The sequence below is a fragment of the Salvia splendens genome, chromosome 5 (assembly GCF_004379255.2).
Source record: "Salvia splendens isolate huo1 chromosome 5, SspV2, whole genome shotgun sequence".
Classification (NCBI taxonomy): Eukaryota; Viridiplantae; Streptophyta; class Magnoliopsida; order Lamiales; family Lamiaceae; genus Salvia; species Salvia splendens.
The window spans coordinates 9,353,145-9,637,494 of NC_056036.1; the positions used below are offsets into that span (position 1 = coordinate 9,353,145).

Here is a 284,350-nt window from a genome sequence, read left to right on the forward strand (position 1 = left end):
AATAATATCATTGAATTTTCTCGTATCTGTGTCGTAAATTTAATTCCGTATTTTGTGTGATTGTTAATTATTTGTTTTATATAATTTTGAGTGATGTGACTAGGCTATGGCTGAGCTATTTGCTTGTTTTGATGATGTGACAGGAGGATTTTTAGTGTTGATGATGTGGCAGGAGGGGTTTGTGGCTAGGCTATGGCTGAGCTATTCCGTGGATGGCCTAGATTTGAATTGAATAATTCCACAATCTTAATTTCAAATTCTTCAAACTATATCTTCGTTCCATTGAATTCATACCAGTTGTTTCATCTCACATGAAACGAAACTCAATTACAAAATCGAAGATTAAGTAATTTTGTATGGTGAATTTATAAATCTAAACTAAAAGATAAAATAGAGTAAGTCATATGCAGTAAAACTCGAAAAAGGACAAACTTTAATACACAGTTAATTTGGTATGCGCGCGCGCGCACGCGCGCATTTAATCTTCACATTTATTGGACACCTCATGATTATGCAAATGGTGTAACGAATAATTTAATTAGGAGTATCCACAACGGATAATAATAATTTAATTGGAGTGGTTAATTAAAATGAGAAAAAGTTGGCGTATAAATTATGGTGAGAGTGTAATACAACGAATTTAAGTGTTTATTCTAATTTTAATTTTCAAGACTGATTTCGCCGCTTTGTACGTCTGTTCTTCCTCTTCCTTCTTTCTTCATTCATCCTTGGCTTCTCTTCTCTCACACGCACGCACGCACGCACGCACGCACGCAATACACGCGTTTGTGTGTATACGTTTGCATACACCTGTTTTTGTATCTATTATATTTTCCCTCCGAATCTATCCGTTGCGATTGCGTCATTTTGAACTGCAAACGTGAACTACTAAGCGGTGAAGCCAATATCAGAGGTGAATTCAGCTCAAAATTTGAGCATCTATCAGTGTCTCGCCCCTTGGATTTATCGAATCGGTGGCTGGAAGGTGAGTCAGTGAGTGACTGTGTGTGTGTTATGTTCTCGATAATTGAATTCGTCATTCGTTTTGTTTTGTTTTCCTTTTCTTTACGGTGTATTGGATTGATCTGGATTTAGTGAGTACTCGACCTATTGCCGATTCATGAATGCTGGTTGGGAAAAATACGGAGTTTGCGATTTTTGGCGTTTGATTCGCTGGAGTGACTGTGGACTGTGATATGCCTTAATTTGGTTCAAGTGATTTTATTCTTAATTCACATCGAAAAATAAAGTAGAATTGTTAACTATATTCCATGAATTTGAGATTTTCGCGGTTGATTATAGGAGTCTCTGGTTTTCTTAATCGTGCGTGTGAGCTGCTCGTTTTGTGATTTGATTTCTAGTTTTCAAATTAATTTCAATATGTGAATAAGTATTTGTCAGTCGTGGAATTATCGAAAAAAAAGTTAAATCCTGTTTCTAAGCCCTATCTCCACTCTGTCGAGTTCAAGCTTGTGTCCTCCGTGGTCCAAGATAACACTGATAAAGAAATAATAAAAGAATCCGGAATTGTGATGAACTTAAAATTGCAGTAATTGCATGGATATGTTTACAGACCTATGTGGCATCACAAAGTGTTTCTTTGCATTCTTAATTCATGTGAGCACCGATGCAAACAAGATATAAGTGCACCATGAGTATCTCATGCTGCATGTCACAGCTTGATTCTGTAACTTTTGAATTGGATTTTAAAAATGTAATGAGAGTCAGTATGAGAGTCAACATGTTGGCAATTAACAACCAGACCCAAAATATCTTCTACTAGAAGTATTGCATGTGATGCTGATTTTTCATAACTAACCTCCTTTTTGGGTAGATTTTAAATTTAGCACTGAATTTGAGCTCAAGATGGTTTATGATGGTGATTTGGGAGTTTTTATGCTGTCCTCTTTCTTCTGTTTTCCATATATGATGAATCTGCTCGAATGAGACAGATAAGGATGCTAATCATTTCCTTTTCATACACAGCATGTGTCAACTACAATTAACTGACCTTTGCTGCAAAGTTTATTTTTTGTACTCTGCAAAGTTTTATTTTTTGTACTATCTTACTATTAACATCAGATATACTTGCATTTATTGTATAATTTTTCTCAGAGATTGAAAAAGCATATGAGAGGATCGACATCATGGAGGTGGCTAATCAAGAAAAGACATTTCTTATTTGATGGGGTAAGTGGTTTGGTAGGCTTTTTATTTGTTTCAATTCTGGCATAGACAGATTAGATGGATCTTAGATACCTTTATACATATGTATTTTGTGGGTTTTTTTGAATGATTAAAGTCGTCCAACTTTGTTAGGTTGGAGAAGTATCATGTATCTCTGTAGAATGCTTAACCTGTAAGTGAAACTGCAGGGATTATGTGGGGCAAAGATGAATCAGCTGCCGTTTATGGGAGTTGTCTGTACAGTTATGTTATTTGTCATATACAGGACTACAAATTACCAGTACCAACAGACAGAGGTATGCATGTTAACCCAGAGTTTGTTTTAGAACTTTGGCTGTTTTTTTGATGAACCTAGTTTCTCTTTTCACACATTTTCTTCTACATGATGGTGTAACACTTACATTTTCATCCTTTTCTTGCCCTTTCTATCAGATGGAATCAAATTTGCAACCTTTCTACACATCAAAGGTATATGCATGTTTTATTATTCTAACAATCATCAACTGTGTAATGAAAGAGTTGTGAATTGTGATAAGATACTTACATTCCATTGTGTATTTACTTTGCCAGTTTCTTGGTTTTCATTTTTTTTGTTTGTCCTTTCTGCTGTTGAGGTTCTATTTGAATTTTAATCCAGGAGACACCTGTAGATACTACAAGATTGAATAGTCTGCCTCATGGTATCATTGAAGCAAGGTCCGACCTGGAGTTGAAGCCTTTATGGACAACAAGTAGTCATAAGTCGCAGGTATTACTTTATGGCATCGCTCACAAATATCATTGATTAATAATGATCAATATTTTGAAAGACTGATTGCTGATGGCCATTATATATCATTTCTTGAATGCACCTCTTTCTGATGAGCTATATTTCTGGAATTTCAGAGAAGTGCTAGGGAATCTAACAATTTGCTAGCAATGCCTGTTGGAATTAAACAAAAGAAGAATGTCTGCACTATTGTTGAAAAGGTAAAAAAGTCTTTATATTGAATTTCTGAACATTTCTGATGATAAAGTTTAAGAGATGAACTGTGTTTGCTAGTCACCTAATTTGTATGGATTCAGTTTCTTCCAGAGAATTTTACCATTGTTCTGTTCCACTATGATGGAAACATGGATGGTTGGTCAGACCTGGAATGGAGTAAGGAAGCTGTACATATAGTTGCTCACAGTCAAACAAAATGGTAAAACTTATGTACAAGTTCAAATGTATGTTATTACTGACATTCTCAGTTTTAAGTATCTTACCTTTCCAAAAAGTTGCCAAAGACTGGCATATGTTTAACCAAGAGTTCAGTATAACAATTTATTTATTCTTTTATCAACATTGATGCCCCGCCAACAATGAACTTTGATCCAATGTGATAATTTTTTTATTAAGTTGTTTTCATGTTCAGGTGGTTTGCCAAGCGCTTCTTACATCCTGCTGTTGTGTCTATCTATGATTATATATTCCTATGGGATGAAGATTTAGGAGTAAAAAATTTCCACCCTGGAAGGTACAATTGTATTGAGATATAATATTCCATCTATTGACAACTACATTAGTTTCTTTGTGCATCCTCTTACATTTAAATATAATATTCCATCTCCTTGCTCAGGTATCTGCAAATTGTAAAATCAGAAGGACTTGAAATATCTCAGCCGGCTTTGGATCCAAATTCTACTGGCATACATCATAGGATCACTATAAGAAATAGAATGAAAATATTTCATAAGTATGCACAAATTCTGCTTGGTCTTAATCCTACTTCTGCATGTAGTATTATTGGTTCTCATGTATTCTGTTTCAAGCAGAAGAGTCTATGATGTCAGAGGTAGCACGAAGTGTTCAGATGATAGTGAGGGACCGCCATGCACTGGGTTGGTTACTCTGCTGAATTATTATCTCATTAGTATATCTAGTATAACGAATATTTTGTTTCATCAATATTTCAGCTCTCTTTCTTTTTTTTCTTCAAATTGTTGCTTGCCATCACCTTAAATATTAGCGTATGGTGCCTCTTGGTGCTTGTGGTTTCTGAACCAAATTTCCCGGCAATCCAGTAGAGCACACAGGGCATATGATACCTCTTTCTATTTTCTAAAGGAATAGACACATGTTGATCACATTTTTTCCAGATTTGTGGAAGGAATGGCTCCTGTGTTTTCAAGATCAGCTTGGCATTGTGCCTGGCATTTGATACAGGTAATCTTTGGTGTTTATTATGAACTGGTTTCATGTGTTTAGCTTAAAAGCTAAAACATACAATTATGAACTAATCATGCATTATATTTCCATCAATATCCTTCCTTCAAAACTATTAATCACAATGCCTTGGAGCTATAATTGAGGTTTGGCAAAAAGTATAGTATTGGATGCAGTTGCTACAGAAAACAAGTCATCTTTGTGGAAACATGTGCAGCTATTAATCTCTTGGTCTAAAGTATCAGATCAAATCTATGATCTATCCCCAGTTATATTTAATCTACAGTCATATACAGTGTAGTATTTCTGTCTCAGTTCTGTAGATCTTATAATTTTTCCTTGATTGCCAGAATGATCTTGTTCATGGATGGGGAATGGATATGAAACTTGGCTATTGCGCACAGGTAAGATTGCTATCCGATGCCATGTGTTTTGATTCTACAAATGTGGTTTTATCAAGATGAACTATGGATCAGTGTAGTTCTAATCCACAGAAATTTTGTTTAACTTAAGACTCTGAAAATTTTTTATATACAGGGTGATCGTACCCAAAAGGTGGGAGTAGTTGATAGTGAGTACATAGTTCATCAGAGTATACAAACTTTGGGTGGACAGTCTGCGAAAAAGGTGATATACTAAACTTCCCACCTTTGAAATGAGTTCCTAGACCTGAATACACCCTTGGTAATTAGTATGCACATAATTGATACTTGTATTATTAACTTTGTTTCTAGTCAATACATACTTGCGTATGTTTTTTGCTTGTTTGTATTATTATATTATGTAAACATACTTAGGGATGTCAATGTAGCCCGTAACCCGTGGGCTGGCCCGAATAGCCCGCCAAATTTATAGGGTTAGGGTTGGAAATTTCTAGCCCGATAAAATCACAACCCGATTAACCCGCACCCGATTAACCCGCAACCCATTAGGGCCAGACCCGAAAACCCGATGGGTTGGCCCGAAAACCCGATAAAATTTCTATTATTCTATTTTTTTACTCTCAATTCGACATTTCATTGATTAATATTAACTAAAAAAATAACTTTCAATTTTATATTAAATATACAAATTATATATTTAATTTTTATTAATATAATAATTGATAAATAAATTAAAAACTTCAAATTCACAAAAAAATATATTTAAATTTCTAAAACATGCATTAAAATTTTACGAAATATCTCAAATATTACTATTTGATCATGTTTATGATTGAGTTTAAGCATATATCTTAAATATATCATAATTAAATGTTTTACATTGTATGAATATTAGTAAAATTAATCATTATTTATTGGATTGATCGCATGTTAATATTATCGGTAGCAACCCGATTAACCCGCTAGGCTAGCCCGAAACCCGAGCTTTTAGGGTTAGGGCTGAGCTTTTATAACCCGAAAGAAATCACAACCCGATTAGCCCGCACCCGATTGACCCGCAACCCGAGTAGGGTTGGCCCGAAACCCGACGGGCCAGCCCGATTGAAATCCCTAAACATACTCATCCGGTCATCCCACATCTTTTTACCTAAACACAACACAAATTTCGGGGTAGTGAAGCCAAATTAGGATTTATTGATATTAAGCTAATTAGCTTCTTGAAATATATGCAGGTCAAGAATCGTGAAGAGACAGTTAAGGTATAACTTTTATCACTTGAGCTCATTTCTCCTGTCTCTAACTTTTGCCAATTACTGATCCTTGCCTCTCTGTCTCTTTTCTTCTATATTCAGAGGCATTCAATTGATGTTAGATCAGAGGTGAGACGCCGCATCCAGCCTTCCCATCCTATGTTTACACTATTCGATTCATTCAGTCTTGTGGCACGGCTTAACTTTTTTGACCTGATGCAGATTAGGAGGCAATCAACAGTTGAGCTTCAAAAATTCAAGGAGAGATGGGAACGAGCTGTGAAGGAGGACAAGAGGTGGGTCGATCCGTTCCCTCCAAGCCTAATGCGGAAGCTTAGGCGTAACCGTAAGCGTGGCTATTCTAAGGTTTAACGAGGCAAGTGCACTGGAAAGTTTCTCAGTATATGTTGGGCTAGATGTTGGTTCTCGTAATTATTTAATTTTTTAGCTTTCATAGTTTAGCCCCGATCCCGCCATTGATCAGGTCTGTCAACATGCATACACACACACCACCACAGGTTCAGATTTGAGTAGGGACTAAAATTCTCAAATCCCTAGTGTTGTGATTTTATGCAATTTCATCATTTATAAAATCAAAAGAAACCCGTAATGTTTTGGCATTTGGCTTACTCTTTTTCTATTTACATACCAAGAATATTTGACTAGATGGATATAATCTTTACAGCAATTTCTACTTCAATTATTTAAATAGATTTTTTGATACGGGTATTATCGAAGCCAAAATTGTGTAGTTGAGAAACCAAATTATGATTAGTACTCAGTAATTTCTATAACCTGATTCGAAAATAATTATACTTATATGATTATTGTATTCGATAATTAAGGTTTATTTCTATCTTTTTCCAGTGTGGAAAAAAATGACAGCATATCTAATTATAAGTTATAACACAAAATAAGCAAGTAAGAGGAATGAATACATATTTTAGCCACAGAAACTGAAAATTCTGATAAGCATCAAGCAAACTCGCGATGATGTAATGTACAATACACATAGTGTAAGATGATATTAGTGGAATTGGGTAGAGCCATTTCACAGCTTTGAAACCGGCAAGCCTGCAACAAATTTTATTTGAATCAACAAATATTACTAACTTGCACTCTTATTATGGTAAGAAGAGTATGCAGAATACAAGTTGAGTTACCTAAAGCTTTAGAGTTAACGATGCTGGGGCATGCTGGTGGTGGTGTAGAGTTCTCGTTAAGGAACCGATCCACGCGGTTCGGATCAGCCCAGATCGGATAATTCTTTATTTTCCCCTACATCATGAAAATTCAAAATTTGAGAATATGTTCGTGTGGCTCGTTTAAGTGTGATGAGTTCATACCAGGACATTGAGCGCAGCCAATGTCGCCATTCCTTCACGAGTCCACTGCACGCACAAATGTCGTTCATGTCAACCTTGAATCGCAACAACGAATTTTGATGAACTTAGTAATGATGTTACCTTTGAGGCCGAGGCTATGTGAGGCACCACAATAGCATTCTTCATCTCGGCTAGCCCCGGCTTCATATATGGCTCTTCCTCAAACACATCGAGACCAACTCGAAACATGGGGTTTTGTCTCAAGTGGTCAACTAGAGCAGCCTCATCAATCACAGGTCCCCTGCTGCAGTTGATAAGGATGGCTTCCTTCTTCATCTTCCCCAGCCTCTCCTTATTCACCAGATGATACGTCGTCTTATCCAGCACCGGGTGCAGACTTATCTGCACGTGCATCCACAACCAATTATCTATCTACATAACATGCCTCATTCTTCAAAACATTAACAAAACATAAAATCACTTACTACATCCGCCTCACGGAGAACCTCATCCATGCTAGACGCCCGTCTCCACGTCACTGGCTGCTCCCCATTGGCCTTGAGGAACTGCCCGTAGGCGGTAACAAACTTCTCCAGACGAGTGGACTGGTAGAGATCGAAGTAGATCAAGTTCATCTTGAACCCTTCAACCTATTTTTACAATTAAAGTTAGTTAAATGAGTTAACCAAACCCAATCCGAAAACAAAGTTTTGTAGCACAACCATCATTCTTGCATAGGCTGATCCAATCCGACCTGCTCCAATCACTCCAACAGTTTGTCCTTTTAGTAAGTTCCCAACAAAACTACGAAACAAAAAAAAAGGTTTGATGATCGTGTAATTATTTGATTAACAAAGCTATTACTATGAGTTATAGTAAAGGACATACAGATGGGGAAGCCATCCATCATACAAGCCACCCCTCATGAATTCATCAGCTTCCACAATTCTTCTGGCTGCAGCTAAAGAGAGTGAAGCTGCTAGCTCTGCTGTAGTCTCTGTCAGCACTCCCTAATTCATTAACAACACCAAACTTAATCATTCTTACATATTTTTACATTTCATTGATGGTAATAAATTAGTTACCGGTGTGTTTCCGACAGCAACACCATATTTATTGGCAGCATCAACGTCGACGTTGTTGTATCCGACAGCCATGTTGCTGAAGGCAGTCCCTCCAGCTCTGCTCAATGCACTAAACAATCTCTCCCCCCAATCCTCAGTCAACTGAAATAATAAAACCCTTCAATTATCTCCAAAAATAGCTCTCTCTGTGTATGTGTGTGAAGTTTACCTGTCCAATAACTCCATCACAATTATTCCCAATCAGAGAAATGATGTCTTCAACAGATAGTATGGTTTTCTTCTCTGTGCATATCTACAAAAAAAAAGATCAAAATTCATGCAAAAGAAAACAAATGTGTGTTGAATAATAATAATAATTATTATTATAATAATGATGAGAATGAATAGTATTAGTTACTTCAAGACGGCAATCTTGATCAACCAAGAGCTTAATCCAACGAGTTCCAGGCATAGATTTGGTGCTAACAACTCTGTATTTTCCATTAGGATTGTACACTTCAACTTGCAATGGTCTAGCCATGTTTTACGTCGAATAAGAAAGGATTTTTTTTATTTCAAATTTTCGAGTGCATAAATAGGGTGTGAGCAAGAATAGATGTTTTATTGATATATAAATTTGATGTAAATTCTACCAAGTGAGATGATGATGATAATTGGATGTGGTGGAGAGTGAATGGTTTGCTAAAGGCCTCTCATTTTAATTTTTTTTTTATCATGCTCTAGCTGAGCATGCCCGTTGCCTCTCATTTTAATTAGATAATGAAGAATGTAGAGTGGCGCCACGTACGCATATATAAATATATCTAGTCTTCTCCTCTGTTACCATTTGTTTGTGGACATGATTAGAGCATCTACACTGGTCTAAGCAATAGCCCAACCATAGCTCATCCATACCACATCACCAGCACTAAATTCCTTCTGCCACATCAACTGGACAAGCAATAGTCCAGCCACAGCCATGCCACATCATCAGCACTAAAAACAAATAATTAACAATCACACAAAATACGGAATTAAATTCACGCCACATATACGGGAAAATTCAACAATTTCATTTAAATTTAAAAAAGGTACATAATTTAACAAAATTACACAATAAAAAAATTACATAATTTAACAAAATTACATAATTAAAAAAAAACTATCTTCGTGCAGTCCTCCGCGCCCACAACTCTTCAATTAAATCCTTTTGGAGTCGAATATGAGCATCCACTTGGCGCATGTCGGCATGTGCCTGGAGGCGGTCGGCTTCATCGTGAGGTACCCCGCTTCGTACGTTGGGGGCGGCCGCGCCGTGGCTTGGACCGGCTTCATTATCGTCGTTGGCCCAACTAGTCAGTTGTATACCTTCATCTTCGACAATCATGTTGTGCATGATAATACATGCGTACATTATATCAGCAATGCAGTCGACATGCCACAAACGTGTTGGACCCCTAACTGCCGCCCATCGAGACTGGAGTCGAGACTGGACTCCTGTCGTGCCGCAAAGAAGGCCGCCTTCCTCTCATCTGATGCGCATCGGATCGTCTTCACAAAGACGGGCCACCTAAGGTATATCCCATCCGCCAAGTAGTAGCCCATATCATGTTGGTTGCCGTTAGCGACAAAACTGATGGCCGGACCGACGCCCTGGCACTGCTCGTTGAAAAGGGGCGACGAGTTGAGGACGTTGTTCGAACCGGCTACCCCAAAATATGCATGCCAAATCCACAGCCGGTAATCAGCTACGGCCTCGAGGATCATCGTGGGATTCTTTCCCTTGTAGCCGGTCGTGTAGAACCCTTTCCAGGCAGCAGGGCAGATCTTCCACTCCCAATGCATGTAATCTATGCTGCCTAACATACCCGGGAACCCATGCTTCTCCCCGTGCATCTGCATCAGCTCCTGGCAGTCTTCGGGGGTTGGGCTTCGAAGGTACTGCTCACCGAATATTTCAACCACGCCCTGACAAAAATACTTCATACATTCAAGGACAGTCGTCTCGCCGATGTGGAGGTACTCGTCCCACATGTCTGCCGCTCCTCCGTAGGCCAGCTGCCTGATTGCCGCAGTGCACTTTTGAATAGGTGTGTGCCCGGGTCTGCCAGCCGCATCGTGCCTGAAGTGGAAACACAGATATCGACGCTCCAAAGCGTCGACAATACACATAAACAGGGTTCTGCTCATCCTAAAACGCCGCCTGAAAAGGTTGGCGTTAAACCGCGGCTCCGGTGCGAAGTAGTCTTCGTTTAGCCGCTGATGTGCAGCTACGTGATCCCGGTCAATCACTGCTCGGCGGTGGACAACGGGTCGAGGTTGAGGAACCGCCGGCTGCGAGGCCCGTTGTAGCAGCCGGTCTATCTCTCGGGACGTATAGGCATCCAAATGTTCGTTCAAACGCCGTTCGTACTCCTCAGCATCCCCACCACTACCACTACTACTACCACCCGCGTTACTCATTTCACGTTGTTGATCTTGTACAGAAATTAAGATAGAGAGTACTCGTTAAAACAAGTGGTGCGAATGAAAATGTCTCGCAAATCGCGTATATATAGTGTTTCGAAAATTTAAAAAAAATATGGCTCGCCGGTTCTTCGCCGATCGGGAGGCTGCAATAGCGGCGAGCCGATCGGCGAGAGAATCGGCGAGCGCCAGGGAATCGGCGTTCCCTCGCTGAAATTCTCGCCGATTTGGCGCTCGCCGACTGCAATAGTTTGTCGAGCGCCAAAAATCGGCGAGCCGCTCGCTAGCCGACCACTGGAGATGCTCTTATGTGTTTTCGTGGAAAATAGATAAGGCTATGGTGTCACTTAAAATTCAGGAAATGGCCCAAAAGATGGCTCAAAATAATTTAGCTGCCAGATGTGATTCTCTATTCAACAAGAATTAATTTAATTATTTTATAATAACTTATTTAATAAAATGAAAAAATTATTGTATAATGAATTATAATTATTAGTAATCACTAAAAATCAAAATATGGAAAATAAATTATAAACCCTGATTCAGTGCTACAAAAACTCGATACAAAAAAATACTATACTGTACAACATAAACTTTTTATTAAAAAAATAAAAATAAATATTACATTACACGGACCAATATTTCTCATCCATATTCCAAAACCTCTTCCTTGCTCTAATTTCATGATCATCAAACACTTCTCAAATGAGATGTGTGATGGCATCATAAGGATAGGATAGGATAGGATGATTCCTTCATTAGTTTTGCTCTTCACTTTATGAGACAGAATCTGCAATTGAAGATCCTAACATTTTGTTCAGGTTTATAAGAGTCCAACAAGATTCTAGAGTTGAGTTTTTTGAACACTCAACTCGACATCTTTGTTTGTCAATGTAATCACCAATCACCAATCACCAACCTATCTATTGATATTTAAATCCATCATTCTCCTTGGTTAATGACTGCACAAATGTAGAAGAAGTATTATAGTAATTCAATTTATTATTCGGTATTTTAGATATAGCTCTATTAGGATTAGAGATCTATTAGTAGTTTATTCCTAAGTAGGTTATTTTTAGATATTACGCAATTATATCAATTTTAGGATTTTAATTCATTTTCAAAGCAAGATATGTTTCATGTCTATAAATAGAAACTTCAGTGTAGAGGTTTTCCTATTATAAATTGTTCAAGTTGAGAGATTCATTGGCTTCACACAGATTCCTGAATCTAAGCAAGTGAAACTGGTGGCATATCATCTTAAAGGAGGAGCTTTGTCTAATTGTCTTGGAGGAAACAAGTGCCAAAATCAGCAGACACATATATGTAATGATGAAGCTCAATTTTGTTGGTAAGACGATTCTCTTCCACGAATTTAGAATATAAACAACTTTGAACGCAGCTTTGACTGCCTTTTTGTCCTCTTAATGTGATCAGTTACAAGATGTTACAAATTTAAACTTGATCTCCTTAAGTAGGTATTATTCCTACAAAACAAGAGTTTGTGAAGAAAAGACCAAATGATATTATACCAACCAACTAAATGTGAAAAAAAATACTTTTCCACTTTGGAAGAATTGTTTCTAGAATTTCTTTTTTCAATTCTAACAGTAAATATCCATGTTTTTTGACCTCATTCTCTTGATCCGATTTGAAGAAGAAATATACTTAAGTTGATCAAATGATGATAATAAGTGTGTGAGTTAACCAAATGGTAATAGTAATAGTAGGGCTGGCAATTTTCGACAGACACGATAATCTGACACGAATCCACACGAAATTATTGGGTTGGGGTCAAGTCTTATTGGATCCGTGTCCTTATCGGGTTGACCCATTAAGAACCTGATAATTTCGGGTTAGGTTCGGGTCGGATGCGGGTCGGATACGGGTAACCCATTAAGAAATAATATTATTATTTTTATTATTATTTAAATATATATATATATTAATTTAATTTTTTAATTTCTTATAAATTAGGTTTAAATAGTATAAAACGAATTTTAATTGTGTAAATTAGGTTAAAATTAAGGTTTAATCGTGTAATATTAGGTTTTAATCGTGTAATATCGGGTTCAGGTTGTTATCGTGTCGTGTCAACCCATATTATATCGTGTCGATAACGGGTTCGTGTCGGGTGCGGGTCATGTTCGGATTTGAAGGTAGCAGGTCGGGTTCGTGTTCGGATTTACAGTTTCCTTAACAGGTCGGGTTCAGGTTAGGCCTTATTGGGTTGGGTCATTATTAGGTTGACCCGATAAAGACCCAATCCGCATGATTTGCCAGCCCTAAGTAATAGTAATGCATAGACAAATGCGGTTTGAGACCTTTTTTAGCATTTGTAAGTTAAGAGCATCTCCAATAATAGGCAAGCGGACCGGCTAGCCGATTCCGGCGTTGGCCGGTCGCTAGCCGAACTATTGTAGGCGGCGAGCGGCAAAACGGCTAGCCGATCGGCTAGCTCTAGCCAATTCGCGGGCTCTAGCCGATCCGCTAGCCGCCGTTGTAGGCCCGGAATCGGCTAGCCGATTTAGTTTTTTTTTTTTTTTAATTTTTTTATAATTTACTTTTTTAAATTTAAATAAAATTATTGCATTTTCCTGTATCTGTGTCGTAAACTTAATTCCGTATTTGCGTGATTGTAATTTTTGATTTTGTAATTCCGTAATTCGTGTGTGGAAGAGGGGTTTTTTTAATTATGTAATTTTGTTATAATTTACTTTTTTTTTAAATTTAAATAAAATTATTGCATTTTCCCGTATCTGTGTAGTAAATTTAATTCCGTATTTGCGTGATTGTAATTTTTAATTTTGTAATTCCGTAATTCGTGTGTGGAAGAAGGGGTTTTTTAATTATGTAATTTTGTTATAATTTACTTTTTTTTTAAATTTAAATAAAATTATTGCATTTTCCCGTATTTGTGTCGTAAATTTAATTCCGTATTTGCGTGATTGTAATTTTTAATTTTGTAATTCCGTAATTCGTGTGTGGAAGAGGGGTTTTTTTAATTATGTAATTTTGTTATAATTTACTTTTTTTTAAATTTAAATAAAATTATTGCATTTTCCCGTATTTGTGTCGTAATTTTAATTCCGTATTTGCGTGATTGTAATTTTTAATTTTGTAATTCCGTAATTCGTGTGTGGAAGAAGGGGTTTTTTTTAATTATATATTTTTTTTATAATTTACTTTTTTTAATTTAAATAAAATTATTGCATTTTCTTGTATATGTGTCGTAAATTAAATTCCGTATTTTGTGTGATTGTTAATTATTTGTTTTTAGTGCTGATGATGTGGCTAGGCTATGGCTGGGCTATTGCTTGTCCAGCTGTTTGTCCTGATGATGTGGCATGAGTTTTTTAGTGGTGATAACGTGGCAGAGGAGTTTGTGGCTGAGCTATGGTATTGGAGATGCTCTAAGAAGTGATGATGATTAAAACGCAATTAAGAAGAGAAAAAGTGAAAGTCGGTGATTATACACAACTAATTTCAAGGGAAATAATTTTTTAAACTGAAAGCGTACACGCTGTCGCTGACCGCACACAAAGCCCCCCCCCCCCCCCCCCCCCCTCTCTCTAGATTCCTTTTCAACCGCTTGAATCCCCCACAGTAATATTCTTCGATCCTAAGCTTCGACAATTTCAATTTTTTATTTTCGTTGTTGGAATTGCACTGTTTAGATCTACAAAATCTGCGAGTTAGTGGATTTACTTGAAGAATTCAGTCGATAAGGAGATGGCAGGCCGTTACGATGAGAATCCATTTGAGGAAGAAGAAGTCAATCCATTTGCTGTAAGTGTTTCCTCTTTATCTGGTGTCAATCGTTGGCTTTTAATTGTTTGATGGAAGTAGCGTTTTTATTTTGCTTTTAATTCTTTGGGAATGTAGCTCTGTGTGCTCTCGATATGAAGAATTTGAATCTGAAGATAGGGTTTTGATGATGATTTGACTTAGGTTGACTATGTGTTCTGATCTAGTAATTGTTCGTCTCAGAGTTTTGTATGTGTATTTCTTTCGAATTAATCGATGGATCTTGTAAAAATTGCAGTTAGGTTATGTAGCTAGGGCAGTTAACTTGTACAATATCTGAGTTTAAACAATGTGGAGATGTTTCATCCAATCTTCTGAATGCTTAATAAACATCGTACCCATCAGAAAGTGTTTACATGATTATTTTTAATTATGATCTTAATTTCTTTAGCATGTTTGTAACTTATATATTTACTTTAAAGAATTAACATGTGTATCTTCTTATATGCAGGATGGAGGGAGAGGGAAGGCATCAGGACAACCAAAATTTAGTGGAGGCTCATTTTATACTGTGAGTTTTGTTAATTCTCTGCCCTTTTAAGGAGAGCTGTAGAGTTCTCCTGCATTTCAAATCACACCACTAGAACGAAGAGTTCTTATAGTGATTTTTTCTGTAAGTTTTTTGTGAACTTTATTTTAGGGAATCACCGTTTTTCCTTGTAGATGGCTTGGGCTGGGGGTTTGCAACAACGGCTGTGTTGAATAGTAAAAAGGAATTGGTGACAATATGCTCTTTCTACACACAAAAGAATAAAGCCAATTTGATTTCAGTTTTTAATAGCTAGAGTTGTGGGTTATCATGAAATAAATACAGCCTATATATTTGAGGAAGATTTTAAAGGCCTGTTTTCTGTGTTCAAACATCTCCAGTAGTGTTTTTGCGACCTAATGAGTTCTGTTAAAATGTGTGGAAATCTGATGTTTATTCCAGCCCACACGTGCAGGGGTGTGTTAAGATGTCTAAATCTTGTCCCACGTCGACTTGGTGATAATCCTATCTAATCTATAACCTCCCCCACCCCCCGTTATGAGACCTTTTAAGGGGGTGAGTGGCACATTTCTAATAACTTCCATACCAGTAAGATTTCCTATATGGTTGTTCAAATGTAAGATTCTGTCGTAGACATATTGTGTAGTGGAAGCATAATTGGTCCCACATAAACTAGCAATTTTATACTCACCATAAATTGGATAACATATCTTTTCAGTTTGAATAGTTTTTTAATCGATTTCATGTGATTTTTTTTCAGACTACTGGAAGTGTTCCACCTGCTGTAAACTCAAGGCTCTCACCCCTCCCACCAGAGCCTGCCGATTTCTACAATCCTACTGCATCAGTTGATATTCCTCTTGATAGTGCTACTGTATGTGCCTTTTAGTAATTTTTAAACATGACAGCATGCAATGGTATTTTTCCTCATTGGAATGGCTCTACAGCTTCTAATAAAAAGACCTTTTTGAATTTGAATTTAGGACCTGAAAAAGAAAGAGAGAGAGCTGCAGGCCAAGGAATCTGAACTCAAGAGAAGGGAACAGGTACTTGTTGATGATTATTCATGATCTCGGTATTATTTTTTGTTTTCTTGGTGAGGCAACATTCTTGATGTCAGTTTTGACATGCTTGAACGTAACTGCCTCTTCCTGACTATTAATTCTGTCCAGGAACAGCTGCGAACAAATCTAAATATTTTTTTTGCTGAAGTTTGTTTGTGGTGTTAATAGTACTATTTTACAGTCAGAAAAGCATCTCAATAGGACTATGTTTGGTTGTCTTCCAAGTAAAAAATTCTTCATATTCTAATTCATTGACTCCCACCTTTTCTTCTGAAAACAAAGAATCAAAAATCAGTCCAAATGTTCCCTAGTTTCGTAAAAACTCCCTTCTGATTTCTTTTTTCTTTTGCCTATTTGAGTCATTTGTATGAAATATTCTGCAAATTTAGTAATACAATTATTTTGCTTGTTACAACTGGTAAAACTTAAGAGTAAGGATAATGTTTCCTGCTATAGTTGTAATGCACAAAATCTCATATATGATCTCTGTTGGTGTTGGGAAAGAATTTTTCCCTAAATGGACATGCATAGCTGTTGATTCTGAAACATTGTGTCTTAGGAGGAAACTGCTGCAGAACATTTGTTTTTGAATTTAATGTTCGAATTACCTATTAATACTCTTTTACTGAATTTTTTTACAATTTCTGATGGTTGCTCTGTAGGAAGTTAGGCGGAAAGAAGAGGCTGCCTCACGAGGTGGTTTATATTCTCATTTTGAATTTTCTTATTACCATATCTAAAAACCCCACCGAAGTCTTTTTTTCTTTTCAGCTGGTATTGTTCTTGAGGAGAAAAACTGGCCTCCATTCTTCCCCATCATTCATCATGACATTGCCAATGAAATACCGATTCATTTGCAGAAGCTGCAATACGTTGCATTTACAACCTTGTTGGGTATGTAAAATTTGACTCATGAGAAGTTTTGTGATACTGTTAGTGAAGTTCTGCTAACTAAAGTGTATTACTTGCTTTGGATCAATATCTATTTTTTTAGAGTGGAAAATGGTTGTTACTTTAACTTGTACTCCCTCCGTCCCACATTAGGAGTCACTTTGACTTTATGCACTCGTTTTATAAAAATGATAATACATAGTTAAAGTGGAGAAATAGTAAAGTAAGAGAGAGAATAATGTAGAGAAGAGTCATCTTAAGTCACTGTAAGATAGCTGACTATATCATACAACTTGAAGTGAAGCTCCAGAAAATTGTGTTATGCAAAATTGGCACATATGTTGTAAGTAGTTGGGCATATAAGGTATAATGTTAACTTGTTTTGTTTTTTTCTCATGCATGAATGAAGTCAATGATTAATTTTGGCTGCCAATGACTTATAGTTTTTGAAGAGTACCTTTTGAATTGTGCAAATATATGTTCTCTTTCAAGAAAATTGGATTTACCAAATTGTTTCCATGCGTAAAATCTTACGTGGCCTCACTCTCAAAAGGCTATATATCATGAGGTACTTGGTTCAATTTCTTTTACATGTGGCTAAATTGTTCACTTTTTCCTGGCACTAGGCACAAACCTTAGTCATCCCTCATTTTGTTGCCTATTATTCTTGCATCTTGGGATGCTTTCCTCTATTTTGAATTATTGGGGTCAACATTGTATGCTGCTAATGATATTTTTACTGGTGGAAATCAGGACTCTGTTTTACCCTTCTCTGGAATGTTATAGCTGTAACTACTGCTTGGATTAAACTGGGAGGTTAATTTTATATGAACCCGTTTAACTCTTTAGGTTAACATGTTGTACTATATATTTTAAATGGTTTCCTGACCGGAACTGTATGTCTACTAGATGCAAAGATCTGGTTTCTTGCTATTATATACTTCATATCTGGGGTTCCAGGAGCATACGTTTTATGGTATCGACCACTTTACCGGGCTTTTAGGTTGGTGACCTTCTTCTTTCTAATTTTCTTTAAATTTTGAGGCCTGTGGGATAGATTCATTGCTCTCATCTACTGTTCTACATATCGTTTGACTGTACCTACATTATTTTACAGGACTGAAAGTGCTATGAAGTTTGGGTGGTTTTTCATGCTTTACATGGTAAGTTGATTTTATTGTATCCAGAAATGGGTTTCCATCTTCTAGTGAGCGTATGATAATGTTTGATTTATTGTGTTTACAGCTGCACATTGGCTTCTGCATTTTTGCTGCAGTTGCACCTCCTGTCGTTTTCAGAGGAAAATCGCTAACGTGAGTCTATAATCTGCGTAATACTATCTGTTAATTTTTCTTTTTCAATGAGCCCAAATGGGTTTTCTGTAAGTCTCATATTTTTTGTCTTATCCAACCACCCCATCTGTTCACAAATATTTGAGATTCAGTTGAAAACTCCTCTTCATTGTTCATCAGTTTTAACTCTGAGTTCCCTCAATGTTGTTTATGCAGAGGTATCCTCCCAGCGATTGATCTCATGGGTGACCACGTGCTAGTTGGGGTAAGTTGGCTTATAGTATTGTTCTCAAATTATATGCTGTTCAGAGCTTGAGTTATCAGCTAGAGAATGCATTGTTACTGGTTCAATATCGTTCATGTTACACAGATTTTCTACTTCATTGGATTCGGGCTTTTCTGCCTCGAGTCAGTTCTCAGCATCTGGGTCATACAGGTACGAGCGCGAAATCGCTTTCTTATGGAAAGATTGAATGGCTATCACCACCCTCCTATCTAACAATGCTCTCTCATTTTACAGCAAGTATACATGTATTTCCGAGGCAGTGGCAAAGCTGCAGAGATGAAGCGAGAGGCAGCGAGGGGAGCCTTGAGAGCAGCAATCTAATACCTCGACAGCCATTTCATATATGAACATATGTAAATCATATTTTGAAATTTATGGCATTCGAATATTGTTGTTGAGAAGACTTTTTGAGGGAGACACACTAGGAAATATTAAAAACAAAAAATGGATAAAGAAGCAGCTGCAACTAACTGAGTTTGTTGATTCATAGATTGTTTGTAAAAATCTTTGTTTGGCATTTCTATTCCAGCTTATGAATACAGTTAATTACACTTTCGTCAGCTCTCTTTTATACGGTAATCAGATTACCAATACAAAGAAACATACACAACTAATTCATAGAGCAAAGATTTACAGTAATAAAACATTCTTCAATTAGAGATAGAGATAGAGATAGAGATAAGAGGGAGAGAGAGAAGACATATTTATATATTAGGTGTGTATGTACAGTGTGGCTTGAATAATAATGGATATGTAGTGTGGAATTAAAGACAAGAAGAGTTCCAGCTAGCATCAACAGCTCTGATAATCTTCTCATGTAATGTAGCTCCAGAAGAAGCAATTATGCCACGATCAAGACCTTCTAAGTACATCCCTCTCGAGAAGCAAAGAGGATGGCCTCCGGCGTCCGTCACGACCCCGCCGGCTTCTTGAATGATGACGACACCGGCTGCGTGGTCCCATATCTTCTCCTTGTAACCAGCTCGAGCGAACTTCATGAATATCTCAGCGTCTCCTCGTGCTATGGCTGCGTACTTCACCATAGAGTACATCCGTAGTGGCTCGTTCCTGCAGCAAGTATGCGCATGAAGCTTATCCCGCATGATATAACTCGGAAGCATAAATGCAGGCATGAAAGTTAAAACAACGGGGAAAAAAAGAGAAGGGTGAATAAGAGGAGGAATTTACCTGAGCCCAACACTATGAGCTAGCCCTGCGGTGAAGGAATGACTCGAATTTGCTTTCTCAACGGGCTCACAGAACGTTGCCAGTGCCGGGTTGTCGATGGTCGAGACTTTGATCTCTCGTGCAGAGTTTGGCCAGACAAACTTCTTCTCTTTCTCAAGCAATGGCTGCATCCAGGCTCCACCACTCTCCTTCTTTGCATAAATCACACATCCTCTATCCCACGACGTTGATGATGACGACGCCAATCTAGATACGATTCTTTGGTAGCCGTTTTGGTAACTCAGCCATTCTTTCTTCATCGGGTAATTAGGGCATCCGAGAACCCCAAGCACAGGCTCACCATCCTCTATCAATGCAAGAGCAATTGCATACTGATCGCCACGTACAAAACCTAAGGTACCATCAACAGGGTCCAGAACCCAGAATCTCCCTGTGGGCCCGCCAGGCGAGTTGCACCTACTGATGGCCTCAAGAACCTCGGATGTGTTTAGAGGAGCAGCCGGTGGTCGAATCCCAAAACTAGGCGCCTCAGCTAGGCTGTCGTTAACAGTTTTTGCAACAGCATCTAGTAAGTCAATAGAATCACACCTCGACAGTGTTTCAACGTCTTCTTCAGCTACAATGGATACGTTTTCGCTCCCAAATGCCTCAGACAACACCCAGCTCACAGTTGCTTGAACACTCCAATCTGCTTAGAAGTAGCAATTGGAGCATTAGCCACTCCGACCTATGTCACACACACACACACACATCTCAGGGTTGTAAAAACGTTTAGATCTTTCGTATTCTCGTGCCAGAAAGAAGAAGCAAAAGTAATTTTTCTGAAAGCAAGACTACATAATCTCAGAACTGCAACTGCTTGGCAGTTGAAGATTACCTATTAGACTATATGTTGTAATCAGTAAATCAAACCACACTTAGATCTTTAAACAAGCATTCAAATCACATAATTCTTGGAAATATTTTTACAAATAATAACATCCTTTTGTGTGAATAACTATACGGCAATTCAATATCTGCACCAACATCCACTGACTACAGACGTACAGTCTTCATAATAGTACATAATAAGCTTGATGTATCACCAAGATGTTGCAACGTTTAAGATTTTCAGCTACAAAGGCTACAACGACAGAGGATGTTTAAGGCTACTGGCCGAGGCAAACAAACTATCTGTAATTGCTTCTATGATTATATGCATATAACATAGAGTTCACTTGTTGTTCCACATCACTACAGATATCCAAATTCAGCTCAAATATGAGGTCAAGACAACTACATACCAACTTAAAAACCAATAACTTTTTTCTTGAAATCCACCGAAATGATACAACTACTAGTTTACGCTTAATTAATGCTCATGCATTATAAAAAAACGAATGCTGCTTATCACAGAAAGCATTTCAACAAATCCACAAAACTTTCAAAGTCAAAACAAAAATTTAAAACAAAGAAACATTCTTGACCAATCTTTTATGGCAGATATTAATCAAATCACACGTCCACGATCAACCAATCACACAAGTCACTAAAAGCAAAGCCCACTTGCTCAGCCAAGCACAACTCCATCTCAAGATAGCACAAAACTTTCAACCACAATTAAAAATATTGATATAATATCAATAAAAAAATAAAAAAAAGATCCCATTTTTCACTAGTTAAAGAAAATTCGAGAACGTCTCGTTTCAACCGAAAGGGCGGCTTAATCATACCGGCGATAGTGACCGGAGAATCGTCGTCTTTAGACTGAACATTCACATTGCTTTCGAAAATCAAGCTCTCTTGAACTCTGCGGCAGAGCAAAGACGCCATGTGCACTGCCTTCACTGCCACCTCCAGCTCCCGCGCGTATTTCTCCAAGTCCATGGACTCGAATTCCACGTTGAAATTCTGGGCCGTGGCGGAATTCACCTTGTGCCCGCAGCGGAGGCGGGGAAAGGGGTGGATTTGTAGCTTGGGAAGGAGGTTTTTATGGAGAATTGAAGGAGAATTTCTGTAGGGAAGCAGTGGGCGCGGGAGGCGAATTTTGGCGGCTGAATTCGGGGAAGAAATGGGCATTTTAAATGAAGCAGCAATCGATGGATGGAAAGATTGGATTTTTGATGGAATTGCAGAGAATGATGACAAATTTGGGTGGCAACAAAAGCAGCAATCGAGTGCGTGTGTTTTTCTAGTATGTGAAAAAATATTTGCTGCTAATAATTTTGACATAATTGTTTAGTTTATAAAGAATTTGAAATCTGGATTCTATAAACGTCCCTACAAGATTTTCATGTGGCAATTAATCTTCGGAAGAGAAATTTATACAGTTTGTTCCTATATTATTGAATTATCGATATTTGCAATAAAAGCTGGATTATAAGAGAAATTTCGGAATTAAGGCTTAATTTCGCTGACCTTTCGAAATTTAGGATTCAATTCGCTAACCTTTCGGAATATGGGATTGAGACATGCGAATTTTTCGGAAGAAGGGATTTTTGAATTTTTCTATTTTTTCTCTTATTATTTCTATCTCAACATTTATTATTGACCAAATCACCCCTAGAATATTTTCACTCCAATTCTAATAATTTTAACCCCAATTGTGATACCTCTCGACTCTGTTTTTTTTGCAGAACTGATCAATCCAGTTAACCCCAATCACATTCACAGCATACACGAGAATAATGCCTTCACTTAATTAAGAAACCAAAAGTTTCTCCAAATCCCTAATCCATTTAATTGAAACGAGCAATCATACAAATTGATCCAAAAATTTAATCCACATTCCGCAAAACAACCATAAAAAACAAAATCAAACCCCATCGATTTATACTTTCGTCATCGAATGACGCGATCTTCGAGCACTTCGTGGTTGAAACCGCAGCACATTCGGCTGGGCTAATCCAACCGCGCACTCCTGAGTTGTGTGTGAATGGCTTAGAGACGAAATAGAGAGTGACGACGACGTCGGAGTCGCCAATTTCTGGTTGTCGTAGCTCGAATCAGACATAGGGCTGTTGAATTGTAGTGAGGTGGAGCAGACATCTTCCCCTTTTTAATAAGAATTCAAAATTTGTTTTTATCATTAATTTGATGATGAAAGCTGATGAGATCCATCTAAGTTTTGAGAGGTAATCTGAATAAGGTTAGGAAAGTGGAAAGAAGTGAAGGCAAAGAAGATTGTCGGACAATTTCAAGAAACAGGCACAAGAGAGAAAACTAAAACTATCTGTGAAAATATTACAGGATAGTTTGGACAATTCATAAATGTTGAGATAGAAATAATAATAAAAAAGCAGAGGAAAAAAAAAGAAAATTTCAAAAATCCCTTCTTCCGAAAAATTCGCATGCCTCGATCTCATATTCCGAAAAGTTAACGAATTGAATCCTAAATTTCGAAAGGTCAACGAAATTAAACCCTTATTCCGAAATTTCTCGGATTATAATGGTGTATTAAAATACCTAGTAATTTATGATAAGCTATAGTTGTATGATAAGTACATAAATGGGGTTTAATTGCTTAATTTTAGAAGCTGAATAATAGTAATTGTGAATTAGTAGTTGGGTTGCAAATCCTGTGGGGAGTTGGAAGCAGTATATATATTAAAAGTTGCTTTGAAAGATGGAATACAAAAGTAAGCAGTGTTATAGAGATTCGGCAAACTTAATCGCATATCCATTGCTAGTCAAATGAGTTTTAATCGTGAATTACTTACTACCATTATGAAATACACACACTAAGTAATTCTAATTATATTGAGTAGTTAGTTACAGAGTAGTACTCTGTCTACCAATAAATATTTCACTTTGATTTAACTCAATTTTTATTAATATAAAAGAAAATGAGTAAAACGAATTATGAAACGTATAACCTACTTTTATCAATACAAGTGATCAATTTTGCACTCTTTGTGGACTACTGAACAAAATTTAGTTGTCTATATGTTCACTCATCTTATTTTAAATTTAATCTTTTACTTTTCCACATTATGTTTTTAGCTTAGTGGACTCGATATACAATAATAATTGCATTTTTTTTAAAGTTTACATTCACCACTTCTTTAATTGTCTTCTATTTCTTTACACTTTTTCCTTTTCCTTCTTGAGTAACATTTTGGGGGGTTATAATATTGCTTATTAAGATGGACTTTCTTTTATTAAAATGGACTTTCTTTTATTAAAATGGACTTTCCACTTCCCATTATTGGATACAAGTTGATATATCTATCCAAAATACTCATTTTAGATATAAGCCCAAATTTATAACTTCAAAGTCATGTTCAAATAAGTATATATATGTATACACTACAACAATATAATGTGATATTACTCAACAAATAAAAGTTCAGTGTTTGCATATTATTGTAAATGCACGAGGCTTTTATCTAAGATATAATTGGGGTCAAATAAACAATGCTATAGAATGAGACAAAACAATACCATATAAAAAGTAGTAAAATTTATTTTAGCCATGTCTTAGAATGGGACGACGTTAATGATGCGCCAATTAAATTCAAGAATGAGGGAGCCGCAATTGTAAAGATTCAACTAGATCATCTAATTAATGATTTTATCGTTTACATTTATTATTCTTGTACTTATCTCACACTTATTAATCAAAAGATAAAATGTCATGTTTTCATTCATTGAGTAAACAAACTACCAATACACTTTTAAGTATTTACTTCAACGCTTCATCAAATCATGAAAATTTGATTTTGATGCATATAGTAGGCTCATATTTTATTTTATACTATCATGGTTTCTTTTCATTTGGGCGTGTATCAAACTCGATTAACATTCAACAAATCATATGCATGATACTTAGTTAGAGCTAATTAAATTTAAATATTTGTAACATAGGAGTGAGCCTTGCAGTGTATAGAAGAATTGTACAAATCCAATTTGGTAAAACGTGAGATTGCTTTTTCAAGGCAAAAGAGAAAGCGACGTAATTAGTTGAATCGCAGGAGTTTAGTAGATATTTCCACTTCATTAATGATTCTATCCATAGATGTGATATCCTCAAAGATATTCCAATGATTATATATGAAGCAGATATATTAATAATTGTAGTAAATTTTTAAAAATTAACCAGCGTGATGTAGTGGATGGATCAACCTCACGTCATCCAGATTTTAGATTTTACACAGGACAATTATTTTCAATTTTTCCATGCCCATTAATATCATCCTAAAACCCTATTTGAATGAAGCTTCTTGTGCTCTGTGAGTCATATATGGATCGAATTAGAAGTTGACATATGTCCTTCAATTGATCTGTTCCTCGATATATGAATTACCTAGAAAGTATTATTATTTTATTCATTCACCTTCAATTCGTTTCTTGATATTTAAATTAATATTAAGCAATTTTTTCCGTCATGATAATAGTCTGTTGAATAGTTGGGATTTATATTCTAGTTACTTATATTATATATATTGTGCCCATCATTTTATGGTGCCATAAATTGTTTTATAAGAATAACAAAAGGTTTCAACCAAACAAACTAATTCAAATAAATAACATATAGTATTAATAATAACAAAAATTCAACTAAACAAACTAATTGTCAAATTACGTTTCTATGTTCATTCTTAATATAAATAACTGCTACTTAAATCTCTAACTTCAGACATCCTTGCAAATTTGGCTCGAATCTTAAATATTTTTTAACTAATTATCAAACTACGTTTATAGATTTATTCTTAATATAAATAACGGCTACATATACTTAAATGAAGGGCACACAGATCGTACGAATTGGGTCATTATCGGATCACCCCAATATCAACCCAACTCAATAAGGTTCTTACCCAAACCCAACCCAACCCAACCCAAAATCACATTCTTATTAGGTCAAACCAATAACTTTATCATGAAAAATGAAAATAAGTCTTGTAGCATTTAGTATAATATGATCAGTCTTTTAAATATGATCGCATTGCCACAAATCTTGACTACTACTACTACTACCATGTTAGACCACCCTATTAACATCCTTCAGAAAAGACCACACTTACAAATATTTTACTATTTTGGAAGGAGGCTTCCCTCGTCGATCTAAGAGTGTCCAGTCGATCTAAGAGTGTCCACAATGGTTAGGCGCGACTATAGCCGTGCCTCGGGGCGGTCCATAGTGGACGAGATGTCCGCCCCCGTGGCGGACGAGGAGATGGGGGCGGTAGGCGGCGGACGACGGATAGGCGACGGGAGGGCGAGGACGCAGTGGGTCTCCTTTGCGCCGCGCCTGCCATAGTTACCGGCGATCGGCGCGCCGGCTGTCAGACGACGAATTTTAATTTTTTTTTATTTACCTCTATAAATACCACTCTCCACCACCTATTTTTTCACCATTTTCACACAATCCCTCCATTCACTCTCTACACTTTCACTCTCTAAAAATGCACGGTCGAGACGACGAATCACCCTACTCACAGGAATCAGGCTATGGCAGCAATCCTTCACAGCCGTCGACGGGCTATCCTTCACAGCCATCGGGATTTGGCGCCTATGCTTCTCAGCCGTCGGGCTTGGCGGGGCTTCGTCCCAGCCTTGGATTTGGAATCAATCTCCCCCGCCGTGGGCATCGAGTCCAAACCTTCCTCCATCTCAGTCGTGGAGGTCTTCTCCAATGCCCTACCTTTTCAGCGGATATTCATTGTATAATTTTACCCGTTTGCAATACAACGAATATTCGGCCTCAATTACCTCGTTTTCTAATTATTTACACTGCGATGATTTTAATTATACCTGATTAAAATTAAAAACATTTTAAAATGAAAACTGATTATAAAATTTGGGGGCTATTGGAAGTGTCCACCATAGTGGCGGAAACAAAATTTTGGGGCTATAAACAAAAAAACTGAGGCTATGGATAAAAAGTGGGGTGGGGCTATTGGGGTGTCCGCTTATAGTGGACACTCTAACGCTATAATGAGATAGTTATCCATGCATTGAATCTAGGCAAATAAAAGTCCTAATTCAGTGTACTGAAATTTAATACTCCATATGTAAGTAATGCTTTATTTTATCAAAAAAGATGGTGACACAAAAGCCAAGCCGCCTTGGGCCTTCACCATTAATTAGCCCACGTGAATTTTGTGCTATTCCATTTTCAGCCCAGGAATTCCACTACTATAAATAACAATCAAAACGAAATACTCCTACTAAATTTTTTGGAAGAAATAAAAAAAAAGTGGTGGTACGAAAATGGAAGGATCAGGCAATTTGAGGATGATATACTCAGTGAGGAGGAGGAGGAAGAAGGAGGAGTACCGGCGTCCGATTCCGAGGAGGGGGAGAGTGACGGCGGCGATCGTCACCGGATTGGCTCACTCTCTCTCCTCCATCTTTTCACGATCACAATCTTGAGTCTCTTTCCGCCAATTTCTCAGTCATCGGAGGAGTTCTTTGTTTTTTTTGTGGATTTCTTCGTTTTTTTTATACTAGTTTTGTACATGTAATGTTGTGTTGTTGGTGCTTTGAATGATACGTACTACTGTTGTATTATTTAAAAATATGCGAGTAACAAAGTAATTTTAAAAGAAACAAATCGATGATCGAAAAGGAAAATTAAGTCGTACTGTAATTTATATTGACATCCAAAGACTATTATTTAAACTTAAGATAAAATAAATTAATAGTAGTACTGTATTTCCATCGAACGAGAGACGGCATATTTTTATTTTCATTGTCAAAACAACGTCTCATTTTCTACCTTATTTTAAATATAAATCTTTAAAATCCAAGCTGACATTTGATGAACGAAATCATCTTTCTTCTACTAAAAATAAATCTTTTAAATATTTTTGCGAGTTTTATTATAGTCCACTTACTATTGATTATAAAACACAATTGTTCAGAATTAGTTCACTTAAACTCAATAATTTAGAATTTAAAGTTTAAAATTGACTACATATAATATTACTACTAAAAATAATCTCTTCGTCAGATGATTCATATTTCATTTTGGAACGTTCTAAGATAAATGTCATATTTTTTTGGTAAACATCAACACCTTTAACTAAACTTACTCAGTTGTCTCTCCTATTTTATTTTTAGTATATTTAAATAACTAAACGTCAATTTTTTAAATCTAATACTTTCTCCATCCGCCATTAGGAATCCCAGTTTACCATTTTAGTCTTTTTGCGGTTAGAAGTCTTGGTTCACTTTTATTATAAATAGTAGATAGACCTTGTATTCCACTAATTCATTTTATCCACATTTTACTAGCAATATCATAAAATAGGTCTCATATTCCACTTTCTTTCTTCCACAAATTTTCAAGGACGTAATAAGTAACTTTTTTTGAAATGCATGCCGAATTCAAATACAATTAATAATACTGAACAAATGGAGTATGAAAATAAAAGTGTGACGAGACTAGAGGTAATAAAAAGGAAAGTGTCAAATAAGGGACGGATCATGTAGTAGTAATAAGGAAAAGCGTGAACTTATTGTAAAACAAAACAATTCATGGTACTTGGCTATATATAGTATACTTCCTTTTCATATTTATTAAAATCATATGCATCCAATTTGAAAAGGGAATCAAAATCTAGCAGGGCAATAACGTCAAAACGTGCTCGTGCATTCAAAATAAGAGAAACAAAACTAGGCTGCAATCTGAGGGAGAGACAGAGAGAAGAGAAGGAATGGGATTTGAAGGGAAAGAGGGAGCAATGGCTACTGACTTTTTCTGGTCCTACACTGACGAGCCTCACGCTTCCCGCAGGAGGCAGATCCTCTCTCAATACCCTCAAATCAAGCAATTATTCGGCCCTGACCCCTTCGCTTTCCTTAAGGTATGTTTATGCATTTCACGTTTTGCAATGTAGGTTTTTATTTCCAGAATTCATACGAGATCTGTGCTGAAACTCATTTTGTGTTTGTTTTCTGCTGCATTCTGATTTTGGTGCATTTAATTTTGTGATTCAATCCTGAATTCATGGAAAGTTTTTAGCTGTTTTGTTGCCATTTTATGATCAATGCTAGGGTTTTTGTTAGAAGTGATCTTTGATGGGGGATTAAGCCATTCACTGCAAGAGGAAAATTACTAATTGAAGATAAAGATATTTAACTCTGTAAAAACTTAACTAGGGATAATGGATTTCATTTGTAATGTGGATTTAGTCTTCTTATTTGATCAGAGTTTCAAAAATCTTTGCCTCCTAATATTGAGAAGTTTTCTGAGATTCTTCTGCTAGTTTACTGTAACATTAGAATCTAAGTATTATATTGTTTGAGGAGTATCATTAGTATTTTGTATAGGAGTCTCTCCCTTTTCTGTTTAGAGTAAGACAAGAAGATCATTGTGTCGAAAATCCCCTGTTTTGGTTTTCCAATTTTGCATCTGTATGGATGACCAGTAGAGTCGAGGGTTGCTGTTTTGGGATTGGGAATTGGATGATTGTGCTAAACATGAACTTATTTAGCATTTATCGTGTCTTAAATATCGCAATGCACAGAATGCTTCGGAAAAGGTATGAGTAATTAGATTGAATAAAGCTTTACCTTGTATCCTTCATTGCAGATTGCTGCAGTCGTGTTGCTTCAGCTATGGACTGCGACTTTCTTGCACAACGCATCTTGGGTGAAGATACTTATAGTGGCATATTTCTTCGGCTCTTTCCTCAACCACAATCTCTTCTTGGCCATTCACGAGCTTAGTCACAACCTAGCCTTCTTGACTCCTGTCTACAACCGGTGGCTAGGAATCTTCGCCAACCTTCCCATTGGCGTTCCCATGTCCGTCACTTTCCAAAAGTACCACCTCGAGCACCATAGGTACCAAGGGGTGGACGAACTTGACATGGATGTCCCAAGCCTCACAGAAACCAAGGTTGTGAGAAACACAGTCTCAAAATCCATATGGGTTGTTCTCCAACTATTCTTCTATGCTCTCCGGCCCCTATTTCTCAAGCCAAAACCTCCCGGCATATGGGAGTTTATTAACTTCTCTATCCAACTGGCCCTTGATGCTGCCATCGTTTGCCTCTTCGGCTGGAAATCCTTCAGTTATTTAATCCTGTCCACGTTTGTTGGAGGCGGGATGCACCCCATGGCCGGACACTTCATCTCAGAGCACTACGTGTTCAATCCGGATCAAGAAACGTATTCTTACTATGGCCCTCTCAACCTCATGACATGGAGCGTCGGCTACCACAATGAGCATCATGACTTCCCAAGAATCCCCGGGAGCAAGCTGCACAAGGTGAGGGAGATTGCACCCCAGTTTTACGAGGATCTTGATTCGTATCAGTCATGGAGCCAGGTCATCTACATGTACATAATGGATCGAACAGTCGGGCCATTTAGCCGGATGAAGAGGAGTCAGTCAGTGTTGGACAAGAACAAGTCTGAATAGGCGTGTAAGATTTTTGAATTTGTTTGTTATAATTCTTTTCTGAAGCTTTCGGCTGTTTACTTATGTATGAAATTCTTGATGCTAATTATTTTTTGAGAAAGAATTTTGGATGAATTATTTTTCCTTGATTTTGAATAGTCATATTTCTTTTCTCACTAACATATCATCCCAGATCAAATTCAGAGTTTTACATATTCAATATTTTGCTGAGCTCTTACATTGAAAAATAGATTCAATGTAAGAACTAAATTAGACGAAAATTCAAGACTCAACAACAGTATCTGCTCTTTTGTATTGAATGCATCTTTTTTTGTAGCTTCCAATATTAACTACTTCCTGTATCATGCTACTACCATTTTTCTTTTTTGATTTGTCACAAACTACTTGCATTATTTAAATTTTAATTAAGAATTAAGGTATTTAATTAAAATACTAGATTTAATTAAGTGTTCTCTTATTACATTTAGAATACTAATTTAATTACACAAACTACTCAAACCTTAATTTACTATTCAAAACGAAAAGTGCTAGTAGAATGAGAGTATTAATCTTTATATCTTCTATTTTTCGGGAAAAAACACCTCCAAACAAAAGCTACCCCCTCTTTTGTTTTATTACACACTATTGGACCTCGTTTCATAGCCGTCCTAAATTAAACCGTGATAAATGTTGTAATTTTAGTCAATACAACTTACAGTGTGCTCAAATGCTGTTATGTGACTTCGAATTTTTACTGTAACCAGTCACCACGAGTAAAGCTTTTTAGTAAAAAAAAATCATACAATGCACACAGTTGCCCTTCATTTCAGTGCAGTTAGAACTAAAAGTTGTCATCATCATAAAAATACCCAGAAAAAAAATGCAATGCTGGGTTCTGAGGCCCTGTTGAGATATTTCTGTTGAAGTCTGTTGTCCGATTATATGCTTACGCAGAAGTGTTCAGAACCTCATCTCCACAAGGAACGTAGACGAGAGGGAGTCTGGACTCAGCAGCAGGTGGTCTCAGTTTCTCTTCAGGTGGAAGCTTCTGCGGTCTTGCATGAACTTGTTCCAGTTTCTCTGCAGGAATATCAAACTGCAAGACAAAAGAATAAAGCAATAGTTGAAGCATTATGTCAAATATTTATCTTGACCGTTTACTTTCAAAGTGAGCTTGCCTACCTTGTAACTACAGCCAGCTATGCAAGCACGAAAGCATTCCTGAAAGCAAGAATGCAATTAGGCACGACCAAGAAAACTGGAAGTGTTCAAGAAGTTGAGGTGGCACGAATCTCCGCGTACCTGACAGAACCAGGGGAACGATCAATATACGCACTCCACTGCTTGTCCTTGAGGACAGGGTCTTTGTAGAATACTCTCCCTAAAGGAAATCAGCACGTGATTAATCAGATAAACACGAACAAATTCCAACAACAAAAAGCAGGATACTCAGATACAGGTCACGTATATTGACTTACTTATAGGAGTCAATTTTTGCAAACAACCATCCATTTTACCTATTTTTATACCTGAAACCAATAATATCTCACACATACACTTCCTATATCATCGCATATGATAGAACTGACAATACCCGAAATGTTCATCCCAATAGAACTATTACAAGACACAACCGTTCTAGGGGCAGCCGTCCAGGTGGTTATGTGTCTCTTTCACAAATACGTACAAAGTACTACAATAAAAACTGCCAAAACAAGACTACTGAAACGCCTCTAAGGATAAAGGCGTTATAACCAAGATACGGTTAGAAACATGGGTAAATGTCAAATTGGGAAAAATACAATAAATCATTCACCATTCATAACTGATTCTCCTTACCAGGCTGCTGCATATACGGTTCACGACCATCATGATTACTACCAGTTTGAGGTTATACTACATTACAAGAAATATCTATCAAATACATGTATGAAATACCCCTAAATACCTCAAAACTCTCCCACAAACAGCAATGCTGTCTCCTTTATACAGATTCAAAACAAAATAGTCCTCCACCCTCAAACACTTTGATCAGGGGTTCCAAAAACCTAACAAAAAAATTATTGTTATTATATTTGTTTAAAAACTAATATTATGATTAGCAAATTTCTGTCTTTACTGGGAACGGAATCCCCACAAAGAAACTCATAATAACTAGGTATTTATCAATTGCAATGCGATGCACGAATGCAGCGAGAAATGGATGTTGTTCGTATCAAACTGAATCCCTCCATCATTCGAGAATATTCTAATAGTAATTCACAAGTATTGACTACTGATATACTGCTAGTTAGAAATACCAATACATGCAAATCGGGAAAAATACAATGGCTCATGCACCATTCATAACTAATTCTCCTTCGTGAGATGCGGAACATCACAATAATTACTTGTTTGACTACTGTCATCTCAAATACACATGCAAAATACTCCCAAATCCATTCTATGCTTCAAAGTAGAATGACTCTCATGACACAATATTAACCCCCGCTCTCTATATTCTTTGAAGACACAAAGTTTGACTGATGCGCGTTGGGCCTACTGCACATTGGTCCTCAATACCTCAAAACTCTCCTACAGGCCACAAGCAGCAATGCTGTCTCTCATATATAAATTCAAACCAAAATAATCCCATTTTCCATAAAACTTGCTGTTACAATACAATCTTCAAACACAGATTTGCTCAGAAGTTCATAAACATAACTTCAAAACTAATGTTAATCATAAACATATTTCCATCTTTTTGATGGAATCGGCATACGGAAACTCATTATCATTCGAGAATATTCTAACAATTTAAAAGTATTATCAGACAGAATCCAGGAAAATCAATCACACACAAAAAGCTTCTAAATCATAACCCTAGACGTCCGGAATCGACATCTGCATGGAGCACAAAACAAAGAAATTCAACACTATTTAAAGAAAAAAAGGTAAACAATTGAAATTACATGGGATTTGGAAGAGAGAAACGTATTTATGGATGCATTGAGAGTTGCATAGAGGCGCCCATTGCTCTGGAATCATTCTCTGTGATTAATTCTTTGTTTTTGGTGGTAAGGAAATCAATGTGTTTCGACTCTGTGCACTGTAAAATGAATTGAAGAAGCAGAGGTTATTTTGGTCATTTTAAGTTGTTCATTTAGCTGGGCTTCTTATTGGGCTGGACTCGAAATGCCATATTATTCTTACTGATATTCTAAAGTATTTTTTGAAATATATAAATCCAGATCGCTTAGTTCTACAACGGCAATAAAATACGAACAATTATTAACTTTTAAATTTCACCTTTTAATTTGATATGATAATTATTTTAGATATGATAATTAAGTGAAACTTACTATTTTTAATTTTCGAATTTTTTAAAAGGTACGTTAGGCATGATTATTTTATACCACTAATGTTTACTAAATTAGATATGATAATATTATGACTGAGATTTATATAATTATTTGAGATAAAAAATTTACTTTTTAGTTATTGCTACTTCCTTCTGTCTTCTTTAACATTCCAAAATAAACTTTCTACACGACAAGAGTATTACAATTAAGTTTGATTGAGACAAAATGGCCGATTTTTACCAGCACAATTAATTAAAACTAAAATAAAAGTTAAACAAAACCCTTAAAATATTAGTATTATCATTCACGCCCAGACGTTTTGTATTTCATAGCTCGAGTCGAGATCCAAAAAATAGAATGAAATACGAAATGAGACGCTAACAATGAACTGATGCAACGTTTTGAAGCTTTTAGCATATTACGCCAAATTGATAGAAGAAATGGAAGGAAACTAATAGCTGCAAGATATACAATAAAATTAGTATGTGTGATTAACAATTCAAGATTGTACAGGCTACCGGACTCCGGTGGAACGATGTCGTCTTCTCTGATCTCGAGCTTGCGCCTGCTGAATGGAAAGAGGAGGCCGCCTATTGTGTGCCTACATATTTAGGTGAGATATCAAATATTGAAAAGCTATCCCTGCTGGAGGTGTTCAAGTTGAGTCTAATCCATCTGAAAACTCAATCGTTCTAGGTCAATCACCCAAAAACGCTCCTATAGCTTCTATACGATTATGTCTAAGCGATATCAGAATGCAGGTGGTGGTTATATCTTATCATGTGGCCTGTAGACAGAAAGAGATACGTACCCCGATTTCAGTCACAAAACGGCAGGAAGAGCATTGAACTGCTGGTGCTCCATGTGGATACATAAGGAGCACTGCACAGCCTCCGCAATTTACTTGGCCAACTTCATGGGCTGCAGAAGGTTGGGTGACATCAGTCCAAGGGCTCAGACGACATAGTTAGGATATCAAAACCATCAAGAGCAAATTTCAACATCCAACAGGCATAGGACATCTTTTTCAGTGGAATGTGGAATGCGGATAATAAACAAGTTACTTAGACATGACAAATCTTTGGCTGGAAGCGACTGTCTTTTGCATCAAGCGAATGTTACCTGCTAGGACGAAATTGACTTCCTGGCATCCTGGGCATCTAATCCACTTTGCTCCTTGTGGATACAGACACAATTTTCGGCATGTACCACAAACTAGCTGTGCTTTCTCTGCTTCAGTACAGCATTTCCAGTGTGAATACAAGTATCAAAAGGTGAAAACCAAGCAGAAAATATGGTGTGCGTTCTTTGACGGAACATGCTAATGTCAGAGCTCCTCTCTCTCTCTCTCTCTCTCTCTCTCTCTCTCTCTCTCACGCTCACACAATAAAATAGCCATTGTAAAATTTTGACCATCATGATATCAGATCTAATGAATCCACTTTGCTTCAAGATTCTAAAAATTAAATCTGTATCAATTGTTTGAACATAAGCCTTACTTTGCAACTTAAGCTCGTATATATTTGGTCAAACTTCAGTTCAACGAAAGTTAACACTAAACAGAGAATCCAAAACTGACAGGAAGCTAAACTAAGCTTGCAAGTTTCTTTAAAGAAAATGGTTACTTAATGTGGAAGTTTTAGATGCAGACTCATTTTCAACAAGATATGTATTCACCACAACTAGCAGTCACTAACTTAAGAAAGGAACTACAATTATTGCATACCTGGAAATAGGAAATCAGTGATGAATGTACTCACCAGAAGATGATGATTTAGGCACTGGCGTCAATGAGTGTGGCTTTGACTGAAGCTGTTGAAGAGGAGATGCAGGCTGTGGCATAGGTGTTGGTCTCTTCTCATCATTCTTGTTTTCTTCTTCTTTGTTTACTGCATCTAAATAGCAGAGCAAGGACAAAATCTGTCAAAGCTAATAAATAAACTTCATTTAGCACTCCTCACATAATACTTTCAATGAAGCATAAATAATTTCAATTAAAAAACAGCAAGCCATAGGAAACCGGTACATTTTGCCTCATTACAGAGAGCAGAACTTGAAATGACCCAGAACAGAAGGCATGAACCATTATTCTATAAATAGTAGTCAGAGAATAATTCGTCCTATGAAATTGAAGAGATTACTGAATACACAGAAATTTGAACATGAAAATTAGAATTATTACACGGCAAGGTATCCAACAAACATACCAGAAGGCTGTTCAGATAACAGCAGCTGCTGTGTTGGAGGTGTAGCTGGCGAAGACTGCCCTGGCGTGGGGATCTTTTCTGATTCTGATTGATGCATTTCATCATCCATTTCTGTAGTTTTTGGTTTGCTTCCCATCTCACAATCTAAAATGTTCCAAGTTAGCTGTCTCTGATACTATTCAGCAAGCAAACATATATGCAGCTGTTACACATTGTGTGCCACTTCCTATTAAAAATGACCAAATATTTACATATTTCTCCAGCTTCTATCACCAGAGGTTAAATATCAAGATTCCAGACACATTGATGCATATGATTTCAGATATTTAAATCTTTTCTTATGTAATTTACATAATTTCACCAGCTTTTATCACTGGAGGTTAAATATCCAGAAACATTAATGCTATGTTCATGTTGAGAGAGTTTCGAATGATTGTCCGAAAGCAAAGAGTCTAGTGGCTGCTCTAGATTACTTAACAGCGATCTAGGAAAGAAAAGTCGAAACTAGTGTTGATGAATTATGTCTGTTTAGGAAAGCCTGAGAGGAACTTGAAACTAGTACAACTAAGCAGCGGCATCAGCTCTGTTGTCAGTAAAGTGATAGCAGAGTTGAGTTCTCAACTTAACTCAGGGGTGTTTCAGTTATCACATTCCCTGATCATTCAGCATACTTTTTTTAGCTGTGGATCATTCAGCATTACTAATATTATGTACGGAGTATCATATTCATATTATGTTAATTTGCATCACTAATCCAACATGAAAATCTGTTGAGGATGACAGATCCAGTTGACTCAAAAGAAATCATTCTTCTGACTAGGAAAACGCACAATACAATGCTATTATATTATTACAATTTTCATGGATTGAATATATACAATACACATAATATGCATTTCATTATATGGACAATTGGACATTATACCCTCTTGAAGAGAATGCATCACAAATTAGTTAATGTGCCACTCAAAATAGAAAACAAAGAATCCAAGGCATAACTCACTGGAAGACACAGTTGATGGTGGCTGCAGTGGTGGTGTTTGTGGTTGTGGCATCTGACACGTCAGCACTGACTCCCATCCAGGTGGTGGACCTTCATCTAAGTCTTCATTGCTCTCCTCCTTTACATCTGAGATGTCTGGGGTAACAAATCTAAGGAACGGTACACAAAGTATAGAAAGAATATGAAAGAATATAACCACAAAATGAGTAAGGTTTATACACAAAGACTTCACAAGCAAAAACATCCGACATGCAATTCTCATTTTCCCAATCATTTAAATAATCATTATTCATATGAAAAGCAACATTTAATCAAATTACTTAAGAGTGGTAAGTTGAACTTAGAAATACCTAGTCTAGTCTGATAATTAAATTACGCTAGCTGAAGAATGATACCAAGATGATTCACAAACCAAAACCATTAAATAGTAAATAAAAACTACAACCTGTTGGGCTTGGTGTCGTGTTTTCCAATGCATTTACAAGTTTACCAAACTCCCATCCAGGTGGTGGCCCATCATCATCATCTTCATCCATGTTGTCTTGTTTGCTGCTTGTCATATCTGAATGTAATGAATGAATTTTTCTTAGACTGATATTTCAGGTAAGCAAACAAAGCTAACATGAAATAATCACAAATGAAGAGGATTCGTTAGTGAAGCTTTAAAAAGTCCAAAGGGAGAGATACAGAGAAGGTCTTATATCAAACATAGCAGAAAAGTGTCACAGCTATTACTTGAAGCCAATGCAATGTAAAAAGATAACTGCTGGAGAAGTTATATAACTAGTTGATTTCATTGATTTTGACAACAAAAACTACAAAAATGGACATAGAATTTTTTCTTCCCCTTTTCTTGGTTGATAAAGAGCCAAGTATCCAATGATAAATTAATAATTATAGCTCTGTGTCCTTCTGTTCTTTCTTATCCTACCTCCTACTGCTAGATTTTGCAAGCTTAAAAACATTGTCAACAAATGCCACATGCCAATCTAACGCAGCGTCCATAACATTGATATACAGAATGTAGCAATCCTTGCACAGAGATAGGGCAACACCGCAATCCGCCTTCCCCAAAAGAATAAAAAGGACAAGCCTATAGCATCTTTAACTAAAATCAATTCCAAACAAATCCAGAAGTTGTATAATTGTTCAATGTTCACCAAAATCGACTAAACCAAGCTATAAATCTACAAAGCAGAATACTAGCTCATGAAATCCCTAAAACACGGCTAACAACGATACGATCATGAAAAGAGGTTGTTTATACTGGAGTAAACCACAATATGACTCTACTCAGCAAGATGCTATTATTATTTTGTTTTGTTTTGTTTTTTTAGAAGAAAACTTAAGTAGTCGAGTAACACGAGACTGGGGTAATAGAAGACTATAAAGTAAATTGTTGAAGAAAATGAGTTTAGCTCCTAATTTAGACCTAACCAGAAGAAGGGAGTAATTGAGGGGGTTTGGGGGCGACGAAGTTGAATCCAGGCGGTGGTCCATCCTCTTCCTCTTCGTCGTCGTAATCCGGCGGCTGAAGAGTGAGAATGAACTGGAATCCAGGCGGAGGACCGTCATCGTCTTCTTCTTCTTCTACTACTACTTCTTCGGCGGCATTAACAGCTGCTGCTGCTGCTGCTATTTCCTCTTCTTCTACCATGCTAATGTCCTCTCCCATCCCTCTTTCTCTCAGAGTCTCAGAGCTGATTTGAATAGAGTCGCTTTGAATTTATGCAGAGCCTTCACAAATCACAACTACACCTTTATTATTTACATATGCCAGGTTCGATTTGTATTTGATGTAGGCGATGATATTATATATGCGAGGATTAGAATAAAGTACGTTTTAATTGAAAATTTAACGGTTTAAATGAAATTTTTAGGCCTATTTGTTTTGTAGAATTTTACCCTTGAGTAATTCAACTCCTGATTTGTAATCTGATAATATGGATTTAATCCTATTTCCTTATTTTCTCTTTTCTATTTGCAAAAAAAATAAAAAAATATTAAGGTTAATTTACAATAAATTAGTTGTAACTAACTTTTTGAAAAATATCACCTAACTCATAAATGCATATAACTTTCTCGATTTAAATTATATTTTCACACAACATATATCAATTAAAGATAATTTCATAATAATTCTAGTGAGATCTCACTTGCATATGTTCCGATGTCAAAATTTAAAAAAAAAATAAAAAAAAAATCATTTTTTCGTAGAGCAACAAATGTCAACATAGTATATAAAATATGTCAATATAATACATTTAGAATGTCATTCTTAAAGCGTGTTGACATTCTCAAAGCATTGTGTTTATATTTTCAAAACACTATATTGACATTTTCATCCAAAACTCTAATTTGATAGTTCTTTTTATCTTTTTCGATTTAATTAATAAAAACTAAAATTACACGTAACAAATTTTAGACCACTAGATTTCTAAAATCCTATAGTTTTAAATTAGTTGTAGTTAGTAACTAGAGAGTGAGTTAACAATTGATCACTCCCCTTATTGACAATATTCATATTATTTAAGCATAAAAAACAAAATAAGATAACATGGTTAATTAAATTGTATTTATTTAAATATATAATGACGTATTTATGATAATTATCGTGATAAAGATTTATAATTATAGTAAATTTATTAGTACATTTATAAACTTATTATACTAATAAAAATTTATAATTATACTATATTAGTAATGTATTAAATTTTAATTTTAAATATCTTTATTATATTTAATGATTATGAGTATGGTTTTTATATGTAGTTTTATTTAATACATTAAAAATATACTCTCTCTATCTCACAGTAAGTTAAAGTGACAGTATTTATCTTTTCTCTAATCGGGTAGTGATAAGTGTACATAATTGTGAGTACATAATCGAACTTTTTTAACATTTAACATTGAAAATCGATTCATAAACATTAATTGATCTAAAATAAATTTCATACTAATCATTTTGAAACACTTCAAATAAAATTAAAATTTTAACTTAAATATTTGTATATTTAAGAAAACATATATTTGTTTACTAAATATTGTATAATTAATTCGAATCAAGCTCAAAATCATGTTACAATTTGACATAAAATTTCTATGTCACTTCTTTCTTATTGCTACAAAATAATATAACAAATAACAAAACTAATTTTTAATTAAATTCAATTAAGTTTAAATTTTAAAGGATATTATGTACATGTACAATTTATGTATATTTATCTTTTCTCTAATCTAATTGAAGATAGAGTAAAGTAAAACACGGAATAAAGTAGGAAGTTTTTAATATGCATCTTATTAATCTAATATATTTATTATTTAATATTTTATAATTAATTTGCATATGTATGATATTGGTAATAATTTAATTATAAAAATTTGAGAAAATATGAAATCATTGATAATCTCATTTTATGAAATAAATATGTCATGTAAATAATTTTTTATTTTAAATTTGAACAATTTTTTTATAAAAATAAATTAATAGTGCGTGCATTTTACAAGTGTTACACTAATTTATTTAATAAGGTAGTTATTTTTAAATAATTGTGTTTGTTTTATAAAAATTAAATAAAAAGTAATACTACGAGTTATGAAAATGAGGAAAGTTTTGCAGTTTTTTGGAATTCTTATTCCCTAAAATATCCAGGGCTATTTTTAAATTATAGAATACTGTACTACTATTTAATTATTTATTATTTATTTTTTATACAACTTCAATAACCATTAATATTACTACTACTATTATTACCAATATTAATATTGGGTTATCAATTATTATTGTTACTTTTATTTTTTATTAATGTTAATATTACAACATAACTAAACACCCACCAAAGGTATAGTATATGAATGATTTGTTGCATTTTTGAAATAGATATAAAGATTTTTTTTATATATTTAATAGATAATGGGTGAGAATATCTACACACAAATTAATAATAATAATAATAATAATAATAATAAATAATACTACTAATAAACTTGTAATAAAATTTCAATGTGTCATGGCAAAGACAATTAGTCGCTTAATTACCATTATTTTAAATACTACATAAATAGTCTTAGAATAGATGGTAAATTCTAGTATTAAACTCTATATATCATCTTTAAAATGCAAAATATATGTGATCTTCTGCAGATGGTGAATGCTAATGCAAGTGGCTGGCTACACGATCATATTGCTGTTTTTTCACATCCAAGAAGTCATGGTTGGCTGCCCATCTGTGGACAAAGTCCTCAAATCTGCCATCACGTCATCGGAGGGAGCCATGGCTGCCAGCTTCATAGCCGCGACAGCCTATTTCCTCGTCCTTCTCTCCTCACTCCACAACATCATGAACCCCTTCGCCCTCCGGGCTTAGAGGCGAGTTCATTCTAAGAACATGGAGTCTCATTTTAGCTAAATATTCATTCAATTTCATAATTTTCACAAATCACAATGGATCAATACGCAGCAGTATATATATTACAATCAGCAAACTTATGTCTCAGTTTCTGTAGTCTGTATAATGTAGAATGAACTTATTCAACCCCACTCATACATATACATTTACATTACATAACACACACAATCATATACCAGCAATAGTAACATACCATAATTTCAAGGTATAGGTAGATTATCATGGAACCTGGTCCAAGAAATCAGAGGTGTCGATGCCCTTGTCAGAGAAGGTCTCGACGAGCCTGGAGTAGAGCTTTGCGAGCAATATCTTGAAGCCCGTTGAGCTTCCTCTCTGAACTTCCTCATCAGCTTTTCCACACTCAAATGGGTTCCCTATTGGAGCACCTCGCATGTATGCCTTGCAGGCCAGTAAAATATTCTTGCACCGGCTTCTAAAGTGCTCGTCCACAAGCGCTTCAAAATGCTGTTCATTTTTCAGATAAAACGAGAGTTAACTTCGAGAATGATACTACAAGTCTGACCCCTGAGTCTATGAAAACTTGTTTTATATCAACGACGCCTTCGTTAAATGGTTTTACCTTTGGAGGCCTGCGTAGTAGGAACATCATCGACCTGCAGCTGACGAGAAATGCATTCTCGTTGTAGCTGAATGAGTTCTTCTCACCCTCGGCTTTCCCCACCTGTGAGTCGTATCCAGCCTCGTTGAAATAAGGCTTTGCATTGAGGACAAGGGCCTGGAGAGAGAGCAAGAGCTGAAGGATGGTTGAGGATGATGGATTCCAAACTTCACTCTCGGATCCCGTCCATGTATTCAGGAGGCTGAGGCAGACCTTTCCCGATTCATACAGGTTGGGATTGATGCGAAGTCCACCGGAATTGTAGTAAACCATCTACAATATCTTGTGCTTATAAGCATCACATAATCTTTCATTGGATTAGTTTAAAAAATTTATTGGAGAACCCTACACACCGGTGGCACATTAGGATATTCCGGGGGAAGATAGATGTCGAAAAAGAACAATCCATCGTGATATGGGGTCCCATCAGAGCCTACAATTGCAGCTCGGAGCAACTGCATTCGTTCCTCATAGACACGCACATAGATCGTTTCTGTTCACATTTTTTCAAATTTTCGTTTATTCAAATATGAAAAAACAATTCAAAAACTAACATTGCTGCTCCTTCACTATTAGAATTTAAATGGAACTGCTCTAATACCGAATACTAGAGATATAGATCACGGCGAGGTAAAATTCTCACCAGGAATGTCTTTCTCAAGAATGCTCCATTCTTGGTGAACCTTCTTTAACCAGCTTCGTTTCATCTGAAATATACCAAAACACTGAGGCAGAGAAGGACAAAAACATATCGGTATTATAACATAAAAAGAGATTCTTATGGTTACCTGAGGAGACTGCAGGTTCATCCCAGACTCTTTGGCAAAGTGGTGGTCTGAGCAATCATTAACCATGTCAAACCGCCTAAACAACCAAGAACGCTCGCTGCCAGAGGGCAAAGTGATATCATCGTTAGCTCGTGTCGTCTGCAGCGAAGTCATCTTTTCAGGCGATTCCATATCATCCTCAGCTGGAAATTGGGCATCAAGGTTCAACCTGCAAAGTTCGAGTGCTTCCTCCTCGTGTGGGGCGTCCCCAACTTCTGATGTGCATCTATATCCACTATACAGAGACGTACCCAGAGTCCCGAGTAGGCTTGACGTCACACGTGTCAGAACCCCCAGCACAACTTGAGAAATAGAATGTGAGCCATGGTTTTTTGCAGTGTCATCATCGAGACCAAATACATCCTGCATAAATTTCCGTTTAGTCAGCACTAGAATGAGACCGTTAGAGCAGAATGAGACCAAAGGAGAGTTTGGCATACCTTTGACTTCTGGCCAGAAATTTGGTTCTTCAGCGGAAGTTCCTCAATCGGAGTTTGAGCAGTTTCGTCACCAAGCACAGAAGAAGCTGCGCTTTCACATTTGTCAACTCTATAGATCTCATATGGTGCGACCTATAACAAATTTCGAATATTCAGCAGAAGGAATTTGGAGCAAACAATGGAAAACATTTAACAAGATGGGAATAATCGATAAAAACAAACATGATAGTATTAAAGAAGGATACCTCAGTAACAGCACCGGTGCCCCATTGCACTTGTATAGCTTCGTGTTTGAGGCCAACGACAGTCCCAAACTGAGATAGGAATGTCTTGTTGAGATATACTGTCTGATCTACATTGTTTTCCACGGCTCCCAAATCTTGTCCTTCTCCCGTGTGCACATTTGGTACTGTCAGGTCTGGAGAATCTCTGTCTGAGAGATCAAGAATGCCCTTCTCGGCACTAAAAACTACCTCACCCAAGCTGTAGCAGTAGTCGGGGTGTTCGACCAACTCATAAGCACTCACGACCTCCTCTGTTTGTTCTTCCTTGGAGCCGATCCGATCCGGAGAGGACTTGCACCATCTCACCTTCACAGTTCGTTCCTTCGGATCCACACTTCTAACGACTCCCCATCTCTGGGGCCTGGTAACTTGAGAGTCATCATCCACTGTTCCCTTCTCCAACACAAATACGTCAGGCCAAAAGTCATGAGCGTCAACAATATTCACAGGGTAGACCAGACACGAGTCCAAACCGAGCGATTGGGTCCCATTCTGCCAAAGCACATCGACTTTAGTCTTTGTCTTCACGATAACAGCGATGTTCTGGAAATTAGCTCTCGTGTCCCCTTTACCAACAAACATTTCCGATTGTTTCGGACCTTTGAGCAGCTCTGATGCATAAGAATACGGCAGGCTCTGCTCGACCGGAAGAACGCACCAATCACCGAGCTGCCAATTCGTCTGACCACAAGGCAGCACAGATAAGTTCTTCACATCCTGCAAACACGGTGGAGTAGGTTCCTTCTCATCACTTGAAACGGCACAACAGAGCCAATCAACATACACGAGCCCGGCATCCACATCACAGATGGTGCCTTGCTCGTGTTTGTTCTTTCTAATATCACACAACCAGCGAGTGGATCTTGGAACAGATGACTCAACCTGAACTCTTTGACCAGGATAAAATGGATACGGCAGATCTTCACTGAAATCTTGAGATAGAGCAACGATCCTCTCAGGACCCTCGGCGTTCAGCTGACACTTTGTACCATCGTCAAACAGGATGGAAACACGATCGACAACCTTTTCCACTTTCCCAAGCCACGGACCGTATATCACACAGTCCCCAACAGAAACCGACTGTATCTTCTGAAGATGCCTCGAATCGACGTTTTGAGTTTTAGTACCAAGCATATTTTCCAAATCCACAATCATGTCCACATTGACAACCTTTCCCATTTGTCCTAATGGATCTGAAACCAAGCAAACTACGTCCCCATTCAAGAACCCTCTCTCGAACATGAGAAGATCGTCTATCTTTTGGATGGATTCTTCAAGCGATGAGAAAATGTTGCAGGCTTGAGGACCATACAGAAATTCAATGTCCTCCTGATCCTCCGAACCGCTGCTCTCACTGAAGCTGTCGAAATCGCTGCGTAGCGAATCCATTATGCCAACTCCTGGAGCAACAAATAATTGAGTTAACTATCAACTAACATAACCGAAAGGCCGGTACCATCGCAGAACTGATGATGACAACTTCCCATCCATACCCAAATTACACTTATTCGTTTCCAAAATCAATTGAGATTACTTCATAAAAAGTTCAACTTTGCATGTGCATAATGAACAACTCCGACTAAATTTGTCGGTCAAGTAGGCCAAGCCTTATTAATAGTTTACACATTTTTACTAGTTTACAGGGTCATTTTTTATTTTTGAATAGATTTGGTATTAGGAGCATGTTAGTAACTTATCATAATAAAAAATGTCAAATCAAGCAAGATAACGTCTCACGCTTGAATCAAACCACTATCCAGTATCCACTTATCAAAATCTTACCCTTTAAAATGCACTCCTCATGGGAAAAACTTATCTTGCATATTATACACTATAGCTCCAATATCTAACATTATTCTTTTAGCTACGTTGCAGTACTCGAATTACCTCAACAAAGCCTCACAAACAATAACAAACCAAGACACTCCACATTGCATATCTTACAAAATTTTATTTATTTGAAGGAAACAAATGATGCAATAAGATAAAGTAAAAGATAATCTTACCGATTAAATTACTTTGCAACTGTATAAGATCAAGTTCCAACCGGTAACCTTTTGCAGACGAAGTGATCTTTAAACAGGGATTAGAAGCCTAGCTCGATAGAAACTACAATGCCTCTAATTTATGTATATATAGATAAAATTACCTCCGGTAGAGGAGATAATATGCCAAAGGAGATTTGCCCAATGAAGGGAAGATTATGGTGGGATAAAAGGAGTGGAAACACTCCAAATGCCAAAGGAGATTTGCCCCTATAAAATAGGGATGGATGGAGTTCTAAGACTCCGGAATGCCAAAGAAGATTTGCCCTAAGAGTGGATGCAAAGTTTCACCAACAAATTTAGTGGGTTGAAATTGTGGAAGGATTGAAGAGCGCACTCGGTAACGAATTCCAAATCACTTGTCTTGAGACTAAGCGATAATTTTTTACCGGCATTAAGGATGGTGATCAAATTAAACACACTCCTCCACAAGATCACCTATATTGCCAAGTAGAGATTGGGAAACCAAATAAGATCCACCCCCTTCCAGTTCGCCCAGTTATAGCATCACTTGATGCCAAATGACGTGGAAGAGTGATCCAACTAAACTAGGAGATAGTCCTTGCTTGAAATCTTGTTGTCCACGCCCTATATTTCTTTTGGTTTTCAACTTTGGCCGAGGATAACTATGACTACGAAAGACAAGGAAGGCTTGCCTCTTAATCAGTATCACCAAGAAACCTGCAGAAATTCAACCCATTTCAGTTAGATAAAAAAAAACAAAGCAATATACATATACAACAAATATGTATACTAACATAAAATATTCTTCTCATATGAACATTTTTCAAGTACACTTTCTTTCAAGTTTGGTATGATCTATGAATCAATACGAAGACAATAAAGAACATCATAAAAAAGATTAAGTAAACAAAATATGAAGAAATGTTTTTTTCTAGCATCACAAGATGCTAACACACAACAACAATAATCATCATAAGCTAAAGAGTAAGGGAGTAGGCATAAGTATAACATATGAGATAATCCAAAAGTTAGGTTTCCAAAAATATTTCAATCATTTTCTTTTTACATTTACATTTTCCTACCAGCATTGGTAGCCACAAAAGGGTTAATGATCTTATAATACCACTGTAATTGATCAACTGTTGCATTGCTAAAAATTCATTTAATTTCATCTGAAATACCACTGTATTTGATACTAACAGAAAATTTTAAACAACAAAAGTTCAAATACAACCAGATTGTCAACATTGACAGTTCAAGCAAGCAACATGAAACAGAAAAGTCCCAATATGAATAAATACTTCTAACGTGTATCAGTAACATCAATGATTTCAGCAATGGATATACCAATTCAATACGATTACGTTATAAGAAATCTTGATTATATATCATCATCTGTTGCTGGTGTTTTCTTCCACGAGGTGAACTGTTCATACAAAGTAAACTTTTTTCTTTATTCCTTTTGTTTTCCCCCTAAATTCTTTATGAGGTAGGCAAGCACTAAAACTGGAATTTTTATACTACTCGGCTGCAGATTAAAATCAAATAGTTCAAATTCCATCCTCCAAATGCAACCTCGAGAAGTCATACTGAAATCACTTAATTTTGAACAAATAAGATAAAAAAAAACTCAAAAAAAAAACATTCTAACTACTCAACCATAGATAAGAAACATGATAACACAAAAAATACAACAAGACTAGAATCTCCAATACACAGACACAAAAAAAGGTATACCTGATGTCAGCTTCCAATCAAGAAACCTCCATCACCATTATTCCCTGATCAACAAAAACTAAGGCCACAGCTCCAATTTCAAGCAAAGAACTTCTCCTACTTTCTCCACTAATCTTGTCTACTTATTTTGCAAATAACTACGAATTGCTAACTAAAAAATCAGAGAAAACAAGAGAAACAGTGTAGGGGAATTTAGAGAGGCCAGTAAGACACCCTCCAAATCCCCTCCATCAATCCATTCTTACTTCTAAACATGGAGTAGATTGTCCCTTTTCTTTGGTACCAAAAAATAAAAAGAAAAAGGAAATACAACAAAGAGATTCGTGTTTATTTGTGATGTTTGCTGCTGGCTGTGTTTACTGGATTTATGGAACTGATATATCTGCTTCCGTGAAGAGAATATCCCACAGTATCTCTCTCTCACATAGGCAAGCTCGTACCGCCATTAGTGCTTTCTGAACCACTTTCTCTTAGTTTTTAATTTAAACTCAACTCCAAATGACCAAACTACCCTTTTTTTATTTGTTTCTACTTTTTTTTTACTCTATCATTGCAATTAAAATACAATTATGGTTGATTTTTCTTCACTAACTTAGTAGTACTAGATTTTATATCAAAATTAATTTGGGCAAATCTTTATACTACTAATATAATAAGGTTGCGAAGTTCGTATATATATTTACACATTTCAAGATTCATGTAACAATTTGTATATTTTAACGCCAATCCACATAATTATATCACTATGTTGCCACTTTAGTTTTTATTTGGGTAGAATTCAAAATGTGATGAATGACAATAATATACTCCCTCTGTTAAGGATGCAATCTTTAACCTCGCACAAATTTCTCCGTGAGGTCGCGGGAACGTTTGCCCGTCGATCGCACACGATAAGAACTAGGATCAATTCCTCCGTGAAGTTGCGGGAATCTTTGCCCGACGATCAACAACGACAAGAACTAGGGTTTTGAGTTGTTGAAGAAGAAAGTAGCGTAAAAAATAGTTTATTTCGTGAATAATTCCTAATTATGAAATATTCCCACATATTTCTAATGTGGAATACTCAAACAAATAAATATAATCTACTCTTAACCAACTAAGCAAAATATACTAAAAAGATATTAATTACTAATATATGCGAGATATGGAAGATATGTCCCGTAACAACTCCCCCACTGTTGAAATCCACCTTGTCCTCAAGGTGGAAATCACGAAGCAACGACGAGAGTTGAAAGCCCAAAAATTGTTGAGAGACGTCTCCTCCTGGATCAAACGCACAAGGAACAGCTGAACGTCTCCCTTCATTCTCCAGATTCGCCAACGGATCAACTTTGAACTTGTTCTGGAACTCTATCATCCCTTCCAAAATCAAGATCTCGTCCTCCTCGCTCCACAGCCTCTCAATGAAAGCACCACTTGTTAAGGATGAACTCCTTAACCTCGCACAAATTCCTCCGTGAGGTCGCGGGAACGTTTGCCCGTCGATCGCACACGACAAGAACTATGATCAATTCCTCCGTGAAGTCGCGGGAATCTTTGCCCAACGATCAACAACGACAAGAACTAGGGTTTTGAGTTGTTGAAGAAGAAAGTAGCGTAAAAATATAGTTTATTTCGTGAATGATTCCCAATTATGAAATATTCCCACATATTTATAATGTAGAATACTCAAACAAATAAATCTAATCTAATCTTAATCAACTAAGCAAAATATACTGTAAAGATATTAATTACTAATATATGCGAAATATGGAAGATATGTCCCGTAACACCCTCCGTCCCAACTTAATTGTCGCTCTTGGAGTGAGCACGAGTTTTAAGAAATGTAAAGAAAAATTGGTTTGAAAAATTAGTGGAATGTGAGACCCACTTTTATATATATATTTTATAATAAAATGTGAGTGAAGTGAATTAGTAAAATGTGAGACCTACTTACCATTTATGGTAAAAATGAAGTGTGACAATTAAGTTGGGAGAGACCGAAATGAAAAAGAGTGACAATTAAGTTGGGACGGAGTTATAAAATTATACTCTCTTCGTCCCTACAAAACGGCCTTGTGTAAGAAGTCAGGAACCATCAATCACATTATTTTCGATTGCAAGTTTTACGACTGTTGCCTCTTGATATCATTGTTATGAATGATTGAATGAAACCTTTCCTTTTAACATGTCTAGTAATACCACAACATGCTCTTCTTTTGATTGGGTTGTCTATCCTGTAAGTTTTATAAGAAAATTTTAATTATTCCGTTCTATATCATGTTATGGTCTATATGAAAAATTCAAAATAAAGTTGCATTCGAGGATTAACATACAAATTAGGAGATAGAAAAGAAAAGACTATTTAGACATCTTCACATGTGAATTAAAAATTGGTGTGGTCTTCTATTATTATGGTGAGCTTGGTATTTTCTGAATTGCTTGTCGTTTCACGATTGATGCACTTTTGTTATTTATAAAAAAACTGCTAAATGGATTACTAATTAAAAAGTAGTTGAATCACACCAATTTTTTTTTAAAAAATACTACTATTAATTAGTCAAGTTAAGTAGTAAAATAAATCAATTATATAATTTAGCCAACTTAATGTTGAATGTAAAATTAACTACTCTGTAAGATTAAAATACTAATATTATATGGGTTAAATGGGAGCTGGAAAAGTAGCATATGCAGAAAGTTTGCTCTTAATTAGGGCTGGGAAAAAATACCGAAATACCGGCATTATCGTACCGAAAAAATATCGAAAATACCGAATTTTCGGTATACCGTGATTTTCGGTACGGTATGATACCTTACTTCAGTAAGGTAAATGTATGAATTTTTATATACCGCGGCATACCGAAATTCGGTATATACCGTAATTTAAGGTATATACCGTAAAATATGAATATAATAATATATAAAGTATTTTATATTTTTTAAAATTATAAAATTTATTGTGAAATATAATATAATATTAATAAAATATACTAGTATTTAATACCCCGTATATTATTTAAATTACTATAAAATATAAATAGTATTCTAAAAACTCAAATATTCAATTTTCATTGATATTGAAAGTAAGGTATACCGCAAAAGTATGGTATACCGAACTTTGGTACGACATACCGAAAATGAGGTACGATATCGGTATGAAAATTCTTCATACTGAAAATAAGGTATACCGAAGTTCGTTATACCGAAAATTTTGGTAAGATAAAGGTATGATTTTTTCGCATACCTAATTTACGATAAGGTATACGGTATGGTGGTTTCGGTAAGGTATACCTACCCACCCCTACTCTTAATAACTAGGATATGTAGTACTACCAAATCTACAACTTTACAAGTTTAATTTTGAGTGAGAATATTCTTAATAAAAATAATTCAGACGTGTCACAATACTTTTCAAAAGAATATCCATATTATGACATTATGTTGACAAGTTATTACGAACTCAGATTTCTCATCGGTTTAGAAAATTGAACATAGTTTTTTCGAATTTTCTTCAATATAATATTAGTAATATCTTGAATTTTATTGAAATGTTATTTTATTTATTTTTTGAACGAGACTATTGAATTAAGAAAAGGGAAAAAAATCCACATCATTATTTATCAACAAAAACTAAGATATAGTAGTAGCATATATCACGAACAAGTATTCAATTGTTTTCCTTGTAAAAGAAAAATAGCTAAACAACAAAAAAAAGACAAATACTATATGTTTCATGGTTGTACGAACCAAAATTAGATGGAAGATCTATTTGATTTTCTTTGATTAAATCTATGTTTAGAAAAATAGTAAGTAATACTTTAGTAACATTATTATTTTCTGGTTCAATAGTATTGCTACTTAATCAGCTCGACTTAATAGTTCTAATGAGCACACAATCCACCAACTTTCGACAAAACAAAGATTGAAATTATTTATATTAAAGTAAAATCGGAGCATCAATCATCAATTTTATAATGTTTACTGATGGAGTACGTACTAAACAAGCCCAACAGCAGTAAAGCCCATCAGCCTAAAGCCCAAGAAAGAGTATCAGTTCGGCATGGCTAAAGAGTATCAGAGTTCAGTTCGGCACAACCAAAGAGTTCGGCCCCAGCCTACAGCTCGGTAAAAGCCAACCAATCAAAACTCTGCTCTCAGGTCGGCATCAAGCTCTACTCTCAGATCGGCAAAAGCTGCTCGGCAATAATTCAGCAGTTCGGTCTCAGTATTCGACCGAACTAGGAGATAGTGGACTCATGCAGGATTTCCACCTCCACTACACCCACGATCTATTTAGTGGTGTCAAGCAGTCTTTAACTCATGCAGGATAGTGGACCCATGCAAGATCGCCACGATCTCCACGACATCCACTGCCTAGTAAATAGTGCTGCATGCCACGATCTTGGTTCAATGTATAAATAGAACCTAGATCAGATAGATAAGGTTAAGTTCTGTTAAGTTCTATAGAGATAAAATATCGAATAAGCAAGTCTGTATTGTAAGCTGTAGAAAACAGATCAAGCAATACAACTCTGCCCTCTTTTCTTCCCGTGGACGTAGATTTACCTCAGTAAATCGAACCACGTAAATCCCTGTGTCGTGATCTGCATCTTCTAGCATTCATCACCATCAAAAATTCGCAGATTCATCACTGGCGCCGTCTGTGGGAACCAGAGAACCAAATTTGTGATAAAGCGAATTTTTGACCCTTTTCCACCCCAAAAATGCGTACCAGATCACGTAACACCCATAATACCGTTCGTGATAACCGTGAGGAAGCTAGTCCAGCTCGCAGGTCTGAAAAACGGCCTCGGGAGACATCTACCTCCGGTTCTCACGAAGAAGGAACAAGCCACTCCAGGAGTCATCGCACCGAGTCTTCCCAGCAGCCCGATTTAAATAAAGCTGTCAAGCTGTTCTTGGCCGAGAAGCAGGAGGAGTTCTTAACCTTCCTGCAGAAGAGCCAACAGCCGGAGAAGACAACGGCGGATTCTCCCTCCTCATCCAGACATGAAAGTCACTACCGCAGTAGTGACGTGTCTTCCAGGAGAAAGAATCCTCAACCCCGACATGTTCCTGTTCCTCCTCGGTACCGGAACCACAGGAGAACTCCATCTCCTCCGTACCGAAGAGATGTCGGGTTCGCCATGTACGGAGCATTAAAGACTCCGTTCTCGAACGATATCACCCGAACTCCTTTGCCGCGGAACTACCGGACACCGTCAATGACTTATGACGGGTTGGTGGATCCTCATGACTTCCTGGGACGCTATCAGTATAATATGGCGAACCAGGGTCTCAATGAGGTCCATATGTGCAAGCTGTTCCCCGAGCTGCTCATCGGGAACGCCAGAAGGTGGTTCGACAGCCTTCCTCAAGGCAGCATTAGATCCTACCGAGATCTAATGGATGCTTTCCACAGGAGGTTCTTTCAGAAAGCGGAAGCCCGGATCACTTCGGCTCAGCTGCTTTCTATACGTCAAGGTCGCGACGAAAAGATCAGCGACTTCATGACGAGATTCCACAAGGAATGCCTACAAGTAGATGATCTCAACGATCTACTTGTCATTTCGGCATTCCAAAATGGAATCCTGCCCGGAGCTCTCTACAGAAAGCTCGTGGAGTGCGGTCCGCAAACAGCTCAAGAAATGTGGGACATTGCGGACCAGTTTTCCCGTGCGGATGAGGCAGACCGTCGAAAACGGTCTTTAGACAGCTCATCCCGAGAAGAGAAAAAGAAGCCCGATCAAAGCGGCCAGGTGCTTCCTCGCCGAACTCCTTTTGAAAGAATTCAAAGGGCACCGGTACAAGGCAGATTGGGGCCACGTCTCAATCCTGAGAAGCCGCCCGCTCAGTTCGTACCATTAAACAAGTCAAGAGCGGAAATTTTCGAACTACATTCCGATATGTTCGAAAAACCAAAGCGGATGACGAAATCAGCCGCGCGGCGACCTCAGGATCAATATTGCTCCTTCCATCAAGCCCACGGTCACGATACCGAGGAGTGCCGAAATTTGGCTGCAGGTATTGATGTTCTTGTGAAAACAGGAACGTTAAAAAAATACCAAAGCAAGCAGCCGAAAAAGAACAAAAGACAGAGAGGTGCGAACTGCAATCCTCAGGATCCGAAAAGGCATGAGGATCCCGAAGACGACGACGAGCCGCAATATGATGGAGTAATCCTGACTATTGATGCTCTCCCTGCCGGGAAGACTAAGTCGTCCCTAAAAGCAGAACGCAGAGGTTCCAATCAAGAGGAGCCAACACATAAAAGGCTGAAGAAAGACGAAGTGATTACATTTTCAGATGCCGATCCCGTCCCAGCCATCTCTCCTCATCAAGACGCTATTGTCATTCAAGCCGGAGTGGCAAACAAACTGATCCACAGAGTATTTGTGGATACAGGAGCGTCAGTCAGCATTCTTTTTAAAGAATGTTTCGATAAAATGGAAGTGGATCCAGCTCGGCTCAGTCCGGCTCCACTTCCTCTGAAAAGTTTCGCCCAGGAGGACACCCGCCCTGAAGGTATTATCAGCCTTCCGATCACGGTGGGAAAAGCGCCTACAAGCTCCAATACGATGATCGAGTTCTTTGTGGTGAAAGCTCGGTCCCCGTACAACATCATCCTGGGGAGAGACTGGCTCAACACAGTTCGGGCCGTTTGCTCTACTTATCACCTCACCATCAAGATCCCCACTAAAGGTGGGATAGCGGTCATCCGAGGTGATCAAAAGAGAGCAAAAGAATGTCTGCAGATTGCGCTTAAAAGTGCCGAGCAATCAGTTCGGCACCATCAAGCATAGCAATCACAGCAACCGGAGTCAGAAGCAAGCAAGATGACCGAAGTCACTTCAGAGCCGAACTCAATGACCGTTCAGTTATACGAAGATGATCCATCCAGAACGGTCAAGATCGGCTTCGCAGGAACGCCTCTACTCCGGGAAAAGACCATTCAGCTCCTCAAGGAGTACAAAGATGTCTTTGCATGGTCTCCGTTGGACATGACCGGAGTGCCCCCCGAGGTAATCACTCATCGGTTAAATATTGATCCTTCAATCCGGCCAGTAAAACAGAAGCAAAGACTCTTTGCGGCAGAAAGAAGCCAAGTCATCCATGACGAAGTCCGCCAATTACTAAAAGCGGATGTACTATTCGAGGTGAAATATCCTTCTTGGGTGGCCAATCCTGTGATGATCAAGAAAAAAGAAGGAGGATGGCGGATGTGCATAGATTTTACCGATCTAAACAAGCACTGTCCTAAAGATTGCTATCCCCTTCCGAATATAGATAAAAAAGTAGAAGCTTTGATCGGCTTCGAAATTTTTTGTTTTCTTGATTTATACAAAGGATATCACCAAGTGTTGATGGATGAGAGTGACGCTCCGAAAACAGCTTTCATTACCGATTTCGGCATTTTCGCTTATAAAAAGATGCCATTCGGTTTAAAGAATGCCGGAGCCACTTATCAAAGGATGGTAGACAAGCTTTTTCGGCACCTAATCGGAAAACAGGTTGAAGTGTATGTCGACGACATAGTTGTCAAAAGCAAAAGCACTTCGGAGTACGAAGACAACCTCAAATCCACTCTCGACGTGCTCCGAAAAGCCAACCTCAAACTCAACCCCCAAAAATGTACCTTTTTGGTAGATTCGGGAAAATTTCTGGGTTGTTGGGTTTCAAAGGACGGACTCAAGGCAAATCCCTCAAAAGTTCAAGTTATTCAGAACATGGCGATGCCGAAGTCCATACACGATGTGCAAAGACTAACTGGATGTCTAGCCGCATTGAATAGATTCCTTTCCCAAGCAGCCGAAAAGCAACTGCCGTTCTTCAAAGTGTTAAAAAAGGCACCAAAGTTTGAGTGGGGAGCCGAGCAGAAAAAGGCTTTTGACGAGCTCAAAAGTTATTTAGCCGAGCTTCCAATTCTCTCTGCTCCAACAGATACCGAAGTGATTTTCTTATACTTAGCGGCATCCGATCAAACCATTAGCGCGGTGCTTGTACGAGAAGAAGGCCTAAAGCAGTTTCCCATCTACTTTACAAGCCGAGCATTAAGAGGTCCAGAAACAAGGTATCAACCTCTGGAAAAAATTGCTCTGGCGTTAGTAAATGCAGCAAGGAGACTGCGGCCATACTTCTATGCTCACAAGGTATGCGTCTTAACCGATCTGCCTCTTCGGCAAGTTTTGACCAAGCCAGAAGCATCAGGCAGAATCGCCAAATGGGCCATAGAGCTGGGAGAACACTCAATCGAGTATCTACCTCGGAAAGCCATCAAGGGACAAGCCTTGGCAGATTTTCTTGCAGAAGCAAAGTTCGATCAAGCAATTCCTGTTATTGCCGAACAGAAGAATTCTGCCAATGCCGAACTAGCACAGCCCTTGGAATCCGAAGTAGAGCCGCCGGACTGCTGGAGCGGATTCGTAGATGGAGCTTCAAACAAGATGGGAAGTGGAGCTGGTATTTTACTTGTCGCTCCCGACGAACACGAGGTAACCTACTCACTTCGGTTCCTATTCCCCACTACTAATAATGAAGCCGAGTACGAAGCCCTCCTGGCCGGACTCCAGTTAGCGCAAAGTCTGCTCGTCAAATCTCTCAAAGTCCATTGTGATTCACAAGTCATAGTAAATCACATGTTGGGTACAAGTGAAGCTCGTGACGAGAGAATGAAGAAGTATTTGGACAAAGCGCAAAGCATCAGCCGAAGTTTCTCCTATTTTCGGATAATCCGCATTCCCAGAGCGGAAAATAGCCGAGCAGATACCTTAAGTAAGTTGGCCTCAGATCCGAGCTCAAAGGCGGAAGAATTAATGCATCGAAGCATTGATGAAGCCGAGGTACATTCAGTATCCAGCTCGCCGAACTGGATGACGCCGATCTTGCAGTATCTGGATCAAGGACAATTGCCCGAGGATAAGAGAGAAGCTCGGAAGATCACGTGCCGAGCACTTCGGTACGAACTTCATGAAGGAGTCCTCTTTAGAAAGTCTTACCTCCAGCCGTTATTACGGTGCGTAGGACCAGAAGAGACGAACTACATCCTCAGAGAAGTTCATGAAGGATCGTGCGGTAGCCACATCGGAGCTAGAGCTTTAGCTAAAAAAGTTCTAAGATGGGGATATTATTGGCCAACCTTGGTACAAGAAGCAGTACAGCTCGTCAAGACATGCCCGAAGTGCCAAATCCATGCAAATATCCCAAGGATGCCGCAGACCGATCTATCCACTATGCAAAGCCCTTGGCCTTTTATGCAATGGGGTATAGACATAGTAGGACCACTACCACAAGCTCCTCGGCAAATAAAATTCCTAATTGTTGCCGTGGACTACTTTACGAAGTGGGTGGAAGCTGAACCATTAGCTACGATAACGAGCTCGAAGGCATTGGATTTCGTCTGGAAGAACATAGTGTGCCGATTTGGCATACCCCACATCCTCATCTCGGATAACGGGACTCAGTACACCGACAAGACGTTCAAGAATTGGTGCCAAGAGCTGAATATTCAACAGCGGTTCACTTCGGTCTCTCATCCACAAGCAAACGGACAAACGGAGGTAACAAATCGTATCCTGGTGAAAGGGTTAAAAGCTCGGTTAGAACAAGCCAAAGGACAATGGGTAGAAAATCTCCCTCAAGTCCTATGGTCCTACCGAACTACACCCACAACCTCCAACGGTGAAACTCCGTACAGTCTTGTGTACGGCACTGAAGCCGTGATTCCGGTGGAGATCGGCATACCCAGTCCCCGAACTCTAAATTTCTCAGCAGAAATGAATGACGACGGACTGAGAGCCGAGCTAGATCTTGCCGAAGAAAGAAGAGAATTGGCATGCATAAAAGCAGCCAAGTACAAGGAGCAAGTAGCCCGGTATTACAACCAAAGGGTGAAGAAGCTGCAATTTCAAGTGGGAGATCTCGTCTTGAGAAACAACGAAGTAAGCCGAGCAGAAAAGCTGGGCAAGCTCGAACCCACATGGGAAGGTCCGTATCGGGTGTCAGAAGTCCTCGGCAAAGGGTCTTACAAATTGGCTCACATGTCAGGAGAACAGGTACCCCGAACATGGCACATTTCCAACCTCAAGAAGTTCCATTTGTAAGAGACAGTCCGGTCAGTCAGTCTTGAGTCCTGTTCGGTCAATGTGCTTTCTTTGGTTTGCTTGGTCTTTGTGCTTTCTTTGGTTTGCTTGGTCTTTGTTTGTCTCTGTGCGTTTTGTCTATGTGTTTTGTCTCTGTGCGTGTCGTCTCTTACAAATGTTACTGAGGTATCTTGTTCTTCGAAGGCTGATCCCCTTCTTAGAACATATACAAGCCAACGATTGTGAGTCAAAGCTTCTAAAGAGGATACAAGACCACAATTCAGCTTAAACAAGCACTTCGTCTGAAACGAACTGCAATAAGCCAACGATTGTGAGTCAAAGCTTCTAAAGAGGATACAAGACCACAATTCAGCTTAAACAAGCACTTCGTCTGAAACGAACTGCAATAAGCCAACGATTGTGAAGTCCAAGCTTCTAAAGAGGATACAAGACCACAATTCGGCTTAAAAATCAAGCACTTCGTCTGAAACGAACTGCAACAAAAGTCCGATTCACGCGATAAAACTTGCCTGAATTAGGACAAGGGAAAGTCCGATCCACGCGATAAAACTCGCCGAATTAGGACAAGGGAAAGTCCGATCCCCAAATTAGGACAACGGAAAGTCCGATCCGAGCGATTAAAACTCGCCAAATTAGGACACAAACCAAGTCCGGTCAAAGAAGAGTTCACTTCATAAGACCGAGGACAAACATCAACTTACCCCGTACCTTTATCCAGAATGCCGAAGTGATTCACTTCGCTTTTCGGGGGGGGGTAGTGATGGAGTACGTACTAAACAAGCCCAACAGCAGTAAAGCCCATCAGCCTAAAGCCCAAGAAAGAGTATCAGTTCGGCATGGCTAAAGAGTATCAGAGTTCAGTTCGGCACAACCAAAGAGTTCGGCCCCAGCCTACAGCTCGGTAAAAGCCAACCAATCAAAACTCTGCTCTCAGGTCGGCATCAAGCTCTACTCTCAGATCGGCAAAAGCTGCTCGGCAATAATTCAGCAGTTCGGTCTCAGTATTCGACCGAACTAGGAGATAGTGGACTCATGCAGGATTTCCACCTCCACTACACCCACGATCTATTTAGTGGTGTCAAGCAGTCATTAACTCATGCAGGATAGTGGACCCATGCAAGATCGCCACGATCTCCACGACATCCACTGCCTAGTAAATGGTGCTGCATGCCACGATCTTGGTTCAATGTATAAATAGAACTTAGATCAGATAGATAGGGTTAAGTTCTGTTAAGTTCTAAAGAGCTCTCTAGACATAAGAGATCATATAGCCAGTTTGTATTGTAAGCTGTAGAAAACAGATCAAGCAATACAACTCTGCCCTCTTTTCTTCCCGTGGACGTAGATTTACCTCTTGTCTTTGTTTGTCTCTGTGCGTTTTGTCTATGTGTTTTGTCTCTGTGCGTGTCGTCTCTTACAAATGTTACTGAGGTATCTTGTTCTTCGAAGGCTGATCCCCTTCTTAGAACATATACAAGCCAACGATTGTGAGTCAAAGCTTCTAAAGAGGATACAAGACCACAATTCAGCTTAAACAAGCACTTCGTCTGAAACGAACTGCAATAAGCCAACGATTGTGAGTCAAAGCTTCTAAAGAGGATACAAGACCACAATTCAGCTTAAACAAGCACTTCGTCTGAAACGAACTGCAATAAGCCAACGATTGTGAAGTCCAAGCTTCTAAAGAGGATACAAGACCACAATTCGGCTTAAAAATCAAGCACTTCGTCTGAAACGAACTGCAACAAAAGTCCGATTCACGCGATAAAACTTGCCTGAATTAGGACAAGGGAAAGTCCGATCCACGCGATAAAACTCGCCGAATTAGGACAAGGGAAAGTCCGATCCCCAAATTAGGACAACGGAAAGTCCGATCCGAGCGATTAAAACTCGCCAAATTAGGACACAAACCAAGTCCGGTCAAAGAAGAGTTCACTTCATAAGACCGAGGACAAACATCAACTTACCCCGTACCTTTATCCAGAATGCCGAAGTGATTCACTTCGCTTTTCGGGGGGGGGTAGTGATGGAGTACGTACTAAACAAGCCCAACAGCAGTAAAGCCCATCAGCCTAAAGCCCAAGAAAGAGTATCAGTTCGGCATGGCTAAAGAGTATCAGAGTTCAGTTCGGCACAACCAAAGAGTTCGGCCCCAGCCTACAGCTCGGTAAAAGCCAACCAATCAAACTCTGCTCTCAGGTCGGCATCAAGCTCTACTCTCAGATCGGCAAAAGCTGCTCGGCAATAATTCAGCAGTTCGGTCTCAGTATTCGACCGAACTAGGAGATAGTGGACTCATGCAGGATTTCCACCTCCACTACACCCACGATCTATTTAGTGGTGTCAAGCAGTCTTTAACTCATGCAGGATAGTGGACCCATGCAAGATCGCCACGATCTCCACGACATCCACTGCCTAGTAAATAGTGCTGCATGCCACGATCTTGGTTCAATGTATAAATAGAACCTAGATCAGATAGATAAGGTTAAGTTCTGTTAAGTTCTATAGAGATAAAATATCGAATAAGCAAGTCTGTATTGTAAGCTGTAGAAAACAGATCAAGCAATACAACTCTGCCCTCTTTTCTTCCCGTGGACGTAGATTTACCTCAGTAAATCGAACCACGTAAATCCCTGTGTCGTGATCTGCATCTTCTAGCATTCATCACCATCAAAAATTCGCAGATTCATCATTTACATAATCAGATATCTTTGAAATTGATTGTTAGAAGTTGAGACTGACTGAACATAGAGCAACCATAATATTTCTTCTTTTAAAAATGGAAACTAACGTGTCTATACAAAAGGTTCAAAAAAGAACAATTTAATAGTAATTGACAGTCAGTCAACAATGACAGCACAATAATCTAAGTTTTATGATGGGAAGATGAACAAATTTTATTTTACTCTTGCCTGTGGAATAAAATCAAGGGTATTTGCCGACGTAATATTTTAATTTTCATAAATTTGGTCTTACATATCGAACTTTAAAATTAATTTATAGATTATTAAACTACTATTTTTTTCTAATTTAGCAATTAATTAACATTCAAACGCTAAGATGAGTACATGACATAAGGATATATAACTAAAACGGCAATACATTGGTGACATAACGACGTCATATACTAAATTTTTAAAAAATTTGCATTTGTTGAATTAAGATTGATATTAAGAAATAATGAGATCGGTGGATCAGAAAACGAGAAATGAAATTTAAAAGAGTAAAATAAATGAAATTATTTAATTTTATATAATGCAACGTCGTTTCGCTACCTGACGTCGTTATGTTTGAGGTCATATATATAGTGATACTTAGTAAGTCATCAAGACATAATAACCTGAAATTTTGATTATTTGTAAAATCAGAATAAATCAATAATTCGATAATTTACAAGCGGATTTCAAAGCTTGTTGAAAACAGTCAAGCAAAGACATGAAGAAGAAAGTAGAACAAGACATTTGATAATCTCTGCAATCGGATAATTTTACTGTTTCATTGATCGATGATAATGTAACATACAAACTGAATTTATATCCAGATTAGGAAGGATCTAGAACACTTCACTAATCTTGTACAAACAGATTACAGACACTAATCATAACAGAATCACTAAGCTTTCTTCTTCAACAATACTTTAATAACTATGTCTCTCCAAGTACACTTGTGGTCCTCACTTTTGTTGGGCAAGACCACAGCATCTCTCTGGTCTTCACCAGCTGGCAGTGGTACAATCTTGACTCTATCTCGTGCTCCAAGCTTGCTCACATGGCAGTGCCTTGGATCATCTTCATTCAGCTCAGCATTGCAAGCAACTCCAGTTTGCTCATTGCTGGCTGCAGCCTTCTCTAACACACCCCCTCAATCCGAGTGAGGCTAAGGATACTCCTAGTCTTTCCCTGAGCTTCACAACAGATTGTTTACTCAGAGGCTTTGTGAATATATCAGCTATTTGATAAGCTGTTGGTACATGCCTCAGTTCTATTTCTTTTCCAAGAACTTTGTCTATGATAAAATGAATATCCAGCTCTATATGTTTGGTTCTTGCATGCATAATCGGATTTGAAGCCAAAGCAACAACACTTAAGTTATCCACCCAAATCATTGGACTAGCATTTCTCTTGATCTTTAATTCACCAAGTAAGGAGTTCAACCAAGCAATCTCTGAAGCTGCCAGTGCTAAACTTCTGTACTCAGCCTCAGTGTTGGACCTAGCAACTACACATTGCATCTTTACACACCCTGAAATCAAGTTTCTGCCATAGTATGTACAGATGCCACTGATGGACCTTCATCATCCAAGTCAGCAGCCCAATCAGAATCTGAGAAGGCTGAAATCACACCATTTGATTGTGGATTTGAATTCCATGATCTAATGTGCCAGATAGATATCTCAAAATCCTTTTAACTGCCTTCCAATGTGGATCCAAAGGTGATGCCATATATTGACTGACATTGTTTACTGCAAAATTAATGTCAGGCATTGTGATGGTTGCATATTGGAGTGCTCCCACCATGCTTTTGTACAGTTTAGGATCAGAAAAAGGCTCACCAATGTTCTTTCTAAGTTCACAATTGGACACCATTGGGGTTGGACAGCCCTTTGCCCCTGTCATATTTGCCTTCTTTAGAAAATCTTTGATGTAGTTTGACTGACACAAATGGAGACCATTTTGATCAGTCTTGATTACTTCAACTCCTAGAAACAAGCTCACCTCCCCAAGGTCTTTTAAAGAAAAATGGGAATTCAGTTTGGAGATCACTTTCTGGATAGAAGAAGAACAATTTCCAGTGAAGAGAATATCATCAATATAGATCAACAAATACACAACTTCATCCCCTCTCTGTCTGAAAAACATGGAGGCATCAGCCTTGGATTGAGAAAAGCCAAGAGAAAGGAGAACATAATAGACAGTGTAGAACCAGGCTCTTGAAGCCTGCTTTAGTCCATAGATGGTCTTTTTAAGTTTACAGACCAGGTGTGAACCCCCTTGCTCAAAACCAATAGGTTGTCTCATATAAATATCTTCCTCTAGATCACCATTCAAGAAAGCATTGTTCACATCCAAGTGAGTGATAGACCAACCGAGACTAACAGCCAAACTGAGGATCAGTCTGAAGGTAGTAGGTTTAACTACTGGGCTAAATGTTTTATTGAAGTCAAAACTTGGCCGTTAAGAGAACCCTTGAGCAACTAACCTAGCTTTGTGCCGAGCAATAGCACCAGATAGATGAAGCCTGAGCTTAAAGATCCAAGTGCAGCCTGTCAAATTTTTACCAAGATATTCACTCATTGAGATCTATCAATGAGTGAATTTATATCCAGACTAGGAAGGATCTAGAACACTTCACTAATCTTGTACAAACCTATTACAAACACTAATCATAACATAATCACTAAGCTTTCTTCTTCATCAATGCTTTAACAACTATGTCTCTCCAAGTACACTTGTGGTCCTCATTTTTGTTAGGCAAGACCACAACATCTCTCTAATTTTCACCAGCTGGCAGTGGTACAATCTTGACTCTATCTCGTGCTCCAAGCTTTCTCACATGGCAGTACTTGGATCATCTTCATTCAGCTCATTATTGCAAGCAACTCCAGTTTGCTCACTGCAGCCTTCTCTAACACTTGTATGTAAAACCAAATTTTGGCGAAAGTTTAAGAATTTTTAAGCAAATACCCCCAAAAGTTAAATTATAATTAGAAAATACTTAATGTATAATGGATCACTTATTACTTTAATTAATCTTCTCATAACCAATTTAGTCATTAGTTTAGCTATATTAATCAAGAGTTAAATAATTAATAATTTGTTGTACTATAAGATAAATATTTTTTTTCTGTATCAAGAATAAAGAGAGCATTTAATAATGTATCAACATGCTAATCAATGTAGTAGTGCTATTATGAAAAATAAGTACTTGGTCAACTTGTTGCACAAAAAGTAAGATACATTTGTTACATATCTATCTAGTTATTCTTTTCCAACGCTACTAAACGAGACTTAAATGTAATGGAAATTAATGGTGGCACCACTATTTTGATTTTAGAGTCAATGCAAAAAGTGGATGAGATAGTCATAGGAATAGCATGCAAACCATATCCCAATAGCCCAAAAAGAAATTATTGATATAGCTAAAGCTCGCTCGGACATAATAATGAAAGTTCAATTATACTTAAAATATTTGATTTGTAGATGAGTTAATAGATAAATTATTCAAGTTAACCATAATGAGTTGGGTATGGCTAAGCTCAACCGAATAATGATAGCTCAATTCGGCACCAAATGAAGTTGTTGTGCTCGAGCTCTACAAGTTGAAGGGTGAATTTTTTTGACCCAACGAGCTGAGCTGGCAGGGCTTGAGTTAGATTTGATATATTGATTATTGGATTGAGAAATAAAGAGTTGACATGGGGGCTGTAAAATTTTAAAAGAGTTGACTTTTTTTTGTAATAGCAAGAAAAAATATTTCTTTTATCATTTGTGTCAAACTTAGGGAGGCCAGTGTAGACCAAAAACAGTGGACTGATCCGAATAGCTTGCTAAATAAAATAATTGAGGTTGGAATTTCTAGCTCGATAAATTTTCATGTCTTGTTAGACAACTGGTTTAACACATCAATAATAATTTTGCTAAAATAAAAAATTACATAAAATAAAATAAAATTAACCTTATAATTTATATTTAATATATACAATAGGCATTAGTTTTTATTAATAATATAATATAATGGTAGTAGTAGATAAACGAATAAATTCATAAAAAGAAAAATTCTGAATTCAAAACAAACTTTAAAATTTATCGATATGTTTCATTTTAATTCTACTATAATTCTTAAACTAAATTTTTTAACTTCGCAAGTATTCACCACAACCTTTTCTTATATGTTTAATTGTTCAACAACTAAAGATTTACAAAACATTGTTCTTATGCAATGTCATATAATGAATTTTTAAAATTTTGTATGTGTATATTATAAATTTACCATCCTTAGGAATAAATAATAAACATATTAATTTTGATATTATTTTTAGTTTTAAATCTGATTAGCTTGTTGGGCTAGTTTGAAACTCGAACGTTTAGGATTAGTATTGAAAAATTCGAACCCGATAAATTTTCAATCCGACTATCCATCACCCAATTAGTTTGTAATCCAAGTAGAGTTGACTCCAAGCCAGATAGATTGATGCAATTGACATCCCTAGACCATTAAAAAAAACCTTAGTCAGACTCTCTTTCCCGACCCTATAGTTATAATAAGCCGCTTAAAAAGATGCGGGTAACAAATTCGACACCTTTGTGTTATTCGAAATACCAAAATCTAATACAATCCCACCACTAAGCCTCTTCCAAAAGTCATCAGACCTTTCGGTTGGAGAAATGGATTACGACAATGTGCTAATGTTTTCTGGTAAACTTTATCAAAGACTACAAAACCAATTTTAAATAACAAAAAGTGTGAATATTGATGATTCCTTGGAATATTCCATTATATTCATGGTTATTTAGGAAGAAAAAGGGGGAATAAAATTAGGTGTTTGAGTTGTCAATAGAATGAGAGGAAGATGAAGAAAGCAAAGACAAAATTAAAGACATTGTTTGGTTAAATCTTTTAAAGGTGATTCTAACAGCACTATCTTTGTTGGAAACACACTACCAATTAGAAGTGCGACTTCTAATTAAACATTCTGAAAACGACTTTCTCCTAACTATCCATTTTCTTATTCATATATACCCATATATATCCATTTGCTCCCTCTCTCTCTCTCCATTATTTAATTATTCAATTTTCATTGTCAATTTGTCATGTTCCTCGTATAGGTGGATTACAAAGGATCCAACACCCTATTTTTTGTGATTAATTGTTTCTTGCAGCTCTTAGTGAGTATAGGGGACCATCACAAACAGGGAATTAGATATTGTAAAGATTTTTTTTCATTTCAGATAAAGAGAGAGAATCAAGCTATCTCACAAGAGATATCAATTTCATAATTCCAATTAAGGACATTGTTATTGTATAAAGAGCCTTTGTGTTTTGATGTCGTCCGAGAACGGAGTCTTCAGTGCTCCGTACACGGCGAATCCGATATCTCGTCGGTATGGAGGAGATTGAGTTCTCCTGTGATTCCGGTACCGAGGAGGAACAGGAATATGTCGGGGTTGAGGATTCTTCTTCCTGGAAGACACGGCACTACTGCGGTAGTGACTTTCATGTCTGGATGAAGAAGGAGAATCCTCCGTTTTCGTCTTCGGCTCTTGGCTCTTTTGCAGGAAGGCTAAGAACTCATCCTGCTTCTCAGCCAAGAACAGCTTGACAGCCTCATTCAGATCAGGCTGCTGGGAAGACTCAGTGGGACGATTTTTGGAGCGGCCTGTTCCTTCGCCATGAGAACTGGTGGTGGATTTATCCCTAGGCTGTTTTCCAGACCTATGGGATGGATTGGCTTCCTCCGGGTTCTCACGGGCAGGAATGCGGGTATTCTGCGATCTGGTATGCATTTTTTGGGTGGAAAAAATGGATCAAAAATTCGCTTTATCACAAATTTTGTTCTTCGCTTCCCACAGACGGCGCCAGTGATGATTCCGCGAATTGTTGATGTTAGTAAATGCAGGAAAATACAGATCACGACACAGAGAATTTTACGTGGTTCGATTTACTGAGGTAAATCTACGTCCACGGGGAGAAAAGGGGGCAGGTTTGTATTGCTTGATCTGGAATTACAGCTTACAACACAGACTTGCTATATGGTATTTTTCTCTAGAGAGCTTCTAACCCCTTTCTATCAGATCTAAGTTCTATTTATACATTGAACTAAGATCGTGGCTTACATCATCACTCTAGGTCGTGGAGGTCGTGTAGGTCATGGCCTAAGATCGTGGCCTGAGTTGACGCCACGTGGTAGTGGGTATGTTGGAAGTCGTGGAAATCCTGCATGGGTCCACTAACTCCTTGTTCGGTCGAAAACTGAGACCGAACTGCTTTGGTTGCCGATCTGAGAGTAGAGCTTGATGCCGACCTAAGAGCAGAGCTTGATTGGTTGGCTTTTGCCGAGCTGTAGGCTGAGGCCGAACTCTTACTGAGACCGAACTGCTTTGGTTGCCGATCTGAGAGCTTGGTGCCGACTTGAGAGCAGAGCTTGATTGGTTGGCTTTTACCGAGCTGTAGGCTGAGGCCGAACTCTTTGGTAATGCCGAACTCATACTCTTCCTTGGGCTTTGGGCTGATGGGCCGTCACTGCTGTTGGGCTTGTTTAGTCCGTACCCCATCGGTCTCCCATCCCCAAGCAAACGGACAAACGGAAGTAACGAACCGGATTCTGGTGAAAGGGTTAAAAGCTCGGTTAGAACAAGCCAAAGGACAATGGGTAGAAAATCTCCCTCAAGTCCTATGGTCCTACCGAACTACACCCAAATCCTCCAACGGTGAAACTCCGTATAGTCTGGTGTACGGCACTGAAGCCGTAATTCCGGTGGAGATCGGCGTACCCAGTCCCCGAACTCTAAATTTCTCCTCAGAAATGAATGACGACGGACTGAGAGCAGAACTGGATCTCGCCGAAGAAAGAAGAGAATTGGCGTGCATAAAAGCAGCCAAGTATAAGGAGCAAGTAGCCCGGTATTATAACCAAAGGGTGAAAAAGCTTCAATTTCAAGTGGGAGATCTCGTCTTGAGAAACAACGAGGTAAGCCGAGCAGAAAAGCTGGGCAAACTCGAACCCACATGGGAGGATCCATATCGGGTGTCAGAAGTCCTCGGCAAAGGGTCTTATAAATTGACTCACATGTCAGGAGAACAAGTACCCCGAACATGGCACGTCTCCAACCTCAAGAAGTTCCACTTGTAAGAGACAAAGTCCGGTCAGTCTGTCTTGTGTCTAAGTCGGTCATAGGGGTACATGTTTTTATTTGTTTGTTTCTTACTTGTACCTTTTTCAAAGTTTAAAGTTTTTTTCTTTCATCTTTTTCATTTTTTCTCTATGTGTTTTGTCTCTATGTGCTTGTCGTCTCTTACAAATGGTACCAAGGTATATCGTTCTTTAAAGACTGATCCCCTTTTTAGATCGATTATTAAAGACTATTGTGAGTCCAAGCTTCTAAGGAGGATATAAGACCACAATTCAGCTTAACAAGCAGTCCGTCTGAAACGAACTGCAATAAGCAAACGATTGTGAGTCCAAGCTTCCAAGGAGGATACAAGACCGCAATTCAGCTTAACAAGCACTTCGTCTGAAACGAACTGCAATAAGGGAAAGTCCGATCCACGCGATAAACCTCGCCGAATTAGGACGACCAAGTTCGGTCAAAGAAGTTTACCTCATAAGACCGGGGACGACCACGTCTAGTCAAAGAGGTTTACTGCATAAGACCACTTCGGTTAACTGGGAAAGTCCGATCCACGCGATAAAACTCGCCGAATTAGGACAAGGGAAAGTTCGATCCCGGCGACAAAAATCGCCAAATTAGAACACAAACCAAGTCCGGTCAAAGATGTTTATTTCATCGGACCAAAGACGAGTCCGGTCAAAGATGTTTATTTCATCAGACCAAAGACGAATCCGGTCAAAGATGTTTATTTCATCAGACCAAAGACGAGTCCGGTCAAAGATGTTTATTTCATCAGACCAAAGACGAGTCCGGTCAAAGATGTTTATTTCATCAGACCAAAGACGAGTCCGGTCAAAGAAGTTTACTTCATAAGACCAAGGACCAAGTCCGGTCAAAGAAGTTTACTTCATAAGACCGAGGACAAGTACGATGAAATTTTTTCGCTAAGCTGTAAATACAGTGTTAGAAGCGAAAACAAAATTTCATTTTTCAAATCTTGTTCGGCATACAACTCCGCTACCCTACAAAATGGCGTTACGCTATTACAAAGGACTATTCTACTGTCCAGGGTTGCTGAAGTTAAGCCACCTATCTGCAAAATCCTCTGGAAGCCGAGTTCGGTTGTTCCGAGCAGATGAAGAATAAGCAGGTCGACGAGATGCTATCCTCGACCCAACGCCTCTTCCCCGAGCCCGAGAAGTCCTAACACCTCGGCGATGAAGAGTCTCTGCAATAATCATCTGCTGATCTTGCTCGCTCATAGTCACAACTCCTCGGCGAATTTCAGTCCGTCCCTGCCTTGACGATTCCGGTTGCTCCTGAGCCCGTTCTCGTCTTGACGTTTCCGGCTGTTCCGGAGTTCGTTGTTGACTGGGAGTAGGATTTTGAACAAGGGAACCAGAGGTTTGATCTGGAGTGCGAGCATCTGTTGGCGCGATATGCCGAAGGAATCTTTCTATGGAGGGGCGCCGAGAAAGAACAATGTTGTACCGAGAAGCCCAACGCCGCAGTGATGTCACAACTTGTTGGCAAGCCGGGCTCTCCAGCACATTGTTCATACGGAGTACATGATATTCCTCCCACAGTTCGTCAACTCGACTCTGAACATCTGATATGGTCATTCCCCCGCGCACACGGATGTAATCCTCGTACGCAGTCCTCTCAGCAATGGTCGTATTCAGCTCGGCCTCCAGATCATTCTTATCGGACTCTAAGTCCTTATTATCGGCATCCAGCTTCACTAAACGAGCCAGAAGCTCGTCATTCTTCGTCTGATCGGCTATAGCTCTTCTCTCAGCTTCGTCCAAAGCCGAAGAGTACAGCCGTTTCCAGTGAAGTATCTCCATCTCCTTGGGTACAAAGCAGCTATATTAGTTCGGCAGCTGTACCGAGCAGATAGTAAAATACAACAGGAATAAAGGCGAGTACGAAAAGCTATACGAAGACAAGTGTAGAGAATTTTTCATTCACAAGGAAAATTTTTTTTTACACTAGGGCTTCAAGGCCATTTTACAAGGAAGAAACTAGACTAAGAGAAGGGAGACGAAATCATACTCCGCCAGCTTCGTCTCCGGCTCCTCGGTCTGGTACAGCTTCTTTCTCCTGGGCTACCTCAGCCTCAGCCTCGCCTCCTGCCGGCCTCGCCTCCGCCTCCTGATCGGCTTCCTTCTCCGGATGCCCGGCCCGCTCGACTTCGGCCTCCAGCTCCAGCGGCTCGGCCTCACCCTCTCCGTTGTAAGTCGAAGCGGGTGAAACGGGTCCCACAGAGGCAAAGATAGCCTCCAGGTTCTCGTCCCGATCAGCTCGACAACTCCGGACTCGGTCTGCAGAAAGCAGGACCGAGGATGAAGCGAGCTCCTCAAGGAGCGGCAGATTCTGAAGCCGAGCTGCTATCTCTCGGCTGTACAGAGGTAGCACGACGTCGGCCCCCTGCTCGCCCTTATCGGCAATTAGCCTTACCAGACTACCGACAAAGGCCGAGAACTGGCTGCTCAAAAAGAGTTTCTCCGTGTAAACACGGAGACCCTCTCCTTGGGCAACCACGGCGGCAGCATCACTCCGTTTCGTCTGCTCTCGCTGGATGACGAGCTGGTTTTTGGCAAACTGAGCTTCATCCTGGGCCGAAATCCTAGCAGCTCTGGCTTTCTCAAAGTTTGCCTCAGCCTGCTCGGCCCGGTGACAAGCAGCCGCCAACTTCCTCTGCATCTCAGCATAGTCGTTGGACGCTTTGGAGAGCTCGACGGCGACGAGCTTGGAGAGCATATCGTTCCTCTGAAAATGGATAAGGAAAAAAGTCAACAGAGGGCACCAAAAATACAGGACAGAAGCCAAGCCAAAGAATCAAGAAGACAATTCACCTCGGCGAAGTCCGTGGGCCATAAAAATGGCTCACAGATATGCTCCGAAGGAGGCGCCAAGACCACGTCTTTCTCTGGCGCTCTCGGGGGCTTCTGGGTCTTCCCCTTCCTACTTGCCGAAGTCGACTCCGGCTTCTTTGGACCCGAAGAAGTCTTTTGCCTCTTCGGATTGTTCTCGGCATCAGGCGCCGAGCTGGTAGCCTTCTCTCTCTCCGGCTCCTTGGACTCCGAAGATTTTCGGGTAGCCTTGTTCAGCATGTACACTGCCAAAAAGCAAGAAAGCAAGGTTAGTTTTCTTCGTTAAAGCAGTAGAGCATAAAGATAAAGAGAAATCCTCACCCTCGGCCTCTTCGTCCGAAGACGAGATGTCGAACACGACGTCGCCCTTGACGAGCTCAGACTCCGTGTATTGTTTCCTAACTATGGGAATCTTGTTGAGCTCGCCATCGAGCTCGTCCAACGGTTCAGGCCGAGGATGACGGATAACGGACTTCGGCCCTCTCCAGGGAAAACTAGGAGCCGCAGTCCTATTATAAAAAAAGAAGCGATTTTGCCATTTCGGCCATTTGGTTTTACAAAAGGCCCTAAAAGGCTGTAAAGGGACCAAGTAAAACCAAGATCCCTTCCTTTTAAACTGGAAAAAATTAAGGATTGCCCTCAGAGACAGATCCTTATCTAGCCTACGCAGTTCGGCAGCAAAAGCCGATAAGTGCCTCCAAGAGTTCGGAGTCACCTGACCTAAAGGGAGTTGAAAAAAATCTAGCAACTCTACAAAGGCAAGGGGAAGGGGGAAACGAAGCCCGCATTCTAAGCTGGCTTCGTAGACGGTGGCGTAACCTTCTGGCGGCGAGTCCGCCCTATAAAGGTCGTCAGGAATCGCAACCTTCCCCCCAGGAAAAGAGTATTTTTCGTGAAGGGATATCACAGTATCCTTACTCAAGATACTGTGAAAATACTCTACGGTCTTCTCCCCGGATTCTTTCCGGCTAGAAGACCCCTTACCCCCTTCACCACCACTACCAGACTCAGACGAAGAAGAAGCAGACATGGTCCTTACTCTTTGCAAAATCTGAGGAAATTTTTGAAAGAGGAAGAAAATCTTTCACGCAAAAGATAGACAGTGCAGAAGAAGCCAATAGCAAAGGTGTTCAAACGATGAAGAAGGGAGGTATTTATCAGATTCGGCGAAGATTTCAAAATCGTCACACCGTTTCGAATCCCACCTTTTCAGGATTCAACGGCCGGATTTTACTGTCGCATTTAATGCAGTCACGTGCACGGCACGTCCCCTGACGTCAGCCTCCCCCGTACCTTTATCCAGAATGCCGAAGTGACTCGCTTCGCCGAAGTGATTCACTTCGTCTTTCGGGGGGGGTAGTGATGGGGTACGGACTAAACAAGCCCAACAGCAGTGACGGCCCATCAGCCCAAAGCCCAAGGAAGAGTATGAGTTCGGCATTACCAAAGAGTTCGGCCTCAGCCTACAGCTCGGTAAAAGCCAACCAATCAAGCTCTGCTCTCAAGTCGGCACCAAGCTCTCAGATCGGCAACCAAAGCAGTTCGGTCTCAGTAAGAGTTCGGCCTCAGCCTACAGCTCGGCAAAAGCCAACCAATCAAGCTCTGCTCTTAGGTCGGCATCAAGCTCTACTCTCAGATCGGCAACCAAAGCAGTTCGGTCTCAGTTTTCGACCGAACAAGGAGTTAGTGGACCCATGCAGGATTTCCACGACTTCCAACATACCCACTACCACGTGGCGTCAACTCAGGCCACGATCTTAGGCCATGACCTACACGACCTCCACGACCTAGAGTGATGATGTAAGCCACGATCTTAGTTCAATGTATAAATAGAACTTAGATCTGATAGAAAGGGGTTAGAAGCTCTCTAGAGAAAAATACCATATAGCAAGTCTGTGTTGTAAGCTGTAATTCCAGATCAAGCAATACAAACCTGCCCCCTTTTCTCCCCGTGGACGTAGATTTACCTCAGTAAATCGAACCACGTAAAATTCTCTGTGTCGTGATCTGTATTTTCCTGCATTTACTAACATCAACAATTCGCGGAATCATCATGTTTTTAGTTAAGGGATGATGAGATGTATGTAGAATCCTACCTTGGCGTTTAAATTACAAAAAATTGTGGTTCATTGAGTAATGTGTTGAAATTTATTAAATAGAACTGTTTATTACTATACTTGATTTGAAAACGAATAAACACAATTTGTGGACATAGTTGTTTGATTCAACTAAAGTCAATTCAGGTAATTAAGTTACTGGTGTAAATTTGAGGTGAATAAGGAGTCGAATATGAGTTAGTATTTTGAGTTGAGAAATTTGTGACTGGCTGGTTTAGGTTCACTTAATTGTGACCTAGCAAGCTAGGTCAATTAAGGGTTTACCTAGATTTAGCTTGCATATATATATATATATGAAAACCATCGAGGAAAAAAAAAGAATTAAAGTCATAAGTGTTTATATAATTATCTCAATCGCAAAGTGCATAGTAGTATTTTTTATTGAACTAAATGGTAAAATTTCACTTAAAGAACAAACTTAATTTTCACCCAAAAAAAGTGACTAGCTTTTATATGGAGTAGTATTATAGTATTAAGTTTGTGGCTATTTTATTGCCAAAATTTCTCACCGCTCTCACAATGCCATGACTCTAAAATGGAACGTGATAAAACTCATAAAGAAATACTCCACGACAGATAAAAATATTTTGAGCGTTTAAAAGAAATATATATGAAACCTTTGTCGAACTTTTAAAAGGACTTCTTTCCTAAATACATACTCCACTATATACTAGTAACACATTGTAGGATATTTAGGTGTTCTCTATTATTATGATGCTTTCTTTTCCTTGTCATAAAATATTAGATTAAAGAAATTTTCTAATTGTTTAATGTGACACAAAGTCCATCGCATCAATTCGATTCGCATCCATGTTAGTTGCATTAATAAAATTAGAAAATTATAATTCCAGCGGTTCTTAAGATAGACTAGCTAGCTCGTTCTTGGTACATACTCCCTCCGTCCCAGATAATTCGTCTCACTTTGACCGGGTACGAGTTTTAATAAATGTAATGAAAAGTGAGTTGGAAAAATTAGTGGAATGTGAGTCATACTTTTATATATTAGTTTTATAATAAAATGTGAGTAGAAATGAGTTAGTGGAATATGTGGTCCACTACCAAAAATGGTAAAAAGTGAAATGAGATAAATTATGTGGAACGGATCGAAATGGAAAAATAGGACAAATTATCTGGGAGTATATTATTATACAACGTTAATTAATATGAGAACAAAGTAGATTAAAAAATGTAGTATTTATAAGCCTCTAAAAGATAACACGTCTAAAAAATTTTAAAAAAAAATGAAAAACCAATATACTCCACTTCACTAATTATCATAATTGATACTTGCAATATATTCACGAGTCTTCCAAGTACTATTAGCCAGCATGTAATTAATGGAGATTATATATGTGTGGGGTATGTATGATATATGACCAAACTATTCATTAGTAGTGGGGAAACTATTAATATGACAAAGAATTCCATTAACATAATTTTATTTTTAAGTATAAGTTGGAGCACTCAAAAAGGGCTTTATAAAAGCGAGCTTATTTGAAATAGTTAGGAGGCAGGTGGCGAGGAAAGTGAAGTCCAACAAATTGCACTTATTTATGCCAAAATATTCTTCATAAGTGGAATGTTTTTAAATACATCAAATGTTGCAAACCACCACCATATATAGACTACATTGCAATGATAAGAATGATTAGACTTAGATGAGAGGCAAACCCAATGGAAGGGATATGCGAATGATTTTGGCCATTTTAGTGTCACATTTTTGTTACTTGGTGAAATGATGTGCTACTTTATTTGAGCATTACCCTAATTCGATGCACTTGTTTGTTTTGTTTTTTATATTTATATTGATTAAAATATAGTATTAGAAATATTATTAACTTTTAACTTCATGAAATTCATAAAAATCAAATATATAAATATAATAACAAATCATGCCTTTTTTATGAATTTTATAAATGTCAATAATATTTTTTAATATATAAAATGAAATAAACAACGCTAAACGTGCATAAAATGAGAGTGGTGCTCATACAAGATCAGTAGAATTTGCTAACCATGTATCTATACTGGTTAAATATAATTTGTTCACAATATGTTTCTTTATTACGTAAATACTCTCTTTTATGAGATATACATCCAAGTATACAAGACAATTGTAGTAGTATTTGTTTGTAATACATGTAATCAAAGCGAAGTACTTATAAGATTATAATCATCAAGAATAAATTACCAGTAGTATTTTTTTCTCTTTCGAGATTGAACGGATAGACATGTTTTGGTAGTAACGTGCCACGGCATATATCCACATAAACAGACATATACACACACGATAAATAAAATGATTCCAATTTAGAAAATTGAATTAGATCCACAACCTTAAAATTACATGTCGTTTCTTTCAAAAATAAAAGAAAAATGTGTGTTTATACTATAGTACTCCATAAAATACTAGTAGTATTACTTCATCAGCCATAGATTTCCAGGTAAATGAATTTAGAGCAATGCATAGCAGATAGATCCCACTTCAAAGATCTTGTGCGACATACTCAACAACAAAGTGTTGTTTGACGCCATTTCCTCAAACTATGAAACATAAAAGAAGATTTAGTTAAACCCATCAACCAACTTCATTCAATGATGACAGATTCATAGTCAACTCGAATTTTTAATGCCATATTAATATGATGAGGATGCTTCACAAAAAGATAACTAGCTCACAACTTTAATCTTTGATTGAAATAAATATATAGTCACTTTTTGGTGTTAAAGCATGTAACTAATTGACAAGATGGGGAACACACACCACAAAACATGCACAAAACGTAAGTGGATTAAGTCGTGAAACAGTAACGACATCACTATGCATATCCTTGGGTTGACGGCGATGTAGCGAGAGGAGAAAAGCAAAAGGGAACATGCTTGAGTGAGCTAAAGTGAATGATTCATGTTAATCAAGTTGCGACTCAACAAAGTCACTTTACTTTGTTTAGGCGTTTGTTGTGTGTGTGTGTCATTGAACATTCCAGAGTGTAGAAAGCCCTTTTCGTTGTTAATGAGGAGAAGGAGTAGCTATCAACACCAGATATGTTCGGATTGTCGACTGCAATAGACGTTTGATATTGTCCACTTTGGGTAAAGCCCACACAAATTTGTTTTTTGATCACTCCCAAAAGGCCTCAAACTAATTGGGGTGGTTGGACAAGAATTGTATACACCTTCCAATCTCCCACAGACTCCCGATATGGGATGGGTTTGTACTCAACAAGATATATGAAGTGTAGATAACTCTTTCTAAATGAACCTTCTTCAGAGAATAAGTGAAACGCATATTCTGCGCACATGAAAGGCAATGCTAGTAGGTTTTCTTAGACACATTAACAGTAAATTGTTGTCATTCCCGTACTCAGTATGAAAACATGAAATAACTATAAAGAATAAGACGAGTCACATGAGAGAAAGGCATTCTCTGTATAGCAAAAAAAGGCCAAGAATAAGTCCTAGTTCCCTACCTCAATCAATGGCATCATGCTAAGACAAATACTGAGTATAGCAATATTTTGAGATATATCAATTCCATATTGTTTGCATCAAAATCGTTGCAGTTACAAAATATATTCAATTTGATGACTGGAAGTTTTCACCTCTCATGCGGCGCCACAAAGAATAACAAATGTTGAAATCCTTGAATTTGCAATATGCAAGGACTTCTAGAGTTCTAGATCCACATAAACAATTTGATTTCATCATTAACTCAACTGAATATTGAAATATCCCAGAGCAGTCAAAATGGAGGAAGCATATTCTGATCCGATCCCCTTTGATATTCATCCAACAACTTATATTCCGTAGCCTTGTTTAAGTATCCAAATCCAGCTACTTCGTAATTTAAAACTTGTAAGCAAGCTTTTGAAATCAGCAATGGTTGGCCATAACAATGAAAAAGCCTCAAGGTCGTGTAGGAGCGCCAATAAACTGTAATTTCTTCCTCGACTCCTAGATCCCAGGACTGTTCAGGATCAGGTGATTTAAAGAAATTCACCAGGCCCCCGCAGAACAATAAAAAAACACCATAAAGAAAAAAAATAAATGTGATTGCCCGTTAAACAACACCAACTAAATGGATTATCAATTGAGCACACTATAAGAGGGATTTATGGCCAGCTTTCTTTCCCTTAAAATTTTTCTTACTCTATAATTCTTTCCACATACCACTGTTGGCGTATATATTTGACAAGACCACATGTACCCCGGAATTCCCTGGTTCCAACTCTATCAAGTGCTTAGCAACATGTTCCCCTAGTTTCACATTCCCATAATTCTCACAAGCACCCCCATATGACTGCATTAGGTTTCAATGGCATCCCCTCCACCATCAAGATGGCCTCATCCAGCATACCTGCCCGGCCAAGCAAATCAACCATGCACCCATAATGGGGCAGCATTGGCTCGATTCCATATCCATTTTTCATCATGTTGAAATAATATTTCCCTTCTTGCACCATACCCCCATGGACACACGCAGTCAACAGTCCAACAAAAGTTACATGGTTAGGTGTGATGCCAGCTTCAACCATACAGCTGAAGCACTTCAGCGCATCATCCACATGTCCATGCGCAGCATAACCAACAATCATGGAAGTTCATGAAGACACATTCTTCTCCTCCATATCACAAAAGAACTGTAAGCCAAGTCCATCCGACCACACTTTCCATACATATCAATCACAGAATTCATTGTGAGAACATCCTGTTTTTCCAATCTATTCACCTGAAAGATAAACTTGTGCAACTGAAGAGCCAAATTCAAGTCACCCAAACTCCCACATGCCGAAGTCACACAAACCATAGTCATATCATCGGGGCAAATCCCACTTTTCATCATTTCTACAAACATATTCAGCGCTTCCCTGCCACACCCTCCCTGCGAGGGCCCTGCTATAATAGCATTCCAATGCCCCACCTTTCTTACAGGACTACTACAAAACACTTTCTGAGCCATATCAAATTTCCCCCCTTTCGAATACGAGCTAATCAAACCACTCACACAATACATGTCATTCTTCATTCCATACTTCATAGAAAATCCATGAACCTGTCCTGCTAACACAACATCCAAATTTCGACTTGCCGCTTTCAACACAATTGGAAGCGTAAATTCATCAGGTGAGAGACGCCAGCACGACGCATGGCAATATAAACAAGCAATGCTTCTCTAGGCGATTGAAGCGTTCTACTGATGTTATTGTAATGAAAGGAAGCTGGATACAGTTCTAGAAAACGGATTTGTATAATTTGGGCAAAAACTTGGCGTAGTTGCTTCAAATTGGAGCACTTCGATATTAGAGTAGCTAATTCTTTGGGATTGGATATGAATTTTTGATAATATGTGTGCAAATTAGAAAAATCGTCACATGCGGAAACACTGGTTACATTCTGATTGAAATTGCGGAAACTAGAAAAATGGATTCTGGTGAGTAATTTATGCTTATGCATCGAGGTGTAGGAGACAAAATCAAATGCTACAAAATGTTTGAAATAATGGCATACTTCATAAATTCATGAACAGTATATGGAAGGAGAACACCGGATGAGTACCAGAACGGAAGGGGGGAAATGTAAACTGGTGCGCGGTGGAGAGTCGTCAGCTGTGGCGTCTCCGGCAACGTCGTCGATGACGGTGATTCAATATATGAACTGAGAAGTATACTCATCTTCAAGCTGTACCCTAAATTGGCTCTAATTATAAGGAGTAATAATTACTCCTATAATATTATATTTACACTTAATTAATTATAATTATTATCTAAGAAAATAGAGTGAACTACATAAACCATCTCTGACGTTTCTATTTGTTTCACTCAAGACCCCTGATATTTAAAAATATCGCCACAAGTCTTTGACGTTTAACATAATCACATATCATATATTTGTAGCCATTTTTCGGACCATAATACTCTTATGTCTTGCACGGCATTTTAGACATATTACGGGTGTGTTGCAGACATACTCTGCCCGAGGCTGGGTCTGCATCGCTGTCACATCAAATTTTGTCCATTTATTCTTCAGTAGCTTCAGTTTAATCCAGAATACTCATGATTAGATAACATTCAACTATCACTTTTTTTTCGATTCCATTTGATTTGGTCGCATATTTTGGTCATTGCACTTAAATTACAGCGGAAATGGATATCAAATTGAACAAAGCCGCTAGCCTTCCATGTCAGCAAACGAGTAGACCAGACAACAACATGTAGGGAAAAGTTTTGTGTTGTATTTCTTGTTTAGAAAAAAATGTTCCTATTTCTTGCTGATAATCCCTTGTATCTGGTTGGTCACAGGGACGGACCTAGCGTATCTGGTTGGTCACAGGGACGGACCTAGCGTATGCCAAGCCGCCGCTCCAGCGGGGGCTTGGCCGGTACCCGTCGGTACCCACCATGACCGCCTCTGTCTGCAACTAAGCTACATCTTTTAATTTTTTTTTTACAGAAAGAATGAGGAAGGAAGGAGAGGGAACGAAAGGGAATGGGAAGTAGTAATTGTGAGCATTTAATTTACAGCTGTATGGGGGTCCACTTTTAATTTACCTTTACTTTTTTGTATATTTAAGTTTTTTGAAGAATACGTATATGCTTATTAATCCAATTGATTTGGGAATAAATTGCAGATTTACAATACACTGATATAACCAAATTTGCGTCCTATTTACATGTGGAATACTACTACTATATGCTATTTTTTACATTTAAATGATAAAAAGTTAGTCAAAATCTAGTTAATTTATTTAAAAATAGAATATTAAATTATACTTTTAATTTTTTATTAGAATATATTTTTTTTTCTGTTTCTCTTATTTTAATAAAACATACTATCATTTTACATATCATCAAAAGACAACATTAAATTGAAAGTTTGTAATTTAATATTCTGATTTCTAACTTTATGAGATTGACCAAAATTTTATTGAGTCATTATTCTTTAATGAAAATTCAACATATCTCTAAATAAAAAAAGAAAATTCAATATTTTAGTGTTTTTTGGAGTAAATATCAATAGTCGGAAAAGTAAATTATAATGAATTCAATTACTACAATAATATTGTAAGTATTAATCTGCTTGCCATTATAATTATTAATTTGCTTGCCATTGCACTATATATACCCAGAAAATAAATCATGTGTACTAAATGAAGTGTTAGTGATGATATTTAATTGATAAATTGTAGTAATTGATTTGATTATATAAACATAGAAAATTCAAACAACAATGACAAGTCAAAAGAGAAATTAGAAAAGTGATCAGAAGAAGGTAAGAAACTTTTAGGCAGTCAAATCACGCCAAAGTTGCAGCAGCAACTGCAGAGTACAGGCTGCCACTGCAGAATATCATGTGGCATGACCATAATGCCCTTTTAGGGCAGAAGGGTATTTTTGTCCGAAAAAACCCAATAAGTAATTATGTTAAACGCCAGAGACTTGTGGCGATATTTTTAAACGTCAGGGGTGTGGAGTGAAACAAATGGAAACGTCAGGGATGGTTTATGTAGTTCACTCAAGAAAATATTGAAAAAAGAAATACCCAAACTTCTAATCTCTAATTTGCTCAGTTCTTCGGAGGAAGCACACGTAATTAGTTTAGGTGCATCATGGTTCATTAACTACTGTAAAGAAAAAAATTATAGACTTATAATTAATTTAAATAAATTAATCAATTTTTGGATTATTTGATTATTTCTACAATTTGCTATAACTGATTTACTTAGACAGAAAGAGCTAGAAATTTTGAAATAAGGTATAATCCTAATTCATGTTACTTTTAATAGAAAAAACCAAATGAAAGATATAAAGTAAGAAGTGTATTTTACATTTACTTTTTCAAAAAAGTAAATAATATTAATTAGAAAAGTTAATTAATTGTACTTATAAATCATTAATGATATTCATTGAAAATAATGTTAATATCTACCCTCTCTGCCACTACCCCTCTCTATTTTAGACGTAAACCATTTCATTTCACAAAATTCCTTGATTTTTCACACCCCACCTATCTCTTGTTTTTCTCTATATGCTTATTCAGAGAAAATCAGAAAATTCTACCAACTTGAGGGATCGTACTCTGGATTCGAGGGCTCCGGCTGCTGCGGCTGCAACAACCTATGCTGTCGTGTATTCTCGTGCCCACCCGTCCGAACACCCGGCAGTCCATGACGAAGAGAAGTTGGTGGGTGTGGCGGCATGACCACATTTCGCCGTTGCGAAGTTGGATACTCCATCACATCAGTATGGTTCGTCGCACGAAGGGCCTCAGCAGCCATTTCTCGAATCTGCCGTAACCGAGGGTCTATGTCATGTTTAGAGGTCAAATGCCATATCCCCTGAAGGGTCTCAACCTAGATAACACAAATACAATATCATTACAATCAATCTATACAAACTTCAAACTACATACATTTTTATATACAAAAACATAACATACTATTTTTTTCATAGAAGAGGCTGACTCGTTTATCCCATCAGTTGACTGTGTCCCAAGTTGAACTAGGTACGACACTATGATCTTATTGTACCACGCCATATAGCCCGGATTATTGCGACCATCCATGGTCGCCGTTGCATGGTCAAAAGTTGATTGGAACCTGTCGTATCTCAAATCCCATTCAACAATGAAGAATTTATGTATCTTTGCCCAATCAGCACCCTTCCTCCCACAACGGTGACTTTTACACAAATGTCCAGCATTACGTAGCATCCTATCACAATACTCAGGAATACGCTGGTAGCGGTTAAATTGTCGGCAAACTCATCTAGCCTCGTGTGCCTCGACAAATGACCAGCACACCAGGTAAGTATCGCACAAGAAGGATGCAGTCGAATCAATGCAGTAATCAGACAGGATACAATCTGCATACGGTCTCCACAGAAACTATAAAAAAATAATATAAAAATCAAAATTAATTTCATAGTATAGTAAATTCACTAACTAATACAACAAAAATAAATTTCACCTGACCGGGACGAATCAGTGATAATTAATCACGATAATGAGCTACCGAATATCAGGGAGCATTTCCAATTTCACTAATTTCGTGCCACCTATACATAAAATTAATGTCTAAAGTTACCAAAGAAACATAATTAAGTGAGTTAATGTAAAAAATACATTACTTGGCTCCACACAGGGTATACGGCGTATGCATAGACGATATCACAAAGGATGGCCTCAATGTGGCCATTCTTTCCCACGCTCATAGCTGCAAAAGAACCATAGGTCCACCCACATCTCTTTTATGCCTGCCTACAGAAGCCTCGCATAAATAATGATACAGAAATGCTAAAGCAGCACTACCCCAACTAGTAGTAGACACTTCGGTCGGATCGTCAAAGGAATTTAACTACATAAATGGGACCTTGCATCCTGTGGTGTCCGGCATAATAAGCCCCCCTAACAAGATCAAGGCATGTATACGTGTCCTTTGGATGTATGCATAATCATGCAGCCCATCACCCAAAGGTACCGTCGCTTGGTGGATAAGAGATGTCATTAACAAACCGCCCTGCTTCGTTTCTGTTTCTCCGTCAGGTATCAATCCCAACATATCTCGACACTTGCTAGGACAATCTTCATATCTGTTAGGGTAGTCACGACCAGTGAAAACACGACTGTCTGCTCTCAAACCCCCACAGGCTTTGCACATCCTGTAAGGTTACAGTGTGTCTCAGGCCTCTAGCGCTCGATCAAGGCAGTGATAAGCTCGTTGTTCATCCTCATCGGCCTTTCACATTCCAACACGCCTTTGAAACCCCATACATCAAGCCAATACTTCACATTTTCATGTATTTGCACTGCCCAAACCTTACTTTTCGTCCGACGAACTCTAAACACATTTGATGTGCCATCTGCCAACAATGGGGCTGAAATGTGTTCGTTTTGATGAAAGAGTAATGATGGATCCTCAGGGCCATAACATAACTGTTCTTCGAAACTTGAAGATGTCATCTGCTTCACAACATTCACCCAAAATTCTTTTGAAAAATATTGTAAAACATAACCAAGATTCAATTTTTATCATAAAAACTCAACAATCCAACTTCTATTGCAACTTCATTTGAAAAACATCAAGCTATATTCCAATTTGAAAACATAATCAAGATTCAAATTTTATCTTAGTAAAAAGGGGCGCAATTACAAAAATTGAATCACTTACTTCTACCCATTGAATTATATACATGTGAAACACATAAATAGGCAACAAAACAACAAAAATCGACCATCAATTCATCAATTTCGTCATAAACCCTAACTTTGTTAAAATAGGAAAAACCTGCACAAATTAAGCAAAAACGGATGAGCGTAGCCAAATTGAAGGACAATTACCGAAATATGTTTGGAAACGGTTGAAATCCGGCGGAAAACTGTCGGAAACGGTGAAAATCACCGCTGAATTTTGCTCTCCGCTGCTTCTGTCAATGTGAGCGTCATGTCCCCTTAAAACCCGACTAGAAGACGCATAACCCTTATGCGTCATTCCACAACGACGCATAACACTTATGCATCATTAAGGAAAGACACATAAGAGTTGTGCGTCATTAGAAAACGCCAAATGTTTGTGCGTCATTACACAAAGACGCATAAGATTTGTGCGTCGTTACCCGAAGACGCATAAGAGTTGTGAGTTTCATTAATAAAGACGCATAACGGTTATGCGTCACTCCCTGAGTCGGAATACAACTAAAGCCCTTCATTAAAATGGAACTAGTTTTACCACCCGTGCTATGCACGGGCCATAAAACTTGTAAAAAATTCTAAGATAAATGAACTTAAAAAAAAGTAGATGACAAACAATCCATAATTATGCTTGCAGACGGAAAATATCAAGACAAATAAATAAGTGTCTATTTCCAATGAACAAATAATTTTTTTGAATTTGAAACGCATATATAAGTGAACTAAATAAAATACAATACAGAATAAAGATGAGATAATGATACTTATATACATACATTATACATAAATGAACCCTAAACAAAAAATTTTAAATATGAAATTACGCAAATATCACTAATCCAATAGTTCATAAGTTTTGAAAAACTTCTTTATAAACAATGTTAACAGTAGAATCACCATTGCCTTCACCTCGTTCATCTTTACACACTAAAATCTTCAAACCTTCACGACTTGTGACTCTTGATATAGCAACATACAGTTGTCCATGATTGAAAACAGGTTTTCTCAAAAATAATTCAACATGAGAGAGTGATTGACCCTGACTCTTGTTAATGGTCATTGCGTACGACACAGCCAAAGGAAATTGTCTTCTTCGGAACTTGAAAGGCAATCTCGGATCAGATGGTATTAAGGACATTCGAGGAATCAACACTTTATGGCCAATATTATGGCCACCCAATACTTGTCCTTCTAACACATAATCACCTAATCATGTAATTATCAGTCTTGTGCCATTACACAACCCATTTGACAGGTCTATGTTCCTCAACAACATCACAGGAGTACCAACTTTCAGCAACAATTCGTGGTTAGGTGTACCAGAACACTTCAAACTATTCAAAAACTCAACAGAATGTATCTCAGCAAGACCATTTGATGTGGAATCAGAGTTTGAAATACTATCACAACTAAAGTAAACTCGACCTTCAGACTGATCCAAAGAAATCATGAATTGGTTAACCTCATCAACTACCTCTAAAGTAGGAGCAAGTATAGCACGACCATGCAAACAACTAATCAATTCTTCAGGATTCATGTAAGAATGATAGACGTTTGAAACAATGGTTCTAAGAGGATCACCAGAATTTGACAAAACAATGTCAATATGAAGTTGAATAGCCACTTCACCATCATTTGGACCACCAACAACACCATCGCCAATAGAAGCAACCCAAGAGGAAAATTCCTTCAATTTAGAGGCCTCATCAACACTCTCCACATTCAAAAGCCTCATATTTTTTGTCAGCCTTAAAACTGTGCAACTCTTCCAAAGATAAGATGAGTTAATGGTAGCATTCACAACATCTTGACGACTACCTTTAGGAACAACTGGCAAGATCTGTCTAAAGTCACCACCAAAAATAATTGTTTTTCCACCAAACGGTTTGTTCCTATTTAATTCATCACATACACGCATAATATCTCTTAAAGTTCTATCCACGGCTTCTATGCAATGTTTATGAATCATCGGAGCATCATCCCATATAATAAGCTTAGCTCTCACAATCAACTCAGCAAGTGCACTGTCTGGTTTAATATTGCACATAGAATCTTCATTCACATTAATGGGAATTTTAAACCGAGAATGAGCTGTTCTACCACCAGGCAATAATAAAGATGCTATGCCACTGGACGCCACATTTAAAACAATATCGCCCTTCGAACGAATCCCTGCAGACAATGATCTCCAAATGAAAGTTTTCCCAGTACCTCCATATCCATAAACAAAAAATATTCCTCCATTATTAGAATACACAGACGACATTATAGTGTCATGGACAGAAAGTTGTTCATCAGTAAATTTGGAAATAAATTCCAAATATTCACTTGCTAAACCCTCGCGATCATAACACAACTCATCCGTAATCAGTGTATTTTCACTTGATTCAAAATACTGATTATCAGGATACGACAAACCATGAAAATCACGCAAAGTTTTGCCAACATTCTGCAACAATTTCTCAATTTCTGCCAATGCAAAAATCTGAATTTCATCCTCACTCAAGATCAGACCTATAATAATTAAGTGATAACAATTGAGGAACGATTTGAGTATCAAGATCAATCGGTTGAAGATTGGAATGAAATTGTAAAGGAAATTTTATTCACTGGAATGAGAAAAACGAGAGCGAGAAGATGAGCTACAGTATCAAACTAACTACTGAAAAAAGCTATTTAACAGAAACTAAAACTAACGGCTAGTTTCAATCCTACGGCTAGGATTAAAACTTGACTAACAAACAGATCTAACGGCTGCCGGAAACGAGTTGTCATAACAGCCGAACTGCCGAGCTGCCGAGCTTGACGAGCCCGAACTTGCCGAGCTTGAACGAGCTTGCCGAACTTGGTGCTTGAGCCATCACAATCTACCAACAAACTCCACCTTGATTGCTCAATCACCAACCAAACTCTTCCTTTCCAGTCCCACTAGTTTCAAACATAGCAGAAACTTTTCCTTAGGCAATGGTTTAGTTAACATGTCTGCCGGGTTCTCTGAAGTATGAACTTTGAAGACTTTCACATTGCCTCTTTCAATCTCCTCCCTGATGAAGTGATACCGCACATCAATGTGCTTTGATCTCTCGTGATAAGCTTGATGCTTGGCCAGAAATAGGGCACTATTATTGTCATAGCCAACTGCTATCGCCCCTTGCTCAATCCCAAGATCAGACAACATTCCTTTCAACCAGAAACTCTCTTTGATTGCAGCAGCAAGTGAGATAAATTCTGCTTCCGTTGTGGAAAGTGCCACCACACTTTGGAGACTTGATTTCCAGCTAATAGCAGACCCAAACATTGTGAATATGTATGCCGACTGAGACTTTCTGTTGTCTAAGTTACCAGCAAAGTCCGAGTCACAATATCCCACAATAGCATCAGCTCCACCTCCATCATTCACTCCATATAGAATGCCTACATTCCCAGCACCCCTTAGATATCTCATCAACCATTTGAGAGCAATCCAATGTTCTCTTCCATGATTTGCCATAAACCGGCTGACAACACTTGTGGCTTGTGCTATATCTGCTCTGGTGCTGATCATAGCATACATAATGCTCCCTACTATATTAGCATAGGGTATCTTCATCATTTCTCTGGACTCAGCCTCACTGTTGGGCCTCTGATCAGCCTTGAGCTTGAAGTGCATTGCTAGTGGAGTAGCCACTGCCTTCATATTCTCCACCTTGAACCTTCTCAGCAACTTTGATATATAATCAGATTGTGTGAGCCATAATTGCCTTTTAGCTCTATCTCTGATAATGTTCATGCCTAAGATTCTCCTTGCTGGCCCGAGGTCTTTCATTTCAAACGCAGCATTGAGTTCATCCTTCACTTCTTGCACTGCCTTCTTGCTAGCTCCAGCAACAAGCATGTCATCTACATAAAGTAGAAGATATGTAGGTTGTATGCCCCTTTTTCTGACATATACACAGGAGTCATAACTTGATCTCTGAAAACCAATCTTGATCATATAATCATCAAAAGTCTTATTCCACTGTCTACTAGCCTGCTTCAAACCATATATACTTCTTTTCAGCAAGCATACTTTATTTTCATTCCCTGGTTTGATGAAGCCTTCAGGCTGGGCCATGTAGATTGTTTCCTCTAGTCCTCCATGTAAGAAGGCCGTTTTCACATCAAGCTGCTCCAATTCCAGATCCAACTTAGCAACCAAAGCCAGCAACATTCGAATTGAAGAATGCTTTACAACCGGTGAGAAGACCTCATTGAAATCAACTCCATGCTCTTGAGTGAATCCTCTAGCCACTAACCGGGCTTTAAATCTGATCTGATCACCCTCAGCACCTTCCAGCTTCTTTTTGAATATCCATTTACAGCTGATAACCTTCCTTCCATCAGGTTTCTCAACCAATATCCAAGTGCCATTTTTCAGTAGAGAATCAATTTCATCCACCATTGCTTTCATCCACTTTTCCCATTCTTTGCTCTCCATTGCTTCCTTATATGAGGATGGCTCTATATACTCAACATCTTCAGCCACACATAATGCATAAAATAGCATCTCAGAATCATCAAATCTTGATGGCAGCTTGATCTTTCTTCTGACTCGATCCCTAGCCAGCTGGTAGTTTTCCAGATTATCTGGAGGCTGTGTTTGTGTCTCATTCTGAGCACTCTGAGGCTCAGTGACTTCTTCACTCTCCCCATGTTTCTCATGCCTCCCATGCTCCACCTCAAAGTCAGCTTTACCAACAGAATCAGTCACAGAATCAGGCTTCTCAACTATCACTCTGTTCTTATCCAGAAAAGGCATTTCAGTTTCAGAGAATACAACATCTCTACTAATCACAATCTTGTGATTCCCTGGCTCTACACACCACAAACGATATCCCTTCACCCCAGGTTGATATCCCAACATCACACACCTAATAGCCCGAGCATCCAACTTCCCTTGTTTGAGATGAGCATATGCCTTGCAGCCAAACACTCTCAATGTGGTGTAATCTCCATGGCTGCCATACCATCTAAAATCAGGTGTGTCTCCCTCTATACTTGATGAGGGACATTTGTTGATAAGTTTCACAGCCGTGGATGCAGCCTCAGCCCAAAACTTCTTCTCAAGTCCAGATGAGAGGAGCATACACCTCACCCTCTCTAATATGGTTCTATTTGCCCTTTCTGCTATGCCATTCTGCTGAGGATTCAGAGGTACAGTCCGGTGCCTTTTAATTCCCCTCTCCTTACAAAAGTTATCAAACTCTTTGGAGAGATACTCCAAGCCGTTATCAGTCCTCAAACATTTAAGAACCACTGACTTCTCCTTTTCCACTTCCAGGCACCATTGCTTGAACTTACTAAAAGCCTCTGATTTCTCTTTCAAAATGTATATCCACATTTTTCTAGAGTAGTCATCTATGATACTCATATAATACTTCCCTCCACCTACTGACACCACAGATGCAGGACCCCACAAGTCACTATGGGCATAATCAAGAGTGGATGTGGAAGTGTGCTTGCCTTTGGGATAGGGCTGTTTCTTGGACTTACCCAAAATGCATTCCTCACATGGAGTAGTGTCCATCTGCCCAGAACTTTGTATAATCCCCTTCTTGGCCAGCTCCTTAATGCTTCCCTCAGCTGCATGAGCAAGCCGCATATGCCAGATTTTGAAGTCATCAGCCTTCACAATATTTGCCTGTGCAGTAGGGATCTCAACACTAGCCAGTAGATAGTACAAGCTTCCCCTCCTTTCAGCTTCCATCACCACTCTTTGATCCTTGGAAACTGTCATTTTTCCCCCAGTAGAGCAGAATGTATATCCCTTGCGTTCAAGAAGCCCAAGTGAAATGAGATTCCTCTTGATATCAGGTATATATCTCACTTCACTTATGATCTTCACAGATCCATCTTGCATTCTCAGCCTGATCTTGCCTATACCTTGGATGGTACAAACCTGGTTGTTGCCCAATATAACCGATCCAGTCATCTCTTGGATCTCCTCAAACCAGCCAAGATTCGGACTCATATGCAGACTACACCCCGAGTCCATGATCCAAGATCCTCCCAGACCACCCTCCATCACATTCAGAATTTCTGGCACATCATTTTCCTCAACACAGTCAGTGGATGGAACACGGTTTCCACCACCATTTGCTTGCCTTCTTTTCCATGCGAAGCAATCCTTTTTGAGGTGACCCGGCTTCTTGCACCAATGACATGAGCGGGTTTCCTTTTGATTATTTGATGGAGTTTTGTGATTTTCTTGGCTCGGCTTCTGAAACCTCTTGACTCCCTTGAACTTCTTGACATTTAGGCTCTCAGCCATAGCCTCTGGATTCTTAGAGCCTGACTTCTGAATTTCCTTTGCTCTTATGGCCGACTGAACTTCAACAAGGGTGATAGTACCCTCTCGGCCATACAATATGGCATCTCGTAGCTGATCAAATGACTTCGGCAGAGCATTCAAAAGTAATATTGCCTTATCTTCATCCCCTATCGAGGCGTCGATATTTTCAAGATCATCGACCGCCTTATTGAAGTCTTCAAGTTGCTCCAATATCCCTTTATCATCCAAGAATCGATAGGAGTATAACCGCTGCTTCATGAGCAGCCTATTGGCCAAGGACTTAGCCATGTACAAGTCTTCGAGCTTCGCGATTATTCCGGCTGCAGTCTTTTCTTTTGCAACCTCTCGAAGAACTTTATCCCCGAGGCATAGCACAATTGCACTATGAGCTTTCGCCTCGATCTCAGCTCGTTTAAGGATCTCCTTTTCGTCAAGATCCATCTTCTCCCCTTTCTCCGACTTGTCCTCCTTTCCGCCCGCCTCCAACGCCGAAGCCAGGCCTTGATGAATCAGCATAGCCCGCATTTTCATCCGCCATAAGCCGAAATCATTCCTACCCGTGAATTTCTCGGCCTCAAACCTAGAAGCCATAACACCCTCCAATCTTACCACCGAAAGAACAAATCAGAAATCAATCGCGCCTCCCGATTCCCACAGACGGCGCCAATTTGATAACAATTGAGGAACGATTTGAGTATCAAGATCAATCGGTTGAAGATTGGAATGAAATTGTAAAGGAAATTTTATTCACTGGAATGAGAAAAACGAGAGCGAGAAGATGAGCTACAGTATCAAACTAACTACTGAAAAAAGCTATTTAACAGAAACTAAAACTAACGGCTAGTTTCAATCCTACGGCTAGGATTAAAACTTGACTAACAAACAGATCTAACGGCTGCCGGAAACGAGTTGTCATAACAGCCGAACTGCCGAGCTGCCGAGCTTGACGAGCCCGAACTTGCCGAGCTTGAACGAGCTTGCCGAACTTGGTGCTTGAGCCATCACAATCTACCAACATTAAGAATACGTTGCTATAATTAAACTTACATACACATTGAAAATAATAACAAATAAAATAATAAACATGCAACAAAAATAATTAAAAAATAACTTGCCAGGATAATTTGTTAATTTCCGGCGATTATAAAGAACATCTTCGGATAAATATTTCCAACAACTTTGCCAAACAAAGTCCGGGCGTGAAATAGATTCCGATGTTAACAAACTCACAAAGAGCAATCTCAAAGAGTGAGCTGAAGCCCAAAAAGAAGCCTCTACAATTCCATCGACATATTCCTTATCATCATCCAACAACCCTAAAGCAAAGCAAGCATCTCTAAATGTATCATACTGAACGCCATTAACACATCTGATGTCTTCATAGGAAGAAGCTCCCTTAACAACATTCAACAAACATTTGAGATAATACATATCACCAGAACCAGGAGCAACATAAAACAACCTTCCAATCGAATATCTTTGTTTTCTAGGTTCCCAGTGATTCTTCTTCCATACAAATTTCGTCGGAAATTCACCATAAGTGAGATCCCTACCTTGAGAATATATCTTATTTGCTTCCATCCAAGCCAAAAACTTACTCTCATGAATTGTCTTACGATTCAAAACAGTATCCAAGTCATCAGCTTCATCAAAAATGACATGTTGTTGAACTGGAAGATGAAAACTCAATCTTTCAACAGGAGGATCCTTATATTGAATTTCAAATCCAAAAATTCTCCAAGCAGCTTCACAAGACGATATATACCTACAGTCGTAGTACAAACTTACTTCATCAATACATCGCTCAACACCATCCGCACCAGATTGGAAAAAAGAAGTTCTCACACGGTCATAACCCTTATTTATATACTTAAACAAATACTTAATAGATTGCGACTGATTGCACCACTCAACGTTGACATGACCGACATACTTCATAAGAAGAAAACGATTGTGGGGAACAACATATCTATTATCTAAGGGCACACCATCCTTCATAACAACACGACCATTATCTCTACGTCTATAAGCAGGATAGCCATCATCATCAATGTTTGTGGCCGCAAGATATTTCTTGGGAAAATATTTGGAACAACGTCCATTGACCATGCAAGGAGATGATTTTCGAACAACACCACACGGCCCATGCATCATGAATTCTTTCACATACTCATGATAGTGAGGATCAGTTATTTGGTCTGGAAGTTCAGCTGAAATTATATCATCAATGCGTTGAGGCTTAGATTGTTTGTCCTATTGCTTAAAAACAACAAAATATGGGCATGAGGCAATCCACGTTTCTGAAACTCAACCGTGTACACAACTGCACAAAATAATTTAACTAAATTGCTTTTTCAAAAATGCTTTAAAAAATATTTTTAAAGCAATGCCTTTATTTAGAACCAAAAAAACTCAAACATATCTGCTTTCACAACTCCAAATATTTTTTTACTCTTAAGATCTCTTATCAAATTATCCAACTTGACTTTAAAGATCCTACAAATAATATCAGGACGATCATCTGATTTCAAACCCTTAGATGCAAGATATCGACATATCTCTGGCCACTTAGGATTGCACGTAAAGGTAATAAACCAATTTGGGTAACCAATCCACCTACAGATCGCCATAGCATCTTGATAATTCTGAACCATATATCGAGCTCCACCAACAAAACTTGAAGGCAAGATAATTCGTTTCCCATGCCTTGAACCATCTGTCTCACCACGAAGAACAGCTTCCGCTAAACCACTTTACAATTCAGCCCGCAGCCTTTTTTGATGGGTTCGTACAAAAGTAAGACGTCCAGTCTCAATCATCGTATAGGCATCAACAACAAACTGCTGAAACAATCGCCTTCCAAATAAAAGAATAGAATACTCAGAAATTCTTTCATGTAAGCGAAACGCAAAAAATTCTTTAGGACTAATACTTTTTCTGTGAGTCGAAGAAGAAGAAGAATTTCTAGAAAATCCAATATCTTCTCTATAACCATCCTCCCCATAAGGAAACAAAAGTGTATACTGAAGTGGAAGATAATAAGGATGCAATTCACTAATGCGCTGTAACTGCCCTGACTTCTCTACAACAACAATATCTCTGTCACCCAATGCTTCATCAAAATCCTCAACGACAAGCACAGCAACCTCAGAAACAGAAGGTAGGTTATAAGTTCTTCCATCCCTACCTCTCTTACCAAGTAACCTCAAACTTACATTGGGTCGATTTTCATGTCCAATCATTTCTTTGGCCATACGAAAAGACTTTACTAACGCATTTTCTTCATCCAACATATGTTGCAAATCACTAACAATCTCTAAATGAAGATTATTCACAGCATCCCTTTGCCTGTTAAACCAAAGTTACTATATTTAATTTTTAACAAAAAAAATATAAATTAAATGTGTTCAAAAATGAAAACTATTTACCTCACGGACGTTATTCTATAATTGATCTCATTGTCCGTATCATACACATATAACTGGGCAAACTTTGGTTCGCAACCATCTAATGGTAGTAAACTTCCAATTAAGTGGTAATTTTGCCCGTGTAAACGAAATACAGGCGGACCACCACCGGTGTTCACACTATTATCAACTTTCCCTCCCATGGAGGTAAAACCAAACATTGAATTATACGAACGAATATTTTTCAAATAGTGACTACTTTTCGCGTCATTAGAGAACATTAGTTGGTGCAAAACGGCGGGTGGAGAAGTCAATTTTGGAATCTCAATATTTCCATTCATACAACAACCCGAATATCTTGGATTAATGGCCTTATTTGGTTTACCAAGACGTTCTTCATACCAAAATAATGCCCCACAATGTGAACACATATACGAAGGATCACCAATATCCCAAAATTCTATAAAAAAAACTGATACAATTTTAAATATACAATCAAGCAAATAAGAAACAAAAAAAGTAACCAAGGTACGATAAAAAATACCTCCAGCTCCATTAAAATTGAATGAATCAAAAGAGCTCTCATTGACAACACACTGATTGCGTTCATCAAGCACATCATCACTTATAACAATAGGACTTTCAAACGATCCACACACATCAGCTACAAAATATAAACCAAAATTAGTAGAAAATTAGTACACAATATAGACGTACAGTATCACTTTCCAAATTAAAAGAAATACAATAAATTGCTAATAAAATTTAAAAATAATTACCAAATTGTTCAAGGTAATTTAAACAATATTACAAATTACCATCTTTAACCAACAAATAAATAAGAGGCCAAATCTAATAGCCCACCATATATATTAACATAAATAATAATAATGAATGGACCATAACAACTGAAAAAAATTAATTTCAAATATAATCATGTGATTCAAATAAAATACAAAAATATTATAAATTTGTATTTTTTACAATATATTTCAATTACCATAACTGTTAAATAATGGAAAAAAATTTAAAGACATAACCTTTTTTAAATACATAAACTTTTTCAAATAAATAAGTCTTTTTAAATACATAAACTATTGACTAAATAAATAAAACAAAACATATACACAAAATTTCATTCTTATCAAATATGGCTAATACACAATTAAATAGCACAACACATTAAAACAAAATTAATACTCCGAATTATATGATATTATGAATGAAAATAAATACAACAAACTTTATAATTAATATAGTAAGTATTAATTTAAAAAAAACAAATATAATATTTAAATAAAATATTCGTTTTTATATAAGTATTAAAGACAATTATTGGATAATAATTATACATACTAATACACAATTAAATGGCCCAACACATACCCAAAAAAAACAAAATATATAAGCTCAATCTGATTTAGTACATTGGTCCACACATCTAAATAATGAAGGCCCAAAACACAAGTCCAAACTTATACAACAGATAAGTGGGGAATTATTTGATTTAATCAGCCTAAAGTTTATTTTAATTAACCCACTTAAGAAACTAAAGCATAATTTATAAAACAGATATAAATGATTTTCTCCTCATTCTTGTCGGCGCCGACCAAGAAACTCTAACTACATACTCATCTCCTCCACCGAAATTCAGGCGATCCGTCTTCAATCGCCGGTGGGGGGGGACAACACTACACCTTTACAGCCAAGACCTACGATTCCTCTCCAGATTTGCAACTACAATCCTACCAACACAATCTCAAACCTTAGAATTATCTCCCTGTAAAAGCCCCGATTTTGTTTTCAACCTAGACGACGGGGAGTGGCGTAAAACTGGTAAACCAAAGCAAAAGGCCATTGATATGCTACTAAATCAAATCAGATCCGGATAAGATAAGTTTTCTCACGCAATGTTCATTTATGGAATATTTTTCTCAATTACATTCGGAAATGTTGTTGGTAGATCTATTGAAGCAGATCTACATTTTTGTGACTATTAACATTTGTAATTCTTGTCGAATTCAAGTAAATTTTAAAACATTTACACTGATACGAATGCACATCAGTTAATCCGAATTCTTAATCAGGATTCATAATATATTGAAAACGTTGCTAATCTATGAGATTATCATTTGCAGATTATAATGTAAATGTATTCTATATAACAGGCATCCAAAAAAATTCAGAAGTAATACAGAACATCCATGTAATAAATGAGTTTTATGTAATACATCATAGAGCTTCAGGGAAAATTTCATAACAGTAAAAGTTACATAGAATACCTGATGTTGTAGCTGTTAACTGTTGATAAGAAGAACTCTTAAGTATAGTAGATCTTTTTAACTTCTTCATTGATTAAGAAGGTAATAACAACTAATATGTGTCTTAATAGGACTTAAACTTCAGAGTATAGTGAGGACATATTACTCTCTGCAGAACTGCATATTTAAACCTTTAAAAGTCCACAAATACCAAGAAGACCTTTCAGATTATCCCACAAAATAGATTATCTAAATTGTTATTTAAGAAATTAAAAGGCTGAAAGCCTATCTTAGAATTTTCACTAACAGGATTCTCACATTAAGCTTAATATTGAACTTAGCTAACTGGCAAAAAAATAAGAATAGTACCTGTTTTTGGTACCTGTTTAATGACAAATGATCTGATTTCCTCTGAATTAATACTTTGAATTTACATATATCAAGAATAATCTATAAGTTTTACAGCCACAATGTTCACTGGAATGTCTCAAGTAGCTAAAATCCATGCATTGCTTGGATTATATAGGATTTTCATTGTGTATGATTATCCCCCAAAAAACTTGGTGTTTAAAAGGTAATGTTCTTGTTACATTTATCTGATAGTGAAGGGTTTTTGCAGATTCAAACTCACCTCCTATAATTAATCATCGCACTTTGATAAAGATGATTGGTAGGCTGAATGAGACCATTGGAGTGCTCCATGATTATTTGCAAGATGCAAAAGCAAGATTATCTTCATATAAACAGGTATTAATCTTATTTCCAATAAATTAGGGTTTAGGATATATCCCACTGACTGAGATGAAGTTAAACAGTGTTAAACCTATTAAACATGTGTTAAACCTATCCCATGGACTCTATTCTGATAGAGTCAAATAATCTATACCAATTATATAAAGAATAATCTATTTGATTATGATTCTTCATAATATTTGATTACATAACTCCATCATGTTAGATTATGAATGAGTAATATATTTCTTTTGAATTTATATAGTATTTATGGATCTGATTTGACCTCATAACTCATTAGGTAAGACTTGTGCTGTTTGATTCTTTGCCTCCAACAGGTTGAATATTAATTCTCAAATTAAAATTCTTCAAATTTAAACTTGTAAAAAAAATTGACTCCACATATGCCATGTTCAGCTTACATCAAGATTTATAGATAGTCATGAATCAGAATACAAATAGATTGCTTCACTCATCAAGTTCTAGAATTGCCTTTATGTTTATACATTTAATTATACTCCTCTACTGACCTTCATCATATATTTCAAAAGTAAACATTGTCAAAGATGCAAATACATAATAAGGGGAAAAAAATGAACAATAACTTCAACACTTCATTATAAAATTAAGGGACAGCTCTACCTTAAAAATTCTTGCTGAAGATCTCAAAATACTAACTTGACTACATGGAAAACATGCACATGCCCGAAGAGCATCAAAAATTGTCAAGTTCAGTGACAAAATACAAAACCAAAACAAAACAACAGAGAATGAGAATTCTTTTCAGATACAAATAAAACAAAACACTGCAAATAGTAAACACCAACTATGATTGCCCCTCTAATAAGAACCATCAATTTTCTCTTTCTTCTTCATCTAAACTTCATCACCATGATCACATTTGTCAAATTCTAAATCCAAGCATCGCTTCACAGAGCCTTCAACACCCCATCCATGATTTTTCTCATTAGAAACAATGGACAAATCAGGTGTAACAAACACTTTCTGAGAACCCTATATTAATTCTGAAAGTTAATTATAAAACAGGAAAATAATTACTAATTAATCAAAATAGCTAAAATTTAAACAGAAATACCTCAGCAGCATCAACTACAGAATTAAATTCAGCTCCTTCAACCAACAATTCACTGATATTCTCATTAGCTAGAGTGGACAGATCAGTTGTAACATAGGACTTCCGAGAAACCTATAAGTAAAATGAAATCAGATAAAAACAATATGAACTATTTCAAAATAAAAAAAACAGCTAAAGATTAATAAGAAACTATAAATACCTCAGCAAGATCAGCTCCAAAAAGTAGATCAGATAACTTTGTATCAAATTTAAAGATCTGTTCACCCATGTCTTTAGGAGTATACTTGTCAACTATTTCAGGGAGATTACAAACTTTGTTGACAGTAAAAGGGTAACTTCTATAATACTCAATATGATTTTTCAGCTGAAGTTTAAACAATACATTCTGACCCACAAGAATCTCTTCAATAAGTGCAGGAATGGAATTCTTAGGAGCAACCTGTTGAAATAGAAATGAAATTAGAACTCACCAATGATAGAGAACCATGATTAAATTTCAGTATTTAAATGTACAAACCTGACCACCATTTCCTAAAAAATCAGTCACATTTCTCCCTAACAATTGGCTGCCTTCCCTATCCCACAATAACAGAGAAGCATTGCTGGTATGATCAACAACATTCACCACAAACGACAATATTTTTTATATAAATTACTTAACTATATATGAGTTGAATATATATATTATAATTAATAAATATACAATCAGAGACCAAGTATCAAACCTTTTCACTGCATAAGAATGAGTTTTTGTACAGCCCGAACAATTAAACTTATTATCCACTTCTCTGACCTTCTTAACACAAGTCTTACACGCCAAAAAATACCATTCACCGTAATGACACTCAACTGACTCGATTTTACCGAATACCCAACATGAACCTTCCTGTGAATCACAAAACGAAATAAACTATTGAAATATTACACAAAGTACTTCACTTGTACATCATCATAATCACCACCAGATTGATACTTATTCAATACCTCTAGGCAAGACAAATACTCAAGGGACTTCACTTGTAGATCATCATACTCCCCACCAAGTCTTTGTCCTCCTTGAATGACAGAAACTTGCTGAACAAAACTGCTGTCATCTTTAATTCTACACAAAAAAATGAAAAATTTGATAAATGTAGTAATTAACTTCAGAAACAGTTGACTTGAAAATCCAATAAATAAAAATGAGTACCTCATCCTAAAATCTTTAACTTCTTTAACATCAGCATTAATCACAACCTTAGAAGCTTGAAAATGTGTAGAAATGCGAATTTCACCTAAAACATAAACACTACAAAGATTACCACAGATAATGACAAATAAATAATTAAACAGTAACAAAATATCAAAATAATGAATAACCTCTAAATAGATTGCGCTTGCAAAACTGAATAATCACAATTGGAATTGTTCCTTCACTCTTTTTCAGTTGATCTAGGTATAAGTCAACATTGGATTCCCATATTGTACAAAACAGTTTGTTATGGCTGTTAAGATGTGACTGCCCAAATAGTAATGAACTTACTTCTCATCACAAATTTCAATCTCAATCAATCTATACTTAGATTGAGAGATAACTCTACCAGGTCCGGTTATAACACCAATGACATCTAAAAGTAATTCATTAAGATGGGCAGAACATAGGTTCAGTACATACAGTGCAATAGGTGGTACATTGAATAAGCACACTAAAGTAAATGTCAATAACAAAAAAATTCATACCAAAGAAGGATGAATCATCAACATTTTCATATTGTGATATTTCAGCAAAGGGCTTGAAGTCAAACATTTCTCTCAAAAACCTAAGATCATTAACCTCTACCATCTCCGTCTTGACATTCATTAGCAATCTGAACTGATGGTTTGATGCTTTGTTTCTTAGAGTATTAGAGCATCCGCAGCGGTGGCGAAAGACGCCACCGCCGTCCGCGCCGTTGGCAAGGCGCAGGACCGCCGCCTCTGCAGCCGCGCCGCTGGCACGGCGCTGCTCGATGTATCGAGCACGTCCGTGCCAGCGGACGCACACGTGGCGCGCTCCCATTCGTCAACGGCATAGCCGTTGTGTTTAAACTTTTTTTTATTTTTTTTTTTAAAAATCGGTATTTAATTATAAATAATGCTAAAAAATAAAAAAAAAAATATTTTCCAAATCCCAAAAATATGGCCGTTTTTTTTCCCGTTTTTTCTGAATTTTTTTTATTTTTTTTTATTTTTTTTTCCCCAAAATCATCTATAAATACACACATTCATCATCCATTTATCACATCAAATCATCTCTCATTCATCTCTCATTCATAATTCTCATACAAACTATCAACACATTCATCACCCACTCAAAATCTCAAATGGATTTCACCCATATTATGGCGGAAGCGGAACGCGAAGAACAAGAATACTACGAACAACATCGTGCCGCTTACGAAGCATATGTCGCGGCGAATACCCCTGCTCCTCCTCCTCAACGAACCAGATCAAATCGACGGTACATCCATCGTGACCGGGAGGGAGCCCACGAGGTCTCCCCTACGCCGAGGCGAGCATACGACGGTTGGCCAGAGGATCGAGACAAGACACACAATGCGCGATACTCGAATCCACAATCAACTACAAGAAGACCTAATCAACCACATGTGGGCGAAATTCGGCAACGAGTAGTGTCATTTTTAATTTTTAGGATTTTAATTATGTAATTTTTAATTTTTAGGATTTTAATTATGTAATTTTTAATTTTTAGGATTTTAATTATGCAATGTTTAATTTTATTTGTCATTTGTAATATTTATTGTGGGTTTTAAATGAATTTTAATATTATGGAAATGTTTTTGTGTAATTGAATTTTATATTAATTGTGCTCGTCCTTGCGGAAGAGCACAGTTGTGGGTGTTGTGCTCTTGCCAGAGAGCAGGCATGAATAGTACCGCCCGGGCCCACAACCGTGCCGCTGGCAAGAGCACGGTTGTGGATGCTCTTAGGTCTGACAAAGAAATTTTTAATACAAAATATCCCTCCTTCCCTGATTAGATTTCCAAAATTTTTGACTAAACTGTTGGGAAAAGTAGCTTGAATTCTTGTACCTTGAAAATCAATAGCAAAATATATGTTATAAAGAATAACATTTGTTCTTACTTATGGTTCAGAAATCAGATTGTGCTAGCTTGCATATTCTGCATAGATTATCTACCTTGGAGTCATGAAACACACATTCTAAGCTTTTGTCATTCTTATCTTCAGGTAAACCTTGAAAAGCCCGAACACACCTCACTTTGATTGTGGAGGTGGTAATTGCCTTGCTGAGATTGATAACACAGGTAATGAATGGAGCCATTATTTCAGAAGTGCTCCTGTAAAAATCCAATTATTTGGTTCAATTATATACATACAAATTAATAATATAAGCAACTCACACAACTCTGTTATTAAACTCTCTACTTACTGATCTGCAGGTACCTATTTGGCTATTTCAACTATCAATAATGTAGTAGTGAAGTACTAAAATGAAAGATACAAAGAAAGGTAACGAAACCCTCTATTCACTATAAAGACTGATTAACTAACAGATAGATGATAGCAACAGATGATGAAGTAGATTTGTGAACAATGTATATTACAGCAGCCCATAACTATAGATTCCACATATGTGCAGTTATAATGCAACAAAATGGGAGATATCATTGACAGAAAAGGGAGGCCAAGAACATCTTTTACCAAAATGGTAACAATGTATATTACAGCAATCAAAACAATTCCATTCAAAACACTTAGTCTACTGATTTTATACATCACCTTCCTCATTATAAATTCCACATATGCGCAATATGACAAAGATGAGCAAATGGAAAACAGGGCATCTAACGAAAAGATCAAAGGTTACAGGTACTAAAATACTCCAGATCTTTCAGTTAAGCAAACATTATTTTGAATATTGATGTTTACACCTTTCAGTTGCATAAACCTGAATCTGAATTCTATTAAAGATAAAAGATGTTGAGAATGAAGATCAAAGGAAATGAGGCAAAGACCAAAAAATAAGGCAAAGAACATAAGATGGCATATCATCAAAGGTCAGATATACTAAACTAAACTACTGAAACATCATTATCGTATATGAATATTGAAGAAGTAAAGTAGAGGACAGTAGAGTTGCAATATAACAATAAATTAATAACTACAGATACATCATATATGATTAGACAAAACAGTTGATGAGTATGAGATATACACAAAGGAAGTAACATATACCAAGTAAAAAAGGGATTTCTTGGTTCTTTTAGGAAGATGTTGCAGGGTGAGTAAAAGAGAAGCACGCTTGGGTATTTATAGATGTTTGGTGATGTATATTTGCAAACACAGCAGAATAAAAAAAATAAACATTGGAAAACATACATAATCATAGGTGAGACCTTTCAAATAACACAAATAAATTATAATAACAGAAAATCAGGTATTTAGAACTAACTTTCGATTAAAAAATAGATGCAGCAACCCTAGACTAAGTTAGTTAATAGAACAATTTAATATATACACACTCAGATTAGATTTTTGTGCATGCTCTATTAATTATAGGACGCATTAATTGGGTCACATGTCAGTCGCATTAATGACAATTAGTGGTTGTTGCCATATTAATATTAACCCTATTTTGCAGGAATACCAACAAAACAAAGAACTCCTACTGCCAGAAGAGCCGCATCTAACCTTGAAAAAGGAAGAGAGAGAGAGAAAGAATGCTGCAACCAATAAAATAGGTAACTACAGATAAGACCTTTGGTAAGACCTTTAGTTTAAAGAGCTTTAAGAAGTATATTACATAGACTAACATATTAATCAAAATCTGATTTGATTTGCAGGTTATAGTACCAAATAATTACATTGAAGCTTGAACACTATATCATTACACACAAAACTGTGCAAAACAGAAGAGGAAGAAAAAGCAAAAAATAGGTAACAACATGAATGTATCCCACTTTAACAACTCTATTATTTTCAGATTAAGATACTAATGTACAAATGATACATCTGCAGGATATTTGAATCTTAATCTTAATGGAAAAATATGAACAACCAAAAACAGGTACTATTCTTATTTATTAAATTTGCAAACTTGGATATTGAAATAAGTACACTCCAACAATATGAATTCAATGTCTAAGTTTTTCAATCATATGACTATAATGCACTCCAGATCTATTAAAAATAACATTAAATGATACATTTTGCTTATGCGGCTGAAATTCTTAAACATTAAATGATACATTTAGATTATGCAGCTTTGAAATTATTAAATTAGCATTGAGATATTGAATTCTTAATTTCTATATATTTATTATATTTTGTACTCATTATTTTGTACTAATATATCTTTTATACTTGTTCAGGTAATTGAAGCATTGGAATTTGCAGAATATATGTAACTCAATCACATTCATTTCTCGATATATTTGATAGATTGTACAAAATAGGTTTAAGGTTTAATAGTTCAAACATACTGAACTGCACAAAACAATCAATAAAGCAACCAAAAAACAAATAACAAAAGCAGCACAACAATATTGGAACGATAAATGACAAACAATTTTCATAAAAAACGGCAAAAAAAAACAAATTGAACCTCATTTTCCCGCCAAAATGCTGCCAGGTGGCAGACACAAAAACTGTCCCTTTAGATATTGATAGATTCTATTAACATGCATTACCAAAAATAGAATTTTTCCTACATTTCAACCCCTACTCTCTTCTTCAATAACAACCAACATCACAACACCGAGCATCTCAAACATATCAAAAACTATACAATAGAATGGATTTCACCAATAAAATCCATTACAATTAACAAAACAACAAAACATCGGCCAAAATTGAACAATTTGTCATAAACCATAATTCACAAAATTAGAAGAAACCTACATAATATAAACAATAAACACCGAATAAGGGATAAATGTTGAAAGATTGAAGAAAACTTACCGAAATATATCGGAATATGACGTGAAATCGTTGGAATCGCCAAGAAATCGTCGGAAATCGCTTGCCCCTTTCTCTCTTTCTCTCGCGCAGAATGAGCTACTGCCTCTGTTTCGCGTCTGTTATGTTTAAAATAGAGACGCATGAGCCTTGCGCGTTTTACCTTAAGACGCATGAGGGGTCATGCGTCGTCTAAAAAAATTTTAAAAATTAAGCGACGCATGTCTTTCATGCATTTTATTGGAAGACACATGACCCTCATGCGTGTTCTAAAAAATTAAAAAAAAATGAACGACGCATGTCTTTCATGCGTCTTACACTAAAACGCATCACGGTCGTGCGTTTTATTAACGGGGGGAGACGCATAACCCTCATGCGTCTCTCCCAAAGTTGGAATAAAAAAAGCCCAGTACACCTATGAAATGTATAAAACACCCTAGAACTAGAAAAAAAAATACCCCGGCTTATAAGTCTATCATAAATCCAATTTATTTTTAAAAAGACACTCTCATAATCACATTTCTATGATAAAACCAAACAAGAACTTTGACATAAAACACTTCAATTAAAAATCAAATATAATATACCTTGTAATTATTTTCCAATACCACCCATATCAAAACGGTGAATGATAATCCCACTTGTCCTCCATCCCAATCAAGCGAACCCAAAATCAAAGATTTTACCATCATCTTTGAAGTGGCGCTGTTTTATTTTCACCTAAAATGTTCAAACAGATTTGTTCTTGATTAGGAAGCCTTCAAATTTTATTTCAAACAAATCGACATTTAAAACAAATTAAAACAAACCAGGATATCTTAATTACAAGTTTTTAAAAAAAATTAGAACCTACCAACGAATTGGTCGAAGTTTTAAAAAAAATTAGAACCTACTAGTACATCACTAAATAGTAGTATATGTTTTATCTCTGCTGCTAATTAATCTGTATAACCTGCATATAATCTTAGATGTAGAGAATGTTTAAAATACCACTCTGCTTGGAGCTGAATTAATAAATTTGATTGTCTACATGACTAAAAAACAGAGAGAATGAAGAGAAATACCGAAGTGAAATGAAGAAGCTTTGTTGAGGTGAGGAGAAAACGAGATTCCGAAATTGCTTGAAGAAGAAAAGCTGCGCAGTTGCAAACGATTTTTGGCCTTTAGGGTTTCATTCTATTTATAGCAATATTGATTTTGATCTTGGTATTAATTTTTATTTTTTTAATCGTTTTTTTGTTTTATTTTGTTAAATCTGATATGAGTTTATAGGGGAGTGATCAATTGCTGACTCAACCTTTAATTACTAATTATAACCAATTTAGAACCATAAGATAGGTAGAGATCTAGTGATTTATCATGTATAATTTTATTTTATTATTATTTAAAAATTTAAAAGATAAGAAAATTATCAAAATTAAGGTTTTGAATCAAAATGTAAATATAGTGTATTAAACATATCAATATTATTCATTGAATATGTCAACATAATTTAGCATTGACATTGTATATGTATTATATTGATATATCATGATAGCTACATTGACATTAAGCTACTTTGAAAAATATTAAAATTAGTTTTTTTTTCAAATTTTGACATCGGAACATATGTAAGTAAGATCTCGTTATAATCCTTATAAAATTATCTTTAATTTAATATAAGTTGAATAAAAAAATAATTTAAATTGAGATAGTTATAATCATTTAAAGTTTTTGGATATTTTTTTAAAGTTGGTTATAACTAACTTTTAGTCAATTGAAATTAATACTCATAATTGATATTATCCGTGCTTTGTATTGATACATGAATGATCTTGTACTTGAATTCATGATACAATGTCCATTATTTAGTTGTAGTTAGCAATTTAGGGAATAGTTAGCAATATAACACAACCTTCAGTTTATATATACTATTAGAATAGTGCGTATTCAACATTATTGGTATTATAAGTTTATGTAGTACTCCTATTAAATTGGGAATAATTAAACAATATGCAAGTACGGAATCTAAAACTTGACAAATACAGTTTGACCAAATAATAGAATGATGAAAGATTTAATTTTATGAAATTAAAAATATAGAATTGATATATTTTCTTAGTAGATGATCATAGTCTATTTATTTATTTTCTAAACTGATTCTTGTAATTGAAAATTAATAAATTAAAGTTTGTTAATAATATGTAGTTATGAAATTTAATTAATTACATGGTTCAACATCTGTGTCATTTCATAATTTGCTATTTTTATGAGACAGAGGAAGTAAATAATATAAAATAGATGTTGTGAATGAGACACATGAATTGGATTATTTATAAATGAGAAAATAAAAATTGGTCAAATGTCGTGGGCAAAATTAAAATATAATTCTATTATATGTTATTGAAAATTTTGAAATATGTGTATATAAAAATCATACTGAAGTCGCATGTCATGCACTTGATTAGGCACAAGCCACCTCATGAGAGTGGACTATGGTCGGAGATCCTTGCGCACGACATAAGCCGCGAGCTTCTTTCTCTACAATGGTAAGCATTGAACCAAAAAAAAGAAAAATGAGCGAGCAGCCACAACGAATAATATAATTTAGATTAAAAGTGCCTAGGTAAAGTGTCAAGCAATGATGGACCTACATAGAGGCTTGGGTCCTGTAAAACCCCCAACAATTTCAAATGTCCCACTATATATTGTTTTAATCTTAGTATAGTCACTTGCCAGCACAAGTGCTAAGTTTCTACGCCTAGCAACTTCTTAGACCGTGATTGATTCTCATCAAGCTCATTTTGAACTTTTATCATTTCAATCTGTATTTTTACATTTTTTATAATAATTATTTTTCTTACGGTTATTTTACACAAAAAAAATCAGATTTTTATAGTACTTCATTAATTAACTAATTTCAAAATTTATTCATAATTGATAATTTATTTTTGTTTCTTTTAGCTATTTATTGTTATTATACACAAAAATTTTGATGTTATATAGTAGTACTTCCCTAACTTATTTAAAAAATAATTCATAATTAATAATACTAAATATATACATATATCTAGTTTCTATATCATTTAATTATTTTTATCTTATTACTAATCTCCCTCGCATCGTAATAATACCCCAACTTTCAACTACGCCGGTATCAAAAAGTACGTTACAATTATTAGCAGAGATTGAATCTCCAACTTCAAAATTTTAAGTCCGACACTAATGTCAAGATTATTGAAATAAAAAGAAAATAAAAAAAGATGTTTCTGAAAGTAAACATCAGAATGATTTTTATTCAAACTAGTCTTTTTTTCCAAAAGATAATAATCACAATTGTATTATCATCCAAAGATTTTCGGTTAACAAAGCCCACGATAATAACCACCCAACTTCCAAAAAATTTCACGAAATACTTAATAATAACACTTCCACAATATTGGATCACATTCTTTGTAAACATCAAACACATCTGACACCACTATCTCATCACCAACCAACAACAGCTATCATAAACCAAATAATTAAATAGCCCAATGATATAATTATTAGGATCATTGTGCGTATATACATCAAAAAATGGTTCAAAATGTGTAAATTCTGTATGAATGAATTGTACAACACAGAGAAAAGGGAGAAAAATAATTAAACTTATATGGAAAAATATACCTATGATTCTTATCTTGCACATCTTGAAATAGGAGACCAATGAATCTAATAATCATGTCTAGACAAAATTTGAATTGGAGTTGGCATTTCTACTATTGCCGGTGCCTACTTTCCGATGGCGCCTCGACCGTCTGTCTCTCCCATGCCTCGTTGGGACCTTCTTAGTTTGATTGCTTGCGATGCCATCAGCTACAACTCCAGCAGCCGAGGTTCCGTTATTGTGATTGATGGTAATAATGGGCGGCGGAGGATAAACGTGAGCGATTTCCACGGGAGGCGGAGGTGGAGACCATCTCGCGAGCACGTCTCTGTGGTAACCCTGTCATGGTAACCGGAGAACTCAAAAATGTGCATCAAAACCAACATAAAAGAATGAACGAAAACTAGTACTACTCCCTTAGTCACTCTGTAGTAGTAGAGGCGTTTCTTTTTGGCACGAGATTTTAGAAATTGTGTTAAAAGTGAGTTAAGTGAAGGAAGAATAAAGTAGGAAAGGAAAGAGGTAGAGAGAAGAAAAGTTTGTGCTTTTTACCATAATAGGAAATGACTCAGCTACAGCTACAGCTACAGTGGGATAACCAAAAAAGGAATACGAATCAGCTGGACGGAGGGAATACTAATCTAGAAAAGTTCATGACCAAAAAAGGCATAAACTTTGACGTGATTTTGGTTATTAATGCCTAGTTATCCAAAATACCCAAAACTAACAACCGCCTTAAAAATATCTCAATAATTACCCATAACTCAAAAATTAGAGTACCTGGACGACAAAGTTGCGTCTTTCACAGTCCAAGAACATATTGATCGCGTAGTTAGTTTTTGACGATATCTTATCCCTCACGGTGGAAAAACTTATCTGGTCCCTCGAAGTGAAACGGTCCACTTCGTTAAACCATAGACAGGTGAAGAGATTGGTGATCGGAATATGCTCCTTGATAATAACACACCCCTCCGGAACATCTGCAAATGATACTAAATGTCGTTAAGCATATTCAAGTACAACCCGTTAAGCATACTTGAACCCCGACCTATTGTTTGGAGAGGAAGTGTCTTACCACTAGTAATGGGCAATTTTGCTGATGAATATGGCGTCAAACCCTCCTTTTTGTAAAACTCAATCTGGAAATCAATAGAAGAATTATCGTATTTCCCTGCGGCTTTATTAGCCTCTGCTTCAAGAAACACATCAAAACGCTTATAATGCCTTGATATCGCAAAGCTTGCATTTTTCCTCCACAAGAATCTACAATAGTAGAAGAAGAAGCTTCATTTGACATTTTGGTATACGCTAGAGTGCGGATAGACAGTTAGACAAACCTTTCAAGAATTTGAATGGGATCCACAACCAGCTCGAGTTTAGCATCAATCCACAGTGAGTACCGAGCGTTAGGGAAAAGCCGATGAAGTAGAAGTTTGGGAATCTATAATCGCAAAAGCAAACATTGGTTAGAATATCAAATATCATAGCACTGCCACAAAGTCAAATGGACAAAACAAACTTAGATAAGCACTACAGAATAATATGGAGCTAGGCCAAGAACTAGTAAAAAGATGGATCATTGTACATGATAACGTGCATTTTTTCCACCAGCCAGACCCCATTTCAATTCACCAGAACTACAAATGACAGCTAGAGAAGTGATTAATGGTTGTTTTTCCAGGGAAAGAACTCGTAAATCTGTGTTCAGCTCAAAGGAGTGACGAGCAAGGTTTTCTAGCCTTTACCTTTCCATTGCGTCTCGGATCAGAATACGGTAGGTTATGGACAACTATAATCCTCCACAGCCCGACTTTCTTGTCACTGCCTAGTTCAGTGGAATTCTTTAAAAAGTCCGCTGTCTCTTCATCCACAAACATGTGAAAGCAGGCATTCGTTTTGGTATATTCGCTGATTTCCTTGGGTTGCCGTATCAAATCAAATACCCCTGGTCAAGAATAAATCTCCTACATTAATTAATAAAAGATTAAAAGAAATCAGATATAAACCATGTAGGTGGCCAGTACCAAATATTGCTGATGCGACTACCACTCCTCGACAGTTTTCCATCTCTAGAAGGTCGGAATCATCAACGTCAAAACCTGTCCCATGACCTGGTTTCACTCCTCTGACAAACCTAGTACAAGTTTACCAAAAAATAAGAAAAAAGAATGTCAGACCCAGATATTATTTGTTACTCCCTCCGTTCCATAGTAGTGGAGTCATTTTGCCATTTTGGTACGTTTCATATTAGTGGAGTTATTTACTTTTTTAGTAAAAGTCAACATGTTTCTTCTCACTGACTTTAATCTCTCTTACTTTAATCTCTCTCTACCTTTTTTCATTTCCTACTTTATTCTTCATTTACTTAAATCACTTAACACAATTTTTTTTCATTTCCTACTTTATTCTTCCTTTACTTAACTCACTTAACACAAATTTTTTTAATCTCCGTGCCGAAAAGAAATGCCTCCACTACTATGGAACGGAGGGAGTAGAAAATAAATTGATAAGTCCACAGAGTCACACCAAATGTCCCAAAAAAGAAACTATCGTACCCGCAGTGGATGTTCATCGACTCTCTTATATCATAGGAATCGCTCCTCTGTCGCAGAGAAGGATATCCACCAAATTCTGACCCTCCAAATTCAGATTTAGTTAAATTTTCTTCGTGAATGTATGTCAAATCCCTGATTACTGGAGAAACAGAAGATACATTCGGCATCAGAGCAATGGCGTCTTTCAAAGGTAGGTAGCATACAGGGCATGCTGCAACAAGAAACAAAAAGAGAATCCACAAACTGAGTAAGGCCCTCGCATTATAACTAGCTAAAGTTTTCGCACCAGTTGTAAAAACAAGAAAACTTACGACGTGGCCCGGTCCTCTTCTTATCGGCTGGAGGCGGAGGCAACGCAAAATGTTCACATGGATTCCCGGGTGGGAGTTCATACCCAGTAAAATAGACAGGCGGTGGAGGCGGAGGTGGCAGCGTGGCATTTAAACTCCCCAGCACTTCCAGAGTTTGAGAATCGGAACTTCTAATCACAATAAGTTTGTCATCGGATGTTGGTGCAGACTCAATATTTATGAGTGGAAGAAGGCTGTCTCGGGCCTCCTCACCTGCAAGATAGCATCCTTTTTCGTTTAGCAAAGAAATCATCCAAATCATAACAGGTCAACAATCAAAATTTTAAACTAAAACTGTTATCAATCAGTGAACCACTCTACTTATATTACAGCAGCTCTGTGAAATCATCAGGCAACAAAATCATATACAAACTGAATAATATTTTCACTGCTATTTCACATAACTTTCATTGATGTAGCATCACAGGTTTCAGAATCTCACTTCTCTAAGAAAACAATACAAACATAAAAACGCTATACTTCGTTACATATGTTGTTCAGATCTACCAAAACACAACAGCAGCAATAATCAAGCAAGCAAAATCATATGCAAACCACACAAATTTTTTAGGATAATTATCCTAACTTCTATAGTTAAATGTAGTATGACAGGGGCTTCACAACCTTATGTATCAACCCAGAAAAATATGCTTCTCAATTCATTCAAAAAACTAATCTATCCTATGATCTCTAGGTTGTCCAGATCCAAAAACACAACAGCAATAACAGTCAGAACATAGGAAGCCGAACCTTTGCCAACAATCAACACCCACATGAAAACAACGAAGGACACGAAACACAGTAGCAGCATTCCAATCTTCTTTCGGGGGGCGAATTTAAAGATCCAGTGGAAGAATCTGTCCTTCTCCTTGAGCATTTTAGGCGGCTTCCTTGAGAGGGGCGGCGTACTTTGTATTGGCAAACAGAATGCAGCATTCTGAATCTGCTGCAACGATCCATAACTTCCCGAAGATCGCAGACCCAATGACCCTGTAGTCATTGTTTTCTCCTCAACCCCCAAACTTCACCTCTCATCTCCCCCCTTCCCTCATCCAATTGCTTCCAAATCCAATCTCCAATCACACCTCAAAAAGAGAAAAACTCTAGTTGGAGCTCAAAGATTCAATCTTTATCACTTCACCAGTACAAATTAACTTCAACTACAACCCAATCATGCCAATTAGCATCAAATAATGCGGAATTCGCCTAAATTTCTCAGCACAAATTCTCAGGTAAAACTATACAACTGCAGTTCAATTGAAATCCCAAACAGAATTGTTTCCAATCTAGCAAATCAATGCACAAAAGTACAACAAAAATGCTGCCAAATTTTCTGAACTGAGCAATAATTCCAAGACTGAGAAACAAAGTTGAAGAACAACATTTAGATCCCAAATCCAGATTCACTACCTACCTACCTTAATCACACGAAACAACAATGATAAAATCCACAAATTTTAACTCGGAGTGGAGCTGTAATGGGCGACAAAAAAGGAGATAAAATTAGTTGAGGAAAATAATGAATCGCCCTGAATTAGAGGGCTGGTAGGTGATCGAATCCTAGGGTTTGTGCGAAATCGATTGAGATCAAGATTTACTAGGCCCTCTTTTAAATTGGAGAAGAATGTATATGCACTAATTATTGGGGTATATATTTTCCTTATTTATTTTTCTAAAAATTGTTTAACTATATGCGTAGAAAATGGTTAATAATTTATTGGATTATATTTACAAGAGTGATTAATAACGAATTAAATCGGTTGGAGAATGATTGAAGGGAGGTAACATGCCCAATGTGCACTACAGTTTTGGACGGCAGAATGTGTTTCCACATTTTAGATCACTTCATTTGTAAACCAATTCGTCACACGTTTGAATCTTACATTTTTTTTATTTACTAATCCAGCAAACCCTATAAATTCGTCTTAATTTTGACTCAACAAGGTTTGCGTAACTTGAAAATAGTAGTCTATGTTTAATTTGAAGGAAAATTTGGTTTGTGTCTCCTATATTACTCCCTCCAAGGTTTGAGTAACTTGAAAATAGTAGTATATGTTTAATTTGAGGGAAATTTTGGTTTGTGTCCTATATCACTCCATCCGTTCCACAATAAGTGTTACTCTTTTCAATTTCGATCCGTCTCACAATAATTGTCACACTTTATTTTTACTATAAATTGTAAGTAAGTCTCACATTCCACTAACTCACTTCACTCACATTTTATTATAAAATCAACATAAAAAAGTGGATCTCACATTCCACTAACTTTTCCAATCAACTTTTCTTTATATTTCTTAAAATTCGTGCCCACAATAAGAGTGACAATTATTGTGGGACGGGGGTATTTGTTAGATATTCATAATTACCTTCAAATGGAGTACAAAACTGTTTATAATTTATATAAAAATGGGAGCAAAATTGTTTTAAATTAAAATAAATGAAAGCGGTTTCAATATGAACTTTTTTATAAACCAAAACTTTTAGAAGTGCAGATCATATTAGCTTTTTTATAGTATATTTATATTAGTTGGCATTATAAAACATATTTCATTTGTAGCATCTGTCGCGTGTTACTTGCACTTTTCATTTTAGGTTGTAAATTTGAGATTAATTTTTTAATGTAATTAAATTAGTATTTTAAGTTTAATAAGCGATATGAGAATACTTAATTAACTTTAATATATTTATTAAATACTCTAATTCTTACTTAAAATAGAAATAGTGTAACTAGTTTGGGACGAGTCGAAATAGAAAAGTGTGATTAACATGTGACAGAGAAGTATCATAAACTGATATTAAGTCATAAATTGGTATTTATGAATCAACGAATTGATGTTGAATTGATATAGTTTATGGTGTCAACTAGTATATTTAAGAATCGATATACTTTTGTGTTATAAGTTTAAAAAAAGTTCTCATGAATGAACCATCACCTAATATAAATATCTAGTAAAATATGCAATATATTTGAAAATTTATTAGTACTATAAATATCTTATTATTGTACAGTAATTGAATCTATTTTTGATTAGTTTCAAACAGTTCATGTATTTTGTTATGATTATCAATTGTTCCTGAGAATTGTTTATCAAACTAACCAATAGTTTAAGTATTAAATTAAATTTAAAACTAAAACATAGGTGGATGACTCACGTCGTGACTGAAATATTATAAATTCGAAATTTGAGCTAGCCAATCATAAGTAGACGCTGGAATAGCTATAAAAGAGATCGAGGAAATGGACGGGAACAATAATTAAATTTAAGTTTTTTTACTTTTATATAAATAGGATAAATAATTACTACTACTATAATTCCTCATTTATCTTGAAAATAACTCAACCCCGACCTATTGAATGGATGATATGTGTAATACTATCTTCTAAGCTTAATTCTAGTTAGTAAACATTAGACACTTGATCCATTATTTTTTTCATGTAGTTAAACAAATATATATAACCAGATTTTTAAGTAAAAGTTATCATTAGTTTTGTATAATTATTATTAGATCCAAAATTAATTAGTTACTTATGTTTTTTGATAACTAAAACATGTTTATGGATGAAGGAAAGAAAACGAAATAAATAGAGAGAAGTAGAGAAGAGCAGATGTCAAATCTAATACTCCTAATACAAAAATAAATAATACGACTAAACATATCACCGTCTTAACAATATACTAAAATAAATAATAAAAATAACACTAAATGTATTTTACATATAAATAAATTAGATGAAGTGGAATATATATTTTTTTTATCGCAAAATAGAAACTACGTGCTCAAAAACTATTATACAAAAAAAATTAGAAAGAAAAATCAACCAATATAATCAAATTATAAACTACACCTATAAATATTCATATTGAATACATATATGTAACCGTAATTGCCAATATATTAATGACTGAAGATGACACTGAAGATATTTATATTGGACGTTTAATGTGTATAATACAGTTTAGAAATGCTCTAAGCCAATGGGCTCTATATATTGTGATGTATGCCATTAGTTTACAAATTTTCTTAATATTGTATATGCTCCAATCACTCATTAATACCTTAGAAAGGAGCATTAATCGGTCTTGTAAATAGAATATATTATATATATATACTATTCATTTGACTTATTTTAATTTGTTAGATATATGTTTTTATTTAACGGTTGCGATCTAAGTACTATACCCTATACACCCAATTATTGGACTAAAATCTAACCGATAATATTTATATTTTGTTAATATATTATGTTAATGTTAAAGTTAATGATAAATGCTAAACTTCACTTCAAGTGGATAAATTTTGTTATTTTAATTTCACTTATAGTAACCTAATTAAACACGTACACTTTGCCTAATTGCCATAATGTTTGATGTTAATACTAACCTTTTTTTATGTTAATACTAACCTAATATGTTAACAATGTGTTCAAGTTTTATTTCATTATTCATTTGTGCAGCAAACAGCCCAATCCGAATATTCACAGCTCTGATGATTTTTGGTAAGTATAATTGTTTATTATGAGTTGAGATGTCCAGAAATCAAATTAATTGATTTCTGTTAAAAATGTTTAATCAGAAGCAACCACTAGTAGTGAAAGGCCTCATTTCTCCACAACCACCTCATAATAACCACAATTAATACTAATATTTACTAACGCTGTTTTTGGTTGGCTTTATCATAAAATATACTGACAATCCTTTTCAAGATTAAAGAACGTCGTTTTCATATATACTGTAAGTTTCTTCTTTTTTTCCCTTTTTGAGGAGGAAGACATTATGTTTTAATCATAAAATGCTTATTAATTAATTAGTAAAACCATGATATTATTGGGTATCTATAGCTATAAGCTGTCTAATGAATAGAAAATACAACAAAGTACATATTAATGACATTTAATTTGTTACCAATTCTAATTTACTACTCCCCCGTCCCAAGATAAGCGACTCACATTTTTTTTGAAGTCCCAAGATAAGTGAGTCATTTCCTTTTTTGTTATTTTGTCTCTTACTTTTTCTCTCTACTTTATTAACTTTCTTACTTTATTCACTTTCCACTTTACTAACAAAACCTCACTTCCTTAAATCTCGTGCCGGAAAGTTTGTGCTCACTTATTTTGGGATGGAGGGAGTATTAGGCACGCAGGGAGTTGTTAATGGCATGGATTAGTACATAACTCCCAATTTATTTGCATGTTTAGTTCTCTAACAAAATATAATCTAGAGCTCTAATTTTTCAGATTGAATGACCCCTAGCTAGATGACTCATAAATATAATGTATGTTTAATGGATTATGTGATATTAGGGGTCCAACCCCTATGTACGTACTCCCAAATTCAACCGTGAGTAACTTAGTATAGTCTTTTCATATAAAGTTCTAATTTGGTCAAAATTTCAGTCACATTAATTGTTAATGTCTATTCATCGTTTAATTAGTGATAACTTAGACCAAACACAATTAATTTTGAAAGCAAGTTTAGGCTAATGGGACGAAAGGGAAATTTGTATAGGGACAAACTGTAGTAGATTTTTGTCGAGATGAAAGTTTGAGAATTAGTCACAAAAATATTTTTAATTACTACTCCGTACATCTTTGCATAGGTTTGATTGATTAAAAAGCGACAAACTTTTGGGTAAACTCAGAGACTAATAAACTTTAAGAGAATGTACTCCCCGTCCTACTCAAGATGTGTAACTATTTTTTTTAGTTTGTTTTACTCAAAATGTCAACTTTCTATATTTAAAAATAAATTCATTTCTCCTCATTAATATATTCAAGTACATTTTTCTCTATAGCTACTTACTCCACTTAACAACTCCTTCTAAAATCTCGTGTCACTCAAAATGTGGACATGAGTAGAACGGATGGAGTAATTAAAACATAATTCCTCAATGAATTATAACTCTTCTTTGATCCGTTACTCCACTAAATATGTCTAGTAAAATTTTAAATTGAGAAGTAGTAATTATTGAGCCTTTGTCTTTCAACATGAAAGACGTTTCTTATAGTGAATTTTTTTCATTTACCACACCAGTATTATTCATCAGTCCATAAACTATGTGTCATTTCTGGACACCAACATTGCTATTGAATAGGTCGTTACTATCTATATAGATTGTGAAACTAGTACTCCCTCCGTCCCAATAAATATGAAACGTTTGCTTTTCAGCACGGGATTTTATGTAGTGTTATTTTGTTAGTTATCGAAGAGAGGGAAAAGTAGAGATAAGTTATTTCTAATTTAGAAAACGTTTCATTTTTAATGGGGCAACCCAAAAAGGAAAATGTTTTATTTTTAATGGAACAAAAGGGGTAGTATTTTTTTCGACAAAGGTATGGATAATGATCCTCTAGTGATGTAATCATCATTTCATAAAATACAAAAGGGTAAGGCTGGATCATCTGTTCGATAAACGCCAAAGTTATGAGAAAATGCTTATAATATGGATAGTTACAATTTTTATAGGAATTTAGGTCGACACAACACATTAATTACATTATGTCGAAAGTGTGCTTTTTCATTGTTAGTCCTAGCATAATATTTGTCTTCAACTAATTATATACTGTTACTACAAAGAATAATTTTAGTTATAGACTACATGAATTTTAATACTCCACAAAATTGGTAACATAAAAGAGATCAAAGAGAGTGAAAAAATAGTTGTTGTTAGTAGAAAATGAGATTCATCACTATAAAGAAAAAAAACTTACTCTAAATAGATAAAAACGGAGTAATTTTGTTAAACGGTCAAAAATGGAACAACATGACTATTTTTTCTTGGAGGTAGTAATATTTTTTAAAAAGCATTCCACAAAATTGACAGTATATCCTAAAAACATGAAAAGAAAATGTTAAGGATCTTCCTCCTTAACGTCGATTTGCACACAAAATCAAGAAACGAGATGTCGTCGTTGTCGAGCGCCCAACGTTGGGTCGTGACTTGGACGGCAAAAAAGGGCGGCTGAGCGCGAGTCGTGACTCGCCGGCAGCCTTAGGGAAGGTTTCTTGTTTGCTACTCAATTGAGCCAAAAGAATGATAATCTCATATATTGATTGAATGAATAAAACGATAACAATCTAGCCCTATTTATAATACTAGAATACTAGCTTAGGGAATAAGAAACAAATATAAGAAAAGATATGCAAATCCCTAATATATCTAAACTAATTAATAATGATAGAATACTCGTATCAACTCCCCCACGGTTAAAATCCACCTTGTCCTCAAGGTGAAAAGCACAAAGCAACGAAAAGTTGAAAGACGAAGCTTTGGCGATTTATCTCCTCCTGGATCAAACGGACACGATCGTTGTTTCAATCTCCAATAACCTACTATAGCATAGTCGATGTAAACATCCTCAACGAACTTCCTCATGATCGTAACATGAAATGGCCTATTATCAAGTTCCCCCATCCTCTTCACACCCATACGAGAGTATAGTGACATGTCTTTCAACCCATTAACCGTATCTTTGCGAGCATCATGTAGCTCATCTTTATACCGATTATGGAGCTTCTCTGGTATTGAAGGAGACACGAGGGACCATGTATCTGCATTCACTCTCTTCACAGATGTCTTTGCGAGACAACCATTGAAATCAAATGTTGCAATTTTACTTGAATCATGAAGACCATCATCGTCATCAATTTTATCCACCTCTATAGCTCGTACTTCTTCATCTACTAATTTCATCTCATTGAGCCGCAAGTCAACTTGATTTAACACTTGTGAATCACCTTCAACTCCCAAGTGCATCTCTTCACAAGAAACAAGCTGCGTAGTCGGGCGGGTGCTTGGTAGATGCGAGGAGGGCGGTGGGACAGCAGCAGGGGCCATCGATGGTATGGCTGAGCGTTGGAGACTTGTCGGACCGAGCAACGGTTGCAGCACAACCGTGGGCTGCTCGTGGCAGGATCGGCTTTGGGTTGTGGCTGCCGGGGAATTGCTAAACCGATTGAGGGGCTCCATATGTGCAGCAACAGGTTCGTGTTGCTGCCTATAGGCGTCTTGACGCCGCTGTGCGGGCCAACAACTTGGGGGTGAGCGTTGCGGTGGCGGCCAGCCGGGAGGCTGTTCATGGCAGGTGCGAAAACGAGTAGGTTGTTGGGACCCCCGATCGAGCTCCTGTGGGTAGCGATCCGTCGGCCTTTCCCAACTAGAGCGCGGTTGCATATCCGGGCGCGAGCGATAGGGTGCAGCCGCCACGCCGAACTGCGGAAAGCGGCCCCCTCGGTTGTGTAAATCGCGGGCATCACCACACCGGCGTCGGATATCCCCACCACTGTCCCGCCGGCCGTGGTTGAAGGGCCAGGGGACATCCTCCTCGGCCGTCCACCCGTCGCGCTGGGAACGATGCCCGTCAAAGTCTGCATCCTCCGAAAAATAGGGTGGATCCGGGTAAGGGATACGTGGCGTCTCCAGCTTATCAACGCGCCTATCCATCGAATCCAACAGGAACTCCAATCTATCGAATCGAGCCATGATCTTCTCAAACCCTAGCGACGAGGGGTCGCCCGTCCACGCCGCATCGATGTAGGTGCGTGACATGATGTAGGAAGTTGGCTATGGAGATGGGATCGAATAATGGATTGAATAATGTGGATTTTGGTTTGGTAGGTGGAGTTGGTGGTGATGAGGAGGAAGAGTACGGGATGAAAGCACCAATTGTTAAGGACCTTCCTCCTTAACGTCGATTTGCACACAAAATCAAGAAACGAGATGTCGTCGTTGTCGAGCGCCCAACGTTGGGTCGTGACTTGGACGGCAAAAAAGGGCGGCTGAGCGCGAGTCGTGACTCGCCGGCAGCCTTAGGGAAGGTTTCTTGTTTGCTACTCAATTGAGCCAAAAGAATGATAATCTCATATATTGATTGAATGAATAAAACGATAACAACCTAGCCCTATTTATAATACTAGAATACTAGCTTAAGGAATAAGAAACAAATATAAGAAAAGATATGCAAATCCCTAATATATCTAAACTAATTAATAATGATAGAATACTCGTATCAGAAAACAAATGGATGACATGAAAACAAACTCGAAAATAATTACTCCAAATGCTTAAAAATTAGCCCATTTTCAGTGGTTGGATGTTTATACATGTTAAATTGGATGATGACCTCATCTCATCTATATATCGATAAGATCTAAAGTCTTCTACTTATTTGACCAAATTAATTCCTTCAAAAGCATAACATTACAAAAGAAACACACACACACACACTGTGAAAGTAAGGCATAAAAAAGTAGCCTTTGATTCAACATAGAACGCTGGTTGCATCATGGGCCACGCAGTCGAGGGCTGGATGGGCAATGAAGGTCGGCACATTCTCACCTGGCATCACCACATAAACCTCCATTGCCTAACAAATTCATCACACATCACAATTCATCCTTATCTCAACAACACCTACCTAATTAACTAAGACTCTCACTTTCTATGTAATAAACAAATTACGACAATTAATGAGAGCTAGGCTTATCCTATTACTCGTATCTACAACTGTGATCGGGTTGCACATCACAGGGGGTATAGGGTAGGGACCAATAAACCACCAAATTAACTAGTAGATGGGGTCGATATTTTTCTAAATACAAAGAGGAATCCTCATTGTACTATAATCACATGATCTAATTTACAGTATATATTAAGGAAAGTGTGAGCTTTATGACATGGAAAACAACAACTAAAGCACAAAGTTCATTTGTTTAATTAGTATTTGTGCAGTTTTATTCTTAGTAAGATTAGGGATCTTAATTTATAGATTTAAATCCCCTCTTATTTAATTAAGACATTTTAGCATAAAAATGGAAGTTCAAGAACAGCATTGTATGTAGGTTATTAGTAATAGTTTAAGCTTTCAACTATGTTAATTGTTTAGAAATTATTACCAGAACCCCACCACACATCCTCCCCCACTAAGAAAAAGAACACAAACGAAAGGGAAAACAAAAGGCATATAAATTGCTTGCCATATGAAAGCCAAGCAGGAAAAAAGAAAAAGTGAATAATTAAAGTTGAGGTTATTAATTCAGTGCAATAGAAACAACAAAGTTGAAATTTTCTAAATCAAGAAAAATGCTTCAACCATCTACTCAAACAGATCAAATAAAAAAGAAAAAGTGGGATTAAAACTTAAAATCTTTTTTTTTAAATACAGTAGGTCTTTTTTATCAAAATAAATGAAAATGAAAAAAAAAAATTATAGTACTCACTTTAGGAGAAGGGTGGTAGGGTGGTTTGGCGTCGGCAGCAATAAGATGATCGGGGCGGCGGGCGGTGGGAGGAGAGAGGTCCGGCGAGGTGGTTCTAAGGAACTTTTCGAAAATGGCCATGAGGAGAAACATGGAGATGAGAATGGCGGTGGCGACGAAGCCGAAAGAGACTGCATTCACGGAGTCGTCAAAGTGGCTCCACTGCTCGTCTTTTGTTAGATACAGCGGCGGCGGCGCCGGCCACCCTCCCCGTCCTTCTCCTTCGCCGCTCATAGATATATGTAATTTTCGGTGGAATTGAAGATGAGATCTTTTAAGGATAGCTAACTCAACATAATCACAAACATTAATTTCTCTCTTTTTGTTTGTATGATCAGTTTGGAGAGAGAGAGAGAAGGTCGTCTATGTTGTTGTTGTTTGACAGTTTAAGGTTGAAAGGTTGAAGGGACAAGCTTTGTCTGCGTTGCTCTTGTGTGATTTTCATTCACGTGCAATTTCTAGTCCTAACCACTTTTTAACCTTTTCCAAACCTTAACATAATTCATGTAGTTGCCTTTCAATTTATATCCTCCCACACATAAAATATAAGCTTTGCACTACCACTGAGGCGAGCGTCCAATACAAGTAACTTTATGTGCTCACATCACATATTTATGATTAAGAAGAAGTAACAAATTTGACATAATAAACTAACTAAAGTATATTTTGCAAGGGACATTTGTATATTAATAATAATGGTGACTATATAATAAAATCGAAGAGTATTATGTTCAAAACAATTACTCGTACTACTTAGATTGGAATGTAGCAATAGTGATTTTAACAAAAATATATACTACTAGTAGTATAAAAAAACCGTTGAATTATCTATTTGTAAATCCAATACAAGATAAAATCAAAGAATATAGGCCCGCCCAGTAACCGGCCCATTACTTCTTTCCATTACAAATTTGCATATGGTGCGGTGTGAATATTACACATTTATACTTGTTGATGATGATTGACATTATAATTTCTTACTTATAAAATATTACTCAATTACTTGGGATATTTCTAATTAATTGTAGTATCATTTTGGTGTATGTTCTGTATTAAAATAATTGTACAGTTTCAGAGGAAAAACATCTTTGACTCCAACTTTTTTTATTTTTTAATTTTCTCATTACAATTTTGAAGAAATACTTACTACACTAAATAACTCTCTCACACACACTTTAGGTTTAGGTGCTTGCGTTCTCAACCTATTGATGCATGAAAAAAGTAAACACTTTATTATTTTAATAAAAAAATATTTTTTACTGGTCACAAAAAGTAAAAGTTAAGAATCATAATAATGAGGGTAGCTTGAATTTCATCGTCACAGAAAACATTAGGTTATTAATATTAGGAGTAGCCTATATAGGTTTATGAGTGATTATGAAACATCATCAATAAAAGTTTTAGGATTGATTGGAAAAAAACAAACAAGACAACCATAAATTTAGGATAAATTGGATGTATTACCTATTTTGGACAAACAATTCTTTTGATATGATCTCATTTATAAAGTAAAGATAGATGACCTACAATTAGGGATGTCAATTTAGCCCGCAACCCGTGGGCTGACCCGAATAGCCCGCCAAATTTATAGGGTTAGGGCTGAAAATTTCCAGCCCGATAAAATTACAGCCCGATTAGCCCGCACCCGATTAACCCGCAACCCGTTAGGGCTAGACCCGAAAACCCGATGGGCTGGCCCGGAAACCCGATAAAATTTATATTGTTCTATTTGTTTGACTCTAATTCGACACTTCATTGATTATTTTATAATACAGATTACTGAAAAAATAACTTTCCATTTTATATATTAAATATATAAATTATATATTAAGTTTTTATTAATATAATAATAGATAAATGAATTAGAAACTTCAAATTCAGTAAAAAAATATATTTAAATTTCTAAACATGCTTTAAAATTTCTTGATGTTTATGTTTTATGTTGCATAAATCTCAAATATTAGTATTTGATCATGTTAATATTTGAGTTTACGCATATATCTCAAATTTATCATAATTAAATATTTTACATTTTATAAATATAACTAATTTTCACCATTATTTATTGGATTGATCGCATGTTAATTTTATCGGTAGCAACCCGATTAACCCGATGGGCTAGCCCGAAACCCGAGCTTTTAGGGTTAGGGCTGAACTTTTATAACCCGAAAAAATAACAACCCGATTAGCCCGCACTCGATTGACCCGCAACCCGAATAGGGTTGGCCCGAAACCCGGTGGGCTGGCCCGATTGACATCCCTACCTACAATACAAGTCTACAACATGTATATTCTCCAAACTTTTTAATACTCTATTTTATTTTAATACTGTTTTTGTAAATTATTCAATTATTTTCTTCTATTTGATTTTATGTAAGTTTATTTAAAAGTCAAGTAGATAAAGTTTTAAAATAATAAACAAGGTATGCAAAGTATATAAAATGATTCAAAATGGGGCAATTTTTGGGAAGCATCTCAGCTGAAATGATCATAGTCGACATGTCTGAACACTGCACTCACACCACGAGCCACACTTGGTGATTTCAAGCCGCACTTGTGCAGTTGTGCAACACTTTTCACTTTCTCATATTTTCGCTTCTTTTCTCTTGTCTTTTTTCTTTTCTTTCTCTCAATGTTTTTTATTTAAGTTACCAATTTTCAAAAAAGAACGCAATTTCAAACAACTATTCTTATGTACATAAATATTCATCACCATCGTTTCTCTAATTTCACTCTTTTCATCAGTTCAAATTCTCACATCTTTTTCATCACCGCCATTCCAATAAAATGTCACATTTATTATGAATTGCTTTTCAAATTGGTTTGATTCATATATATGAGTCAAATTCCACATCACAAAATTCAAGTTTTTCTTCTCAAAATTTGGTCAGACCTTGCAAATTTTCGATGTTCGTATTATCCAAATTTCTCTTGCCAAATAATGCTAATCTTACAATATTTGTAACTATTTCATGACTGCTCATGTCCGTCAATTTAAATTTTAATCACAATCACATCAAGGCTTCCATATATCTTTGGCAAATGTATCCTCAGTAGGGCTCGCAATTTTTGACACGACACGATAACACGACACGAACCGGCACGAAAATAATGGGTTTTGGTCAGAGCTTATTGGGTTCGTGTCCTTATCGGGTCGACCCGTTAAGGACACGAAAATTCCGTGTCGTGTTCGTGTCGTGTTCGTGTCAGGTTCGTGTTATCCGTTAACAATACGTGTTCGTGTCGTGTTCGTGTTATCCGTTAACAAATAATATTTTAATATTATTAATTCTTATTATTTTCATTTTTAATAGTTTTAACCGTTATCAGGTAGTGTTGTTATCGAGTCGTTATCGTGTCATCTCGTGTACGTGTTGTTATCGTGTCGTGTTGACCCGAATTGGTTCGTGTCGTTAATGGGTTCGTGTCGTGTTCGTGTCGTGTTCGTGTCTGAGGGTTTCGTGTCGTGTTCGTGTTCGTGTTTGAGGTTTTCTTAACGGGTCGTGTTCGTGTTTGTTGTTATCGTGTTCGTGTCGTTATCGTGTCGACACGATAACGACCCGACACGCACGATTTGCCACCCCTAATCCTCAGTATTTTCTAGACCCCTCAAGGTGAAACAACTAAGAGCATCTCCAACGGTGCTCTTGCCGTCGACACCACCATGCCGAAGAGCAGGGCGACGTGGCAGCGTTCCATTGTGCGGTGATGCTCAATCGCTCAATGCGTGATTGGGCGTGTTTCTATTCCATTAAGTTTATTTTTTTTTATTCATAAAAAATCAAAAATAATTCAAAAAAAATCGGAATCCCAAAAATATAGCCATTTTGACTTTTTTTAAAAAAATTGATTTTTTTACATCAAATAGTAGTGATATCCGTCAATCTTTCTCATCAAATGTCAATTTTTACTTAAAGATAGATATGTTTATGGTTATGGTTGCAATTCCCAATTTTATAGCCTATATATATAAGCATGTTCTTGTGTCTTCAATTAGGAAGCAACAAGATTCATCAATTATGTAATTTTTAATTTTTTAGTAATTAGCAGTATTATTTTGAGTATTTTGAATGCATTTTAATATTGTGGAAATGTTTTTAGCAATTGAAGTATTTAAATTGAATAATAGAATGATGTGACCCTTGAATAGTGTAAGAGCATGCTCTTGCGGAAGAGCATGGATGTGAGTGTTGTACTCTTGCGGAAGAGCAGGGAAGAGCGCGTGTGTGGATGCTCTAATATGAGAGTGACTAAAGGACGCCATCTTCTGGAAAGGTATCTGTGAAAATGCTAAGAGAATATAAATTTATCGTTCGAGCCGCAATTCGACAACGACAACCAAATTATCAGAAGAGGAAAATCATTTTGATCGGAGATGGTGTGCGTTGTTGTTAGATATTGGCATCAATTTAATTATGGAGAAGAATGATACTCTCTCTGTCCCAGAGGCGTATTCCTTTTTGGGCCGTCCCATTACAAGTGACACATTTTCTTTTATGGCAAAAAAACAACACTCTATCTCTCTCTTAATATATCATCTCTCAATACTTTCTCTCTCTTCATTTAATCACTAAATACGAGTACTACCTTAAAACCTATATCCAAAAAAAATGTGTTAAACGTAATGAAACGGAGAGAGTACAAGCCTTCAACACAAATAGCTCCGCTAACTCTCCAAAATGTGTAGAGTGGAACTTATAGAAATAGTCCCCGAGAGTTTAGGGTTCAAACAGTCACCGTCCTTAAAAAATTCTTGAACTTTGGATTTTGCTTGTTTTAGATCCTTCATTTTTTAAAATTAAAAAATTCATGAAAACGATAGAGAATAGAATAGATAAGTGAATAAATAATAAATTAAATTAAATAATAAAGTAGATAATTGAAGAAAAGTAAAATAAAATAAAACAAGAAAAATTAAATGTATTGATTTTTTTATTAAAAGAATACGACTTAACTTAACTTATCAGCCGCACGCTGAAACATTAGAGAAGCATTATTGTACTCCATATAACAACTTAGATATGAACCAAAATGATAAATTATCTTCGTCTAATGATGCGTATCCAATCTGTTACTATAATATTACCATTTACTAAGTTCTCAAATTCTTAATATAATGTTCCAAACAGGCATCACGTGTTAATATGTGGACATGTTCGAGATAGCCAAACCTCGTCCGTGCCATTGCGTGCCAATATATGGTGATCGTTTAATTAGTACTACTATTTTTTGTCATTTTCGTTACATATTTTTAACATTAATCTTGCAAACGTGTCCAAATCTGATATGGTAGAAAAAATTAAATTATAAAATACTACTCCACTATTAATTAATAAATAAGTTACTCTCAAACTATACTTGATCCCATGCTTATGCATCTAAATTGTGGCTACTAGCACGGCGAACACGACTTGATGTGTATGTTCTCCTTTCTCTATGCAATTTAGACGGGCGAGTTCTCCCTTTAGATTGACTTGGTGGTTGGTTCGTGATATGTTGTTTGTCCTTAGGTGGTTTTGTTGTAGTTTTGCTTTGTCTCTTGCTTTAATATTTTTTTTAATCGAGGTGCCTCTTATTATTACTCCCTCCGTCCCGGCTAAGATGACACACATTCCTTGGCCGGCACGGGATTTTAGGAGTCATTGGTTAATGAGTTTAATTGGAGAGAGAAAATGTGGGTGAGAAAGAAAGATGGATATTTTAATATGAGTGAGAAAACGTGGTTTTGTGTATTAATTGGAGAGAGAAAATTTTCAAAAAAGGAAATGTGTCATCTTAGTTGGGACAAACTAAAAGGAAAACGTGTCATCTTAAGTGGGACGAAGGGAGTAGCATTTATGAATAGTATATATATGGTAATTTTGTTTTCTAGCGCTTGGTGAATCTCTACTGACTTTATTTTGATAGTTTGAGCATTTTGGAATTCAAAGATTTTAGGATTCAAATCTCATCATTTTTAATTGCCATGTAAGAAAAAAATAGAATAACTGTGTTGTTGAATTCAATTTGTATATGAGACGACAAATCATAAAAAACTCTCACTTTCTGAATAAAATGGACCAAAAAGTAATAAGATGGGGATGAAATTTGTGTTTGATAAAACTGGAGCCACTGTCATAAGATGCCAACCACACTGACTAGCCCACATCACACCCATCTCATTCTAACCAGTTAAGGCCCACTCACTATTTCACTCTATTATTGGACCAATCTACATTTTTTAATTCCAAATGTCCAAAATATTTGTTTTCTTGGGAATTTACAACAAAAATAACTCAATCTACAACACAGGAAAATCGTTTAGCCATTTGGCTAAGTAATAGTATATCACATTCTCTTAGTTGTATGGGTCTGATTTTGTTCTAAGTAATAGTATATCACATTCTTTTTTAAACAAATAGAAATGATGAAATTTTAAAAGTATTCGCAAGATTTGGTCTATTTACAAAGATGTTTTTTACTTTGTTCTTGTCTGAAATCTGAATATACCAATTTGCAAAGAGCCAATTGAGGTTAAGGTGAAAATGTACAAAATTGCCAACAGCCTTTAAGCATCATTAACCCCGTCCCCATTTCAGCCCCAAGTCCCCTACACGTCACCATTCCTCTACAGTTACGGCCCAGGCCCCAACTGCTCTAACCCTGCAGGCCCCAACCCGGGCCTCAACAAATAAGTGACACTATTCACAACTTCAACATATTTTACTCGTAAATGCAATACGTTGAACAATTCAAGCCGGGAAAATACATTGTTCAGTCGAAAAAAGAAAATTACAAATCCTAGAAAATAAAAATTACAATTCCTAGAAAAAATATTGAAATAATTTAGAGGATATAAATGGAGAAATTGGTGGAAGAATGTTGAAGAAATGGGTAAAAATAGGGGGAAAAATAAAAAAATAAAAATAATCCAAGCCTCCTAGCTCAACTGGTTGAGAAGGGAGGCAAGGATATGGTGCCATCCAGGAGGTCCTGAGTTCGAATCCTGGATGGCGCAACCTGGGATTAATTTCCCTGTGGGCTCAAGGCTTGTTGCCTTGGGACATTGCAAGCGTGCAGGCCTGGACCTATCTGAGGGTAGTCAACTTACATGCCCGGGACCCGCCTGAGGGTAGTCAACTTACGAGCCAAGAGGAGGCTAGTTCGGACGTGACCACGAGGGGCTGGAAGAGGCTGGTTCGCTTGCCAATGTATCTCGAACTCCGATGTGTGTGTGTGTAAAAAAAGAAAATAAAAAAATAAAAATAAAATAAATTTTTTGGGGGTTTGCGGCCCGTCCCGAAGCAATTAACCCTAGGCCGGGCCGGACCCCGGGTGCGTCACCGGGCAGCAAATGTGGCCCCGGGACCGGCTAGGGCCGAAACTTCCGCTCCTCCAACGCTTAGGACGGGCCGGGACTTGCGTTTGCGGCCCGGCCCAGTGCGTTAACGATGCTCTTAGAGGTTTGTCATTGTACTAAAAGTTCTTTCAAGATATCATGAGATATTTCATAATTTTCAAATTTTGAAAAATAATTCTACCAAACTTCAAGGCCTGTTGAAGGCTGCATAGTTCTTTATTTCAGGGCATATCATTTCATTAAATTATGTCATAAGTATTATACTAATATTAGTATCATTTACATCGAAATAAAATAGTATGGGAGGAAGGGGAGTGTTGATTGAGGCGAGAGAGAATAAAATGAGAGTATGGATAATTGGCTAAGTAGTTTTTTAGACGCAAACAAAATTAGTGCTGCAAGAAAAATCCAGTTCTATTTAAGACCACTTCTTATCAACTTTTGTTGCAAACAAAAGGAGTTTCACATAAAAAGGGTTTGTTGATTTGATGTATCAGAAACATATGAATACATCAAACATATATATGGTCATGGACCATGTTTGTATTTTATACGTATACATAAATTCCACCCTCTGTCTTATTGGCTCCAAGAGAATATTGGAGAACAGTTTCAAATCAATATCAAACAGCTGTAAATAGAATGGAATAATATCTACGCAAATTTCATCACAAAATTGTTCAATGACTTGGCAAATAATTTACTGTAATTTAATTGAGGGGTGTAAAATTTTGTTTTTTCAATCATATTCTATACGAGGTGAATGGTATCATTGGTATGTATGAGTACATATAATTATGGATTTAGTTATACATACTAAGTAACTAAAATTATATTTTAAATTATTAAGTTATTGTTTTGAAGTCAAAATAAGGAGTAGAATAATATGTACGTACGAGTACATATCATAATGAATTCAATTATGCGTACCAAATGGAGTATTGTTTAGGATACAAAATAAGTAAGAATAATGTAAGTATATCAAACTTTGTAAAATTAGATTTTGAACCAAAATAAAAAGAACACAATTCTCATTTCTCCACACTAACATTCTCGAGTACATATATCCAACTAAAAAAAATGAAACCTAGCTTTCAAACTACCAAGAATAGGTATTGATGCATCATACAAAAAAACTATTAACATTATTTGAACCCCTGACCATACACCAAAATTAGTGAATATCTATATGAGTATCCTACTGCAAATCTATGCTAAAAATTGTACTACAACGGTATAAATTCAGCATTTGTGGAAGCATTTTAACTACTCCCTCCGTTCCTTGTTAATAGAGGCATTTCTTTTCGGCACGGAGTTTAAGAATAGTGTGTTAAATGGATGGTGAAAAAAGTAGGAGAGAATAAAGTAAGAGAGATGAAGAGAGAATAAAGTAAAAGGGAGAATTACTTTTTGCCAAAAATAGAAATGACTCAATCAACTTGGAACATCCCAAAATAGAAAAATGACTCTATGAACATGGAACGGAGGGAGTATATAGCAATGAATAGTAAGTTATTTCAAAGTTAGAAATCTAAGAAAATGTGAGTGTTTGGCAGTCACTGTGTAACCACCTTGATAGTGAAATGAGCCTACTGTGTGAATGTGTGTACAAATATTATACTTGGAATTTTGAGTCCCCCAATGTAAAAACCTTAAGGCCATCCACAACGCTGTCTCTATACCGTCTCTTAACTACTATTTGAGCACTATTTGAGGGCCCCACTGTCCTTTTTTCCTCCATCTCTTAACTAAGAGACGGAGGCTGCAACGCTCCGTCTCTTAACCGTCTCTATACCGTCTCTTAATTACTATTCATTCAATTTAATTTATAATTTTTTTAAAACCCAATTCAATTTAAACAAACACACTTTATTAAAATTAAAACAATATTACAACTTAACATTAAAAAAGCGAAGACATAATTAAAATTCTAAAAAAATAAAAATGACATAATTTAATATTCTCCGCCAAAGTTTTCCCAAATGTGCTCAATTAGATCCTCTTGGAGTTGGGTGTGGGCGCTAGAGTCGCGTGTCCTTGCCCGAATAGCCAACCGTTCTTGTATAGATGGATGCGCTCCACTTCGCGGCGGACTACTTGCAGTTGAGCTTCCGGGGGATTCGGGGTCGAACCAATTTCCGGCATCGGGTCCTTCGTCTCGGACAATCATGTTGTGCAAGATTATGCACGTATACATGATGTCGACCATGCTCTCCATGAACCACGAACGAGCCGGGGCTTTGATGATGTTGAAGCGCGCTTGGAGAACCCCGAACGCCCTCTCCACATCCTTGCGCGCAGCCTCCTGCTTCTGCGCAAAAAGAGCCTGCTTTGGGTTCGCTGGCCTGCCGCACGTCTTCACGAAGGTCGGCCACTTCGGGTAGATGCCGTCGGCGAGATAGTACCCCATTTTATACCGTCGGTTGTTGGCGACGAAGTTGATGGCCGGCGCTTTACCATCCAAAACTTCGGTAAAGAGGTCGGACTGTTGGAGCACGTTTACGTCGTTGTTCGAGCCAGGGACCCCGAAGTACGCGTGCCAGATCCAAAGTCGGTAGTCGGCAACGGCCTCGAGTACAACGGTTGGGTGGGTGCCTTTGTGGCCGCTCGTGTAGGAACCCCTCCAAGCCACCGGGCAATTCTTCCATTGCCAGTGCATGCAATCGACACTGCCAAGCATCCCGGGGAATCCGTGCACTTGTTCGTGCAGGTTGAGGAGGAACTGACAATCCTCCGTGGTTGGCCTCCGGAGAAATTCGTCACTGAAGGCTGCCCGGACGCCTCTGCAGAAGTTGAGCAAGCACAAGCGCCCAGTACTGTCTCCGATGTGCAGGTATTCGTCGAATATGTCGGCCGTTTGTCCAGTCGCAAGCTGCCGGATGGCTGCAGTACATTTCTGCAGCGTCGTGTGGCTGGGACGACCGACCGCGTCGAATCCTTCTCGGAAGAACTCCTCCCTGGCCGCCAAAGTATTCGCTATGTGGAGAAATAGCGGTTTCCGCATGCGGAAACGGCGACGGAAATAGGTATCTCCCCAAATCGGGTTATCGCAGAAGTAGTCGCGTACTAACCGTGCGGCGGCTTCCTCCCGGTTCCGATTGATGTACTTCCGGGAGCGTCGTGGGGGTGGTGCGGCTTCCTCCGCCTCTCGTCGTCGATCTTCTTCGAGTGATTGTTCCATTAATTGGCGCATTTGCTCAAAAGGATCCATTTGTTTGAGTTGATTGAAGATGGAAATTGGAGTGATAGAGAGGATTTGAGAGGAATAGATGTGTGTTTGTGTTTGAAATGAGTATGGAATAGAATTATTTATAGAGTAAAAAAATTAAAAATTTAAAAAATGAAAATAAATATTTAACGGTAATATTACCGTTTGAAAAAAAAAAAATTTTTTTTTATTAAAAATCGATTTTTTAAAAAAAAAATGAATTATTGCGTCATCAGTGACGACGCCCACTCGCGGGCCAGCGAGTGGGCGTCACGCACGCATGGGGACGTGCCACGTGTCTCGGGCGCGTGGCGAGACAGCTCGTCTCGTGTCTCTCCGAGACGAGCTACGCGACGAGCCGGTCGCGAGCTGGAGACGAGATGGCCGCTGCAATGCGTCTCGCGGGGGTCTCGTCTCTCCGAGACGAGACGCGAGCCCGGCGCGAGACGCGTTGTGGATGGTCTAAGGATTTTTTAAAATCTTTACTTTTTTAACATTTCTTGTCTCTTGTCTTTAGCTCAATCCTCTTTCATTTCTTTCCAATTCTCATGGAATAATTGAGGCCCTCCATTTTCTGGTTTATATATATTCACGAAATCTCTTTGCAATGCAACTCATTCACATTTTCCTCTCTCCAGAAAAACTAAGTGGTTCGAATATTGTGTGAAAAATGGGGTTGATACAAAGACTAGGAAGAATTCAAAGCCACTGCAGAAGGCTCTGCTGGAGAATACTAGCGGCGGCGACAAAGGCAACGAGCAAACAAGAAGTGAGGTTCCAATATGATCCATATAGTTATGCCATGAATTTTGATGATGGATTTGAGAATGAAATGAGGGGGGGGGGGGGGGGGGGGGGCTTTGAGGAAGCTAAATGTGAGGAATGTGTAGAAAAAAGAAGAATATTTGTCTATGTTGTTGTGGTGAATTAAATCCATTAGCTAGATGCAATTTGTTTTGTTGTTAATTAGTGCTTTTATATAAATGGGATGAAATTTGAATCTTATATATACCTTCGTTATGGATAGGTATCCTAGTGCATGGAGTGGTAATTTAATAATGTTAATCATTTTATTAATGGTTTTTCATGTATGTGGCTATTGAGTTTGAGGGTTTTGGAAGGTGACCCAAAAATAATTCGTCCAGACATAAAATTCTCTCTCTCTCTCTCTCTCTCTCACACACAGGCGCACACACAAAGAATCATGTACTACACAACAAGATTACCAAAACTAGCCATTAATAAAATACAGTTATCAATCTTCAAGGGTTGTTTGAGGTAGATACAAGTTAGTTTCGTCATCGCAATTGTCACCACTAACCTCTGCATTGTCATGCAGCTCAACTGCATCACTACCAGCTTCTATTGCAGATCTATTCACTTCTCTGTTGCTTTCAGTCTGATCATCAGCATATTTGATTCTTATCTTCACACGCTTGCCTTTAATATATTGGTATTCCCACTTTGGCGGAGGATACTTCCTGTTCAATTTCTCGTATTTGTCCAGCATGTCGAGTTTCTTGAAAACATCCCCCACCATCGTCACAATTGCCACGCTTGGCCTGATACCGAGCTCTTCCATGTCAGCAAATATCTGCATAGAGGAAGACGATTTAGCCATCATAAATCGTGATTTTAAGAGCAAAGCACCCTAAGTTTCACACCAACTAGAAAAAGGTGCAAATCTTGGTGTAGAGAGATTGAGAAGTGAACCTCAAACATCTTCTCATGCATTTCTCTGTGATAGTAGATGGAAACCATCTTCTCAAAGAACATGCGTGGCATACTTTCTATGTTGCGAGTAAACAGCGTTTGCCATAATTCTTCAGCCTCCTCGAGCCTTCCATCCTCGGCCAAAGCATTCAGTAAAGTGTAATAGCTCCCCATAGTTCTTCCTTGCCCTTTGCTTAGCATCCATTTTGTCACCTGAATTATCCTCTTCCACTCCTTTTCATTCTCGAGACTTTTTAAAGCTTTCTTCACAGTAATCAAGGGAAATTCTAGTTCCCAGGCGATGAAGGAATCAAGAGCACCATATACTTCCTCTTTCACATTTGATAATCCCTTGATCTGAAGCAAAGCGGGTAAAAGAAAAAAAATCAGATTCTACTATTACCCATAACTAGAGATCATGTGGGTCGAAAGCTTACACATTCAACAAGCTTTATGGACTTTGAAATGGTGCCTATCTTTTTTTTGGTTTTCCATACGCGAGGATACCTTGGCCGAGGACCTTTAGCAGCACATTCCTGAAAATATTACTAATGCATTAGTGAGATGACTCTTGATTGTATCATAATCAAGGATCATTTAGACTAAAAATTTAAAACCAATAAAAATTAACCGGCTCCATCTCTTCTGGATATATATTGTATCATTGTTCCCTTCAAACCCTTACTAAGCTATGGAGATTTTCAACCTCAGAAATGTAACTATGGTTTTAAATTCTTCTGTGAATAGTTTCAAGATATGCCCACAAACAATCTATAGCTGTATGTTTATGCAATGAGCGAAAATATCTAGTGAGAATTGGATTTAACATGAAAAATCGGAAACATGATGATAGAGATCGTTGATCATTAATTATTTGTTTCATTGAGGAGTCGAGTTGTTAGAGATTTGTCAGAGTTAACTTTTATCAGTTAAAGTTAGAGGGAGCTTATAAGTAGTTCTAACTTCTATAGTAGTAGTAATATATAGCTCCTCAAGTAGTGAGCAGTGTGTCCTTGGTCTTGGATTTTGGAACTGTATTTCACCGCTGGCCTCATTAGAGGATTTCGCATTCAGTACAATTCAATTTTCAAGATTTTCCTCTGTCTCATCGTCTATCGCATGCATAAACACGAACTACACATGCACACAAACATGAAAATTTCCATTAATATGAGATGAACAAATCATGAGATTAGAATCCAATCGTTCATATCTTATTCGCGGAATTCATGTTTTTTATACAATGTGTAACTCGTGTTTATGCATGTTTCTCATTTCTAACGTTAAATTCAATTCTCAATGCATCCAACCTCTATACAGTGATTTTAACTATCTAGCAGAGCTGCCGAGCCAAACATAATTCTAGATCAGTTTAACGATCACAGACCAAATCATCAACATGATTTTGCCCCTACTGATATTTCCATGTGCCATTGTTGGTTAAAATTTGGCACTATTACATTCACTTGGCATTGAAAAACTCTATACTATTAGACATACTAATGTTTATTAAGACTTATGTGCTGCTAGATCCTATAAACAGTGAAAAAAGGAGAATTCAAGGGTATATTGTTTGCATTCAAGAAACCTCAAAGGATAATATTAGTGAAGCAAAGGTTGAAAAAGAAAATTTAGTCAGCAAAAAACTTACCACCAGACATGGATACCTATTCTTCCTAAATTCAACTGACTGCAATCCAATACTGCTGATAGTTGCAACAGAATGCCTCAAACTGAGCATCCTACAACAAACAATATACAGTATATTCATAAGTAATTAAACAATAGGATAAAATAAATCATAACTCAGCTATTTCAACTATCAAAATCCAAAACTGAGCACAGCAGACGAGCAAAATGATAAAATTCAGCACCTTTCCGAAACAGAACTGAAAAAATTCCAATCACAATTGAAGCTGAAATCGCTTTGAAATATGAAATTATAGTTAGATAGCAATCGACGCACACGAAACACGCAGTTGAGGGTATTTCAGAGATAAAATACCTGAAATTGGGCAATGCGATGAATCTGTGTCGTGGGTTTTGACACCATTCTTTTCTATTTAGCTCTTTTTACTTGGGGATACACATGACTTCTATTAATCTCATTTTAGACCCCAATTATTTTTGTTAGAGCACCTCCGGAATGAGGTAAACATAGGGATAAAAGCAATAACTATCATTTTTTTAAAAAATTCTAATTCTAATAAGAAGGATATTTGAATATATTTTTAATTATTAAAATATATATTTACCATTTCTCCACACATATACTTTTTGTATAATTCTTTCAATATATCTTCTTCTAACAGCTACTGATCTACAGATGGAGCAAAAGTAAAAATACCTTTTCAATTTCTTATAATTTACTATTTTAAAAAGCTATATTTACCTTATAAATAAAAAAATATATTTTCTCAATTTATGTTTTTCACTTGTTGCAATTAAATCATCGGCTTTTGAGGTTTATTTACTAAAGATTTGGAGGCCAGCAAAATTAATCAAAGTAAACAGGTACTAGTATTTGTTAAAAAAATAAACTACTCATTTTAAAGTATTTGTTAAATGACTCAATTATTATGAAAATTTCAAAAATAGAAAATGGTTAGATTTTGCCTAAATAATTCCTAACAGTACTAATTTTGGACAATAATTCCTATTTTAATCTAACTTAACTAAATTTTAATTCTGCACTCTACAATTTTTTGCAACCAGTTGAGATTAAAAATGAAGGAGTTATATCAACAATCAGCATCGAGATAGTCAGTATATTTCGATTGCAAAATTAGGACTTTGTATGATGTACTACTAAAAACTTTAAATTTAAGTACAAAATTTTATAACTATTACCTTCCATTCTCAAATCAATTGCAAATTTTGTTCATCAAACATTTTAAATTATTTCTTCTATCTAAAGTTAATTCAATTTTCCTTTTTAGTCATTTTATAAGTACTCCATATCTCAATAAATATGAAAAAATTAAAAAATCAAAAGTAATGTTATCGCTATCTTATTCTCTCTCACGTAATACTGAAATACAATTTATAAATTCCAACAGAATCCAGTAAATTTTTAAGATTTGGACGGTGAATGAAGACAGTCAGATTGCAGAGAGATAACAAATATACTCACGCGTTGCCAACGCTGAAATCAATGTAGTCTTCTTCTAAGAAATGGTGTTCAAATTATATGACTTTTTTTTTCTCCAAAGTAGTTACTTTCCTAATATTTTATTATTCCAAATGCGAAACACCTACCGCCGCGCATATTGACTCACCGATCCCCTTTTAATCTCGGAATTCATATTCCTTTTTCTCGGCTGTTTGGAATTCTCCAAATCGCCGCCGAATTTATCTCTTTTCTTTCTACCCAATTCCGCGTTTTTGTGTGGTGTGTTTCTGCTAAAGATTATATTTGGTGGAATTTCAGTAGGTTTTTATTGTGAAGAAGAAAGTTAATTTAAGTGGCGCTGAGTTTGTGATGATGATGGTGGAGGCAGAAGAGGGATCGCCAGCGGTTGAGTTTTGTAGAGCGGAGAAGGAACTAGCTTCGGACGAGTTTGATGTAATCGATATTGATGTTCTTTGGAGACTCTTGGACGAGCCTTCTAATCCTCCACAGGTTAATTCTCTCTTCAATTTTTCCTTTTTTTTTTATCGGGAACTGTAATTGATGGGTTTGGGGCTAGTGATTTGGTGTCCGAGGATGAATTGATTTGTTTCCATGATGGCTATTTGTTTACTAGCTACAACTTGCTGTGAAATTTGGTTTTGTTGCAGTTTTGTGTGTAATGTTGCAGGGCCTCTTGTTCCCTGAGTTCATGCAAGATTATGTTTTGTGTTCGATCCGAGTTGTACTGGCTTCTTGCATGTTTATACCACATAATTTTGAAGGATTGTAGATATCCTTTTTTCTTGAAGTTGATTTGCCAGGTGTATATTGTGTTTACCGGGCTTAGACACTTGAAGAGTTGATCTTTGGAGGTGTATAGCTGTGTGTGTGTGTAGTCATTGAACTATTGAACTGGTCTAATGAACGACGTATATCACTTGCAAGATATAGGGGCATAGAGTCTTACGTTTTCTTACTGAATTGGAGCATTCATAGGCATGTCGAGAGAGTATTCGCGATACTGTCACATTATGACTCCCTAGTGTTCTATTAGTTTTTGTGGTGCATCTGTGTGCATGTAGAACATGTAGTATGATCTAATTTGAACATGGGAAGTTGTTTCAGTTTTAACATTGTTACTTCCAATTGCAGGATAATAAGGTGGATAATTTATCTCGTGATAATGACCTAACAGGTTGGTAAGCATTTTTTTTTGTTTCTGCCTCTTTTGTTTCGAAGTAATGCATGTTTGTCATCATACTTGGAATTGGTGTGGTATGGAGGAGTGGTGGCAACCATTTGTTTCATTAACTTCCAATATGAAATATTATAGTATTCGTCATTAAGAGAGCAGTGATTATCTTTGGTTATACTTGTGTTTTTTTTATCAATAAGGTTAAAAGTTCCATCTTCATGTAACACATTTCAATCATTGTCAAATATTACTTTGATAGGAATGCAGACTTCAGAAGACTTTTTCTTGGTTAATGACAAGCACAACTTTGAAGCCTCAGAATCAAAGCGGTTGCTTTCAGATGGTTTTGTGGAATCTGCTAGGAATTCTTGCAATCCAGATGGTGAAATGCTTGAATCTTCGCCCCAGCTTAGCCTAGACAATGGTCGTTTTGATATGTCTGAGACGCTGTGGGAAGAAGAAGAGATTGGATGCTCAGAATCTAGGTGGGCCACTGCCAACAGTTTAGTGAAACATGATTGGAATCCCAGCTTAACTTATTCTGAAATGCCTGAGCCTTCATCATCACAGATTAGTCATGATGATAGTTTTTCCTATATGGATATAGGTGGTGATTTCCATAATTCCTCTCCTTATTACAACAATGACTATGAGGACGCTCCATTCGAGACACCTAGTCACAGAGAACAATTTAATTTTGATAGTGCTAACCTTGTTATTCAACAGTCTTCTGATGAAAAAGGCACTAACTTAGCTTTGTTTGAGGAACACAACTGCACTGGATCATCTTCCTTCAGCAGTTTCAGTAATGTTATTCATAAGCAAGACTCTTCAGATTTTCGACAGTTGAATCGTGATAGAGATCCATTTCGAATGGAATACGGTGTTATGCCTGCCAGAGAATCCGCCAGTGGAAATGAGACTGAAAATCTTTTTAATACCTTTTCCAATGAGCACCACAGAATACAAAGTCACGTTAAGGTTGAGAAGAACTTCTTAACACCATCCTCCGACATAGCTTCCAGAGCTTCTGAAGTAGTCAAGTATGCCATGAATGGGCGTCAAGGCACAGAGTGGTCTTCGTCTAAGAATTATGGTATCAATTCAAAGGTTAAAACAGAAGATGAACTTTTTCAGTCAAGGAGAACTCACCCTTCTCCTGGTATGGCTGGTGATAATTCTGTTAAAAGTTCTGCAGCTGTTGCTCACAATTGGAAACCTCTTCGTCAGGTTTCGGAGCATCCTGGAGTTATACCACCCCCATCAGTTAGCTCAGTGAGTAATATCATAAAGATGGAAAATGAGGTGCCAAAGTTCTCCCAACGTCATATTTCAAATGTCAATTACCAAGGGGCTCAGAGTAAGACATCCGATCAAGGCAATGCTGAGGATGATTCTGATTTGTGTATTCTTGAAGATATGAGTGCTCCAGCACGTTCAAATCATGTTGCAATGAGTGAAAGGTCGGTCGTCACTAAACAAGTTATGATGTTTAGGGAGCCCGGAACCCAAACGGTAACAACACATTCAAGGCGGAAACCAAATGATGAAAGAGCCATTTTCCGAGTTGCATTGCAGGTGAATCTCTGTTCAGCCTTATGCTGTCTCTATTGGCACAAATGAACTATGTTAAAACTTTTTTTTTGTACCCAACCACTAGTTAACTATTTATAATCTAGTTGTTATGACTCATGATGTAAAGCATCAAGAAATATACTGATTGACAGATGTTCCACATCTACAACTGAATTAACATTTTGTTTTTTCCTGCCCATTGTTGCCATCATTCTGTGAAGTACATTTTTTTACATTCCATGTATATTTTGTGTAGCCTATGTATGTATTACTGCTTTAAACTAGGTATGTTGTTCAGTTCAATCAATCATATTCTTCGACCAGCTCAGTAGTTGAACTCAACAAACTAACTTTTATGTAATGATATTTAGCTTTTGGTGACTTCAACCTTAGGATGTAGTGATTATGAAAAAATATTCCGTTCTTCCTCCGTCCACTAGTAATCGCCCCATTTTGCTATTTTCGTCCGTCCACCAATATATGTCTCATATCTCTTTTTACTACTTTTGGTAATGGACCCCACATTCCACTAACTTTATCTTTATTGTAAAACTAATATACTATAAAAGTAAGACCCACCTTCCAGTTCCACTATCATTTTCCTTTAACTTTCCATTACATCCCTTAAAATCCGTGCCCGGTCAAAGTGAGCCAACTATTGGTGGATGGAAGGGAGAACTTTTTTCTTCAAGTTCAGTCCTCTTCTGAACTTTATCATCTAGTTGTAGGAGGAGATTGCTATTATTTGGTGGGGTTGGGATGTATATTTAAGCTGATTTATTGATTTATTTTTCGTATACAAAAATTAATGGGTTAAAATGCATGAAAATTCTCTGATAACAATTATTTTATGGAAACCCCTCGTATTAGATACAGTACCAAATCCTCTTGTATTTTTCTCATAAAATATGCACAGCTTCCCTTTTCCAAACTTGTGCACCAAAGTGCCTTCAGTTGGAGGTGAGGATGGCCCAGTGGGTGAGAACCTTTCCAGGTAGAAAAAGGAAAACAGGCTTGCTGCAGTTTTCAAAAAATTGTTGTGAGGAACATTCCTATTATCACAAGGGGTTTCATTTTACCCACACTTACTCTGTCAAACTCTCATTTTGTACTGGCATTTTTTACTATTTTTGGACTTTCCGAATGCTCCTTATATAATTAATTTCAAATGGAGTGATAATGTTTTACTGGTTGTAGTTTCATGTTTTCATACTGAGGCGGAGAATTGCTGTACTTGAAATATACGTTAGGCCATTTCTTGGAGAGTGTGTGATCTTGATTACTTGGAGAAAATACTTAATACAAGATTTTGATCCATTGCAGGATCTTTCTCAGCCGAAATCAGAAGCTTGTCCACCAGATGGAGTTTTGTCTGTGTCCCTGCTGAAACACCAGGTACATATGTTCACTTCATTTTGAGAACAATGATTTTGGTGTTTATCTGATAGTAATTTTGCTATTTTGTAAATGTGTTGTGTGGGTATCCTTATTGTGAATACTTTCGTGTTTGATTTGGAGGGAAGAAACAGCAGTGCACTCCAAATGTTTGATAAAAATTGACAGCATGTAATAGCACAAGATGTATGAGAGAAATAACTGAATGGGAGAAATTAAACTGAAAAGGAAAGAAAATGAAACACTCCTCTTGTGAGACCACAAATTTCTCCATACATGGATTTCCTCCGCCCAAAAGTGATCTTCTCCAAAAGATAACTGTATCTATTGAGACTTCCACAATATGTAGACAGTCTTATCCAAACTAAACAAATCAAAGTTATCAAATACTAACAAATTAAGGATATCAAATCCTATCTTATTAGTAAATGATAACAATTGAAATTATAACTCACAATCTGCTGCACCATTATCTTCTGTATTGCATCTGTTTTAGTTTATGTCTATTTAAAACTCGTGTTTAAAACAATCTTTCGTTTCATCGAATGTTACTTTAGTTGAGACCCTAGAGCAGTTTGTAATCATCAGGCTGTCAGGAATTTGAGTTAAAGTTTGATTCTTTGTGGTAGAACTATCTCAATTTTTAGATTGCCAAAGATACTGGGGACCATGAATATCTCCTGCAGTTAAAATACTACTGCATCTCCTTAATTATACTTTAAATTTCAACTGTTTATATTTGAGTTTCCTTGCAGCGTATTGCTTTATCTTGGATGGCTAACAAGGAAACAAGGAGTGCGTGTTGCTCTGGTGGAATTCTTGCAGATGATCAGGTTCTTTTGGTGGTTTTGCTTATTTCTTCTTTTGTGTATATTCCATGGTGATTTCCGTTAAACCATTCTCATGTTCGGTTTTTTACAGGGACTTGGAAAGACAATATCAACAATTGCACTCATTCTAAAGGAGAGGGCACCTCTGTCTAAAGCTTCTAAAACTAATGTAAAACAAAGTGTGACAGAGATGTTAGATTTGGATGATGATGGTGGTGGTATTCTTGAAAAAGGCCATGCTATGGAAGGAGCTGAACATGTTATGGCTAATGGATATCCTATCAACAACTGCAAGATACCTTTGCAAGCAAAGGGTAGGCCGTCTGGCGGCACCCTTATTGTATGTCCAACGAGTGTCCTCCGCCAATGGTCGGAAGAGTTGCACAACAAAGTAACTAAAGAAGCTGATCTCTCTGTTCTAGTATATTATGGAAGCAATCGGACAAAGGATCCACAAGAACTGACCAAATACGATGTGGTGGTTACAACATATGCAATTGTGAGCATGGAGGTGCCAAAACAGCCTGTTGTTAATGAAAATGATGATCTCATAGGTTCCTCGTCATATAAAGACTTCTCATCTGGTGGAAAAAGAAAGCTACAAGAAACTATGTTTGACAAGAAATCATCTAAGAGTAAGAAGACTCGCAAAGGAATTGACAATGAATCGCTTGAAAATGCATCTGGTCCTCTTGCCCAGGTTGGATGGTTTAGGGTTGTATTGGATGAGGCTCAGAGTATTAAGAATCACCGAACTCAAGCAGCTAGGGCTTGCTGGGGTCTTCGTGCTAAACGCAGATGGTGCTTATCAGGGACTCCTATCCAGAATGCAATAGATGATCTTTATAGCTATTTCAGATTTCTCAGACATGAGCCATATGCCGTCTTTAGGACTTTCTGTGAGCAACTAAAGGTTCCAGTCAATAAGAATCCGAGGAATGGCTACAAAAAGTTACAAGCGGTGCTGAAAACTATAATGTTGCGTCGAACAAAGGGTAAAAGTTACCATTGGATCTAGTTCTATTGTTTTATGTAGTTTTAGTAAGTAAGTTAATAAATTGCTTCTCTTCCTGCTGTCCTGCATAGTATAGACTATATTCTACCTGTTGACCTAGAGGACTTGACTTAAAAGTGGTAACCGTGCTAGCTTTATTTCGCCATTTAGTGAAAGTTTTAATGGCTTGGAAATTATTTCTTCAGTTTAACCGAATGAGCATCCTTCCTTCTAGAGCTTAATATTGTTTGAGTGGAATTTTTTTAATCCAGGTACACTTCTTGATGGAGAACCGATTATCGATCTCCCGCCAAAAACTATTGAACTGAAAAAGGTTGAATTTTCCAAGGATGAACGTGATTTCTACTGCAGGCTCGAGGCTGATTCACGTGCTCAATTTGCAGTATGTTTTTCGCTTCGGTCAGATCTCTTGTTATACATGGATATAGGTTGATCTCAATATTAACCTCTTTTTCTATTTATATAATAGGAATATCAAGCAGCTGGCACTGTGAAACAGAATTATGTCAACATATTATTAATGCTTCTACGGCTTCGACAAGCTTGTGATCACCCTCTTCTTGTTAAAGGCTATAATTCTAATGCAAAAACCGCTTCATCAATTGAGACAGTAAAGAAGCTTCCTCAGGAAAAACAAAGTTTTCTTCTGCATTGTTTGGAAGGTTCTTTGGCGATCTGTGGAATTTGCAATGTAAGCAGTTCTTTTTTGTGGGTCATGTTGGTAATACTGCTCTAATTAGGGGTTCTCTTTATTTCCTTATTAAAAAAGTTGTTTCTATTGCTTGCTTTTCTCTTTTGTGGTTCTCAGTTTCTATTGTGGAGGTTCGTATTTCACATTTGAGAGATCCATCAAGCTTCTAAATGCAGATGCACTAATTTGAGTTTTTAGTCTATTTTCTTCTTCTAAATTGTCTAGAATGCTCAACTAAAAATTCTTGTTAGATTTTTGTTGGTTTAGGAAGGTTCTGGTAGCTTGCGAGTGTTACAAATCCTCATAAATCTCAGTTTTCTGTATTTTACAATTGCAATGAACCTCGAGACTGATCTCTACATTATTGTATTGCATAATGCATATGGTTCTCTCGTTAATTTTTACATTGAAACCAATCAAATCTATCATCCATTCTAAACTTAATAATTCCAATATTTGTAAACTACTCCACCTCTCATAATTACTAGAGTAAGTTTTGTGTTTATAACGTTACTCCTTACAGGATCCACCTGAAGATGCTGCTGTTACTGTATGCGGACACGTTTTTTGCAATCAGTGCATATCCGAGCATATATCAGGTGATGACACCGAGTGTCCAACCAAGCAATGCAAAACTCCTCTTAAAATGTCTAGTATATTTACTGTAACCACACTACGGGCTGCTATGTTCGGTCAACTGAGTACGGAGAGTACTGCTGAATGCCCTGGTTCCGGAGTCGCTGAAGCTTCCAAACCTCAATTGCTGAGATGTCCTCAAGATTCTTCAAAAATTAGGGCTGCTCTCAACATCTTGCTGTCCCTTTCTAAACCACAGGATTGTGCCACCGAAACAAGTTCCTCAGAGAATATCGGAGGTGGCAATGGCTCAAAAAAGTTGTGTTCTGAATCCGGGGATGACAGCAGAACATCACACTTATGCAGTGACTCCAACAATTCGGTCCAGGCTGTGGGGCAGAAAAGCATAGTGTTCTCTCAGTGGACTGGGATGTTGGATTTGCTTGAATCATGTCTAAAAAGTAATAACATTCAATATCGTAGACTTGATGGTACGATGCCTATTGCTGCTAGAGACAGAGCCGTTAAAGATTTTAATCTTCTGCCTGAGGTTTGTATGACAACTGGCACTTTGATTATCGTCGCCTCGTGTCATATTGGTTTTAATTGTGAAAAGCTTATCTTCAGGTTTCGGTTATGATCATGTCTCTGAAGGCTGCGAGTCTTGGGCTGAACATGGTGGCAGCTTGCAATGTGCTCCTTCTGGACCTATGGTGGAACCCGACGACTGAAGATCAAGCTATAGATAGAGCTCATCGTATTGGTCAGAAACGCCCAGTTTCTGTTTATCGGCTAACTGTGAAGGACACAGTCGAAGATCGCATTTTAGCCCTACAGGTACATTTTCTTTCCAATATATATTTTATTGTACGTTTCCTCGCAAAATTCTAAACTTTAACTTTTAATATGATGTTTAATTTGGGTGAATTGAACAATATGAAGCTTGTTTGATCATGTAATCATTCATGAGGCACACTCCAATGTATCCAACTTAATTAGATCCCTACTGTGATTAATATAAAGCCCAGTCGGAGTGGTTGTACCATGCATCTAGATGTAGACAAGTTTATTCCATCATCTAGATTATTATTCATTTTCTCACTTTGACGACGTTTCTGCACATGTTTTTGTCTGCTCCAGCAAAAAAAGAGGAAGATGGTGGCATATGCTTTTGGAGAGGACGAAACAGGCACCAGACAGAGTCGACTCACAGTGGAAGATCTGAAGTATCTGTTCAGGGCGGATTAGGGATGTTATAGAGGTTTGTTTTACTCGTATTCTTTCTCCATTCTTTATCAGCTAACGACAGCAGCAGCGTCTTAGCTGAAGAGTAATTAAGCTCTAGCATACAGAAAATCTCTTGGAATCTTTACAAAGATTTTCCCAGGTTTGACATGATCTGATTTTTTGGACCAGTGATCTTTCTCTTTGCTAAAATCATTGTGTATATCAAATAGCTTAGATACATATTCTATTATATATATATCAGTGGCTCTTCCTCTTCTTTGTAGACATTAAATGTTGGAAAGTATAGTCATTTTTTGTTCTTTATCTAGTGTCTGTAGCAGCAGAATTTCAAATATAGATGGGTTATATTATGCCTTGTCATTTCTAACTGTTTTAGTGATTTTTTGGGCATTGCTGGAGGTTCAAGCTGAACTCAATTTCATTCATTCATTGCTGACCGTAGTTCGAAAATTTGGGGCTTATATACTTCTTGAACAAATCAAACGATGTCGTTATACATATGTGTGACTTCTTATTTCCTTTTTTTTGTAGTACTACTTTTTAATAAAACAATGTTTCTAACAAGACGATATATATAGGTCGAGACTTCATAGGCAAGGGCATGGGGATGGAATAAAACTGACCACTTCTTATTAACTAGTAATACTTTTATAGATTAGGTAAACTACTTTTTCGTACCAAATGGTTACATTTGGATGGGCAACTGAAAAATTGTGTGAAATTACGAGTATGTTCTTTAGAAAGTGATGAGGTCACGGGTTCAAACCCCGCCACCCATTTTGGCCTTAATCCGCAAAACCAATCGAGCAAGATTAGTTGAACACATATAGCTGATAATATTATCCCAGCTCAGGAGGAAAGAATGGTGTGATGGCACTGAAGGTAGATCTAGCAATGGCTTATGATCGGGTGAGCTGGGCTTTTTTATTTGATACTTTAATGAAGCTAGATTGCCTAATACGCTTGTTGACGTGATTATGACATTTGAATCTACTAGCTCAAAGTACTTCAGAATTTGAATATTAATCTAGTCTTTCCAATCTCTTTCCCCCTAGCTCAAACTATTTAGAGCATCTCCAATGATCAGCTAGCAGACCGGCGTTGGCCGGTCGCTAGCCAAACCAATGTAAGCGACGAGCGGCAAAATGGCTAGCCGATCGGCGAGCTCTAGCCGATCCGCTAGCCACCATTGTAGGCCCGGAATTGGCTAGCCGATTTTTTTTTAATTATGTAATTTTTTTATAATTTACTTTTTTTAATTTAAATAAAATTATTGCATTTTCCCGTATCTGTGTCATAAATTTAATTCCGTATTTGCGTGATTGTAATTTTTAATTTTTTAATTCCGTAATTCGTGCGTGGAAGAGGGATTTTTTTAATTATGTAATTTTTTTATAATTTACTTTTTTTAATTTAAATAAAATTATTGCATTTTCCCGTATCTGTGTCGTAAATTTAATTCCGTATTTGCGTGATTGTAATTTTTAATTTTATAATTCCGTAATTCGTGTGTGGAAGAGGGGTTTTTTTAATTATGTAATTTTTTTTATAATTTACTTTTTTTTTAATTTAAATAAAATTATTGCATTTTCCCGTATCTGTGTCGTAAATTTAATTCCGTATTTGCGTGATTGTAATTTTTAATTTTGTAATTCCGTAATTCGTGTGGAAGAGGGGTTTTTTTAATTATGTAATTTTTTAATAATTTTTTTTAATTTAAATGAAATTATTGAATTTTCCTGTATATGTGTCGTAAATTTAATTCCGTATTTTGTGTAATTGATAATTATTTGTTTTTAATAATTTTGTTTATTGTGGCTGGGCTATGGCTGGGCTATTGCTTGTCCTAATGATGTGGCAGGAGGAGTTTTAGTACTGATGATGTGGCAGGAGGAGTTTGTGGCTGGGTTATGGCTGGACTATTCTTATTGGAGATGCTCTTATATTCTAATTTTAATTATATTTACGATGTATTTTAATATTAATGTATATTTTCACTCATAATTGAGATTTTTCAAATAATCGCAATAGATAAATATAAATATGCATATTTTGTTTTATAAATAGTAATTTAGTACTCCTATAATTTTAAAATTATATAATAATTATGCATATGAAGTACTATTGAAAATTAAATATCTTATAAATAATTTAATCATCCAAAAGTAACATTTTGATTTATACTTAATCCATCCAATGTTACTTGAGTCGTTAGTAAAGTTAAGGTACGGATTTTTCTCATACCGTATTTTCAATAATGTATACAGTTTGGTGGTTTCGATAAGATGTACCATACGAACCGCCGCTTTCCCCACGGCGACGAGGGCGTGGAGTGATAGCCCCCTCTGTCTCCATCCTTTGTGACCTATGGGAGGCGAGACGCTCGCAGCACGTTCCTTTCCTAGAACGTGACTTCGCTCTCATTGGTGATGCCCTAAGACTTAATCAACTAAAAAAAATAATGAAGTGCAACTCAATTGGTATGACACTTTTCATTTTTCAAATAGGTCGAAGTTCGAGTTTATCAGATATAAAAAGTCATAATTTACCCTTTTTATAAAGGTGAACTACAAAAATGGTCCATGAACTATGAGTTTATCTCGCCTATAGTCTCTGGACTTAAAAAATATCATCAGTAGTCCCTAGGCTAAAGGTTTATTTCGAAATTGGTCATTTTGGCTATTTTTTTATCCGAAAATGCCCTTTTGAGCACTTACCCAATTTCGTCTTTTCACATTTTAACCGTTTCAATATGATATTATTTCAATGATGTACTAAATTTGATATTATTTCAAAATTATCTTCTTTTTCCCTTTGCCATCATTCACTTTGTTTTTTTTAATTTCAATATTAGATTTTATTTTATAAAATTAAATTTAAAATTTAGATTTTTAAATATTAATAAATTATTTTATTAAAATCATTAATTTATGTATTATTTCTCGTCTCATATATATATATATATATATATATATATATATGTGGGTAGTGATCTATGGCAAACACCCCTTAACCAAATAACTAGAGAACAAATCACAGCCACAAGATTAAGAAAATCAAGGGCTAGTATTAATACATGTAATTTTAGAATTTAAAGGAGAAATTAGTTCCCCCCTCACAAATTTACTCCACAATAATCAAGCGGGGGTATAATGGTCATTTGAAAGAAACTGTGTTGTATCTTCTCCTCTTCTTTTCTCCTCTTCCCTCTTCTCCAAAATCAATTAGTATCACACAAAATGGCGGTGAATTGCTGCTGGTGCTCTTCCTTCGCTGCCACCGCCGCCAGAGCTCCCAACACCTTCACAATCACTCGCCGGAGGCGGAATGCCTTCTTACAATCGATTAGGAATCCTATTAATCAAATCACTCCGTCCAATTTCTTAGCAGGGAGCAAGGCCACGGAATCGGAGTTCAAAATCGACTCCGACGAGATCGACTGCAAAAGCACCGGGCTGGATGTCGAATGCGTGATCAGTGAAGAATCGGAGCAGGTGAGAGGGGAGACGAGAGATACGTTGGTTGAATTCGCGTTGGAATGGGGGCTTTTGATATCGCCCTTCTTCTTCTGGGGAATGGCGGCGACAAGGCGGTGTTCTTCCGGAATGCGATGTGGTTTTTCAGTAGCGTCTTGAGGCCTTGGTAGTCCATGTATGTTGTCTGCCATTCCTGGACCAATTGGGAAGCTAGCTCCCTCCCGAACTTCATCTTTGTGTATCTTTGTGTGTTGTGATGGATGGATTGATTGATTGTTGTTGATGAGCAAATTATGAATGCATCTCATTGTTGTTCCATTGAAGAAAGGAGAGAGGGCAGACAGAGTGATGATTTATAAGAAGTTGATTCATTGAAGAAGGAGAGAGGAAATGTGATTAATTTTAATTAATTAATTAATTGGAAGAAGGTGAATTGGTCGTGTAATTTTTCATAACTGTCTCTGATACTATTATTTTAATTTTGGATTATTGCTTAATTAATAATTCCACCTTTCACGCTGTGTTGATTAATGCAGATTTGGTGTGGTGTGTGTGATGTCTTTTGTTAACAAGAGTGAAGTAAAATCATGCTAATAGTGATGTGTTTTGTAAACAAGAGTGAAGTAAAATGAGAATAAGAGTGATGTGTTTTGTAAACAAGAGTGAAGTAAAATCAGAATAAGAGTGATGTGTTTTGTAAACAAGAGTGATGTGTTTTGTTAATAAGAGTGAAGTAAAATCAGAATAAGAGTGATGTGTTTTGTAAACAAGAGTGAAGTAAAATCATGCTAAGAGTGATGTGTTTTTTAAACAAGAGTGAAGTAAAATCAAAATAAGAGTGATGTGTTTTGTAAACAAGAGTGAAGTAAAATCACAATAAGGGTGATGCGTTTTGTAAACAATATTGAAGTAAAATCAGATGTCGAGAAACATTACATTATGACCTCATGCCAGCAATGTCGAGAAACTGAAAGATGGAAAGTAACGTCGATGTCTGTTTCAAGAAAACGACATAGGTGTGAAGGAGGCAGTTCGATATCAGATGCTCTGCTCCACCCATCAAGAACCGGTTGTTGGGAAAGGCAAATAGTAAATGTATTCGTAATCATATTCACTCCAGAGTTTCTCCATTCCCTCAAAAGCTCTTGTATGAAGTCACTGAAAACCGCTTCCTTGGACTTGCTCTTAGAATCATAATTTGATGAAAGACTATTGGGAATGGTTGTTGACTTGTATAGCATGAAAAAAGTCTGTTGGTTTACCAGCATATAAAGGTAAAGTGATGTAACTGCAGAGAACCTGCACATTAAAATGTACTCACATCACACTGTGAATTGAAGACCAAGTTTGTTAGAGTTTAGTTTATCACTGGATAGTTTGTTAGAGTGATGATTTATAAGAAGTTGATTCATTGAAGAAGGAGAGAGGAAATGTGATTAATTTTAATTAATTAATTAATTGGAAGAAGGTGAATTGGTCGTGTAATTTTTCATATCTGTCTCTGATATTATTATTTTAATTTTGGATTATTGCTTAATTAATAATTCCACCTTTCACGCTGTGTTGATTAATGCAGATTTGGTGTGGTGTGTGTGATGTCTTTTGTTAACAAGAGTGATGTGTTTGTAAACAAGAGTGAAGTAAAATGAGAATAAGAGTGATGTGTTTTGTAAACAAGAGTGAAGTAAAATCAGAATAAGAGTGATGTGTTTTGTAAACAAGAGTGATGTGTTTTGTTAATAAGAGTGAAGTAAAATCAGAATAAGAGTGATGTGTTTTGTAAACAAGAGTGAAGTAAAATCATGCTAAGAGTGATGTGTTTTTTTAAACAAGAGTGAAGTAAAATCAAAATAAGAGTGATGTGTTTTGTAAACAAGAGTGAAGTAAAATCACATCACTATTATTCTGATTTCAGTTCACTCTTGTTCACAAAAACACATCACTCTTGTTCACAAAAACACTTCACTCTTGTTCAGAAAACACTTCACTCTTGTTCATAAAACACTTCACTCTTGTTCAGAAAACACATCACTATTATTCTGATTTCAGTTCACTCTTGTTCACAATACACATCACTCTTGTTCACAAAATACTTCACTCTTATTCACAAAACACTTCACTCTTATTTGCAAAACAAATAAGACTTTCAATGTCGAATAGATTATCGGATAAATTTAGTCCTCGACCGATACCAAAATAAAATTGCCGTAATTATAAAGCTTATCCCAAATTTCAACCAATCAAGCCGCAATTACAGGGATGTTCCATTTGTAGCTTCCACTCTAGATCTGAAATAGATGGTAACAATATCACAAGTCTGAGAAGAAAATTGACTTAATTATAAAGCAAACAAATTGATCCATAGCAATCTTCCACTCTTTATCAATGGTATTAATCATCACATGAAACGATTGGAGCAATTCAGTCATAAACAGGGATTATTGATGTAAATACCACTGAATAGATTTTATAATAATTAATAATCATCAAAGGAAATCTAAATGCTTCTAGATTCAGCTAAAATATTTGGCTTTTCTTCACTCTATTCAGATTTCCAACCGAATTCATCAACAAACCAGAAGGATCGACCTAATTTTGTGAATAAAGAATTTCAGAGAAAAAACTTTCACAGAGAGAAAAGTGATAAAATTGGAAAATTGGTGTACCAATTTTCGTATGAAATCTCGAATTGGAAAGGATCGACGAATGGAGCTGGATTGCTCAATACGGTGACGTCTTTCAAGTTGACGACGTTCATGGTTTATCGACGGCAAGTTGAGCTTCAATCCTCGCGAATTTGGGGAAGAAACACTGATACGGAGGATTAACTAAGCCGCGAATAGCCCAACGGAGGATGCCTTCTGGGGAAGAACCGGCGCATATGCGGCGGCGGCGGAGAGGCCGGCCATGGCGGTGGCTAGAGGGTCATCATGTTGATGGAGTTCAGCAGAATCGCCTCTTATGAATTTGATAAAGAGATTTCCAAAAATACCCTTGGCCTATTTTATATTATGAAAATAAATAATATTTGTTCCATTAAGATGTGTGGCTGAGATTTGTTCTCTAGTTATACATTTAAGATTAGTTATATCTTTATCACTATCCTATATATATATACCTATATACCTATATATATATATATAACTATGTAGCCAACCCACACAAAATTCTTTTATAATAAATACATAAATTAATAATTGTAATTAAAAATAATTTATTGGTATTTAAAAGTAAAATTTAAATTTAATTTTATAAAATTAAAACTAATATTGAAATAAAAAAAACAAAGTAAAGGATGAAAAGGGAAAGAAGAAGATAATTTAGAAATAATATCAAATTTAGTATATCATTGAAATAATATCATATTGAAATACTCCCTCCGTTCCGCTTTAGGAGTCCCGGTTGAGTCGGGCACATGTTTTAAGAAAGTGTTTGATTGTGTAATAAATAAATATTGCAGTGGATGCTAGGACTCACTTTTAATTGAATGTGTAATAAATAAATGTAGTAGTAGATGTTGAGACCCACTTTTAACACTTTTACTTACTTTGTAGCCATTTTTATTAGTTTATCCCAATCGGTACTCCTAAAGTGGGACGCCGGAAATTGATCAACCAGGACTCCTAAAGCTGGACGGAGGGAGTAGTTAAAATGTGAAAAGACTAAATTGCCCAAATGCTCAAAATGACATTTTCGGATTAAAAAATAGGCAAATGACCAATTTCGAAATTAACCTATAGTCTAGGGACTACTAACGATATTTTTAAAATCTAGGGACTATAGGCGAGATAAACCTATCGTCTAAGACAATTTTTACAGTTCACTCTTTTATAAAAAAAACTAAAAATGAAATGTCATCAATATAATTTTTTTTCCTTTAACCTAGGTACAAATAGCGGTACCGCCGCTTTTCTCGTTCCTCTCGTATCTCCGCACCCTTTGTTGCGGCGATATCATTTTCGGTTGAATCAAGCGAACAACCATGGCAAAGAAGGAGAGGTCCGTCAATGTTTCCGGGAAGCCGAAGCACTCGCTCGATGTAAATCGAGATAACAACAAAGGTAAATCTAGTAGCAATGGACGGAGCGCCGCCACAGTGCGGCGGCTCAAGATGTACAACACGCGCCCCGTCCGCAACGCTGGCGGAAAAATTCTCAAGCATGACCTCCAGTCGAAGGAATTGCCGTCTACTCGGATTATGCCTGATCGTCGCTGGTTCGGTGCGTTATTTTGCTGCTCAATTTCTACTTCCGAATTCATGTTTGGGAATTGATTGCTTCTTAGTCATTTTATGCAGTGGTATTTGATTATTGTTGTTTTTCTGAGCTAACATATTAATGGAATATTGATAATTCAAGTTCGATTAAATTTTAATACATAGGCTGAGGAGCTGAAGTTTTGAGACTATATGACTGGTCACGATGTTCTATGAAGTTATGATTGTATGCTGATATACTATTGGCAAAAAAATCATACACAGATGTTTATCTATATCATTATGTTATTTGTTTAAGTAGTCTGGTCATCAATGTAAATGATGATTGCAGCCTTGCATTGCCATTGTTAGAATGCTTTGTTATTAGTCAGAATTGGAGTGTAGGATCCTGAGATTTCCCGATTAGTTGTTTGGAACTCCCATTTAGTAATACATTATCTCAGCATATGGAGTTGCTATATTATACATTTTGGTATGAACGAGAACAGACTGAAGCTAACAATTTTGGTTGGTCTCACTGCTAGGCAACACACGTGTTGTAAATCAGAAAGAGCTTGAATACTTCCGTGAGGAGCTTCAGACCCGTCTTTCAAGCAGCTATAATGTCCTTTTGAAGGAAAGGAAGCTACCCATGTCCCTCTTGAACGACCATCAAAAGGTGTGAAGGACAACACATAAATCTTGTGCATTACTGAGGACAACCTATCTACACAAACTTTATACTGTCTTGCTTGCATCTTTTTGGTTGCTGATCTTTTCATTCCGTTCTTCTAAATGCGTTTTAAGCAAGCAAGAGTCCATCTCCTTGACACACAACCTTTTAGTGATACTTTTGGTCCTAAGACTAAGAGGAAGAAGCCCAAACTTCTGGCATCTGATTATGAATCATTAGTCAAGAGGGCTGATGGTTCTCAAGGTAAAAATTACTACTATTATTTACTGTATCATATTTTTCTACTTGTCAATGTCTATGGTATGCTAATGCTCCAACCCTTTTATCTCCTTTTTCAAACTTGCTTCTTAACTTTTTATGATTTCATGCAGATGAATTTGGAGAGAAACATGGTGCTAGTACATCCACTGAAGGGGATGAAGATGGGTTCAGGGATCTCGTTCGCCACACTATGTTTGAGAAAGGTCAGAGTAAGCGTATATGGGGAGAGCTCTACAAAGTGATTGATTCTTCAGATGTGGTTGTTCAGGTAGATTTTTAAAAATAACACGGTTTTAGTATATCCTTGTGTAACTGGACTAATTTTGTAAATTACCTTGCTTGTGGAATGAATTGAATGGCTTTAGTGTCTAGTTGTGAGACCAAGAGATATGAAGATGACCTGGCTAGTAACAGTTCCGAAAGGTGATTGGGGAGTTGGTGCCTTTTTGGTGCTTCAAATTTTTGGTCTGATCAAAACTGGCATGAAAATTCTTGAAATCTGTACATTTAACATAAATGAATAATGTAAAGAACATTTGACATTGGAACGATCTTTGCTAGTTTTAACTGTTCTTACTCTCCGGTATAAACTATAAAGTGGACTAGAACAGTTCTAACCCTTCTCCTAAGTTGAGAAGGATCTTGTTTTCACTATCTGCAATATCCAGAACAGTGTTTGGACCAGTATTCTGATACTTTTGTTGGCTTCCTTTTTGTAACTCGTTGGCTGTCTTTTGCTCTTGTTGTTGTCAGTATGCTTTAGTTATATGGACTTTTTTTAATATCCCTATTTTGGCAATGACATTATGTTGGCAACTATTGATGTTCTATGTCAGGTATTAGATGCCAGGGACCCACAAGGTACACGGTGCTACCATTTAGAGAAGCATTTGAAGGCTAATTGCAAGCATAAGCACATGGTTCTTCTACTAAATAAGGTCTGGGTCAATACTTGCATATTTTTGAGAGAATTGGTCTTAAATCCTTAATGAGCACTATGTTTTTTCTGATTTTATTAAAACTCCTCCCTCTTTCCTTCTACAGTGTGATTTGGTTCCTGCCTGGGCAACCAAAGGATGGCTTCGGGTACTGTCTAAGGAATACCCTACACTGGCTTTTCATGCAAGCGTAAACAAGTCATTTGGAAAGGTAGTAATAAGCTTCTCACCTTTAAAACTGCAATGAAGAACGATTTCTGATGGGCTCATACTCTGTCACGCTAGTAATTTTAAATTATAAGTTGGCGCGGGGGCCCATAGTTGCTTGGTCATAAATTGATTTGTTGGTGGAAATCACGACATTGATAAAATCATTCCCTGGGACATATGGGCAAATACCATATCTATCAAAATACTAACTCTTCAACTTATCAAACTTAGTTTTGTGAATAGAGTTTTCCATCAAATCTATTTTTCCTGTAATTTAAACCGCAAAAAGCTTTTGTTCAGGACATCAGATCTAAAAGCATGCTTATATTTGTTTCTGGTAATGTTTGTATTTTTAGGGTTCTCTTCTGGCTGTATTAAGACAATTCTCCCGTCTTAAAAGTGACAAGCAAGCTATATCTGTCGGATTTGTTGGATATCCAAATGTTGGAAAGTCATCAGTTATCAACACTTTGCGTACAAAGAATGTAAGGCACTCTTCTAGCTATGTTTCTACATTTGACTTGTCTTATATGCACTTTCTGCCGGATTTCTGGTTAGCTACGTTTCTACTTTTTACAAGACCTACATGGTTTCCATTGTTTATTATGTCCATCGCCAACTCAGAAATACTCCTTTTAATCTCGTATGCTTGCTATATCTCTTGATGATCAGGTTTGTAAAGTTGCGCCGATTCCTGGGGAGACGAAAGTATGGCAATACATAACTCTCACAAAGAGAATCTTTCTGATTGATTGCCCTGGAGTTGTTTATCAGAGTAGTGACTCTGAGACTGATATCGTCTTAAAGGGTGTGGTATGTGTTACTTAATTAATCGTATGTTTTATATCTTTCTTGATGTTATATTTATGATTATCTTCAAAATTCATGACTGATTTGTATATTTTCTAGAAGATATAATCTGCATTAAAGATTGCATCCCAGTTATATTTTCTGAAAACAAAGCTAAAAGATTCATGTAGTTTCATCTGTTTTATTGATTGAGCGTACTGGATTGGGTTCAAACTCTAGACAACCTTTCTAGTTTCTACTGATCCGGTTTTCTCCTTTTCAAACGGGGATCAGATGGGATTAGCATTTTGTTTGTTAATTTAATTTAATTTAAATGTTTATTAAACAGAGTTAATTGTTGATGTATACTAAACTTCATTATCATCAGAAGCCAATTGGTAATGAATGACTAACGAGACTGAAGCAAATGAAAATATTTAAGTTTGTAATTTCCTAAGACCATAAGTTAAGATGCAAAATTTTGAAACTGTTCTGCATAATTAAAGCTTCATCAAGACCTTCTACTTCTTTCCAATCTCAAATGTTATTGTATTGTTTGCCCCTATGTTTTACAGCAATCATCAATGTTATTTGAATATCATCCAAATGGCAATGGCTTTATATCCATGTCTCTTAGCAAACATTACAGTTTGCCTGTTTCTTTGTTCTCAGGTACGTGTGACAAATTTGGAGGATGCTGCTGAGCATATTGGTGAAGTTTTGAAACGTGTCAAAAGGGAACATCTATTCAGAGCTTATAGGATAAAAGACTGGTAAGCTCCATGTTTTATGATTTAATCAGTGGTAGAAATATTTGTCCAATTTAGTTTTCAATAGAGTTTGGGTCGAGGTCTTTTCTTGCTCAAATACTAACCATTACTTCACACTCGACCCTTATATTTTATGCAAAACTGAATAAAACACTTGTTGATTTATAGGGAGGATGAAAATGATTTCCTCATTCAGCTATGCAAGTTGACCGGTAAACTTCTAAAGGTAATCTCTCTCATACCCTAAACCTAAAAATGTGACTCTTTCTACAAAAAAAAATCTCGAACCTTACTGAATAATCTTAATAAAAGCAATATCTACAATCTAAAGGTAATCTCTCTCATACCCTAAACCTAAAAATGTGACCCTTTCTACAAAAAAAATCTCGAACCTTACTGAATAATCTTAATAAAAGCAATATCTACAATCTCTGAGTAGAGTTGTAGCCTTGGAAAGAAACATCATGCCATTTTTCCTTCCATGATTTAGGGAGGTGAACCTGATTATATGACTGCCGCGAAGATGATCCTCCACGATTGGCAAAGGGGTAAAATACCATTTTTCGTTCCACCACCTAAGGAAGAGGACCAAGCATCAGATGACCTTGAGACCAAAGCTGAGGCTGACACCATTGCTGATGACAAGGAGGCGGCTGCCAGAAAGGGAATTGATGCAGTTATTTCATCCCAGAAAATAGATACACTTGTAATTCAAAAGGATCTCTTCAGTGAGCTGGAGTTAACTGGAGCGACGGCGGAATCATAGATAAGAGGTTTAATGCTTTCCATAGTTTCTTCTTCTATTTATGTCCCTTTTTACTATTAAATACATCGAGGTATGATTTTATCTATACATGACTTGGCATTCAATATGTATCAGTTTTGGAGCACTAAATACTCTTTGATGCTTAATTTTCATGTTACATGCACTCTAGACTGTCCATTACCTCAAATTCCCAATTTTGGAAAAAAATATACATTTTTTTTTGGCTTGCTTGAGTTTGCTGTGCAGAGTGGAGGGATGTTTCACTTCATGTCCCAACTTTAAAAACGCTTTAAAACAAAATAGGTATGACTTGGAACTTTTTTAAACACTTCCAATGAAAATTGGTATGCCTTCCTACATGTTTGTATTATAATGCATGCTTGCATTTACTGTGTAGAGTGTTTGTGTTTCCTTGGAATCGTAAAAGTATGTTTAAAAAGTTAGTAGTACTACTAGTTTTCTATTTTATGGTTTGATGCGTTCGTAATATTTTTGATAGGCAGGAGACAAAAATACACTAAAATTTGTTTAAAATATAACAAGAAAGAAGAAAAATAAATAAATTTGGGAATACATGTTATGATGTAGCCATATTTTCATATTATGTATATTGATATTTTGAATATTGTCGTCGACAATGTGTGCGCATGCTTGGGGTTTGAATTTTGTCAATTTACCAATTTCTGTGCGGGCACGACATTGCCAATGTTCTAGCAAGGAGGTTGTTACGCTTGCTGGGAAATACTGCAACTAAAACTCCACCTCCGTCCATAATGAATTTCATACTATATGAATTATGAAGATAAATTTTGTTATTGAAAAGTGATCAATTTTACAATTTCATGGTAAAAACGATGCAAACTTAAGTTTTGTTATTGAAAAGTGGTCAATTTTACAAATTCATGGTAAAAATACCGTCGTAAGCTGCATCACACTCAATCTTATTGCAAAACATAGAACCACAATACTGATATAATTTTTCAACAATACATAGGTTCTTAGTTCGTTTTTAGATCATTTTATTAAGAATGACCTAAAATGATCTAAAATTGACATCCGTACTTTTCGAATCCGAATTTTATAAAATGATATGAAAACTATGACCTCTATTATCACCTAACAGTGATTAGTTCAGCATTTTTGTAATGGGATTGATTTTGGTTTTGATCAATTTCTGGAAAATTTGTCTCTAAATTATTAAACTTTTGTCAAATTTTAATTTTGCATATAATCTTTTATGAATTTTATTTTGTCTTTAAAATTTTGCGAAAGCTTAGAAATTTACCGAACTCAAGTAATAGTAGCAACTCAAGTAATTTTGCATACAATCTTTTATGAATTTTATTTTGCTAGTACTATATAGTAGTGGTAATATTTCTTTATTTTGTATAGAGTAATATACATTGATAAGATTTAAAATGATAATTTTATATAATTAAGAAACTATAATTATAATTACTTAATGATATTGTGTGGATGTATGACACTTCTATAAGTATTACTGTTAATAAATATAATATCGGTCATTCGATGATGGAAGATTGTTGGATTCAACACATATAATACAACCTGAGATTCCATTATTTGTCAAATTAGCTTATTTAGCCTTTTCATAGAATGAATCCTACTTATGATTACAGTAGATAACATATTGTTGTAAAGATTAAGCTTCACCCATAGATAAATTAATTTTTAAAGTACAAATAATTAAATCACCAAAAACCGCTAAAAGATAATCATAATCTTCAATACCATGTCTTGATATAACAATTTTGTTTCCTGCAAACAATTACAATGATACAAATGCACACACCACTATTATATACATACAAAATAATCCATAGTTAAACCAATCCATTAATTAGTAAAATGTATAAAAAAAATCAAATTAATCAACGTGGATAATACCCTTCGAAATGAGATTTGTACGTCGTCATCATCGAATGATCCCACAAACTATCTGAAAAATCAACCTCATTCCAATTCCATATCTCCGCCGCGCTATTCGCGACGGCCGATTCCTCCGTGGAGTCGCCATTCTCAGCAGAGGTCGGAGCAGAATTAAAACTCGAGAGCGCAAACTCTTCTGTATTACTAGTATAATATTGAGTTGCTCCGAATGTTGTACTTGTACCATTGCTTTCCAGGATTGTACCCTGAACAGCCGAGGTTGGAGACGAGGATCGAATTAAGGCTTGGTAGAGAATATCTGACATATCACTCTGATCGTTGGCGACAGGGAGAGAATTCAGGAGATGCGTCCGCTTCGGCGGAGCGGCAGCGGCAGCGGCAGCGGCGGCGGAAGCGCTTGGGCGCTTTTTCCTGCTGCGGCGGCCGGCGGGGATGTTCCGCAGGGTGCCGCCTTTAGTCCAATGCCTCTTACACGCCTTGCAGAAATGGCGAGGCTGAGATTTGTTGTAGTTGTTGTAGTAGCAGAATTTCGTATTCGTTGAGCCGCACCTCGGGCAGTCAGACCGCGGCGGTTTCGAGAGATCCGCCGCGGCGGTTTGGGCGTCGGGAAGGTGATGAGTCAGCAAATAAGCCATGCTGTAGAATTGGATAAGAGTCGAATTGATTAAATAATTAGGTGGGAATTAATTGTTGTGATGGAATTTTTGTCGACTAATTGAGGGGAGTTTGAGATATATATAGCCATTGAATTTTTGTATCTTTTGTTCTTTTTAATTTCAGCCCCACGATTTTGTCATCCGACGGTTAGATTGGTGCCACGGGTCATTTAATAATGCAGATTTTCAGTTGAATAATGCACATCGACTAATAATGCACCATTATAGTGTAATAATGCAGATCATCTGGACCGTTGATGAATGTGATCTAACGGTCCATATTAAGAAGAATAAATGATATAAGGGATGAATAGGAGAATAACGCTCATATATATATGTATATATGTGTGCGTAAAGTTTGAGTAAGCACGAGGAGAATGAGAAATAGTGGGTTGTTACGGTGATAATAATATGATTATAATAAATCAACGAAATGTGTGTGAACGAGATGATGAAATTGGAAGGAAGGTGATGACGAATTAGGATATTGTGTCACGTTTGGTATAGTTTTGAATTCTGTGTTTCATGATATTATAATGTGTATGCGTGTGAGGTAATTATATTATCTATTAATTTTATGGGGAGTATCTTATATTGTTATAAGAAAGAGCTTGGTTCCAAATTCTTTTTAAAATGGGAAATGAATTTCTTTAAAATACATATAAATTGATAGTCAGAAATGTACGTTATCGAATAATGTGTTACAGACACATTTCATATTTATATTAAGAAGCGTGTATCAAAGCAAAGCAAGATTTTCAAATGTATATACATTAAGTCGAAATAATGAGAATATTTAGAAAAACTCTTTGAATTATCATGTAGTAATAAAGAATAACTGTTTCTATGGTGGCTTGTTGGTTTTCGTAACTTTGTGGAAATCGCAAATTGTTTCGTCAATTCCTAAATCAAAATTTAAAAGTGTGTGTGAATTCGGATAGTATGAAATGAAGAATGCAAGAGTATTTTGCACTACTATTATATTTGCATAATTGTGATTGTATAAAACCAAAATAAAGTATTGCATCCGCTCACCCGTCCCCAAATTTCAAATATTTCATTCTCTTTTGGTACGGCCAAAAGACTTATTCATGACATGAAGAAAATATACTACTATTCTATTACCCAAGAAGTATGCAATGTGAGGGGAAATTAGTTAATAACGGTAGGTAGGTAGTGATCATTCTTTCTGAAATTATTAAATATAAGTATTCGGTAGAATCGAATGTATGTCGGATGTGGAATGTGACTTGGCAGATTGATTTATTAATGAGAATCATTCGTTATACTTTAATTAATTACTATTAATTAAGAGTTAAGACCAATGCCTCCATGAGTGTTTTTGTCTAAGACTTTTTCTGACTAATTTTAAATTTTTGATTGTGCTTTCATTCTACGCAATATATATAATATACTATGGTATACAACAATAATATGTATATGCGAACATAGCAAATTAACTTCCAAGGGGATTTTCAGGTTTATGTGTATTTTTTGTTATTGATTTTATATATATTTTGCTACGCATAAAACACAAAATTTCGATACATATCTCACGATGGGTGTGATCAATTGTTAACTCACCATTTAATTGCTAACTACAACTAACTTAAAACCATGAGATTTTAGAAATCTTGTGGTCTATAATTTGCCATGTGTAATTTCGTTTTTTATTTTTTAATATTAAAAAAATAATAGCAATGATCCAATTTAGGGTTTAAAAATACAATGTCAATATAGTGTATAAAATACATCAACACGAAGATATGATAATGTCAACACAATTTCATATTGACATTGTACAAGCATTATGTTGACATATTATATAAGTTGTATTGATATAAAGCTGTTTCACCATAAATACGAAAATAAAAAAAAAATCAAATTTTGACTTCAAAACATATGCATGTAGGATCTCGTTGGAATCCTTATAAAATTATCTTTAAGTTGATATATTTTGTGTGAAAAAAATAATTTAAATTGAAATAGTTATATACATTTAAAGTTTTGAAATATTTTTTAAAAGTTAGTTAAAACTACTCTATTGTTAATTGACATAAATACATTAATTGACATTTTTTTTCAGTGTATTGATACTAGGAGTTGAATGATCTTAGCATATAATTTAAAGATCTAATTGACATTAATTGACATTTTTAATACACTACGTTAATGAGTTAGCAAGTTAGCAATTTAAGAAAAGTTAGCAACAACGGATCACATCCCTATATTTATAATATTTTATCACCTATTCAAAGTTCCGACCTTGATTATGCATGTATCCACCAAATATGATACATTCAGTATATAATCGCAATGATTGGCAATAAATTATTTTTCAATGGATAATTTTTTTTATTAAAACTTCGAATGTAATGCTATCAAATTATGAATTATCAATAATGAAGGGTTGTTTCTCAAAATAATTACTCCCTCCGTCCGCAAATTTGAGTCCTATTTTTCCATTTTGGTCCGTCCGCGAATAGGAGTTCCGGTTCATAATTACCATAAATGGTAAAGAGGCCCCACATTCCACTAACTCATTTCACTCATACATCATTTAAAACTAATATATACAAGTGAGACTCCTATTCCACTAACTTTCTTCCACCCACTTTTCTTAACATTTTTTAAAACCCGTTCCGGAATTGAATGAGACTCATATTCGCGGACGGGGGGAATACTACTTAAATTGCATCCAATGCTAATTCGTATGTTCCCATTTAAATATTACTATTATCCACTTCATCCGTCCCGTAAAAATATATGTAATTTCTATTTTCGTCAGTCACATAAAAATATGAGCATTTCATTATGGTAAGTCATCCCAATTTATTACCCCTATGCATCAAATTATTTACAACTTATACCATCATTAAAATACTAATAATAATGTAGGTCTCATTATTTACTAACATTATTTTATATGCTCTTTCCCTCCTCTCTCTTTTTATTTAACCAATTTTATTTTAATTTTCGTATTATATTAGATGTCCTTTTATAGGACGGAAAGAGTATTTATTTGTGTTCACACGTAATTACTGATGAAAATAAGGTTGTCTCTTTTTCTGTACGTAACTATTATTGGGCTAAGTTAAGGGCCAAATATCCTGTAGTTGGGCTTTCCACACTATTCAATTGGCGCTCACTGAAATATTAATTGTCGAATATTTGTGGTGGACTTTTATTTGGGATGTTTATTTAATTTGGCCCATGTGGAAATTATTGGAGCTGAGCCCAAATCCCTTTCCTCTACCATCAGATGGTGCCATGTGTACTCCCACCCGGATCTTGGCTTGGAGCCGTTGGATTATGGCTTGTGTTTGTTATGTAAGAGGCGACCCTTTCTCTCATCTCATTATTCAGAATTCACCCTCTCTCTCTCTACTCACTCGTTGCTGTGATTTCTCACTTCTCTCTCTACACTCTCTTCTTCTCCAGCGGTTTTCCTTTGGTTATCATGGTTTCTTTGAGTGATAGACCGGTGCCTTTCCTGGTTTAAGCAACTACTTCGGTTGCTGGTGTGTGCGTGAGATCTAGGGTTTTGGTGTGTGAGAGAATTGGTGCGAGGTTGTGTTATGAGGTTATAGATCTAGTGTGAAGGAGTTGTGTGGTGTTGATTTCTGCGGTGTGAGGCGAATCACTTGTGGATTCAACGGTGCTCCATTGGATCTGGTTTCTAGAGAATAGATTTGTTCTATAGGCGGGTGGTTGAGCCATCGCCTTGTTCTGATCTGTGTTGTTCTTGTCTTGTTCTTTCTTGTGTAATTGCTTTAGATCCGAGATGATCTTATTTGTTATTACTAACGAGTTTAGTGAGTGTGCAGGTACAAGAAGGGTTGGCGATTAATTAAGAACATAGTTAGGGTTATTAACTATTGTTGTAATAGTTGATAGGTTTCCCTCGTAATTCTTGATTAATATCAGCCGCTTGGTTGAGAGTTTGGCTGAGCTCTCTTGTAAGAAGAACAAAGAGGTCTAGGTAATTAGTGAACCCGGACTGGTCTGATCCCTACAGTGGTATCAGAGCCACGGGGGGACTAGTCCGGCACGCCGAGTCGCTAAAGGAGGTGGGCATGTGGAATCCTCCTCGAGTGGGGATTCGCTCTGGTAAATTGGCTATATCTCCGGTTTCCTTATCTGTTTGAGAGCCACATATAGGCTTAGGTTATTGTCTGCTAGTAGATAGTCTCCGGCAAAGACTTAGGACTTTTCTTGCTTTGTTTGTTGGTTTGCTTCTGCTGTGTTTCTTGGTATTCTGTGTTTTCTGGCTTCTGATTACCTGACCACCAAGCATTTGTACTGCCTAAGTGACCCCATGCGTCTACAGAAGTGAGTGATTGCGAACTGGGATAGCCTTAGCCAGTGTTGCTCGTGAAAGTCAGGGATTTGAGGTCTGACTTGTGTGAAAGCTGTGTAAAAGTGTGTCTGGTCTTTGGTGTATGTCTCTGTGCTTTGAGGTTTGCAAGGTTTTGTGTTTCTGTCTTGCTTCCTGTGTTTTTTTAATCAAAGACGCCCATTGTGGGCGGGAGGTTTAGGCAGACCCCCAACCCGTAAATAAGATCAAAATGTAATGTTCCGAAAACCATGATCTTAGCTCAAAAGTGACTAAGATCCAAACAAGAACATGAAAAAGCAAAGTAGAGGTCCCACAAGTCGAGATCCTCCGTGTTATCAAGTGAAAAAAAGATGACTAAACACACAAAAGGGAGAAACAAAAAAAAATCAAAACCAACCACCAAAGGAGCTAAATCAACCCACATCTCTACGTCGGAAACGGAAGTTAGGATATCCCAGTTGGTCCATCCTAACTAGCGCCTTCAGGTACCGAGGCGCAGAGATTGGATCGAAGTATGTAAGGGCAGGGGTCTGGACCCCCTACCTGCCAGAAAATCAGCAGCCCGGTTTCCTTCTCTGTAGATGTGTGAGAATCGAACCTGCCGCTGAGCTGTCATGCTACAGATCAAAGCCATATGATGTCTAAAATCCGTGGAGCTAAGATGTCCAGATGATAACAAACTAACCAGAGTCGTTGAGTCCAGCTCTATCCAAATGTGAGTAGAAAGCTCCATAGCCATCTCCAAACCCCGAATCAGAGCCAAAATCTCCACTTCAAAGCTCGATGATGCAGCTACCGGAGCACAAAAAGCCTGCAGAAGGCCTCCATCAGAACCAAGAACCAATCCTCCATTCTCCGCCGCCAGTGTCGATGTAGAGAAGGTATCGTCTGTGTTCAGCTTCACCCAAGGTGCATCAGGAGGATGCCATAAGACCATGAGCGACCGCAGAACACACTGTCTGGGGGAGAAAGGCATGAAATCAACCGACGGCGAGCATCCCCTCCAATGAGTCAGGGTGATTGCCGGCCAGAACTAGCACATGTAGATAATGAGTGACCTGCCAAATAACATGTGAATGACGAAAAGGGCGACCGCCATGCTTGCAGTCGTTCCTCTCCGTCCAAAGAAACCAAGCAATCAAACAAGGAACAAGAAAACTAATATGCATGGCGGGAGCCCTATGGAAAGAAGACCTCCGTCAGTGACCTAGTCTAAGTGCAATATCGGTGCTCATGTGAATCGGTGTGTGCGAGGAAGGAAACCAGGCATCGAAATACTCCCATGCAGAAACCGCCGACTGACTCGAAAAAAAGACATGGTTGAGAGACTCGACCGAATGAGACCTACAACATTGACACCTAGACGCTAACTCAATTCCCCTCCTCTGTAACTTCTCATCCACCGACAGCCTACCAAACAGTAACCTCCAAATGAACATCGACATGGTAGGAATCAACCCATGGTTCTAAATAAGACCAAAAATCTCCCTCTTCGGCAATCTAGTCCGGATGCTCTCCCAGACCGAGGCCACAGAGAACTCGCCATGGCTAGTCAGACTCAACCGCCTCACATCTTTCGCCCCCAACTCGATCGGCGTGGCTCTGATCTGGTCTATCACCTCGAGAGGTACGCCAAACCTGAAAGATAAACTATGCAGCATATCCTCATCCCATGCATGTTCATGCCAATATGATGCAGCGGCCTGATATTGGGGAGGATCATTTTCCGGGACGCACAAACTCCGAATGGAGCTAGCCCCAAGCCAGACATTATCCCAGAAGCTGATCTTCCCCTCACCCAAGGACCAACGAATATACTCATGCATGTATGACCAAATACGATACAATCGACGCCAAGTAGGACTATCATGTGATCAACAAGGGGATGTATGCAAATGACAAGGAAGGATACTGTACTTCTAGGTCATGAACTGGGCCCAGAGAGAGTCCTGAGCTAGCAGTCTCCACCACAGCTTGAACCCAAAAGCCACTGCCACCTCCCTGAAGCGGCGAATACCCAAGCCACCCTCATCAAAAGGCAAACAAATCTGTCTTCAAGAAATCCAGTGCAACTTCCTCTTATCTCCTACTGTGCCCCAAAAGTATCTAGCCAAAATCTGCTCCAACTCGTCTAGAAATCCAAGCAGAGGGCTCATGACGTGTAAGATGTGTAGCGGGATGGCGGCCAGGGTGCTCTTAATTAGAGCCAGATGTGGATGGGAGCAGCTGTGGATCCTGTCCATCACCCCCAAAAGCAAGATGTCGATGGGAGCAGCTGTGGATCCTGTCCATCAGCCTCTGCCTAAGGGGCAAAAGATGATCTGCCCTCCTCGCTCATCGGAAAATCGGCACCCCAAGGTATGTAAAAGGCATCGCCCCTCTCTGAAATCCTCCAGCCTCCTCCGCAATGTTAGCGAACTCCAAGTGCTCATTCACCAAATAGAAGTGTGTCTTCCCATTGTTCACCAGCTGACCGGACACGGCTATGTAGTGATCCAGGGATCCAACCAACTTCTCCACCGCCTCTCTATGGGCCCTCGAGAAAATGATGATGGCATCCGCATAAGAGAGGTGAGTGATAACGGGGACCTTTTTCCGACATCTATAGACCATCTCTTTATCCCCCTTGATCAATCTGTCAAGACATCTCGATAAGTAGTCTGCCGCCAACACAAAGAGGGAAGGTGATAAGGGGACTCCTTGCCTCAGCCCCCTGGATGACTGAAAGAAGCCTGCTGGGCCACCGTTCACCAGGACAGAAAACCAACATGACGAGATGCATCTCCTGATCATATCCACCCAGGTGTGTGAGAATCCTATCCTTTTCAAAACCTTGAGTAGAAACGGCCACTGGACTCTATTATACTCCTTTGCCATATCCAGCTTGAGAGCCAGATTGGGCGATCTCCCTCTACTCGAGAACTCCTTCCCCAGGTCATGTATCATCTCTTGAGCCAGAAGAGCATTGTCGCTAAGCAGACGGCCATTGATGAACCCACTCTGATTCGGTGCAATGACAAGGGGTAAAAGAGGTGCAAGCCTCGAGGCAAGGATCTTTGTGATGATCTTGTTCGTAACATTGCAGAGGCTGATCGGTCTAAAATCTCTCCAAGTGACCGGGTTAGGCTTCTTCGGGATAAGGACGATCATGGTCGCTGTGAAGCTTCGGGGCATAAACGCCCCACTGAAGAAGTCTCCCACAGCTGCAATCACGTCCCTCCCAACAGTGTCCCAGCATGACCGAAAGAACAACGAAGTGAACCCATCCGACCCGGACACACTATCACCACTGATCCCAAACACTGCATCTCTAACCTCCTTATCCTGCGGCGGCGAACACAGAGCCTCCTGATGAACTGAGTCTGGAAGTATATGGATAAGAGATAAGTCGGGCTCTGCAAGGTCCCCCACGTCCGATGTTAGAAGCTGTTGAAAGAAGGCTGCCGCCGACTCCCTGATCTCTGTCTCTTCCGTCAGTGCCTGCCCCCCAAACTCGACCGTATGTATCCTTGACTTAATTCTCTTCTGTCTGACCCATCCATGAAAGAATTTGGAGTTCCTTTCCCCATCAGCAGCCCATCTAATCGTCGTCTTTTGCCTCCAAAATTCTTCCTCCATCTTGGCCTTGATGATGAGCTCTGCAGACACTCTACTGAATTCGGCTCTATGTGCAGGGGTCGGATCAGTATCATATAGAATTTGTGCCTCAAGAACTACATGCTCTGCATCCTTTAGGTTCTGGATGATGTTGCCAAATACCTCTCTGTTCCAAACCTTCAAGAACTTATTGGTCTTGATAAGCTTGAGCTGGAGGTTCATCATGCCATTGTACCCTGTCTCTGCCTCCCAGATTCTGGCAATCTCGCCCCTAAAAGTCTCATGTCTCACCCACATATTCTGAAATCTGAAAGCCGACCTCGTGGTCTGGACTGAAAACTGATATCTCACCAAAAGTGGTGCGTGATCAGAGCTGAATCTCGCCAAATGTGTCACTCGGGTCGTGGCAAAAACTGATGTCCAATGCTCTCCAATCAAGATGCGGTCCAGTCTCTCCCCGAGTCAATGAGCTGGCAATCGGCAATAGCATCGGCAAATTCCATCATGTCTCTGTGTCTGTCTGTGTCACTCCACTACCTCTCTTCATTGGCCAGAAACATGTTGAAGTCACCTCCCACTAGCCACGGTCTGCCCTCCACAGCCATCGAGATATCCCCCAACTTTTTCCAAAGTGTCTGTCTTGTCTCTCTCGTATGCCGCCCATAGACTATGGTGATGTAGATCGGGAATGGAAAGACTGCGACAAAGACTTTAACGTGTAAAGCCTGTCTGGAATCATCAACCACTTCCACCGTCCAATCTTCATGAGCAAGAATCCAAATGTGACCACTTTCATTAGATCCCGCAAACCGAAGGCACTGAAAGTTCCTTCCTAAAGCTGGCGGTGTCCTCTGTGGTTCAATCACTGTTGCAAACAAAATCTTGTGTTCCCGAATTAGGTATCTCAGATGTCTCTTAGTGCGGGCATTCGCCACACTCTGCACATTCCACACTAGGAACTGGCTCGTCATGAGGAAACAAATCAGTTTGTGCGCGAGGTAGAAACCCTCGCTTTCTTCATCGGTGCTTTAATCACAAGGCGTCGATCCCCATTGCTGGCGATCTTCATTGGCAGGCTCCCATTTCTAGCAGCCCCAATCTGTACACCCTTTGCCCTTCTAGCCTCGTGAATAATCTAAGCATCCGTGGTCCCGTCGTGCAGGACCAAGGCCCTAGACGACTCTGTATCAAGCTCATCATCCTCCAGAATGTCAAAACTGTTACTATGAATGCCGAGTCCCATATAAGTCTTCAGGATAGGGCTACGGCTCCCTCTAAAGGTGGGTGAGAGTGATCTCGGTCTGCTCTGTGACCCCCCCATCATCAGTCTCAAACTCCGAGCCCTCGGTCTCTGACATGGCTCGACCCTCAATCTCCTCTAGCCTCCTCAACCTTCTTCTCTCTCTGTATCTGGCTCTGCTCTCTGGACTTCTCTTCTTCTTTTTCTTGCCCTTTCCAGATGGATGCTGGTCAACCATGCCCGAGTTCGGAGCAAGAAGAGGTTCACGAATCTGTGGGCTGGTATCAGGGTTGTTGTCATTTCTGTTTGCTACTGCTCTATATTCATACCTTGGTGCCAGAACTCCCTTATTCTGTCCCTGCGCTGATGAATCCCTCAGAACACTGCCTTTCTTACTCACACGATTCCAACCTGACTCTGCCTCTCTTTGCACGGCTGGTTGCTTTCCCCGGGGCTGATTCCCTTGCTCTCCTCTCATCTCATTCTGTTTTTGTTGTGCCGGTCTGGAGAAGTCTTTCTTGGGTGGGGCTGGTTTCTTCCCATTTGCATAGCAATGTTCCTCTGAGTGGCCAACGTGCTTGCAGGCTGAACAGTAGTGTGGGATCTTATCCCACCTCACATGCAAAGTCACATCCTTTCCCCCAAGTCGAAGTATGTATTTCTCTGGAACAGGCTTTGAGATGTCTATTTCAATGCAAATGCGTGCATATGACAATCGTGCACGTGTGATAGTGTTATGATCAATCTGAATGGGTTCACCGAACAATTTACCAATGGAAAATAACATAGATTCCTCAAAGAGGTGGATGGGTAATGCATGCAAATTGCACCAAACAGCAGCAATGGGAGTCTCAAAATATAGATCAAAATCAGCAGTCCATTTAAACATTCTCATCAGATTATGCTCAATAAACCAAGTATTATTGTTACTAACTCCACATAAAACTTTCACATAATCATCAATCTCAGAAAGGGTAATGAGGATATGCTTAGCATTAATAAAATTCCAATTTAGCGTACCTTTCAGTTTGAAGTTTGATAGGGCCTTGCGAATCGAGTGGGGGGCTGGAATGGAGTGTGAGAATTTTCCAATCAGGGCGAGTCCCATGCGATCTGCAAGCTCATTGTTATCCGTATCAGGTAAATGCAAACAAGGAATACCATCTTCCTGGGATGTCGTGCCCATCTGCTTCACTTTATTGGGGTCCAAGATGAATGGTGCATTTGATGGCTTTGGCTGACCATCCTTAAGCATATCCGCCATGGTCTTATTTTTCTGCACCCAAGGATTTGTCTTAACGATCCCTGACCCCTGCGAAGTACGGGATGAGCCTTCTTGACCCGGTTCCTGTATGATGGAGCGATCCATCATCGCCATCCATTCCGGGGAGCGATCCATCATCGCCATCCATTTTTCTGTCTGATTCTGTGATTAGGAAAGTTGATCATATTGAATCTGCTTCTGATATGTGGAAACAACTTGATACCTTGTTCACTGAGACTTCAATGTCTTCAAGAATGTACCTGCTTGAAAAGTTGTTTAAGATTAAGCTTGATCTTGCAAAAGACATTGATGATAATGTTGATAGGTTTCAGAAGCTTGTGCAGGATATAAAGAGATCTGGTGACAAAACTACATATGAATACACTAGTATAACTCTAATGAATGTCATACCTGACTCTTACAGTGATGTGAAAGCTGTCATTAAGTATGGTAGAGACTCTGCTCCTCTGGACTTAATCATAAGCTCCCTGAAATCTAAAGAACATGAATTAAGGGAAAGGGCTGCTGACAAGAATGCTTTTAATAAAGTCTTGAATGTCAGAGGTAGATCTAAGTCTAGAGGGGGTAATGAATCCAATGGGGGTTCTAGTTCTAGTTCAAATTCAAGGAAGAAGTTTAGGTCTAGGTCCAGAAGTAAGGATCTTAAAACCTATAGGAAGTGTTTTAATTGTGGGGAAGTTGTGCATTATAAGAAAGATTGCACCAAGCCTAAAAAGAATAAACCCCTCAATAATAACACTCGGCTAGAAAACCTTGTCAATGTGGCCAAGTATGATGCTGATAATGAATCTGTGTATATGGTGCATGATTTGATGTATATAAATGCTTCTCCTATCTGCCATTTTACTTCAAATGATTGGCTTTGTGATTCTGGATGTACTTATCATGTTAGTCCTTTCAAGGAAGTGTTTTCTGAGTTAAAGCCTGTAACTAATACTTTTGTGTCAATGGCTGATGACAAGAAGTGTGAAATTCTTGGTATTGGCACAGTGTGTTTAAAGTTTGATAATGGCTATGTGCTCAACTTGAATGATGTTAGATAGTAAAGGGAGAAAGTGAGTGGAATGGTGACCCATTTAATGAATGAGTTTTATATTAGATTGTGAGTGTAAAAAGTTGGTGGGATATGTGATCCACATACTAAAAGTAGAATAAAGTAAAGGGTTCCATAAATCGTGGACAAATTAAAATGGCAACAGGATTCTTTAAATCGTGCACGATGGAGTATCTAATTGTCATTGAAATAAATGTGATGATACCAACATCAATATTGGGACAAAGCTTTATCGAGGGACCACAAATTTTGAATCAAGGATAATTTATTGGAATATAAGTAGCCATAACTCGTTGTTTTGAAGATCCATCTTCTCATATTCAATGGATGAATGAAGTTCAATGTCAATTCAAATACATCTTTGTTTTAATATTTGATATTGGCTATTTATATCACTGGTAATATCCTCTCATTTTTGCTTTAATAAAGTAGGGTTATTTTGATTTAAGAACATTAATTATACCTTCACGAGAACATAATTACGCGCAAAAAAGGAAAGAAAATGGAAAAATGAGAGATTATCAAAATGATGTGGGAACTTGTGTGTATTGATTATAGAATTTTCTTTAAAAATGGGACCAACTTTACTTCAATTCTATCTTTATTAGTCGGGCCCACATGCATTAATTCAACCATAAATTTACTCTATAGTCATCATTCTCTATGAGATAGTTTGAAGCATTGATTTTGTTTAATACTCCATATATCATATATGGGTAATGGGGATTCATTTTGTGAATCACATAGATATTCAAAGCTACACTAAATATTAACTGCGAGATTTTACCAGCTGATAAAGAATCAATTTGGAAAAGTTTTCACGATTTGTTCTAAATTTGGTTTGGCTCAGGTTGAGTATTGAATTTTAAACAAATTTCTTGTTGGACTAAAGTTTATATTTTATCCTAATCATATCGTCCTTTCGCGATTTACTTCAATTTATTTAATACTAGTTTTGTGTCTTTAACATTATGAATCGATCCGTTTTTAATCTTAAAAGCAACAGCATCATTATTTTTTGATTTAATTGATAACTTAACACTATACCAAAATTCATTTTGATTCGTAACATTATATTTGCTAGTTTCAAGTTCTAAATTTATGAATTGGTCCATTTTTGCCAAAAATTGACGGAATCGTTAAAATACGAGAGTAGATGATTTTATTCGCAATATGGATCGCGAAAATTTCAACCCATATATATTGATAGCAAGGGCAATGAAACTTTAAAAGTTTCAAATATCAATCATCAAATCTTCAAAATCTATCTGATGCCCGACCATGAAATTACACATTGGTGGCGAAATTTTTGGGCAAATCTAGCACATATGTTCACACGTACGATAACATTTCTCAAAATTTGCAATTCAATTAATTAAAACAATTAAACATTATTACAAATAATAATAATAATAATGTTTGATTATAAACTTAAACAATATTGACTAATTTTTAATTTTTTTTAATTTACAAGAAAATTGAAGTAAGAAAATTTCAAATTTAGAATTTCCATCCATAACCATAACTTTCAAGTTTCAATCATGCTTCAACCTAAGTTGTCTTAGTCGTCTTAATATGGTCAGTTGATTCACGACATCCACGCACTGATTCAAGGTCGCGCGGCGAGACCAATGTTGAGGACAAACACCATCACATGCACAAAAACACGAGCTAGGTTTTTGCCTTCGAAATTTTGTCGATGTGCTATTCATGCTCAAGTATAGATGAGATTTTGAAGGTTGAATATTCGCCTTTAAAACACCTAAAGTTTCGCTTCCCTTCGCAATCAGTATGGACCAAAATTTGAGTTGGTTACATCATGAGTGAAACTCTATCACGGTAATAATTTAATGGCTCTGTCAATTTCTGACAATAAATGGATCAATTCAACAATTAGCAAACATAATGTTATGAACCAAAATCACAAAATGTTCAAATTGTTAAGGACTAAAGGCGACTTTAGTCTAGTACTTGGTATTTAATTGTTTAATTAATGTCTTTAAGTTAATTATGTTAAAATCGCTTTGACCATCATATTTGCAGCATCTATATTCACTTTTAGTACTAAATACTGACCAAATCATAATATTATGGGACCAAAGCTATCACATATAATATTCTAGACCAAAACCAAAAAATGTTAGTATGTTTATATCAAAATTTTCCTTTTATATGTAAATCAAAACTTAGTACAATAAATGCCGATTTCAGCTCTATATTTAACTACAACCTCATTTTTTTTATGTCACGTCAGTAATTTTTTTTTACCCACAACACTTGCAATAAGACTAGTCCCATGCTCACCGTACCCTCATTTCAATCACAATTCCGTTCACATTTATCTCAATTAGAAAAGAAAAAAAATGCAATGACGTAGTAATAAATTAAAATATCAGTAAATAAGTAATAAAATAAAAATAATTTGTATTTGGAAAAAAAGAAAATGATTTCTGGCAACTAGAACACTTGCAATAAGGCCGATAAATCACGTACTCCGACTTGGCAGCCTAGGCTGTCTGATTTTACGGTGGCGGCAATTAAGTGCCCTATTGCGAAGGACCTAATTAAGGCAATCGAACAATTCACGTTAACTCAAATCTCGCTCTAAGAGTGTCCACAATAGGGGAGCCGCGGCTCCCGGGAAGGGGGTGGCTCGGCTGCGGCTCCCTATTGCTAGGGCCACGGAGGGCCGCGGCGCGCCGCACGCCGGGGGAGGGGGGGCATGGGAGAGCCACGACGGCGGCTCGGCCGCGCCTCTTGGGCGAGAGCCGCGGCTCAGCCCTATTTCGATTTTTTTTTTTAATTTTTAATATTTTATATACCTCATTCCACACATTTTTTCCTCACACATTTTACACCATTCTGTACCATTTCTATAATCTCAAAATGCAAGGTGGAGATGATAATTCCCCCGAATACGCATTTTTTTATAATTATTATAGTACGATAATTTTTATTCTACTTAAATTAAAATATACAAAAAATAAAAAAAATAATTAATTGGTGGCTTTAGCTTGTCCATTACTAGGGTGGACAAGTTTTTTTGTGGCCCGGCCAAGTTTCTTGACCTTGGCCAAGTTTTTGTGGCTTGGGCATAACCATGGGCGTTTCTACTGTGGACACCTTAAGGCAATCGAATAATTCACGTTAACTCAATCTCAAAAATGTTCGAATATTTGTAAACATTAGTGTGGAACTACCTAACTACTAACTAATGTACTATACCTATAATCATTATGATGGAATTGTTATCTTTAAATAGAAATGATGATTATTTAATTATTCCTGGACTGGCTGCCAACTCTACCTATGTGCGTGAATAAAAAATATTGCAATCATACAAACATTACGTGTAATTCAAATTCATAACTCTTATAAAAAATAAATAATTTCTCCATCTGAGAGCCTCTTTTAATACTATTTCTGTTGTAGTACTCATTTAGATTTGTGCGGTTTACTGCCTTAAAAATTTAAAGTTTTTTTCTGTTATAAAAAATAAATAATTTCTCCATCTGAGAGCCTCTTTTAATTCTATTTCTGTTATAGTACTCATTTAGATTTGTGCCGTTTACTGGTTTAAAAATTTAAACTTATAAAAAGTTTTTTTGTCTCTAAAGAGGTGAACTCATTATTCACTAATAATACTTTAATCATTTTTTGTCTTCATCTCCCTCTTACTTTACCAATTATACATTAAAACCCGCAACGAACCAAATGTTCATATTTTTCAGAGATGAAGAGTATTTTATTTATCTATTAAAGCAAGTACTTATATGCATAAATATTTATCCTCATATAATATTAATAAGTGGGTAGTTCAGCAAGTGTAAAATAAATCAACTAATGTAGTCAACCAAGTTAATAAAACGATTCATCTTCCTACAATAGGATGATATTCCTTTTTAGTTTTTACTAGTAATAAGTTAGAAGTTTTGAATCAACATATATTACTCCATTATACAATTAAAAAGATTTAATTGCCTTGTGGATTTTCACTCACCACCACCAGTCCACCAGTTACCAATCCACTATGATAGTTACTTTGATACTTTTTGATTTAAATAAAAAACACTTAAAAATTTAAAATAAGCTCAAGTGCCCAACCTCCACAAAACGCCAAAAATAAATACTCCAGTTTTTTACGAGTACTAAAATGGAAAGTATTTATGGAGAGGATAAACTCCCCCAGTCCCCCATCCATTAGAGCATCCACAATGGCGGCGAGCGGATCGGCTAGCTGATCTCCGGCGCTCGCCGGTTCGCTCGCCGAACCATTGTAACCGGCGAGCGCCATTTCGGTGAAAAAATCGGCGAGCGCTGGGCGATGCGCTCGCCGCCATTGTGGGCTCCGGACCGGCGAGCGATCGGCGAACGATTTTTTTTTTAATTTTCGAAACACTATATATATGCGCTTTGCACGTCATTTTCATTCGCACCACTTGTTTTAACGAGTACGCTCTCTATCTTAATTTCTGTATAAGATCAACAACGGGAAATGAGCAACGTTGGTGGTAGTAGTGGTGGTAGTGTTGGGGATGCTGAGGAGTACGAACGTCGAATGAACGAAGCGTTAGAGGCATATACGAACCGTGAGATTGATCGGCTGATGCAGAGGGGTCCAACGCGTTTGTGACATATCGACTGCATTTGGTGTGCTCCAGTCTCGATGGGCGGCAATTAGTGGTCCAACGCGTTTGTGGCATATCGACTGCATTGCTGATATAATGTACGTCTGTGTTATCATGCACAACATGATTGTCGAAGATGAAGGTGTACAACTGACTAGTTGGGCCAACGACGATAATGAAGCTTGTCCAAGCCACTGCATGGCCGCCCCCAACGTACGAAGTGGGGTCCCGCACGATGAAGCCGGCCTCCTCCAAGCACATGCCGACATGCGCCAAACGGATGCTCATATTTAATTGAAGAGTTGTGGGCGCGGAGGACTGCACGGCTTTAGTTTTTTTTTTAATTATGTAATTTTTTTAAATGTACTTTTTTTTTAATTTAAATAAAATTATTGGATTTTCCCGTATCTGTGTCATCAATTTAATTCCGTATTTTGTGTGATTGTCAATTATTCAGCTTATATAATTTTGAGTGATGTGGCTAGGCTATTGCTGTGCTATTTACTTGTCCTGATGATGTGGCAGAAGGATTTTTAGTGCTGATGATGTGGCAGGAGGAGTTTGTGGTTGGGCTATGGCTGGGCGAAAGCCATTGTGGATGCTCTTAGCGCCCTCTGCAAAATTCCACTGACTGAAAATATACTTCCATTTTCCTCCCCACCTCAAGATTTAATTTTTTTTATTATATTTTTCACCAATGTTAAATTTACATACAAATATACTTTTAGGTAGTACTTCCTCCATTTCATTCAAGATGAGTTACCTTTCCTTTTTTGTTTTGCCCAATTAAGATGACCATTTTCCAATTTTGGAAATAACCTCCTCTCTCCTCATTAAAATACTAGTATTCAACTATTTTTTTCCTCTCTACTTTATTCCACCTAACAACACTTCATAAAATCTCGTGGCACTCAAGAATGTGACCATCTTAAGTAGGACTGAGGGAGTACCATATTTGGTGTACTTTTGCGAGTATACAAACATTGTACTACTTGATGGAGTAGTTGATACACACACTTATTCATGGGGTGTTATTACAGATTCCATTCTTAAGAGCATCAATAACCCCGGCCTGGTTTCAGGCCCCAAGTCCTCTCCACGTCATCATTCCTCTACAGTTGCGGTCCAGGCCCCAACTGCTCTAACCCTGCAGGCCACAACCCGAGCCGCAACTAATAAATGACATTATTCACAACTTCAACATATTTGACTCGTAAATGTAATTCGTTGAACAATTCAAACCGGGAAAATAAATTGTTCATTCGAAAAAAGAAATTACAAATCCTAGAAAAAATTACAAATGCAAAAAAACTAAAAAATATAACATAAAAAATGCAAAAAAACTAAAAATTATAACATAAAAAATGCAAAAAAATTAAAAATTAGCAAATTGGATCCGCCGCCCCTCTTCTTCATCTTCCTCCCTCTTCTTCCTCTCCCCCTCCCTCTTCTTCCTCTTCCAAATGCAAAAGAAATCAGAAAATTGGGCTCCGTCACCCATCTCCCTCTCCCTCTTCTTCCTCTTCCAATTTTTGGCAAAAATTGCAGCTCCGTCACGTCCCGTCTCCGATTAACGCAGGGCCGGGCCGGACCCCATGACCGTCACCAGGCCGCAAACGCGGCCCCGGGACCGGCCCAGGCCGCAAGTCGCCCCCCTCTTACGCGCAGGACGGGCCGGGACTCGCGATTTGCGGCCCGGCCCGACGCGTTAACAATGCCCTAATGAACGGTAAATTTGCAGTGTTCCGCTTGGAAATAAATTTGGCCCAGCAAAATTATATTTATACATTTAAAACAATACTGAGAAAAATATTTCCATAGTGCATTTTTCAATTAAGTCAAAAAAGAATATTAAATGATTCGCTTAGTGTGACAGTCCTACATAAAAATTAGTGCTCGATCATCGTATTCGTCTATTCTATGAAATGTACGGCGATGAATAACCATATTCAGTTTTGGAAGAAAATCATATAAATACAAAAGCCAAAATTAGCACACAACATTTTCCTTTCTGGAATTTCACTTCCCAAAAAGCTTCATCACCACCAAAAACCAAACAACCACACTTTGAATTCTTCTGCACCTCAGAACCACTCCCTCTCTCTCTACTTCTTGAGCTCATAATAGCAGCCGCAACTATATCTTGTTCAGAAATGACAATTGAGAAAATCGCTGATACTTTCTTGTCTGAGCTTCTTTCCCACTTGCAGAGAGCCAAGAAATCTTTCTACGCTTTGGTGTCTCTTCTCTCTCTCTGCCTCTTAGCCTACAACAGCGCCTCCGTTTTCTGCGCCAAAGTCCCCTTCCCGCCCAAAACCTCGCCGGAGCCCGCTCTCTTCTTACCGGAAAATGTTGCCGCTAAATCAAGAAGGTTCTTCTCCATCTCCTTCTCCGCAAAGCAGCCGCCTTTCCCCCGGGAGCTCAAATCCCATTTGCCCCTTTTGCACAAGAATCCTAATTTTGCTAAAGAAATCGACGACTTCCACCCAAAGCGGTGGAAAAGGCAGAAATTCGCAAAGGTGAAGCCTTTTCAAGTTCGAGTGAGGAACTTCTTCAACAAGAATTCATCAAATTCAGCCTGCGAATCTCGCTTTTTCATGACGTGGATCTCATCGGCAGAGTCCTTCGGGGAGAGGGAGATGTTTGCCATCACCAGTTTGTTCAAGACGCATCCAAATGGGTGCTTAATCATAGCCTCGAATTCACTCGATTCAGCAATTGGGATGCAAATCTTGAAACCCTTATTGAGAAAGGGTTTTAGGTTGATGCCAATTTCCCCCAGTTTCGAATTCTTGTTCAGGGGCACTCCAGCAGAGGTGTGGTACAACCAGTTGATGCAGGGAAATGTGGATCCTGGTGAAGTTGCATTAGGGCAGAATCTCTCCAATCTGCTTAGGCTTGGATTGCTGTATAGATTTGGTGGGATTTACTTAGACACTGATGTGATAATCTTGAAGAGTTTTGGGGGTTTGAGGAATGTCATTGGTGCTCAAGCTATTGATCTTGAATCAGGGAATTGGACCAGATTGAACAATGCAGTGATGATCTTTGATGAGGGGCATCCACTTGTGTTCAAATTCATCCAAGAATTTGCACTCACCTTCGATGGGAACAAGTGGGGCCACAATGGGCCCTACCTGGTGTCGAGGGTGGTGGCGAGGGTTGGGGGACGGCCGGGGTACAACTTCACGGTGATGCCACCGATGGCGTTCTACCCCGTGGATTGGAGCAAGGTCCGGGGCCTGTTTGAAGGGCCGCAGAGCCTGAGCCACTCCAAGTGGCTGCTCGCTAAGCTTAGGCAGATACGGAGCGAGAGCTTCGCGGTGCATCTGTGGAACAAGCAGAGCAGGGGGTTTGAGGTTGAGAAGGGGAGTGTGATCCAACACCTCATGTTTGGTTGTGGTGTTGAGTAAAAGTTTGGATTTTTTTTTTAAAGTTAAAGATTTTTTTAGGTGGTGTATTTGGATTATCTCAATCCAGGTTTGTGGGAGGGGGGCAATATGAATTGACAGTAGTTTGGAGAAGCTAAAGTTTTTTTTTTCTTTTCTGGAATTGTAGATCTGTTACATATGATATATAGGTGGTTATTGTGTTGTGTGTATTGGTCTGAATTTGAAATGCAAAATGCAAATTTCTCAGCGCAGTTGATAGATGATGTTGTGCTGTTGCATTCTTGAGTTAGTGATGGATATGTTTTTGAGTTTTTTTATTACAAACTGTTTGAATTTGAATGAATAGGAAAAATTTGAAAATTTGGAAAGTTGTTTAATGGGGATGTGAATAAAGAGTGGTTTAGTTCATTTCCAGAGATGCAAACACTTGATTTCTTGCCCTACATTATCATATCTGCTTATGCAATTTGGTAAATGTAATTATGTTGTATTGTAGGCTAGAGTTTGCTATACAACTCCCTTTTCCCTAAATAAGACTATGAGAGAGAAAGAGAGACTTAACCTAAGCTCTATATAGATAATAAGAGTACGTTTTTGGCATCAAACATTGAGGATTTCATTAATGATTACACTTGAATTTGAATATCAAAACTCATTCACATACCATATGAAATATACTGAGTATAGGTAGCCTCTTTAAAATCCTCCAAGATAAAACTCTACCCAGATAATGCTTGTAAAAATATAAGTATCCATGTTAGTTATCATTTTTTCCAAAAAGGCAAATAAACATAAATTTAAAGGTTGTATCACGATAGACTGAAATCCAAGACATTTGGCCTTAGATATTAGCACACTGTCATTTTTGGCTTTGTGTAATGAGACTTATTTTTATAGTATAAAATTTGAGTATTATTATTATATCAAAATAGAAAAGCAACTCACAGAGAATAAGAATAAAAATCTGAAATTGAAATGCAACTACCACCAACTTTGGCATTTATGAATAGTGTGTGAGATAGTTTTAGGAGCTTTCAGTCTCGTGGTGTGTTTTCCATGCATGTGCTATTCTTTAACGCATTTCGCTTTCTTGCAACAAATTGTGCGAAGAAGAATTAGCGTAGCCTCCTATAGTGATTAGGCAAGTCATCCTAAATTAATGCAAGTGCAGGTAAGAGGTGAATTGAGTATGAAATGAATACACGTTTGGCTGCTCAATCTGTGTCCAACCTAATTGATTTTAACTCCATATAGTATTACTGAATATCGATTTGAATCTATATGATTGTATAAGCAAGCTTTGAACCATACCATAATAAGACGGTCTCATATAAGATTCTACCTCCTCCTAGTTATACCACAAATTTGAATAACAAACAACCACCCCTTTGGAACATATGATTTGTAGTACTCCTTTTGCGGTGGTTGAATTATAATTGAGTAAAAAATTGTTACCTTTTGTTATGTGAAAATCCGTATATATGTATACCCAATGTGCTTATCATTTACTTTGGAAAATGCTTAGATATTACTGAAGTGGACAGGCTCAGTCGGCCTGGCCCATCAATATTGGCGCTTCTGCAAATGTTTGGGCTTACCAATTTTTGGTAAGAGAGATAGGCCCAGCTGAATGTAATAATAATGAAATAATGTGTAATCTTGATAAATTTATGGTCTACATGCTACAGGTACTTGTCAATTAAATCTGGACCCCTCTTTTTGACACGTTTCAATGATGAGTCATTCTACACTTGGGTTCATATACAAATTTACTTGCACTAAATAAAATACGGATGAATCCTGTTGCTGTACCAAAATAGTGCATGATTAAAACAGTGCAATTAGTCGCCATTTATAGTAGTATGCTCTTTAACATCTTGCAACTTTCAAAATTAGGAGAAAAAACTTCATAAATAAGTATCTGGATCTAAATATTGGCCCGTATTACAAACTTTAACCTCATTAAGTCCTGCATATGTTATTTGTGTTATACAAAAGGTATCTAACGAAGAAAAACAAAATTTTACACTATAAACTAAGTATGAATTAATATTGATTATCAATTCATTACAACATAAACTAGAAAAATTTTTACAAAATCGAAGAGCAAGCTCAAGCACTCGAGTATTACTATCAAGCTCGAACTGGCAATAATCTGGTCAATGAGAATACCTGTGGTGCTTCATGAGCTTAGGTGGTATATTTTGGCTACATTCATGGCATCTTACATGATTCGATGACTTTGAGAACAGTAGAATGTGTCTCCGGCGAGATCACATTTAGCGTCAGATGGAATTCCTGCACAAGGTCTGAATAATTTCGTCAAGTGATGCAGGTCTTCAGGCAACACAATGTAGACCAACACCGAGGGCAATGAGCTAATAAATGGAACATAATCGATCATTAGATTCATATTCGTGTTCGTGAAAGAGCTGAGATACTTCACTGCTTCAAGTCAATTTTACCCCCTTGGTTTCCCTATGTTACGATTTGTTATTTATCGTGTTTTACTTTGTCAATACACTGTCATGTGTACAATTTATGAGGTGAAATGTGATTGTAGTACGAAACCTATCAGCAAATCCCACAAACCACTGAGCATTCCTACCGAAATAAGGCTCATCGAATGGAAAGGTAGCACGCTCCAATGCTTCGATGAAGATCATCTTTTGCAACTGAATAGACTAGAATATTGCATGTGCATTATGCATATGCAATGAATCAACTTTGTGAAGGTTTCATGAAGAAATACATACCACAAATCTCTCCAGCACCGGAACAAGAATTCTCATGTTGCGGCCAGGAAGGCATTCTGCAATGGTGTTGCGCACTTTCTTGCTGGTAAAGCATAAAAAATAGTTAATGAGAAAAATAGTCTAAGAGGTTACAGAAAATATACGGGTGAGCCCACAAGAGTATATCTACCTTTCCATTGAAAGAAAAGCAAGAAGAATAGCAGCATAAGCTTCTACAATCATTTTTCAGCTTCCTTCTCTGCTTGTAATATGGATTCTTCATCCTCCTACAACAAAAAAAGCAAATAAAATTGCATTATGTATAATGTATACACCTATACACGAATCTTTAGATACAAAATCTCATTGGCATCTCTCTCACTAGGGGTCAAATTGAGTACACAGACCATATCCCAGAATGAAGGTGTGCATATTGAGTATAATAATAAAATAATAGGAGTAGCAGAAACTAGCTCATCTTCAGAATTCCGAATAATTTTGTCCAATCATATCATATATTTAAATGAATTCTACTTCTACATTTACATTTACCCTTAAATACCATATTGAAAGTTTTTCAAATAGAGGATTAGGTGAGCTTTAACAAATTTCTCACCCAGGACAAACATTTTCCCTCTCCGGCAGCATCCTCGGTGCCTGGATTAGCCAAAAAGATTGAGCACAGAATTGGAATCATATTGCTTTGCTTCTTCAAGTCAAGACCTACTAGGCGGGGTAGTGAAACACTAACAGCGGCAAGCCGAGATCTGCAACAGAATAAAATGTAGATTTCCTCATTAACAATTTCTACGAGGTAAATTAGGATCCAAAGCCAACATAGCATGACGTCACAAAAAGTGTTACCTAAAGGTTGTGAGGTGGATGCAATTTTTATCTATTAAGAAAGAACTAAGGTGTAACTGAAAAAGCGTACCTGTTACCACCATCCTTCTCCAGCAAATTCACGAGCAAGCCGAATATGGCGACAAGAAAATCAAGCTCTTGGTCAGTGAGAGGTGTATTGGTGCAATGGTAGATAGTGAGGCTTGATTTAGATGGCAAACTGTCATTCCTTGCACGACTTGACCGTGGCAAAGGAAAGCTAAATGCTGGAAAGTGACCAGCAATCAGAGAGGACAATATTTCTAAACCCCCACAGCTTGCAATTTGCCGACAGCCCTCTGGGTTGTCATTTGATAAGTTCATAAGAACCTGAAAATTTGATGACAATGCATCACACAACAGCTCCAAAATGTTTGATGCAGGGAGACATATCAAGTTCAAGTAAGATTTATACTAACAATCAGATCAGCATAAATGTAGAGGAAGCAAACAACATTGTCTTTAAAATAATATAATGGGAAGAGCATATCAATATTATTATCAGCTAAGAGCTAAGTGACACGGTTAGATATATCATATCATGTCACCAGAAACTGAAGAAAAAATTCACTGATTCAACAATATTCAAATACCTTAATAGCCGTGAGAAGACATTCTGCCAAGAGGTTGGACTTATCTTCATCACCAACCGAAGAACAAGAGGTCTCCTGGGAATAATGATATTCCACATTGTTTGATTTTTGTCGGCTTACTGATACAAAATCACTTGTATCTGTATGTCCAATCATAACTGCGCTAACATCTCGTGATTCCCACTTTGAGGGTTCAGAATCATTGTTATGAAATACGGAAGGATCTGCAATTCCAGAGTTGGCAAACCTTGGCTTTCTGTTTCGAGTACTAGATTCCACTCCAGAATCAGCTCTGCTTACATGTGTTGCATGATTTGAATTACAAGATGTTCCATTGCTTGATCCTGCCTGAGAAGATTTAACTCTCCATTTTTGTGAAGACGCCTGAGTGGCTTCCACACTTGAGTAGGTAGACCTTGGCTGACCAGATATCATGCGTGGATCACACTGATCAAAGCTATCATGAGAAGTACTTTCCATGCTACTATGCCCTCCTGAGAGATTGCTTCCATGAGAAATACTTCGGAGCAAGGAAACACCTATACAGCAATTAAAAATCTATCATATGACAGAAAAGAAGTCTTAGTTGTACATCTAAATAGCCTGACAAGTTCATCAACAAAATAATAGTAGTTGAAACTAGAACCAGGTAAGGAAAAGAAACTTTATGACGTACTACCACAGAGGGTATATCAAAATGGAAATATCTAATGTACTATATTACATGGCCATCTAACCTGCACAAGGTACCTGAGAGAATTTTAATGACACTCAGAATGAGCTTTGTGAAAGAGCGTGGAGCTTGTTGGCCACCAATGCTTCCTTTCATCCCAAGCAAATGGCACTGAAATTCATAATCCATTTTAGAGAAGGGAGTTCAGACAATGTAGTGAGGGGGAAACCACCACAGTAATTCACTTAAAAAGTTAAAACAAAAATAACAAGTTTGAAGTATGACACAAGGAGAAGTACAGAACCTGATACCTGATTATCATTGCTGAGGAATGTAGCATTTTCCATGATTTTTAGACATTTCACAAGCAGCACTAGACTTTCTAGCCCAGAAATACTTTTTGGTTCCAGGGCAAAAGATGGACTTCTCTCCAACCATTCCTGCACGACTTGTAAGCATCAGCAAAAATAACCTTAATAGAAGACCAAAAGAGCACAGAGCAATGTTTATCATACTTTATATAATCTCAACAAAAGGACGCAAAGAAGATATCACGTCAGCATAATTAAGGATATGATTAATAACATCCAAAGTCATCACCAACCACGATATATATACACATATATATCCAAAACAAAGAGAAATGCTCATCCTAGACCAAGATGGCGTTATGTATCAGACTACACATGACCCAAGAAGAATAATACAAAAAATGACAAAATACAGGCCGCAGGAGAACTGTAGCTCCTATATGACATATAGGTCCATGAATCACAAGTTACAGTATTGCAAAGTACATATTTCTACTAATCTTGGTGTCATTGATCATGATTGCTACCATGATTATTTTCTCCGTGTGGAAATAGTTCAAAAGTACATACTTGAGGTTATAACATCAAACAAAGAGAGACATACAGGTCTCACACCTCCAACACAGAATGACATTTCCTTGCCACTTCAAACACTGCATCAAGTCCCCCAAACTCTCTGAGTTTCTTTTTGAAGTTGGTCTTAGCTCTCTGTAAAGTTCTAGAAGTGTCTGAGAACAAAGAATATAGAAAAAAACAGGAGAAAGAATTAATCAAATAAAACTAATATTAGGGTGATTATAATAAAGAAGTAAAAACATTCATATCAAAAAAGACTTATTTAGTTGGTTGAGCAAAGGATTTATTTCTCAAAAGAATAGGTCAAAAGGCAACGGTATATTTAAATAAAAGAAATATGAAATATAAAAGGAAGTTCACAGATGCACTACCCTGACAATGAGGTGTTAAGAGGTGAATGAATCCAAACAATTACAATACAGAAGAAGGTCGAAGGAGGCATGAGAAACACACTAATAAGGAGTATCATAAAATAAAAGAAGAGTGAAAATAAGGAGATAATTAATTCTGAGGGCTGAATACCACACAATTATCAAATGTCACAGATAAGATCTCTGAAATATATATCACCTTCAAAACTAACAACCAGCCAATCTCCATCACATTAGGAGCAGAATCATAGCATGTAAATAATTACTGCTATTAAACAGAAAGGCTTTACGCTGGAATTATGTTAAATAGATAATAAAACAATTATAGTATTAAAAGAGCTAACCTTCAAAACCTTCAATAATAATACTGGCCGAGCAAGTTTTTTCAATTGTAAGCAAGGCTCTTGCTTTTCTCCATCAATATTATCCACTGGCTTGATTTCCTTGCAATTAACAAGGATATCCCGAACCATGAGCATAATCTCGGTAGGGGTGGAACTTGTTTCCTTGGTTGAATTTTGTGAGCAACCAGCATTCTTGCACAGGCCTAGAAGCTTGCTGCCAATAGGCTGTGACTTTTCTTTGGGAACAGCAGATGAAAGTGGTTTCAACAATTTTACCAGAAATCGAACGCTACTTGGTTAATACAAAAGATGCTCATCTTGACCCTGAAAAAGGGAAAATTTAAAATTTACATTTATGAGGGAGCTGAAGAGGATGCAATATGATCTTCAAAACATAATGCATGGTTGAGATCACTCACATAACAAGCCAATAGGTAAAACAGAGCAGCAGCAGCAAGATTGCTTGGTGTGTCATCAACACTGATTCCAAGAATAGTATCAATCACTTTTCTGGCAATCCTACAAAAGATTTGCCCGTTACAGAGTGAAGCAACTACTATATATATCAACAATTAACTTCCAAACAGTATAAAATACTCCGAACTCTAAACACATATCTCCTTCAACTGGGTATCCAACAGACTAGCACCTAAATTTACAAGCACCGTATTATTCTCAACCGATTCAGCCTCTTATCCTCAACTGAAATTACAAATACGCATGTGTTTGTTCCTTGTTCAAGAAGCATAAACTTTCTGACAACATGTGTGGGGGCCAACAAATGCGGCATAAAACATTCAATAGATTCACCATAAGTTCCATATCTCATTCAGTCATCAGTCTACATCTCCAACATCCATGTCAGGATATAAATTCAAAATGGAATATATTATAACATAATTTTCCATTCAAAGAAGTTCCATATTCAGAATCATTTTTCAAAAAGAAAAATACATGGGTCAGAACATTTCATTTCATAAGAAAATGAGTGGCCGAAAAAATTAAGATCCAAAAATGATAGCTATTGCAGATGAAATATACATGTATAGTTACGAAATCAATTGGAGTTCTTGATTCTCAAGGAAATGATTGGCATCTGCATAGGAAATCAGAAATACCGAATACTTCCATATTTATATGGATAATTTTTTCTGAATACTGAATGACACATCATAATCATCCTCAACTAACAAATCATCAATAAAAAATTAGGCCAAGAGAAAAGTAAAACTATGTAGTATATTACATGTATATTTGTAAAGGTGACAATGACCAAAATAAATCATCAATATAAATAAAAAGTAAATCATCAATATAAATCATCATTTTTTCTGAATACTGAATGACACATGTATAATCATCCTCAACTAACAAATCATCAATAAAAATTAGGCCAAGAGAAAAGTAAAACTATGTACTATATTACATGTATATTTGTAAAGGTGACAATGACCAAAATAGTAAGACTATAAATAAATACCCATGATCCCATAAAAGCAGCCTCTTTTTTAATGTTCCACAAATTGATAACAATGTTAGAAGGCTTTCCCTGCGAATCCTCAGTGCTTGTCCCTTCTTTAACCCATCTAATGCAGAGTTCACCTCTTCAATATGCTCTGTTGTCTCCACAAACTCATCAATATGCTATGTTGTCTCCACAAACTCATCAATATGCTCTGTTGTGTCAGTGAACTCTTGAATCTCCATGGATGTAGCAGTAAGTCCTGTATAACCTTGGCCCAACTCCCTTGATTCCCTCTTCTTCTTTTTCTTCTCTAAAGCCCTGTTTTTTAACCTGCCCTTCTTCTGTGACTTTATACAAACTTCAGCAAGATTCATACTCAGCCCATTCCTCCCATGCTTTCTTGATTGTGGAATCCCCAAATCCCGAGATGAACTTCGCTCAAATGTATCAGAACCAACAATCTTGCACTTATTGGATTTCAATAAATCCACATCTTCCGAAAAATCAAAAACCCCAATGTCCGTTCCCTTTCTTTGCGTCAGAGCCACCATTCCCTCTATTTATAGTAGTATCTAATTTTACAAATGCAATGATAAATAAAAAATACTTTTTTTTTTTAAATAAAAAAAAAAAAAAAAATACTTTACTAAGACTAAGTTTATCGGCGTGGGAGGGTCGACCTCCACGTCAGAAATTCAATTAAAAAAAAAAATTAATTGACACAAGAGTCTCTCTCTCTTGGACCTAGGTCCGTTTCTCTCTTCCAACCGACCGAGAGGTCTCTCCACCTCTTTCACCCCTCAGCCAATGAAATTGTGCCAAATGGCACAATTTCATTGGCTGATATTATTATTTTTAATAATTAATATATTTTTAATATATTATATTAAAAAATTATAAAATTTATACCAAAATTCATAATTTTTCTTCCTCTATATATAGAGACCACATTTGCTATAGTTTTGCACAAAAAAAATATTATCTTTTCTCCTCCTATAATCCTTATTGTTTAGTAGAATTTCATATTTTCTAGTTTCCCTTGTTGCTAGCTATGGAGGATGATGAGGATATTATATTTTTAGTTTGTCCTTTATTACGTTTTTCGATAAATTTATAATAATAAGTATTTGATGTAATAATAATAGTATTAAAAATAATATAAAAATAAATATATAATAGTGTGGTTGGGTGGTCATTGATAAACCATGAAAATATGTGTGGTTGGGTTGGGTGAATATTAATGATGTGGAAGATGATGTGGAGGAGATAAAAATGAATTAAATATTGAAAAAGTGGATGGTTGGGTTGGGTTGGGTTGGGGGTTGCTGATAAACATGGTCTAAGGGTATTCACAGAGGTGATAGCCCAGCCATAGCCCAGCCACAAACTCCTCCTGCCACATCATCAATACTAAAAATCCTCCTGCCACATCAGAAATAGCCCAGCCATAGCCTAGCCATATCATAAATAGCCCAGCCACATCAATAGCCACATCACTAATAACACAATATACGGAATTTAATTTACGAGACATATACGGGAAACATTAATAATACTATTTTAATTTTAAAAAAAGTACAATAAATTAAAAAAGTACAATAAATTAAAAAAAGTACTAAAATTTTAAAAAAGTACATTAATAATAAAAATTACATTAAAAAAAAGTACATTTTACAAAATTACATAAATAAAAAAAACTAACTCCGAGCAGTCCTCCGCGCCCATAACTCTTCAATTAAATCCTTTTGGAGTTGAATATGAGCTTCCGTTTGGCGCATGTCGACATGTACTTGGAGGAGGCCGGTTTCATCGTGAGGTACCCCACTCGTTTATACAAGTGGTGCGAATGAAAATGAAGTGCAAATCGCGTATGTATAGTGTCTCGAAAATTTTAAAAAAAAAACAAAAAAACCGTTGGGCGATGCGCTGGGCGATCCCGACGCTGCAATGGCACCGAGCGGATCGCCTAGCGCATCGCCCAGCGCCCGTCGACCGCCTAGCGCTAGGCGATTTTAATTCTGAAAAACCGCTCGGCGGTTTTCGGAAGCTGCAATGGTTCGCCTAGCGACCGCCTAGCGCCGGCGCTAGGCGCCATTGTGAATAGCCTAAGAGAAAAGAAATAAGAAAAAGTAGCATGAGATTGTATAAGATAATGGTCTAACATACGGTGTATAAATTTATGTTAAAGAGCATCCGCAATGGTGCGGATGTCCCGGCGGACTTCTTAAAAATACCTTCTGCCATATCATAAGGGTATCCACTATAAGGCGGACACGCCCAATAGCCCCGCCCCAGTTTTTGTCCATAGCCTCAATTTTGTTGTCCATAGCCCCAAAATTCTATTTCCGCCACTATAGTGGACACCTCCAATAACCCCAAATTCCAAATACAAAATTCTACATTTTCACTGCCGCGTCCTCGCCCCGAATGCGGCTATCCCACGTCCGCCGCCCCAATAGCCCCCAAAAGTTGTCCGCCCACCTTCCCCACTATAGCCGCCCGCCCACCGCCCCCAGACGCGGCTATAGCCACGTCCTACCCATAGTGGACGCCCTAAGGACCTTTCACTGCACTACCATGTCATAAGGACATCCCCAAGGACATCCCGACGGACATCCACAATAATAAAAATTCACAAATCCACAAATATGCAATTTACGGAATTAAAATTTCGACACGAATACGGGGAAAATGCAACGATTTTATTTAAATAGTAAAAAACATACATAATTATTTTTTTAAAAAAATAGTTAAAAAATTACAACCCAAAGCTTCGACAAACGCGACCCCCGTCTCATTCCTCGTCGTCCCCGTGGCCAGTCCCGGCATCACTCCCGGGCAGGGATGGCATCTCCAAATCGTGCCTCATACTGTCGATAACATCCTTCAACATCAACTTGTATAAGGGGTCAGTCGCTGCATGTCACTTGTCCATGGTCTCTAGCAGGCTCTGCTGCTGCTGCATGCGGGCGAGTTGGGTGAGCTCGGGATTGCTGGGAAGGAGCTGTCGATTAGACCTCGTGGGACCCGCTGGCGCTTCCCCTAGCTATCCGCATCGCGGTCTTTTGCCCAACCAGGCGACGGCGGCAGGACGACGATTGAGGGGTCAGGAACTATGCCTCGACGTCGGGGAGGTCGTGGGAACCGGCACTGCTGCTATACTCACCGGAGGCGTTGATCTTTGTCCGCTTCGGCCAGCCAGATTCAACACCCGTACAAAACTTAGAAGAATTCTGCACGACAAGATAGACATCCCAATAGTTGAAGACGCCGAACTTCTTCTCCTTGTCGGGGAACTGCTGCATGGACAAAGACTTCACATCCTCTGTGGTCATGCCGCTGGTTGCCGTGCAGAGGTTGTTTTAGTAGATGCTGGCAAATCGGCTGAGCTGCCTCCTCAGCCGCTCCCACTGTTTCCGGAATTGCTTTCCATCGTGAAACTTTCCACCTGGCGGTTTGAATCTGAGGTAGCTTTGGCTAATGCGCCAACACATTCTGTCGATTTGCTGGTTAGCCCCGATGTAGGGATCCTCGACTATACCGACTCAGGCCTGAGCCAGCGCGACGCACTCCACCACGCTCCAGATGGTCCTCTTTCCCTCGCCGCCTCCTCCTCTGCCCCCTCTATCCCTGCCCCACCCTCGTCCCCCGCACGCGAGGACAAGGTAGTGCCCTTACCCTTCCCTTTGCCCTTCTTCTTCGACCTCCCTACCGCCGGTGGTATCTGAATGAGAGACTCTCTGACCGGAGATATCCTCAACTCCTCAAAAGAGAAAGTCTCAATGTCGGCAAACTGTGTCTCTAGAGGAGTACTTTGGGAATCGCTAGACAATAAATTCATGTAAGGGCAATAGACATTGTCCCCAGGTGATTGTGGGACCCCCAGCCTGCTACCTCAGCAGCGGCAGGCATGCCCTGCATCATCCCGGCATTTGGGGCATCATCGGGACGGGCACCATCCCCATCATCGCGGAACTCACACTGGGCATTTGGGGCATCATCCCACCCATCCATGCACACCAAGGATACATATTATAGTACCCGGGCATCATCCCCGCCATTTGGGGTTGGGGCATCATCGGCGCCATTCCGAGCATCATCCTGGACATCCCAGCAGTTCCGTCGGCGTTTCCCCCACATCCAACGGGAAACGTCTGCGTTTGTGACTTGCTCTTGGCGGGAGAATCACTGTCGTGCTCCATTTATCTATCTTCAAAAGAAATGAAAGTAGAGAGAGAAACTCGTTAAAACAAGTGATGCGAATGAAATGAAGTTCAACGAGCCGTATATATAGAGTTTTTAAAAAAAATTAAAAATCGAGACGTCCGTCGTGGCACCGCAATGGCGGACGTCGCCGAAAAGCCGCGGATACCTTACATCCGCGGCGGACGTCCACATTTGCCTCTTCTCGCCTAATGGCGGACGTCCAGTGTGGACATCCGGCATGCCAGTCCGACGTCTAGCGGGATATCCGCCATTGTTGATGCTATGATGATGATATGATAAGGAAAATGAATGAGTTGCTTTAAAATTGGGGTATGGGATATGATAACATAAATAAATGTATGGTACTGTATAAAATCAATAATCAGTAACATACGCCATTTTATTTTCAGCTAGAAGCATAAAACAGAGCGAAGCAATACGAAAATCGGTGAGAGAAAATTCAGCGTCTGTTTACAGAGAGAGAGGAGATGGCATCCTTCGACGACGCGGCAGCTCCTCCATTTGACTACGAAGGACACACCAGCTACGCCGATTCCTATTCTGCCTTCTCCTCCACCGACGCACCGCCCTACTCAGGCTCTGCCTTCACGCCGGAATACTCGGAACCCGAGCAAGTTCCAGTAGACCTGCCAAACTCCTCCGATCCATTCGGATTCGACTCGAATGCTGAGCCTTTCGAGCACGACGCTTCGGTTCCGATCTCGAACGGCAACGGCAGCTCGCCGTACGACCTTGGCCAGGACTCCGAGGGCTTATTCACCTCCGACGGACCGATCCTGCCGCCTCCTAATGAGATGCAGGAAGAAGGATTCGCTCTTCGTGAATGGCGGAGGTGAGGTTTCTGCATTTGTATTCAGTAATTAAGTTGTTGATTTTTTGTTTATGCTCCTACACATCGTCGGATCTGCTTCATTGTGCTCCGGTGAAGTTTGTTTAAGCTTGTTAATTATCAATTTTACTAATTTTGTGGAGATCTATTGCTGGATTTTAGTTCGGTGAAAAGGAAAAGGAAAATGAGAGGAAGTACTTACATAATTTAGGGAGATTGTCGGCATAATTGATTTGTATCAATGGATCTTAGAACTTGGACAATCTACTTATTTGATTTGTTAATTGGCATGGGTTAACCTGGATAGTAGTATATTAGTAATATATATAATACAAACCATCCCTATGTTTCAGCACATATGTAGATTCAGTTCTCTAAGACTGATTATAGCTCTCTGCAACCTGGTAGCTGCTAGATCAATTGGTTGGGGACTTGGGGTCAATAGGAAGGATCAAGATGTAGTTATTTAGGCATCTTTGTTTAACATCTCAATCTAGATGAGAACAACCGGATAGTTAATTTTCAGGGAAACCACGATATCACCTTAATCCTAAACTATATGCTTGTCAACTTGATTTCAATGTTTAACGTGATCAGAGTAGTTCATACGAGCTTAGTAAGCAAGACATCTCTGGTAATCAAAGAATATGTAGGTGAAGATAAAAAATAAGGATGTTCACATGTTCATGAAGATAGATTTTCTAGGCGGTGACTTGGGTTTATATTAAATGAAGTCTTTGGGAGTACCCTGATTTCTTACTAAATTAGTATTTAGTGACAATTCGAGGCGTGGCTGAAATAATTTCGATAGGGGCATTGTTTTCCAAACAGAATTCACTTGGTGAGGGGTAAATACATAACTCATACAAAATGTATCACATTTGTTTCATATTAGTACAAAAAGTTTGAAGTTGCTATAAAGCATACAAAAAGTTTTATTCGTGTTTCAATTTAGTACATTCTGTTATATGTGTTTAAACGGCATTAACTCTTTGTCTATGTGAAGTACAAAATGTTTCATCATTGTTTCATGTTGGTACAAAAAGTTTTTTGATTGTTTCATATTGGTACAAAATTTTTTATCATTGTTTCATGGTTTGTACGTCATATAAGTAAAAAGTTAACACCGTTTAAACACATATAACAGAATGTACTAAATTGAAACACGAAAGAAACTTTTGTACGATTTATGCCAACTTTAAACTTTTTGTACTAATATGAAACAAATGTGATACATTTTGTATGAGTTTTGTATTTACCCCACTTGGTGAGTGTCAACAAAATACTAAATTGCACTAAAATAACCAGGCTAGGCTGACTGAACACTTAATTTCACAAAATTGCACCTTTTTCTTGTATTGATTGTGTTAAGTTGGATTCCTAATTTGTCTCGGTGATAGATATTTATTAGTTTGACATAAAAAGCAGGTCTTTTGTAGCATGTTCTTAACTACTTCCATATCCGTAGTCTTATTTGATGGTCCTATTATCTCATATAATTGTGTGATTTTACTTAATAAAAGTAGAGAGCATGAAAGTTTGGATTATTAATTGTCTGCGTGAAGAAATATTTTGGGTATAGCATATTCATGTCATGTGAACAATATGATAATCACAGTGTGTGAATTTTTATGAAAGATTCATCGTTTTGACATGAACATAAATAAATTTGCCTGATTTTAAATTAATTGGATGTTGGTTGTAACTTGTAAGGCTTTGTTTGGTTCAATATTAATTGATGAAATGCTTGCCAAATAAGAGAATGTCTAGTCCGCGAAACCATAAGGCTAGTGTTAAAACTTTCAGAAAATGAGGATACCTTTTATGGCTGTCAATGTAGTATCAAATTTTTGTTTTAATTTAAAGTTCAACAATTTAAATGACGAATGGTATGGAATCTGCTGATAATATTTTTTTCCTGATTTTTGTTTGCAGGCTAAACACCATTCGTCTGGAAGAGAAGGAAAAGAAGGAAAAGGAGATGCGGATCCAAATTATTATAGAAGGTGAAGAGTTTATAAAAGCTTTCTATGAGAAAACAAAGCTTAATGTGGAGACTAACAAGAACACTAACAGAGAAAAAGAGAAGGTTTGCGTTTTCATCTTGAAGATCATCACTTAATTTTTACTAATACAGTATACAACTGCAATCTTTACCCTGATGCTTTATTTACAATTTTGGAAACAGTTATCCCTAGCCAGTCAAGAAAAATTCCACAAAGAGGCAGATAAACACTACTGGAAATCCATAGCAGAGCTCGTCCCTAACGAAGTGGCCCACATCGAGAAGAGAGGAAAGAAGAAGGACCAAGAGAAGAAGCCGTCCATCACAGTCGTCCAAGGCCCCAAGCCCGGCAAACCAACTGACCTTTCAAGGATGCGTGGGATATTGATCAAGCTGAAACACAATCCCCCACCGCACATGCTTCCACCCCCACCTGCTCCAGCTAAGGATCCGAAAGACAGCAAGGATGGGAAAGGCAAGAAAGATGTAAAGGAATCAAGCGATAAACCAACTTCAACTAAAGAAGCCGTGGAAGAGTCTGCACCTAATGGTGCTGCTGGTGCTCAGGCATCGGAAGAACCTGCTGCTGCTCCAACCGAAGACCAGCAAAGTAGCTGATTCTGCTGAGTATTTGAGAGGATGCACTTTGGCGCCGTGAATCCAGAAATTTGTATTTTATATTAAATTTGTCATTTACTAATCCTTATGTTTCCCTTTCTTGAAATTGACGAACCAAGAAAATATGACTGAACCAAGCAGTACTGTGTTTTGAGCTTATTACCATAGAACATTCTTGTTTGTGTAGTATAATTGTATGAACATATTTTGTTGTTGTGATCTTTGCTTAATTTCTCTTGTTTTCTCATGCTCTGGGTAGAGCCGTTGATGCTGTAACATGTTACCTGTCTAATAAATAGTTCCTTATAAATGAACCAGTTAGTTGTGATCTTTTTGAAGTATCGCTAAACCTGAGCTCCAGCTCGACCCTAAACAGATTAACAATCGGGCTCATGTAATATATTATCGAAATTTTTGATGAGCTAAAATCGAGCTTGAAAAAGATGTTGCCATGTAACTGACGAGCTTAGCTCAAGCAGGAAGCAGGAGAAAAAGGGTGGCTTAGATAGAGCTCTGAGACATATTTGGCTCTGCTCATTTACATCCCTACTAATAGAGGAACATAAAAGCTTTACTTTACAGTTTACACACAAATCATCTCAGTTAGTTGAGATTCATCAGATGGCCTTCATATCCAATTAGATACCGGATTTGATATACTGGCATATTTTATTTTGAAATAGAGTAGAAACGAATCAACATATAATGGTATTGGGTCACTTTACAAATAAGAAAATGAAGGAGAAGGTGTATTGAAGCAAGTAGAATCCAACCTCATCTTGGGGTCACCTGAGTGATTGTGGAGGCAAAAGAGTTCATCTGATAGCTGGTTGAAGCGCCGGATAACTTATCCTTCGCTGATCCACCATTAAGACTTGCTGAATCATCGAAGAAACCCGGAGGTGTGAGTTCATTCATATTGAGTCGAACATTTCTTGAGAGCATCTCTATCACCTGGCTCATACAGGCCTTCTGCTTGCGGCTGCTTGGGTACAGAAGAGGGCAACTTTCATGTACCTCAGAACCTCCTTCTCCGGAAATTCTTCCAGTTGGGGGTCAACCAGATCCAGCAGTTTCTCTTCTTGATATAGCTCCCATGCCTATGGAGCAATCCGTTGAGAAAGAAAGTAAAACAGTCAACAGAAAAAATGGAACAACATTAGCTAGCAAAAGTTAAAAGTATGAACTGAAGTTGAGAGATCCATGAAGTTCGATCATATGTGACAAGTAAACATTCACAAGGTACAAAAAATGAATCGCGTACCCATTCAGCTAGCAACTTTAGAGCGTCTCCATGATCAGCATTCGCCCAAGTTCTGCCACTTACAACTTCGAGTGTAAGAATCCCATAGCTATAGACATCGGCCTTCACTGTCAAATGACCACCTAATGCATATTCAGGAGCAAGGTAACCTCTGTTCAGCACAAACCAAAGGAAGAAGTCAGTCTACCTAAACAAAGGAACATGAATTCTAAAAATGATGACGGCATGTCAGCATCAAAATACCAGTATGAGTGTTAATACAATATCATGAACAAAACCAAAGGTAGCATCCCAAAGACCAGTTTGTGCCCTAGTTTTTGCATTTGGGAATTGGGAACAGTATGAAATTATACAAAAGGGACGTACGTCGTTCCTGCTATTTTTGTGGTAATGTGGGATATATTATCCGGGAAAAATTTAGCCAATCCGAAGCTTCCAATTTTTGGTTGGAAGTCCGCGTCCAAAAGTATATTGCTACCTTTGATGTCTCTATGCACGATACGAGGCACGAGTTGTTCGTGAAGGAATTCAAGCCCTCTGGCGGTACCCAAGCAGATGGCAGACCTTCTCCCCCAATCAAGTTTTATGGACCTGCAATGTTTAAAGCTTACTTTGTATAGCAAAGAAAATTTGAACTGTTTCATTTTTCAAAACCAACGTACCCCTTTTCTTTCTCCGTTTCTTTAATCTCTCTTATTAGTCGCGGATTACCCACTTTCGCTATCCTTAGCGAAATGCGGTCGTGACAGGGGGCCGATCGATCGGCGCCCCCCCTATCGGCTCGAATAGGTCACCATTGTAGGGTGAGAGCCCATCTCCACCCCCAACGCCTCCGCCCCTGCGCCGAGTGATCGCCCCAGTCGATGGCATATCGGCTCTGCATCGGCCGGCGATGCGCCTCTATTGCGGGGGCTCGGGCCGATGATAAAGCCGATATCCATTTTTTAAAAAAATTAATTCAATTTTTAATCCATTATATATACCTCATTCTCCATCAATTCACATTCATCCCTTTCCAATCTCAATTTCAATTTTATTACTTCTCTCCACGGTAATATGAACTTCAGCAACAAGGTGCCCGACATGAAGGGGAAGAAGGAGACAGTCGGGGAGGGGTCTGAAGCTAGGCGGACGATGAGTACCTACTCCATAGAGGAGTTGATTGTTCTTGCTCATTGTTGGACAGAGATCTCTGAGGATTCGATTGTGGCCAACAATTGCAAGGGCAGTTTCTGGGGGCGTATCACGAAAAGATACGAACAAGTAAAGCCTGCAGGTGCCCCGACACACCAACCCGACGATCTACGCAAGCATTGGAAACGCCTGGTGTATAAGTGAGTTAAATTTCACGATTTCTACGATGGCAATGCGAGAGGGTTCAAGTACTGGGAAATATATCTGCAACTGAAGGATTGCCCCAAATTCATAGGGTTAATGGGTTGTGTCGGGGAGGACGAGTCAGAACCCGAGTGCTTCTGAGGCTGTGCTTCCGTTGTTTTTTATTATGTTTTCTATCTTTATCTTTTTTTTTTGTTTTTTAATGTATGATGTTTTATTTTATTTTTAATGACAAATTTTTTGTCGTATATTACGTTGTCTTTAATTTACACCAACAATTACAAGTGAAATATATAAAAACAATGATGATGTGGAAATAAGATGGGCTCTGAGATAGACTCTGGGATGGACTCTCATTACAGGGAGATAGGCTCAGAGATGGGTCTGCTGATGTGGCAGGAAAAAATGGAGATAGACTCTAAGATGTGCTCTGGAGATAGGTCACCATTGCTAATACTCTAAGAGTCACACTTCAATTTTTTTTATCATAAATGATAAGTAGATCTCACATTCCACTAACTCACTTCACTCACATTTTATTATAAAACCAATATAAAAAAGTGAGTCTCATATTCCACTAACTTTTTCAACTTACTCCATCCGTCCCAGTTTAAGAGTCCCATTTAAAATTTACCATATTTGGACATAAAATTTAATCTCATTGTTGATGAAATTTACACTCAAATGTCATTATTTTCATAAAAATAAAACAAAACAAAATCTTAAACATACAAAAAGTCAAAAGGGTCTCACTTCCACTACCTCACTTCAATTATTACATACTCCAACAACCACTACCTCACTTCAATTATTACACACTCCAACAATTTCTTAAAACTCGTGCCCTAACTAAATTGCACTCCTAAACTGGGACGGGAACTATTCTATACATTTCTTAAAACTCGTGCCAATAATAAGAGTGACTTCTATCGTGGGACAGTGGGAGTATTAGAGATACATACCTATTATTTTATGCATGTTTAGGGTTTATGAGTATAAAAATATTATTAATATTTTAATTTTTTAAAATTTATAAAAATCAAAGTTTGATTTGTTATTTTATTAATTTACTTAAGGTTGAAGAGAAAACGAACAAATTGAGCTTTAATTTTTATAAATTTTATAAAATTAAAATTGTCAACAACATTTTTTAATATATAAAATCGAATAAAATATGAATTATAAAATAAAACAAACAATATCAATCGTGCATCAAATAAAGATTATATCCATATAAGATGCTCAAAAACTACATAGCATATCATTTCTCTCGTTCACTAAATTCAATAGCCAATTCAATTTAGACCACTCCCTCTGTCCGCGAATAGAAGTCTTGGTTTACTTTTACGATAAATGGTACTAGGATCTCATATTCCACCCACATTTTATTTAAAACTAATATTATATGCAAATGTGACTCATATTCCACTAATTTTTTTCCATCCATTTTTCTTAACATTTCTTAAAACTCGTGCCACCAAGAAATGAAACTCCTAATGGCGGACGGAGGGAGTATTATTTATCGACAAACTATAAATGGTAGTAAAACTTTTCTGATTTGAAAAGGGATAGTAATTTTAATGTTTTTCTTCACTCAATTAAATAAAACGTGTATACTTAAATCATAGTTATTAGTATTATTATATGTTAGATAATATATTTACGTGATAAATAACATTCTACATTATTAATTTCAGGCAAGACTGAAATTAGAGTACTACAAGTCTTCCTCAACAAACAAGTAGACAAATGACAATTTGGCATTTAACACTCTGACAGAAATAATCTACACCAGTAGACAAATGACAATTTGGCATTTAACACTCTCTAATAAGGGTATGTTTGAATTGAAGGAAATAGAAGGAAAAAGAGTTTTATCCGTGCATTTTCCTATTATATTCAGTATCATATTTTTATTTAATTAATATAATTGAGTCAAGCATGTACGTTTCATTTTAAATTTTCTTTATTAGTTTATTCAAAAAATGCAAAAAAGAGTCGAACATATAGAATCCAGACATCTAGTTTTTTATAAATAGGATTATTCTATTAGATTTACCAAAATAAATAAGTACTCCCTCATTTGTTTTTTTGTACTTCTTTTTGTAATGGATCTTACGTCACACTGACTTTATTTCAATCACATTTTAATATAAAATCAATATATAAAACTAGAATCCACCTTCCACTAACATTATCCACTCACTTTCTATTAGTAACTAGTATCACACCTGTGCTACACACAGATTAATATATTTTTAAAATATTAATTTTTTATTTTAAATTAATTAAACAAAATTAGAATCAATATTAACAATGAATAACAATATGAGCCCAATTTTAGTTATATGAGAATTAAAAATCTATACAAATCTACATTGAAGCATAATTAATTGAAACAAATCACATAATATAATGTTTAATCATTAAATCATGGAGTAAGAAGATAAAAATCTATCACAATAAAGAATTAAACAATGGATAATTACTCATAATTTTTAAAAAACTTCTTTATACACTACATTATCTTTAAAATTAAAAATAAACTCATCATTATAAACTAAAACCTTCAATTCTTCACAACTCGTTACTCTCCAACAGAACCCATAGGTAAAATAACTCGTTTGTCATCTCCAAAGCCGCTCGCCTCACCTAAAACTATCATAAAATACAATAACTTTAAAAAGAAACAAAATCAATTTGCAATACACAAAATCAATAATCAATAGGAATAATACTTTCATATGACTCTACTTATAGATATGTAATAAAAAAATTAGCCAATTATAATTTCAATATAAATTTTTTAACATGGATCAACTATAATTAAATGGTGGTAACATCAATCTAAAATAATGAATAAAAACAAAGAATAATGGTGGTAACATCAATCTAAAATAATGAATAAAAACGGATGGAAAGAAACGAAAAATATAACTAAAAAGAAAAAAACTACCAATAAGTTCATATAATATTAAAAACAAATACGATGTTGTATCAAAATTGATATATAAAAATGAATGGAAAAAAACAAAAATATAATTAAGGAAATGTTAAGAAACAAAAAATATAATTAATAAAATGAAATGGAATGAAAACATAATTAAAAGGAAAAAAATAAGCATGTAAATGTTGCTTGGAAAACCAGGAACAATGCTATTACTTGGAAAATATGCAAAGTATTACTACAGGTTTTGCCAATATGTTGCTATTGGTATTATTTTCGACTGAACACCTGCAAAGAAAACAATACATGTAAATATTGTCAATATCAATATTCTTCTAGCAGATAAGGGTTAACATTTGTAGTTTACAACTATTTACATATTACACATTTAATCTCAAACGTAGAATAAATCTAATATACAATTAACTAAACTAATAATAATAAAAATACCGAAAAAGATTAAACCAAAAAATGCAAATTGGGCATGCGTCTGCCGGCAAAAAATGATGCTACAGATAAAGGCCACCACATCATCAACCGTCCGCCGTCTACGACTCCTCTACCCCATTCTCTAATACAAATTGCCGTCGAGAAACGCAAACAAAAAAAACACAAAATCACACTAAAAAGATAATTTCGTAACTAAAGAACGTGTATTTGTAGATACAAACCGAAGACAACACAGGTAGTCAGGTATCTTAAACCTTTCAAATTCCATCATATATCACAAAAAAATCCCTCATTTATATAGTTAATCAATAACAATTAATACAAATAGTATCAATTTATAATTTAATTAGCAACCTAGGAAACGCCTAAGTGGTCTTGAAAAAAACGCCTAAATCATTAATCATTATTTAGTGAAATTGGCTATAATTTTTTAAAAATGCGTAAATAGTTTATAGAAGAAACGTCTAGAAAAAGTATCACATTATGATTTAACTAGTGACCCAAAATTCATACTCCTAATATTTAAACTAAAAATTAAATATTTGTAACTGCTATGCCTAAATTATTTCATGACATTCATTACACATTACATTAATTATAGTTACTACAAATATCTAGATTTGCCCAAAAGTTCTAAATATTTAAATTTATACCCAAAAACTAAAAAATATTTAATATTAAGGCCAAAACTCGCCTTTTATATATGTATAGATAGATACATTTCTTAAAACCCGTGTCTAATCAAAACTTGCCTTATAATGGTGGAGACAAAATTCTAGGTTGCCTTAATTTAAGTTATTTGAAAGAAGACAAAAAAAAAAAACAAAAGAAAAACAAGAAAAGGTGAAGAAAAATATGAACAAAACAAAAAAAACAGAGAAAAGAAAAACAAAATAAAATGGAGTAAAAAGTATGCAAACGCCCTCTTCAACTTTACCAAACGATCCCACCACTAAGATAGTGATACGGAGACTACTACTGCTCTGATCATCGAGACTCGGGCAGAGGAGACCGGACCGCATCAGCTTGGCGAGGAATCGCAACAACATGCAGAGGAGCCAAGAATTGAGGAGCATGCGGAGAAGTTCGCGACGGCAGAGGTCGAGGATATACCAAGGTAGACGACGGGGCTCAACGATCGACCCCGAAGGCAACCGAAGCCGGTGATCAGATATGGCGACTTCGTTTCGCGATGAAGAAGCAGAGGAGACGTGTTTATTTAGTTATTTTCCTTACTTAGTTAATAGTTTATTTTCGGATATTTTAATTATTTTGTGGACGTATTTAATTATTTTTGAGTCGAGCCCAATAAGCTCCTTTCCGGGTTTTCTTAGTGATTCTTTCCCGGATCGCAAAACAGAGTCGAATCATCTAGAGTCCTTAGGATATAAAAGGGATTATTTTATGAATTGAAATCTATGAAAAATCAGAATTCCCTTATTCACGTCTCTTTTATAGAAGGTGGGCCTCTAATGGGCCTGGGCCTGGCCAGTGCTTCAGATGATCCTGGGCCTTAGTTTACAAAATAGCTCAATTGGAGCCCATCTCAACTAATGACTCCAGCCCATCCCCGCTTCGTTTCATTGGTGGGCTGGGCAGTCTGGCCCAGTTGACAACTCTAAGTTTAACTAAAGCTCTCTAATGACAAATTTCTGTAAACCTATAATGAAGTTCTTCATGAGTCCTTAAAATTTATCACTTATAATTATTCTTTTCCATTCTTAAAAATATGTCCCTTTTCAGTTTTACCAGTGGACTCTATAATCCATCAACTCATTCTCAATGATATTTTATTATAAAATTAATATACTCCCTCCGTCCCATGTTACTTGCACTGTTGCTTTTCGGCTCGTCACAAACTCCTTACACTATTTATAGTTTAAGTTAGAATTAATGCATTTAATTAATATGTTAGTTTAAGTTAAGAGCTCCTTTAATAAGTGATGTCTCATTACACTTAAAATTCTAATTTAACTACACTAAAAAATCAATCCTAAATTTACGGTCTAAAATGAAAATTGCGAGTAACATGAGACGGGGAGGGTATAAAATAGAATCCATATATCATTAATTTTTTTCAACCTACTTTCTAATATTATATTTTTAAAAATTCGTACTGAGTTAAATAGTGACAAATGGGAGGGAGGGAGTATGATTTTTTAGTTCGTGGAGTATTATCATGGAGTATAATGAAGCAAGTACTACTAGTACTACACTACAAATTCCAAAAAAAAAGAAGCCAAAAAGCGGGTGAAGAATAAGCACGCTTTCTAGTCAACAGTCTTCTCTGACCATTTCTTCTCGCCCTCCTCCGCTTCTACACTGCTTCCGACTATCATTAAACGCAGCTCCGGTAACTCAACAAACAAAATCCGATGAGTAGCGGCAGCAGCGGAGGCGCCGGAGGGCAGCCGGCGACGCACTCATTGGCGTTCAGAGTGATGCGTCTTTGCCGCCCGACGCTCCACGTGGACAATTCCCCTCTCAAATTCGACCCCTGCGATCTCCTCTTTGGCGAGGACCTCTTCGACGATCCAATCGCGGCGTCGCACCTCCCTCGCCTCCTCGGCGGTCAATCGAGCGCTGCGGCCGTAGATCCAGCCGACCTCAGCTACCGCGGCAGATTCCTCCTTCAGCAACCCACCGATTCGCTCGGCCTCCCCGGCCTCCTCGTTCTCCCCCAAGCCTTTGGGTATTTACACGCATACACATATAGCTTTTATATCTGTTTATGCGCTTGGTATTTGCCGGTTCAGGTTGTGCATTTTGTCTGGGACACGAATATTTATTGCTCTCTTGCTCAGCTCTTGATTGCTGGATTAATGCATTTATCTGTTTGTAATTTTTCGTGTTTTGTTTCCTCTTTGTTGAAATTAGGGCGATATATTTGGGGGAGACGTTCTGCAGTTATATAAGCATCAACAACAGTTCCAATTTTGAAGTCCGAGACGTTGTGATTAAGGTGAATATCACATTCATTTGATACTACATTGTGAATTTTTATCTGAATACGTTTGGCTCGGGAATCGCTTTTGAGTGGTTCAGATCATGCATAATGGTTTGTGAATTTTGGCCTGTGTAGTCTGGAGACACTACAGTTGAGTTGAACTTTGAGGCCATTGATCTGTTGAATTATGCTCTCTCACACACAAAAGCTGTATACTTTTTATGTATTCACATTCATATATTTAGAGAAAAAGAGAGATGCTTCTTTATAATTCAATTATGGTTCAATTATTTAGTATGTTATGACAATTATGTACTCCATAGGAGTTCTTCTTGAATTAGTTATCTTCCTTTCACTTTGAATAAAAATTTCAAGTTACAACTTCATTACGTAGACTGTAGGTTCATAGATCACTTTGCCAGTAATTTTTGAGTTTAAATTACAATGACTGAAGTAGTCATTTTCTACAGTTCAGTGTTGTGTGTGTATTTCAAGTCCAGGTTAGAGATGTATTTTCCCACTACTTTTGGTTTGTTGTACTAATCAGTTAATGGAATTTCCCTGAGATGATAGTGTGTTCTCCTCTTAATTTGTGTCAATATTCACTTTATGTTGCACTCTTTGCTATGCAAGTCAAAAAAATATAGGAATTAGAAAGGACAGCCGGTAGAAAGCACACAGGAAAACCAATAAAATTACATAGAGGGATATATGAATGAGAGAAGCAAATCCATGATTAATTATTTGTAGGAATATAAACATAAGCTGGCTTGTTTTGGGGATGCCAATCTCCTTTTCCATCTTATGTGGCGACTGCAATTGAGGATCCATAATTTTAACTTCAATATGGTTGACAATAGGCTGAAATTCAAACAGAAAGACAAAGATTACTGCTTTTGGATTCATCAAAGTCACCTGTTGAATCAATACGTGCTGGTGGCCGTTATGATTTCATTGTGGAACATGATGTCAAAGAGCTGGGTGCGCACACGTAAGCTCACTTGGAAAAATAGCATCAGGACTAATTTTGATTAAATGTTATGTGCTTTGATAGTTTTTGTTCTGTATTGCATGATGTTTTTCTTGCATCAACAGGTTGGTGTGTACAGCACTTTATACCGATGGTGACAATGAGAGGAAGTATCTCCCCCAATTTTTCAAATTCATGGTTTCAAACCCCCTCTCAGTCCGAACTAAGGTACTCCTTGGTGAAGTTTCTCATGCCATGTAATTGTCATGTCTAAAGGATTCCTTCATTCTCTTTTCTTCCTATTTCATGAACTGTCTGTAAGTGGTTCCTTCAAACAAAGATTCAGTGCTTGAAATTAAGCTATTGAAACCTTAACCACTAAACACCTTGAAGCACACACATGAATATATAAGAACGAAACTACCTAGTCTGGGGTTTCAATAGATCCATAAGGCTTGAAGTGAGAACTCTCTTCAATTAAAAATTTAGCTGCTTGGTGGTGAAATATTAGTGATATGAGAACTGACTTGAAGTGACATTTGTTGGAACTTGGAAGTGAAAATGGAAAAGCAAGGCGAACTTGCTTGAAATTTCTGAAGATTGTTGATAAATTATCTTTTGTTCTCCATATATTTCGTATTAGTGGAGTAGTATGTTTGGTTTCATGGTTTGATCATTAGTCCAGTTCCGAATATACTACTCTTAGTTCCTATTTCATGTCACACCACCATATTTGTTAGATTTTGTCAATGTAATAGTTAATCTCCTATTCTTGCAGGTTCGCAATGTGAAGGTACGTCAGGAATGGTTAAAGCTTTTGATTTTAGTTTGGATCTTCCGAAGTCATTATGATTGTGGAGAAATATGCATCTTCAGGATAATGCAGAATCTGCAGTTGTTTCATAGATATTAGGATGATTAGATGGGTGTCCATGGTCCACATTACTATCATGTTATTGCCCTTTGTGACAATGGGTCATTACAGAGGTTACCATGAGATTCAGTCCAACTACATGTAATATGCTATTTGGTTAGCATATAGGGTTCGCACAACACTGATGGAGGTCCTGTAAAATTTTAGTCATACTTTACCAGCTTTCTGATCTTCAGACTGTTGGTAATGGTGCTGCAACAGTTATCAGGTTATGCTGATGAAAAGCAATTTGAGGCCTGTCTCTTCTGTGAATATGCTTTTTTCATTAAACAAGCTTTCCTATTTTGTGATGATCAAGTCCATCTTCTCTCAGGACACAACATTTCTGGAAGCCTGCATAGAAAACCATACGAAATCTGACCTTTACATGGATCAAGTTGAGTTTGAGCCGGCACAATATTGGAGTGCAACAGTCCTCAGAGCTGAATATCATTCTTCAGAGCCTAGCTCAGTACTGAGGTGGTTCGGATGGATCTTTTCATTAGTGAACAGTCAATGTTTTCTTTTTGAACATTTTGTCTTTAACTTGTTTTACTTGGTATAGGTAGTCTTCTCTGCATAATCGTTAGCTTCTATTTTGCTTTTACAGTGAGACTTTTAAGGAACCCATTCTCATCAAATCCGGAGGAGGAATCTATAATTATCTCTACCAATTAAAATTCTCATCACCTGACAATGCACAATTTAAAGCTGAGAGCAGCAAGATTCTTGGCAAGCTTCAGATAACATGGCGTACAAATTTGGGTGAGCCAGGTCGCTTGCAAACTCAACATATACTTGGTAATGTAAGTTGATTTTCTCCTTTCAGCTTCTCATTAAAATTTTGGCCTGCATTAATGCTTCCTATTGTCGACAACTAGGATAGTGTATCAAAGAAAAATCTTGTGATTTTAGTTTTAACTCTATGCTGATTGCTGGTGTGAGCATCACGAATAACTAAACTTAACATGGTGGTATCCTCTTTGTAATTGCCGTTCAGTTTGGATGTTACGAACTGGTATCATTAAAACCTGTATCATTAAGTAGATCACATGTGGAAGGAGTCAAATACTCATTTGCATTGTCACCTCACCTCAATAATTTTATGATTACATTCAATTCCCTTTGCAGCCTGTTACCCGGAAGGACATTGAGTTGCATGCAGTGGAGATGCCATCTGTGATTATGTTGGAGAAATCGTTCCTGGTAAATTCCAAGCTCAGTGAGATTGTATCATATGGCTTCAATTTTCTTAATCTATAATTTCAACTGTATCATGGTGGTACCTGTAAAATGATCATGGTCATTTCATGGCACTATTAATTGATATCTTGGTTCTGCCCTAAGTTGCTTTTATTTTCAAAAATTTCAATTACGTGTATATTTATTACTGCTTGAAAGTTGTATATATTTCCATTTCCTGCTGAATCTTCCACTTGTCTGCTTCTCCATAAGTGGATTCCATTAGCTTAGGTGCCGGATAGACATCCACATATGAATCGTCTGTTAAATGGTTTTATGGTTATGAATGCTTACATAGGATATCAAGCATATATAATCCAATATCGAAAAACATTGTAATATGAAGGAAAATACTGATTTCTTAAACCATGAAGGCAGAACCAAAATATGAGAAATGTGTTGGTTATTTTATGCATTTATAAATTACTATGTGTTTTAAAGTTGACAATTTGTATTTTCTGCAGGTGGGTTTGAATCTCATAAATTTGACAGATCGTGTATTGGGGCCGTTTCAAGTATGGGTATCAGAAGTTGGTTCACCTGATGAGAAGGCTGTTGTGGTCAATGGTCTTCAGACAATGGTAACCTATCCAAAATATACCTTAATAACCACTTTCACTATATATATGTCATTTGATGGAGAACCGGAGACATACATAAATTTATCAATGCTGCATTTATGACATGATGTTGGTTTATATATTCTCAAATGCCTTATATATTTACTATGGCATATTCCATCCTAACTTTGGAAATTTACTAGTCTGGATAATGGAAGCTTTGTTGAACTATTAAAATCTTAGAGCCTTTTCTACATATGAAAAGCGGCAATATTTTTTAACAGATTTTTCGTGAACTTGTTGCAGACTCTTGGAGAGGTACAACCACATAGCTCGTTAAAGTTTCAGTTGGTAAGTTCTTTGGCCGGTTTTAACATCTTACTGCATATTATCATGCAAGGGCTTGTACTTAGAATCTTTCCTATTGGGAAATCATGTTGTTAGCCGATACCAAAGGTATTGTTACTTATATTTCCAACCCTGGTAAAAGTAGCAACATTAAATAATTCGATCTCCAAGAGAAAATGAGGTTAGTCTAGTTTGGAGAGTGATTACTATGGTGGGCTTTCTTGTGTGCCCTTTTATCCGTAAAGTTTAATTCGAGTGACATTCTTAAGAGATTTTTAGCATACTGGACACTGGGTTATGTTTGAGCTTTGTGTTTGTCTCTGAACTTTTTCTATGCAGAACTTGATTGCTGTCAAGCATGGGATACAGAAAATCAGTGGCATTACAGTGTATGACACAGTAGAGAAGAAGACTTATGAGTCACTCTTCGAAATGGAGGTTAGTTGGTTCAAAGAAGACCTGCTATACTATAATGTGTTTATGTAGATATTTACCAGGAGACCCAGATGTGCCTGGCCATTTTTAGTGTCTTCAAAGATTGTTTCAATTGTTGGCTTGAACATCTCAAAGCAAACTAAGTATCATGCATGTTCTTTACTGGCATTTATTTTATACTCATCACACATCTACATTTTTATCAAGACTAGTATCATAATTATTAAAATCCTAGTAGTACATAATATAGGAGGTTTTAAGATAAATTTATCTTACTGCATTCTTGTCTGATTTGTTTAGAACAACTTCACTTCCTGTTTACTATGCGTTCATTTTGTATTAAGTTATCCGTAACCATGAGCTCTTGACCTTGCAAGCTGCAGATATACGTAGACTTAGAGTGAGTGGTTAACTGGTCAAGACTCTGACCTCCATAATATTTTGAGGTTGGTTTGTGATCTGTTGCGAGAACTTTTCCAAGAGAACTTAATTACTGCATTTGAAACGAGACAGAATGGCAGCAACGGAACTTTTTTTGAGTCCCTGCAATGGAACTAGCTTGCAAGAACAGTTGAAGAATCAGATAGATTGCTTTCTCTACAGCGCGTAACATTTCATACTTCATCTCATGGGCATCAGTTTTTTGTGTGAAGATGTTGTAAAATATAATTTTAATAAATTAGCATATAATTATATCTCTTCTATTCATCCTCGCTGGACTAATTATTTCTAAATGTTTATATGCTGGTCAATGTTATTCCCAGACAGTTTTTACCTTCACATGAATTCTTCTTTAGAGCTGCACTTCCATTTTCAGTTTTGTTTATGGGTACAAATTTGTACTGCTACTAGTTTTGATTTGAATCTTACTAATTAGCCTGGGTGCAGCTCCCCAACCTCATGTGCCTCCAGTGCAAGACACCCGGGCAGGTGGTGTGTCGCTCCTTGAGTGAGTAGCTGGGTTGTCCTTCGTTGTCGAAGATGGCTCTGGCACGTCGACAGGCAGCAGTTCGACAACCTACACTTGCTCTGGTGCAGCAGATTTTTTACTGCAGCTTGGGACATTATTGAGAGCATCTCCAATAAGAATAGCCCAGCCGTAGCCTAGCCACAAATTCCTCCTGCCACAGCATCATCACCAAAACTCCTCCTGCCACATCATCAGGACAAGCAACTGGACAAGCAATAGCACAGCCATAATAAACAAAATTATTAAAAATAAATAATTAACAATCACACAAAATACGGAATTAAATTTACGACACATATATGGAAAAATTCAATAATAATATTAAAATTTTAAAAAGTACATTAATTAAAAAAAATACATTAACAAAAAAAATTACATTAATTTTAAAAAAACTCATACTCCACGCACGAGCCCCCCCTCGCCGTCGTCGCCATCGTCAGCGTTGTCGCCGCTATCCGGGACCACCAAATCTGTGGCATCTGAGCCCGCGTCTGAGCCCCCCGCTTGTGCCGCGGCGGCAGTCAAATCGGCTCGCATACTCACGAGCAGTGCGTGAAAAAAACTCTTCTCCTCGGGGTCAGTGGAATTCTTCCAGTCAGATATGACCTTGTACATCTGAGCCCGCGTTTGTTGACGCGCCAAGAAGGCGAGGTCGGCTGTCGGGCTGCCAACAGTGGGGGATGACGACTGAACCTCCTCGGACTTCTGGCGAGCCCGTTGCGCCCGCCTTTGACCAACCGGGCGAGTGCGGCGAGTAAACGAGGGAGGGGACGGGGTCTCCTGCGCATCTTCGGGGAGGTCGTGGGAACCGCCTCTGCTGCCGCCGGCGTAATCACCTGTATAGTTCAGGCGCTGGTTCTTCGGCCAGCCAGCATCGACTCCTGCCCGAAACTTCTCGGAGTCCATTAGCACCAGGTAGCAGTTCCAGTAGGTGAACTCCTTGTAAAGCCCGGGCACGGGGAACTCTTTCTCCGCCATCCTCCTGCAGTCCTCGTCAGTTTGAGACCCGCTCGTCCCTGGAGTAGGCTCGTTGTTGTGCTTCATTTCGCGTTGTTGATCTTGTACAGAAATTAAGATAGAGAGAAAACTCGTTAAAACAAGTGGTGCAAATGAAAATGACGTGCAGATCGCGTATATATAGTGTTCCGAAAATTAAAAAAAAAATCCCGCTCGCCGATCGCTCGTCGATCTGGCGCCTGCAATGGCGGCCAGGAGATCGGCGAGCGCATCGCCGAGCGCTCGGGAATCGGCATGCGCTCGCCGTTTTTCTCGCCGATTTGACGCTCGCCGGCTGCAATGGTTCGGCGAGCGGACCGGCGAGCGCCAAGAATCGGCTAGCCGGTGCGCTCGCCGCTATTAGAGATGCTCTGAACAGTTGGCGTGCTGAATTGCTCACACACTGGATTGAGCAGAGTTCATCCCGGAGTTCCTCCGGATAGGTGAAGGAGCTGCTTAACAGATCATAGTAACAGGAACTCAACCCATACGAACGTGGGTGCAACACCTCTTTAAACACCCTAAACGGTAATGTTTCTTGAAGTAGTGAACTCAAGTCCCTCTTCTTGCGTCTTCTATAGCTTCGAGCCAATATCGAGATCACATCACTTTCACATATTCCTCAATCATCAACTCCCTTTCATCATTTTTCTTCAAAATCAACCAAATTGATTGATATCCAAAGACTTAGAGAAATGTACTCTGAAACAAATAGTTCGTCATGCTAACAAAGCAGGCAAGAACATACACTAACAAGAAGGCCAAGAACATACAAATCGGAGTCAAACTTCAACAGAGTCAGAAGTTCGACGTCAGTCCAATGGAACAACATACGAAAACCTAAGATAAAGGTATTGAATGTTCAAGTAGGTACAACAATTACAAAAACTGCTCTAAAGAATGGAGAATAGTGTAAACTAAAAGATGCAGAATGTTACAACCATTTTATGATTATGGCAAATATCAAAGCGTGACATTTTTTTTTATTACAGATGCAAATCACTTCAACCATTCCATGCGCTTATGACAAATTTATATATAAAAAGCCGTAACTTAATGCAACACAGATTAGTTTAAGTTATGCAATTTTAGTTTCGATTATTCAATTTCAGGTATGTATTGTAGTTACGTATTAATATTTCATATATGTAAATTCAGATATGCAAACACAAATCGTTTAAATTAAACATAAAAGGAAGCGTAAATATGGGGCAAGTTACAGACTCCAAAAACACAAGCAAATCGATATTTGCAACAAAAGATGCATATTTTGCACTGGCGCTAGATAAACCGTTGACACCACTCACTATACATCAATATAACAATCCATTATACATACGAAAAACATAAAATCTGAGATTAAGCATAATATTTCCAGAAATTAACAAATTTGATGATGATATCTGATGATTGTTCAAGGTTTACTAGGACATGAAATGAAAAGTCAGGCAGTGAAATCCTTGTCGTAATATTTGTCTTCCGGATAATAAAAAGCAGTCACGCTATTGCCTCCAAATTTCCGGCCACTAAGTGCGGATTTCGCCTTCATACAACCAGTAGTATCGGAGTACTCCAAGAATACCTGTCATGGTTTCATCAAGAATCTCCAGAATATGTAAACCGACAAGGTAAAACGAACAATTGGCTTTATTCATGCTTTTCCTATATCAAGCTTTGGGATCCCTGGAGCTTTGAGTGCAAATTGTATGAAATTTTTAGCACTCAGCTTACGGAAATAATTGCCACTCATATTACCAAAGCCGATACTTGGTGATTGTACTGAACACAGACCCTTTTAAATCTAGTCTCTATTGTTATGGCAAAATGTTGATATGCACATCTGGGACTGGATCTCATTGTGTTGTGGGGTCATATAAAAAAAGGATTAGTTGAAGAAAAGTAAAAGAACAACACTATGCGCTATACAAAAACTTAAGATTCCCCAAGCTACGAAATATTTACTTGAACAAACTAGTTATAGGGCTCATCCACTAGTCTTTATTTTGAGAGAGTGTGAGAGTGAAAACATTAGCATCCCATTCTCCAGTATCCTTTAACTATGGTTCTTGTTAGTTAAATTGAAATCAGTATATTTCATTCAACAAGAAGGTACAAGAAGTTGTACCTTTCCAACACCGTTGCTAGGAGCGGAATCTGGAACAGGACGAGGAATGACAACTTCAATCAACTCCCCTGAAATTTCAGAAACGGTATTTCCACATTATCACAGGTAGAACGTCAAATGAAGAATGAGGACTACAAGGGCAATATAACTATATAAGATAGCAGATTTAGATGCATATAAGTCAATATTTCCATACACAGATGCATATCTTGGACACAGAAAGTTCCAGGGTGGTACTATAACAACCAATCCCCATGATATCAGTGTTCCATTTCCTATTTTCATAGAGAATTCTGGTAAACAATGTATAGTTCATAATCTCAATAAAACTAAACATTGCAGAATATAGATATATCAGAAACTAGTCGTTTTCATTAACCTTACAGGTGATGGAAAATGCATGGATTTATAAATTGTTTCATTTAGTCTTTCAAAATCACTTAATTGTACTAGCAAGTAGCAACATATCTCCTCTTATAGAGTTCCACTAACTGATACAGAAGTTAAACAACAATTCTACATTTACAGTAGTCTTCTAGGGGGCATAAGGCTCCATCTTTTCATAAGCAAAATAAACTAACAGAGAGAGAAATAACATGATATAGCTGAGAATTATATTTTATATACCAAATTTCTGGCATTCGTCTCTCATATCTTCAAGAATTTCTTCATACTCTCCGTCATCCATCAATTCATCAGTAGTAACAACCTCGATTATTCCAAAAAGAGTTAGACCTAACAGCTTCAAACAAATGGCATAAAGAGGAGCAAGACAGAAATACCTCAGTCAAGCACAAAACTTTTGTGGGAATTTCCACACTTGTAGGGGGCTGTCCACTAGGAATATTTAAAGCTCCAGCTTCAGCTGCTGAAACCATTTTCTTGAATCCAAAGCATCAATTTTTCAAACAGCCAAAGTAAGCTCAAAATGGGACTAATTTAACATTATGAATGAATCTGAAGTAGTTAAGACTTTAATAGACCTCAACCTGCACTGCTATATGTTGCTGTGCCTGAGCTAGTACATACTCCTGTTCTGGTTTTAACTGCCCACTGTAGATTATGGCAATGGATTAAGTCAGAGAGTCTTGCCTTTAACATCATCATGAGAGAGAAGCTAGATATTACATCCACCGTTAATGATATGCTCTATCAGAAAACCATATGAATTGATCATATAAAGGATCTTCTAATGATAATTTTTGTTTGTTTTTCATCTCAACATAAACTAGCCCCAGTTCCGACAACAGATATTGATAAGTGTTGCAAAGAAAAACTAGTACACTTTTCGCTTCCAGTACCAGCCAAATGAAGAGAAGTTTTATGTAGCACTATGAAAAATACAAAATCCAGAAAACAAGCACATGATCACAAACTATAATAAACGGAAACAACCCAAAGAATAACCGGAGTAATGGGATGGAGTGGAGTAGCCACTGATGGTAATTATAAAAAAGGGGGCATGTATGCCAAGAAAATTCACCTAACAGTGGCACGTCTAACTGTAAGTGTTTTATCACCCACTTTTAGACCATTCAAAGCAGCACAAGCAACATCTGTGACAGATGGATCCTAAATCGAACAAAGGCAACAGTTAGATAATCAATCAGCACATACTAGCAATTATTATGGGCAAGAAAGGCGATTCACATAAAATTTAATAATATTAAATGTCTTATGAGTCGCAAATTCAAAGTATGTAGGTACAGTTACATGAGCAGGAAACTGGACATATAATAAAATAAGTATGAAAAGGACAATCACAATCGAGAAAATGCAAATGCAATTCCCATAAAATAAATCCACAACAAAATTCCACTTAAAAAGCTAAATAGGCTTTCTAGAAACAGCTGGGCACACCTGGTAGAAGCAGAAACCATATCCTTTAGAATTTCCAGTATCTCTATCTTTGACAAGATCAAATCCACGCAAAGGTCTGCAGTTGATGTATTAGAAAGCTGCGAGATAAGATGCTAAATAGAAAACTAACCAGTTCACTAAATCAAACAGGTCAATCATTCATTGTCGTCATTCAAACAAATAAATTGTGGAGTAACATACCCAAAACTCTCTAACAACTCTTTCATTTGAGCTTCTGAGAAATAGTATGGCACCCCGCCAATAAATATGCGGTCAGCTCCATCAGATTCACCATGCATGCTATCAATAAAACACTAGTGAGAATAAATAATTACGAAATAATCATTAAGGATTGTCAACGATGAGTAACAAACTAAGATGGACAGAACAAGACTATCGAAGTAACAAACAATTGCTTAACAAGTAAAATTCCTTCTAAGCAGAATCTAAATCCAGAGGCCTCCCTTATCCGTAAAAATTAGCGTACAACAGAGGTTAAGAGTGCAATTAACTAGCAGTATAGTGCATTGCTCCACACAACTATGACCAGTAATATGGCAGGAGCACACTGCTACAAAGAGACTGGTTCATAGTTAAAATAAAAGCCTTCATTTTAATTTTTCATATATAATCTGCCAGTATCAAGGTTAGCTCAGCAGTCAGCATCAACTCACAGAGTTAAATAGCTGCAAACACAAACACGATGAACTGCTAAGTGGAAAAAGAAAGAAAAAGAGACAGGTAGCCACTCACCCAGGTGTCAGTCCAGCTGCAGCTAAATTGAGATAAGGACCAGGTTGACTAGGACCAAGTGGTGCTGCAAGAGATGGATTGTAATCTGTAGGTCTGCGAACTCTCACAGAAACGCCCTAGTAACAAGCAAGGGGAACAGTGAGAGAGAGAAATAACTGGAACAGAGATATCCAGTGAAGTAATATATTAAGGTTAGGAAGTATAACTGTAACAGTTACAGGTCATATCAGACAATGCAAGACAAAAATTGATCAACCACCAATTAGGTAGAAAAAACTAACAGGTGTAAATCTTGACCTGCTGGGAAAGTAGTTGGAAGCATTTTTTACACTGTTTTTACATGTACACTCGTGAAAAGTTCTGCAAGTTTTAGGTGCAAGTGCTGAAGCGCGTATTTCAATTATTGGCTAGCACAAAATTACTAACGTTTACCAGAGCATATGTCAATTAAGTGAGAGGGGAGGAATAGGCAGAGAAATTTATTGCTGGCTGAGAACAAAATTGAGAATCAAGCTCATGTCTAGCTTCATTATTATGATGGTTGATTGTAAGACAGTGCAGGGGACCGCAGCATTCAAGTGCTTCAAAATTTCTATCCGTTCTTAAAGACTTAATAGTGAAAAAAACTCATTATGTTTCACTGAGAAAGTTATACAATTGAGTTTTAGAATTGTAGAAGTGATAAAAGCAATTGAAAACAACATGAGAGAGGAAAGTTCAGCATACCTCGAAAATAATTCCATCAAGTGCCATTGCATTACTGGCCTCTTCTACAGTTCTCATCTCCACAAATGCAAATTTCTTTTCGTGATTAATGTAAACATTGACAACCGCATCACCTTAAATTCACAATCATGCATAGCGTAATAGGATGAAAAGCTTAAAATGTAAAGACATTATGTTTTAAACTTCAAAAGACCACAGACCAGGACCAGCAATGTTTCCCCCAATTGCATTCATAACATGGCTGAAAAATGTTGAGATAGTCTGCATAAAGTGAAGCAAATCAGTAACAAACTCTACTGAAGGGTCACAAAATGATGTACAATAGCTCGTGTTGAACAAGTAAAGTGAGAGCAACTAACACCAAAATATTAATGGGGCACTTTTCTAGATTTTGTAGAATTTCCCATATAGTATACAGTATACTGTTAGATGGGACATAAAGGAGAAATAAAAAAGCAATATAATTTTCCAAATGCAGCTGTATGGAACACGTGTACCTGCTCATTAGACAAAGGTGGAAGGCCACCAACATACACTCTACGTGCATGCCTTGTAGCCTACAATACGTGAAATGCCATAAAAAAAGTTAGATGTGTCTAAAGGACTTGACAATGTGAGAATATATCAAGCACCACCAAGTTACCTGCTGAGTCATAACTTGAATTGGGAACAATCCTAACTGATTAACCAAATAAAACACAGAAATGTTCAACACTTGATATAAATATTAAAAAGAAATGATAGCAGAAGTATTATAATATCAATCACCACCATCCAATGATCCAACATACCTGAGATGTATCAGAAGTAAGCATGTTTGGCAACATTCCAGGAATTGCTTGAGAAGCCATGGACACTCCAGCAACATGCTCTGTATTGTTAGAGATAATCAGTGGTGGATTCAGACATTGATGGTAGTGTGGGCATAATATATAATTTTTTCAACAAATTATTATCATACTATATAATAAGAAAAGTGATCAGTGCTCTTGAGTCTTGAAAAAAGAACGTGATGAGATCTCATTTCAAAACAATATAATCTATATAAGTTGTTCTTATTTGATGTAAAAACAATTACAGTATGTTTTAAAAGAAATCATCTCGTGTATTAGTACAGCGTTACATTGCATGTTCCATTGCTACAAAATGTGTGTTCAATTATTTCCTTAGAAATGGATAATTAGTTAGCATAATGTAAAACAATTATGCTCGAAATTTTCCTTATGCTACAAAATAAGAGCAATTTAACTAATATTAGGAAATTTAGTAGATATACAGCTAGCAACATGCTCTCAACTTGATTGTATTCTAATTAATGAATGAAAAAAGAACAACAGTGCCTAAATTGGAGCAGTCAGAAGTCAGCAGAGCTACTGTAATACACGGAGCACTGATTTTTGGTCAGAAAAGGGAAAATAGGGGATTTTTTCTGGCCATTATAGATTGAGGATGAGTGGAGAACTTTTGGTTGATTGGATACTGAGGGGAAAAAATTATTCAGACTTTGGAGCAACAAATTGGTTTGGAGGGAACTTGCACATGTCTCTAACCTACTACAGCGGACATGTATCTGTCAATAAAGATAATTGATAAATGATATCAACCACAATGACTATGCAAATATAAATATCTGACACATTAAGTTTGGCTTTGTGCATCTAAGCCGGAAGATTTACAATGATATGTGTATACAAAAAAATTTCACTGTCAACGTTGTATACAGAAATTTTCTAAATAATATAATGCATTATTGAAATCAAATGTATTAATTTTATACTTTTTTGTTATAATGACTTTCACTCTCTTTGAACCATGAATCATATTCAGTTCTCTACTTTAATTTGAAGGGTGGTAATATTTATCACAACATGCATCTGTATTGAATTGTTTTTATTTCAAATTTACTGAATTTATATTTTTTGTTCCATACTTGTGTTGTTATGTACATCTATCAATATTATCATTTTTAAAGTAAAATTATTCATCATCTCAAATAATTAATTCATAAATGAAAATAAAAAAAAACAAATAAATCTCCGTGCATCGCACGGGTGTAACACTGGTAGTGATTAAAAGATCAGTTTATCAAAAGTGGAGAGAAAGCCTATTCTTACCCAGGGCTGTGTACCATTCAGATTCTATAATATGAAATAATTTTCACCACAGCATCTGCCGTACAGTTCAAGTCTACCAAATAACAACAGTTGCAGTTGAAGATGAAAAGACCCTGCTACTGGAGCATCGATTCCTTGGTGGCATATATTCTACATCCCTCACACCCATGAGAAGCATAGCGCAATTTTTCCTTCTTAACGTAATGGTGACAATTCATAAACAAGAAACCACACACAACAGCCAACAACATAATGATGGTTATAGTACATACTCAAGGATCAGTGAAATAAATGGAAAACTAGAATACATGCATTCCACAGATTTTAAAAAAAAACATAAACAATTTAAACTAAGACTGGCATTAGCAGGGCATTAGAGAACATGTACACAAGCTAACCTGAAGGACTTGGCAAAGCACCATTAGCAGGAGGAGCCACATCAAAGCCACTTGTTCGCTTGCTGTTAAATAAAATAAAATTGATGAATTGCTTGAAAAATTACAGAGATGAACAAGATATTGATTTTTCAGCATGATTCCGGGGTCAAACATCACTAATATCCATCAAATATTGAAGCAACTCATATTTTGTTTCTGGGTTAAGGATGATAGTGGTAGGTCAGAGGACAACTTGAAGAATATCAACAGTCCAGCTGATAAAGTAAAGCTAAGGAACGGGATAATATAACAGTATTAACAGGACTATAAAAACTATGCGGAGAATCATGGCACGCATTTGACGGGAGCATTATCGATTTCATGTCCACATGGCAAACACAACATGGACAAACTACAGCCTGATAGGCCAAAGATAAACAGTACAGAATAGAATATAGGGTGAATCTAGAACTTCAAGATATACGAAAAAAACCAGTAGAATGTTTAAAACATAGCTTACCTGTGAGATTTATCATCTGATTGGTTGGGTGACCTCTGCCTATGTTGTTTTTCTCCATCCCCACCATGTTTATAGTATCTGTGCAATATACAACATAGCATAAGAACATGATAAATTGATAATCAATTTCTGAAAAGAGAAAAGTCAAGATTGACTAGTGGAGTGTCCAGTGTACTGATGTTGCTACAAATATAACTCTAACTCTAAGTTCCAAACGAAACTAATTCTATCACTGCCAGGACCTGCTAGATTCCTTATTTCGCCTATCTCCATAATCCTCATTTCTACTTCTTCCCCCATAAGATCTCGCAGATCTCTGCCCATCTTCCTTAGGGTATCGATCTCTCGACTCCCCATCCCGATTCCAGTCTGTTCTCTTGAATCCCTTGTCATCTGAACCATGATCCTTGTGCTACAAGGCAGACAATTTGAGTTACTTACTTGATACAGCATACATATTTCTAAATCCTCAAGGAGAATGGAACATTAAAGTAGGTATATAATATGCATAGTTGTATGAAGTAGATAACCCGACGGGACCAATCATCATCACCAACCATCAGAAAGATAAGAACCACCATAGATATGAAATCTTGTTTTAATTTCAAACATCCAACACCAACTAATGAAGCTACACTTATCCATAATATCAATATGAAAATAAGTGTTGTCTATATCACAAGTGCATAAACGATGTTTTGAACTCAAACTCCTCATATTTTGCAAAAGCCACTAAATTGTACTATTATCATTCATTTGTATCTGCCAGAATTGTTCTTTTCCAATTTCCAGCTACATCAGCAACGTGATTCACTTCGCAAGTATGGAGCTGAAATGAATAGATATCGACAGAAATCATTTTTGGGTCCTTTTCTAACAAATTAAGCACTAACGGAGAACACCACGTTTCTAAAACGAAAACATTGACACTTTGACAGACGTCGAACTAATCTAAATTTAATATTTCCGAAAACAAATTTCATACTCTTCTAGCTGATACAATACAGAGCAATTGCGGGAGATTGTATAGTTACAAAATTCATATAAATAAATATGCACGGATTTCTGGCGATAGAAAAAAGTAAAACTAAATGGTGGAGTATAACTCAGTAGTACACCTTGTGATGATGGGAACGCCGATCTCTCGACGAATCATCATAAGGCAACGATCTCCTGCGATCGTCTTCTCTACTGTGACGAGGCATCTCTGAACCCTAATTCCCAATTCTAATTGAAAAAATCGAATATACACTCGAAAATTATCGCGTGTTCTGATTAATAAATTCCTTCGTAGTAACTTTACGGATAAGTAGATTGGAAAATATAACGTCCAACACATCTTAAATAAAATGCTATACTGTATTATTATTAGTGTTGTTGTTATTATTATTATTATTATTATTATTATTATTATTATTATTATTATTATTATTTTACTGATCCTAATTAAGTACTAGTAGTATTAACTTTAATTAGACTATCCACACATCTGGATTTAAGGATTTGCTCGGTTTGCATGGCGTAAAGCCAATATACTCTATAGCACACGTACGATTGCAAATTCTCATCTCATGTTATATTTCAATTTTTGATGGGTAATCAACCGGCTAAGTATGCACTAACTAATTCATTTGATTATAGAAGTTCGGATCCCAGTTGTCTGCTATGTTAGTGGGAACTTATTTCCTCTCTCTCTCACCGTCTCACCTCACTCTCTCTTCTCGTACTTATATAAACATCAAATCAATATTGTGACTACAAAACAATCAAATTTAATGGCCTCGATATAAATTGTCAACTCTTTTTAATCAATTTCGCATCTTAATGAAAAGCGCACCACTTTTTTGAATGTGCACAAAGAAACGCTTCAATGATGAAATATAAATAATGAAAATAGGGAGTATACAATAATATGAATCAGACAGGCTCCACGTGCCCTCTTCTTCTCTCATAGTTTTGTCTGCAATTGCACCGAAGAAGTGAGAAGGGAACTCTTAACACAAAATTCTATCAAAATTATGCACACCGATTTACTAGTTCCTCAATCAAACTTTCTACAGCTACGACCGATAAATACTCTTCTGCATTTCGACTTTGGTTTCTATTTTTGTGGAATTTTGAGTGGCGATCATCGATACTGATATCGTATCCGTGAGGCGGAGAAATTGTTCGGATTGGAGATGATGCATGCGAGCGGCGGAACTTCAGTGCGTCGGCGCTCGTTTAGGGATTCGATCAAACTGCTCGAAGCTGATATCCAGCATGCTAATACTCTGTCAGTTGTTTCTTTTTCCCAAATTTTATTGCGTATTTTTGGTCATTGTTTTTTTGTTTTTCGACCGCTCTATTTAGTTTCATGTATAATTTTTGCTTATCGTATGCATTTACTTACTTTAGTTATTTGAGGTATTTGTGATTTTTATGATAGAATTTGGAGTGATCTGGAATATTGTTGTTTATGCCTTTACTCTGTTTGGAATTAGTGAATATTGACTGGTTTTCAGCGTATATCGTGTGTAATGCATTAGAACAGCTAAACGCATTATGTGATAGCTGAGTTGAGTAACTACTTGGGTTTGTAGTTACTCATTGGCCTTTTGTGTTGATAGGGGTGATTTTTGGTGCTTCTGGTTATAGAAACTCTTATTTTGCCTACTGAGTTAGATATTCTTTGTGATTTAAGTGGCTGAGCATTTGTTGTGTCATTCCAGGTTTAAACAAAATTATTTTATAGTTATTCCTTGGAACGTCTGTAGACTCTCCGTTTTAACGTCTCTGCACAGATATGCAACAAAAGCTTGTCTCTAGCCTTTGAATTGTCCGTAATATTAAATTAATCGAGTTATGGAAGTGCTTCTTATAAAATTATTGAGTGAACAATTTGTTAGATTATAGAGCTGGATCTTAAGGGGTTCTTGGGGCCATTGATGGTGTGGTTAAGAGTTGAAGTATGATGGAGTACGAACTAAACAAGCCCAACAGCAGTGACGGCCCATCAGCCCAAAGCCCAAGGAAGAGTATCAGTTCGGCATTACCAAAGAGTTCGGCCCCAGCCTACAGCTCGGTAAAAGCCGACCAGTCAAGCTCTACTCTCAGATCGGCAACCAAAGCAGTTCGGTCTCAGTATTCGACCGAACAAGGAGTTAGTGGACCCATACAGGATTTCCACAACTTCCAACACACCCACTACCACGTGGTGTCAACTCAGGCCACGATCGTAGGCCATGACCTACGCTACATCCACGATCTTAGGCCATGACCTACACGACATCCACGACTTAGGGTGGTGATGCAAGCCACGATCTTAGTTCAATATATAAATAGAACTTAGATCTGATAGACGGAGGTTAAGCTCTCTAGAGATAAAATATCATATAGCAAGTCTGTGTTGTAAGCTGTAATCCCAGATCAAGCAATACAATCTTGCCCTCCCTTCTTCCCGTGGACGTAGATTTACTTCAGTAAATCGAACCACGTAAATTCATTGTGTCGTAGTCTTTATTCTCTACCAGCATTTACTAACATCAGAAATTCGCGGAATCATCACTGGCGCCGTCTGTGGGAACCAGAGAACAAAATTTGTGATAAAGCGAATTTTTGACCCTTTTCCACCCCAAAAATGCGTACCAGATCACGTAACACCCGTAACACCGTTCGCGATAACCAGGAGGAAGCTAGTCCAGCCCGCAGCTCTGGGAAACAGCCTCGGGAGACTACCTCCTGTTCTCACGGTGAAGGAACTAGCCGCTCCAAAAGCCGTCACACCGAGTCTTCCCAGCAGCCCGATTTGAACGAGGCTGTCAAGCTGTTTTTGGCTGAAAAGCAGGAGGAATTCTTAACCTTCCTGCAAAAAAGCCAAAAGCAGCCGGAGACGAAAACGGCGGATTCTCCCTCTCCCTCCATACGAGACAGTCCCTACCGCAGTAGTGTCATGTCTTCCAGGAGAAAGAATCCTCGGTACCGGAATCACAGGAGAACTCCATCTCCTCCATACCGAAGAAATGTCGGGTTCGCCATGTACGGAGCATTGAGGACTCCGTTCTCGGACGATATTACCCGAACTCCCCTACCACAGAACTACCGAACTCCGTCGATAACCTATGACGGACTCGTGGATCCTCATGATTTCTTGGGACGCTATCAATATAACATGGCGAACCAGGGTCTCAACGAGGTCCACATGTGCAAGCTGTTTCCCGAGCTGCTCATCGGGAACGCAAGAAGGTGGTTCGATAGCCTCCCCCAAGGCAGCATTAGATCTTACCGAGATCTAATGGATGCATTCCATAGGAGGTTCTTTCAGAAAGCGGAAGTCCGAATCACTTCGGCTCAGCTGCTTTCCATTCGTCAAGGTCGCGACGAAAAAATCAGCGACTTTATGACAAGATTCCACAAGGAATGCCTGCAAGTAGACGATCTCAACGATCTGCTTGTCATCTCGGCATTCCAAAATGGAATCCTGCCCGGAGCTCTCTACAGGAAGCTCGTTGAGTGCGGTCCGCTGACAGCTCAGGAAATGTGGGACATTGCGGACCAGTACTCCCGGGCCGATGAGGCAGACCGTCGCAAACGGTCGTTAGACAGCTCATCGTCCCGAGGAGACAGAAGGAAGCCCGATCATAGCGATCAGGGGCATCCTCGCCGGACTCCATTTGAAAGAATTCAAAGGGCTCCGGTGCAAGACAGATTGGGACCCCGTCTCAATCCCGAGAAGCCGCCCGCTCAGTTCGTACCGCTGAACAAGCCGAGAGCGGAAATTTTCGAACTGCACTCTGACCTGTTCGAAAAGCCAAAGCGGATGACGAAATCAGCCGCGCGGCGACCTCAGGATCAATATTGCTCCTTCCATCAAGCCCACGGTCACGATACCGAGGAGTGCCGAAATTTGGCTGCAGGTATTGATGTTCTTGTGAAAACAGGAAAGTTAAAAAAATACCAAAGCAAGCAGCCGAAAAAGAACAAAAGGCAGAGAGGTGCGAACTGCAATCCTCAGGATCCGAAAAGGCATGAGGATCCCGAAGACGACGACGAGCCGCAATATGATGGAGTAATCCAGACTATTGATGCTCTCCCTGCCGGGAAGACTAAGTCGTCCCTAAAAGCAGAACGCAGAGGTTCCAATCAAGAGGAGCCAACACATAAAAGGCTGAAGAAAGACGAAGTGATTACATTTTCAGATGCCGATCCCGTCCCAGCCATCTCTCCTCACCAAGACGCTATTGTCATTCAAGCCGGAGTGGCAAACAAACTGATCCACAGAGTATTTGTGGATACAGGAGCATCAGTCAGCATTCTTTTTAAAGAATGTTTCGATAAAATGGAAGTGGATCCAGCTCGGCTCAGTCCGGCTCCACTTCCTCTGAAAAGTTTCGCCCAGGAGGACACCCGCCCTGAAGGTATTATCAGCCTTCCGATCACGGTGGGAAAAGCGCCTACAAGCTCCAATACGATGATCGAGTTCTTTGTGGTGAAAGCTCGGTCCCCGTACAACATCATCCTGGGGAGAGACTGGCTCAACACAGTTCGGGCCGTTTGCTCTACTTATCACCTCACCATCAAGATCCCCACTAAAGGTGGGATAGCGGTCATCCGAGGTGATCAAAAGAGAGCAAAAGAATGTCTGCAGATTGCGCTTAAAAGTGCCGAACAATCAGTTCGGCACCATCAAGCATAGCAATCACAGCAACCGGAGTCAGAGGCAAGCGAGATGACCGAAGTCACTTCAGAGCCGAACTCAATGACCGTTCAGTTATACGAAGATGATCCATCCAGAACGGTCAAGATCGGCTTCGCAGGAATGCCTCTACTCCGGGAAAAGACCATTCAGCTCCTCAAGGAGTACAAAGATGTCTTTGCATGGTCTCCGTTGGACATGACCGGAGTGCCCCCCGAGGTAATCACTCATCGGTTAAATATTGATCCTTCAATCCGGCCAGTAAAACAGAAGCAAAGACTCTTTGCGGCAGAAAGAAGCCAAGTCATCCATGACGAAGTCCGCCAATTACTAAAAGCGGATGTACTATTCGAGGTGAAATATCCTTCTTGGGTGGCCAATCCTGTGATGATCAAGAAAAAAGAAGGAGGATGGCGGATGTGCATAGATTTTACCGATCTAAACAAGCACTGTCCTAAAGATTGCTATCCCCTTCCGAATATAGATAAAAAAGTAGAAGCTTTGATCGGCTTCGAAATTTTCTGTTTTCTTGATTTATACAAAGGATATCACCAAGTGTTGATGGATGAGAGTGACGCTCCGAAAACAGCTTTCATTACCGATTTCGGCATTTTCGCTTATAAAAAGATGCCATTCGGTTTAAAGAATGCCGGAGCCACTTATCAAAGGATGGTAGACAAGCTTTTTCGGCACCTAATCGGAAAGCAGGTTGAAGTGTATGTCGACGACATAGTTGTCAAAAGCAAAAGCACTTCGGAGTACGAAGACAACCTCAAATCCACTCTCGACGTGCTCCGAAAAGCCAACCTCAAACTCAACCCCCAAAAATGTACTTTTTTGGTAGATTCGGGAAAATTTCTGGGTTGTTGGGTTTCAAAGGACGGACTCAAGGCAAATCCCTCAAAAGTTCAAGTTATTCAGAACATGGCGATGCCGAAGTCCATACACGATGTGCAAAGACTAACTGGATGTCTAGCCGCATTGAATAGATTCCTTTCCCAAGCAGCCGAAAAGCAACTGCCGTTCTTCAAAGTGTTAAAAAAGGCACCAAAGTTTGAGTGGGGAGCCGAGCAGAAAAAGGCTTTTGACGAGCTCAAAAGTTATTTAGCCGAGCTTCCAATTCTCTCTGCTCCAACAGATGCCGAAGTGATTTTCTTATACTTAGCGGCATCCGATCAAACCATTAGCGCGGTGCTTGTACGAGAAGAAGGCCTAAAGCAGTTTCCCATCTACTTTACAAGCCGAGCATTAAGAGGTCCAGAAACAAGGTATCAACCTCTGGAAAAAATTGCTCTGGCGTTAGTAAATGCAGCAAGGAGACTGCGGCCATACTTCTATGCTCACAAGGTATGCGTCTTAACCGATCTGCCTCTTCGGCAAGTTTTGACCAAGCCAGAAGCATCAGGCAGAATCGCCAAATGGGCCATAGAGCTGGGAGAACACTCAATCGAGTATCTACCTCGGAAAGCCATCAAGGGACAAGCCTTGGCAGATTTTCTTGCAGAAGCAAAGTTCGATCAAGCAATTCCTGTTATTGCCGAACAGAAGAATTCTGCCAATGCCGAACTAGCACAGCCCTTGGAATCCGAAGTAGAGCCGCCGGACTGCTGGAGCGGATTCGTAGATGGAGCTTCAAACAAGATGGGAAGTGGAGCTGGTATTTTACTTGTCGCTCCCGACGGACACGAGGTAACCTACTCACTTCGGTTCCTATTCCCCACTACTAATAATGAAGCCGAGTACGAAGCCCTCCTGGCCGGACTCCAGTTAGCGCAAAGTCTGCTCGTCAAATCTCTCAAAGTCCATTGTGATTCACAAGTCATAGTAAATCACATGTTGGGTACAAGTGAAGCTCGTGACGAGAGAATGAAGAAGTATTTGGACAAAGCGCAAAGCATCAGCGGAAGTTTCTCCTATTTTCGGATAATCCGCATTCCCAGAGCGGAAAATAGCCGAGCAGATACCTTAAGTAAGTTGGCCTCAGATCCGAGCTCAAAGGCGGAAGAATTAATGCATCGAAGCATTGATGAAGCCGAGGTACATTCAGTATCCAGCTCGCCGAACTGGATGACGCCGATCTTGCAGTATCTGGATCAAGGACAATTGCCCGAGGATAAGAGAGAAGCTCGGAAGATCACGTGCCGAGCACTTCGGTACGAACTTCATGAAGGAGTCCTCTTTAGAAAGTCTTACCTCCAGCCGTTATTGCGGTGCGTAGGACCAGAAGAGACGGACTACATCCTCAGAGAAGTTCATGAAGGATCGTGCGGTAGCCACATCGGAGCCAGAGCTTTAGCTAAAAAAGTTCTGAGATGGGGATATTATTGGCCAACCATGGTACAAGAGGCAGTGCAGCTCGTCAAGAAGTGTACGAAGTGCCAAATTCATGCAAATGTCCCAAGGATGCCGCAGACCGATCTATACACTATGCAAAGCCCTTGGCCTTTCATGCAATGGGGCATAGACATAGTGGGACCACTTCCTCAAGCTCCTCGGCAAATGAAATTCCTTATCGTTGCCGTGGACTACTTCACGAAGTGGGTGGAGGCTGAACCATTAGCTACGATAACGAGCTCAAAGGCATTGGACTTCGTCTGGAAGAACATAGTGTGCCGATTTGGCATACCCCACATCCTCATCTCGGATAATGGGACTCAGTTCACCGACAAGACGTTCAAGAATTGGTGCCAAGAGCTGAACATTCAACAGCGGTTCACTTCGGTCTCCCATCCCCAAGCAAACGGACAAACGGAAGTAACGAACCGGATTCTGGTGAAAGGGTTAAAAGCTCGGTTAGAACAAGCCAAAGGACAATGGGTAGAAAATCTCCCTCAAGTCCTATGGTCCTACCGAACTACACCCAAAACCTCCAACGGTGAAACTCCGTATAGTCTGGTGTACGGCACTGAAGCCGTAATTCCGGTGGAGATCGGCGTACCCAGTCCCCGAACTCTAAATTTCTCCTCAGAAATGAATGACGACGGACTGAGAGCAGAACTAGATCTCGCCGAAGAAAGAAGAGAATTGGCGTGCATAAAAGCAGCCAAGTATAAGGAGCAAGTAGCCCGGTATTACAACCAAAGGGTGAAGAAGCTGCAATTTCAAGTGGGAGATCTCGTCTTGAGAAACAACGAAGTAAGCCGAGCAGAAAAGCTGGGCAAGCTCGAACCCACATGGGAAGGTCCGTATCGGGTGTCAGAAGTCCTCGGCAAAGGGTCTTACAAATTGGCTCACATGTCAGGAGAACAGGTACCCCGAACATGGCACATTTCCAACCTCAAGAAGTTCCATTTGTAAGAGACAGTCCGGTCAGTCAGTCTTGAGTCCTGTTCGGTCAATGTGCTTTCTTTGGTTTGCTTGGTCTTTGTCTGTCTCTGTGCGTTTTGTCTGTGTGTTTTGTCTGTCTCTGTGCGTGTCGTCTCTTACAAATGTTACTGAGGTATCTTGTTCTTCGAAGGCTGATCCCCTTCTTAGAACATATACAAGCCAACGATTGTGAGTCAAAGCTTCTAAAGAGGATACAAGACCACAATTCAGCTTAAACAAGCAGTTCGTCTGAAACGAACTGCAATAAGCCAACGATTGTGAAGTCCAAGCTTCTAAAGAGGATACAAGACCACAATTCAGCTTAAACAAGCAGTTCGTCTGAAACGAACTGCAATAAGCCAATGATTGTGAAGTCCAAGCTTCTAAAGAGGATACAAGACCACAATTCAGCTTAAGAATCAAGCACTTCGTCTGAAACGAACTGCAACAAAAGTCCGATTCACGCGATAAAACTTGCCTGAATTAGGACAAGGGAAAGTCCGATCCACGCGATAAAACTCGCCGAATTAGGACAAGGGAAAGTCCGATCCCCAAATTAGGACAACGGAAAGTCCGATCCGAGCGATAAAACTCGCCAAATTAGGACACAAACCAAGTCCGGTCAAAGAAGAGTCTACTTCATAAGACCGAGGACAAACATCAACTTACCCCGTACCTTTATCCAGAATGCCGAAGTGACTCGCTTCGCCGAAGTGATTCACTTCGCTTTTCGGGGGGGGTAGTGATGGAGTACGAACTAAACAAGCCCAACAGCAGTGACGGCCCATCAGCCCAAAGCCCAAGGAAGAGTATCAGTTCGGCATTACCAAAGAGTTCGGCCCCAGCCTACAGCTCGGTAAAAGCCGACCAGTCAAGCTCTACTCTCAGATCGGCAACCAAAGCAGTTCGGTCTCAGTATTCGACCGAACAAGGAGTTAGTGGACCCATACAGGATTTCCACAACTTCCAACACACCCACTACCACGTGGTGTCAACTCAGGCCACGATCGTAGGCCATGACCTACGCTACATCCACGATCTTAGGCCATGACCTACACGACATCCACGACTTAGGGTGGTGATGCAAGCCACGATCTTAGTTCAATATATAAATAGAACTTAGATCTGATAGACGGAGGTTAAGCTCTCTAGAGATAAAATATCATATAGCAAGTCTGTGTTGTAAGCTGTAATCCCAGATCAAGCAATACAATCTTGCCCTCCCTTCTTCCCGTGGACGTAGATTTACTTCAGTAAATCGAACCACGTAAATTCATTGTGTCGTAGTCTTTATTCTCTACCAGCATTTACTAACATCAGAAATTCGCGGAATCATCAAAGTACTTCGATATATTTACATGGAATTTGATTATTTTCCACCTGTGATTCCAGAGCATCAGATTTTCCATGTGAGTATGACGGTGCATGCTTGCAGATGAGAATGTCATACAGCCCTGCAGCGCATTTCTTCCTTTTTCTAGTACAATGGAGTGACTGCCGTCTTGCTGGCGCTCTTGGACTGTTGAGAATCCTGATTTACAAGGTCAGTTATTGTGAATCTTGTCATGATCATTACATGAATGGAATTCAATGCTCAGTGCTTAGACTGTTGAGAATCCTGATTTACAAGGTCAGTTATTGTGAATCCTGATTTCATCCCCGATTATTTCGCCCAGTTGGTGATGAAATCATGGTATATAGGTGTATGTTGATGGCGCCACCACTATGTCTACCCACGAGAGGAAAGCTAGCATTAGGGAATTCTATGGTAAGCTTCATGGTCTGATGCTGATTACAGTTCTTACCTATGAGACTTGTAGTTGATGGTGGTATCTTGTATCCAGCTGTTATTTATCCCTCTTTACTTCAACTTCAGAGCGGTGTTACCGATTCAGAAGATGAGAGACAGAAAGCTGTATGGATGGAGAGATACAGGAGACGAGATGAGGAAAAGCATGAGCAATGCTCAGAAGTAAATCTTCAAGGGGAAGAAGAATGTGGGATTTGCATGGAGATGAGAAGTAAAGTACTATTGCCAAACTGTAACCATGAGATGTGCCTCAAGTGCTACAGAGAATGGTACTCTCTCTCTCATGTATCTAGATATTGATATATTGCTACAATGTTTGCCCTTGATTACAGATCTGTAAGAAAATACTATTAGGAGTAGTATGCTTCTTTCCACCATCTATTGAGAATTTCACGTTCTGCTCGGTTTCTAAACAATTAGCACTGTTTTTGGTTACCATTTCTTGTTGTGTGCCTTCCGATCTCTCCAGCCCTCGATGCACTTTTTAACCAGTTGTGTCATACTATCTAACACACGATAAAGGAAATTAATAATTAGGATCTTCTGCATGTCATCTAAATGCTGAAGGGTGCAGTACCGTTGGTCCTTTCTCTAGACAAAGGTTGTTGTAAGCTTATTGGTGCACCACTAGTCCACTACTGCTTGATAGAGTAAATTTCTTGATTTTCACTTATGTGGGATTATAAGCATTACTGTTTAACATTAGATAATGATTTCAAAAGATTCTTGTATGCTAGTTTGACAATGGTTTTAATTGCATTGCAGGCGTTCAAGATCACAGTCATGCCCATTTTGCCGTGATAGCCTAAAGAGGGTAAACTCGGGTGATCTGTGGATCTTTCTAAATGGCAGGGATGTAATAGACATGTCAGCTATTACAAGTGAGAATTTGAAGAGGTTGTTCACTTATGTAGATAAATTGCCTCTGATCATCCCTGATACCCTATTCAACGCTTACAACAAACATATAAGGTGATTAACTGGCTTGCTATTTGAGGCTGGATACAGTTCAAGTATTCTGATGCTTAACCATTGTTATGCGATGATTGCTCATGTATACAGCTCGATTTGGGAGCTTAAGTGGTTCATCATACTACTGGTAATGGACCCAACCTTGCTTTATGTGAGAATTGGAGAAAGAAAATGTGAATGATTGTATCCATTTCATGTATCAATAACTAGTGAATGCTTCTAGGTAGAACTTTCTGAATGCATCTTTAGGCAGGACTCGTCTTACTCGTATTAGTCCACAACTCTTCTTATTCTTGTCTACTTATGTTTGCGATAAAAAAATTAGTGTTTTAGGTAATCTTGGTTGACAGATGTGTCATTGCAGAGTTGTTTCTTTCAGAGTTATTGTCTATAATTTCTTTTTGTTTTGTTACCTTCTTTCCTGTCTAATTATTTCTTGTTTGTGGGTGTTCAGTTGTTCACAACTGGCCTTTTACCCACTTATATTTTGGTTTGATTTATGACTTGCTTTTTTCGGTCAAATTGTAAAATTGATCTAATTTTAAAATATGCCAACTATAACGGTAACGACGATTATAATAGTACTACCATTTTATATTGTAATGGCCAGCCTTAAGAAGAAGGGTTGCATAACAATTGCTGTAACTGGGCTTTTAGACCTAACAATGAAACATGAAGGCCTAAAGCGATATCATGAGACATGACTGAATAATGAGTTAATGCTGTAAGGTCGATGCAACATCATAAAATATGAAACACTATTCTTTTAAATATATTTTGTTGGGAGGTAAATATTTTATTAGAAGATGGAATCTATAATACTTAAAAGTGGTGGAATCTATAATACTTAAAAGTGGTAGTTGGTTGGTTGAAAGTACTATTTTACCCTTTTGGGCTGGAAAAATGACTGGCATTGTAGCTATTTTTTTTGTTTCTTTTACAAATGAAGTTCGCTTAATGTGTGATATGGCTCAGTTTGTATATACCGAGAATTTGTGGTAGAGTTGCATCCTATTTGTGTCGTGTTGCATAGGCTTTTTTTAAAAAAACTATTCTATTACAATATATTTATTTCTTATGACTGATATTAGAATATATTTATTTCTTGTGTCTGATCTTCTATTCCTTAAAACTTTTCATGTATACAAACTTAAAAATATTTTTGAAATTCATTTTTTTAAAGGAAAATGGGGAAAGAGTGAAAGCTGTCATAATATTTCATGTTATAAATTAATACTGTTTCAGATCCGTTCACTTTCCATGGCAATTTGTTCCTGAAAAAAAAATCTATATATAGTCATCAGCATGTAATGTAATTCAGATACAAAATTGATGTAGTGAAAAAAATCTATATATAGTCAGTTTCATGTAATGGAATTCAACAAAATTGGTGCAATAATTAAATGAGGAGTAACTATGCTAAATCTAAAAAATTTGAAGTATTTAAATCTGATTTTTTTTTTAAAATCGTTTTCTAAAGAAAATGGGGGAAAGGGTGCAGTTGAAATATTAACTCATTAAATTTAAAAGAATTCAAGTATATAAATTTGAAAAAGAATTCATGATTTTTTAAAAGAAAATGGCAGAAAGTTGGAGGGTACTAAATATGATAAGTTTACTTCGAAAGCATTATGGAATTAATATATGCAGAGCATATTTAAAAAATTTTCAAGTATATAAATTTGAAAAAATATGAAGAGAGAAATGTTTGAGAGAATATCAGAAGTGAAAATAGACACAATTATCTATTATATAGAGTAATTAAATGCAAAACCTAAATCATGAACATTTGAACTAAACCAGTTTGATGTACCTATTATTTGGTTCAACTTTAGACTCTAACTAATTAAAATAAGTTTATTTGAACTATATTTGAAAAATATAGACATGGATGATAAATTTCTTGGCAGGTAGGTCTAGGAATTAATGTGCACCTATAGAGTACATTTTTAAAGAAAGAATTTCGTTTATATGCTATAAAGAAAGAATTTCGTACCTTTTGTATTTATCTTGATATATTGTTCATATATTGATGCACAAGAGTTGGTTGTAGTCTCCCACGCCAGCTATATCATTGTGCTCTCTGCGATGATTGTAGAGTGAGGAGTGTGAGGCGGCTGTTCATTTCTCTAGGGTTCTTCTCTCTCATTTTTCTGTAGAATGAAGAGTGAGAAGTGGTTGTTATGTTTTTAGGGTTTAGATTTATTTTTTTGAACTCAATAGGCCACCTATAAATAACACAAGAGTAAGTTAATAAATGCAAAAATGAAACGGGCCTTAGTTGAAGTTATATAATTGCTAATTTATGAAATTAAATAGGCCTAATTTTACATAATATGTTTCTGTAATATTTAACTTATATTAATATTAATTGCAAAATTAGATGGCTCGAATCTTAATATTAATATTAGTGTATAAGTGTTAGTAATAATATTTCAGATAGTATTTTAAATTTATTTTTCAGGCTAATAATATTTGTAATACTATTTATCATATAAGGATTATTAATATTAACATTAGTTAATATATTAATATTTCCCAGGCTAATTGTAAAAGATTTTCCAGCTTAATTTTCATTATCAGATATTGTTTTATATATATTTTTGTTTGTTATGTGAAAGGTCTCTCATAATTGTGTTTTTATAGGGAACCTGTATGTTTTTCTAACCAGCACACTGAACAAGAGATCCCTATAAATACTATGTCTAACACTCTCAATCTCCCATAATTAGTTAACATCCTCTCTCAATCGAAATCAGTCAAGAAAATTAATAGAAAAATAGTTCAGTTTCTTCTTCTTCCCTAATTCATTTTCTGCATACTCGATCTCTTTCCATTTCTTCTTTATCTATTCTCTTATGAATCTTCACTATCCGTTCTTATTGTGTTTGTTTATGTGTTTATGTTTCTTATATATCTATTTTTTCCTATTTTTAATACCATGTACACAATTAATAGAATGTTCTAATCTTGAATCTTGCATTACTTCCATTTCTTTGATCCTGGAAACCGTGAATGGCAGCTCCATTTGAGATTTGGGGACAGGTCCCTGCATGAAAAATTTACATGAAAGATTTATTCCGGTTTCTGTATTTACCTAATCTAACATTCTTATTATAGTCTGGTTTTGTTACATTGCTAATATTCTTTTGTTTCTCTTGACAAAAAACAAAGAGCTCAATATTACGGATGTCACCTTTCATTACATTGCTTGATAATCTTCATCCCAGATTCTCTAATAACATCATTAAGGTCCGTTGTGTTCTGGTCTGTGAATCAAGTCCTGTGGACAAGACAAATTGCAGTTTAGAAGGTGTGGTATGTTTACCCTGTAACCTTCATTCATGTAATGTTGCCTTTGAATATCTTGGAATCATTGTTTTTATGACTTCATAATATCTATAATTGTGATTTAAAGTCTGATTAATAATCCAGAAGATTTTCTATGAGAATATCATCTTTTACTAATTTATTTTATATATGTACGTGGCACCAGAATGAAAGCATATTTTCCAAAGGCTTTTTGCCAAAAATTTGGTGATAAAATTAAGGAAGGGAGTCTTTACTGTTTCAGAAACTTCTTTGTTAAGGCTAATAATCTGTGGAATAGAAGTACCACCCATCCATATACGCTGACTATGCTTGCTAAGCAGAAATGGTTGAAGTTACAGATCCTAAGTTTCTAATGTGCATGTGTTCTTTTAAGACATTTGAACAAATTGCTGCTCTTGAAAGAACTAATGAAGATTCATTTTTTGGTATGACACTCTTCTCTTTATATCTCTATATTTTGTTTTATGGTATATTTACATTCTTTATGCAATTTTTTTAATATATTCTTAAAATTGTGGATGCTACTAGCAATGCTTCACTTTTACTTTGGGACAGAGAGATTGCACAACTGATTGGCAAGAAAGTTTCAGAAGTTGTTGTATTCAGAGTGAGGTATGAAACTTATAAATATCTTTTTGGATTATAGTATATATGACTTTTGTTCTTTTCTAGGCTAATCTTCAAGATTTAATACCTAAGGAGATTGAGGAAAAGCTTAAGGGAAAGGATTTTTTGTTTAAAATTCAGTTAAGAGATAATTTAGAGTTTCCTATGAGCCCTACATTGTTAGTAAAGTGTGCACCATCTCAATAAAGTGTGCACCATCTACCCGAAGGTTTGGAAGAGAAGGTTATTACTTATGAATTGAAGTTATCAGATTTAATTTTTGGTTCAGATCTTTCAGAGGTAGTTATCTTGAATATTTTTAGCAATCTTTTTTCAATATTCACGTTAATTATTTATTTATTTTCCAGATATATCAGACAAGCTTTGTTTCTCCTGATTTGTCAACAATGGGAAATCATACTCATCCAGAATGGATTGTCGAAGGGTCTGTTAAAGATGCTTGGTCCTATGAGTTTGATACTGGTGAAGATCTTGCTGATACTCAGTCTAAGAAGAAGATGAAGGAAAATGTGGATGATTGAAGTTTATTAATGATGTAGATAATATTTTGTTCCTATTGTCTTTTGACTCTTTGTTTTGAAATTGTGACATTGGTTTTTTATGCGTTTTATTATTGTTCTTGACTCCTCTTATCTGTTTAGTTGGTATTTTATTGCTAATGTCTTTTGGAAATTTTTTTAAAAGGAGTTTATCATCTACATTGTATTAAATCCTGGAGTACTTTTGTCATTGTTTTGGTCTCCTTATTATATTTCTCTTCTTTGTTTTGTTTATATATCAGCTTTGTATTTTTCTTTACCACCATGACACAAGTTAATCAGTCTCTAAGTCATTATTCTATCATCACATTTGTAAAATATACTCTTATGTAATCATGTCATTATTAACTAACACATTATGTAAGTTAGTAAATTACCTTGATTGAGTTGATAAATATTGCATTGGTTTTGTACTTCCAGATGGCCATCTGCTTCCTGGTTTGTCAGATTAGAGCCATGGATTAGTTTATTTCACGTTCTGAAATATCTAATATATTTTTCAAAGATCATCTGTGAAAGAAGTTTTGCATATTCCTTTATATTAGTTTGACTGACATACTTTGAAGATCTATGATATTTACCTTCTCCAATGGTGTCCTTATTGTTCTCAGACACTGATTCACTTGGTTTTTGCATGGTTTTAGAGAGTATTTTTACTAGGTTTTGATTATATATTATGTACTTTGAGGTATGGTTATAGCTACTTCTCTATTATGTTGCTATTTTGACCATTTTGTGAAGAATGTGTAGAAAAATGTACAAAATATGTGGATGCGCAGCAGCTTTGGTTCGAGACAGTTTCTCTGGATATTTTGAGGTCCGATTAGCCAATAATGCATACCATTCTCTTCGTCTTTGAAAGAGATTCACGTGGATATCTTAAACATCTCAATCGGAGTTCGGTAGAAGAAGTTATGGCCGTTTTATAGAGACTGCGCGGAGTAGTGACATAGCTGGCGACCAGCCAGGTTCGCGTGCAAATGAACCTGGCGACCCGCCAGTATCGCACAGGAAAAACGCCGTAGGCAGCTTGCCACTCGCCAGCTTCGACACACACAGAACCTGGCAACCCGCCAGGTTCGTCGGACAGCTTATTTCGTGCTTAAAGTCAACCCTAGGTATATATATGCCTAGGAAACGCCTCCCAACACAACTTACACACCTCCTATCCCAAAAATACCAGTTTTTCACCTAGGAAGAAGAGAAGAACGAGCAGAGGACGAGTATTCATCTCAAGATTGAAGACGAGACCTCTAATCCGCCCAATCCAATTCTAGAAGTTCATATTTTAGTTTTATTTTTGTTCAAACAATGTTTTTGAATATTTCTTTGAATATTTCTTTGACTTTTGTGATGAACATGAATAGCTAAATCCTCCATAGAGTTCTACGAGGAAGATACAATGATTCTTATGTTTAATTGATTTCTTTTTCCTATGTCTTGGCTCATGTGGTTATTTTGTTTTCTTATGTGCTTATACATTTGTTTGACTAATCACCTTATAAATGCATGTGGACTTTACTACAAGAACTGAGAAGTGAGTAGTTTAATTTGAAAGAGAAGAAATTGACGTGTTTGCAAATATAATCCAGAGATTTGAGCCTTTGAATGAAGCTAAGTATCTTAGGAGCTATTAGGAGTTGTTGCTTTAGTTCTAGGAATGAAACTTCGGTTCTAGGTAGCAATCTACAAATTATATGCTTCGAAAAAAGATATAGTTTTACCTTAGTGATAGCTTAATAACCCTTGAGACTCTTTGTTGGCATAGTTTGAAAATTAGTTGAGCATGGGATAGTTGTTATCGATCCCGTAGGATTCTACCTTCCTCATCCTTGATCTACATTCATTCTCTTTTATTTGCTTTTAGTTCTCTAGTTGTTTTTAATTGTTTTTACTTTGCTTTAAGTAGATTTAGACAAACAAAACCCTCCGATTCATCTAGATAGTAGTTGAGGTTGGTTCGTGGTACTTAGGTTGACACTCATTGTCTCTGTGGATACGATACTCTTTGCTTACTATTTGCTACATTAGCCCCGTACACTTGCGGGTATACTTGTGTTAAAAATAAGTTGAGTCAAGTTTTTGGCGCTGTTGCCGGGGACAATTTTGTGTTACTATAGCCTAATATCGTGATAAAAATTAAGATTACTAATCTAGATTTTACTTGCTTTATTTTTTTCTTTTCTTTTTGAGTTATTCTCACTTTTGTGTTTTTCTTTTCAGGTTGTATGCGCACTCGCTCAAAGGGGCAACCATTAGAGTTATTTGATCCTGAGATCGAAGCATCCAATCGAAGGAGGAACGCTCAGAGAAGGCTCAACCAAAGGATTCGAGCTTCATCTCTGATCCAAGGGCGATCACTTTCACTTGTTAAGAGAGAATCGTCACCTACTCCTTTTGCAATAGCAATGGGGGACAACGGAGAGAACAATGCACCAAACCCAGATCCGGTAGTCCAACAACTCCAACAAATGCTTGCAGATGTGGTGAAACAGCTAAAAGAACAAGATGAGAAACAAGTCATAGTGCCAGTGCAGAACATGTTCGCTTACAGAGAGGTAGAGGACCCACCAGTTGGCAACAATCAGATCAATGCCTACCATTTTGAGCTCAGGACAGGATTGCTTAATATGGCTGAGGCTAATGATTTTGGGGGAAAGACCAATGAAGATCCCAACAAGCATCTCACCAAGTTTATTCAAATCAGCAACACAATGAAGCTTAACAGGGTGACAGATGAACAAATCAGACTAAGGTTATTCCCATTTTCCTTGAGAGATGATGCTAGAGACTGGTACGACAGCATGGGACCAGAATCTGTTAGAACGTGGGATGCCATGGTAGACTTATTTTTGGAGAAATACTTCCCACCTAGCGAAGCTCTAAAGAGGCAAGCAGAGATAATTCAGTTCCAGATGAAGCCTCATGAGACAATCCGAGAAGCATGGATTAGCATGCTTCATTGAGGAATCTGAGGCCAACACCTAACTAAAAATAGTGTTATTATTGTTGTAGTGTTAAAAATCATACTTTGATCTATTATTGATCATGTATTAAATGCATAGCTAATCCTATTGGCAGTATAATTTGAAAGGTCTTCTTGGATTATGTAATGTTTGTCAAGTTAACTGTGCACAGTTCAAGGGTCTGTTAATTTGGAGATATATACATAGCTCTGGTCTGTTGTTGCATATTCTCTATACAATATTGATTACATACACTGCTAAAGATCTGTCACTCAATACTTTTTACTGAATTATGAATAAGTTAGAAAAATCAACCATTATTAAGGGGGTTCTATCTCAGCATGTATCACCTATTTCAGGTTAGCATTCTATTGTGGTGATACTTATCTTCTTTTCTTCTCCAATGTTGTCCTTATTGTTTGCAATGCCACTGCTGCTCCTTTTTACTACGTTTTGGCAATTTGTTAGAACTCATTTTCAGAGATACAGTACGTAAAAACGTTTTTATAATTATTCTTTTCCTCTGCTTATTGAAAATCAAAATTATTAGCAATTAGATTTATTACATGCTTGATTGTTTAGGTCTGCAGGTATATGTTGGTCAATATTTAGCCAATTATATGTAGTTTAGGGCTCATCTGCTGAATAATTAAATAATTACAGTTGTAGATTTGACAATTTTGTACCTTTTGGGACTAGGGTTTGTTCTTCTTCCGATTGACACTTTATTGGTCTCCTAATTCCATTGTTTTTCTTTTGAAAATAGTGAAGAAAAACATTATTAGTATAGAAATTGGTTTATAAAAGTTTATGCATGTTCATAGAATCCTGTAATTCAATTGATCTCAGCCAACTATATGTAATCAATAGGTTTAGTTGATATTATATATCTTCATCGAAGAAAATTGCTCCATTTTCTGCAGATTTTGCGCCGGAGATTGTTTCACAGAACAAACAGCGGGTTTTTAGGATGTGCTTCGTTTGTGGATCTTATGACGCGGAGGCAGGAATTAGTTTCGATCTGTTGGAATCTGTTATCATTTTAGACTATTTTGGTAGATTTTCAGTCGGTGTTGGGTTGGTGTCTTGACATCTCCCGAAAAATGATTATAGCAGATTGAGGTTTTCTCTCCGTCGCCGTTTTTTTGTTCAGTGGAGTCGTCTCCGTCGCCATCGTTGGCAGATCTTGAAACGCAGCCATTCGGCGCATGGGTTAGGGTTTGAGAGGTTGGGGATGAGGTGGCGCTGGATAGAAAGAAAGCTTCGGTTTTTTACTTTAATTATGCTTGATAACTATATGATTTACTTAATCTATAATATATGTGTAATATTCTTATTGTTAATGGTAAACGAATTGGGCTAATTTTAATTGGAATCAGTCCACATAATTCAAGATATGGGGGAGGACTATTTATTGGGCTCAGCTTTGAATAGTGTAAACTGGGCCGGTTCATATTGATTTATTTGTGTTGTAGAACATTTGTTTGTACTGTGCACGTCCATTGCATTTTCTTTAGCCTATTAATATTTAAAATGAGTAATTAGTTGTATTTGATCATGTATGTTTGTAATTAAAATTAAGTTATCTAAATAAGTTTCTTGGTGTTAATTTTTAAAATTTTTGCTAAAAATAATTTTTTATTTTTGTAGCTAATGTTGGTGGATATTATTAGTGATGTTCTTACTGTGCAACCCAGTTCGTGTAATTTTACTAAGAGTAATTTTGATTCCCCGTCACTAAATCAAGATGCACGTATTTTTTTCACTTTTATCCTTTGAATGCTTTTTTTATATTTAAATTATTTAATTATAATTATTTAAAGTTATGTAGGAATGTGTTATTTGTTACTCCATGTTTTACTTTTATTGTTCGTATTTATAGACCTCAGATTTTCATTATTATTTTTGCATAGTTTTTTATATTTATTTTAAAAAAGAATTGTCTGCATATTATATCAAATATTTTATTATTTTTTAATATGTGTTTGGTTTTAATTAGTTCTTTCAAATTTTTTTACAAGCTTTTTTTTATGTTTCAAAAACTATTTAGTACATTTATCCGTTTATTTTTGTTTACAGAATTTTGGATATTGCCGGGGTGAGCAAAAAAATCGAAAACCGAATCCAAACCGAACCGAAATTTTGAAATTCGATTCGGGTTATTCAGTTTTTCGGTTTGGTTCTGTTCGGTTAGGTTTTAAAAAAAATCGATTTTTCGGTTCGGTTCGGGCGGAAAAAAAACTGAAAAATTGAATTATATTTTAAATATAATATTATATATATTATTCTGTTAATTTACTATAGTATATCATATATAATATATATTCTTTTAACATATTTTATATAATATGTATTTTATATTAATTTTATATTATATATTTATATTCTATTAGTATATATAAAATAAAATATTATATATATATATATATAGGGTTGTGTTAAAGATAGAACCATTCTTAAGTGTAGAACCTAGAACTCTACATATTTTATTCATTGGATGAGGAAAAAATGACGGTCAAGATTAAAAATCATACATATTAGACTATGTTTTCACGACATTCCGGACTCAACATGTGAAAAAACTCACATGTTGATGGAAGAATGAATGAAACGAAGGTATTAATATATGCTCCATATTTTTTTCGGTTTTTCGGTTTTTTGAAAATTTCGGTTTTTTCGGTTTTGTTCGGTTTTCAAAGTTCGGTTTTCGATTTTTTTGGGTTTGGTTTGGTTTTGGAAAAAAATCGAACTGAAACCCGAATGCTCACCCCTAGATATTGGTGATCCTTACTTTATGTGTTCAAGTTGTATGTTGTTGTATCTAGAGTTACAAATCGTGCATGATTGAAGATTTTAGTTTGTGATGATGAAGTTGATAATAGTGGCGATTCCACTGTTAATGTTGTTTACAAAGAAGTGTTTCAAAACTTATGAATTAATTGTTTGTGGTCTGCTTTTAGATTTTGTTTATGCTAATTGTAGTGTTGTTTTGGTCTCCACTAATTATGAAATTATTATTAATTGCAAATTTTTGTTCCTTTTATTCGGTTGTTACTTTTTTGCCTTTATTTGCACATATTTTATTTTCTTTCTCTTTCCATTATGTATTTATTTTTACTACTAATCTTTTATTCTAACTAACTCATACTCTTTTATCTTTATTTATTCATAATTTAAAAATCTTATGGCCCGTGCATAGCACGAGTGTTGACACTAGTGCTAATAATGCTATACTAGTTTAGGTAGAGAAAAAACAATAATTTTAAAAAATAAAAAATGTACTGTAATACATTGTTGGACTTGTGTGCGATTTTGGGCTTACAGAGTTGCCGGCCCATGCACACACATCCTTCAAGCTTGCACTGATTGTCCAAATGTCTCAAAACTACTAGTAGTACTATATTCTAGCATTAATCTTAAAAATTCAGTATCGGTTCAGCTATATTTTAACATGTATTTTTGACAACACAGTATGATTATACTATGACATCATGTATATATATTGTTTATAAGCATTATCTAAATGTATGACGTAATTGCGTAAAGGAGTAAAAGATGCAACGTTTATGAAGTATACACATGTTGGTTAATTCTGAAACCACTTCCCAAAGTTTACACGTACGTAATTATTAAGTCGAATATGAAGTCAAAGTAGGTAATCCATAATAGTCAATCTAAAAATTGGCCTTTGTAAAAAATTAAATGTAAAACTGAACCTTTTAGTTCCCAATATTGATTTTTACGACAAAATTTCGGTGCACTCTCAAATCTGTAAGTTTATACAAAAATAATTTCGTATGGCATTACTATAAAAATAGTGCAAATGGTTGCAAATCAGACATGGGACCACTTTTTGTCGAGGGTTACACGCTCGTTTTTAATGAATTTATGATTAATTAGCAATCAATTGGTGGTGTGTTTAATTTATTACTATATGGTTCATTAATTTTAAATTATGATTTAAGGTGTGAACCAAAGTGTATTCAATTGTAATCTCTAATCAAATTTGATGATAATTCAGTAATTGAAAGAGTGGTCGTTGCCGTGCAAAATCAGAATGATTTTAGTTGCGCGTGGACGTGGAGAGAGAAGAAAATTTATGTAAATAACAAGAAAAAAGAGCATATTATAAAACTTTAAAGAGAGGGAGAGTGACCATCATTATCAACCATTCAACAGTTGATTCCATGATTTTGTAGAATATGCATCCTCGAGTAGTATTTTTTATTTAATTAAATAAAGATATTGTGCCCTTAAAACGCGGTATCATTCTTTTCATCCCGTTTGTTTTGCCACTTGCCATGCCACTGCCACCACCGTCCTCGCATCCAAATTTCAGTCTATGGCAGTTACAAATTTGAAACGGTGATAACTAACGACTGTGGGCCCCACTGCTCTTATCCTAATACAGTGGGTCCCCCTCATTAACTACCTAAATTTTCGTTTGATTTCCAGACAAACACGTCTTTATCATAATTCTTCTAGAGTAAGTTAAAGACTTAGAATACCTTTGTCGTAATAAGGTTAAATTTCTTAAGGTGGCGTTTGGTTGCCATGACTAATATCATGAGACTATCCATTTGAGATTAAGTTGTGAGATTATTTTAGTTGGAGGTGGGAGGCTATGATTAATTATCATGAGATTATTCATCTAGGATTCAGTTGAAGGGTTCAATCTTATGAACCAAGCATGACACATATTTAATCATGAGATTTAATCTTGCCAACCGAACACCCTCCACGAGTACTATTCTATTGCAACTTGCAAGTTGCAGACATATTGAGTTCTCACTTCTCAGTCTATCATGTTTAACTTTAAATTCGATTTTTTAAATTTTGAAACGTATTTGATAGCAGTCTCTCGATAAATATATACAGATGTTTTTGCTAAAAAAAGGAGTGCATCATTACCTAGTCAAATTTTGAATACAATATGCATTTACACAATAGGGTTGGACTAGGGTGCTAACTATTTACAGTAATAACTAATACCTATCAATGCTATGTATTAAAATTATCAATACAAAGACATAATTATATCAATACAACATGTAAATTTAAATATCAATACAAAGACATAATTTATCAACACAAGAAAGATTGACAACCCTATATCTTTGTGTTGATATTTTTAACATACAATATTGATATTTAGGTATTAGTTATTACTATAAGAAGTTAGTATTTGATCACAAACCTATATATATATATATATATATATATATATAGGGAGTGTTAAGGTCTTTTTGCTCCCTTAGAGTTAAGTTCCTACTTAATATGAACCATTAGATTAGATAGACGGATGGACGGACCAGATGAAAACTTGATAAATGATCCCGTGTTGCATTATTAGGCCTAATCTGTGCATTATATGGGTAAAATAGTAAAACAACAGTGAATCAAAAACCGCTCAAAACGGAAGGAGCGGAAATTAAGCGGGATTTTGCTACAACCTTCCATCTACTCACTCTCTCTCTCACTCCAAACGTCTCACCCTCAATCCATCACTGCAAATCATCTCCCCAAATTCCCCCCACTTTCCAAACCTTAGCCGCCACTGGAAGCAACCGGAAATCTACAGGGAGCGTCGATTTTTGTCCGTTTCGCTGTCCAAACCTCACTCCCGTAGTGTGCGACCATCTAGTTGAAGGCGACGAAAAGGTAAGGTTGAAAAAGGTTAATTTTCGTTTGAATACCCACCGTTAATCGCCGATATTCACCGCCTACCACACCACCTACTCGTCGATTCACTAATTTTTTCCCAAAAAAGTTATTGTTTTCAAACTCGCTTTGGTCGCGATTTTCAATAATCATAAAAGCGCTTTCATTTTGGTTAGGGTTCTGTCTATTATTACATGTGTAATTAATTACTGGTATACAATTGTATATTAGGCGATTATGTAGAGGAAATTTTACATTTTTGTTAATTTTTCGTTCGTCTCACATATCTAGTATGACGAAAAGAGGCAGACCTTCAAGAGCTCTACCAATCCAGGGTGCAAGTGAGCAATCTATTGCATTTGCATTTAGAATTCCCGAAGTAGTTGTACATTATTGTAAGCAGTGGCGTGCATTATGATTTTTGGTTAAGCTAGATCAGTCGGTTTAATCAAGTATTATTCCTTTGTGCAATATTTGACTGCTTGTGTACATGGGTGAATGGGTTTCGTGTAATATTCCTTTGTGCATTATTTGATTGATTGGGTACATTATGTATCAAGTATTATACATTATTTATCAAGTATTATGCATTATTTGACTGCTTGTGTACATGAACCAAACGGGTGAATGTAATATTCCTTTGTGCATTATTCGATTGCTTGTGTACATTATGTATCAAGTATTATACATTATTTAATATAAATGCGACACAATATTGATACATTCCATTATAATCATGTTCTGATGTTGTATGTTGGACAACAACGAAGTAGAGGCTGAGCATAGGAAGAAAAAAAGGCTTAGCAAACAATATGTAGTGTGATTCTTGCAAACAAAATCATTTTTGGGTATTAGTGTATGATGACATTAACTCAAAACATGTAATTGATGTATATTACCGAATAATGAAACGTCACTCCATAATAATGGTAAATAGGAAGACAATAATGTAGAACAAGTTAACTGTATTTTAATAATAATGTACAACAAACTGAATATAATGGATGCAATAAACCGAATAATGAACGTAATGTGCTTATTAATTAACTGTACTAGAATATTAATGTACAATACATTAAGTGCTTGTGAATAATAATGTACAACTTCATGAATAATAATGTACATTAACAGTTTCATAATGCAATGTATAACGTACAGAATGTGTCTAATAATGAACTATACTCGAAAAATTGTGTATAGTAAGTTAAGTGCTAGTAACCAATAGTGTACAACTTTAGTAATAATAATGTACGTTAACAGATTAATCATGCATAAATATTATGTATAAAATGTTGACAACGGTAATACTAATAAGACTAAGACAACGAATTGATTCATAAGACTAATCCGAAAAAAAATCCAATAATGTTGTGAGGTGCAAAATACATCAACTTGTACTCTTGCCCTTGCGTAGCTCATTCCTTGTTTGCACGTATCAAAACCAACAGCGCGAGCATATACATCTTAAAACGCGAAAGCGAAAGCTAGTGATTGGAATTTCTGACCGACGACGGGCTTCAATTCTGGAGAACATTCAGGTACAACCACCACTGTTTAAAATAGCAAAAAAAAGACTCAGCAAACATATACATTACAGATCATAAATCGTCCATTACTGAGTAAAAAAAAGCATTACAGCGTAATATATGTCCATTATGTTTATGAGTTAAAACTACTCCCTAGCCGAGATGATATCTAAACCCTAGATGAATGACTGAAACTCGTGAACATTGACGACGGTTTTATTACTTACAACATACTACAACCTAGCCCCAAGGATTGCTAAACCCTTTGGGGATACACGAAACGTGCGCCGAACAATCAAACACGGCCAATCACAAAAAAAAGCTCAGCAAACATATACATTACAGATCATAAATCATCCATTATTGAGTAAAAAAAGCATTACAGCGTAATATATGTCCATTATGTTTATGAGTTAAAACTACTCCCTAGCCGAGATGATATCTAAACCCTAGATGAATGACTGAAACTCGTGAACATAATTTGTGTATCCCAATTTTGACCTTTTCAAATTTTTTAATCATTTAAATTAAATTCAAGAGGTATTATTTTCGGCTATCAGATCTTGAAAAGAAATTTTAGAAAGTTTATATTTTTAAGGAAATGACCAAAATGTAAATAGTTTTTATTTTCAAGGAACGAAGATAGTAGATTATAGGGATATATTGGCACATAATATCATGGAACTTTCAAAAAGTTGGGTTTTTCCCACGAACTTTGAAATTTGCAAATAATATCGATAACTTTATCCCGAGTTTGTTATTTCCCATGAAAGAAAAAATTCCGGCAAATAATATCATGATACGGATTTTTTTTCGTAATTTCTTGACAACAACTTTGAGAGCTTCAAGTTTTTCAATCTTTGAGGATAGTTTTTCTTGAAACACACCTCCAAAATTGTTCTTCAATCTATTAATATAGCCAGAATTTTTTTTCATGGGAAATAACAAACTCAAGGTAAAATTCGTGATATTATTTGTCAATTTCAAAGTTCGTGGGAAAAACCTAATTCTTAAAAACTTCATGATATTAGGTGTTAATATCCCCAAATTATAATGGCTTCTTCAATTCATTTTAAGAAATATTTAAACCCCATGATATAATTAATACTATTGTGAAACTAGACCCAGTAAATGGTTTTATTTTTATTATTTTTTCAAAATTAAATTCCATTTCTACGAAGCTTGGCTTTTATAGGTAACCAAACAGAAACTTCCAGTTAATTTGACTAAAGAGTAGGTGCCCACTTTTAGCGGTAATTCAGAGGAAAAAAGGATCAGATGAGATAAATAACAAATAATTAAAAATAATAATAATTGTCGGCAAATTATCTATAGCTACCCTTATCAAATATGTGGACCAGTAATCTTTGTGTAAGTGTGAACAGAACTGAAAGCTCTAAAAATTGAAACAAAGAAGTTAGAAGAAACTTCAATATGAGACAAAGTGAAATAAATTCGTTAGCTAGCTTGACTTGACCTTCATGTCCCATAGTACTATGTGTTACTAAAAATTATAAGATCAGTCGTTCTTCGATTATGGAAGTCTAAGTGACAGAGATTAAGAACAATCAACCTAAACGACAATTGTATAACTCTATACTAATGCAATTTTTTATAAACCCTAATTAAAATAGTGAATTCTATCCAATAATTTTTAAAATTAAATTAAATTTACTCCATATGAAATTGAGGAAAACAAAAATAAATAATTGTGGAAAATCATAGTATTATATGTGAATCAAATATTCTAATTTGTCCATTAGGTTTCATATATGTTTTTTACTCATATTTGGTTTAAATTTCCTACGGACAAAGTTTGGAACAAAAGATGAGAGTTTTTAGTGTGTAATGAGTTACACGCGGTTGATACTCGGCTAGGTGATTTTGTCACTATATTTCATTAAACCAGGTGATGTAAATCGATTATGCAAAAACTACCTTTTAATGGGGAAATTTTGGGCGATTTTTTATGTTCTTATACCCACGAAAATAGAGAAAAATAAAGTTTATAGCGAAAACACATAATCTTGGACGATTTTTTGACATTCTTTCACCCAATGGGTTGACTCAAAAATATTACTCACTCCGTAACAAAAAAAAAGGCTAATTTTACCATTTTGAGACGTCCACCAAAATTAGACCAATTCTAAATAAGAAAGTTTTAAATAACTAATAATGTGGATCCTACAATCCGCTAACTAACTGTATTTCCACCATCTTTTTCTTCTATTTTTCGTACTTTATCAATTACACTTCAAAATCTGTGCCATATATAAATTGGTTATTTTTGTGGACGAAGAGAGTGATTGTACTACATTCTTGCCATAGCAGTTTAAGGAACAATAATTAAATTTGTAATGTTAATTTAATATTAAAATAATACGAAAGTGTGAATATTATGCTTCAGTGAATTGGTGGTCAGGGAAAATTGTACAGTACATTGGTGGCTCACATTGTGGCGGTGGGCGGTTATCAATATCCAATTGTCACAATTCAGCGGAAAATATTAATGTAGTTCAATAACATAAGGTATGGATTGGAGGTGAGGTAAGTTGTAGCTCAAGTTATTGGAAAAATTATCACTGCTTTAAATCTCAAATATAGAGTGCAAAAGTATCATGGATTGTAAAAATACTTATAAATGTATTTTAGGCTTCGGGACAATGATAAAAAAATACTACTACTATACATTATCATGTAGAAGTTTGCCAAAATATATATTGAACAATATGGAATAACTGTATTGTGACAATCAATGATACTTTGCACAATATATTTGAGATTTAAAGTAGTAAGGGCATTAGCAGTGGGGCGCCCTATGCATCGCCACGTCAGCATTTATCCTCTTACCCTTCCACCTGCAGTGGGGCGCTCTAAGGCGCGTCATATAGGTTTTGCTATTGTTTTGTTAATTAATTTAAATATTTTTAAATATATAAATGCAAACTAATTAAAAAACACAACGATTAAATGAAAAACGGCAAATACTACATTGATTAAAAAAAAGTTACACGGGTTAGAAATAAAAAAAAAAGTTCTACTCTACAAAATTCTCATCTTCCGTCGCAGCTCATCGATCAACCTCTGGAGGTATTCGGCTCTGACCGGATCCGTACACTTCATGAGGGCGTTGTGCGTGTCCAACAACGTGCACCGTCTCCAAACATCGGGCTATTGAGACTTGAGTATTACCGGAATCCATTTTATAGCGTAAGTTGAGAGTGGAAAACTGAATCGAAAGGTTACAAATGAAATGTGGGGTAGGCGTATTTATATAAACACAATTTTCGAATTAAAAAAAATAAAAATAAAAAACGTGTTGCATCGTTCGCAACATCGTCCGCGTCGCCCACAGTAAGCGCGGACGATAGGGCATCGTCCGTGCTTCGTCCGCGGACTAAGCTTAGGGCGATGACGACGCATCGTCCATCGTCCGCGCACCCACAGTGGCGGACGATGGTGCGCCCGAGGCATCGGGTGGATGCCCTAAGTATATAACTTTAGTGCGTGAACGATGGCGCGCCCGAGGCATCGGGTGGATGCCCTAAGTATATAACTTTTCCAATATCTAGAGTTATAACTTACCTCACAAACAAAACACCTCCATACTTTATGGTAGTCGGTGGTCACTGCCAATCAACCTCCATCATCAATCTAACATAAGTCAAATCCAGAAAAAGGAAAAGGCACAAAATGAATTAAAAATCAACCTAAATCTTAGAGCACTAAATTAGATCATTTAATAATAGGTGGGTTACGTGGTTACGCCAAATTCAAATAAACCCATTTCATTTAAGTGCTATGGTCCCAAATATTGTTTCAACCAACTCTGTAACGCCACAAAATATGGCGGGTCCATTTCCCAGATTCTATCCTCGATTGGATATACCAATATTTCCTTTTTCAACCTTGGTATATTATATATTTCCTTTTTCAAACCAAAAGTATAAATTTAAAATTTCTCTTTTAATTCTTTGCATATCCGCAGCCAACTATTTCCTTCATTCAAACCTATGAAACAATGCTGTCTAAAAATTATCGAAGATGGTTTACCTTTTAAACTGTAGCTTGCCAAGTTTTAATTGAATTACAAGACCATGTAATTCAACATGGCCAAACTCATGACGCAATTGCAAAATAATTTCAAAGTATAATGATTATTAATTAGAGGATATAGCGATTTCTTGTAAGACTATTAATTTTATCAGTAAAATAAACTTATGTGGTGATTACAAAAAATACCCATCCCATATTACCAGTATAATAAATATACCGGAATTACTTTCGATTAATCCAGCACAAATGCACTAATACATTTTCTCTGTAAGTTTGTTTTAACTTTGCCAAATCACCTCAAAAAATCATAGCCAAACTAACTATTGTCACGTTAAAATTAGATGACATGCTAAACATATGAATTTAGCAAGAAACAAAACAACTGAAAAACAAAAATCTTACATCTCTTTCTCCAAGTGAACACGTATGCAGACATGCAGAACTCCATGTTAACAAAAATCCTATATTCATTAATTACCCGTGCACTATGCATGTTCTTCGGTTTTATAAAACTTAGCATATGCATATCTGGTGTTCTATAATTGATTGAACTTGTCAGATATATACCAAACACGAATTATCAAATAAAAATAACTACTCATAATTATGTTACACTACAAATCTAAATCACTCAACCGTTAGTGGCCTATCAATTTTGATTGATCACACATACTATCAAATTAAAACTAACTACGGATAATATTCAACTATACAAATCTAAATCACTTAGCCAATAGTGACCCATATCGATTTTGTGATTTTGATATTACTTGTCAGATCATAAACCAAATTATAAATTTTCAAATTAAAACCAACTACTCATAATATGTAACACTATAAATCTAAATCACAATATTAACTGCCCTGTCAATTTTGTAAGGAATTAATTTTACTATATTATCAAGATTTATAGATCTTCTCAGTCACACAAAGTCACCCACCCATTAATGTATATGTAGTGTTTCTTTTTTAGTACACGAGCACTTACCATTGACGTCACACATCATATTTCTTCAATAGAACACATCACACATCGTTGAACTTCAGTAAGATACACTATTTAATGATTTTGGTACTATTATGGTTTTCTCTAAAATATGTTATGTAATACTTGTACGTAAAAAAATTGTGCACATTCTCAAACCCAGCTAAAATTGAACTACAAATCTATCTATTTTGTTTTAATTTGGCCTAATATACAAGATATTGAAGTAATTTGATAAAGGTGATATTACTCTCTGATCCTAGAACAATATCCAAAGTCAGTACGTGTGTAAATATGTCAACCTATATTTATTTTGATTTTAATTTTAGTTTTAATTTTAATTTAAATTTAAATTTAAATTTTTTTAGATATTATCCTATGTTTATTAAGGTCAGCAAAAACATGACGTGTGCTGTGAGCCTGTGATATTCAATTCTCACAGTCTACCACTATTATCGCTCTTCCAATAACACTATTGACCAATTAGCAATAGGCATATACCAATTTTAGGCCCGTAACCAAATTGCCCATTTAGAAAAGCGGCCCAAATACACTGCCTATATATCTCCCTTCTGCGCTTAACTTCAACCAACCTATATTCACTATTCAGTACATTCCCACACAAATTCAAAACACAGAATAAATTTGAAGAAATTCATATTCAAATGAAATCCACAATTATCGTGATTTTGGCGGTTTTAGTTTCAGCTGGCGCTATAATTACCTTAGCTATGGCAGTGAATGTAATTCCGGCGATATTGTCGTTGGTTCTGCCATGGCTGAGGCCGCCGTATTTGCACATCCTAATCAACGGAATCATCATCGCCATCGCCACCGCGTCGCGATTCTACCGGAGCCAGCCGCCGGCGACTCGATCGCAGCACCTGATTTCTGTCAAAACTCCTCCGCCGGCTTATTATGCGGATTACTCACCTCCGCCAGAGGTCAGGGACGTGGCGGTGGTTCCGGAGGCGTACGAGAGAGAAGATACGGTTATGGACCTGAAACCGGTGATGGTGAATGGTTTGGAAGTCGGCACCGATGCGGAAGAAGATGAAGGCGAGGACAACGCATTGGACGGCAGTACTTTGACGTACAATCACCCGTTGCCAGAGAAATTCTCGCCCGAATTTTTCTCGTCGGTGGATCCAACAGGAAACGTTCCCGAGAGTAAGTTGATTTTCATTTTCTGCTTTTTATAAACTTTTTATTTTTTTTATTTTCAGAAAATTCCTTGAATCCAGAATTTAATATTTTATATTACCCCGAATATTACTAATTTATTATCCTGAGTCAACGACGCCGTTTAGGTTCTTCTTAGTAATTACGCCTGCAGCATAATTCGAAATATTTCCACCGTATACGTGTTTTATCCGATAAGATATTATAAGTAAATTGTAAAATTATCCAGTAAATGAATCATTATTTACTCCTTAAATATGATCATTCGGTTTAAAGTATTACTTGAGGTTATAGGTCTATTAATACTATATTTGAATACAGTTTAACGATTGGTTTAATTTTGTATAGTTCATAACTACGTGTTATTTCCATCTCAGGACCAAATGAAAGTTTGAAGAATTGATCGTATATTGATTTTTCATCATCTCCGAAAATTTCGTATCTTAGTTGTCGAATACGGATTTTTTGAGCTAGAATTTCATCAATTTATCTCTGGTATTTAAATTACTTGGCGCGCCATTTTTCTACATTAAACAAAGAAGAGTGTAATTTGCTTTACAAAAAAAAAAGTGATTTATGGGGGCGATTGTGACAGGAGAGGAGGATGCGTCGTCACGCGCCGCTCACGACGAAGTTCCGGAAGACGGTCCACGGCTGGCGCCTCATCGACACACGCGGAAATCGAAGAGCTTCAGAGAGCGTGCGACTCACAACGAGTCGCCGCGGAGTCGGAGAAACTCGAACCGGCGAATTGAGGCGTACCTGGACCGATCGTTGACGTGCAACTCACTATCGCCGCAGAATCAAATCGGAAACATTTCACCAAGTAAGTCTATTTCGCATCATATACTCATTGATGTCCTAATTAATGTTGATGTTGTTGAAATTAATTATTGTTGTTATCCACTGCTAATTAAGATAGACGGCGACGTTCGATATGTTTATCTATGATAAAAAAATATAAATAAATAAAAGTCGCTTTATTCTTTTCATACAATTTTTTTTATCGATCACAATAAATAGTTACTGTCTTCTTACTTTACAATTAAACAATTTTGTGTATTTATATATTTCCTCTCTAACCTAATATTCCTACCATCTCTATTTCCTGTCTTATTTGAAAGTTACATTTCATTAACTCATAATCCATAAAAGTGAAAGTTATATTTTACCAAATTTTACTTTAAAAATCTTCACACTTCTTAAAATCTGAGCAACATAAAAATAAGATGAATATTGGCAAACAGAGAAAATAGTTATTTATCCAATAAAAATAAATATTGTTGTGTCAATTGCGAGTTTGCAGAGTAGGACATGCTTTTTCGAGATCTTATTCCATTCAATTCAATGCAATTGGAATCTTATCTTATAATTATAAAATTCCAATTCATTTCATGATCGAGCTTTAGGAAAATAAAATAATAGTAGTAGTGATCATTTAGCAGGAGTTGAGGCGAGGGAGGAAGAATATGAGACTCTAGAGAGTGCGTGGAAGAGGATAACGGAAAATGCAAGTCAGACACAGATCGAATCAACGTCGATGTCGATGATTGGGAAAGCTGTATCGCCAAGTCTGGACGAGTTGCACCAGCGAGTCGAGGCATTCATCAAGAAGGTGAACAACGAAATTAGATTGCATAGGCAAAATTCGTCCAATCAGTATATACAACTGAATAGTGCAGCCTAGTCCCCATTTTGTGTTTTTTCAAAGCTTCAAAAGATGGGGGGAAAAAAACTCTTGGAAAATTTGCTGCAACATTATAGGATACAATCCAACACAAGTAGGTAAGTTATGAAGTGTTTCTTTTATTCTATTTGTGCATATGTAAATGAGGTTTTTCTTTTTTGGACAGATGTAGACATGTAGCTATGTTGTACTATGTTGTTTTGTTCACCCAGTGTATTTGGCTATGAATTTGGATTTTTGAGTATTGTGCAATATTAGAACTCATTTTCTTTTTCTTTTCCCTCATCTAATCAAATCATAGATGTTAATTTGGTCATTGTAATTTATCCTGTGACGGTGTCTTCTCCTTTATATGCATGACTATACATAAATTGATGAAGCAAGAATTCCCTCAAATCGTTTTCATGTTTCATGTTTCATGTTTCATGCTTGAATTAGACAACTATTTTGGAAATTATCGTTGATAAGGCCTTTGGCCTTTCAGTTATAGCCGTAACTGCCATAAGACTTGATGGCGAGACCTTCCATGTTCTCCTAGGCGTGGGATTTCGAGAGAAAAGAACACAAACAACACAACACAACACGACATATCTTCATGTCTTTCAAACTTAGCTTCTTTAGGTTAGGTGCATAGTCATCTTATTCTCAAAACTCCATCAAGTTAATTGGTGTCTAATGAGTTTGAGACACCTTACTCGCCGCCAAAAAGGAACTCGTTTTTCATTAAAAGACAAATGCATCATTAAGAGAGCACTCTGTGGAGTTTATTGTTTTGTGGGAAGAGTGTTCTCCTCTATTCAACTTACAATTTTGTTTCTTTGATTCCTCGTGTTTTCTGTCAATTAATCTAGTAAAAAACCGCATGTTTAACTAGCACTCTATCTGTAATTTCAAACAATAGAATCATCCTTGTCTCTTCAGATATAGATCCTTGTCCCTACAATTATTTGCAGAAACACAATGATTCTATCACATAATATTCCCTCAGTTGCATGCAAACGATTTTCTCGAATTTGTTTCCTCTTGAATTACCAAACCACCTCACTTGCACTCAATTTATCAAAATTATACTAGTAAGGGTAACCTTATTATACACAACGCACCATATGTTGGATTACATTCCATGAAATCATATATAGTTGAGTGAGCAATGAAGCGTATAATACATAATACTCCTAGTTTATTATGGATTAGTACAAAAAGCCCTTAATGTTTCAAAGCTTTGAGCGAATATTATCAGCAGTCCACTTGATTTTCCAACTAGAGATGCCAAAAGAAGAGTTCATGGTCTTACCATTATTGTAAGGATGAACCATGTAATACGGCGAATCTTCAGAAAATTCAATTGGCATAGACTTCCAAAAGAGGCTAGGTTCCCAGTCAGCCTCTTTTATAACCTTCAGAATCTCCTTCACCACATTTCGCTCCCTTTCGATGTATAATGGATTCCATCTCTGCACGTACCAATTGATTGTTTGAACGCTGTATACAAGGACAAAATTGCAGATACATAGGAAAGTGTAAATCGTGGAGCACAAACTTACGTTAAGCAAGTTGTTGCCCAATCTTCTCGTTGCTGAAGGGCAGTCCAAAGGTTGACAACTTTAACATCTAACTGCTTGCAAGAGTCTACTAAAGCATCAGCATATCTACGGCATGTTTCATTTTTCCGGACTTGTTTGTCATGTAAAATACTGTTATTAGAGAGACAGGGAAGAGCAACATTAGATTTATGGCGTGGTAGGACAAACATGAGGGAAATAGATAAAGAAAGTGCAAATCACCCAAAATGTTCACGAATCAGTGCTTCGTTGATTGGAGGTGAAGTAAGAAAAATTACTCGGACCTTATCCGTAAGACTCTGTAAACAGTGCCAATTGTTGTATGAGAATTGAGAACGTTTGGAAATCAGTAAATAAACTTATCTAATGCAGGTCGTTTCAAGCTACCTACAACATACTCCCTCCGTTCCATAGTAGTAGAGTCATTTCATTTTCTGCACTCATTTTGAAAAAATATTTATAAATAGTTAAAGTAGAGAAAAATAAATAAGAGAGGGAATATTGTAGATAAGACTCTTCTCTACATTATTCTCTCTTACTTTAATCTCTCTTAACTTTAACTATATTTATTACTATCATTTTTTAAAAACGAGTGCAGAAAATGAAATGGCTCTACTCCTGTGGAACTGAGGGAGTATTAAATACCTAAGAACTTTGAAGACAACACTACGGCATATTCACATCCATAACTACAATAATCTTGTAGTTTAAAGATCCTACATTGAAACCATTAATTAACAAGCTTTCTAAGGTTGCATCAAGATAAAGAGCAAGCTCACTAGACCTTTTTGTTCCTATTCGAAATAACGGGCCTAGTTGAAAGACATTACACATGCTTAGTTTTGAACTTAAGCTTTCTTTTCCATACAAATACATAGCCTTCATCAATCATTTTCTCTTGACCAAAAAGTAAAACCATTAATAACAAAAAGTTGCTTGGTTATGACAATTCCTGCAGATCATATTGTACAACGGAACCATTTGAACATCCGGTAATCAGTTCATACATCTGGTACAAACCTGTAACCCATAGAGAATACATTTCTACAAAGAAGAGTATATGAAAGAAGCATTGCGTACCCTGAGATGAAAATAGATCTTCTTCATGTTGTCAATATATTCAGGAAGAGGAACATGAACACCTAAGCCACTAGGATGAGGGTGCACTGCATCATTCCCACCAAAATACACTATAATCAATGAAGGGAACCTCTGCATCCTGAACAAAGTTCGAATTACAGAAAAACATAAGATGCAAACCGATAGAAGCATAAAGGGCACAAACAATTTGAAAAATCAATGCTGCTAAGTTTAATTGATTAATTAAGATATAATTTCACCATCGTAGCCAATGAATCTCATTCTTATTACCAATAGATCACACGGATCTATCTCAACTTATACATACGTACATACATACGTGCTTACATACAAACAGTCAAAAATACACATAAAAATATATATACAGAAAAATATATGGCATATTCAACCATCATTCGAGAAGATACCTTTGGGAAAACTAGGTCCAATACTTGAACAGCGCGCCTCGAATTCCAGCCAGAATATCCTTGCAGAACTATGTCTGCCTAAAAAATTCACAAAAATAAGGACAATAATTAAAACAATCAAATTAACTGAATCTACAAGCTCTCCTTTTGCAAAAAAAAATGACATAAAACAATTAGCCTCGCAGATTTTGATTGGTAGCTATTTTATAGTACTATCTATTTTGTTTTCCATCATCCAACATAAGATTCAACCTTCAAATCTCTAATAAAATACTACATACAAAATCTCAGCAGCTGAGAAAATTCCTTTCTGAAAATTTAAAAAGAAGAAGATGGAAATAAATACCTTACGGTCATAGAGATCAGTAAGAATAGCTCCCCATCCTCCATTGGAGAAACTTTGCTGAACTATCGACGATCCAAATAGCACAAATTGTGGTCGTCCCGGCCCAACCATCTTTTCTCTCCTCCGTGTGTAATCAAAGGAGAGAGGCTGAATGGGAGTGAGTGTGAGAGAGAAACAGGGAGAGTGCAAGTTTATTATGAAGAGAGAACTACTATGTAGTAATATAAAAAATATTCCCACACCAGCTCTGATTTTTATGTAATGTCTAGAGCTGAGCGTTCGGTTTTCGGTTACCGAAAACCCAAAATTTTTATAAAATTAAACCAAACAGAACTGAATTAATTAAAAACCTGAAACTGATAAACATAAAAACCAAACAAAACCGAAATTACATAAATATTCAAAGAACTGAAAAACAGAGAGACCAAAAATTCTAAAAAGCCATAACATGATTAGCATCCATCAACCTAAACAAACATAACATCATCCAAGGCTTTAAAAAAATAGAGTTTCACAATATCCACTAAATCTACAACAAATTATAAAATAGGAGTAGCTTTTAATTTTAAAATTTACGTAACAATGTGTCAATGTCCATAGTATTACTTTAAATATGATAATCATCTACTGAAAATCTTCAATATCTTCCAAGTGACAATAAGTAATAGTGATTTATTACTTAATTAAGGCTTGAGATAATTAAATTACCTGAAAAAAAGTATATAAGTAGAACAAATTAAATAAGCAAGAACATTAAACTTCAACGTTTAAAGATTAAACTTCAACATATAATTGGGATGAGCCAAATTTAAAAAATTTAATCGAATTATATAATTCAAATATTACAAACAATTTATCATTCCAACTCTGATGAACTTAGGTCCCGAGTTCAATTTTTACAACTGAAATAATAGAACACTCGAATTAGGTAGCCACTGAGGATGGGACTTTGTAAATCAAAAATGAAATTATATAACCAAGAGATTGAGAAATTTTGCAAACACTATCTCGATTATATTAAGGCCAAATGAAATCACTCTCGTCGAAGAGACAAAAGCATTCATATATAACAACACGAATTGGATAGTGGATACTTTCCCCCCAAAAAAATTGGGTTAATCAAACAAAGGTAAGCAATTATTCGAAGTCGGAGATGTAGAATTTTGAGCATATTCATGTATCAGTATCACAATAGAATAAATGAGTTTGGAATCATGTGGTATGATTCAAGCAACCACACGCAGCGTTTCCCCAATCAATAAAACTAAAATACATCACAAACCTTTGAAGATAGTATTGCCTTCGCGACGGACTCGAGTCACTGGAGACTGGAGTGGAGGCGTGGAGCAGAGTAGTAGATAAAAAGAATGGAGGAGGCTGCGTGGTGTTTGATTATCTTCAAAGCAACTAACCCAATTTGTTTGAAATGGGTTTTTGCATTAGTTTTGGGTTTGGGGCTTTTCCATAGTTTCATTTGATTGGGGAAAAACGTGACCTTTGTATGTTTCTTTTTGTTGTTGTATGGTTGGGAAAGGCGTGAGCCTGTGAAAGTTCTTTTTTTTTTCTTTTTTTTTTGTTTAACCACATGTGTACCGAATCCGCCTTTTGGCGGAATCCGACTAATCCTGCTCGACCAGACTTACGGATTAAGGCCGAAAGTCTCCCAGTGAGTGGCGGGATTTGAACCCTGACCTTTTGGTTGATTGAGTCTTGGTAGCTGGGATGACATATTTGCCCTTCAGTATGTTGTTGTTCCATTTATGCTATCAATCTAAGCAAACAAAATACTCAATCCATTTTTAAAAATGCGAAGAGAAGTAGGTTAAAAAAGTTGATGGAGTATTACGGTCTCACTCAAGATGTTCACTTTTTTTTAGTTTGTCTCACTTGAGATGTCCATTTTCCACATTTGAAAATAAATTCATCTCTTATCTCTTCTCATTAAAACAATTTCTTCTAAAACTCCGCATCACTAAAAAATATGGACATCTTGAGTGGAACGGATATAGTATAATAAAATGTAATGTAATAATAAATTAGTGAAATGTGATGTCTACTTAACATTTATGGTAGAAAATGAATGTGGACAATAAATGAGGGATGAATAAAATTGGCAAAAGTGGATAAAAAATGTGGGACTGGGGGACTGGCCACATACTCCCTCCATGCACAAATGACACGAGTTTTAATGTGCATTTAATAAAGCAAGAGATAGAAGGAAAAAAGGTGATGGAAGTAGTATTAGTGGACTGTAAGGTCCACATCATTAGTAGTACTACTGTATTCAATTATTTAAAACTTTTCATATATAAAGATTAATATTATTTTATAGACGATAAAAAATGGTAAAACTAGTCTATTTTTTCTGAACGGAAAGAGTACAAATTAGTCAAATGGAGAATTTTTTTTTTAATTGACAAATGAAGAATACTTACTAATTTACAGGTCATGTTACGATGGACTTGAATTCGAGACCTTTGTCTCATACATTATCACTCTACCCATAGTCGCATATACACTATAATACAAATGAACATTATTTTAGTGGGATGAACAATGAGATTTTCAACTCTTTTTAAGACAGTTAAACTTCCTTTGTCCCAATAAAAATGAAACGTTTTTTAGATTGCCACGTTAAAAATAAAATGTTTACTAAATGAAAATATCACCTTCTCTATTTTTCTCCCTCTCTATTACTTTATTCTCTCTTCATTGACTTACAAAATAACATTACAAAAAATTTTATGCTAAAAAAACAAATATTTTATATGAAATTGAGAATCTAAAGAAGATTATTATAATTTATACACGCATAATAACATTAATTATTTTCCGTTTTGCAATAATGTAACTAAACAACAAAATCAATTTAATATTTATTTTTATAATTTATAAAAAAATTTAAGGAAAAATAAATTATTTAAATAATACTATTAATTTTTTTTTAGTTTGGCGATTCAATAAATAAGATGGAAGGACAAGAAGAGAAGCGCGCGGTACATGTACATCTCTGATAAGCAGCCAGTCTTTTTTCCTTCTTTCCAGTCCCCTGCTAAAGCCAAAATTAAACAAAAATCAGGTTTAGGGTTTAACAATCTCCGCCACAGCCATGGATATGGCGGCAGCGGCGGCTGAGGAAGGCGGAGCACCGCTCCGGACTCGCTATATTAAAAAGAGAGCTCTCAGGAACAAATCACTCTCTGTATCTTTCGACGAAAAAGATCTCAAGTACGTTTGATTTTCTTACTTTTCCTTTTTCTGGTGAGCGAATACGATTAATTCACTGGAATTGATTATATCCATGGTTTGATTCTGATTATTCATACGGTGCAGAGATTTCATAGGTGGTTTTCACAAGAGGAAGAAGAAGAGGAGAAAAGAGGCCTTGCTGCAGCAAGAAGAAGCTGGACGCCGTAAGCGCATTGAGCTGCGCAAAAAGGTTTCAAATTTGCTTTTTGATGCAATTTTTTTCTCGATTCAATTACTAAGGTCAATATTTTTTCTAAGTTTGTTATTTTGCTCTATCTTGCATTCTAACATGTATAATCTAGAAAATTACGATATTTGATTATAATTAGGTTTCCCTGAAAATTGTTGTGTGTTTATGCGTTTCTTAGTGACGCAGCTGTATTTATGCAGTGATTAAGCGCTAGGCATTGCACAGCTTGTAATTGATATTTGGAAGATTGATTTATGTGGCGATTGCAGTTTGATTATGTTTCTAAGTCAGATGGCCAGTAAACTCAATCTCAGGCTAGGAATAGATAAAATGAATGGTTTCTATTGATAAATATGCTCTCCAAAATAATATGATAGTTGAACCTTAATGTGTACTTGACTAGAATATACTATGATAGTTGTAATTTGGTGAATCAACACAGCATCATTTCAAAAATCTTGTGGCATAGTTTTTAGAGTATTACTGTACTGGGTTATTTGGAAATTGTATCATTGTGTGATGATCATAACTTGTTAATATACAGCTCTTCAGTTTTCTTTTTGGGAGTCTGTGGTAATGATTATGCATACAATCTTATTCCAGAGAAAGTTGGAAAGAGAATTTGTTATGTCTGGTGGAGTTCCAGTGGATCCATCTGCTGTTACTGCAAAATCTGATGAGGAAGACGAGCAAGACGAGCAAAATGAGGATAGTGAACCAGTTGCATCAGTTTCAGGTACTATATACTTATCTCCATCCACTGACATATTCTCTGGCGTGTGTATAATGAAGTCTGAATCCCACCGATTCTTTCTAGGTCTAGTTCTTATCTATAACCAGTTTGCTTACACTTGATTCATAAGACAAGTATGCTGATTTAATCAACACATATGAACATGTATATCTAAGAAGATCAGAAAAATGCTATAGTTGATATGATTTACTTGTTAGAATAGTATCTATAATCTAGTGTTGGTAACTTGCATTTGTTCTGGAATACAACGTTGTATAGGGCAATATGAGATTTCTATGTGCAGCCTCCTTGACCTCGACCTATGTAGGTCGATCAACAAGAAAGGCAGTAAAACGCTTAATATGTGTGCCTGATGCTCGATTCTGGCCTCTTCTAATCTTATCTCTTATATTCTTTCCGCAAGGGACTATGATGTATGACAATGATGATGTCCAAGTCATAGTGACTACAAGTGAAATTTCCCGGGAGGAAGTGCTTCCAGCTGATAAGTATGAAGTAGAACATGCTCCATCTGAGACAGGCAAGCAGAAAATCCCTGTTGTTAGGAAGAAGCAACTGAAGAAGGCACCAGTGAAGAGGTCTCGCCCGAAGATACAAAGGAAAAGAGAGAAGAGGAAGGGAAACAGCAAGGAGAAAAGGCGCTAGTACTTATGATATAGACTCGACCTTCTGTATCGAATCAGTCTTTGGTGAATGATCTTTCAATTTGCCCCAACTAGTGGTTAACAGTATTGCATTGCATGAGTGGCAATTTTTGTTGCAGAAATGATTATTTCTTGTGATAATCAAACCGAATTTGGAACAAATTGGATGAAAAGGCGAAGTTGATAAAGGATGAGACTTCTGAATTATTAACTTATGGAAATGGGATATAAGATTCACGTGAGAATACTTATCGTTCTTGTGTTTGGGTGACGATACTAAATCTATAATCGACCATAGTCTCAGCCGCACACCTGTTTCCTGTATCAAAACGTGTGAAATGTTTCAATTAAAAACTTATACTATTAAATATGATTCACACTTCAACGGCAAATATTACTCATTTTTATTTTATTTTTGAGGGGGAATTACATGCATGGAGGACATTAGTTGGAACTTGGAAATGTTTAGTCACGCCACATTATTGCATATAAGCGTAATATAATTAGATCAGTGTCAAGTAATTTTGCATATTGCATCTTGAAATTTTGGTAGCCCTTCATAAGTAATTTATGAAGTTTCAATTGGTATGGACAGCTGAAATATTACGTCTACTGAAGAATTGACATATGTAGGCTAATAAAATTAAATCAGATTCAAAACTGATTTACAATCATCAGAACTAGAAGTATAACATACAACAAGTACTAGCTCAACAGTAACTTATTCTGAATCTGTAACTTATTCTGAATCTGTAACTTATTCTGAATCTGTAACTTCTTCATCTTCCTCTAGAATATACACCAAGGCTCGTTTCCTAGCACCAAAAACACAAGCGACGCCTCTGGATGCTGAACAGGAGGGTTAGGCAGAAATATCAGTTCAAGTTCGAACTACCAGTCTACTTCTAATGACCAAAATGTAAGAGGCACTGCTTCATCATGCATATATTGTGTAACTGTTACTGAAGGAAAAATGACTGCATGAAAAACTAACCACTAACTGCCAAAGGAGCAACCAAAGAGTGAGGAACTTCTCGAGCCTTTTCATTCTCCAAGTGCAGGCATGTAATAAAATCCTGAAAACAAGTCACACCAGTTATATGCTTACAATATATTCTCAGAGGGACACATCCTGCTAGGCCAATTACTATAACAGAAACGGGGAGATAATATCTCAATTAATACTCTCTCCATCCCATCCTAAGTATTCCTTTTTGGGATGTCCCAACCTAAGTGAGACGTTACCTTTTTTGGCAATAATTAACTCACTTCTCTGTTTTGCATTATCCCCTTATCTCTCTTACTTTATTCCCTCTTTCTCTTTCTTACTTTATTCCCTCTCCCACTTTACTATTTACAAGTTAATTCACTAAATCTGATACGAGTATATCTTCGGAGTATATCTTCGGAAATATATCTCATATCTCTATTATTATATTATCATATCTTTTCCATATCTTTATTATCTTGTTCACCAAGTTAGGTTATTCATAGGAGTATTATAAATATGACCTATTGTTATTCTCATTAATCATTCATGAAATAGAATATTATTCACGTTAGTTTTCTCTTCTTCTTCAATATCAAACCCTAGTTCTTGTCGTTGTTGATCGTCGGGCAAAGGTTCCTGCGACTTCACGGAGGAACCCTAATTCTTATCGTGTGCGATCGACGGGCAAACGATTCCCGCGACCTCACGGAGGAGTTAATCCGACGTTAAGGAGATTATCCTTAACAACTGGCGCTTTCATTGACGAACTCACTTTTCATTGCCGATCTCAGATTGACGATGACGAATCGTGTGGGGAGCTGCACGGAGCCGATCGTCGTGACGCCTGCCGGCATCATCCGCGGACTGGAGCAGTTTCCGGCGTCGAGTGGCGCGCGGGACTCCACTGCCTTGGCGTTCCAACACGTCCTGGCGTCGTTAGCCCGCATCGAAGCGCTCCTGGATGCTTCGGAGAGGCAATCGGCCTCGGCGCAACCGCCGCCTAGGCCCGAGCCTAAGCCGCCCTATGAGGATTGGCAGAGGGGGAGAGGCGAGATGGGTAGGCAACTCCCGATTCTATCTCCAACCACATTCGTGGCTTCTCAACAAAACCTAGGGTTAGTAGGCCTTTCAACAAAGATCGCGATTCAGCAGCCAAGGACAGATCCGCTGCTGTGGGATAGGTACGGCAGAGGTAGCGAGGGTTTTCGGGGGCGCCGTCATACAGCCTGGGATAACCCCGCGCATAAGCTCGACGATCAGCCGGGACGACTTGCGACGGAGTGGGATCGGAACGACGGTGGTAGCGTGGGATTTCGAGGGCGACGTCCTACTGCCTGGGATAACCCCGACGTCCTACTGCCTGGGATAACCCCGCGCTTGGGTTCGACGATCAGCCAAGGCGACTTGAGCCGAAGTGGGATAATGCATGTGGCCGACAGGAGGGCGCTTGTAATTCGGATCAGCCGCGTTATGATCATTACCGTGTGGAGAAGCCCTGTTATGAGAAGATGAGAGCCCCCGTTTTCGTTGGATCGGATGCGGCGAATTTGCGGGCGGTTCATGTCGATGGGAATCAGAAGATAGGGGCTGTAAGTAGCTGGCAAATATACCTACTGAGATAACTGAGTTGAGAAAGAAGCAGGATGCTGATGCTTTGCAAGTTTCATCAGTGTCAGTTACCAATACTAATATTATAACTGAAAAAGGATCTGATCTTGTTAGCTTAAGCACACCTGCTACCATGAAAAATATCCAAAATGATAATAAGGATACGAACGGGGATGGTGACATATCCAATTCTTCTTCTGATTCTGAGGATGAAGAGGGAGGCCCCACCATGGAGGACTGTCTCCTCCAGTTCAAGGAGATGCTTAAGGAAAGGGGAGTGGCACCATTCTCAAAATGGGAGAAAGAACTTCCTAAAATAGTTTTTGATCCACGCTTTAAGGCCATTCCAGATCAAAGTGCACGAAGAGCTCTCTTTGAGCACTATGTTCGAACTCGTGCTGAAGAGGAACGAAAGGAAAAACGAGCGGATCAGAAGGCTGCTTTGGAGGGTTTCAAGCAGTTACTGGAAGAAGCAAAGGAGGACATTGATCAGAATACTGATTATCAAACATTTAAGATGAGGACATTGATCAGAATACTGATTATCAAACATTTAAGAGGAGATGGGGTGAAGATCCTCGATTTCTGTCCTTGGACAGGAGAGAGAGGGAACATTTGTTAAATGACAGGGTGTTACTTCTGAAAAGGAGTGCTCAAGAAAAAGCTCAAGCACAGCGTGCTGTAAAGACATCTAATTTCAAGTCTCTGCTTAAGGATAGAGAAGACATTACATCTACTTCCAGGTGGTCAAAGGTGAAGGATAGCTTAAGAAGAGATCCCAGATACAAGTCAGTCAAGCATGAAGACAGGGAAAAGTTATTCAATGAATACGTAGCAGAACTAAAGGCTGCTGTAGAAGAGACTGCTCAGAAGGCAAAGGCAAAACAAGATGAGGAGGACGAGATCGTGATTTTGGAAGGGATGACAGAGTTCCAGAACAAGTTCAAAGTCGATCCGTTGGCGAATCTAGATGATGACGGGAGACGTTCAGCTGTTCGTTGTGCGTTTGATCCAGGAGGAGACGCCTCTCAACAATTTTTGGCTATCAACTCTCGTCGTTGCTTCGTGGTTTCCACCTTGAGGACAGGGTGGATTTCAACCGTGGGGGAGTTGATACGAGTATATCTTCGGAGTATATCTTCGGAAATATATCTCATATCTCTATTATTATATTATCATATCTTTTCCATATCTTTATTATCTTGTTCACCAAGTTAGGTTATTCATAAGAGTATTATAAATAGGACCTATTGTTATTCTCATTAATCATTCATGAAATAGAATATTATTCACGTTAGTTTTCTCTTCTTCTTCAATATCAAACCCTAGTTCTTGTCGTTGTTGATCGTCGGGTAAAGGTTCCCGCGACTTCATGGAGGAACCCTAATTCTTATCGTGTGCGATCGACGGGCAAACGATTCCCGCGACCTCACGGAGGAGTTAGTCCGACGTTAAGGAGATTATCCTTAACAAAATACCTCTACCTCAATTCTTGTGCCAAAATAGAAACGTCTCACTAAGGTTGGAACGGAGGGAGTAGTTGTTTGCATCAAGGATGACATTCTTTTCAAGACAACACCTCTTTTCCATTTTTTTGGGAGGACAGTTCCTTTCCCAGCATTTATTTCAGTTTACATAGTAATACTTTTGTCTGCTACTGAAGTTATAAACTGGGGATGACTTTCTGGGAATAACAAGGCAGAAATACAAAGCCACAGCAACATGTACAGAGGTGTCTGTTTATTCATATGTTGTAGAATATATACATACTAGACACACACACATGCATACCTTAAGTTCATGAAGATTCCAAGACGGGGACGATCTTGATATGGAAACAAATGTGAGGTCATCTGTTTGTACCATCATCATACAAGCATTACCTGAGATGTCAGAGTCTGTGTTTACATCATTTAGCAGCAACACAATTTGTCCGTCCTGTTTTAGAGAAGAGGTGAGAGTTTGAGGCCCGAAAAACAAAATAAACTCGGTTAACTTTTTTCATACTTACTTTGTATTGAGACAGATCTACACAGTGATAACCATCAGGGATGCATAACAGAGCAACCTCAAGTGAATTAAGGCCCGTCTTCAAGTTGTCAGTATCATTTATGAGCCCCCTTGCTACACCAATGCAATTTGTGATGTTTGGAAAAGTCTCATCAGGTACCATAAAAGAGGTATAATCAGTAAGCCTCTGATGTGTGGTTCCATGGGGAGCTTCCTGGCCAATGTGATTATCAAAGTTATAGCAATGCCAAATCAGCTGACTACTCAGCTACACGGCTAAACAAACTTGGTTATTATTGATAGTAATAATCAAGTAATGCCCTGGTGTAAGTATTTAGATTTACTGTGTTTGAGAACAAAAATTTTGCTTCATGTCATTGAAAACCATAATTAATTTAGAGCTATTTTCCAGTTTTGTGTAGATAATGAGGACCTTTAGAGTCTGTACTTCAGCATTTATGGATGCGATGTAATACCCCGACCTTTTTCTATCTTTTTAGTTGTTCTTGAAGGACGTCGTTTGTGTAAGCCGAAAATTTTCCTTCAATCCTTTTAGATGATTAATAGAATAGCCAGTGTTTTATTATTGAACTTGGGCTAAGAATTTTTTTCTGTATCTGTGTCAAGCCCAATTCCTTTTCTTCTTGAGAAAACCCACGAGCCCATTTCAGTTTCAATCAAGTCCGTCTTTTTCTCAAAGCAAAACAGTTACCGTAAATCACTCTGCAAAATCTCAACAATTAGAGATTTACCGTTTTTATACGTGTAGGTCTTCCTCAATTCCATGATCTTGCTAGAAATTAATTAATTAACAAGAAAGTCGAGAGCAGAGGGGGATAAGAGAAAGTAGGCGGGGAGTTCTTTCTGAAACAGAGAACAAATTGAGAGAGAGGGGTCGATGGACGATGAGCGGCGGTGGCGTTCCTTGACCGAACAGCGATGAAAAAGGAGATACAGAGACGGCGATGCATCTACCGGACAGCAGCGGCAGCGCTGGATGATCAGCGACTTCGGTGGATGGCAATGGAGCGTGATGAATCCCGTTCAACCGAACGCAGCGGCGGCGAGGGGCGACGTTCTGGAGCAGCGGCCAAGACGAGCAGCGACGGCGTTGCGAATCCTGCTTACGGACCGAGAAAAAGAGAGAGAGAGCTGGGGCAACGTTGAGTTCTCTTTTGATTTTGGATCGGAGATGAGGTAGAGCAGCAACGAAAAGTAGAGAGGCGGCGGTAGCTAGCGATGGCGTCGCGATTCGGGAGTCTGGAGAGGAGAGAGATACGGGAGAACAGAGAGAGATTGGGAACAGGGGCGAAGAACAGCCGCCGTGCAGCTGTTCAACGACGGCGGTGGACGTGGGTGACGAATTGGAGCCGGTGGCGGCGGGGGATCGACGGCAGTGATGCCTACTATGCGACGGCAGCAGGGGCTGGCGGTGTGGGGCGAATCAGGGAGTCGATGGATTTCTCCAATTGGGAATACAATACGGTCGGGATGCGGATACCGCCGGCGGAGTTGTCGTCGACGAGATGTTGGGGGAAGGCGACGGGAACTTGGGGATCTTTGATTTGGGAGATTCCCTAATTTTGGGAAGAATTAAAATGGAGGAAGAGGTGAACAACGATGGTGAAGAGGAAGTGATGTTGGGCCATTTTGTTTGGGCCTTATTTATTAGTTAGGGCCTAGCCTATTAAATTTTGTTGAGCCAATGAATTAGTTGAAGGAAGACAAAATTAGTGTTTGGGCTAGAGTGGTTTAATTAGGAGACTTTGGCCGCTCGTTTATTTGAGTTGGACTAGAATTTGTATACGAGAATGACAAGAGCTCGGACGGAGTCAATAGAAGGATAAATACGATGCGCTAAAGTCACTGAAAAAGGGATCAAAGGGTAAGATTTATACATGTGTGTATTATTGGAATTAAATTATTTCTTAAAGTCTTATTTTTTTGCATGTTATGTTATTTGAAAAAAAAGGTGATTTTGCGAGCTAATTGAGAACAGAACGAAAGGCAAGTGGAGGATTTAAGCAAACGAGGTGGGCTTTCTTTTTAAATAAGGGCAATGCCCTAAGTATATTTTTATGTGAAAATGATATGAATATTTGTCATGCCGTGTTTTGTTTTATTCTATGAAATCTATCTGATGTGGCTTTTGCCATCAATGGATAATCGAATTCGGGTCTGTCTAGGGAGTGAGTCCCTATTCAGGCTAGTGTACACCTATGGAGATCGTGAGCCGTCTTTTGGGTCGGCCGGTCTAGTGACTTGGGATGTGGCCACATTCCTTGTCATCAATGGATCAGATATGGGAGATAGCTATGGGAAAATGGTTGATCAACCGAATTTTACAATGGAAATGTTTTTAGTGTCTTGGGCGATTTCTAAAGTTAAAACCCCAAGGTCACTCAATGGTGGCATGATAAATACTTTTTATAAAATGTTTTCGGCATGAGTCCACTGAGTGCATCAAGTACTCAGCCCTGCTTTTCTTTTTAAAAATTGCAGGTTGAGCGTGACGGGTGCGGTGGGTGTTGAGCAAGACCGTTGAAGAAATTTAAGTGTGTAGAATGTGTCATGTCTTCACACGTGGCATATTCCTTCTCTCAAATGCTTCCGCTAAGTAGTTGTGTTTCTTTTGAGTTCTTGTATCGTTGAGATAGTATTCATTTTTGAGTTGTTGAATGTTGATTGTTGAGATACTCTGATTTTATTCGAGCTATTCCCACTTGTTTCGAGCTATGGTTGAGTTGTGTTGATTTCCCCCTTTCTTCCCCGCTTCTCTAATCCTCCCCTAGTCGCGATCAACCGTGTTTTCTATCCTTAGAAAATGCGGGCGTGACATGCGAGCAACTTCATTTTCTTTTACATACATAAATGACTCTTCTGCTCGGACCTAAGCAGTCTACTAACATGGTGCTCCTCGTAGTTCTCATAAAAATTCATCAAAATGGACTTTGTTATTGCTAGTTCTTTTAAGTTTCAAGGTCTCGTTTAGAATATAATTCAGGTTACCTTGGCTCTTAACTAACAAGTGATTTACTATTGTAAGATTTGTACTGAACGGCATACCTATAGTCGAAGTGTTTGACGAATTTATCAATAGTACTGCAAGATAGGTTAGGCATTCTGCATAACCACCATGGATCTTTAATCTGAGAGAGCTTTAAAATCTTTAGTAGAATTATCTAGGTTGTCTTGAGTCTCTAGAAACAGATGAGATACCAATGCAAGATGCTTATACGCATATTGGACCTGATATTCATGATTGTGATGAATATATTAATATTATTACAGGTGTATAGTTACACGGAGCACTCATTTTAAAGCATTTTAGGCATTAAATTAACATAATGAACCCATGACTATTAATATCGCTGATGCAAACAGAATTGGAAAAACCACAAACAAGCGCATCATAAACCAATATGTTTGTAGGGTATATTAACAGTTAGTCAGTTAGCAAGAGAAACAAAATGTACCTGGTAGTATGATATTGATACTGGTAAATAAGCTGACTTCAAATTCGGTACAGATGAAACTGGGAAAAGTGGCAAAATGTCTTTACAAAGTATCCTTCTGGAAACTGTGGTCAGTGGCATCCCTAGAGCCTCCTTGAAACTACAATTTTGTCTCATTAGATCCAGCAATTGAGGATTTGCATTTACGAAATTCAAGGCATTGATATTATTATATTAGTATAAAAAATGTATGGAGTAAGTTTTTCTGCACAAATTCAGATAACCCCAGAAACTATATTCACCATGCCATCAATTTCTTCTTTTTCTAAAAGCAATAGGTAGAGGGCAAGCTACAGAGCCTTGGCCTAAATTTAATAGATCAGTCTCTTTAGAAGATACTGGTTCAAAATAGAATCACTCACTAGCCCTATACCAAAAAAATGTTGTACCTACATAGCATCATATGCAAATAAGCAATGAGGTGTATTGCATACCAGGATTCCATTTGTTGAAATTCTTTCGCCAATGTTCTTTTCAAGTATTCAGAATCCGAGAAACCTCCAAAATGAGCTAATTCTGTGACTCGTTGCTTAGTTTCCCTTGCAGTACAAAAAAAATTAATGTTGGAATTGATGTTGACAGATATCCACTTAAGACAACTGGCTAGGCTTACTTCAGAGTTCAGAAAATACAGCATTTTATCATACTTCAGAAAATACAGCATTTTATCAATAGCTTCTGTCGTTGAATGTTCATTACAATTTACACCATATTACTCATAGCTGTTCATTGTCCTGTGGATCTCTTGACTATTATAACAAAAGTTCCAAAACTTAACTATTTGCATGGATATCACGCACCCATTTACTGAAATACCAGCTCAGATTATATAGTGAACTTGAAGTTAAACCTTACATCATCAGAAAGTAAGCTTCCAGTTCACATGGATGCTAACTTTGTTTAGTAAATTAATATACCTGAGTACGTAATTAACAATGGAAGCTAGTTCCATATATAGAATTGACGATACCTGCATGGGGATTAATGAACTCTTTCATAATGAATGTCAGTTACTAGTCCCTTTCCATAGTATACATGTATTGCGAAATATATTAAACTCTAAAAGACGTACAATTTGACAATTATGGTAAACCTAATCCATTTGCATCAATAACAGCCATGAAACCAAGTTTAGGTCACAGAGTCAATTCATCAAATATACTTACAAGTCAACTTCAACATTATGAACAAGCTGGGTATCCTGCAGCAACATACCAACAGGATCTTGGTCGTATAAAAACTTTAGGAAAAGGATAACGAGTTCACTGCCAGAGATGGAAATATCAGCTGGGTTTTGAAGAATCCCACGAATTTGCAAGAACAGCAAAGAAAAGCTAGTTGCCAAACCTACTAAACGGGAGAAGTTGATCGCTTGGTTCGGACATTAGAACCTTCACACATTTGAGAAGCCAGTTGAAAAAATTTGAAAACTGCAACAGAAGCAAGTAGTAGAATTGTATTGTCAGATGAGAAGAAAATAAGGATTGCTTGCATAGCCAAAAATTCGAGGAATTGTAACACTGGCATGCCTATTTGCTCCATATAGATGTTGTTGTATAGCTAGTTTCTTCATACAATAATTTTTACGAAACACCAGTCATTTAACATTAGAAAAAAAAACAAAGAACGGACTTGAGATACTAGAATGAGAACTAGGCAGTGGTTCCAAATAAAAAATGATTGCACTTTCTTGAAACATATGTAATTAAGACTCCATTTTAGTTGAAGATATTGAATCTAAATTCAGATGTCACCCAAGGTCAATCATACACAACGAGCAAAAGATTAAAAAGGAACACATTTCTATGTGCGTGTTTGCATCAACTTACAAAGTACAAATAAGTTATTTTATTTATTTCATGTTCAAAATCAAGTCGAAGATCCCATTATTTACCAGCAACAAACCAGCATCCAATAAATAATCACAATTTTGAAGTTTTTGATCCAACAGAGTTTTAAGGTTTCCTTCAGTTTAAGTATCCCTTCTACAGAAACATCATGTATGTTTATAATCAAGGGAGAACACGTTTCAAAATCATACAGCTAAAGTGTTTCATCTAACTGTACCATACCTGCTGCACCACTGAAGATAAAATCCTAATGAATCTTTCAATCTGAACAAGCAACATTCCAGCTTTTTCTGTAGCATTATCAATTAACCTCTCCTCCAATCCAATACCCTGAAACCGTGCACGCCACTTGGAAAGCCCTCTTAGTTCTCCCATTCTAAATCCAATAATTTCTGCAGCAGGCTGAAAATCAGATATTTAGATTCAGCTTTTAAGGAAACTATGTTCCTAAAAAACAATCTCCAAGTAACATATAAACACACTGATACTAATATAGAGATATTATGATTCGTGAAAGAAAATTAATATGAAGTAAACCAGGGTAAGAGAAACTTTGTGAATGCTGCAAGATATTACCAAAAAAAGTATCAATTAGACGAACACACAACCGCATTAGATGAATAGCACCTTCGTGATTCAGAGAGTAGAATAATATCCAAGTTTATAGCAGTTTTTGGAGTCAGAACTATATATACTATCATAAACTATTACAGTCTAGTAAATGCATTTGAAAAAAGATCTATCAGAGATTTGGTGATATGTTGCTGTTAAGCATAAGACGCACCTGCAGATGGTCAAGCACAATTGTTTGGAGTTCCTTGCCAGCCCCAGAAACAGCCTTCGCTACCCGTTTGAGCCCCTAAGAACCAATAGACCAAGTTACTTGCAAATATTTGTACGTATAATTCATGATCAAATAAATGGGAAAGTATTAACTGTGCAAGACCCACAAACAGCCTTACGTGTTGGGACCCCTAGGGGGCAACTAGCGTCACATACAAGCCATATTCAAACAATTCGGTGACTTAATTATTCAACACTTTAGAGGTGGAACATACTGCTTCACCAAGGGAGCTAACTAAAAATTGATGAACCGGCGGACTTGTCCTTGCACCACCCAACAGGCTTAGAAACTCTTCTTGAGAACTGGAGTCAAGTCCTGCAGTTTTTATGGTATAAAGATTTAAATAGAAAGATAAAATAATGCTTATTACAGAATTGTTGTTTTCTTCTTAATAGTTACCATGGTCAACAATCAGGGAGGATAAAGCATTGAACTTTTCCTGGTACACGTGCATTGCATCTGACCACTGCTTATACATGATAGCTATTGATTTGCGAATGACTTCAATAAGATGCTCCACATTGGAAGCTTGCAGAGCCACCTGATGAAGTTCATTTTTCCTATCATAGATCGTGAAAAGAACAGGAAATATGAACAATCAGTCACTGCGGCAAATTGAAATTATGCTGAGTCTTATGAAATAAGCATCATGTCAAATAGATAAACTAATAGTCAAATACAATCTACTCCAAATAACAGTGAAAGTGATCACAAAATCTCTTGTCTTTTGAAGTATTAACTTGATCAACATCATCAAACATACATATCATCCATCATGAACCCTTATATCAAAATTCATAACCACCTCTCCACCAACACTAGCTACCAGAAAATTGGCAATGTATTCCACTATAAAAGCAAACAAATAAATGGCCAGCAGTTTTTGGCTCCAAAGATGCAGGTCATTCAGAAGTAACTAGAAAAAAAAAACTTTATTTGTAGACACGGGACATCTTAAAAAGTAAGAAATTAATAATACAAAGGTGGAAAATATAATCAGGAGGAATAATAATGTGTTATAAAATAGCTTTACAACGTTGGTAGTCTAGCTTTAATCAACATAAGCATTGATTGTTTTATCAGGATACAGGCCCATCGTGTAGAATCTTTTTCATTTACCACTGATTAGCAATCTGGTGGACTAGTGCCCTGGATAGGCCAATCGTAATAATCCCTTAAGTTAATGAAATCACCAAATATTTTATGGAGAAAAATGGAATTTTTGGATAACTAATCAACCAGATGCAATCATAGAGTCCGGGATCTATTATCGTATATTTCATCAAATTACAATTACCTTTTCTGAAACATTGTGCTGTCTAGGACTAAGCAATGGAGCCCATCTAAATGGCATCCAGATAACTGATTATCACATGATCCCAATCCAGTTTTAGTGAGCATGCCAGAGCACAGCACAGTGACATGACAGAGATCACTGGACAATGCCATCTGAAGAGGTGCAAATAGGAAAGGTTAGATTCCTCAGAGGGATTAGTTCAATCATGAAGTAATTGACGGTCAGAACAAATCGTGGATTCACATGCTTTCGCAAAAAAGGATCTTTATTTGCAAATATCTGTCCATCTTTAAATGTTGACTTTCAAGAATTTTTATACAGTATTGGAGCTCCCATTATGCTAATTCACAAAGTGTCATTCAAATTCAATTTCAATTTATCTCAGGCTCCCATGTGATTGCCTAATCTTATCTATAGCATGGAAAACCCTTGTCCAAATCATAGTTATCATAGTGAGATAGGGACTCTATTACACCACATTCTATATTCCATCTAGAATCACATCAGATATGGAGACAAGAAGCTTAACTCAGACATTATTATATTAGGAGTGTTATGGGACTGAAGTGGATAAGGACCTACTTAGCAGCATTCTAGTGTATATAAGGCATATCCGACAATGAATCAAAACAAACATGGAGCAGGAAGTACCATTGCTTTTTTTCATATATATCGACTGTATCTAAAATTGGTGTAACTGCTTAATATACCATTGTATGTGTAACATAACCAGACATAGCATGCCACAATTGGACTGTTGAGTTCTCTGTCCATGTATCGATGCCAAATTGATCAGTATAATAGTGCATCTACCTTACAAATAGACGCATCCATGAGCCGAAAGGAGCCATGGTTCGCAAGTAGAGGACTGTGGAAAGCAATTTCGCGTAGGTTCTGGACCATCCATGCATCATCAAAGTCACATGTGAAATAGCATTAGGATATGTCAGTATGGTGAAGATAAACTTACAACAACCATCCAAATATGAAAATTGGACTTACAACTTTTCCTATTGGGAATATGCCAAATATATTAAAATAAATATTTCCATCTTTGTCCCCACTGCATAGGATGTCAAACTGTTGGCGTGATGAATCAAATAGTTCCCGGAAAGAATCGTCACTTTCATCCGTGCCACTACTATCTCCAGGGACAAGTCCGGCGGTCCTAGGAACTCGTGGAGCAGGTGGAAAAAAGCGAGCAGTCCTATCTTCATATGGTGAATCCCCATTTTTAACATCCTAAATCCAAAGGATTAAAGTTATCAGTTTAATATGAATATCATTGAGAACAAATCCGGAGCATTTGAATTTTTTCCCAAAAACACAATCTAATCTCTAGTGGTGTACTTTTACATCACATTCTACAACCAAATTATACAGATGTAAGCTCTCTAGTCTCTAATAACCTCATTCAGGAAAGTTTAAAAAGTTACAAACCATTGTCTTTTTCGTATCTTCCACCCAGTTGAGACAGACAACCGAAGCACAATGGAACTTCATACTTCTTAGCAGCTTCCCATTCTGTTCCCATAAACACACCAAGCGTGGGTCAATTGTCACATGAATTTCAAAATTCAGCAAACAGAAATGTTTAAACCAACTCACTTCAACATCATGCAGGGACATAGTCCCGTCTTCAAGTCCCACTGCAATTGCTTTACCGTCAGGGCGCCAGCATATGGATGTTATGCATTTCCCTGGACATATTATTGAAAATTTTAACCTAAAGAAACATCAAAACAATAACGCACTGCCACCAGAGCTCAAAATTGACACTGTCTCAATGCTGACAGGAAGGGATCAACAAACCAATTTGAAAACAAATGTGTAACTCAATATTTCACCTCCAAATACTGATATTCAAACCAAAAAAAAAGTAGGCCTAAAACTATGCATCAGTTTCGAAAAATATAGTAGTGAAAATGCTGCTGACCAGGGGATGTCGTCCAGAGTCGCTGCCAATTGAAGCGATGGAGAAGAAGCTTCGAATCCTCGGTCACCATCGCAAGTAAATCCTTCTCCGGGTTCCATTCAGCAATCTTAATCTGCACAAGTAAAATAGCGCCAATTACGCCAAAAACAAGCATACACTATACTTTCTCCACTTGAGAGGGAGAGAGAGAGACCTGCGAGGCGATAGGTTTGTCGAATTGAAGCTGAAATGGAACCGCTCTTTGAGATTCGTCAGTTTCCATGGATTGGTGTGAGGCAAAGAATAGCAGAGTTTTGGGAGTGAGGAGAAGAGTTGAGAGGCGGGCTTTTCTCTTATGATTTATTCGGATCGAATCATTGAATCCGAACCGGAGAAAAAGGGTCAGGTTTTTGGATCCTCGTCTGGGTCAAGGGCCCGTATATAGCCCCAGCCCGCTCTATCACAGTTAGCTTTGCTAGATCCTTCTGTCAGATTAGCTTTTTTATAAACACAATCCTCCTATTTGACTAAAAAAATCTATAATCTATAATCTATAAGGACAGTTATTTGGATTGGCATGTGGCATATTTTTAGGGCGGGAAACCATCTTTTGGGGAAACAAAAAGGCAGAAATTATGAGATAAATATTGGTCCAATGAAATGCAGCAAAAATGGCTGCTCCAAGAAGTCTAAGACACTTATAGGCAAACAACCTGCCACATATGCAATTCGACTATGCAGATCCAGAAGTGAGGAAAATGGCGCTTACCATCAACAAAAAAAATTTAGAAAAACAGGAAAAGAACAGAAAAAGGTGAAATAGAATTAGATTCAGCAATGCGGGAGTATTTAGTGGTCATCACGGTTGAAACTGCCGTCTTCGTCCTCCTCATCGCCGGTGCCGTCTCGTGGCTGTGGAGGTGCCCGTTCAGACGCACGAAGTACCCCACGGCGCCGTTGAAGCAGGGCGGTGGAGCTGCGAGGCAGGCGGCCAGGGCGGCGATTCCGTGCGGAAGGAGCGCCGGCGTTTACCACAGCGATGGCGGCGAAGCAGGTGTTGAGGGGCGGCGCAGGCGAGACAACAAGGCGGAGAGATGATATCCGCAGGGGTGAGAGAGAGAGGGGGGCGAAGAGTGAGGGCGAAAAAGAGAAGGATCCGCAGGGGGTGAGAGAGAGGGAAAAAGAGAGATGGAGGGTTTGTAGGAATATTAATTTATGTACATTTGGGCTTTAGTTTTTGTTCAAGTTCTATGTTATTTATACTCAGATTATATGGGGGCCAATACTAGTGTTCAAGTTCCAAGCCTCAAATGTGGTTAGAATTCTAAGCCCGCACTATTGCTCTCTATATTATGTGCATAAATCAATTCGCAGTCATTTGGTGGTAATTGAAGTTCACACCCAGAAATGAAGTTGAATTGGCTATTTTACCCCTCCCAAATTTGTTTAAACCCCCCTTAAAATAATTATATAAAATTCGAAATTGATTACTTCAAGAACTATATACGGAACAATGAACACCTGATATGGATGGTATATATGTGTGTCCTACACGCCCAAAACCTCATTCAGATTTATTTATTCCCTATCCCATACCAAAGAACTTGAACAAGTATTAAGTGGTGGAGTGGATGGGATTTAATGGAGAAATTTAGATTTAGATAATAAAATATAAACTTCTGTAATTGTTATTTTTCTATTTAAATAGAGTTTTAATTTGATTGTTGGGTTCTATTATTATGTCTTAAGCTAGGTTTTAATTTAAACTTCTTATTTATTAAGTTTTGTACTATAATATATACTTTTAAAGTTTAATTCTTTTTATTAACCAATTAAATTTATATATACTTAGTTAGAATTGGATTGATTTTGATTTATTCTATTAGATAATAGTACTATATTGTTGTTTAAAACTTTCACTCACATTTTTTTAGACTCTCAAAATATCGGAATATGTATATATATTATCATGTATTGAAATAATAATGATGAAGAAAATCGAAACCAAATGTAATGTCTCCAATTAATTAAACAATACTACTAAGTTTATAGAATAAATTACAGAATTAGATAAAATCATAAATACTTAAAATTAAATTTAATATGGAATTAGATTAAATTATAAATTTAAAAATTAAATCTAACTTATAAAGTTTGTATGCCTTCTTATTATATAAAGAATATTATAAATTTTAAGTGATAAAAATGTTATCCCTTATTTTAAGTGATAATTTACTTTTTAAAGTATATATGGCGGGAAATAAGAAATTTATCTTTTTTTCTATATTAAAAATACGTTTAATCTTTGGCCATGCATATCAAGTTATGCTATGATCAATGAATTAAACATAAGAAATAAGTAGTCAACTAAGATGTGATTATTGGATGATCCAAATTTTGGATCTCGACAAAATTTTAAATTTGGATGATCTAACTTATTCATATGTTTAATTATTTATTATTTACTATTGATAAATATTTTTAAAAATTGTTGATTAGTATAGTTTGTTGCCATGAATTTATTTTATTTTTAAGTAAAAAAAAGTAATAACAATAACATTTATAAAATAATAAATGAGGAAGATATATATTAAGAAGATTGACGGAAGCATGATCAAAACAAGAATAACAATAAATGCTCTACATATAATTAGTTTAAAATAAAAAATTTTGAAATACTTAAATTTTAACACTAACAAATTATATTATACTACTTCATTCCAAGGTAGCTGAGTTGAATTCCTTTTGGATTGGGAAGATTTTAGTTTGTAAAGATTAACTTAATAACAGTGGTGATTCCATGGTTAATATTGTTTACAAATAAATGTTTCAAAACTTATGGCAAAAAAATTCGTTATTTGCTTCTAAGTTTTGTTTTACTTATAAAAATGTATATGTTTCTGGTCCCCATAACTTATAATCTACTCCTACTATTTATTTATTGAAAATCTATAATTTGTGTGAGTAATGTATTTTTCTTTACACAAATTACAAATGTATTAAATTGTGGGTCGAATAGGAAATCTTTTTTTTATTAGGATCAAAGGAACATGCTTTTTTTTATAAAGTGTATACAATGATTGATTTTTTTAATTAATTACAATTTCTATTAATTATTTGGAAATTACCTTGGCCACATAGCACACTTTTTTGTCATTTTTAGTATATATTTTATTATTTTTTATGTGACGTTAATTGTATCACTTTTGTTGATTACTCTAGATTTGGTGCTAAATAATTATAAAATTTAGAATTTTAGGTTGGTGGATATTGAGAAATTGTTGTTGAATGTTGGCAAAAAGTTTGCGTGATTACCATGGTATGCCGTATCCAAATTCTCAGTAATTTGAAACATCTGAGAATAGATTGATTAGCGATGAGTTGTGTTATGATCGTGAACCTTTAGCAAGAGAACACTTAGACTTTCTTTCAAAGTTCACCGATGAGAAACTTCATGTTCATGATACGATAATGTCATCTGTGAATTCAATTGAGGGGGGAATTTTTTTTATGGTTATGGAGATACTGGTAAAACTTTTATATGGAGTCGTTGTCAGCAGGGACAACTGTATGTTGCTATATTTAGAGTCACAAGTCGTCAAGGTCTGAAAATTTCAGTTGTGGAGATGATGATGATAGTAGAAGTGATTCTACTGATAACGTTGTTTATAGAGAAGTTTTTAAAAATTTATGAACTACTGGTTTGTTGTTGTTTTTCTAAGGATTTTTTTTTGCACTTATGAATACCTATGATTTGTTGATTGAATGAAATCATGAACTATTTATTCGTTCAAATAAAAAAAAACTTTTGTATTTAGGAATACATTTTACTTTATTTGTATATCTTATTCTAGCATCGATCTAAGGACAAAGTCTACATCGGTATGTAAAGAGTAAGCTTCCTCGAAATAACATATTATAGAAGAATGGTTTCTTCATGAACAGCAACTGCGACTGGCTGCAGCTTCGTGCACTGCTTTGATCGAATTGGATTGATTCTCTTATGAGATTTCTTTGGATTAAGCAAATAGGAGTTCTAGCTCTTAGATCGGGCAATACAATATGTCTTTGGAACAAAAATGTGGACTCATATGCAAGATTCCCTATTACCCTATCTATGGTCAGCCTTCAGTCCTCATATAATTTACGCATGTCCTTTTTTATTATTATTTTTTAATTTTACTCCCTTCGTCCCATAAAAATATGGGTGATTGATATGGCATGAGAATTAAGACAAAATTTGTAAAGTAAGAGAGAGAGGAGGGGAAAGATAGTTAAAGTAGTGTTAGTGAATAGTGGAACCCATATTATTATTAGTGTTTAATGATGGTATAAGTTGTAAATAAGTTGGTGTATAGGGGTAATAAATTGGGATAACTTTCCGAAAATGAAATGCATATATTTTTGTAGGACGGATGAAGTATGTTACTACACCTATAATTGATAGCATTAAAATTGTATAATTCAATAGCATGTTGAAGATGAAATGTTTCATTACATTGGGTTGAGAGAATTATAAATATCTATTTGTTGTTGTTTATAATACTTTTAATTGTTTATAATCTTATTAATGGAGTACTATATTTAATTAATTCATATTCTTAAAAGAAATATATTTTATATTATTTTTTCTATATTATTTATTTTAATCTATTTAGCTGTAAATACATTATTTGATTTTTTTTGTCTTGTGCATAGTACGGATGGTAACACTAGTGTTAACTAATTGGAACGATCTTTTTGTCGATTATTTAGAAAGAAACAGATATGTGTTCAATGGCGGACACCGGGAGATTTAGGGAGGGTGCGTCGATCTTTTACAGGCCCTCCGAACCGCTCGAAAAGCTTAATTGTTTCTTAACGTCGAACCGAATAATATGAGTGTCTATATGCACGCCATCTGCCATTTAAATAGTACTCCTATATAGTATAGGAATACAAGGATTGGGTCATTTTTATATAAAAGTGAAAAATACATTAAGCTAACTCATATTTGAACCGAACTATGCAAAAGAAAGATCAAAACGATTCAAATTCAATTTATTAACTTTAGTTATTCGAGTTCCAATATTTTGGTTAGGTATTTTATCATCTTTAGTGGAAGTGTGATATTCTAAACTTTGTAGAAATGGCTAATATTTTTTTGAGTTGTAGTATAAAATTGGGTTCGAAGTAGTTGAACTTTCTGTTTGAATATTGATAATCTCTTCAAGCTAAGTCGAAGTAAAACTACATTTAATTTACTATCATTCTTGACAATGTTGACATTAAGTATAAGTGGAAAAACTTCATAAATTCAAAAGGCTAAAAGCACGATGCCCCTTCCATCTATCATAAGTCCATGACATGACAATGTATTAGCTGCCACGCAAATGTTTTAAATAGGCAATGGACCTCTGTATTTCTTGAATTAAATTAGCCGCCGTTGAAGCAATGCTAGATGACAAGTCGAAATGCTTTTCCCTTTTCCTTTCTCCTATGCTTTTGTGTGTTTTTATCGATCATAACATAACATGCATTAATCTTTTGATTCCCACTAGTAGTGATATCAGTAATCACGATTCCAAAATTCTAATTTTACACCCTACCCTAAATCACGATGCATAAACTTCAAATCTTTGATTCGGAATTATAAAATACTAGTAACGATGCCATCAATTTATGCCACCTACGAATAAATGAATATTCTCGTGACTTCAAATGAGAAGAGACCAACAGCATGTCGGATCGGATCGGATCGGATCGACAAAAAATTTAAAATGATAAAAATATAGTACTCCATTTGTTAATTAATTTTCACCACAAGCATGCATTGAGGTATTGTACCGTTGGAATCCGAATTTGTACAGTTGTAATTTTGGTGAAAACGCTAGTTGGCATGTGGGCACCCACACACGTTTCTCACCTACCTTGACCGTCACCGATTTCCCAGGAAAGCACGTTCCCGGGCGACACGTGTCCTATTTTTCTTGTGAAGGTTCAACCGCACCGCACCGCACCGCACCGCACCGCACCACGTTTCCGTGCTCCCTCCTCCAACCTTTTTGGGCATCTGTCTCCTGTAGTTTTGATTCGCTCTACATCATAACTGACTATTGACCAGCTAAGACTCTCTCCATCTTCATCGTTTCTCTCTCTAGAAGTGCCTTGGACGGCACTTCTTTACCTTTTCCTTTTAGCCCCGCAGGCTTTGTGTATGTATGGCTTAGTTTCATGAATTTGCATCTGTTATGATTTGTTTTCAGGTGATCTCCTGTTGAAGTTTAACAAATGCAAAACATGACGCCGATTCAGAGGCTTTCGAGAACTTTCCGAGATAATTCTTCGCTTGCTAAAACGCTGATTATTTTCACCGTCGGGTAATTCACTGTTGCGTTTTTTTCTTTGTTTTTCTTAGAGTTTTATTTCGCTGTTGGAATTCTCTGCTATTTCTGTTTAGTTGGAACCTGAATTAGTGCTTGGAGAGCTGGCAGTGATATTGTGTCTTATTTGGAAATTTCTGCGCGGTTTTACCGTTGCACGACGTCTCCGTGGAGTTTTGTTGGCGGAGAGTGATTGATTGATTGATGAAAATTACGGCCCTCTCTTTTAAGATGCCTTAATTGTGGTGTGTACGGAAAGCTGAGTTTCATTTTATTTTGGTTTGTTTATTTTAGCATCGATTAAGAACGGCTGTTAATATGATATGAATTCATGATTATTGCGCAACGATTAGATGGATAGATTCTGAACTGCATGACTGCTAGTTTTAGATACTTTCTTTGTATTTCTCATGTTTTTGTAACAATAGATGTATGCAGTAAGATAAGCTGTAGTAACAAATACTCCTTGTTGGTTTGCTTCATTCCGTACAAATGTTTGATAGTCGAACCATATTCTAGGTAGAGTGTTTGATGTGTGCATTTGCAGCATTTTCGAGAATTCAGATCACATTTGGGGGAGAAATATGTTGGACTCATCATTGTCTTTACATGATTTGAAAACCTTACTGATTTCCAAACTATTTGCGCATTGATGGCAGTGGTGGGGGCTTTGTGGCATTTTCTGATGCTAAATCAGACGATGGAATAAGTATTGTCAATCCATCTGAGGCTGATGACAAGAACAAGAAAAAGAGAGTAGTGGTACTTGGAACTGGTTGGGCTGGAACAAGTTTCTTGAAAAACCTGAAAGATCCATCCTATGATGTCCAGGTGATATCACCACGTAATTTTTTTGCTTTCACCCCATTGCTACCAAGTGTGACAGTTGGCACTGTGGAAGCTCGCAGCATTGTTGAACCCATCCGCAACATTGTCAGAAAGGTATTCAGTTTTAGCAATTGAGTTGCAATCCTGTTCTATTCTTGAATACTGTACAACTTATCTGTCATTTTTTTTAACTTTGCACACTTTATTAGTACTTTACAATTTACATGATTCTTTTTATACTCTATTGAGCTTTGTACAGTCATCTTACAGAAGTTTTGCAGTTTTTTTTTCCTATGAAACAATTGTGAGCATACTTTTATTTTTGCATTGTGGTTGCTATTATTTTATTGCTTACTTAGTGGAAGGTTTGTGCAGAAAAATGTAAATGTTCACTACTGGGAAGCAGAGTGCTACAGGATTGATGCAAAAAATAAGAAAGTCTACTGTCGATCTAATCTGGCTGGTGATCCCAATCAGATAGAGGAGATTGTTGTAGATTATGACTACCTTGTGGTTTCTGTCGGGGCCCGTTCTAATACATTCAATATCCCTGGTGTGGCAGAAAATTGCCATTTTCTGAAGGTAACATTGAAAGGACTTGTCTTACCATAGAAATTTGGGGTCCTTTGTTGCATACTATAAATTTCTTGGACTGGATCAATAGCTTCTCCCAACATTGCTAAAAGTGAGAGTGATTCCATTAACCATTGATCTGAGTAAAAATATGATCACAGATTTTTGGTGCATGAACTTCATAAAATATACTAGTGCTACTATATATCCTATTTTTGTAGGTTCATTGGCATGAAAGTTGTTATTCTCTTCTTGTTATTTTTGACTTGGATTTGATACTGTATGTTCTGCAGGAAATAGAAGATGCTCAGAAGATCCGCAGGAAGATTGTTGATTGTTTTGAGAGGGCGAGCTTGCCTAATCTAAGTGATGAAGAAAGAAAAAAAATTCTTCATTTTGTTGTTGTTGGTGGAGGTCCAACTGGTGTGGAGTTTGCAGCAGAGCTTCATGATTATGTGACTGAAGATCTTGTAAAACTATATCCCAAGGTGAAAGATGCTGTTAAGATAACACTTCTTGAAGCTACAGACCATATTCTGAACATGTAAGTAATTACTTGTTTGGCTCAAATTTCTTGTGATTAAGCTACTCTGCTTCAATATTTTGATTAGAAACGTTTTAAACTACCCTTCTGTCGCTGCTGTTAGCCATCTAAATATGTATATATTGGGCATATTGTAGGATAAATCTGAGAAGTACTGTAGTCTTTTCAACTTGTAGTACATTGATATAGGTTTCAAAACCTTGGAACATCATTATTCGAGATATTTATGATGTCCTAATAGACATGTTCACTATGCTTCCCTTGTATTGGCTCATAAATAGACCATGCATTATCATTTCTTGATAGAAACAGCATTTTTGTTTATTTTTTTGTTCATTGACTTTGTTTATTTTTTTGGGCCACCCACACTTAGGTTGCTTTCTTAGTATCTGGGTTTCTCGTATGCATAGTTTACTTCTAGTGGAGATGAATCTTGGACTCAAGATGAAATATTTCTTGTTTGACAACTTACTGAAGACCTATTGTTTCATACAAAATGATCTGTACAGGTTTGACAAAAGAATTACTACTTTTGCTGAGGAAAAATTTCAGAGAGATGGAATTGATTTAAAAACTGGGGCAATGGTTGTGAAGGTAACAGATAAAGAAATTTCCACTAAACAAGTAAAGAATGGTGGTGAAATATCCAATATGCCATATGGCATGGTTGTGTGGTCAACTGGAATTGGAACTCGCCCTGTTATAATGGAATTCATGAAGCAAGTTGGTCAGGTAGAAACTCAATGGTCTATGAGGCTTTATTTATGTTTTATCTATTGTTATATTTGCTGTTTTTTCATCGTTTATGAATCCAAATGTAGTTGTTTTAAGACTTGGTCTTTTTTGTTACCCAGGGTAATAGACGTGTACTAGCAACTGATGAGTGGCTACGAGTAGAAGGGACGAGTGACATTTATGCACTGGGAGACTGTGCCACAATCAATCAGCGCAAAGTCATGGTATCATTGCCTTATAAACCTAATTTTGTCATAAAGACTCTTACTTCTCATCCTTAATAAGAACCTTGACTTGTTAGTTTGTCATAATATCCTTTCATTTTCTTTCTGCTTCACTGGGTGGTAGGAAAATGGTATATCGCTTCCAGTATGCTACTAGATTAGTCAAAATGAACCATCAATAGCATCATATGTAGATACACAGGACTATTATATGCATGCTTACAAAATCTTTTCCTAAATAGTTTTACTGCTGAAAGAGTAACTTGCTGCAAATTTGTGATTCATGTTGCTTCAGATCTCGTTACCTGATTTTGAGCTCAGGTCTTGTATCCTAAGTACAGCGCTAGTCTCTGTTCTTGTTTTATACTTAAAATACCATATACTTGCATGCACAGAAATTGAGGTTAAGTTGTAGATGTTTGTCTAAAGAAAACAAGCCACATTGACTATTTGAAACTCTTTCTCCGAATGATGTTTTGCAGGCTATTTTCACGTTTGTTAAGTTGTGATAGTCATATTTTGCAATCAGTTTTAGATATGGTTCTGTTTCAGTTTAATTTCTGACAAAGTAAAACCCTATTTTTATCACGCCAGGAAGATATTTGGGCTATATTTCAAAAGGCAGATAAAGACGACTCCAAGACACTTACTGTCAAGGAATTTCAAGAAACACTCAAGGATATCTGTGAAAGATACCCCCAAGTTGAACTATATTTGAAAAATAAACAGTTGAGTAGCCTCGTTGATCTTCTGAAAGATTCAAAAGGGGATTCTGCTAAGGAATCAGTTGAGGTGAATCTGGAAGAGTTCAAGGCAGCTCTTTCTCAGGTCGATTCTCAGATGAAGAATCTTCCAGCAACTGCCCAGGTTCGTGTCTCCAATGATACATCATGGTGAATTTAATCTCTCCCTTTATTGCAAAATTTATGACAGCATTCCAACACTCAATTGATGACAATTCAGGTTGCAGCACAGCAAGGTTCCTATCTCGCTGACTGTTTCAACCGCATGGAATACTGCGAGGAAAATCCAGAAGGCCCTCTGCGGTTCAGGGGTGAAGGACGTCACAGGTTTCGTCCTTTCAGGTCTGAGCTCATGCCCTTTTATTCTAATGCTCCATAACCCCTGCTCCCTAGATATTTCCTATAATATAAACCAGAAAGCCGAAAGCTCCTTCACTTTCCTTAAATTTAGTTAATCCAACAAAAAATCAAAACCATTCAGCAGCAACAGTAATTAAAAATCAGAGTTCAGGGGCAGATGATATGAGTTTCATTCTAATGTAAGGTGTACCTATATAATATGGTCTTCTAGGTACAAGCATCTCGGACAATTCGCTCCTTTGGGAGGGGAGCAAACGGCAGCACAACTTCCTGGAGATTGGGTTTCAATTGGTCACAGCACTCAGTGGCTTTGGTATTCTGTATATGCAAGGTGTGTTTGGATTATGCATTTCTTCTGTTGGATTGATTGGTTTAGCAGCAGCCCCTTCTTTTCATGCATTTGATTGCTTTGCGTTTGTGTGTGTTTCAGCAAGCTAGTAAGTTGGCGTACTAGAGCGCTGGTGATATCCGACTGGGGTAGGCGTTTCATCTTTGGCAGGGACTCTAGCGGCATGTAATCAGTCAGAATGATCTAACTCTTCTCTCAATAAATGGTGCTACATCTCTTTATTCGGTTAATGGTACATACATACATACATACATCTTGAGTCGTTTCTATCGCTAGGCGGATGACGATGAATACCTTTGCAGCTGATTTACATAAATCCACCATGCCAAATTTTGCAGCTAGATGTGAGATACAATGGCTTGGCTTTTTTGCTCGAGAAATAATGGTTGTACTCCGTCCTTATATGCATATATATGTGAATTTCTACCAACAGTTATTTGAACACTATTTCTCTCTCTCTTTTAATCTTGTACGTAAGCGTGCATGGGTGTAGTTGCTTTATTCCACGACTTTATATGGCGAAATTACGTTTTGGGTGATTTTGAGATAGCTTTATTCCATGGCTTTATATGGCGAAATTTCCATTTTCGATGATTTTAGAAAAAAATTCCCTGATTGAATATTGGTAATAGTCTACACTTGAGACTATTAATTAACTTATCAATTGTCACAATTCGGATTTTTCCAGATCCAAAATTCGGTCTAAATTACTT

General features: G+C 37.0%; 25 protein-coding genes, 2 long non-coding RNA genes and 4 pseudogenes across 45 annotated transcripts; 14 read left to right on the forward strand and 17 right to left on the reverse strand.

Moving 5' to 3' along the window:
• Positions 1–663: 663 nt before the first annotated feature.
• Positions 664–6,637, forward strand: LOC121804541. The gene is made up of 16 exons (XM_042204125.1): positions 664–985; positions 2,116–2,190; positions 2,376–2,483; positions 2,620–2,655; positions 2,825–2,935; positions 3,073–3,156; positions 3,253–3,371; positions 3,585–3,686; positions 3,789–3,905; positions 3,985–4,050; positions 4,309–4,375; positions 4,726–4,779; positions 4,913–5,002; positions 5,991–6,017; positions 6,111–6,137; positions 6,231–6,637. The coding sequence occupies exons 2-16, from the start codon at positions 2,131–2,133 to the stop codon at positions 6,378–6,380; spliced, it is 1,218 nt and encodes a 405-aa protein (XP_042060059.1). The 5' UTR covers positions 664–985; positions 2,116–2,130; the 3' UTR covers positions 6,381–6,637.
• Positions 6,638–6,930: 293 nt separating this feature from the next.
• On the reverse strand, positions 6,931–9,104 carry LOC121804542 (glycerate dehydrogenase HPR, peroxisomal-like). Its single transcript, XM_042204126.1, has 10 exons — positions 8,816–9,104; positions 8,627–8,710; positions 8,419–8,559; positions 8,222–8,343; positions 8,056–8,137; positions 7,819–7,983; positions 7,475–7,735; positions 7,355–7,399; positions 7,172–7,286; positions 6,931–7,082 (listed from the first exon to the last, which is right to left on the reverse strand). The coding sequence occupies exons 1-10, from the start codon at positions 8,936–8,938 to the stop codon at positions 7,060–7,062; spliced, it is 1,161 nt and encodes a 386-aa protein (XP_042060060.1). The 5' UTR covers positions 8,939–9,104; the 3' UTR covers positions 6,931–7,059.
• Positions 9,105–14,429: 5,325 nt separating this feature from the next.
• Positions 14,430–19,253, forward strand: LOC121804543 (secretory carrier-associated membrane protein 2-like). Of its 2 annotated transcripts, XM_042204127.1 has the most exons (13): positions 14,430–14,652; positions 15,122–15,181; positions 15,921–16,034; positions 16,144–16,206; positions 16,887–16,920; positions 16,996–17,118; positions 17,869–17,931; positions 18,025–18,118; positions 18,233–18,278; positions 18,361–18,428; positions 18,624–18,672; positions 18,778–18,843; positions 18,928–19,253. In XM_042204127.1, exons 1-13 carry the CDS (start codon positions 14,596–14,598, stop codon positions 19,012–19,014), a joined length of 924 nt encoding a protein of 307 aa, XP_042060061.1. In that variant the 5' UTR covers positions 14,430–14,595; the 3' UTR covers positions 19,015–19,253. The 2 variants fall into 2 exon arrangements, with proteins under 2 accessions (XP_042060061.1, XP_042060062.1); XM_042204128.1 differs by lacking the exon at positions 17,869–17,931.
• A 121-nt stretch (positions 19,254–19,374) lies between these two features.
• Positions 19,375–22,185, reverse strand: LOC121804540 (PAP-specific phosphatase HAL2-like). The gene is made up of 3 exons (XM_042204124.1): positions 21,594–22,185; positions 19,882–20,569; positions 19,375–19,761 (listed from the first exon to the last, which is right to left on the reverse strand). Exons 1-3 carry the CDS (start codon positions 22,090–22,092, stop codon positions 19,458–19,460), a joined length of 1,491 nt encoding a protein of 496 aa, XP_042060058.1. The 5' UTR covers positions 22,093–22,185; the 3' UTR covers positions 19,375–19,457.
• Positions 22,186–28,411: 6,226 nt separating this feature from the next.
• LOC121802495 (sphingolipid delta(4)-desaturase DES1-like) lies at positions 28,412–30,349 on the forward strand. Its single transcript, XM_042202173.1, has 2 exons — positions 28,412–28,673; positions 29,402–30,349. Exons 1-2 carry the CDS (start codon positions 28,524–28,526, stop codon positions 30,233–30,235), a joined length of 984 nt encoding a protein of 327 aa, XP_042058107.1. The 5' UTR covers positions 28,412–28,523; the 3' UTR covers positions 30,236–30,349.
• A 612-nt stretch (positions 30,350–30,961) lies between these two features.
• LOC121803461 lies at positions 30,962–33,505 on the reverse strand. Its single transcript, XR_006051011.1, has 4 exons — positions 33,166–33,505; positions 31,517–31,595; positions 31,397–31,435; positions 30,962–31,310 (listed from the first exon to the last, which is right to left on the reverse strand). It is a non-coding gene; the product is annotated as an uncharacterized LOC121803461 (long non-coding RNA).
• Positions 33,506–33,944: 439 nt separating this feature from the next.
• Positions 33,945–38,552, reverse strand: LOC121803038 (proline-rich receptor-like protein kinase PERK10). Of its 4 annotated transcripts, none has more exons than XM_042202749.1 (8): positions 38,203–38,552; positions 37,211–37,327; positions 36,766–36,891; positions 35,763–35,906; positions 35,316–35,450; positions 34,678–34,788; positions 34,367–34,476; positions 33,945–34,156 (listed from the first exon to the last, which is right to left on the reverse strand). In XM_042202749.1, the coding sequence occupies exons 1-8, from the start codon at positions 38,438–38,440 to the stop codon at positions 34,070–34,072; spliced, it is 1,068 nt and encodes a 355-aa protein (XP_042058683.1). In that variant the 5' UTR covers positions 38,441–38,552; the 3' UTR covers positions 33,945–34,069. The 4 variants fall into 4 exon arrangements, with proteins under 4 accessions (XP_042058683.1, XP_042058682.1, XP_042058681.1 ...); XM_042202748.1 differs by having other exon boundaries at positions 34,678–34,785; positions 36,766–36,900; XM_042202747.1 differs by having other exon boundaries at positions 36,766–36,900.
• A 2,167-nt stretch (positions 38,553–40,719) lies between these two features.
• Positions 40,720–47,529, reverse strand: LOC121804545 (probable ubiquitin-conjugating enzyme E2 24). Of its 4 annotated transcripts, XM_042204133.1 has the most exons (11): positions 47,091–47,529; positions 45,351–46,070; positions 44,227–44,744; positions 43,306–44,061; positions 43,061–43,192; positions 42,582–42,983; positions 42,437–42,500; positions 42,147–42,286; positions 41,755–42,066; positions 41,403–41,639; positions 40,720–41,145 (listed from the first exon to the last, which is right to left on the reverse strand). In XM_042204133.1, the coding sequence occupies exons 3-11, from the start codon at positions 44,731–44,733 to the stop codon at positions 41,104–41,106; spliced, it is 2,592 nt and encodes an 863-aa protein (XP_042060067.1). In that variant the 5' UTR covers positions 44,734–44,744; positions 45,351–46,070; positions 47,091–47,529; the 3' UTR covers positions 40,720–41,103. The 4 variants fall into 4 exon arrangements, with proteins under 4 accessions (XP_042060067.1, XP_042060063.1, XP_042060065.1 ...); XM_042204129.1 differs by having other exon boundaries at positions 43,306–44,744; XM_042204131.1 differs by having other exon boundaries at positions 41,368–41,639; positions 43,306–44,744.
• A 27,971-nt stretch (positions 47,530–75,500) lies between these two features.
• LOC121805307 lies at positions 75,501–77,704 on the reverse strand (annotated as a pseudogene).
• Positions 77,705–94,986: 17,282 nt separating this feature from the next.
• On the reverse strand, positions 94,987–97,951 carry LOC121802834. Its single transcript, XM_042202535.1, has 8 exons — positions 97,343–97,951; positions 97,173–97,257; positions 96,968–97,085; positions 96,709–96,869; positions 96,501–96,585; positions 96,183–96,422; positions 95,984–96,094; positions 94,987–95,901 (listed from the first exon to the last, which is right to left on the reverse strand). The coding sequence occupies exons 2-8, from the start codon at positions 97,175–97,177 to the stop codon at positions 95,764–95,766; spliced, it is 858 nt and encodes a 285-aa protein (XP_042058469.1). The 5' UTR covers positions 97,178–97,257; positions 97,343–97,951; the 3' UTR covers positions 94,987–95,763.
• Positions 97,952–99,051: 1,100 nt separating this feature from the next.
• LOC121803424 lies at positions 99,052–103,092 on the reverse strand. Its single transcript, XM_042203091.1, has 4 exons — positions 103,006–103,092; positions 102,529–102,661; positions 101,945–102,060; positions 99,052–99,321 (listed from the first exon to the last, which is right to left on the reverse strand). Exons 2-4 carry the CDS (start codon positions 102,631–102,633, stop codon positions 99,114–99,116), a joined length of 429 nt encoding a protein of 142 aa, XP_042059025.1. The 5' UTR covers positions 102,634–102,661; positions 103,006–103,092; the 3' UTR covers positions 99,052–99,113.
• Positions 99,330–103,098, forward strand: LOC121803425. Of its 3 annotated transcripts, none has more exons than XR_006051001.1 (3): positions 99,330–100,725; positions 100,828–100,921; positions 101,003–101,929. It is a non-coding gene; the product is annotated as an uncharacterized LOC121803425 (long non-coding RNA). The 3 variants fall into 3 exon arrangements; XR_006051002.1 differs by having other exon boundaries at positions 99,330–100,041; positions 100,626–100,725; positions 100,828–101,929; XR_006051000.1 differs by adding an exon at positions 102,987–103,098 and having other exon boundaries at positions 99,349–100,921; positions 101,003–101,051.
• Positions 103,099–105,432: 2,334 nt separating this feature from the next.
• LOC121805289 (probable hexosyltransferase MUCI70) lies at positions 105,433–110,107 on the reverse strand. Of its 2 annotated transcripts, XM_042205096.1 has the most exons (10): positions 109,893–110,107; positions 109,225–109,559; positions 108,436–108,687; positions 108,125–108,335; positions 107,594–107,703; positions 107,315–107,514; positions 106,907–107,010; positions 106,645–106,832; positions 106,350–106,549; positions 105,433–105,908 (listed from the first exon to the last, which is right to left on the reverse strand). In XM_042205096.1, exons 2-10 carry the CDS (start codon positions 109,472–109,474, stop codon positions 105,648–105,650), a joined length of 1,776 nt encoding a protein of 591 aa, XP_042061030.1. In that variant the 5' UTR covers positions 109,475–109,559; positions 109,893–110,107; the 3' UTR covers positions 105,433–105,647. The 2 variants fall into 2 exon arrangements, with proteins under 2 accessions (XP_042061030.1, XP_042061029.1); XM_042205095.1 differs by having other exon boundaries at positions 109,225–110,107.
• Positions 110,108–117,502: 7,395 nt separating this feature from the next.
• Positions 117,503–119,185, reverse strand: LOC121803096. Its single transcript, XM_042202802.1, has 2 exons — positions 118,692–119,185; positions 117,503–117,838 (listed from the first exon to the last, which is right to left on the reverse strand). Exons 1-2 carry the CDS (start codon positions 118,962–118,964, stop codon positions 117,734–117,736), a joined length of 378 nt encoding a protein of 125 aa, XP_042058736.1. The 5' UTR covers positions 118,965–119,185; the 3' UTR covers positions 117,503–117,733.
• An 11,314-nt stretch (positions 119,186–130,499) lies between these two features.
• On the reverse strand, positions 130,500–133,092 carry LOC121805871 (pentatricopeptide repeat-containing protein At4g21190-like). 2 transcript variants are annotated; one of them, XM_042205896.1, is made up of 5 exons: positions 132,996–133,092; positions 132,642–132,732; positions 131,428–131,526; positions 130,991–131,347; positions 130,500–130,871 (listed from the first exon to the last, which is right to left on the reverse strand). In XM_042205896.1, exons 2-5 carry the CDS (start codon positions 132,729–132,731, stop codon positions 130,533–130,535), a joined length of 885 nt encoding a protein of 294 aa, XP_042061830.1. In that variant the 5' UTR covers position 132,732; positions 132,996–133,092; the 3' UTR covers positions 130,500–130,532. The 2 variants fall into 2 exon arrangements, with proteins under 2 accessions (XP_042061830.1, XP_042061831.1); XM_042205897.1 differs by lacking the exon at positions 132,996–133,092 and adding an exon at positions 132,865–132,993.
• A 1,049-nt stretch (positions 133,093–134,141) lies between these two features.
• LOC121804547 (helicase-like transcription factor CHR28) lies at positions 134,142–142,930 on the forward strand. 2 transcript variants are annotated; one of them, XM_042204136.1, is made up of 11 exons: positions 134,142–134,612; positions 135,255–135,301; positions 135,557–136,875; positions 138,196–138,267; positions 139,023–139,100; positions 139,189–140,092; positions 140,364–140,494; positions 140,582–140,803; positions 141,327–141,929; positions 142,007–142,216; positions 142,520–142,930. In XM_042204136.1, the coding sequence occupies exons 3-11, from the start codon at positions 135,559–135,561 to the stop codon at positions 142,625–142,627; spliced, it is 3,645 nt and encodes a 1,214-aa protein (XP_042060070.1). In that variant the 5' UTR covers positions 134,142–134,612; positions 135,255–135,301; positions 135,557–135,558; the 3' UTR covers positions 142,628–142,930. The 2 variants fall into 2 exon arrangements, with proteins under 2 accessions (XP_042060070.1, XP_042060069.1); XM_042204135.1 differs by having other exon boundaries at positions 135,255–135,297.
• A 7,074-nt stretch (positions 142,931–150,004) lies between these two features.
• On the forward strand, positions 150,005–154,883 carry LOC121805049 (nuclear/nucleolar GTPase 2-like). Its single transcript, XM_042204797.1, has 11 exons — positions 150,005–150,323; positions 150,844–150,977; positions 151,106–151,235; positions 151,364–151,521; positions 152,090–152,191; positions 152,298–152,402; positions 152,758–152,886; positions 153,074–153,214; positions 153,863–153,963; positions 154,129–154,186; positions 154,451–154,883. The coding sequence occupies exons 1-11, from the start codon at positions 150,086–150,088 to the stop codon at positions 154,724–154,726; spliced, it is 1,572 nt and encodes a 523-aa protein (XP_042060731.1). The 5' UTR covers positions 150,005–150,085; the 3' UTR covers positions 154,727–154,883.
• Positions 154,884–156,618: 1,735 nt separating this feature from the next.
• LOC121803758 (dof zinc finger protein 4-like) lies at positions 156,619–157,272 on the reverse strand. The gene has a single exon (XM_042203371.1). It carries the CDS (start codon positions 157,270–157,272, stop codon positions 156,619–156,621), a length of 654 nt encoding a protein of 217 aa, XP_042059305.1.
• Positions 157,273–175,398: 18,126 nt separating this feature from the next.
• On the forward strand, positions 175,399–177,079 carry LOC121802222 (lactosylceramide 4-alpha-galactosyltransferase-like). Its single transcript, XM_042201840.1, has one exon. It carries the CDS (start codon positions 175,590–175,592, stop codon positions 176,847–176,849), a length of 1,260 nt encoding a protein of 419 aa, XP_042057774.1. The 5' UTR covers positions 175,399–175,589; the 3' UTR covers positions 176,850–177,079.
• A 1,770-nt stretch (positions 177,080–178,849) lies between these two features.
• Positions 178,850–185,329, reverse strand: LOC121803759 (annotated as a pseudogene).
• A 4,036-nt stretch (positions 185,330–189,365) lies between these two features.
• Positions 189,366–192,704, forward strand: LOC121802627 (clathrin light chain 1-like). The gene is made up of 3 exons (XM_042202305.1): positions 189,366–189,837; positions 191,770–191,923; positions 192,023–192,704. The coding sequence occupies exons 1-3, from the start codon at positions 189,473–189,475 to the stop codon at positions 192,455–192,457; spliced, it is 954 nt and encodes a 317-aa protein (XP_042058239.1). The 5' UTR covers positions 189,366–189,472; the 3' UTR covers positions 192,458–192,704.
• A 431-nt stretch (positions 192,705–193,135) lies between these two features.
• Positions 193,136–194,709, reverse strand: LOC121803760 (annotated as a pseudogene).
• A 5,979-nt stretch (positions 194,710–200,688) lies between these two features.
• LOC121802696 (trafficking protein particle complex subunit 13-like) lies at positions 200,689–206,579 on the forward strand. The gene is made up of 12 exons (XM_042202373.1): positions 200,689–201,148; positions 201,334–201,418; positions 202,264–202,394; positions 202,499–202,601; positions 203,152–203,166; positions 203,621–203,766; positions 203,897–204,092; positions 204,418–204,492; positions 204,993–205,109; positions 205,395–205,439; positions 205,776–205,874; positions 206,255–206,579. The coding sequence occupies exons 1-12, from the start codon at positions 200,832–200,834 to the stop codon at positions 206,273–206,275; spliced, it is 1,350 nt and encodes a 449-aa protein (XP_042058307.1). The 5' UTR covers positions 200,689–200,831; the 3' UTR covers positions 206,276–206,579.
• A 2,506-nt stretch (positions 206,580–209,085) lies between these two features.
• LOC121804548 (splicing factor U2af large subunit A-like) lies at positions 209,086–217,620 on the reverse strand. Of its 4 annotated transcripts, none has more exons than XM_042204137.1 (18): positions 217,431–217,618; positions 216,555–216,724; positions 216,313–216,390; positions 215,814–215,875; positions 214,093–214,172; positions 213,945–213,980; positions 213,799–213,858; positions 213,502–213,562; positions 213,302–213,414; positions 212,576–212,691; positions 212,024–212,122; positions 211,823–211,898; positions 211,446–211,534; positions 210,946–211,015; positions 210,745–210,843; positions 210,590–210,671; positions 209,963–210,030; positions 209,086–209,419 (listed from the first exon to the last, which is right to left on the reverse strand). In XM_042204137.1, exons 1-18 carry the CDS (start codon positions 217,515–217,517, stop codon positions 209,282–209,284), a joined length of 1,584 nt encoding a protein of 527 aa, XP_042060071.1. In that variant the 5' UTR covers positions 217,518–217,618; the 3' UTR covers positions 209,086–209,281. The 4 variants fall into 4 exon arrangements, 2 of the variants coding, with proteins under 2 accessions (XP_042060071.1, XP_042060072.1); XM_042204138.1 differs by having other exon boundaries at positions 210,952–211,015; positions 217,431–217,617; XR_006051170.1 differs by lacking the exon at positions 210,590–210,671 and having other exon boundaries at positions 209,366–209,419; positions 217,431–217,620.
• Positions 217,621–218,427: 807 nt separating this feature from the next.
• Positions 218,428–228,078, forward strand: LOC121804549 (E3 ubiquitin-protein ligase AIRP2-like). Its single transcript, XM_042204139.1, has 5 exons — positions 218,428–218,587; positions 226,685–226,835; positions 226,994–227,060; positions 227,137–227,371; positions 227,868–228,078. The coding sequence occupies exons 1-5, from the start codon at positions 218,493–218,495 to the stop codon at positions 228,076–228,078; spliced, it is 759 nt and encodes a 252-aa protein (XP_042060073.1). The 5' UTR covers positions 218,428–218,492.
• Positions 228,079–248,377: 20,299 nt separating this feature from the next.
• Positions 248,378–250,907, forward strand: LOC121802925. 2 transcript variants are annotated; one of them, XM_042202620.1, is made up of 3 exons: positions 248,378–248,937; positions 249,545–249,775; positions 250,392–250,907. In XM_042202620.1, the coding sequence occupies exons 1-3, from the start codon at positions 248,433–248,435 to the stop codon at positions 250,634–250,636; spliced, it is 981 nt and encodes a 326-aa protein (XP_042058554.1). In that variant the 5' UTR covers positions 248,378–248,432; the 3' UTR covers positions 250,637–250,907. The 2 variants fall into 2 exon arrangements, with proteins under 2 accessions (XP_042058554.1, XP_042058555.1); XM_042202621.1 differs by having other exon boundaries at positions 250,395–250,907.
• Positions 250,908–251,704: 797 nt separating this feature from the next.
• On the reverse strand, positions 251,705–255,539 carry LOC121805832 (annotated as a pseudogene).
• Positions 255,540–257,049: 1,510 nt separating this feature from the next.
• Positions 257,050–258,996, forward strand: LOC121802139 (nucleolar protein 12-like). Its single transcript, XM_042201718.1, has 4 exons — positions 257,050–257,280; positions 257,386–257,491; positions 258,095–258,227; positions 258,649–258,996. Exons 1-4 carry the CDS (start codon positions 257,162–257,164, stop codon positions 258,888–258,890), a joined length of 600 nt encoding a protein of 199 aa, XP_042057652.1. The 5' UTR covers positions 257,050–257,161; the 3' UTR covers positions 258,891–258,996.
• Positions 258,997–259,392: 396 nt separating this feature from the next.
• Positions 259,393–274,144, reverse strand: LOC121804551 (anaphase-promoting complex subunit 4-like). The gene is made up of 19 exons (XM_042204140.1): positions 273,134–274,144; positions 272,941–273,052; positions 272,613–272,704; positions 272,445–272,528; positions 272,007–272,246; positions 271,818–271,898; positions 271,005–271,156; positions 270,107–270,267; positions 269,922–270,022; positions 269,648–269,722; positions 269,086–269,265; positions 268,361–268,443; positions 268,180–268,278; positions 267,448–267,552; positions 266,975–267,113; positions 263,500–263,712; positions 263,280–263,426; positions 259,884–259,965; positions 259,393–259,738 (listed from the first exon to the last, which is right to left on the reverse strand). The coding sequence occupies exons 1-19, from the start codon at positions 273,200–273,202 to the stop codon at positions 259,647–259,649; spliced, it is 2,307 nt and encodes a 768-aa protein (XP_042060074.1). The 5' UTR covers positions 273,203–274,144; the 3' UTR covers positions 259,393–259,646.
• On the forward strand, positions 261,607–262,721 carry LOC121804552 (pre-mRNA-processing protein 40C-like). The gene is made up of 2 exons (XM_042204141.1): positions 261,607–261,972; positions 262,014–262,721. Exons 1-2 carry the CDS (start codon positions 261,622–261,624, stop codon positions 262,704–262,706), a joined length of 1,044 nt encoding a protein of 347 aa, XP_042060075.1. The 5' UTR covers positions 261,607–261,621; the 3' UTR covers positions 262,707–262,721.
• Positions 274,145–278,892: 4,748 nt separating the features above from the next.
• LOC121805546 (external alternative NAD(P)H-ubiquinone oxidoreductase B2, mitochondrial-like) lies at positions 278,893–284,176 on the forward strand. Of its 3 annotated transcripts, none has more exons than XR_006051505.1 (11): positions 278,893–279,278; positions 279,941–280,223; positions 280,485–280,691; positions 280,976–281,226; positions 281,736–281,958; positions 282,081–282,185; positions 282,780–283,052; positions 283,149–283,270; positions 283,500–283,619; positions 283,719–283,869; positions 283,940–284,176. XR_006051505.1 is itself a non-coding variant. In XM_042205447.1 (10 exons), exons 1-10 carry the CDS (start codon positions 279,190–279,192, stop codon positions 283,804–283,806), a joined length of 1,761 nt encoding a protein of 586 aa, XP_042061381.1. In that variant the 5' UTR covers positions 278,894–279,189; the 3' UTR covers positions 283,807–284,176. The 3 variants fall into 3 exon arrangements, 1 of the variants encoding a protein (XP_042061381.1); XR_006051506.1 differs by having other exon boundaries at positions 283,976–284,176; XM_042205447.1 differs by having other exon boundaries at positions 278,894–279,278; positions 283,719–284,176.
• The last annotated feature ends 174 nt before the right edge of the window (positions 284,177–284,350 follow it).

Coding starts and splice junctions, on each gene's coding strand:
- LOC121804548 (XM_042204137.1), bottom strand. CDS start 217,517: ATGCCTCGTCACAGTAGAGAAGACGATCGCAGGAGATCGTTGCCTTAT. Junction 212,692..213,301: donor TTGATGGAATTATTTTCGAG/GTATGCTGAACT, acceptor GCTTGTTACTAG/GGCGTTTCTGTGAGAGTTCG. Junction 212,123..212,575: donor GCAGCTGGACTGACACCTGG/GTGAGTGGCTAC, acceptor TTTTATTGATAG/CATGCATGGTGAATCTGATG.
- LOC121804541 (XM_042204125.1), top strand. CDS start 2,131: ATGAGAGGATCGACATCATGGAGGTGGCTAATCAAGAAAAGACATTTC. Junction 2,936..3,072: donor CAAGTAGTCATAAGTCGCAG/GTATTACTTTAT, acceptor CTGGAATTTCAG/AGAAGTGCTAGGGAATCTAA. Junction 5,003..5,990: donor GTGGACAGTCTGCGAAAAAG/GTGATATACTAA, acceptor AAATATATGCAG/GTCAAGAATCGTGAAGAGAC.
- LOC121804545 (XM_042204129.1), bottom strand. CDS start 44,733: ATGGATTCGCTACGCAGCGATTTCGACAGCTTCAGTGAGAGCAGCGGT. Junction 43,193..43,305: donor GCACCGGTGCTGTTACTGAG/GTATCCTTCTTT, acceptor AATTTGTTATAG/GTCGCACCATATGAGATCTA. Junction 41,640..41,754: donor TACTACGCAGGCCTCCAAAG/GTAAAACCATTT, acceptor AAAAATGAACAG/CATTTTGAAGCGCTTGTGGA.
- LOC121805289 (XM_042205096.1), bottom strand. CDS start 109,474: ATGACTACAGGGTCATTGGGTCTGCGATCTTCGGGAAGTTATGGATCG. Junction 108,336..108,435: donor GAAGAGGACCGGGCCACGTC/GTAAGTTTTCTT, acceptor TTCTTGTTGCAG/CATGCCCTGTATGCTACCTA. Junction 107,011..107,314: donor ATCCGAGACGCAATGGAAAG/GTAAAGGCTAGA, acceptor TTGCGATTATAG/ATTCCCAAACTTCTACTTCA.
- LOC121802696 (XM_042202373.1), top strand. CDS start 200,832: ATGAGTAGCGGCAGCAGCGGAGGCGCCGGAGGGCAGCCGGCGACGCAC. Junction 202,395..202,498: donor AAAGAGCTGGGTGCGCACAC/GTAAGCTCACTT, acceptor TTGCATCAACAG/GTTGGTGTGTACAGCACTTT. Junction 204,493..204,992: donor TGTTGGAGAAATCGTTCCTG/GTAAATTCCAAG, acceptor TATTTTCTGCAG/GTGGGTTTGAATCTCATAAA.
- LOC121803096 (XM_042202802.1), bottom strand. CDS start 118,964: ATGAGCGGCGAAGGAGAAGGACGGGGAGGGTGGCCGGCGCCGCCGCCG. Junction 117,839..118,691: donor CCTACCACCCTTCTCCTAAA/GTGAGTACTATA, acceptor TGAATTTGTTAG/GCAATGGAGGTTTATGTGGT.
- LOC121803424 (XM_042203091.1), bottom strand. CDS start 102,633: ATGATGGTAAAATCTTTGATTTTGGGTTCGCTTGATTGGGATGGAGGA. Junction 102,061..102,528: donor TATTGGAAAATAATTACAAG/GTATATTATATT, acceptor TAAACATAACAG/ACGCGAAACAGAGGCAGTAG. Junction 99,322..101,944: donor TCATATTCCGATATATTTCG/GTAAGTTTTCTT, acceptor GGATTTTTACAG/GAGCACTTCTGAAATAATGG.
- LOC121803038 (XM_042202747.1), bottom strand. CDS start 38,440: ATGGGAGAGGACATTAGCATGGTAGAAGAAGAGGAAATAGCAGCAGCA. Junction 35,907..36,765: donor ACCATCAACTGTGTCTTCCA/GTGAGTTATGCC, acceptor GGAACATTTTAG/ATTGTGAGATGGGAAGCAAA. Junction 34,477..34,677: donor AGTCAATTTCGTCCTAGCAG/GTAACATTCGCT, acceptor AACCTTCTGCAG/CCCATGAAGTTGGCCAAGTA.
- LOC121805049 (XM_042204797.1), top strand. CDS start 150,086: ATGGCAAAGAAGGAGAGGTCCGTCAATGTTTCCGGGAAGCCGAAGCAC. Junction 150,324..150,843: donor GCCTGATCGTCGCTGGTTCG/GTGCGTTATTTT, acceptor TCTCACTGCTAG/GCAACACACGTGTTGTAAAT. Junction 154,187..154,450: donor TGACCGGTAAACTTCTAAAG/GTAATCTCTCTC, acceptor TCCATGATTTAG/GGAGGTGAACCTGATTATAT.
- LOC121804549 (XM_042204139.1), top strand. CDS start 218,493: ATGATGCATGCGAGCGGCGGAACTTCAGTGCGTCGGCGCTCGTTTAGG. Junction 218,588..226,684: donor ATCCAGCATGCTAATACTCT/GTCAGTTGTTTC, acceptor CTGTGATTCCAG/AGCATCAGATTTTCCATGTG. Junction 227,372..227,867: donor CTCAAGTGCTACAGAGAATG/GTACTCTCTCTC, acceptor ATTGCATTGCAG/GCGTTCAAGATCACAGTCAT.
- LOC121804542 (XM_042204126.1), bottom strand. CDS start 8,938: ATGGCTAGACCATTGCAAGTTGAAGTGTACAATCCTAATGGAAAATAC. Junction 8,711..8,815: donor ATCAAGATTGCCGTCTTGAA/GTAACTAATACT, acceptor TTTTTTTTGTAG/ATATGCACAGAGAAGAAAAC. Junction 7,984..8,055: donor CAGCCTATGCAAGAATGATG/GTTGTGCTACAA, acceptor TTGTAAAAATAG/GTTGAAGGGTTCAAGATGAA.
- LOC121802139 (XM_042201718.1), top strand. CDS start 257,162: ATGGATATGGCGGCAGCGGCGGCTGAGGAAGGCGGAGCACCGCTCCGG. Junction 257,281..257,385: donor TTCGACGAAAAAGATCTCAA/GTACGTTTGATT, acceptor CATACGGTGCAG/AGATTTCATAGGTGGTTTTC. Junction 258,228..258,648: donor ACCAGTTGCATCAGTTTCAG/GTACTATATACT, acceptor TCTTTCCGCAAG/GGACTATGATGTATGACAAT.
- LOC121803758 (XM_042203371.1), bottom strand. CDS start 157,272: ATGGCTTATTTGCTGACTCATCACCTTCCCGACGCCCAAACCGCCGCG.
- LOC121802925 (XM_042202620.1), top strand. CDS start 248,433: ATGAAATCCACAATTATCGTGATTTTGGCGGTTTTAGTTTCAGCTGGC. Junction 248,938..249,544: donor AACAGGAAACGTTCCCGAGA/GTAAGTTGATTT, acceptor CGATTGTGACAG/GAGAGGAGGATGCGTCGTCA. Junction 249,776..250,391: donor AATCGGAAACATTTCACCAA/GTAAGTCTATTT, acceptor GTGATCATTTAG/CAGGAGTTGAGGCGAGGGAG.
- LOC121805871 (XM_042205896.1), bottom strand. CDS start 132,731: ATGCTCAGTTTGAGGCATTCTGTTGCAACTATCAGCAGTATTGGATTG. Junction 131,527..132,641: donor ATAGGTATCCATGTCTGGTG/GTAAGTTTTTTG, acceptor TAATATTTTCAG/GAATGTGCTGCTAAAGGTCC. Junction 130,872..130,990: donor TGCATGAGAAGATGTTTGAG/GTTCACTTCTCA, acceptor TCCTCTATGCAG/ATATTTGCTGACATGGAAGA.
- LOC121802222 (XM_042201840.1), top strand. CDS start 175,590: ATGACAATTGAGAAAATCGCTGATACTTTCTTGTCTGAGCTTCTTTCC.
- LOC121804547 (XM_042204135.1), top strand. CDS start 134,472: ATGATGATGGTGGAGGCAGAAGAGGGATCGCCAGCGGTTGAGTTTTGT. Junction 134,613..135,254: donor AGCCTTCTAATCCTCCACAG/GTTAATTCTCTC, acceptor TTCCAATTGCAG/GATAATAAGGTGGATAATTT. Junction 138,268..139,022: donor TGTCCCTGCTGAAACACCAG/GTACATATGTTC, acceptor GTTTCCTTGCAG/CGTATTGCTTTATCTTGGAT.
- LOC121804551 (XM_042204140.1), bottom strand. CDS start 273,202: ATGGAAACTGACGAATCTCAAAGAGCGGTTCCATTTCAGCTTCAATTC. Junction 269,266..269,647: donor TTGTGCTTGACCATCTGCAG/GTGCGTCTTATG, acceptor TCTGATTTTCAG/CCTGCTGCAGAAATTATTGG. Junction 259,966..263,279: donor GGAATCTTCATGAACTTAAG/GTATGCATGTGT, acceptor ACTTGTTTTCAG/GATTTTATTACATGCCTGCA.
- LOC121802495 (XM_042202173.1), top strand. CDS start 28,524: ATGGGATTTGAAGGGAAAGAGGGAGCAATGGCTACTGACTTTTTCTGG. Junction 28,674..29,401: donor ACCCCTTCGCTTTCCTTAAG/GTATGTTTATGC, acceptor CCTTCATTGCAG/ATTGCTGCAGTCGTGTTGCT.
- LOC121802627 (XM_042202305.1), top strand. CDS start 189,473: ATGGCATCCTTCGACGACGCGGCAGCTCCTCCATTTGACTACGAAGGA. Junction 189,838..191,769: donor GCTCTTCGTGAATGGCGGAG/GTGAGGTTTCTG, acceptor TTTTGTTTGCAG/GCTAAACACCATTCGTCTGG. Junction 191,924..192,022: donor CTAACAGAGAAAAAGAGAAG/GTTTGCGTTTTC, acceptor TTTTGGAAACAG/TTATCCCTAGCCAGTCAAGA.
- LOC121804552 (XM_042204141.1), top strand. CDS start 261,622: ATGAAAAATATCCAAAATGATAATAAGGATACGAACGGGGATGGTGAC. Junction 261,973..262,013: donor TGGAAGAAGCAAAGGAGGAC/ATTGATCAGAAT, acceptor TAAGATGAGGAC/ATTGATCAGAATACTGATTA.
- LOC121804543 (XM_042204127.1), top strand. CDS start 14,596: ATGGCAGGCCGTTACGATGAGAATCCATTTGAGGAAGAAGAAGTCAAT. Junction 16,035..16,143: donor TTCCTCTTGATAGTGCTACT/GTATGTGCCTTT, acceptor ATTTGAATTTAG/GACCTGAAAAAGAAAGAGAG. Junction 17,119..17,868: donor TGCATTTACAACCTTGTTGG/GTATGTAAAATT, acceptor GGTGGAAATCAG/GACTCTGTTTTACCCTTCTC.
- LOC121802834 (XM_042202535.1), bottom strand. Junction 96,423..96,500: donor TTTTAGGAAATGGTGGTCAG/GTTTGTACATTT, acceptor CTATTTCAACAG/GTTGCTCCTAAGAATTCCAT. Junction 96,095..96,182: donor TTGGAGCTGATCTTGCTGAG/GTATTTATAGTT, acceptor TTTTACTTATAG/GTTTCTCGGAAGTCCTATGT.
- LOC121805546 (XM_042205447.1), top strand. CDS start 279,190: ATGCAAAACATGACGCCGATTCAGAGGCTTTCGAGAACTTTCCGAGAT. Junction 281,959..282,080: donor TCATGAAGCAAGTTGGTCAG/GTAGAAACTCAA, acceptor TTTGTTACCCAG/GGTAATAGACGTGTACTAGC. Junction 282,186..282,779: donor TCAATCAGCGCAAAGTCATG/GTATCATTGCCT, acceptor TTATCACGCCAG/GAAGATATTTGGGCTATATT.
- LOC121804540 (XM_042204124.1), bottom strand. CDS start 22,092: ATGTCAAAATTATTAGCAGCAAATATTTTTTCACATACTAGAAAAACA. Junction 20,570..21,593: donor TTCTCCGGTCACTATCGCCG/GTATGATTAAGC, acceptor ACTTCTAAGCAG/ATTGGAGTGTTCAAGCAACT. Junction 19,762..19,881: donor GCTCATAGTGTTGGGCTCAG/GTAAATTCCTCC, acceptor TACTTGCTGCAG/GAACGAGCCACTACGGATGT.